Source organism: Dermacentor albipictus, chromosome 3, assembly GCF_038994185.2.
Source record: "Dermacentor albipictus isolate Rhodes 1998 colony chromosome 3, USDA_Dalb.pri_finalv2, whole genome shotgun sequence".
Classification (NCBI taxonomy): Eukaryota; Metazoa; Arthropoda; class Arachnida; order Ixodida; family Ixodidae; genus Dermacentor; species Dermacentor albipictus.
In genome coordinates, this window is record NC_091823.1 from 159,779,602 (window position 1) to 160,061,074 (window position 281,473).

The 281,473-nt window shown below is 48.5% G+C and overlaps 5 protein-coding genes and 100 non-coding genes across 105 annotated transcripts; 2 read left to right on the forward strand and 103 right to left on the reverse strand.

Annotated features, from left to right (window-relative positions):
* The first annotated feature begins 9,743 nt into the window (after positions 1–9,743).
* On the forward strand, positions 9,744–227,847 carry LOC139057015 (uncharacterized). Its single transcript, XM_070534821.1, has 5 exons — positions 9,744–9,778; positions 10,639–10,688; positions 18,800–19,286; positions 25,341–26,120; positions 226,867–227,847. The coding sequence occupies exons 2-5, from the start codon at positions 10,651–10,653 to the stop codon at positions 227,644–227,646; spliced, it is 2,085 nt and encodes a 694-aa protein (XP_070390922.1). The 5' UTR covers positions 9,744–9,778; positions 10,639–10,650; the 3' UTR covers positions 227,647–227,847.
* Positions 32,178–32,249, reverse strand: TRNAD-GUC (transfer RNA aspartic acid (anticodon GUC)). The gene has a single exon. It is a non-coding gene; the product is annotated as a tRNA-Asp (tRNA).
* On the reverse strand, positions 32,417–32,488 carry TRNAD-GUC (transfer RNA aspartic acid (anticodon GUC)). Its single transcript has one exon. It is a non-coding gene; the product is annotated as a tRNA-Asp (tRNA).
* Positions 32,660–32,731, reverse strand: TRNAD-GUC (transfer RNA aspartic acid (anticodon GUC)). The gene has a single exon. It is a non-coding gene; the product is annotated as a tRNA-Asp (tRNA).
* TRNAD-GUC (transfer RNA aspartic acid (anticodon GUC)) lies at positions 32,902–32,973 on the reverse strand. Its single transcript has one exon. It is a non-coding gene; the product is annotated as a tRNA-Asp (tRNA).
* LOC135920584 (uncharacterized) lies at positions 37,101–38,317 on the reverse strand. Its single transcript, XM_065454907.2, has one exon. The coding sequence runs from the start codon at positions 38,304–38,306 to the stop codon at positions 37,101–37,103; it is 1,206 nt and encodes a 401-aa protein (XP_065310979.2). The 5' UTR covers positions 38,307–38,317.
* On the reverse strand, positions 43,798–43,869 carry TRNAD-GUC (transfer RNA aspartic acid (anticodon GUC)). Its single transcript has one exon. It is a non-coding gene; the product is annotated as a tRNA-Asp (tRNA).
* Positions 48,884–48,955, reverse strand: TRNAD-GUC (transfer RNA aspartic acid (anticodon GUC)). Its single transcript has one exon. It is a non-coding gene; the product is annotated as a tRNA-Asp (tRNA).
* On the reverse strand, positions 49,126–49,197 carry TRNAD-GUC (transfer RNA aspartic acid (anticodon GUC)). Its single transcript has one exon. It is a non-coding gene; the product is annotated as a tRNA-Asp (tRNA).
* LOC139057014 (tigger transposable element-derived protein 6-like) lies at positions 51,692–52,341 on the forward strand. Its single transcript, XM_070534820.1, has one exon. The coding sequence runs from the start codon at positions 51,698–51,700 to the stop codon at positions 52,298–52,300; it is 603 nt and encodes a 200-aa protein (XP_070390921.1). The 5' UTR covers positions 51,692–51,697; the 3' UTR covers positions 52,301–52,341.
* Positions 53,987–54,058, reverse strand: TRNAD-GUC (transfer RNA aspartic acid (anticodon GUC)). The gene has a single exon. It is a non-coding gene; the product is annotated as a tRNA-Asp (tRNA).
* TRNAD-GUC (transfer RNA aspartic acid (anticodon GUC)) lies at positions 59,671–59,742 on the reverse strand. Its single transcript has one exon. It is a non-coding gene; the product is annotated as a tRNA-Asp (tRNA).
* Positions 70,911–70,982, reverse strand: TRNAD-GUC (transfer RNA aspartic acid (anticodon GUC)). Its single transcript has one exon. It is a non-coding gene; the product is annotated as a tRNA-Asp (tRNA).
* TRNAD-GUC (transfer RNA aspartic acid (anticodon GUC)) lies at positions 71,154–71,225 on the reverse strand. The gene has a single exon. It is a non-coding gene; the product is annotated as a tRNA-Asp (tRNA).
* On the reverse strand, positions 71,396–71,467 carry TRNAD-GUC (transfer RNA aspartic acid (anticodon GUC)). Its single transcript has one exon. It is a non-coding gene; the product is annotated as a tRNA-Asp (tRNA).
* TRNAD-GUC (transfer RNA aspartic acid (anticodon GUC)) lies at positions 71,638–71,709 on the reverse strand. Its single transcript has one exon. It is a non-coding gene; the product is annotated as a tRNA-Asp (tRNA).
* On the reverse strand, positions 71,880–71,951 carry TRNAD-GUC (transfer RNA aspartic acid (anticodon GUC)). The gene has a single exon. It is a non-coding gene; the product is annotated as a tRNA-Asp (tRNA).
* On the reverse strand, positions 72,123–72,194 carry TRNAD-GUC (transfer RNA aspartic acid (anticodon GUC)). The gene has a single exon. It is a non-coding gene; the product is annotated as a tRNA-Asp (tRNA).
* TRNAD-GUC (transfer RNA aspartic acid (anticodon GUC)) lies at positions 77,361–77,432 on the reverse strand. The gene has a single exon. It is a non-coding gene; the product is annotated as a tRNA-Asp (tRNA).
* TRNAD-GUC (transfer RNA aspartic acid (anticodon GUC)) lies at positions 77,603–77,674 on the reverse strand. Its single transcript has one exon. It is a non-coding gene; the product is annotated as a tRNA-Asp (tRNA).
* On the reverse strand, positions 78,087–78,158 carry TRNAD-GUC (transfer RNA aspartic acid (anticodon GUC)). Its single transcript has one exon. It is a non-coding gene; the product is annotated as a tRNA-Asp (tRNA).
* TRNAD-GUC (transfer RNA aspartic acid (anticodon GUC)) lies at positions 78,329–78,400 on the reverse strand. The gene has a single exon. It is a non-coding gene; the product is annotated as a tRNA-Asp (tRNA).
* TRNAD-GUC (transfer RNA aspartic acid (anticodon GUC)) lies at positions 78,813–78,884 on the reverse strand. The gene has a single exon. It is a non-coding gene; the product is annotated as a tRNA-Asp (tRNA).
* Positions 79,056–79,127, reverse strand: TRNAD-GUC (transfer RNA aspartic acid (anticodon GUC)). The gene has a single exon. It is a non-coding gene; the product is annotated as a tRNA-Asp (tRNA).
* Positions 79,299–79,370, reverse strand: TRNAD-GUC (transfer RNA aspartic acid (anticodon GUC)). Its single transcript has one exon. It is a non-coding gene; the product is annotated as a tRNA-Asp (tRNA).
* Positions 79,540–79,611, reverse strand: TRNAD-GUC (transfer RNA aspartic acid (anticodon GUC)). The gene has a single exon. It is a non-coding gene; the product is annotated as a tRNA-Asp (tRNA).
* TRNAD-GUC (transfer RNA aspartic acid (anticodon GUC)) lies at positions 79,781–79,852 on the reverse strand. Its single transcript has one exon. It is a non-coding gene; the product is annotated as a tRNA-Asp (tRNA).
* TRNAD-GUC (transfer RNA aspartic acid (anticodon GUC)) lies at positions 80,023–80,094 on the reverse strand. Its single transcript has one exon. It is a non-coding gene; the product is annotated as a tRNA-Asp (tRNA).
* Positions 80,264–80,335, reverse strand: TRNAD-GUC (transfer RNA aspartic acid (anticodon GUC)). Its single transcript has one exon. It is a non-coding gene; the product is annotated as a tRNA-Asp (tRNA).
* On the reverse strand, positions 80,506–80,577 carry TRNAD-GUC (transfer RNA aspartic acid (anticodon GUC)). The gene has a single exon. It is a non-coding gene; the product is annotated as a tRNA-Asp (tRNA).
* On the reverse strand, positions 80,989–81,060 carry TRNAD-GUC (transfer RNA aspartic acid (anticodon GUC)). The gene has a single exon. It is a non-coding gene; the product is annotated as a tRNA-Asp (tRNA).
* On the reverse strand, positions 81,230–81,301 carry TRNAD-GUC (transfer RNA aspartic acid (anticodon GUC)). The gene has a single exon. It is a non-coding gene; the product is annotated as a tRNA-Asp (tRNA).
* On the reverse strand, positions 81,473–81,544 carry TRNAD-GUC (transfer RNA aspartic acid (anticodon GUC)). Its single transcript has one exon. It is a non-coding gene; the product is annotated as a tRNA-Asp (tRNA).
* LOC139057095 (uncharacterized) lies at positions 85,128–86,328 on the reverse strand. The gene is made up of 2 exons (XM_070534876.1): positions 85,494–86,328; positions 85,128–85,429 (listed from the first exon to the last, which is right to left on the reverse strand). The coding sequence occupies exons 1-2, from the start codon at positions 86,326–86,328 to the stop codon at positions 85,128–85,130; spliced, it is 1,137 nt and encodes a 378-aa protein (XP_070390977.1).
* Positions 86,568–86,639, reverse strand: TRNAD-GUC (transfer RNA aspartic acid (anticodon GUC)). Its single transcript has one exon. It is a non-coding gene; the product is annotated as a tRNA-Asp (tRNA).
* Positions 91,970–92,041, reverse strand: TRNAD-GUC (transfer RNA aspartic acid (anticodon GUC)). The gene has a single exon. It is a non-coding gene; the product is annotated as a tRNA-Asp (tRNA).
* TRNAD-GUC (transfer RNA aspartic acid (anticodon GUC)) lies at positions 92,213–92,284 on the reverse strand. The gene has a single exon. It is a non-coding gene; the product is annotated as a tRNA-Asp (tRNA).
* On the reverse strand, positions 92,456–92,527 carry TRNAD-GUC (transfer RNA aspartic acid (anticodon GUC)). The gene has a single exon. It is a non-coding gene; the product is annotated as a tRNA-Asp (tRNA).
* On the reverse strand, positions 99,607–99,678 carry TRNAD-GUC (transfer RNA aspartic acid (anticodon GUC)). Its single transcript has one exon. It is a non-coding gene; the product is annotated as a tRNA-Asp (tRNA).
* TRNAD-GUC (transfer RNA aspartic acid (anticodon GUC)) lies at positions 99,847–99,918 on the reverse strand. Its single transcript has one exon. It is a non-coding gene; the product is annotated as a tRNA-Asp (tRNA).
* TRNAD-GUC (transfer RNA aspartic acid (anticodon GUC)) lies at positions 100,087–100,158 on the reverse strand. Its single transcript has one exon. It is a non-coding gene; the product is annotated as a tRNA-Asp (tRNA).
* On the reverse strand, positions 105,219–105,290 carry TRNAD-GUC (transfer RNA aspartic acid (anticodon GUC)). The gene has a single exon. It is a non-coding gene; the product is annotated as a tRNA-Asp (tRNA).
* Positions 105,702–105,773, reverse strand: TRNAD-GUC (transfer RNA aspartic acid (anticodon GUC)). The gene has a single exon. It is a non-coding gene; the product is annotated as a tRNA-Asp (tRNA).
* Positions 105,940–106,011, reverse strand: TRNAD-GUC (transfer RNA aspartic acid (anticodon GUC)). Its single transcript has one exon. It is a non-coding gene; the product is annotated as a tRNA-Asp (tRNA).
* TRNAD-GUC (transfer RNA aspartic acid (anticodon GUC)) lies at positions 106,180–106,251 on the reverse strand. The gene has a single exon. It is a non-coding gene; the product is annotated as a tRNA-Asp (tRNA).
* On the reverse strand, positions 106,418–106,489 carry TRNAD-GUC (transfer RNA aspartic acid (anticodon GUC)). The gene has a single exon. It is a non-coding gene; the product is annotated as a tRNA-Asp (tRNA).
* TRNAD-GUC (transfer RNA aspartic acid (anticodon GUC)) lies at positions 106,658–106,729 on the reverse strand. Its single transcript has one exon. It is a non-coding gene; the product is annotated as a tRNA-Asp (tRNA).
* On the reverse strand, positions 106,898–106,969 carry TRNAD-GUC (transfer RNA aspartic acid (anticodon GUC)). The gene has a single exon. It is a non-coding gene; the product is annotated as a tRNA-Asp (tRNA).
* TRNAD-GUC (transfer RNA aspartic acid (anticodon GUC)) lies at positions 107,138–107,209 on the reverse strand. The gene has a single exon. It is a non-coding gene; the product is annotated as a tRNA-Asp (tRNA).
* Positions 112,451–112,522, reverse strand: TRNAD-GUC (transfer RNA aspartic acid (anticodon GUC)). The gene has a single exon. It is a non-coding gene; the product is annotated as a tRNA-Asp (tRNA).
* On the reverse strand, positions 118,135–118,206 carry TRNAD-GUC (transfer RNA aspartic acid (anticodon GUC)). The gene has a single exon. It is a non-coding gene; the product is annotated as a tRNA-Asp (tRNA).
* On the reverse strand, positions 129,375–129,446 carry TRNAD-GUC (transfer RNA aspartic acid (anticodon GUC)). The gene has a single exon. It is a non-coding gene; the product is annotated as a tRNA-Asp (tRNA).
* Positions 129,618–129,689, reverse strand: TRNAD-GUC (transfer RNA aspartic acid (anticodon GUC)). The gene has a single exon. It is a non-coding gene; the product is annotated as a tRNA-Asp (tRNA).
* On the reverse strand, positions 129,860–129,931 carry TRNAD-GUC (transfer RNA aspartic acid (anticodon GUC)). Its single transcript has one exon. It is a non-coding gene; the product is annotated as a tRNA-Asp (tRNA).
* On the reverse strand, positions 130,102–130,173 carry TRNAD-GUC (transfer RNA aspartic acid (anticodon GUC)). The gene has a single exon. It is a non-coding gene; the product is annotated as a tRNA-Asp (tRNA).
* TRNAD-GUC (transfer RNA aspartic acid (anticodon GUC)) lies at positions 130,344–130,415 on the reverse strand. The gene has a single exon. It is a non-coding gene; the product is annotated as a tRNA-Asp (tRNA).
* TRNAD-GUC (transfer RNA aspartic acid (anticodon GUC)) lies at positions 130,587–130,658 on the reverse strand. The gene has a single exon. It is a non-coding gene; the product is annotated as a tRNA-Asp (tRNA).
* Positions 135,826–135,897, reverse strand: TRNAD-GUC (transfer RNA aspartic acid (anticodon GUC)). The gene has a single exon. It is a non-coding gene; the product is annotated as a tRNA-Asp (tRNA).
* Positions 136,068–136,139, reverse strand: TRNAD-GUC (transfer RNA aspartic acid (anticodon GUC)). The gene has a single exon. It is a non-coding gene; the product is annotated as a tRNA-Asp (tRNA).
* TRNAD-GUC (transfer RNA aspartic acid (anticodon GUC)) lies at positions 136,310–136,381 on the reverse strand. Its single transcript has one exon. It is a non-coding gene; the product is annotated as a tRNA-Asp (tRNA).
* TRNAD-GUC (transfer RNA aspartic acid (anticodon GUC)) lies at positions 136,794–136,865 on the reverse strand. The gene has a single exon. It is a non-coding gene; the product is annotated as a tRNA-Asp (tRNA).
* On the reverse strand, positions 137,036–137,107 carry TRNAD-GUC (transfer RNA aspartic acid (anticodon GUC)). Its single transcript has one exon. It is a non-coding gene; the product is annotated as a tRNA-Asp (tRNA).
* TRNAD-GUC (transfer RNA aspartic acid (anticodon GUC)) lies at positions 137,520–137,591 on the reverse strand. The gene has a single exon. It is a non-coding gene; the product is annotated as a tRNA-Asp (tRNA).
* On the reverse strand, positions 137,763–137,834 carry TRNAD-GUC (transfer RNA aspartic acid (anticodon GUC)). Its single transcript has one exon. It is a non-coding gene; the product is annotated as a tRNA-Asp (tRNA).
* TRNAD-GUC (transfer RNA aspartic acid (anticodon GUC)) lies at positions 138,006–138,077 on the reverse strand. Its single transcript has one exon. It is a non-coding gene; the product is annotated as a tRNA-Asp (tRNA).
* TRNAD-GUC (transfer RNA aspartic acid (anticodon GUC)) lies at positions 138,247–138,318 on the reverse strand. The gene has a single exon. It is a non-coding gene; the product is annotated as a tRNA-Asp (tRNA).
* Positions 138,488–138,559, reverse strand: TRNAD-GUC (transfer RNA aspartic acid (anticodon GUC)). Its single transcript has one exon. It is a non-coding gene; the product is annotated as a tRNA-Asp (tRNA).
* TRNAD-GUC (transfer RNA aspartic acid (anticodon GUC)) lies at positions 138,730–138,801 on the reverse strand. The gene has a single exon. It is a non-coding gene; the product is annotated as a tRNA-Asp (tRNA).
* TRNAD-GUC (transfer RNA aspartic acid (anticodon GUC)) lies at positions 138,971–139,042 on the reverse strand. The gene has a single exon. It is a non-coding gene; the product is annotated as a tRNA-Asp (tRNA).
* TRNAD-GUC (transfer RNA aspartic acid (anticodon GUC)) lies at positions 139,213–139,284 on the reverse strand. Its single transcript has one exon. It is a non-coding gene; the product is annotated as a tRNA-Asp (tRNA).
* On the reverse strand, positions 139,696–139,767 carry TRNAD-GUC (transfer RNA aspartic acid (anticodon GUC)). Its single transcript has one exon. It is a non-coding gene; the product is annotated as a tRNA-Asp (tRNA).
* TRNAD-GUC (transfer RNA aspartic acid (anticodon GUC)) lies at positions 139,937–140,008 on the reverse strand. The gene has a single exon. It is a non-coding gene; the product is annotated as a tRNA-Asp (tRNA).
* On the reverse strand, positions 140,181–140,252 carry TRNAD-GUC (transfer RNA aspartic acid (anticodon GUC)). Its single transcript has one exon. It is a non-coding gene; the product is annotated as a tRNA-Asp (tRNA).
* LOC139057097 (uncharacterized) lies at positions 143,837–145,037 on the reverse strand. The gene is made up of 2 exons (XM_070534877.1): positions 144,203–145,037; positions 143,837–144,138 (listed from the first exon to the last, which is right to left on the reverse strand). The coding sequence occupies exons 1-2, from the start codon at positions 145,035–145,037 to the stop codon at positions 143,837–143,839; spliced, it is 1,137 nt and encodes a 378-aa protein (XP_070390978.1).
* TRNAD-GUC (transfer RNA aspartic acid (anticodon GUC)) lies at positions 145,277–145,348 on the reverse strand. The gene has a single exon. It is a non-coding gene; the product is annotated as a tRNA-Asp (tRNA).
* On the reverse strand, positions 150,678–150,749 carry TRNAD-GUC (transfer RNA aspartic acid (anticodon GUC)). Its single transcript has one exon. It is a non-coding gene; the product is annotated as a tRNA-Asp (tRNA).
* TRNAD-GUC (transfer RNA aspartic acid (anticodon GUC)) lies at positions 150,921–150,992 on the reverse strand. Its single transcript has one exon. It is a non-coding gene; the product is annotated as a tRNA-Asp (tRNA).
* Positions 151,164–151,235, reverse strand: TRNAD-GUC (transfer RNA aspartic acid (anticodon GUC)). The gene has a single exon. It is a non-coding gene; the product is annotated as a tRNA-Asp (tRNA).
* Positions 158,315–158,386, reverse strand: TRNAD-GUC (transfer RNA aspartic acid (anticodon GUC)). The gene has a single exon. It is a non-coding gene; the product is annotated as a tRNA-Asp (tRNA).
* TRNAD-GUC (transfer RNA aspartic acid (anticodon GUC)) lies at positions 158,555–158,626 on the reverse strand. Its single transcript has one exon. It is a non-coding gene; the product is annotated as a tRNA-Asp (tRNA).
* On the reverse strand, positions 158,795–158,866 carry TRNAD-GUC (transfer RNA aspartic acid (anticodon GUC)). Its single transcript has one exon. It is a non-coding gene; the product is annotated as a tRNA-Asp (tRNA).
* TRNAD-GUC (transfer RNA aspartic acid (anticodon GUC)) lies at positions 163,927–163,998 on the reverse strand. Its single transcript has one exon. It is a non-coding gene; the product is annotated as a tRNA-Asp (tRNA).
* On the reverse strand, positions 164,410–164,481 carry TRNAD-GUC (transfer RNA aspartic acid (anticodon GUC)). Its single transcript has one exon. It is a non-coding gene; the product is annotated as a tRNA-Asp (tRNA).
* Positions 164,648–164,719, reverse strand: TRNAD-GUC (transfer RNA aspartic acid (anticodon GUC)). The gene has a single exon. It is a non-coding gene; the product is annotated as a tRNA-Asp (tRNA).
* On the reverse strand, positions 164,888–164,959 carry TRNAD-GUC (transfer RNA aspartic acid (anticodon GUC)). Its single transcript has one exon. It is a non-coding gene; the product is annotated as a tRNA-Asp (tRNA).
* On the reverse strand, positions 165,126–165,197 carry TRNAD-GUC (transfer RNA aspartic acid (anticodon GUC)). Its single transcript has one exon. It is a non-coding gene; the product is annotated as a tRNA-Asp (tRNA).
* TRNAD-GUC (transfer RNA aspartic acid (anticodon GUC)) lies at positions 165,366–165,437 on the reverse strand. Its single transcript has one exon. It is a non-coding gene; the product is annotated as a tRNA-Asp (tRNA).
* Positions 165,606–165,677, reverse strand: TRNAD-GUC (transfer RNA aspartic acid (anticodon GUC)). Its single transcript has one exon. It is a non-coding gene; the product is annotated as a tRNA-Asp (tRNA).
* On the reverse strand, positions 170,920–170,991 carry TRNAD-GUC (transfer RNA aspartic acid (anticodon GUC)). Its single transcript has one exon. It is a non-coding gene; the product is annotated as a tRNA-Asp (tRNA).
* TRNAD-GUC (transfer RNA aspartic acid (anticodon GUC)) lies at positions 171,160–171,231 on the reverse strand. Its single transcript has one exon. It is a non-coding gene; the product is annotated as a tRNA-Asp (tRNA).
* On the reverse strand, positions 171,397–171,468 carry TRNAD-GUC (transfer RNA aspartic acid (anticodon GUC)). The gene has a single exon. It is a non-coding gene; the product is annotated as a tRNA-Asp (tRNA).
* Positions 171,634–171,705, reverse strand: TRNAD-GUC (transfer RNA aspartic acid (anticodon GUC)). Its single transcript has one exon. It is a non-coding gene; the product is annotated as a tRNA-Asp (tRNA).
* TRNAD-GUC (transfer RNA aspartic acid (anticodon GUC)) lies at positions 171,872–171,943 on the reverse strand. The gene has a single exon. It is a non-coding gene; the product is annotated as a tRNA-Asp (tRNA).
* TRNAD-GUC (transfer RNA aspartic acid (anticodon GUC)) lies at positions 172,592–172,663 on the reverse strand. The gene has a single exon. It is a non-coding gene; the product is annotated as a tRNA-Asp (tRNA).
* On the reverse strand, positions 177,755–177,826 carry TRNAD-GUC (transfer RNA aspartic acid (anticodon GUC)). Its single transcript has one exon. It is a non-coding gene; the product is annotated as a tRNA-Asp (tRNA).
* Positions 177,995–178,066, reverse strand: TRNAD-GUC (transfer RNA aspartic acid (anticodon GUC)). Its single transcript has one exon. It is a non-coding gene; the product is annotated as a tRNA-Asp (tRNA).
* Positions 178,234–178,305, reverse strand: TRNAD-GUC (transfer RNA aspartic acid (anticodon GUC)). The gene has a single exon. It is a non-coding gene; the product is annotated as a tRNA-Asp (tRNA).
* TRNAD-GUC (transfer RNA aspartic acid (anticodon GUC)) lies at positions 178,475–178,546 on the reverse strand. The gene has a single exon. It is a non-coding gene; the product is annotated as a tRNA-Asp (tRNA).
* Positions 178,714–178,785, reverse strand: TRNAD-GUC (transfer RNA aspartic acid (anticodon GUC)). Its single transcript has one exon. It is a non-coding gene; the product is annotated as a tRNA-Asp (tRNA).
* TRNAD-GUC (transfer RNA aspartic acid (anticodon GUC)) lies at positions 178,954–179,025 on the reverse strand. The gene has a single exon. It is a non-coding gene; the product is annotated as a tRNA-Asp (tRNA).
* TRNAD-GUC (transfer RNA aspartic acid (anticodon GUC)) lies at positions 179,193–179,264 on the reverse strand. Its single transcript has one exon. It is a non-coding gene; the product is annotated as a tRNA-Asp (tRNA).
* TRNAD-GUC (transfer RNA aspartic acid (anticodon GUC)) lies at positions 184,541–184,612 on the reverse strand. Its single transcript has one exon. It is a non-coding gene; the product is annotated as a tRNA-Asp (tRNA).
* On the reverse strand, positions 185,690–185,761 carry TRNAD-GUC (transfer RNA aspartic acid (anticodon GUC)). Its single transcript has one exon. It is a non-coding gene; the product is annotated as a tRNA-Asp (tRNA).
* On the reverse strand, positions 196,008–196,079 carry TRNAD-GUC (transfer RNA aspartic acid (anticodon GUC)). The gene has a single exon. It is a non-coding gene; the product is annotated as a tRNA-Asp (tRNA).
* TRNAS-GGA (transfer RNA serine (anticodon GGA)) lies at positions 222,897–222,971 on the reverse strand. The gene has a single exon. It is a non-coding gene; the product is annotated as a tRNA-Ser (tRNA).
* Positions 227,848–281,473: the final 53,626 nt, after the last annotated feature.

Below are 281,473 nucleotides of genomic sequence, written 5' to 3' on the forward strand. Positions count from 1 at the left end.
ACAGGCTGCCATTGGAATATGAACCTGGCAACGTTTAACGCTAGAACGTTATCTATTGAGGCGAGCCTAGCAGTGCTATTGGAGGAATTAGAGGGCAGTAAATGGGATATAATAGGGCTCAGTGAAGTTAGGAGGCCAAAAGAAGCATATACAGTGCTGAAAAGCGGGCACGTCCTGTGCTACCGGGGCTTAGCGGAGAGAAGAGAACTAAGAGTCGGATTCCTAATTAATAAGAATATAGCTGGTAACATACAGGAACTCTATAGCATTAACGAGAGGGTGGCAGGTCTTGTTGTGAAACTTAATAAGAGGTACAAAATGAAGAATGTACAGGTCTACGCACCTACATCCAGTCATGATGACCAGGAAGTTGAAAGCCTCTATGAAGACGTGGAATCGGCGATGGGTAGAGTGAAAACTAAGTACACTATACTAATGGGCGACTTTAATGCCAATGTAGGCAAGAAGCAGGCTGGAGACAAAGCAGTGGGGGAATATGGCATAGGCACTAGGAATAGCAGGGGAGAGTTATTAGTAGAGTTTGCGGAACAAAATATTATGAGGATAATGAATACCTTCTTCCGCAAGCGGGATAGCCGAAAGTGGACGTGGAGGAGCCCGAACGGCGAGACCAGAAATGAAATAGACTTCATACTCTGCGCTAACCCTGGCATCATACAAGATGTGGACATGCTCGGCAAGGTGCGCTGCAGTGACCACAGGATTGTAAGAACTCGAATTAGCCTAGACCTGAGAAGGGAAATGAAGAAACTGGTACATAAGAAGCCGATCAATGAGTTAGCGGTAAGAGGGAAAATAGAGGAATTCCAGATCAAGCTACAGAACAGGTACTCGGCTTTAACTCAGGAAGAGGACCTTAGTGTTGAAGCAATGAACGACAATCTCGTGGGCATCATTAAGGAGTGTGCAATGGAATTCGGTGGTAACTCCGTTAGGCAGGATACCAGTAAACTATCGCAGGAGACGAAAGATCTGATCGAGAAACGCCAATGTATGAAAGCCTCTAACCCTACAGCTAGAATAGAACTGGCAGAACTTTCGAAGTTAATCAACAAGCGTAAGACAGCTGACATAAGGAAGTATAATATGGATAGAATTGAACATGCTCTCAGGAACGGAGGAAGCCTAAAAACAGGGGAGAGCTTGTCGAGCTTCAAAAGCATGAATCCCCCGCCACCCCGGCGGGGCCCTCTTTCTTACGAGGCGAGGTGCGTTTGCTTGGAAGAGTTTTCGTGGTTTCATGTCAGTCCGTCTGACCAGTGCTGTCTGGAGAGGAGGCGCAAGGAGGGACATGTAATGTGGGATGAAGACCTAAATCTCCCTTGCCCCTCGTCACCACCACGCCACCCTCCACCTCTCAAATAGTTCCGCCGCTGTCCTTCTCGTAGAAAGGATGTGCTGCAGTACTCAGCAGTGCCTCCCATTCGACTTTTCTTTACCGTGATGTATCATAAGAAGTCAACAAACCCTGACACCGAGGACAACATAGGGGAAATTATTTGTGCTTAATGAATGAAACAAAAAAACGATAAATAATTGGAAAATAAAGTGGATAAAAAACAACTTGCCGCAGGTGAGAACCGAACCCACAACCTTCGCATTTCGCGGTAGAGCATCGCACGCATAAATACCCATAGGGCACGTACCATAGGACACATAAATACCCAAAAAGTGGATGGGAAAACGGCGCCGCGGTAGCTCAATTGGTAGAGCATCGCAACGGAAATGCGAAGGTTGTGGGTTTGGTTCGCACTTGCGGAAAGTTGTTTTTTCATCCACTTTTATTTCCATTAATTAATCGTTTCTTTGTTTCATTTATTAGGCACAAGTAATTTCCCCTATGTTGTCCTTGGTGTCAGTGTTTGTTGGCTTCTTATGATATGAGTATTAAAAATTGGGCCCCTCGGTTAACCCCCTTCTCGTTTATTACGTAACGAAGGTCTCGAATCCGGCAACATTGATGTTTCAGGTAGCATATGTGGGTTTATTGACCAGTTGCCTTCACCCATAAAGATAACGTTCTCGTGACGCCTGCGGCAAAAAGGACGTTCCACGTCCGCCGCCAAGGTCTGTGAGTGGTGGCGCTGGCTAACGCCCCCAGGGTTCTACTAGCACACATAAATACCCAAAAATTGGATGGGCAAACGGCGCCACGGTAGCTCAATTGGTAGAGCTTCGCACGCGAAATGCGAAGGTTGTGGGTTTGGTTCCCACCTGCGGCAAGTTGTTTTTTCATCCACTTTTATTTCCAATAATTTATCGTTTCTTTGTTTCATTTATTAAGCACAAGTAATTTCCCCTATGTTGTCCTTGGTGTCAGTGTTTGTTGGCTTCTTATGATATGACTATTAAAAACCGGGCCCCTCGGTTAATCCCCTTTCTTCTCGTGTTTTACCGGGATGGTAATTTTGGCGGGGGAGGATGAGTCCGATAGCAGATGATGAGGAGTCTGATGGTAGAGTCCAGGCAGGAAAGGAAAGAAGACGTCACACGTGCTTTTGTCCGCGTGCCGTGACGCATGGAATGTTCACTGTTTGGGCTAGGGTTGTGTAAGAGTGAAGGGGGAAGTTGGAGAGCTAGACACAAAGGCCTGCCTCCAGGGCCCATTCCTGCCTAGTGGCTGCGCACCCTCGCGCGCGCTCGACGGGAAAAGTAGGTCAGACTGGCCGCCGTACTTCACAGACAGAAGTAGAAAAAGATGACTCAGAGGCGACGGAGGGCACGTAACTTCGCCCCCGCTAGGAGTCGCCCTCTCCTCTTCGATCTCTCCCATCTAGGCAGCGTGCGCCAGTCATAGGGACGGCCACCGTTGGACTCCTGCGGTGGCGTCGGACTGACGAAGTCCCCGGTGAACAATTAGCAACCATTCATGCGAAAATGATCGGTCGGAAGCATCAAAGTGGTGCGTCTAAACGAAAGGCGAAGTTAGAAAGAGAAGAGCGTGAAAAGAAGCTACCGAAGATGACAAAGTACTATCGGCGTCAAATGAAAGTTGAACAGCGGAGCGCGTGGACCAAGCATAAGTGAAGATATAGTGCGCGCCGTCCAGTCATCACCATTGACAGGCGCGTACATACGGTTTGGCCGCACTGCGTGATCCCCCTCTAGTGAGATAATGTCGCTTCTGTTCTGGTTCTTATATTTGAAAGGTAGAAAATGAAAAATAAAAATGAAGCTAGAATATTGCAGTTTACGGCGAGTCTTATCGCACAGATCGCCGAAACAACAAGCGCTGTCGGCGCGAAGAGCGGTGCGCGTTGTGCAGTTTGCACCGTCATCGCAAGGTAGATTCGCCCGCGCGGTTTGCAGCTTGCGCGCCGCATTCGTTCTTTCGATCGGCAAATTTGCGCTGCGCGGCATCGCTGGCAGCCGCGACGGCGGCCGGCATGCCGAGCGCGTTGTGCCGGATGTGCGCGCCTGTCAATGGTGATGACTGGACGGCGCGCACTATATCTTTACTTATGCTTGCTCCACGCGCTCCGCTGTTCAACTTTCATTTGACGCCGATAGTACCTACTGAGTGCAGCTTTCACGGAGCAGTATGATCGCTCAACCCAGAGTCCGCGTCAAACACCCAACAGTACTGACTGTGCTTCTGTGGGGGGCTTGCCAACTCCATCACCACGGTTTCCTGGCAAGAAGCAAGGTTTGACTCATCTTGGTTGTCTGGATCCTGTGAAAACGGCGCCAACCTCGGTCGTCCATATTTCTGAGCAACCGACGCTGACCGAGCCCTATCCTGTTCCTGAGTCAGCAACGTCTATGCTACTCGGCCGGACCCCTGCCACAGAGCTCCAGGTGTCCGGTCCGCCATGCCCGATTCTTCTACTGCTGATCAACAGGTGTTAAATCTTCCCGATGAGTCTCCTACTGACGAGCGCCAGAAAATAACACTCCAAGAACCGACTGACTTGTTTCCTGTTAGTTTGGCTTCAAATAATCATGTTCCCACCCACAAAGCGTGCCTCGAGAGGACGAATGAGACGGCTTCTCGTTGCGGCAACAGAGAAGTACAGACACTCCCGCAGCAAGAGGTACGTTGCGAGATTCTCCGAAGTGACCCTACTAAGTGGCCGGACGTTATTACTGACAGCTTTCGGAGTATATGCCTTAAGAAAGGGCCATTGTATTTTTGAAATCGGGCAGCAAATTTTCCATCTTCCGAAAGGCAATACGAAACTCAGAAACGTTATATGTCACCTCATCTTTTCGTGCGAAAGGCTGTAAATGGGGGGGGGGGGGGGGGGTACGAGCGACACTGGTTAATGTACTCGGAGTCCAAAGGTTCCGTTTACTGTTTCATGTGCAAACTATTTTCGATTTCAAGCAACCCCAGTGCTTCCACCACGCACGGCTTTTCTGATTGGAAAAGAGCAGAAGAAAACGTTTGCGTACATGAAAATAGCGTCGAGCGCCGGAACTACGTGGCAGCATGGTTCGCCCGCTCTAACTCGAGCAGCACAATTGACAAGGAGCTGGTTAAGGATATTTTCACTGAGACCGCTTACTGGACAGAGGTGTTGAATGGCGCAGTCGCTGTAGTTAAGCTTCTAGCTGAGTGCAACCTAGCGTTTAGGGGCAGTGAGGAGATTTTTCGTTCACCGAGAAATGGCAATTATATGGGAGTGCTTGAGGCCATTGCCAAGTTTGATCCCTTTCTAGAGGAGCACATCAAACGCTACGGGAACAAAGGAAAATGTCACCCATCGTATCTGTCAAAAACCATTTGTGATGAATTTATCGAGCATATGGCAAAGGCTGTCAAGGAACGTCTCGTTGACGAAGTGAAACGCGCAAAATACTTCTTTTTAATTGTTGATTCGACTCCAGACCTTACTCCCGTTGATCAGCTGTCAGTTGTTTTACGATACTATTTTAATGGAAATGTGTATGAACGCTTTCTTGCATTTGTTCCAATTGAATCTCATACTGGTTTCTCTCTTTTCGATACCGTGATGTCCCTCTTGACGACCAATGGCATCTCAATTGATGATTGTTGGGGCCAAGCTTATGATAATGCGAGCGATATGTCAGGAAAATACAAAGGACTGCGAGCTCAAATCAAACACCTGAACGAATTGGCAGTCTACGTCCCGTGTGCTGGTGATTCACTGAACTTAGTTGACGCATGTAGCGCTGACAGTTGCCTTGAGGCAGTCAAATTTTTCACTGTAATTCAGAGACTGTGTGTGTTCTTTGCTGCCTCACCTAAGTGATGGAGGTATCTTTTGGAGACCATGGGCGGAACTGGCCAGCAGCTTGTTTTGAAAAGTCTCTCTGAGACCAGGTGGTCAAGACACGGTGAATCATGTAAGGCCATTCCGAAAAATTTCAATGCAGTCTTTTGTTGCCTTGAAGCTATATCAAAGAACGAGAAAGAAAACGGTGACACTAGGAACGAAGCGCACTCTCTCTTCAAGAAAATGACAAAACTAGAGACTGCATTCATGGCCATTTTCTAGAGTGAAATCTTGGAGCGCTCTCACAAAACGAGCGTAGCACTTCAGAAACCAGGCTTAGACATTTCAACTGCTGTAGACCTGCTGAGATCTCTAGAAGGCTTTGTTAATTCTTTGCGACCTCTCTTTGATACCTTCGAAGAGAGAGCACGCACGCTTAGTACCAATCAATGTTATCAGGATGACGGCAAACGCATCGTTTTGAGTAAGCAGCCGGACGGAAAAAGTGATAGTGCGCTAGAAGGTAGAAAAGGGTTTATCGTAGAGACCTACAATGTTGTACTTGACAGTCTAGGCTCTGCATTGCGGGTGGGAACGGCTGCGTATACATTGAACTCTGCGACAGGTTTGGATTCTTAAAACTGCTGACAGAAGTTGGGAGCGAGGCCTTTCTGGTACAGCAGGCTGAGAAGTTGGTGAAAACCTACAAAAATGATTTGCAGCCCGCATTTTCCGCTGAAATCGTTCAGTTTGCGAACTTTCTGCACAACTCTGTGTGCCAGGACACGAGTCCCCTGAGAATAATGAAGTCGCTGCACGAAAGAAAGCTTATTGATATGTTTCCGAACCTTTCTATTGCTTTGTGAATGTACTTAAGCATACCCGTGGCAAACTGTGAGACCGAACGATCGTTTTCCAAGTTGTCGCTGATAAAAAATCGCCTTCGTTCGAGCCTCCTTGACGAGAAGGTGAACTCGCTTGCTATCACGTCCATTGAAAGCGACCTCCTCCGCGAGCGATCCTTCGAACAGACTATATCTGATTTCGCCAAAGCGTAGGCGCGAAAGATGCCACTTTAAAAGAGGACTGTTTGCGCTATACATGAATAGTTCCAATAAGTTCGTTGTGTCGCCTCCCAGCCTCCACGTTGCCTATGAAACGCTGAGCAGTGTAATTCAAGATATGCAAATCTTCGTTGTACGTCTCTTGTTTGTCTTCTTGTGATATTTAACGTGCTTATAAAGAACTGTATTTTTGTTTTTGATAGTGCCACGCTTATTTGGTGTCGTCCTTGCTTGTCTTACCTTCAACGAAAATATTTTCAAATAATGTTTTGTAATTACAGTTGGCAATTTTCATCTGTATTCTAGTGCATTTTTATGGTGTTTTTATTGCCTTAAGTAATGTATATATCTATTGCATATTTATAGAGTAACGTGTATAACGATTACTGCAGTCTGATGCTTGAATTTTAATAAAGAATGTTTTGGATACAACCATGCGTCTCCTCACGGGATAAAACTTAGTGATGCAAACAAAGCCTAGCTTCAGAAGGATCGACATCTGAGGTGTGTTGTCTTTTCTACGTTTTTGTTCGTCTTGAGTGCAGTAAACTTTTCCGTAAAGCCTAGCTTTTGCTGAAAACAGAATGGAGATTAATTACAAAGTGAACATATGTGTTGGTCTTTACAACAGCACGCGTTTCAAGCAAGTTTTGTTGCTTTCGATATAATAATAAGAATAATAATCCCGTTGATCGCACTTAGTTATTTTTAATTTGGTGGAATTGAAATGAAACATGGCATATTTGCAGTAGCGTAGCAGGCGACGGGGGGGGGGAGGGGTCAGTATAGGGAAAGGGGGCGTGCATGTGCACTAGCCCAGGGTCCCCATTTTTCTTAATCCGGCCCTGTATAATATAGGTACTGCTTCCTCTCCTCTTCTTCTACTTTCTACGGTTCTATAACTCTTTTTCTTCAACTCTAAGGCTTTTCTTTCGAGGAACCCGTTTGGGTTTCCTTTGTAGCAATTGCTATGAACGGGTGGATGTCTGATTTTCCCTTTATTAATTACTTCTCTCCACCTTGCGGGTTTCCGCAGAACTACTACTTCTACAGTTCTATCTGCGCCCCCTCTGCCTTCGCACGTTAGTAGCAGGGGAAGCGCTGCAGTTTCTGCAATGCTTCTGAGGGGAGTCACGGATAATTACAGCTGTCAAACGGCTTATTGGCGACGGCCAGGGAGCTCCAGAGGGCATTGTGCACTGTGTTACTTTTGGAAATGCGGTTGTTTGCTTGAAATCAGAGGTACAAGCAGGACTCGATGGGAAACAAAGGTCAGTGGGACGCCTCGCACTGGGCGCTCACGGGAAGACTGCAAATTAAGCTGTTCAGGGTGATATGTTAAAAGCACTTCTTGTTGGCCTAGTTGGTAGCTGTTCATTATAAAATATGAAGACGCCCAATAAACAGACACACACAAGAGAAGAGAACGGGACAGGGCCCCCTGTCCCGTTCTCTCCTCTTTTGTGTGTCTGTTTATTTGGCGTCTTCATATTTTATAATGAACAGGGTGATATGGGCTGGACTAGTTTTGATGTGAGGGAAGCTCACCGGTAAATTGATTATGAAGAACGACTGAGGCATATGGAAGAAAGTAAATGGGCTGGAAGAGTGTTAAGGTATCTGTACAGGAAAAACATATTCACAGCGGAGGAAAAGAACTAGGAAGCTTACCAGCAAGTATGCAGCCTGTGGGGTGAGCAGCACAGCAACAAAGAACGTCAAGTGGAAAGTCAGAGAGGCTGAAATAAGCTCATGGGTGGCGGCAATGGAAAAGAAACCTGCCATGAGTAACTACCAAAGAGGAAAAAAAGAAATCAGGAAAAAGCAGTTTAAATAACTCAAAGGGAAGCTCATTACTTTTCGAAGCGAGATCAGGATGCCTCTGAACACGCGCCTAGAAAGCGAGATATAAGACGGAAAAAGAAGCATGTGCTTGCTGCGGTAAAACTAGGGAAACGGTGGAGCATGTTTTATTATGATGTCAAGACATCTGCCCAGCGGTCGATTTAGGCACCACTGGCCCACTTGAAGCCCTTGGGTTCAGCGAGAGCAGAGAAAAAGTAAACATGTGCGCAATAGAGATTAGTAAGAGGGGATAGGAAGATTGGTGGAAGAAATGTAGTGAAACGACAAAAAATGGAGGCGTACAAAAGCAAAGTTCATTAGGGGGTCAGGAAATTTGATTGTGGGAGTTCATTATTTTTTTAACCTAGGTAGGAGATTAGGCAGTATAATAGCAAGAGCTTGGTGGCGCAACCCACCGCCCCGTTCCAAAGCGGACGCTCATAACACCCAACCATCCATGCATACGATGCACATTTGACGCGGCGGGGCGAAAACGAGTTTCTCCCGTCGCCTTTCCTCTCTTACTCACGCCTGTCATCCATATACACGCTCTGACGACCCCCCGATGCGGTGTGCGCGACAGCATCTGCTCACAGCAGCAGCACAAGTAGCAGCAGCAGCAGCAGTGGGAAAGTCGAAGGAAGAGGCAAAAAATGCTTCGTCTTAAAAGCTCAACCTTTTCTTTTTGTGCTGATCTAGCGGCTCTCAATATATAACAATTGCGTTTATAGACATCGAAGCGTTTTGGAACACTGTCAATAACAAAGTACGAAGTGGCGTCTTCCAAGAGCGTCTCTGAGTGACCTTAATGAACGCGCGCTGTCACGCGTCTCTGTGGACGCAAACCACCATTCCTCGCGAAGCGCGGGAAACGCCAGGCGCGTAGACGCTAACTTGCGCGTGTACATGTAGTCTGGGCTCTAGATCTACAGCACGAAAGTCACTTCGCTCTTGCTGCTGCCGCGCTTGCTCAAGCCAGCGGTTTTACAGAGTGTGTCCGTGGTCATTGAGTGCGATGTGTTCATGTTGGCCTGTGCGCGCTGCACCATGCTTAATTCAGTACGCGAATTTTTCCAACTTTGCACGGCCGATAGAACCACTATCCTTCGTATAACTGTCTTCTAATTTGCTCTCGCAATCGATGCTTCGCTTTCTGGAGAAATTTAGACTTTTGATGTACACCATACAGAGTCTTTCTAGCTTCTACTGGGCATCATGATGAATTTCGACTTCTTGGCGCCAGTCTGACAGTTGAGCGCCTCTTGTGGAAGTGGCAGTCAGCAGGCAATAACTCAGCCGCTAGTTTCCAACACCAGATACCGAAGGCTTGCAGGATTGCATGCTGCCTTGAAATGTCTTGCGCGCCAAGGACACAATGCTATTGCCATGGACTTTCGAGCACATCACTGGCGTGGACCGTCTATGTGCGATTCTTTTGCTCCCTGATTTTCGATAAATTAGGCCATGGGGGCATCCTCATAGTAACAAAGGAATTCAGTCAATAAATATTTCCCGCTTGCTCACCAATACCCCATAGGGTTATGTTGCCACTGTTAGTGAACAGCTGTTGCTGATAGCAGTGCAGACGAGGAAGACGAAGTCTCGGTAAGCGTTCTGTTCACATCACTGCACTTTCAACGGCGGCCCAAGAATGACTTCAGGCACGCCGTGAGTCAATCATTTGCTAATGTTGCTATGCTCGCTTCTACCTTTCAATCCTTACTTTTAGCCGTAGTGAGAACGCACTCGTACTTTTCTGTTGAAAAGTTCAATCTTTGTTCCCTATCGCTTAGCGTCGAGAACGTGATAAACGCACTCGAGTGAGAGCGTCCTTAATGATGGCAAGTACGAGAAAACCATTCAAGCTAACGGAAAATATATTCTTAGGTTGAGTGGATCCCCGGAATTCCTGTGTGTTATGCAAAACGCAAGGATAGCGGTAAACACAAGTCTAGGTTTCGTAAAACATGCTTGGGATTTATTTCCTTAAGTAGCAAGGGAACATGTCGTGTGTTCCCATGTTAAAGTCCTCGCCACGCCGATGAGGACGCCGCAACTTGAAACGTTTCAGACTCTCCGAACCACAAGGAACCGCATTCACAGTCTTACTCTAAAATTGTTCGTAAGAGAAAATTTCAGCCAATTTTGATGTTTGACTTATCACTGGAGAAGCCGGCAGACCAACGAAAAAGAGCATTTACAAACAAAAGCTGCTGTAAATCCGGCCCCAGAATTTCTAGGCTATACGTGCGTTTGGACTTCACAATGTCTTGCTGCCGCATAACATAAAGAGCTCTTCTACAAGGGCGCTAGTGGTTTGCTAACAATACACGTTGAACTGCATTGAACACGTTGAACTGAAATACATTGAAAGAAACAAATGTGTCGCTCCTTTTGGGGGTGCTTGGCCTGTCCACTGGGAAGTGGGTAGCCCAAGCTCTCTATCTCCGCCGCCTTCACGCTGAAGAACGGCTCCCGAAGTTCGCTGAATTTAAAAGCTGGCTGTAATATCCTGTTTCCATATCCAGTTTCAGTTTCGAATGGGTACGACCGCTGGTGCCACTCCGCGCCTAACGCTGTAAGTGTGCCCTGATGCATTTCCTCTCGTCTCTCCGGAATAAACCGATTCTTTGTGTGGTCCTCGACTCGAGCAGTCCGGCTCTTCTTTTGCAGCGCTTCACGCCAGGCTGTAGGTCCTGCGTCCGGCCGCCCCGTCGAAGTTGTTGTTTACACGTCTTTATTCATATTTTTTGCCCTTAAAGGGTTGCGGTGAATTGGCTTGGGAAGTGGCGGGAGTGAGAAGGTAAGGGAAACAATGTGGTACTTAATTATCTACATTACAGGGTCTGATGCTTTCGCTGGTACGCTCGAGAAGAAGAAGCCTGGTCCCAGTGGCTGGCGCCTCAGGATCATCCAGGAAGTCGTACACTGACCGCCAGAGCTCGTTGGCGGTCGCAGCACTGCAGTGTCTCGCTAGCGCCCAGGTCTGTAGGGAAGGTGGTCGCCATTCCGTTGGAAGCGAAGCAAGAGCCCTTTGCATGGGGCCAGAATACAGCGGGTAGTCCCAGATTAAGTGTTCGAGGTCCGCCCTGGTGTTGCAGGGGTTGCAGGTACCCACACGCGAACATTCCAGGCCACGAGGGTCCTCCTTTCTGCGAAAACGCTGCACGAGGAAGGGAATAAGGAGGGTGCCGGTCTGTACCTGCCGGAGCAGAACCTGCTGCCGACGAGTAACAGCCTGGGAGGGAAGGGGAGGAATGTCTATGAGATTGGACGTATTGAAGCGATAGCTGCGCCAGTGGCGCTTGGCTTCGGCTATTGCTTCCATGGAATCGTACCACTGACTGTGTATTTCCGTGTCTTCAGGTACGTTGTTCAGTAATTGTTCGGGTGGTTTCGACAGCGCTGATAGCAGCGTGGCGCGCGCTAGTCGATGGACCCGTTCATTTTCAGGTATGCCCGTGTGCCCCGGGATCCAGTGTAACTGAAAATCATGACCTTGGTCACGCAGACGACACACGTGGAGGCGGAGTTGTTGGACCACAGCAGTGGTATGAGTGTCCTGGCAAGCTGTAAAGGCATTTTGAGAGTCCGTAAACACTCTGTAGTGGTGCTTAGTCTCCCTTGGAAATTTGTTGGCAGTGTGTTCAGCATGCTTGGCAAAATCTAGGATCGCATACAGTTCTGCCGTAGAGCTTTGAACGACATGTTTTGTGAGGTGGAGTTTACTGCGCCGTTCGGTTGCTTCCATATTTGTCCACGCCGTAGCTCCTCCTCTGGTCCTCCGATAGAAGCATCCACATAGACTATATGGCACCTGCCAGAGTTGTCGTTGCCCCCCTCACGTAGTTTGTGCGTATATTTCTTATGGCGTTTGGCGTGGGCCTGTCTTCTTGCCAATTGATCTTGTCCCATGTTCTTAGGCAGTGGCTTGGGATCCGCAATTGGTACGTGCTCCCAAGGGGGAGACATCCGTGGAAGCGCCAGAAGGTTAGAGATGTCATGCCAAATTTAACCAATGTGGCCCTTCCTGCGTTTGTGGACTTGAGGCGTGTCACATGAGTATGCTCGTGCGTTGAAATAAGATCAGCGATGTCACCCAAAGCGCTGCAGCTTTTGAGTGCAGGGACTGGCGTGTACTTTGGCAATCCTGTCATTACTCACCTTGCCTCGTTGTTGAGGCGTTCCAGAGTATGTAGCTGTGTTCGAGTGATGGGGTGAAAAGAGGCGCCATACAGGATGCGACAATGCAGGAAAGCCTGCACAAAATGTCTCATTTCTTTTTCTTTAACGTCCCTTGTACGCTTGGAAATCCTGCGGAGGATTTGAGTGGCCTGCTTGGTGACCTTCACTGTTTTATTGTACCACGTTATGGATATACACTGCTCGTCTCAAAACATTCCGAGTATGCGGATGACCCGCTTTCTTAGAATGGGTGTCTGTCCGATCGAGGGGTGGACGCTGGCTTTCTCCTCGTCCTTCGACTTTGACCTTTTCCCACCATGGATAACGACAAACTCGGTTTTCTCCGGTGCTAGCGTAAGCCCTATCTCCCTCGTGATGGTATTCAACGCCGTCTGCAGGACCTTCTCATGTTCTCCTAGGGAACCTCGCGTAGTCCACAGCGTCAGATATTTTGCGTAGATAGCATGCTCAATCCTTGTGATTGTCTCTAGTTTTGCAGGAAGAGCAGCTAAGACGATGTTAAATAATGTTGGAGCGATTACGGCTCCCTGTGGGACTCAAACCCCGTTATGATGATAGGAGCTGAGGTCGCTGCTTACTTGAACTTGAAACGTTCTGTCTTGCAGGAACGCAGCAATAAAGTTGTGCATGTTGTCTTTGATGCCCATTTCTTGTATCGCCTGCATGATAGAGGCGTGGGGAAGGCTATCGAAAGCTTTCCTGATGTCCACCCCAACAACTAAGTGACGACACGAGGACGAGACATCGAGCACGTCCTCTTTTAGGCGGAGCCTAATATTCTGAGTAGAAAGACGAGGCCGGAAACCGTAGCGAGTGTGAGGCAGAAGACAATTTACCTCCAACCACCATATTAACCTTGCGTTCACCATGCTCTCCAAACGTTTGCACAGACACGACGTGAGCGAAACTGGTCTTAAGTTTCCCAGGCGGTTCGGTGGTTTGTTCGGTTTCGGAATAAGCTTGACAATAGAGTGGCACCATTCTCGTGGCAGAGTTCCTTCTTTCAATATAAACTCCGCCAGAAGAGTAATTTTGCATCCTTCGGTAAAATTTTGGATGTGCGCTGCCGTGATTCCATCAACCTCTGGTGCGCCACGGGTGTTCATTCTGCGTATGGAGTCTTTGAGCTCGCTGGCCGTGAAGGGCTGGTTTAGATCATCGTGTCAGTCTTGGTCATCGTCCCTCGCATAGGTTCTATTTATGGTACTATTTGACTGGGTAAAAATATATCTGCCGCTTTCGCTCCGAGTTCGGCATTGGTGATACCTTCTTTTAAGGCAACACGGGCTGCGCCGTCTGAGGCTTTACGGTGTCCAAGATGAGATTTCAATATAGCCCACACCCTGCTTGAATTAGTCGATCCGTTGTGTTGCTCGCACACCTGCATCCAATGCTCGGAAGCTAGCTCTACCGTATGCTTCTCGATTTCCTCTTGTAAAGAGCGTAGTTTAGTTCGTAGTGTCCGGGGGCACCCCTTCGCTGGATAAGTAGACAGAAGTCTGAGCCTGCGGTTCCATAGATGCAGCAGGTGCCTATCCGGATCAGGTTGGTCCGGAGAAACCCGCAGCGTCTTAGTTGCTGTGCGCTTGGCACGCGTCATAGCTTGGGTTAAGGAGTCAAGATTGTTAACTGGGCCGTTTTCTTCTAGCAGCATCCGATATTTGTCCCAGTGCGTAATCGTACTATGCCGTTTGTAAGATGACGGGCGGCACGAGGAACCATTTGCTCTTACTGTGATGGCAATTGGAAGATGGTCACTGCCAAGAGGGTCCTCTAGAAGTTTTCATTGGCAGGTTCTGGGTCTCGAGGACCATGTTAGGTCTGGTGTCGTTTCTGCTTGCCTTGTGTCCTGTCCGAGTCTTGTATGGAATTGCGGCAGATTAAAGATCGATAGTCCATAATGGTTACACTCTTCCATGATACGACGACCGCGTGGGCTGCACTTACTATATTTCCAGGCTACGTGTTGAGCATTGAAGTCTCCACAGATTAGAATTGTATCCTTGGGATAGATCTTCCGAAAATGTTGTATGTAGCTAAAGTCTACCGATGCGCGCTCAGTCTTCCTTCGTGCGTTTTCTGGGCGTATGTACACGGAAAAAACAATGATTATTCTTTCGGGCGTGAGTTGAATCCGGCATCCAGTAACGTTAGCAATATTCGAACACCAAGGCTCAGTGTCCACCTTTGTGTGGGTGAGTCTTCGATCCACATACACAGTTGTGCACACAGGTGTGTCGGTGTCTTCGGGGAAGCCATAGCACTCGTAGTATGGTAAGCGTGGCATGAAGCAGTTCACCTCCTGCAATGCCAGAACGGCGGGTGTGAGACTGTTATGAGAGAGGCCCCAGCATAAAATCTTGTCTGCTTTTTTCTTCTTGAGGGAGTGGCAGTTCCACTGAATCACGGTCGGGATGGCTCCGCGCACATCCAGACCGTGACCGCGAACATTAACTTGAGTGATTAGCTGAGCCATGTTGTGTGTGAGCCATCTGCGTCGGAGCTGTCTGTACAGGTAGCAAAGGCGCCGTATTAACTGATGCGGCCGTGGTAAGACCTCCGAAGGAGAGCGTTGCATTGAGCATTAGGAGAGGCCGACGGTGCGACGGTGACGGTGCGAATGCATGTTTCGATAGCTCGTTCTATCATCGTTTGTACCCTTGACATGATGTTGTGTTCCATTTGTGCCAGACGTGTAGACAAGATGGCTTCGTAGTCAGGCTGAATTTGTGGTTTTGGCTGCGTTTCTAGCAGCTTATTCTGGCTCTGCTCTGGTACCCCGACAGTGAGGGCTCGAGAGGTAGTTTCGTGAACTTGTCCGTGCACACGTGCAGCTTCATTTGCTGAGAGTGAGGTGGGGACAGACTGGCCTGTAATTTTGTCGTGACTCGCTTTCGCGTGTTCTAACGCGTCGCTGTTAGCCACCTTGACGACATTAGGAAAGGTATGTTTGCCGTGGTCGAAAAGCGGTTTATTTACTGGCGGTATCGCAGGATTTGATGTTGATGGAGCGCGGGGAGGCCCAGTGTAAAAGTTGTGTCTCTTGGTCACTGTCATTTGAGGGCGCTCATGAGCTTGCGGTTGTGACCCCATGGAGTTCTGGCATTGCTTCTGAGGGCGTTTTGACTTCACGGGCAGCTGCTGGTTGATCTTTATGCGCTGGGTGCAGTCTCGAGCAGTTGCAAGGTGTTTGCCTTCACAATTGCGGCTTTTCGGCACCTGGTTGGGACAGACCTCGTCACTGCCAAGCTGCTTTCCGCCACATGTGGCATAACGCGGGCTGTTAAAATTCGGACAATGCTGTGTTCCGTGTCCTAATTTGTGGCACGTCTCACAAGCGTTGACCTGTGACTTGAACGGGTAGACTCGTATTGTGAAAGACTTGAGCCCGATTTTGCATGGAAGGCTAGCTAGTCCCTTTAAAAGTGACTACAGCTGTGCGTTTCTCCCCAATGGGGCGAGCGCTGATAATGTCGCACTTGCGACCGTGAAGGTTCATCATAAGCTGCTCGGCAGTCATTCCTCCTGCGTTTCGGATAATGCCCTGGATTTGATCCTTTTGTATGGCCTCGTATGCTTGAAATGCAGTTGGCTTGCCATTTATTGGAAGCTGTAATAAAGTCAGAAGGGCATCTCGCATTTACCGAGTAAAGTAAAAATTATTTTAAGAGGATGGGGCTTCAGCTCGGCCCCAACTCCAACGTCGCCTATTGAAATACATCTAAAACGCAGAAATGCTTTTCTGAGATAACTCGATGGCAGATTTTATTAAATTTGGTGCATTTGAGAAAAAAAATAATTATAGTGACTCTTGAAAGCGAAATCGTGAATTATGGTCTTGATTCTTTTGCAGAAATAGCCGAAAATTGGTAATTTAAAAAAAAGGATAGAAGCACGAAGTTTAAGAATCAGTAACTATGCTCAGTAATACATATTGCAGTTTTTTTTAATTACATCCGTCAGAACCTCCAAAGCGGACAGATCTGATACATTAAGTTATATCTTACACGAATTTGTTACCTCTACAAATATGTTGCCATAATGCTTCTCACATGCTATTGGTATATTTGAGAGCCATGTATAATACATCAAATTTGTCCGCTTTAGGTGTACTATTACATGCATGTACAGGATTACGATATAATTTTTGATCGCGGAGTTGTAAACTTGATTGTTTCGTTTTATGAAAGTTAGAAATCTTGAACAATCTTTATAAAAATATTGACAGCCTAAATAAAAAATGTGCTTCCAATAGCCCCTAAACTTAACTTTTTTCCTTTGAATAAAAACGTTTTTTCCTGTCCCAAGTGTTTGGATGGGAGTCCCGCAAGCTAACGCTGCGTTTTAACTGCTGTCGTTTAGTATGGGTAAATACGTACACTAAACCAAAGCTAAATACTGAACACGACACCCCGGCCGCGGCTTTCCTGTCGCTTCCCAAGGCGATGCAATGTCCCATATCGTCTCAAAATGCAAATTCCCATAAGAAAAGAATGAGGAAAGCTGGCGCACTCTCACATTTACAATTGCTGCTAGGCGACTCAAAGCACACGCCAAGCGCCTCAAAGCGGCAGCTTTCATAAGGGAATGAGTGCTGTAAGGTTGTCGTTCGGCCGTTCTACGCATGCGTCTCTGGTCTAAAGCCTCGGTTGGCCGCCCTGAAAGACGAGTTGAAATTCAAGTATCCCCCGCGACAACATTTAATTAGGCGACAGCTTTTGCTAAGTGCGTTCTGTCTTAATTTGTGACATATAGACCCCATCTACTTCACTCAAAATAACAGATTAACCTTGCACCGCGCCTCTTGCCCCAAGAGCCGCCGTGTGGCGTCCGCAGAGTCCGGCGCGCGTTACGATACGGGTGGAATTCGGAAACGCCACTGCTCTCGATTTAGTTGCACTTTAAAAGACACCAGATGACCGAGAAGAACCTTGGTTTGAGCTAGTTGGTGGGGCTAGCTGGCGCCCGTCCTGTTGCTGGGTCCTTTGTCCTCGTCTAGAGTGCGCGTTGAATTTCTTCGAAAGTAGAAGCAGATGATCGAAAGGAATCCCGATTCCCGCACAACCGCATCGCTCATAACCGGCTGTACTTTTTGAAGACCTTAAACCCCACATAATGTGCGCACACACTTGAGTAAAAGGCTGCATCCCAGTTAGCCCATTTACGATTGTGGCATTCTGCACATGAATCTTTACAGCAAAAGTTGATCAGCTCGCAGCGTTTCCTGTTCAAAAAATGAAGAATCACGGAAATAATTTAGTGGCGATTTGGCGGTAAATGCGATAGCAATGGGGGAACAATACGTTCTACCTCTTCGAGGTCTCAGGTCCATGGTTTCAACCGCGTTCACCACATGGCTAAGTGTGGTTCAGGAGCTCACTCGACATACGTGCTGCCTCTTCGGGGAGCGAAGTGTTACTGAAGATGGTTTGGAGGAGACCACCGTCAGTTGCAAAAAACACGGTGTACCAAGCATCGTGCGCCAACATTTAGAAATATGAAAATGTCGTGCAGCTGGACAGAACCAAAGTAATTTTGTTTGCCGTTGCTTGGAGATACTCAGATTACTTATTTCACTCAGCCTAATTGAACAATTAGCCTTAATTAATTAACCAACTTATCAAACATTATGAGTGTATGAGAAGTATCGTGAAAATTATAGAGCAACATGGAAACTCCCGATACATCTTTCGTTTGCTGAATACTTGCTACATAGAAGTGTTTTTCTCAGCTTGAAAGAAGCCGGCGAGCACATGAAAAATTGCCGCGCAACAGGCCGCTCGAGGCTCAGGGTTCATCGTGAACAAATTCAGCGCAATGAATACATTCACGAGTGATTACGTAGAAAATAAATAACGGAAGAAAAAGCACGACAACCTCATGGCTTCTGATTCATTTGCAGTAAATGAGGAAAAAAATATGAAGAGCGAATAACAAGTAATCCTGATTTACCACCTGATCCTGCTGCGTAGAACTGTGTCCTTTAAGACAATTTTCAGCCCTGCCTTTCAGTGCGCGCACCGCAGAGCTGTAATCGTAGCACATAGTGCGTGAAGCTCTCGGAAAGATGGCTACGCGTCATTTAGATGTCTTCTGAAACTTTGGCCAAACTTTCGTATCGTTCACGTAGTCAGTGTCAGTGACAAAAGCCGGAAAGCAGCTTGCTGCACCGCACAACCTCGTGTGCTGTTGTAAACAGAGGGAACGGAGAGCGGCGGACGCAAGCAATGGGTGCGCCGCCACGTAATTCATGGCGGCGTCCATGGGTGTGAGGTGAAAATGGTATACAAAGCCGGCGCACCAAATTGTAAACGGTTACGTCTTTTCACATCGCTGAGACTATTTGCGTAACCCAGTCACACAGCCATGGCTGTGCAATAAACTTGCGAGCACCCCCCCCCCCCCCCCCCCAATCTTCCTCTTTGTATACGCACGGCTGTGCACACAACCAAAGCTGCAGCAAAATCGCGCCATGCTCGACAGGGATTCGTCCGCCCCGGAGCACTCGATCCCTCCGCGGATCATGTGGTTGCACCAGAACCTGCCCTGGAGCCAGTTCATCTTCGTGGAGACGGTGGTGGTGGTCGCCATCACGGTGCTCGTGGTCGTGGGCACGCTGGTGGCACAGGCCGTGCTAGGCGTCTACGCGCCTCCCTGCACCACGTCGGCCTGCGACCAGGCCATGAACTTGGCACGCAGCTCCCAGCACATGGAAGCACCCCCCTGCGACGGCTTCTACGCACACCTGTGCGGCGGTACCTCGAGCGACTACTTCCGGCGTCACCCGCTCGTGCACGCCATGTCCGCCGCGCTGCTCGATAGAGCCGCCGCAGTCGGCAACGACTCCAAGAACAGGGACGCGTTGGACAAAGCGGCAGTCTTTTATGCCAGCTGCCACAAGCAATTCCTACCTTCTGCGGAACAGTCTGACCTGCACCAGGATGTCACCAACCTACTAATTATCATCAAGGTACTCCAGAGGAAAAAATGCTCAACCCTTTCTAGCGCAATGATTCTTCGCGAATAGCAATGCCCTGCTATGGATATCTGACGACCTGACAAAATCCCGAGTAATGACTAAAGCGAGAAATCACAATTACAAGAACTCGGAATGTAAACCTTGTGTACACTTAGTGCCACTCAGGCTATTGGCTTTAGCTGAAATTTTGGAAAGCACGTCTACAGCACGTTTAGGCACAGGGCTATAAGGCCTGTCTGCCGCATACCTCTGGAGCATACCGGCTAAACTCGGCGAAGTGTAAAGAGCCTTCAGATAATTGGGGACCATAATTCACACATTGAGAACCTAGATTGTATGGTTTGGAGATATAACACACTGAGGAGAATTACACCGTCAGGGGTAGATTGAATACATAAATACTCTTTCTACACCCTTAATTTATTCAAAAAATTGCAAATTCGATGTATTCGATATCAGAACAGACTTAGTGCACCCTTTGATTATTTTCGGGGTGTTAAAATGGTGTTATGTGTGAAATATACATGTTACGAATCTTAAGGGTGATCCGTGCGGTTCAACTTTTAAAGAAAGTACCCGTACGCGCTTCTTTGCGAGTGGCTTGTGCAAGTCACTGGCAACCGCAGTAGGCTGCGGTTGTCATCCTGGTACTTCTGTAGTATGGAGAACTTTGGTGATTAAGTAGAGAGATGGGTATTTTTGTTTGATTTCCTAACAGGCCTTTCGCTTTTCAGCGCTGGCTTTCTCTAAAATTTTCCAGTTTGTTGTCGTTGCATAGATGAGCTGCCAAGTGGCAGCGAATAGTAGCACGTCAGCCAGTGATACTGCTTCAGACACCTTATAAAGTAAAACTATTCGAATGTTTTTATTCCAATCTCATGACGTCAAACTTACGTAACCGCAGACGCAAGCGTCGGGCTGTGACCTGCCGCGTCACTTAAGCCGCCCAATAAAACGCTCTCCTATTTTAAAGGTCGCTTTTGTTTGCTTTCAAAGCTATTAGGGTTGCCTACATTGACAGATTTTCCTTATCTAACTGGCTGGCAATACCTGAGGAGCACACAGAAGTGGAGAGCGTTTCGTTGGTGCCGAGCTAGGGCAGGGAAAGCAGACAACCGGATGAGGAGGCTAGCTTCGGCGTCTGGGATTGGCCCACTCACCTAACATCAATCAATCCCAACATCAGGTTCTACCATTTTTCTTCAAGGCCTCACGAAGCGGAGCGTCGGGCGCGCTGGATAGCTGCAGTTCGTCGCGCTGGGCATGCGAAACTTCTCGCTATGCTGACTGCTTCGCTGGTCTTGAAGCTTGCTTGATTATCTGCGTTCTAAAATTCGGTCTTTTGCACCTACAGCCCCGTCCGCAGACCTACATAGCAGCAGGCATGGCTGGTGATTCACGATTTGAGACCCGGCCCCAGCGACAATTAACAATTCGACTGTTGCGAAGTGGTGAAGTGACCAGGTGTGTGCAAATGACCACAAATGGTCGGGCTGATTCGTTGAGAATTCACTACCCCACTACGAGAAGCACTGGTTAGAGAGTTAAATGTGCTCATCCTTGACGTCAAGCCAGCACGTTCAGGCGTCGCAGCAAGGTAGTATTGATTGCAGCACATCGATGTTCGAGCGCTGTCATTAAAAGCTACATTAAGCGATCAGCGCACGAGCTAGCGCTGCAGCGCGATTCGCATGTACGTTACTGCGAGCTCATATGCATTGCATCAGTTATTTATCAGTTGCTAAAGGGGCAGATAGCCGCTACTACAGTGTAGACATAACTACTTGTCTAGCGGCATGCAGTCAACAAAGATTGCAGGAGGCACATTGTTTCGCGGCATGCTGAAAGACCGCTGCCGTCGCGGCGCGTACCGTTGTGCGCTCGAGCAGTTCCGTACACGTGATGTCTGCTTATCGCTGCTGTGAATTCATTTATAGCAAGCATTTTCTCGTGTTCGTGCGCCTGAATCTAGCAGCTAGCGTGCAAACCTTACCTGAAGTTCAACTTCGTACGCGACTCGCTTCACTTGCGATTGACAGCGCGCTAAAACTTCGCCGCTTATTTCTTGAACGGCGAGCACGTATTCGGCGTTGTATAATTTATTGCCTTTACGTAGCGTGCCCCCCCTGAAAAAATCTTCGGCGCCCGATATTCGCTGCAGGCCGTGGTACAACAAAACCGAAAGTGGCGGGTCCATTTTGTAAACGTGCTTTCCGAAGCGGAGGACTGAGCTTGGTACTACCCAGTTCAGGACAGAGGGCGCTTTTTAGCTCCATTTTCGCAGCGCCTCCTGGGCAATGCAAGAGCCCGATAGTACTGCAGCCCCCCTAGGCGACTTCTCACCGTATGAGCTCCCTCGTGCGTGCGACGCTTTTCAATGTATCCGCTTCTAAGCTTTCGCCTCACTGTCGGCACTCGCGGCAAGAAGTGCAAAATTTAATAATTTGCTCGATCTCCGTTTGTCATTGTCATAAGAAATTTCTAGCATTCAAAACGAAAACAGATACTTAAAGAAATAAAAATGTTCGTTATTTTATTTGTTGTATTTTAACGTATTCGTTTGAGTGAAAGTCTAGGTGCAAGAATGCTGCCTTCTTGTTGTGCAGCCTTCTGCGCTTGAAACGTGGAAGCAGCGTGCCGCGCGCGCAGGGTGCGCTCATGATGTCATACGCGGCTTTTTGTCTACATATTTTTTTGCCTGTAGCTTTTGCGTGTTCCGCGCTATCTCCGTTCACTGACTTCCGTCGAGCAAACTCAGGTAAAACTCGGGTGAACGAGAAACTCGGCGCATCCTGCATAGCACCCCATGTCCCCTATTGTATAGATGCAATATTGTTTTGGGACGTTTAACTAAAGTTTCATTTGAATCTGCATGCCGTTCGATATTCGACTGTGCGCGATGTAGGGATGTGCGCTTTATGTTTTTACTAATTGGTACACACAGTTTATGGAAAAGAGGATTATTGGACCACATTGCTGAGCCCGTTCTTACTTCGTCAGTACAGTTACAATGTATGATTGTTCTCGTAAAAGACATTTATGATGAAAGGGAATTTCAACCAGACCGGTACCTTCGATTGATTACTTGTTTTTCATTGTCTCCCTTTTAGGATCACATATATGCTCGTTTTCTTTATCAGTTACTAGTCATACGATTGGCACTTGTCTTGTTATTGATAATGTGACATGCATTGCCTTTTGCCTGTGTAATTACTGCATGCGATGTTAACTCGCGGCAGTAAATGCCGTCTACGAAAAAAAAAAGAAATTAACCGGCTGAGATGTAAAACTTCGTACTGACACTCTGTAGGTGCGCGGTTTCAGTACAGGTGATGTATACTGCGCGGCTCTATCTGTGTTCTCGCAAAGGACCTCGGCGTGCCTTCAACGGACACCAGTGCCACTGGCAAACATGCAGCCTACTAGAAGAAAAAGGATAGCAGATATTGCTGTAGAAAGGGAAACGTATTGTACGATTCCGGCAGTACAGCTATTGTAGAAAAGGGTCTAATTTTCAATAAAATCTTTCATATGTGTGCATTCCTTCAAGCATCCTTTCTCTGGGTGTTAGGGGTGTAAGGAGGTGTAGACATTAAAAAGCGCTCTTAAGGGTAAGGTTTCGATGTAAAAGGAGAATTCGTTTTTTCTCCGCAGCCACTACACCAAACATGACGAAGCTTGTTGCATTTAAAAGAAAAACTTAAAATATAGTGACTGCTGGTTTCAAATTTTTTATTTAGCTCCTAAATTTTATACTTAAAGTTGTCAAATGTCGCAAATCTTTATAGAACGAAACTCTCAAGTTTACAGCTCCGTAACTCGGTAATGAGGAATGATATCAAAATGTTGTGGATTGCATCTCATAGTATATCTAGAGCGGACAAAATTGGCATGTTACACATGAATCTCAAAAATTTAGTAATGTGTAAATTCAGATTTTGCAGAACCCTTGTACACAATGTAAAAAAATGCACGTGATATATAACTTGACATATCGAATTTTTCCGCTTTGGATGATCTAATGGATGCCTTTTACAGAACTGCGATATCTGCCCTTGCCGGAGAGCTGTTAATTTGTAATTTTTATGATTCTACTTCTTGGAACTTCCCAATTTTTAAACATTCTTCTGACATAATTCAGGCCCTAAATCGAATTCGCGCTTCCAGCAGTCACTAGAATTTACCTTTCTCTCTCAAATGCAACAAATTTCATTAAATTCGGTCCAGGGGTTATCTTAGAAAAGCGTTCTTGCATTTTACATGTATTTGAATTGGCCGCGTCGGGCCCGAGATAAAGCTTCGATACTCTTGAATGCGATGATTTATTTGCGTTCAAGGTATCGCTACAGTATAAAGAGATCGCGATAAAAGGCTTCGATATACTACCAAAAACAATGACATTTGCTTGAGTTTTCTATCGTTCGAGTACACAGAAGTACCCATTTGTAACGCTTCGTTAAGACAAGGGAGGATATTAGCGACTCTAGCTCAGCGAGAAAACGCCACGAGTACTTACACCATCGGCGCTCATCAAGAACGGCCTCTGAGCTGTTCTTTAAGTAGAGTTTCTTGAAAAAAGAAACAACTAGAGGGAAGTGTGACGCTTATGTGTGCTGGGCATCTGAACTCCCTTTTCTCTAGAAATAGCTCAAAACTTTAAGCAATATATTGTGTTATGAATGCGACCGTTTGGATTATGTGTTCATGTGCGTAGAGACTTTTCGCTTTCGTACGTTTAGCAATTTATGAGTGCTTCGAAATTTAAGAAACTCCAGTGGAATAGATGACCCTTCGTGGATGCCTGAAGCCGCAAACAGGAACAATAGGCAAATTGGTGCGCCACCGATCAGTTCCGTGGTGGTTGAACGATCGGAGCGTCAGAATTCCGTCTAGTGACTTTTGCAGGAAACATATGCCAGGCATATGCAGAGACATATGCAGCGACAAAGACCTCCAAGCTATGCTGGTTACCTGTTGTGAACAAGTATAAGAAAATTAGCGCTTTTAGCTCGATTTCTTTCTTTTTTTGTGCGCTGTTCGCATTATCTTGGCATATCTCAGCATTGCCAACTCGCAAAATATATAAGGCTAAATCTTGAAACGACCGTCTTTCATTGCTTTTTGTAAAAAAATTATTGGAGACGTTTCGCCACGGATTGCAAGATATTTGCAGGCCCTCGAGCAATATGAAAGGAATCGTCAGAATTGCTTTCAGAAAGTTGCAATGGTTAGATGCACACATGCTTCTTGTGATGAAAGAGTTCGATTAGACTAAATATTAGGCGGGGAAGCCGCTCATTACACATATACCTTCAAAGAGTAATTGTCAGGATATTTCCAACCTTCTAGCAATTGCCAATGTGCTCCACATAATTCTAACTTATACATCACGCTCAGAGGGACACTAGCGGACACTGGCCGCCGGACCAACTGTTTCTGCAGATCTACCCTCCAGAACTGTATCATTGTCTTCTGTGTGACGGTATACGAATTGAACAAAGTGCGATACAACCTTTTATATTCTTCTTAACTGTAACTTCGTTGCGCACAAATTGCCGCCAAAGGTCATGCTGCTGGTCCTCAATTTGAGTCGACCGCGCAAGAACGGACGAGTTGAAGCAATTCCCGCTTAAGTTGTCTCTCCAGCACTCTCTGTGAATCAGCCAGTGCTGACGTCACGTTAGAGGTACCGTTGTCCAAAATTGGTGCCGCTACTCTGATTTTCCATTCTAATTATATTGCTTTTAAAAGCTCCGTTCTCACCACGAACTGCGAATTTGATATAAAGAAGCCTTATCTTAGAATCTTGCTCGACCTAATATTTTCGCTTAATGTTCCCTAAAGATTCCCTACGTGCCACCTTCAAATTAATGCAACTACTTGTTAATTTCCACCCGATTATCTTCCGCCTATTTTTCAGCTGTCTTTTCAGAGCAGATGTGCATCGACAGCTGTTATCTTAATTATAGCTTCACTGTGAAACTTCTCGTGGGAGCACATGTATTAAAATACTGCTCCCGGCCTTTACCATTCTCTCCTCCTCAGACACGCTGGGAAGACATCGCGCAGCATTCGGTCAGTAGCACGTCAACGCTGAAGTTCATGCTCCGCCTAGTCCTCAGGTACCGTATTGAGCTGGCCATCAGGGTACGTCTCTACGAAGGCAACATGCACCTCAGGTCTGGCAACTCGCTGCGCAACAATCTCGGCCTGCCTGCGCGACAGCTGGAAGCTATGCTCAGCACAGCGGCAAACGCCAGCGGTGCCACATTGACATCGGCGCAGCTGACGCAGTTGCTGATCGTCGACGAGTCTCTCACGAACAACCTGAGCGGTGAAGAAGACGTGAGCATGTGGCCGCCGGACCAGCTGTTCCTGCAGATCTACCCGAGGACTCGCGAAGCGTGGATCGAAGCCCTGGCCGATGCTCCGCACGTGCTGCAGTCCCTCGAGCCGACCAAGCTGGTGTACGTGCAGGGCATGTCCTTCCTGCACACCTTCACCCACCTCGTCCTCGAGACGTCTGGCCGCATCACGCGCTCTGTGTGGCTCCTGGTGCACGCGCTCCTCCCGGCCCTCGAGGCGGAGGTCGTGCGTCGAACAGTGCCCTCGGAGCAGCTGGCGGACGCCGTCGTGTCCTTCTGCTACCGCCAGAGCCGCGAGTCCCAGTACGGCGTCGCCATGGAGTCCTTCCAGTGGACTCTGGCGATTGGCTCGCAGAGTGTACCGTCGGCGGTGAGCACCACGCAGGACTTGGTGCGCTCGCAGGCTGCGCTATCGGCGGCGAGGTTGTTCCGCGGTGGCCTGCTGCACGAGGTCATGGAGGTAAGCGCTGCAAATTCTCCGGAACAGCCAGTATACTCCGTTATTATGTTAAGATTTGCTAGTGTGATCCTCCTACTAAGCCTAGATCATTATGAAGACAAAAAAAGTGAAGGTTTGTTTATTGCTCTCCTCAAAGTAGCCATACATTACACTTAGTCCTGTTCATGGAAATGTGGAAACAAGCAGGTAAACTAAGGATACGTGCGCCAAATATACGTGGGTGAAAGAAAGCGGGTAATGCTGGATTAATCCGATTTTCTAGCGCTCGTTCGGAGTCCCTTTCTCTCCTAAGAAGCGTTATACAACGTATTGGGCACCTATAGCCATGCGCGTAGGCAAGTAATCAGCGACCTTTTTTCTTTTTCTCTCATTTATGAACGCATAAATAAACGTAATTGCTTCGTTTTGTCTATAACAACTTATACTGAAAAGCGCATAATGAAATATTGGCGTTGTGATATGTCCCGCGCTGATCGTTTGATGGATAGCGTGAAACTGTCGTTCACGGTGGCCTCGGGCTATTTTCCATATACCCGATGTCGCATGGACGTCTTGGGGGCTCGGTTTATTGGAGGCGAGGAAAATACGTTTTGACAGAGCGAGAACGGAGCGTCGACTGGCTTTATTAAAGTAAAAGCAGGTTTGCCGAGTGGCCGGGGTGGCTCCCCATTTGGGCAGCTGCTTCGGTTCGAGCAGAGAGAAATGACCCCCACGGCGGGGGCAACGAAGTGGCAGACGTTCGCTACAAGGGCTGTCCCGCTAGAACTCCACAGGCTTAGGTGTCAATGGCGGAATGAAAAACTAAATGCAGGCTGCGCCCACGGGCGATACGAGGGGAAGTAGGTCGAAGCTGGTCGAGCCAGCAATGTAGCCTCTGTAAGGGCTGCGCGGCTGCTGGCGGAGTGCCTTGCTGACCTGGAACATGGGTTGCTGACCCATAGAGCATCTCGGCTGTGCCGAATCCGAGGTCATCCTTGGTTGCTCTTCGCAGCGCCAGTAGCAGGTATCCTCTCCACCCTGTGCTGTCTGTCGAGCGTGGCGGGCAATGACGCCTTCAGTTGTCGGTAGAGACGCTCGACCATGCCGTTGCTCTGTGGATGGTATGTCATGGTGCTAGGAAGCCGCGTGCCGAACAGTCTCGCCGGGGCGGAAAAAAGCAAGCATTGGGATTGCCGGCCACGGTCAGCAAAGCGCAGCCGTACCGCGACACCCACGTAGCAACAAATGGTTCCGCCGCTGTTTCAGCGGTGATCTCTTGTAGAGGCGTTGCCTCAGGCCACCATGACTACCGGTCGACACACCTGATGAGCTACCTGAAACCTTGGCAGAGCGGAAGAGCCCCACCAAGTCTAAATACAAGGAATGGAAACGGCTCTCATGTGGTCGAAACTGCTGCACCGCTGAACGCGAGTGCCGGGTCACTTTCATGGCTTGACAGACTTGGCGGTCTTTTGCCCTGCTTCGAGCACCTTTGTTGATCCGTGACCAGACGAAGCGGTCTGTGATAAGCCGCTGTGTCGCTCTGATGCGAGAATGGTTTAGTCCGTGCTGTGAATCGAATATTGGCCACCGATATTGATGGGGCACGAACGGGCGAGGAGCTGCCTGCTATGTGCCGCACGTGATTGCTGCTGTTGTGTAGGGAAGCGGCTCGGCACATCCGCAAGTTGGAGCGACGAGCCCATTTCACGTGATTGGCGCATCTCGGGGGCGTTTTGCTTGGCGGAGAATAGAGCTTGGAATTCCACAGAGCCAGCAGGCATAGCAACGATCCGCGACAGTGCGTCAGCTGCCTGATTTTCCGTCCTAGAGATATGGCGGATGTCCGTAGAAAATTGGGAGATAAAGGAAAGTTGCCGAAGCTCATGTTCAGCGTACGAGGAACTGTTGTTCTTGAAAACGAAGGTTAACGGCTTGTGGTCGGTCAGAATGTCAAAGCTACAGCGTTCAAGGAAAAAAATGGAGTTGTTTGACAGCGCAAAAGATGATCAACATTTTTCTCCTGAAGGTGCTGTAGCGAGCTTCTGTAGGTTTGAGGCGCTTTGAAAAGAAGCCCAGCGTCCTGCAGTCTGTGCCATCGTGCTGCTTCAGTACTGCACCCACTGCCGTGGTCGACGCGTCTACCATAAGGCGAGTTGTTGGCGCGTCGAGCAACGGATGAATAAGCAACACTGAAGGTCGGCAAACGCGTTTTGGCTTCGTGGAAGTAGGGTTCATATTCGAGGACCAGTGGAAGGTAGGCGTTTTTACTGCGATAGAAATATAATTATATTATTACGATATCATTGAGTGATGCTCAAGAGACGAGCCCGCTCTATGGGACCTTGCGCCCTAGCTCGCAGGACCTTTCTATAAGGTTACTCCATCCATCCATCCATCCATCCATCCATCCATCCATCCATCCATCCATCCATCCATCCATCCATCCATCCATCCATCCGTCCGTCCGTCCGTCCGTCCGTCCGTCCGTCCGTCCGTCCGTCCGTCCGTCCATCCATCCATCCATCCATCCATCCATCCATCCATCCATCCATCCATCCATCCATCCATCCATCCATCCATCCATCCATCCATCCAAGAGACGAGCCGCCGCGAGAACGATGAAGAAGTTGGTCGGAGCCCTTGGCACGAGCGAGTGTCAGCCTGGCTGCCTGGCTCCAGTGTCAATAGCGTGTAAATAGCATCTTTCGTCTGTGTCTTTCCACACGTAACAATGTGGACACTCCAGGCGTATTTCTGTCGCCGTCGCCTTGAGGTTCTGTACAAAGTCCAAGAACGATAAAACCACCGCCGCGCGTCCTATGCTGTTATATGGAAGTGAAAGCATGTGAGGGTGAACCGGCGAACGCGTCGCGTGTGCCAGTGAAGAACGCGGGCCGGAAGCGTGCCCACTCCTGTGGCGCGTGAGACACGGGGATGAGGCGAAGGAGGGGGACGTTCTTCTTCGGCGGCTGCTAGGGTGCCCCGATGTCCTACTCGCCCACCACTCCGTACAGAGCGGAGGCATTCGTGGCGTCTACAGCGTTAGGCACGCGAATGGCGGACACCGTAGTAGACTCCTTCGGCTGGCGTCGTAGGAACGCGTTGCCGGCACTCATGTGTCTTGAAAGCGATCGGCCACGTGGTGAAAGCGCGCCCGCGCGGGCCTTATGGTCAAAGTGATCTGCGATGTTTGCAGAGTGCGCCTAGTGCCGGTAGCTTAATTCGTACGCACTGCGCTTTCGGAGTTTCGTTCGCGTTGAAGCGAGAGATGCATGAAGGCCAGTTCGCTTGCGGCTGCCGGGATTCCTCACTCCAGCATTTTGACAGCGAGTTTCCAGGCTCATCGACTGAGATGTGTTCATGTATTTTGGAGTCGCGACGCAGGTCAGCGAGCGGCTGAAGAACTTGCACACACTACGGTATGAAGCGCCTGTGAAAATTTGAGCTCCAGAAACTCCCGCAACTTCCCGAAGGAGGATGGAGAGGGGAAGTCCTCGATTGCCCGCACCCATGATTCGAGTGGCTTGATGCCTTGGTGTGAAATGCGATGGCCGAGACAATCCAGGGCTTCAACTCTGAAAATGCATTTGTGGGCCTTTAGGACAAGGCTGTGTGCATCCATTCGCCCAAACAGAAGGCGAAGGCGCTCTTTGTGCTCTTAGTTTGTGCGACTTGCGACGAGAATGTCGTCAAGCTAGACGAACATGAACAGGAGTTTGCCGGTAACCTCGTCCATGAACCTTTAAAAAGATTCCGCCGAATTCTTCAAACCGCAAGGCACACGGACAAACTCAAATAGGCCAACTGGAGTAGCGATTACTGTCTTCAGAGGGTGGCTGGGTTCGACAGGAATTTGGTGGTACGCGCTCATCGAATCGATCTCGCTGTATATTTTGGTTTCTGCGAGATGGACGCCGAAGTCATGTATGTGGGTACGGGGATATTGATCAAGAGTAGTGAAGGAATTGTAAGCTCGGTAATCGCCACGAAGCCGCCAGTCGCCCCTGTCCTGCTTTGGGACGAGATGGAAGAGTGAAGACCGATTGCTGGAGGAAGGACGAATAATGCCAAGCTAGAGCATGTGTTCAAACTCACGGTGGCTGACTTCCAACTTCCCTCCAGCGAGCCTCCGTAGAAGAAATGTGAACATCAAGGTATTTATAACTGCCAACCGATAGTAATGAAACATCATGCAGGGAGTGAGTACTCGGATAATGATTTGTGATGTGGCTAGAAACTTGCATGCTTTTACATTTAGTTGTAATAAGTGTCATGAGCCATTTACTGCACCATTCAAATACCCTAACTAGATCATGTTGCAGGTTGAGATAATCGGCATGGTTAGTAATTTTCTGCTAAACTAGTCATCTGAAAATAGTTGGACAGTTGAGGAAAAACGGCAAGTAGGAAGATAATTAATATAAATCAAGAAAAGCAGAGGGCCCAGAACGGACTCTTGCAGGACACTAGATGTTACGGCAGAATTAGGTGAACAAAAGTCATTAGCCGTCACACACTGACTACGCCTAGACAGAAATTCCTTAATCCATGTAAGTACATTGGGGTCTATGTTAAGTTGATTAAGCTTGAACATAAATAGATCGTGTGAAACGGAGTCAAATACTTTAGCGCAATCTAAATATAAGCAATGAGTATCAAAGTCATGATTCGCTTTAACAATTAAGTCGTTGGTAAAACACAGCTATTGCGTTTCGCACGAAACTGCTTTACCGAAACCATGCTCATAAATAATGAAGAAATTGGACTCAAGGAATTCACTAAGGTGCCAGTATTTTATATTGCCACATCTAGTACGTGGCACGTAGAGGAAGGCGAAGTTCTCGCGCATTGCGGAAGAGACGAAGAGGTCCCTGCGCGATCGTTTTTCAGTTGGCCTGCAATTAAAGTAACCTGCCTATTTTTATCAGTTCCTGCTGCTTGCGAATTGTAACACTGGTGGAGGAGGCTTGGTGTAAATGTTTGAGACGCCTGTCAACAGCCTCAAGCCCGAGACGTTTTCCGCGTGTCGAAACGTCCGTTCACCGCGCGAGCCGTCGCCTACTAGGCCTAAGCCCGGGATTTGGTCCCCTACCAGGAAGTCTGCCTGTTAACACGAGTGCCCAAGCCATGGCAGACACAGGCCCTGCACAGGTGACTCCTTTGACTCCTCGATCTCCCATGAGCTTCCACGACAATGCCTACGAGGATGCAGAACACTGGCTCGAGGAGTACGAGCGCGTAGCCAAGTATAATGAGTGGCATGCTGGACAGAAGCTATCCCATGTGTATATGTCTCTTGAACACGGAGCCCGCACATGGTTCGTTAATCGCGAGCAAATCTGACCAAGTTGGGCAGAGTTCAGCCGCCAGTTCCTCCATACGTTCGGGAGCACCGAAAGGCGGGACTACGCGCACCGTCTTCTCGAATCACGGATTCTAAAGCCGAATGAAACTGTTGCCATGTTCGCTGAGGACATGGCTCATCTTTTTCGTCGTGCAGGCCCCGATATTTCCGAGGCAAAACAACTCAGCCACCTCATGCGCGGCGTAAAGGAGCAGCTGTTTGCCGGTCTTGTGCGGAACCCGCCGACGAGCGTGGATGAATTTATTAAAGAATCGACGGTCATAGAGCACGCGTTACACCTGCGCAGCCGCCAGTATGATCACCTGACCAGCACTGGACCGGCAAGCGCCGCAGCAGTGATGGTCACAGACGAGGGTTCCTTGTGCCTGCTGATACGCGACATTGTTTAGAAAGACATTAAGAAGCTCACTGCCGCGCCAAATGAATGCACTGCTGCGTCGATGGCTGAAGTTGTGCGCCAAGCAATAAAGCAAGCGTTTGCGGCTCCCGAGCCAAACTCCCAGGTGTGGCAGCCAAGCTACGCAGATGTTGTCCGTCGACCGCCACCTCCGATGCCGACGTCGCGGTGTCACCAGCAGTCAGCATCGGCATCCCCTTGGTACGCGCGCAATCATGCCCACAAGTGGGAAAAGATAGAGACAGCTACTGGAGAGGAGGAGCGCCGAGTGCGCCGCCGCGAGCGCCTACAAACGAGAAGGAAAAAAGAAACACTCCCCGTCGGGGAATCGAACCCCGGTCTCCCGCGTGACAGGCGGGGATACTGGCCACTACACTAACGAGGACACATGCGAGGTGTCAGCTAAAGCAGTATGTACACGTGTAAAAAAAATCGCAATAGCGTTGCCGCAATCATGCCCACAAGTGGGAAAAGATAGAGACAGCTACTGGAGAGGAGGAGCGCCGAGTGCGCCGCCGCGAGCGCCTACAAACGAGAAGGAAAAAAGAAACACTCCCCGTCGGGGAATCGAACCCCGGTCTCCCGCGTGACAGGCGGGGATACTGGCCACTATACTAACGAGGACACATGCGAGGTGTCAGCTGAAGCAGTATGTACACGTTTTGAAAAAAAAAATCGCAATAGCGTTGCCGCAATCATGCCCACAAGTGGGAAAAGATAGAGGCAGCTACTGGAAAGGAGGAGCGCCGAGTGCGCCGCCGCGAGCGCCTACAAACGAGAAGGAAAAAAGAAACACTCCCCGTCGGGGAATCGAACCCCGGTCTCCCGCGTGACAGGCGGGGATATTGGCCACTATACTAACGAGGACACATGCGAGGTGTCAGCTGAAGCAGTATGTACACGTTTTGAAAAAAAAATCGCCATAGCGTTGCCGCAATCATGCCCACAAGTGGGAAAAGATAGAGGCAGCTACTGGAAAGGAGGAGCGCCGAGTGCGCCGCCGCGAGCGCCTACAAACGAGAAGGAAAAAAGAAACACTCCCCGTCGGGGAATCGAACCCCGGTCTCCCGCGTGACAGGCGGGGATACTGGCCACTATACTAACGAGGACACATGCGAGGTGTCAGCTGAAGCAGTATGTACACGTTTTGAAAAAAAAATCGCAATAGCGTTGCCGCAATCATGCCCACAAGTGGGAAAAGATAGAGACAGCTACTGGAGAGGAGGAGCGCCGAGTGCGCCGCCGCGAGCGCCTACAAACGAGAAGGAAAGAAGAAACACTCCCCGTCGGGGAATCGAACCCCGGTCTCCCGCGTGACAGGCGGGGATACTGGCCACTATACTAACGATTTTTTTTTCTTTATTGCCTCCTTAGACATTAACACACACAAAAAAAATCATATACACAGTGCACCCACATCAAATCAGGTGGGATGGTCGCTAAAATTTCTTGAGGCACACCAGCTCATCAAGGATGCTAACCCAGTCTGGGGTTTCGCCTTGTGCACGATACACTTCTCGTAATAGTGACATACTTTCAATGAAGTTCTCTCGCGCAGAGCACACATTCACATCAGCATGACGTACAGCCATTCTGGTTTTCCACAAACTGTGGAGGCCCAGCAACATGAACATGTCGAACGGTGGCCCGTCATCACTTTCAACTGGAAGGAACCGAATTCCATAGGGGTTTATGGGGAGTTCTTTTTTAAGAGTGCGCTGCAAGATGTCCCAGTGAAAGACAGCGTCACAACACTCAATGAAGGCGTGTTCAATTGTTTCAGGCTTTTTACACAGCAGGCAATTGGTAGTCCAGGGTACGAATATTCCTCTCTGTTCTAGCCATACTTTAACGGGGAGGGTGTTCGTGTGTAGGTGGAAAAAGAAAGTTTTCGCAGCAGGTCTCACAGGCATCCTTTTGACTCGTTTCAGCACATCTTTTCCTGGGCCTCCACAGTGAACACTCCTATACAGTGGAATAGGTAACATGCTGTCAACTAAATCTGCGTATAGTTTCTTTTTTCTCACTGAACAGAAATACTCCAGCGAAAAACGTGCGCAGAGTATTCTAAAAGATGCAACGACTTCACGATAGTAACCAGTCGCTCTTCTAGTGATAGCACTAGATGTGGACACAACAAATTCAGGCAGTTCTGTTGCCATTTTCGCCTGAATGACTGTACGGAGAAAAACATTTCTTTCATCTCGCAGGAAGAAGAACCGCGATACGATCTGTCTAATAAACAAGTGTGAGAGCCCAAGGCCCCCATTTCGAACTGTGCGAAAAAGATTTGTTCGACTGGATCGCTCCCAAGTGGCGTTCCAGATGAAGATAGCAAACACTCGATGCATTTTTTGAACGTTTACACGGGACATGAACATTACTTGCAGTATGTACCAAACTTTGGCAATCAAAAAAACATTGCAAGCTGAAGCACGTGCAAACACTGACAATCCCCGGCCCTGCCATCCTTTTATCTTTTCTTTCATTGATTCTATTTGTCCGGTCCACAACTGTGTCGAGTCCCGATAGCACTCAAGGGGCACTCCTAGATACAGTGAAGGCACTGTAGTCCACTGCATACCGGCGAATTTTGTGGGTGTCGCGTCCCAGCTTCCATGCCATATCCCAACACTTTTTTCGAAGTTTATCTGGGCACCAGTGTACCTACAAAAGGATCTTGCAAGGCGGACAGCCTCGACCACGCTTTCCCTGTCTTCACAAAAGACGGCGACGTCATCTGCATAAGCTAGCATTTTAACTTCTGCGGCGTGCAGCCTAAAACCACGAATGTTTTCATCCCGTATGACTGCCATACAAAAGGGTTCGAGGTACAGGGCAAAAAGCAAAGGAGACAAGGGACAGCCTTGCCGTACAGACGAGCGGACTGGCACCCGCGAACTAAGACACTTATTAACTATAAGCTGCGTGTAACAGTCTTCATAAGCCATTTTAACGCCATCTACAATGACGCTCCCAACATTACAGTACTGCAGTATAGCGAAAAGCACCTCATGTGACACCCGGTCGAACGCCTTCGCAAGGTCTAGCTGCAACATGGCCACCCGACCCCCAATGGCATCACAACATTCGAGCACATTCCTTGCAACGTGGGTGTTCGTGAAAATGGTGCGGCCTTTAATGCCACACGTCTGGTGTGGCCCTACAAGCTGCTGAATCACGCTTTGAAATCGTCGAGCCAGTACTTTCATAAATATTTTGTAATCTTTGTTGGTCAGACTTATCGGTCTGTATGAACCTACTGAAAGGAGCTTTTCCCGGTCATCGGTTTTCGGAATTAATACTATGTGTGAAGTCCGGAATGAGGGTGGTACTTTTTTAAATTCATACGCCTCTGAGAGTAGTCGGTGCAATATACACGCAAACTCCTGACTGAATGCCTTGTAAAAAGCGGCGCCTAGGCCGTCCGGCCCTGGGGATTTGCCTGATGGCAGTTCTTCCATCGCCCTTTCGATCTCGGATACAGCTATTGGCTCTCAAGACTTTCTCTAACGTCGTCATCCAACCTTGGCATCTCGCTCATGAATTCACTCTCGAAGGCCAGTCCAGAACGCGTCACATTGCCGAACAATTCGCGATAGTGCTCCACAAAAGCTTTCTCAATCGACGAAGCGTCTGACGTCACCTCGTTTTGAAGACGTATCTGTTGGATCTCATTTCTTGACGCGTGACGCTTTTCATCGCTCATTGCCCGTTTGTTTGGTATCTCATCCATCCATAGGCGTTCGCTTCTAGCGCGTATAACTGCTGCTTTGTATCGCTCTTCGTCGATAACTTCAAGCTCGCGTCTTACTTTCTTTACGTTTTCAGCTAATAGATCGTGACCCGCATTTTCTGCGCTTGACAGATATTCTAGCTGTCTTTGCAGCTCTCTTTGTTTCTGTAATTTATCGTGCTGAAGGCTGCTTCCTCTTTCTATTGCAATGAACTTAACTTGAATCTTAAATTCCTCCCATGTGGCAGTAAAATATTCATCCTCATTTGTCATCAACTCTGTTATCCACGGCGGCCGCATTTCGATGGGGGCGAAATGCGAAAACACCCGTGTGCTTAGATTTAGGTGCACGTTAAAGAACCCCAGGTGGTCAAAATTTCCGGAGTCCTCCACTACGGCGTGCCTCATAATCAGAAAGTGGTTTTGGCACGTAAAACCCCAATTATTATTATTATTATTATTAACTCTGTTATCTTTTCCTTAACTCTTCGCACAAATGGTTCATCATCAAGCAGCTTTTCGTTGAATTTCCACATGTTCCAGTTGAATCGTGTTCTTTTAACTTTTTCCCCAATCGAGAAGCTTACCAAGCTATGGTCCGTGAACGATTGCGGTGCGACGTTATAACTATTACAAAGGGTGATCAAGACGTCAGAAACGTACACTCTGTCCAGCCTTGCTCGGCTATTTCGCTGAATGTGCGTGTACTGCGGAATGATACCATCAGTGAGGACTAGGCCCACATCTTCTAAGTTGTGGTTTTCAATTAGTCTGCTCAAAAGGAGAGCACTTTTATCCCGAACCCTTTCCCTTTTTAGTCGGTCTTCCGGAGAACACACACAGTTAAAGTCACCAAGAAATATGACGAAGCGATCACATTTTAGATATTGCTCGATAGATTCAAAAAACAAAAATCGATCATTCACATTGTTTGGCGCATAAACGCATACCAGCCGCCACAAATCGTGAGAAAAAGAAAAATCTACAATAAGCAAGCGGCCAGTTTCAGAAACAGTTACACTTTCTTCAATGATACCAGCACTCTTCCGTATTAACAACGCACATCCGCCTGATGTGCCATTCGCATGGCACACGCACACATTGTAATGCGCCGTGAAAGGCGTCACCATGCGATCGGTCTGCTCTTGGGTTTCGACTTTAGTTTCTTGTAAGGCAACTACATCGAGTTCCTTCTCCATACACAAGCGGCTAAGTTGATATTGCCTCCTTCGCGCTCCAAGGCCACGAACATTTAACGTGGCAACTCTCAGTGCTCTCTCTAGTTTCCCCGCCATTTATCTGCAAAAGCAAGCCGATCGCACGGTGCCGCTAAAGAACAAGCGATCCGGACACACTGTAGAAAAAAATTGCATGGATAACTTTTGCACTGAAAACCGCTCGATCCACACGCGTACCTTTAGAGCGTACGCGAAGCCCGATTCCAAAAAGGACGCCATGTCTTCACGACGTTAGTCCGGGCGCCCCAGTAGGCGCCGGGGCCTACTTAGGCGGTTTTGCCGCTGGCCGTCTGTCCGGCGGGATGTTTGGCTTCGGGCGCACGGGCGCACGACGACCCGCCTGCGCTTTTGGCGGCGGCTCGTCTTTGGCCCCGTTGTCAAGGTTGCCGTCCAGGTTGCCGTCCAGGCTGCCGGTCGAGTCCCTCGCTCTTTTCATAGCCGCATTGCTTGCGCTCGATTCTTCGACGTCCTTCAGGGGAGTTGCCGGTCTGTGCTCCGTGGCGGCCTCCTCGGCAGTGGCAGATTTTGCGGCCGATTCTTCTTTGGCTCCTTCGTCGCATGCCCTTTGCACTGCATCTTTCGGGCCCGTAGGCAGCACTTTTACCACCTTCGTGGATTTAGCCGCCGGCACAGAAGGTGTTGCAACTGTGTCCGCCGGTGGTACTAGCACGCGGGAAGCCTCATCAACGTCAGCCTCGTCCATTAACAGGTCAGCCACGTCCTCTCGAAGCGCAGGTCCTGCGACGGATGAGTAAGTCTTAACACATTCCGTATCCTGGTGGCCGTAGCGACGGCATACTGCACATCTCGGGACGCGGCAGTCACGTCGGACATGTCCGGTGTTTCGGCACTTCAGGCAAAGGGGTGCTCTGCCCGGTACCACAACTAGGGTCTGCTCACCAGCTACACGAAGTTGATGGGGCAGGTCTTCTATGGTCATACCCGTCTTCAGAACCAGGGACACCGCCCGTGTCGACGATGCTTTATCTTGAACTCCTTGAACACGCCACTTTTCATGGAAAACGTCCGTGACCTTTCCGAACGGTAACAGAGCTGTCCGTATATCCTCGTCCGACACGTTATGAAGCATCCAATGCAGCTTCAGCCGCACGGCCTGATTGGCTGGATCAACGACAATGCACCGATGTTCATTCACCTTGAGGTTCTTGGCGCTTGAAAGCCTTTTCACGCCTTCGTCGCTCTTGAAAGTAACCGCCCAAACGTGGCTCATCTGATACGCCCCTAGGGCGATGACATCAGCAAGTAGGCCTAAGCTAGCCAACGCATCTCGGAAATGTTCCACACGATACGGCCTGGCACGCACATCCGCATGCAGAAAAACTGTATTTAAAACTATCCGACCTGTCGGCAATTGAGGCAGCAAAACTTGGTATTCCGGGTCTTCTGAGGCAAAAATCCTGGTACCGCGGCCCTGCTGGGCCGCTGAAGCCGCTCCTACGGAGCTCATGATCGGCACGTCCGCTCGCTAGCGCGGCAGAAAGCCGAATCCCCGCCACTATACTAACGAGGACACATGCGAGGTGTCAGCTAAAGCAGTATGTACACGATTTGAAAAAAAAATCGCAATAGCGTTGCCGCAATCATGCCCACAAGTGGGAAAAGATAGAGGCAGCTACGGGAAAGGAGGAGCGCCGAGTGCGCCGCCGCGAGCGCCTACAAACGAGAAGGAAAAAAGAAACACTCCCCGTTGGGGAATCGAACCCCGGTCTCCCGCGTGACAGGCGGGGATACTGGCCACTATACTAACGAGGACTTTTTTTTTCTTTATTTCCGAAGTTCACATGAGGAACAATAAGTCACAAACGATAAAGCACTTCAGCTACGCTTGAGCTGAAGCGAGCAAAATTAAAATTTCTTCAAACTCACTAAATCATCAAGGAGTGTTACCCACTGAGGTTGGTCATGCTGTGCCCGGATGCATTCCCGAAGGTAAGCAGCGCTTTCAATAAAGTTTTCACGTGCACTGTGCGTATTAACATCTGCATGCCTTACTTGCATTCGTGTTTTCCACAAGCTGTGGAGGCCAAGAAACATGAACAAATCATATGGTACATCTTCGTGATCAACCGGTAAAAACCTGATACCATAAGGGTCTAGTGGTAACTCTTTCTTTATAGTTCTCTGTAGGACGTCCCAGTGGAATATCGCGTCCCAGCAGTCCAGAAAAACATGTTCGACTCTCTCTGGCCTCTTACATAAAAGACAGTTCGTTGTCCAAGGGACAAAGATTCCTTTTTCTTGAAGCCACGTTTTGACAGGCAATGTATTAGAGTGTAACTTGAAAAAGAATGTTTTCACGCCTGGCCTAACTGGCATCTTCATCACTCGCTTTAAAATATTCTGCCCTGGGCCTCCACGATAAGGCGCCCGGTACAATGGCACCGGCAGCATGATATCCACAAGATCTTTGTACAGCTTTTTCTTGGGAACACTGTACAAATAGTCTGGGGAAAAACGCACTTCTAACAACTTACAAGAGAGCACAACCTCGCGCAAAAATCCGGTTACAGCACCACACATGTTCTCACCAGAGGACACTATGTTTCTTGGGAGTAGCCTCTGCAATCGGACCTGTATAACCGTTCTTAAGAAGGTGTCATTTTGATCACGAAAGAAAATAAAGCGTGATACCACTTGACGCAAAAACAAATGAACCAGTCCAAGGCCTCCACTCTTCACTGAAAGGAACAGGTTTGTTCTCCTCGTTTTTTCCCAGGTCGAACTCCAAAGAAAGACGGCAAATATACGATGCAATTTTTGAATAGAGGTCCGCGAAGCACACAGCACATTCGTGAGGTACCATATTTTTGAAATTAGAAAAACATTGCAGACAAAGGCACGTGAGAAAATTGACAGATTTCTTCCCTGCCATGCTCCCGCTTTCTCTCTCGCCCTTGACATCTCTTCGTTCCAAAGTGGGCTGGGATCGCGATAACATTCTAGGGGCACACCAAGGTATCGCGTTGGCATGGGAGACCATTGCAGCCGTGAGAAAAATTGCGGTGTAATATCCCATTCCCCGTGCCAAAATCCAGAACTTTTTTCCCAGTTTACTTGACATCCAGTCTGGTTACAAAACCTTTCCAGAGTGTTTGTAACTTCACAAATGCTTTCTCTGTTCGTGCAAAATACCGCTATGTCGTCCGCATACGCAAGAAGTTTCACCTCAGCAGATTGCAGCTTGAAACCCGTGACATTGTCACTGTTGATAATGGCCAGACATAAAGGCTCTAGATACGCTGCAAAAAGCAGGGGAGAGAGCGGACAACCTTGCCTCACCGAAGAACGCACTGTGAGGCGCTCAGTAAGGTCACCATTAACTATAATGCGTGTCATAAAATTTGCGTACGCCATTTTTACTACTTCTACTATTACACTACCCAGGTTAGCGTGCTCTAGAATGGAGAAAAGAATGTCGTGTGAAACGCGGTCGAACGCTTTAGCCAAGTCCAGCTGTATCATTGCTACCTGGCTTCCAAGCGCGTCAACACATTCCAATACGGTTCTGGCCACATGTATATTTGTAGCAATGCTACGTCCTCTGATTCCACAGGTTTGGTGCGGCCCTACTAATTTGTCGATTACACTCTGAAGTCGTTTGGCTAGTACTTTCATGTACACCTTGTAGTCGACATTAGTGAGGCTGATAGGTCTGTAGGAACCCACTAACATTCGTTTCTCCGCATCATCAGACTTGGGAATAAGTACAATGTGTGAAATACCAAAGGACAGTGGAACTTTTGTGCGTTCATAGGCTTCTGTTATCACTTGTAACAGGAACTGAGAAACATAATGTTTAAAGGTTTTATAGAAGGCAGCGTTCAGCCCATCTGGCCCCGGCGCTTTTCCAGACGGAAGATCATCTATTGCTTTCTCGATCTCTTCCAAAGTAATAGGCAATTCAAGACGCTCTTTTACATCATTGTCGAGTGTTGGCATTAGTCGGAGGATATCCCCTTCAAACCCTTGCGCATGCTCGCGCCTATTGCCGAAAAGTTCAGCAAAGTATTCCGTAATAGCGCGCTGAATCTCACTAGGGTCGCTTGTAATGTGCCCCTCGTATCTTACTTGCCTGATTTCCTTCTGGCAAGCGTACCGCTTTTCATCTGATAGCGCTCGCTTTGTAGGCGTTTCGCCTGCCCACAAGTTATCGCTCCTTGAGCGCATTATTGCTGCTCTATACCTGTCAGTGTCAATTGTTTCGATCTGACACTTCACGTCTTTTATTTCTTTACTAAAATTTCCTGGCTTATTGGTTTCCATCCTAACCAAGCACTCAAGTTGTTCGCGAAGTTCCCTTTCTTTTCCTTTCTGTTTATACCGAATGGCGCAACTTTTTCCTATAGCTTTAAGCTTCACTCGTTCTTTGAAACTTTCCCATTCAACGGCAAAGCAGTCCACTTGCTCAGCTAGTACCCCATCCAGATCACTTTTAATTTCCTTGACAAATCCTTCATCCTCTAAAATTTTCTCATTTAGTTTCCAAAGGTACCAATTAAAGCGTGATTTCCTTCCCTTCGTTCCAAAAGTCGCGCTTACAAGGCAATGATCACTAAACGACACAGGTTTTACATCATAGGCTGTGCATAGTGGCACGAGATCAGCAGAAACATACAGTCTATCTAATCTTGCGTGACTGTCGCGTTGAAAGTGTGTGTAATCAGGCCGTGTTCCAGCCGAAAACACACTTCCAACGTCCTCCAATAAATAATCGTGCACAAATTGAGTCAACAGTTCCGCGCTCTTGTCCCTCACTGGTCTACACTTCACTCGGTCAGTGGCAGCACACACACAGTTGAAGTCGCCCAATACAAGCAATACCTTGTCACAATTCAAGTACGGCTCAATGGAATAAAAAAAAACATTTACGTTCACTTTCAACATTGGGGGCATAAACACATACAACGCGCCAGTGTAGGTTTGAAAAAGAAAAATCAACAACCAAGAGGCGGCCACTTTCACATGCAAATGCAGACTCCACACTTATACCTAATGTGTTGCGAATGAAGATAAGGCATCCACCCGATGTCCACACGGAGTGACACACACACACTTCAAAGTTGGCGCGGAAAGGGGGCACCATGCGGTCAGTATGTTCTTGTGACTCTATCTTTGATTCTTGCACAGCTATTAGGTCAAGGTCATTATCAATAAGCAGGCGATTAAGCTGACATTGCCGCCTTCGTGCTCCCAGCCCTCTAACATTCAAAGTTGCTACACGCAATGGGGTTCTTAGCTCAACTACCATACGTTTACGTAATAAAAAGGGGCGCGCTCCGCATGGTGCCTACCTCTGTCGACCATGTGATTTTCCCGACTGGTGTTCCGCAATGATGTACTGGGGGTCTGTCTGGCCACCCAAAGGTTTGACTGGTGCTTGTCTCGAAGTGGTCTGAGGCACCTCCTCGTCGCATCCTCCACTTTGCATGCGCGAAAACTCAAAAAGTCAGCCAAAAACACCGTGTCGGTCGATACACAACCGACGCTGACATTCCAAAGAACAAGGGAAAAAATTTACGGAGGCAGTTTACCTGCCTGCCGTGACTCGGCCAAAAGGTTTGGACGCGGCTTCAACGACGAACGTCGACTTCCTGTCGTTTTTGGAGGCGGCTCCCCACTGCTACTACCACCGGGCTGCAGGTTCTCACCGGCGCTCTCTTCGCGGGACCGTTTTCCAGCGGTTAGGGCAGCCGCTTCATCGTCGGCGTCCATGGCGTCGGCAATGCGAGGCTCCACGCGGTCCGGGGTTTTCAGCGAAGCTTTCGTATCGGCCACCGCACTGTGACCGCTGTCGCTTTCGGGGTCACGCTGCGCTAGCTGAGATGCCACCACTGCTGGAGACGTCAACGTTGTCGTTGTCTTCTGCTTAACCAGAGGCGTAAACGAAGGCCCTACTTTCGTCTCCGTTTTCCCAGTTGTCCTCGCTGCCTCTTCTGCGTCCGCCTCGTCCATCAAATGCTCCGAGGCATCTTCACTGGTTCCAGGGCCGGCGATGCTTGCATAAGTACGGGGGCACTCACCGTCTTCGTGACCGAAACGTCGACAGGCTCCGCATCGCGGCACCTTACACTCCCGTCGAATGTGTCCCGTACCTCGGCAGCGAAGACATAACGGAGGCCTTCCAGGCACAACGACGAGTGCCAACTCACCCCCAACGTTAAGCTGGTGCGGCAAGTCGTCCAGTTTAACGCCTGCTTTCAATTTCAGCGTGGCCATCCTTCTCGTTGAGCCTTTCTCTGACACGCCGTGCACACGCCAGCGCTCTCGGACCACCTCGCAGACCTTTCCGTACGGTGCGAGCGCGACACGCACGTCCTCGTCCGGCACGGTGTGAAGCAGCCAATGGAGCTTGAGACGTACGTCCTGGTTCGCCGGGTCAATAACCATGCAGCGGCGTTCTTTGACTCGCAGCTCACCGAGGCCGGCAATCTTCTTAACGGCATCCGCATCCTTCAGCGTGATGGCCCAGACATGGCTCATCCGATACGCCCCCAGGGCGATAACATCCGAGAGAAGCGATTGCCTAGCCAACGCGTCTCGAAAATCTTCCACCCGGTACGGGCGGGCCCTGATATCCGCGTGCAAAAAAAACCAGTATTTAAAACTAAACGCCCGGTTGGGAGACTTGGCAGAACAACCTGGTAGTCGTCTTCCATTTCCATAGCCCTGTTACCGCGGCCAGAAAAGGCCGCTGAAGCCGCTCCAGCGGAGCCCGTCATCATGCGTCCGTCACGCTCGGTGGCCGGAAGCCACTATACTAATGAGGACACATGCGAGGTGTCAGCTAAAGCAGTATGTACACGTTTTGAAAAAAAAATCGCAATAGCGTTGCCGCAATCATGCCCACAAGTGGGAAAAGATAGAGACAGCTACTGGAGAGGAGGAGCGCCGAGTGCGCCGCCGCGAGCGCCTGCAAAGGAGAAGGAAAAAAAGAAACACTCCCCGTCGGGGAATCGAACCCCGGTCTCCCGCGTGACAGGCGGGGATACTGGCCACTATACTAACGAGGTTTTTTTTTCTTTATTGCCTGTTTTGTTTTACAGGTGGTGGAAACAGAAAAACATGAATGATAAAAGGAAACACTTGGACCAAGTCTTGGTCCGATGTGCTCACATTAAAATTTCTTCAAGTTGCACAATTCGTCCAAGAGAGGTAGCCAGTCAGGAGGCTCTGGTTGCGCTTTATACAGTTCGCGTATATATACGACGTTTACAATGAAATTTTCCCTGACAGGACGTGCGTGAAGGTCGGCATTGCGAACCGCCATTCTAGTCTGCCAGATGCTGTGAAGTGCTATCAGCATGAACATGTCGTACGGGACGCCGTCTTCATTGTCCACACTCAGAAAACGAATGCCATAACTCGTGATGGGTAGGTCCTTTTTCAATGTGCGCTGCAGAATGTCCCAATGGAATACGGCGTCCCAGCATTAAAGAAATACGTGTTCTACCGTTTCGGGCGTCTTACAAAGTAGACAGTTTGTCGTCCATGGAACGTAGAGTCCCTTATCAGCTAACCATTGCTTTACTGGGAGCGTCCCAGAATGAAGTTTAAAGAAGAAAGTTTTTGTTCCCGGTTTTACGTTCATCTTTTTAACCCTTCTTAGCACGTCTTGTCCGGGTCCGACATTGAATAAAGTTCTGTACCGCGGTGTTGGCAACAAACAGTCGACAAGGTCTTTGTAAAGTGTTTTCCGTTTTACAGAGGACAAATACTCTAGTGAAAAGCGCACTTTCAGAAATTGAAAAGACTGCACTACTTCACGCAAGAATCCAGTCACATAATGGTACATATTGTTATTCGATGACACAAAATTCTGGAACGTGTGAACACAGCCTTAAATTGATTACAGTTTATAAGAAGCCATTTCTTTGGTCGCGGAGAAAAATAAAACGAGACACAACTTGCCTAATAAATAAATGACACAAACCCAATCCACCGTTTCGGACCGGTAAGAATAAATTTGAGCGACTTGTTCGTTCCCAGGTCGATCTCCACACAAACACGGCGAAAATCCTGTGAAATTTCTGCACATTCACCCGCGACATAAAAAGGACTTGGAACACATACCATATTTTGGCTATTAAAAACAGGTTGCATACACACGCCCGTGCAAAAATAGAGAGCTCCCGCCCACCCCAGGCATTTGCTTTTTGCCTGATTGTTTCTGCTTCGTCCTTCCAGTACTCGTTGTTGTCACGATAAACCTCGAGTGGCACCCCTAGGTACTTCAGTGGGCGGGTTTCCCATTTCACATTTACGTATACATCAGGCTTCATATCCCAATTACCATACCAAAACGCAGTTGTTTTATCCCAGTTAATCATGCTACCTGTCATGGAACAAAATTGTTTGGCTGTATGAACAACTTCACGTATGCTATGCCTATCTTGACAGAGTACGGCCACATCGTCAGCATATGCAAGAATCTTTACTTCAGTACTCTGTAATCTAAATCCGTGCACGTTTGAATTTTGGATAATTGATAAGCAAAAGGGTTCTAGGTATATGGCAAAAAGTAAGGCTGAGGCCGGGCATCCTTGTCTGATAGAACTGAGTATGTCAATTTCTTCACTCAGCGCCCTATTAACTACCAGGCGTGTTACACAGTGCGAGTATGCCATCTTTAATCCATCAAGAAACACAGTTCCAACTCGCACATGTTCTAACACGTTGAACAACACTTCATGGGAGACACGGTCAAAAGCTTTTTGTAAGTCTATTTGCATCATTGCTATTCGGTCTCCAAAGTCATCGCAAATCTCTAAGACACTTCTTACTACATGTATATTTGTCGTAATACTACGACCTTTTATGCCACATGTCTGGTGCGGTCCTACAATGTTTTGAGCTACATTCTGCATTCTTTTGGCCAACACCTTCATGAAAATTTTGTAATCCGTATTCAAGAGGCTAATGGGGCGATATGACGTCACAGACTGAAGTTTGATGTCATCGTCTGATTTGGGGATTAAAACAGTGTGCGCTTCAGTGAAAGACCGTGGTAGCTTCTTCTTTTTATACCCCTCTTCGATAACTTCGAACAGCGCGCTGGCAAGCTCTTCTTTAAACATTTTATAGAATTCTGCTCCGATTCCATCTGGGCCAGGTGTCTTTCGAGTGCTTAAATCATCGATAGCTTTTTTAATCTCCTGTATACTGATAGGGGCTTCCAAACTTCTTTTAGTTTCGTCGTCAAGCTTGGGCACTAAAGAAAGGAAATCTTCACTAAATCCACTCGCCATCGGAATACGTTTTCCAAGCAAATCGCGATAGTGGTCAACAAACGCGTTCATTATCTGACTTTTTTCTTTCGTCAGTCTGCCATTGTACATTATTTCCTTAACTTCTTTTCTTCGTGCATATTGCTTTTCATCACTTAGTGCCCGCTTTGTCGGCGTTTCGCCCATCCAAAGCTTTTCTGTTCTTGACCTAATAATAGCACCTCTGTACTTTTCTTTATCTAAAAGTTCCAGCTTGTTTTTGGTATTTTTGATTTCTTCAGTGAACGAGCCCGGTTTCACACTCTCTTCCTTTAATAGTGCTTGCAGTTGCGACTGCAATTTCTTTTCGTCTTGTTTCTTCTCAAAATTTAGGATAGTCGTACGTTCTATAGCACTCAATTTAACATCTTGTTTAAAAACTTCCCACCTCGTTTCCCAGTCGACTTTTCCATCTTCATACAGCACCGTTAACGCTTCACTTACTTTTCTAGAAAAATTTTTATGTTTCAAGATACTATTATTTAATTTCCAAAGGTGCCTGTTGAACTTAGGCACTTTTGCCTTTGTCCCAAGCGTGAATTTTACCAAACAGTGGTCGCTGAAAGACACTGGTATAACAACATATTCGTCACAACACATCACAAGGTCAAGTGGGATGTAGGCTCTATCCAAACGCGCGTGACTTTGTCCCTGAAAATGTGTGAACTCAACCCCGCCATTAGACATGCAGAGGGCCACATCTTCTAGTCCATTCTCTGCAATCAATTCCGTCAATAACAGTGCGCTTTGATCGCGCAAATTTACACGTTTAGAGCGGTCCTCAATCGCGCACACACAGTTGAAGTCACCAATTAATATCACATATTTACTACAATCAAGGAAACCACCAATCTCTTCAAAGAATGCTTTCCTTTCGTTGTCACGATTTGTGGCGTACAAGCAAATCACGCGCCATTCAAAATTCATTAACGACAAATCACAAACCACGAAGCGCCCGCTCTCACTGCTTCTTATACTTGTCTCAACTGCACCCATCGATCTTTTTATAAAAATTGCACACCCTCCCGATAAGCCATCAGCATGTGACACACAAACATTATACGTTGCGCTGAAAGGCGCAACCATTCGATCAGTTTCGTCCTCCCTGTGTACTTTTGTTTCTTGCACGGCGATCACGTCTAAATCATGTTCCGCAAATAGCCTACTTAATTGGTATTGGCGTCTTCTAGACGAAAGCCCGCGCACATTTAGAGTGGCGAAACGAACTGCTCTCTCAAGTCTAACAGCCATCTTTATCTTTAAAAAAGGATGCGCTCACCAAACAGTCTGTGCCCCGATATTGGGGTACAACCCTGGTGCGTTAGCCGTGCTGTCAAGTGGGCGGCTTAGCCGCCCTCTTCTCCCCCTCCGTAACGTTTGGCTTTGGGGTGGGCCGCAGCCGGCGACTGGTGAACGCTTTCGTCGGCGGTTCACTGCTGTTGGCGTCCTTTGTCTCTGCACCGGCGTCGTCTCGTGGTCTCTTTCCCAGCGCACTGCTGTCTTCTGCTTCACGGCAATCCATGGCGTCCACTTCGTCACTCTTGTGGTGAACTCCCACTGTGTCTTTATTTCCACTTGTGTTGTTGGCACCACCCTCGATGAATTCGGAGCCCTGTATCTTGGCTTTTGCGTCTGCTGTAATTTCTACCTGTACAGTGGCTGTCAAATCTTCCGCAGTAGTGTTTTCCAATTGCTTACTTCCTTTGGTGCTGGTGCCTTGTACTCCTGATGTTGTTGCAGAATGCAGACATTCTTCTGCTTCCGCTTCGTCCATGGTGAGCTCGGATTTCTCCGTGCTCAACGTGGCCATGGCAGCTGCCGCATACGTCCTCGAGCAGTTTTCTACGGCGTGTCCAAAGCGTTTGCAGACGTTGCACCGCGGCACGCGGCAGTCCTTTCTTATGTGGCCAATCTGTTGGCAGCGCAAGCACCTTGGCGCTCTTCCGGGCGCTACAACAAGGGCTAGCTCACCTCCGACGCGCAGCTGATGTGGTATATCATCCAACGTAACGTCAGCCTTCAGTCGCACCACAACTGTGCATTTCATGGTGCTCTGTTGGCTGTAGCCGTCAAGGCGCCAGTTATCCAGTCCTATTTCCAAGACGGTACCGTAAGGGTTGAGGGCGTTTCGCACGTCTTCTTCGCGTACATGGTAGAGCAGCCAGTGAAGCTTCAGACGGACGTCGCGGTGACTTGGATCAATTACGATGCATCCCCGACCCTTGACCGTCAATTCCGGTTCGGCCAAAAATTTCTTGGCACCTTCAGCAGTCTTGCAGGTAACCGCCCACACATGATTCATTTGATATGCGCCGAGCGCAAGAACCTCGGTGGGCGGAACACGTTGAAACAGTGGCTCACGAAAATCTTCTGCGCGATATGGTCTACCTTTTACATCAGCATGTAGAAAAACGGTATTTCGAACAACGTACCCAGTTGGCAGTGGGGGCAAAATGATTGCATAGTCCTACGACATTTCGTTCCTGGTACAGCGGCTATGGTCGGCCGCTACATCCGCTCCGACGGAGCTCATATCAGCCACGTCCGTACACTACGGTGGCCGGAAGTCAACCCCCACTATACTAACGAGGACACATGCGAGGTGTCAGCTAAAGCAGTATGTACACGATTTGAAAAAAATCGCAATAGCGTTGCCGCAATCATGCCCACTAGTGGGAAAAAGATAGAGGCAGCTACTGGAAAGGAGGAGCGCCGAGTGCGCCGCCGCGTGCGCCTACAAACGAGAAGGAAAAAAGAAACACTCCCCGTCGGGGAATCGAACCCCGGTCTCCCGCGTGACAGGCGGGGATACTGGCCACTATACTAACGAGGACACATGCGAGGTGTCAGCTAAAGCAGTATATACACTATTTGAAAAAAAAATCGCAATAGCGTTGCCGCAATCATGCCCACAAGTGGGAAAAGATAGAGGCAGCTACTGGAGAGGAGGAGCGCCGAGTGTGCCGCCGCGAGCGCCTACAAACGAGAAGGAAAAAAGAAACACTCCCCGTCGGGGAATCGAACCCCGGTCTCCCGCGTGACAGGCGGGGATACTGGCCACTATACTAACGAGGACTTGAAGCTAAACATTTCGACAGAATTGCCTGTCTGGTTGGGAAATTGATTAGGATTTGAGACTGACTCCAACCAAATAACTGAATTTTATTAGCCCGACGTTTCGGAGCCCATTCGGCTCCTTCTTCAGGGGGGTTTGTTCTTCGGGGGTGGGGGTGTGCCGCTTTTAAAGCATCTTTTTTGAAGAAAGGAGGGGGGGAACACGGGAGGTGGGGAGACACTTCACAGAAGGAAAGGTGGGGGGGGGAACAAAAGGAAAGGGGGGGTGTGTTGTTGAGCGCTTCCATGGTGCTGGGATGACTGGTGCTGGGGGGAGTGCTCGCGACGGTGCCCTTGATGGGGGGGGGGAGGTTACAGGGTCGCGCCGACGTTCTGTGTTGGTGGAACAAGCGGGAGTCTATCTGGCTGCGCGTCCTTTTCTTCTTTTCGTCAGGTCGCCAAGGCCATGGACATACACCGAGGGTAGGTTGCCCTTCACGCGGTTTATGTTATTCCCCGTATTCTGAATGTGCCATGACTCCAGTAGTAGTCTCTTTCGCCAGTTCGTTTCTGTTTGAAGGATTTCAGTTTCCTTGAAAGATATTTTGTGGTCGGCGTCTTCAGAGTGTTCAGCGACGGCGCTGCGAATACGGTTGAATGTCCTGACGTCGTTCTCGTGCTGTCTGATCCTTTCTTTTAGATTTTTAGTTTCCCCGATGTACGACTCCGGACAGTCGGCACAACTGATTTTGTAGACGACGCCTTGAGCTTTTTCTTTAGGTGGACGATCTTTAGGTTTAGGGAGGAGGATATTGAAAGTGTTTATTGGTTTGTGCGCCACTTTGAGGCCTTCTTTTTTTAATATTTGGCTGAGCGCTTCGCTGGTACCTCTGATGTACGGGATGGACACTCGCTTCTGGGGTTGGGGAGAAGTCGACGGCTGAAGGTCCCGCATTTTGCTTCTTTTTTGTTGTCTGGTTGTTTTTCGAATGAAGTCATCTGTGTAGCCATTCCTCTTAAGTTCGTTGAGAACCGTTCTCTTTTCTTTCTTTACATCCGATTCCGATGAGGAATGAGTTTCGGCTCGTTTGAATAAAGAATTTACAACAGATGCCTTGTGGTTTGCCGGATGGTCGGATTGGAAATGAAGGTAGCGGCCTGTGTGGGTTGGTTTTCGGTAGACTGAAAATTTTAAAATGCCGTCTTTTCGTGTAACTCGTACATCTACGAATGGGAGTGATCCGTTCTGTTCGCGCTCATATGTGAACTGTATATCCGGGTCTATGGAGTTTAAGTGTTTCTGCAAGTTTTCGACTTGGCTCGTCTTCACGATGCAAAAACAATCATCCACGTACCTAAGGAAGACTTTTGGTTTCGGGGAAAAAGTATTTAAAGCTCTCTCCTCGATGCTCTCCATAGTCAAGTTAGCCATGGCAACGGAAATTGAGGCCCCCATAGGAGTTCCTTTAACCTGTTTGTAGTAGCTGCCTCGGAAGGTGAAATAGGTATTGGACAGGCACAGTTCGAGAAGGCGGCAGATCTCGTCTACACTCAAAGGGGTTCTCTCACTGAGCATATCGTCACGTTCCAGTGCATCTCTAGTTGCGGAAACAGCCAACTTAATGGGTACTCTTGTGAACAGAGAGATTACATCAAAAGAGACCAGACATTCATCATCTTCGATACGGACTTTTGATGTGAGTTTGATGAAATTCTCGGAGTCGCGCACGTGCGATGCTGTCCTTCCGGTGAGTGTTGATATGATCTGATGCAAGTAAGTGGATAGTGATCGTAGTGGGGAACACGAAAACTCTACGATTGGTCGTAAGGGGATTCCGGGTTTATGGAGTTTTGGCAAGCCGTAGAAAGCAGGGGCGGATCCGTTCCTACAGATTAATTTTAGGTAGAGGTTTCGAGAATTTGGGTGGTTGCGGAATATTTCAATCAGCGTCTTGTTCAGCACCGACTGGGTTCTCGTAGTGGGGTCCTTCTTTAGTCTCTCGTAATCTTGGCTGTCAAGTAGGGCGGACGCCTTATCCTCGTAGTCCTTCATGTTCAAAACAACGGTTGAGTTCCCCTTGTCTGCCGGTAGGATCACTATGTTGTTTTCTTCTTTCAGCGTTCTCACTGCTTTTATTTCGTCGGAAGTTTAGTTGCGTTCTCTTCTGCGGTTGTTATTGGACCTTATTATGCCGATTGCTTTCAGTCTGATCTGTTCCCGCACTTGAGGGTCTAGTTGCTGGATGCCGCTCTCAAGGGCGGCGATCATCTTGGGGAGGGGTGGGTTATCTGTCGTAACATTGAATTTTTGACCTTTATATAACGAACGCTCGCTTAGTACGAATGAGGGCGGTGCTACCGTCAAAATATACATTGGGGCAATGGCACAGTGTCTCACATAGAACGAACTGTTGTGGTCTCAACACTCGGTTAGAGCGAACGCGAAGCTGTCGGGCCCCTGTAGTTGACCGAGCCGGCGGTCAACTACAGGGGCCCATATCCAGCGACCGAGCCGCTGGATATGGGCATCATTCATGCGTTCAAGGTGTGCTACCGGCGGCGCGTCATCCAACGCTTGTTGATCGCGATTGATGGTGCCATGCCAGTTCGCATCAGCTTGCTTGCCGCCGTGGACATGTTGAAAGCGGCGTGGATGAAACTCGCCACGGAGTGCATAGAAAATTGCTTCCGCAAGGCGGGTTTTATGGGCCCAGGCATCGAGGACGCCATAGATCACCCACCGGAAGGCCGGTCGCACGAGGACTTGTGGCAACGCGTCGTTGACACGCAGCTGGCCGGACCTGACGTTGCCTGGGACGATTTCGTTTCTGCTAATGACGACGCCGACATTGCGGAGCCATGCACTGACGAAGCTATTGTGCGTGAAGTGCGAGCCCTTCCTGACTGCCCAGAGACCGACGAGGACGATGACGAGGATGCTGCTCTACCGCCGGTTGCTGTGAACGCTTCAACCGCGATCGGTTACATCGCGTCGCTTAAGGAACTCGTGTGCAGCAGAGGCCTTGGCGATGAACATATTACCGCGCTGGAAAAATTAGAAATGGCAGTGATGCGATCAGCTTTGAAGAAGCAGACATGCATCACGGACTTTTTTCAAAAATAAAGTGAACTTTCCTCTCGCTTGCTCTTTTTTCCCGTATTATAGGTGGTCCACTTAGTACGAACTTTGGATACAACGAACAAATGCCACGTGACGATGAAGTTCGTTATATGTGGGCTGGACTGTAGTCCTTACTGAGCCTTCTACCGACCAGCACCCCGCTACCGCGGGGGAACTGTCGGCGTTGTCCGCTTATCTGGTGGGACAGTCGGCGTCTGTCGCCCGTCTGGTGGGACGGTCGGCGTCTGCCGACCACCTGGCGGATTGGTCGGCGTCTGGCGCCCCTCAGGTGGATGTTCTCGCGTCGGCCTCCTCTCGAGCGGAACGTTCGGCTTGGGCTTGAGTGTAGACCGCCGGAAAGAGGAAGCCTTCGCGGGTGGCCCTTCGCTGCTGACACCGTCGTCTTACTCAAGCCTGACATCTTAATCGGATATTTCGCGAGGTCTCTTTGAAACGGCGCTGGCCTGGTCCATTTTCTCGTCGGATTCTTCGATGAAGGCCGCGCCAGAGTTGCCCTGTCGCAGACCGCCCTCGGCAGCCTCCGCGTCCCCCTCACTTTCACGCACCGTAGAATTTTCTGCAGACGGTTCCCTTTGCACTTCATTCTTGGCCACTGCCTCGCTACTGCCCTTTCTGGGTTGGCACTTGACGCTTGCCGTGACCACTGGCTTCTCTTCCGTGCCTCGTGGGTCTCCGCCCGCTCCAGCAGTCTCTTCCGCGTCCGCTTGATCCATCAAGTGCTCGTCTAACGCGTCGCTCCGGCCAGACCCGGTCACGTTAGCGTAGCTTCTCACGCACTGGGTCTCGTCGTGGCCGAAACGACGACAGAGTCCACAGCGTGGCACACGGCACTCGCGCCGTATATGGCCGGTGCCACGATCACGAGCGCATGGTCCTCTGATACTCGTAGCTGATGCGGGATGTCTTCCATGGTCATACCAGCCTTCAGCCGTAACGATACCAGACGCGTGTGAGAACCTTAGTCGCCGCACCCTGGTACTCGCCACCACTCCCTGGAAATTTCGGTCACCGTTCCGAACGGCGCCAAGGCTGCTCTGACGTCCTCGTCGGGAGTCGTGTGAAGCAGCCAGAACAGCTTCATTCTAATATCCTGGTTGCAAGGGTCAATGGCGACGCAGCGGTGTTCTTTGACACTAAAAGCCTTCGCTGACAGCAGCTTCTTTTTTCCGACTTCGTCCTTGAATGTTATAGCCCAGACATGGTTCATCTGGTAGGCACCGAGGGCCACCACCTCCGGCAACAGCTTATGACGGTCAAGCGCATCGCGAAAATGTTCGACTCGATAGGGCCTGGCCTTCAAATCACCGTGCAAAAACACGGTATTACACACGGTCATACCTGATGGCACATGCGGCAAAACAAGCTGGTAATCCTGTGAAGACGTTTCCGTAAGCCTGATACCGCGGCCCGGCTGGGCCGCATGAACCGCCCCTACGGAGCACAACATTCCGTGACCGTCCGCTGTGGTGGCCGGAAATGGAATCCTATACTAACGAGGACACATGCGAGGTGTCAGCTAAAGCAGTATATACACGATTTGAAAAAAAATCGCAATAGCGTTGCCGCAATCATGCCCACAAGTGGGAAAAGATAGAGGCAGCTACTGGAGAGGAGGAGCGCCGAGTGCGCCGCCGCGAGCGCCTACAAACGAGAAGGAGAAAAGAAACACTCCCCGTCGGGGAATCGAACCCCGGTCTCCCGCGTGACAGGCGGGGATACTGGCCACTATACTAACGAGGACACATGCGAGGTGTCAGCTAAAGCAGTATATACACAATTTGAAAAAAATATCGCAATTGCGTTGCCGCAATCATGCCCACAAGTGCGGTCTCCACCTTGTACGGTCTCGCACGTACATCACCGTGCAAAAACACGGTGTTAATGACCACTTGTCCTTTAGGCAGTTGTGGCAAAATAAACGCATAATCCTTATCATCGGCGAGCCTGTTTCCGCGGCCAAAAGTGGCCGCTGTCGCTGCTCCACTGGAGCCCATGATTCTGCTGACCGCTCAGCTCGGCTGCCGGAAGCAGAATGACTGGCCACTATACTAACGAGGACACATGCGAGGTGTCAGCTAAAGCAGTATATACACGATTTGAAAAAAAAATCGCAATAGCGTTGCCGCAATCATGCCCACAAGTGGGAAAAGATAGAGGCAGCTACTGGAAAGGAGGAGCGCCGAGTGCGCCGCCGCGAGCGCCTACAAACGAGAAGGAAAAAAGAAACACTCCCCGTCGGGGAATCGAACCCCGGTCTCCCGCGTGACAGGCGGGGATACTGGCCACTATATATTTTTTTTATTTAATGCCGGTTTTCGACATAACATTGAATATACAAATACTACACACATGTCAGGAATACAAGCTTGCGGGGAAGAAAAAAAGAAAAGGAAAAAAATTACGATAATGCCGACTGTCCGTATGGGACCGGCGTCGTCCAATTAAAATTCCTTCATGGCTGTCAGAGCTTCTAGCCTCGACAGCCAATCCGGTGGACATTCTTGCAATTTCTGTACATCAACGAACCGCGACATACATTCTCTAAAATATATGTGAACCGGGCGGGCGTCGGCATCGCAATGGTACCCTGCCATGCGAGCCCGCCATATACAGTGGAGTGCATTCAACATAATAAAGTCGTATGGAACTCCCTCTTCATCCTTAATTGGCAGATACCGTATCCCTTGGGGGTTTACAGGTAATTCTTTCTTCAGTGTTCGCTTCAAGACGTCCCAGAAGAACACAGCCGCCCAGCAGTGCAAGAACACGTGATCGATGGTTTCGGGCTTCTTGCAGATCAAGCAGTGTGATCCCCACGGCACAAGACAGCCTCGCTCTTCCATAAACGTCTTCACGGAAAGTGTTCCAGTGTGGAGCTTAAAAAAGAAGGTTTTAACCCCTGGTGGCACCTGCATGCGTTTCACCCGTTTAAGGACGTCTTGTCCTGGCCCTCCACTGTATATGACTCTGTATAAGGGCACTGGGAAGACAATGCCGCACACATCATTATACAGTTTTTTTTCCTTTTCACTTCAAACAGATAATCATTTGAAAAACGAACTGACAGGAAACGCACGCTGTCGACCACTTCCTTAAGATAACCTCAAAGTTTTCCGGTCATGCTTGCCGTACTAACAACATACGCCGGCAACGCGTCGCTCAACCTGAGTTGACATACGGTGCGCAGAAAAGGATCGCGCACATCTCGAAAAAACAAAAAGCGGTTGACAAGTTGACGAACAAAAAGATGTGCCAAGCCAACACCCCCGTCCTTCACTCTTCTAAACAAATTGGTTCGGCTAGCCCTCTCCCATGCAGATCCCCAGATGAAGACCGCAAAAACTCTGTGCAGCCTTTGCACATTTGCCCTGGAACAATGCAACACTTGCATAACATAATAGAACTTCGCTATAAAAAACATATTACAAATTGTTGCCCTTGAAAAAATAGACTGGTTAGTGCTTGTCCATCTGTCCGCTTTTTCTTTCGTTTCATTAGTTCGGTTCCTCCAGTACTCATCGCTGCTTTTGTACCTGTCGAGGGGAACACCCAGATACTTCGTCGGAGTTTTCACCCAGTTGACATTGGCGAAGTATTCCGGTGCCGAAAACCACTCCCCGTGCCACAGCCCGAGGGATTTGCCCCAATTGACTTTGCTGCCCGTGACGTCACAGAAATGTTTTACTACAGCAATTGTTTCAGTCACACTTCGTTCGTCTGTGCAACACACTGCAACCTCATCAGCATACGCTAGCAGCTTCACTTCGAATTCTGCTAATCTAAAACCACGTATATTTTTATTTGCAGTAATGGCAACACACATTGCTTCTATGTATATAGCAAATAACAGAGGACTGAGGGGACAGCCTTGGCGCACTGACCGCATGATTTTAATGGGGGCCCCCAGAGACTTATTAACAATTAACCTTGTAGTGCAGTTCTGGTACGCCAAGGCCACACCCTCAGTGATGATGGTACCTACATTAACATGATCCAATATGGAGAACAAAATAACGTGAGCGACGCAATCGAACGCTTTCTCAAGATCAAGCTGAAGAACTGCAACGCCGCCACCGGTGACGTCACAGCACTCGAGCACACACCGCATCTTATGGATGTTAGAAAAAAATGTTCGCCCTTTGATTCCACAAGTTTGATGGTCTGCAACGATTTCCTTTATGACGCTTTGAAGTCTGGTCGCTAAAATCTTCATAAATATCTTGTAATCCACATTTGTTAGTGATATGGGCCTATAGGATGATACGAATCTCAGTTTATCTAATTTATCGTTCTTCGGAATTAGAATGGTGTGCGCTTTCCCAAAAGAAGGTGGCAATGATTTCTGCTCGTACGCTTCATTAAATACTTCTACTAATAAAGGGGCCAGTTCTCTTTTCAATGTTTCATATAGGGCGGCGCTGAGTCCATCTGGTCCCGGTGACTTGCCCAAGTTTAAATCGTCGATTGCCTTTTCAACTTCCCTCTCCGTTATTTTCCCTTCTAATCGCTCCTTAGCTTCCTCACTCAAACGCGGCATGCGGTGCAGAAAGTCTGCTTTGAAACCCTCTAAATTCGCTTCCTGAAATGCAAAGAGTGACTGATAGTACTGGAAGAACGCGTGTGCTATGCTCTCGTTGTCGTCAACAACAGCTCCATTCATTAAAAGGTGATCGACATGGTTTCGTCGTCCGTGTGCCTTCTCTAAACCGAGCGCCCTTTTAGTGGGCGTCTCCCCTGTCGCTAGTGCATCTGCTCGTGCTCGCACTATGGCACCTCGATAGCCTTCCTTGTCAAACAGTTCAAGCTTTTCCTTGACGCTCCGCACATCGTCTTTGTACAGACCAGGCTCTATGCACTCAAGCGTTATCAGCTGCTGAAGTAGTGTTCGCAAACCCTTTTTAGATTCCCTCTCAAATTTGAGGCAGCTTGACCTTTCTAAGGCTTTCATTTTAACTTTTTGTTTAAAACATTCCCACTTTTCTGCTATTGTATCAGCCGCATCTTCGCATATTTCATTAACCGCATCCCGTACTGCCTTTACAAAAGATGCATCGTTTAATAACAAGTCATTGAGTTTCCATAGATGCCAATTAAAAGCATGTTCCCTTTTCCTTATACCTATGTTACATTTTACCAGGCAGTGATCCGAAAATGACACGGGCACAACGCAATAACCGTGGCATCTTGGAATCGTGTCCAACGAAATGTACATGCGATCCAGTCGCGCATGGCTACTGCCTTGAAAACGCGTAAATGTCACTTGACGCCCCCCTTTGAGACATTGAAAAACATCATCAAGTTCATTTTCATTAATTAATTTTGACAAAACGTCACTACTTCTATCACGCACGCCGGCATTGTTGGCTCGGTCTCTAGCACTCAACACACAATTGAAGTCCCCTAATAACACAATGCGCTTATTACAGCAACCATATTGAGAGAGGTTCGAAAAAAAGAGGACACGCTCGTCTACAGAATTCGGCGCATAAACGCATATGACCCGAAACGCAAAGTCAGAGATCGTAAAGTCACATAAAACAATCCTTCCAGCCAGACAGGGCCACACTTTGAATATGTAAACCCGGCAGCTTCTTCACCGAAAGAATGCACCCCCCTGAGGTGCCTACCGCATGACTGACAACCACAAAATACCTAGTCGTGAATCGTCGCACCATGCTCCCGGTCTCCTCCTCTCCGTCAGCCTTGGTTTCCTGGACGGCTAGTACGTGTATGTCATGGTCCATTACCAACCGTAGGACCTGACATTGCCTACGACTAGCCGCCAACCCTCGCACATTTAGTGTGGCAATACTAAGAGACGGTATTTCAGCCATCTTAATCTAGCGAGAAAAGTAGGCCCGGAGCATGGTGCTTACCCTTCACAACCAGCCCTTGGCTAGCCGCCTCCGGGGCCATCCGGCTTCCCGGCACTGTTTGTCGTCCACACTTTGATCACAGGCTTTCTTTCAGGCGGCACATTCGGCTTTGGTTTGAAGCCCATCCGCCTCCCCTGGGACGTCTTTGTCGGTGGTCCCTCGGTGGTGCTGGTCGCACCCTCACCCTGGTCCTTGGTCTGGTCGTGGGGGCGTTTGACCGGGCCGCCGAGAGCCTCAGTCCGGTCGCCGTCTTTCACGGCCTCGTCCTGCTGCATTGTCGTCATACCGTTGTCGGGCGGGTCTTCACTAGTTCCCGTCGCGGGGCCCACAGCAGTCGCGCCCTGCGCCTTCCCACTCCACTTCTCAGTACCTTGAGCAACCGTGCCTTCTGCGCCGACGGTCGACATCTCGCTGACTGCCGCTGTCGGTACCAGGTCTCCGATGCCTGTAGCGGCGTCCCCCGTCTCGACCACGTCCATGACGTGCTCTGCGGCCACGTCGTTCACTGCTGGGCCTGTCACGGCGGCGTAGGATTTGACGCAGTCGGCGTCAACATGACCGAACCGTCTGCAGCGAGAACAGCGCGGAACTTTACACTCCCGGCGGACGTGCCCCGTGCCTTGGCAGCGCAGGCACTGCATGGGTCGACCAGGGACGACCACCAAGGCCAGCTCTCCGCCGACGCCGACCTGATGAGGAAGGTCTTCCATTTTCACGCCGCTTTTCAGCTTTAGAAGCACAGTCCTGGTTGTCGACGTCTTGTCGCCCAGGCCATGGACGCGCCACCTTTCCCGGCTTACCTCCTCCACCTTGCCGAACGCCATGAACGCCGTCCGTATGTCCTCGTCTGCAACGCCATAGAGCAGCCAGTGAAGCTTAAGCTTCACCTGCTGGTCTTGCGGGTCCACGATGACGCACCGTCTTCCCTTCACTTGCAGTTCTTTAAGGGCCATGAGGCTCTTCGTCGCAGTGGCGTCAGACAGGGTCACCGCCCAGACGTGGTTTATCTGGTACGCCCCTATGCATACCACGTCCGGCAGCAGTCCCGTCGGCAGTAGGGCGTCTCTAAAATCTTCGACCTTGCAAGGTCTGGCGCGTACATCACCGTGTGAAAACACGGTGTTAAATGCAACTCGTCCTTTCGGCAGCTGAGGCAAAATAAACGGATAATCCTTATCGTCGTCGGTGATCCTGTTTCCGCGACCAAAAGTGGCCGCTGTCGCTGCCCCGGAAGAGGCCATGACCCTACGATCCGAACAGCTCGGCTGCCGGATGCAGAATGACTGGCCACTATACTAACGAGGACACATACGAGGTGTCAGCTAAAGCAGTATATACGCGATTTGAAAAAAAAAATCGCAATAGCGTTGCCGCAATCATGCCCACAAGTGGGAAAAGATAGAGGCAGCTACTGGAAAGGAGGAGCGCCGAGTGCGCCGCCGCGAGCGCCTACAAACGAGAAGGAAAAAAGAAACACTCCCCGTCGGGGAATCGAACCCCGGTCTCCCGCGTGACAGGCGGGGATACTGGCCACTATACTAACGAGGAGACATGCGTGGTGTCAGCTAAAGCAATATATACACGATTTGAAAAAAAAATCGCAATAGCTCTTGGATCGTCTTCGTCACTCTGCCACCCGCTACAACAGTGGCGACGAAGGTGTCCACCCCGCCACGAACAGTGGCGTCTCGGTAGCTCTGGGAGTCCTGCTGGGTACTGAAAGTAATCGAGTCTTGGGAGCATCGGCGGTCATGGCCATGGCTACGAACCTCGGTACCCCAAGTTTCGACGAAAATCAAGATAAGTGGGATATTTACTTGACTCGACTGGAGGCATTTTTTTGAAGCAAATGATATTAAGACAGATGATAAGAAAAGGGCGCTCTTGGTTTCGCCACTATCAACGAAGACGGTAGGCGTTCTTGCTGGACAGTGCGCCCCCCAGAAAGTAAACGCCCTGAGTTACAAGGACGCACTTACCATCCTAAATAACCACTATGCGCCGAAGACTAATTAGGTTGCAGCCAGTTACAAGTTCTTTACAAGGGATCAGGCTGCAAGCGAATCTGTCCGGGAATATGTTGTTGAGCTATGCAAGCTTGCGGATAATTGTCACTTCGGCACCAGTTTGGATCGTATGTTACGGGACCGCATTGTGTGTGGCATCCGAAATCGGGCGGGGCAGCAGACGCTGCTTGAAAAAACTGAGCTCACACTTGCCCAAGCTGAAACGATTGCCATAGCGGCAGAGACAGCCGCACTGGAAGTAAGCGCCATAACTAGACTTGATAATGAGGCAGCGGTGTGCACTGTAGCGAGTAAATCGCACCGAGGTGGGCTCGGTGGCTGTGCCATGACACAGCCTTCTCATCCACTGACTTTCGCAATGCAGGTACTCGTGAGTACCTTCGCCTACGTCTTGCCAGCATTCTTCAACGTTTCCTCGGTCGTCGTACCACAGCTGGAAATGCCGTTCTGCAACGGGAACTACGGAGCTCTTGTTTTGAGCGCCTCGGAAGCGTCGACGAAAGCCGCGCTCCCCCACTGGATCCTCGACATCGGATGGAAAGCGCAATCGGCAGCGACAACATCGTTCCTGCCAGCGTATAAAGAGCACCGCTTCCCGCCTGCGCTTTGTGGGCTCGGTGGTTGTGTCATGACACAGCCTTCTCATCCACTGACTTTCGCAATGCAGGTTAGTAAACCATGCTGCCTTTTCGCTAAAAAAACTAACAACTACTGTCTGGTACAGCTGCCGAGCCTGCAGTGTTGCATTTGTGTCGCTGGTGAATGTTTTGGTGTTATGAAATCCCTCCTGCTCTTGTCGGGCGATATAGAGATGAACCCTGGTCCTGACAAATTGGACCGTGTTCTTGCTAAGCTGGAGACGTTGTCAACCGGCCAGGACCAAATAACCGATGTACAGGACCTTAAACATCAGATGCGTTCTACTGACACAAGTATTTCTGATTTGATCAAGCGCGTAGCAGATCTAGAAAGTGTTTTCCAGGGTATTTCAACTCTCAAAATTGATCTGCAGTCTGCCCAATCTGTATCCGCTAAGACTGCTGCTCTTGTTACTAACCTTGAAGCTCGGTTGGATGACGCCGAAAATAGGTCACGCCGCAACAATTTGATATTTTATGGCCTTTCGGATTCTAATTCGCGCGAAACGTTCGTTGAATCGGAAGAATTGCTAATCCGCCATTGTCATGACAAATTACGCATAACCTTGGACCCATGTCAAATTGAGCGAAGAATCAACGAAGATGGCCGTCAGCGGCCGATTATAGTTAAATTTTTGTCCTATAAAACAAAAGAAACTGTCCTCTCAAACGGGCCCAAGTTAAAGGGCACCAATTTTAGCATTGGAGAATACTTTTCCCTTCCAGTTCGTAAAGCACGCAAACACCTTGTCGCATTTGCAAAAGCAGAAACCGGACCGTTCTCCCTGCGATACAAGACTTTGTTTCTCGGAAAGAAACGTTACACCTTCGATGCCGCCACAGAAACGGTTGCGGAAATAGCATAGCGCTTACCTCGCCATCGTCACAAACCTAACCTGTGCGATACCGCCCCTCGAGAGAATATTTGCCTCTCGGTTATCTACACCAACATACGCAGCCTGCTTCCAAAGAGCGATCTTGTGTCCAGCCTCGTGTCTTCAACGGGCAGCAACCTGCTCATCTTGACAGAGACCTGGCTGACTGATAACATAAGTGACGCTGAAGTTCTTTGTAACCTACCTAACTTTAATCTTTTTCGCACTGATCGCACAAATTCTCGAGGGGGTGGCGTCCTTATTGCTACAAGCAATAAGCTACAGTGTTCCCACATAAACATCTCATCAGACCTTGAAATATTATGGCTCCTTTGTCGCGCCACACCAATATCTATATCAATTGGCGTTTGTTATAGACCATCTCACAATAGCCCCAAATTCCCCCGTAAACTTCACAACATTTTAAACGAACTTAAAACTAGACACCCTAAGGCACACATTCTTCTTTTTGGGGATTTTAACTATCCTGGCATAGATTGGTGTGCCCCTAATTACCCTATTTTTAGACAGGATGAATCCCGTGAATTTATGGACGTCTGCTTAGCTTTTAACCTAGCCCAACTAGTAACCCAGCCTACACGCATCGCCGGAGATACTGCTAACATTCTTGACCTCATACTATCTAGCCACCCCGACAGCCTGAACACTATTACTTATCTCCGTGAAATCGGCGATCATAAAGTCATTCATGCATGCTTTAACTTCACCCCAATAACAAAAGCAACTTGCCAAAAAACAATTTCTCTCTACAACAAAGGAAACTATGAGGCCTTCAACGTGGAATTGGAGGCCTTTTTTCCATCATTTGATTGTTCGTCATTTGACGAACAAGACATCCACACAAATTGGTCAATGTTTAAACATAAAATGAATGAATTGACTAATAAATATATTCCCAAATGCAGCTTCCGCGCTAACCACCGCAAGCCATGGTTCACCAAGACTCTGGGAAGATAAGAAAATGAAAAGAAACGCCTTTTCCGTAGTGCTAAACTGAGCAGAGCAGACTGCGCATGGGAAAAATATTACGCTGCTGAAGAGGCGTATTTGGTCGCAGTAAAAAACGCTAAACATTCCTTTTACCACATCGATTTGCCAAACATACTTACAGATAACCCGACTAAATTCTGGCAGCTTTTAAACCCCCAATCCTCGCGCGTTGTTACCCTGACTGACGATTCTGGACGTGTTATTTCAGACGTTGAGTGCTCTAACATATTTAATTCTGCCTTCGCATCTGTATTCACTAAAGAAAAAAAACCACCACCCCTCATGACAGCCAGTGACCCCACAATTGCAATGCCAGCCGTTACATTCCCAGAAATCGGCATATCCCTTCTTATACATAAGTTAAAACTTTCTTCATCTACCGGCATTGATGAAATCAACACAAAGGTCTTAAAAAACACTCGCCACACGTCTACCAAGTTTTTATGCTTGCTATTTTCGCAGTCCATTTCTACAGGTATCATACCCCACGACTGGAAAGTGGGGAAGGTCGTCCCAGTCCACAAGTCGGGTAAAAAAGATTCACCACTTAACTACCGCCCCATATCACTTACCAGCATACCCTGCAAGCTCATGGAACACGTCATTTACTCTTTAACAATGCAGTTTCTGGACTCAAATAATTTCTTTCACTCATCACAGCATGGTTTTCGTAAAGGTTACTCCTGTGAGACTCAACTAGCCATTTTCGTTCATGACCTGCATGCCAACCTTGACGCTAATCTCCAAACCGACGCAATCTTCCTCGACTTTGCTAAGGCATTTGACAAGGTACCCCATAACCGCCTATTTCTGAAACTTCCCAGCCTAAACTTGCATTGTGACATACTAGCATGGATAAAAGAATTCTTGACTCACCGCTCCCAATCAGTCATCATTAATAAACAAATGTCTAACTTATTACCAGTTTCCTCAGGGGTACCCCAAGGATCCGTCCTTGGGCCTCTTTTGTGTTTAATTTATATTAACGACCTACCTCAGAAATTAGATTGCCATATTCGGATGTTTGCCGACGATTGCGTTACTTACAAAACAGTTACTGACACCTTTAACCAACAATCCCTACAAAATAACCTAAATCTGGTAGAAAACTGGTGCAACGACTGGCTGATGACACTTAATATAAACAAATGCAAATATATATCTTTCCACCGTCACAGTAATCCTCTCCTGTTTCCCTGCACTATCTCTAACGTTCCTATCGACCCTGTCCAATCATATAAATATCTCGGTGTTCATCTTAGCCATGATCTTACGTGGAATAGCCATATCGCGAATGTTATTTCATCTGCTAACAAAACGCTTGGCTTCCTAAAGCGTCATCTCCACTCTGCCCCTCTGCATGTTAAGCTACTCGCATACAAATCACTAGTTCGATCAAAATTAGAATACGCATCGCCCATCTGGTCCCCGAAACAAGTATACCTTGCTAATTCACTTGAATCAATTCAAAACAGGGCAACTAGATTCATTCATTCCTCGTACTCTTTTGATATCAGCATATCATCTCTGAAATCGCAGTCCAACCTACCTACTCTTGCACTTCGTCGCCACATTTCTAGTTTGAGCTTATTTCATAAATTCTTTTATTCCGCGTTATCACAGGAACCCTACATCTGCCCTCCCCCACCACGTTTCTCTCTTCGCACCGGACATCAGCAGCAGGTGTCTCGACCACGAGCACACACAAAAACTTTTGCTTCATCATTCTTCCCCCGGACTGCTTGCGACTGGAACCACCTTCCCCAAGAACTTGCTGCCATCACATGCCCATCTATGTTCCTCAACCAAATTACGCATGCGCTTGCATCACAGTAATCATTTTTGTTTGTATAACTCGTTCAACATTTTTCTGTTTACTGTTGTTAACCTATATGTGTCCCACCCCTTATGTAATACCCTCACATGAGGGTCTTTAAGGAAATAAAGTGAAGTGAAGTGAAGCACCATGACTAGACTTGATAATGAGGCAGCGGTGTGCACTGTAGCGAGTAAATCGCGCCGATATCAGACCTTCACCAAAGATAAGCAAAGCCATACTGAGTGCGCACGCTGCGGAAACTACGATCACTAAGCAAGCGACTGTCCGCACAAAAAGGGGCAGTGTTTTCGCTATCGGAAGACTGGTCATTTCGCAAGAAAATGCCGCTCCCAGTCGGGGCTCCGGGCTGGTCGTAGGAGCGATGGCGTCGCTAACGCAGTTCATTATGAGAGCGCTGTATCCGAAACGGAGGAAGGCGATATTTCATCAGTCTTCACATTGCAGGAATCACGGGAAAAGAAATCTTTGCTCCAGGCGTTCCGCAGAGTTATCCGCTGGGGTGGCGTGCCCTTGAACATGATTATTGACACAGGATCGCCGTTTTCCATCATTCCGCAGGAGGTGTATCTAAAGCACCGTCTGAGTTGGCCACGCTTATCGAAATGCAAACACACGCTCAACTGTTACTTGGGCAAGCTACCCATTGTCGGTGAACTGCACCTTGAAGCCAATTTTGCGGGGAAGACTGTACCTGCCACACTAATAGTTACAGGCTGCTCGGGTCCCAGCCTTTGCGGAAGGGACTTATAATCCAAGCGTTCTCGCTTTTGCCGTCGGGGTTCCTGACTGCGGTTCAATCGACGTCAGCAGATCCTGACATCCTCAGGACCGAGTTTCCTGCCCTTTTTGAGCCAGGACTTGGAAACATTCAGGGGCCACCTGTGAAATTCCACATTCGAGAAGGCGCCCAACCGAAGTTCCACAAGGCACGGTCAATTCCTTATGCTCTTCGTGAAAAAGTGGAAACTGAGCTGGACCGTTTAGTAGAGCAAGGCATATTATCGCCCATAGCACATTCTGAGTGGGCGGTGCCAGTCGTACCAGTACTGAATAAAGACGGTTCCCTTCGCATCTGCGGTGATTTCCAAACCAGAATCAATGCTGCGTGCATAACTGAGCAGTACCCTTTACCAAACATTGAAGACATTTTCGCGTCGCTACGTGGGGGATCATTTTTCACAACACTGGACCTTAAGGATGCATATAACCAAGTCCCATTGGATGAGGAGGCGAGGAAGTAGGCCGTAATAAACACTCACAAGGGGTTGTTCTGCTATAAACGTCTTCCGTTTGGAGTTGCCTCGGCTCCCGCGATTTTTCAGCGGCGCATGTAAACGGTCCTGGCCGTTCTTCCAGCCGTGCAGGTGTATTTGGACGATGTATTGATAGCGGAACGTCAAGACGATAATGGCTCAGTGCTTCGGGACGTTTTGCGCAGGCTTCAAGAAAATGGTATCAAGCTGAAGGCCGAAAAATGCCATTTTCGCAAAGACTCAATCGTCTACCTGGGCCACCGCATTGACAAAGACGGGTTGCATCCGCTTGAAAAGAACCTAGCTGCAATACGCGACTCGCCACGGCCTACGAATGTGAGCGAACTGCGCTCTTTCTTGGGTCTGTTGACTTATTATCACCGGTTCTTGCCACACATGTCAACGATGCTGGCACCGTTGTATCTTTTGCTTGAAAAAGAGCATAAATGGCACTGGGGAATGGCGCAGGAAAATTCATATCTCAAGGCTAAACAAACACTTCTGAGTTCGCCTGTTCTGACGTATTTCGATCCCAACCAACCAGTGCGTTTGGAATGCGATGCGTCACCTTCGGGTTTAGGTGCCGTAATCTCGCACCGAATTGGATAATTGGATAAGCCAAATGCTTTCCGTTCACGCACGTTAACACACGCCGAAAAGAATTATTCTCAGCTCTAGAAGGAAGCGCTCGCACTGGTGTTCGAAGTAACAAAGTTTCGAGACTACCTACTGGGCCGCGAGTTTATATTGGTCACGGACCACCAACCACTGGTGGGACTTCTACGAGAAGATCGACCTGTGCCCCCAATGGCGTCGGCACGTATTCAGAGATGGGCTCTGTTTCTAAGCCTATATAGCTACCGCATAGAGTACAAGGCCGGCAAGGAAAACGCCAACGCGGACACACTCAGCCGCTTGCCCGTGCCGATAACAGACGTTTGTCGATCGGGCACCTTAACAGAATACGTATTGTCTACAGAGACCCTTGACAGCTCGTTCGTGCCAGCGGATGCCATACGGGCGCTGACGAACGGAGACGATCCAAGAGCACGTACCGCACTGTTTTATTTCAGCGACAGCCATCTAGATATATAGGCTGCTTGCCTATGACGTAACATAAAAAGAACGAATCATGTTTGACACGTGTGGCACAGCACTTCATATCAATTAGTGCGCACGTTTCCGTCTATGGTTCGCAGCGTGCCAGCGGCGTTTGCTCGCGCGAGCATGCACGTGAAGCTGCCGCCACGGGCTGCAATTAAAAAATGCCGAAAAGAAAATTGATTTAAAAGAACGTGTTAGCAGCCGTATAAGTACGGGGATTGTTTCTATGGGTAAATTCGTTTTTTTTTCATTCAGAACTGAGCTTATATATGGCAAATTTTCTAAAAAATCGGGTTAAGAAACACCGAACTTTTTCTAAGTGCGAACGCAACCACTGCAAGAAGTATCTCAAGCCTCCACAGCGTTGCACCTGATGTATGAAACGGAGTATAGCAACGATAGCAACAACGCGTTTCCGCATTTGTCGTAAGGCTATCCGGCTATCATTGAAATGGTCCGAGCACAGCACAGTTGATTTCGTCGGCACGAACTTATCTCTCCTCACCGCACGGACACACTGCGCTGCAAGCTTCTTGTCCTTCGGGAAACTGTGAAACACCACATCGTCTCGCCCGCCTGTGTTCGCGCAGCCGAATGCTGCACAGAACGAGGGCATGTTGGGCGCCCTTGGCTGTAGGCACTCATGCAGCGCAGAAGGAAAGAACAGTTTACGAAAATCGCAAAAGAAAACAAACGTGAGCGGCGGCGGGGGCGGCGGCGGGGGCGGCGGCGGCATATCTCTGGTAGCGTCGTTCAGTAAAGCGCAGGACGGAAAGAGGCACGCCAGCACGCCGGTCCGGCAGCTCGGTCCCCGCCAGTGACGTCACTCTCGCCAGTTCTCTCCTCTGGCAACCACCTCACCCGGCGCTCCGGGAAGTGATGGGGGCGTGTCCGCGGGGGTGAATTAGGAAGCGATTTCCGCCCCTTATATTAACAAAACGAAGAAAAAAATTTCGGAACCGTATATTATTAGGTCTGTTCTTCCAAATCCCAGTAATTCATGGAAATTGAAAACCATTTCAGCTTCCCTTTAAAGGGAGAGTTCCGGTATGCACTTTGAAAAAGAAAGTTTTTGCACTTGGTGCTACTTGCATTCTTTTAACCCGTTTGAGTACGTTCTGACCCAGGCCTGCACTGTATACCACCCTGTACAACGGTATTAGCAACACTATATCACATAAGTCTTTATACAGTTTCTTCTTTTTAACAGAATATAAATAATCATTAGAAAAACGCACACTCAAAAATCGCACAGTCGCTACTACTTTCCGAAAATAACCTTGTGCCGTCCCCGTCAGGATTTGCGTACTAATAACATATTCAGGTAGCAGTCGCCCTAATCTGGCCTGGCACACCGTTTGCAGAAATGGGTCACTGACCTCGCGAAAAAAGACAAATCTATTAACTAATTGTTTGAGAAAAAGGTGTGCCAGTCCAAGTCCCCCACACTTTACACTCCTGAACAAATTTGTGCGACTGCACCTTTCCCACCTCGATCCCCAAACAAGGGTCGCAAAAACCCTATGAAGTGTCTGCACATTTACCCTAGAACAGTGCATCACTTGTATCACATACCATAGTTTAGCCACAAAAAACATGTTACACTCGGTTGCCCTCGCAAATATGGAGAGATAATTCTCCCTCCAAGCATTCGCCTTTTCGCGTAAGAGTTCTGCTTGTTGCTCCCAGTAGTCATTATTATTTTTGTAGAACTCAAGTGGCACACCAAGGTACTTCACAGGCGTTTTCTGCCATACAACATTGGCAAAAATGCCCGGGGTGAACGGCCACACGCCGTGCCAAAACCCCAGATACTTTCCCCAGTTTACTCGACTTCCTGTAACGTCGCTGAAAAATTCAACACTTCGAATGGTTTCTTCAATGCCTTCGTAGTCAATACAACATACCACCACATCATCGGCATATGCGAGCAGTTTTACCTCTGAAGATTGTAAACAAAAACCACGGATAGAATTATTTTCAATTATTGACAAACCAAAGGTTTCAATATATATACAAAACAAAACTGGACTGATGGTACAGCCTTGACGCACGGAACGCTGCACTTTAATGGGGGCCCCCAATTCTTTGTTAATAATTAGTCTGGTAGAGCAGTTCCGATACGCCAGAGCTACACCATCCGTGATGACGGATCCGACATTAATGTGTTCCAACATTGCAAACAAAATAGCATGCGCTACGCAATCAAATGCCTCCTCCAGATCCAACAGAAGTATGGCCACACACGCTTCAAGGGAGTCAACATTCAAGAACTGAGCGCATCTTGTGAACATTCGTCGCTATAGTGCGACCCTTAATTCCACCCGTTTGGTGTGTGCCGACTATGTCTTTGACAACCGACTGAAGTCTAGCTGCTAAGACTTTCATTAGTATCTTATAGTCTACATTTGTGAGTGCTATTGGTCTGTATGATGTTACACTTTTCAACTTATCTACATCCTCTGTCTTCGGAATCAACACCATGTGTGATTGACCGACAGATGGCGGTAACGCCTTACCATCGTACGCTTCGTTAAAAATTGCTACAAGTACTGCTGACACTTCCTTTTTAAACCACTTGCACCACAGAGCGCAAAGCCCATCAGGGCTCGGTGACTTGCCAGGATTCAAATTGTCAATGGCGCGTTCCACTTCAAAAACAGTTATCGGCGTTCCTAATGCAACTTTTCTTCCTTCAGTCGGTTGAGGTATTCTTTTAAAGAAGTTCGTCTTAAACCGTTCTAGGTCCACCTGCCTAAATGCGAACAGATTTTCGTAGTGTTCAAAAAACGCACGTGCGATACTATCATTATCTGTAACTTCGTTACCACCCACCTCGATCACGTCAATATGATTACGTCGAGCGTAAAAAAAAATCGCAATAGCGTTGGCACAATCATGTCCACAAGTGGGAAAAGATAGAGACAGCTACTGGAGAGGAGGAGCGCCGAGTGCGCCGCCGCGAGCGCCTACAAACGAGAAGGACAAAAGAAACACTCGCCATCGGGGAATCGAACCCCGGTCTCCCGCGTGACAGGCGGGGATACTGGCCACTATACTAACGAGGAGACATGCGAGATGTCAGCTAAAGCAGTATATACACGATATGAAAAAAAAAATCGCAATAGCGTTGGCACAATCATGTCCACAAGTGGGAAAAGATAGAGACAGCTACTGGAGAGGAGGAGCGCCGAGTGCGCCGCCGCGAGCGCCTACAAACGAGAAGGACAAAAGAAACACTCGCCGTCGGGGAATCGAACCCCGGTCTCCCGCGTGACAGGCGGGGATACTGGCCACTATACTAACGAGGAGACATGCGAGATGTCAGCTAAAGCAGTATATACACGATATGAAAAAAAAATCGCAATAGCGTTGGCACAATCATGTCCACAAGTGGGAAAAGATAGAGACAGCTACTGGAGAGGAGGAGCGCCGAGTGCGCCGCCGCGAGCGCCTACAAACGAGAAGGACAAAAGAAACACTCCCCGTCGGGGAATCAAACCCCGGTCTCCCGCGTGACAGGCGGGGATACTGGCCACTATACTAACGAGGCGACATGCGAGATGTCAGCTAAAGCAGTATATACACGATATGAAGAAAAAAAATCGCAATAGCGTTGGCACAATCATGTCCACAAGTGGGAAAAGATAGAGACAGCTACTGGAGAGGAGGAGCGCCGAGTGCGCCGCCGCGAGCGCCTACAAACGAGAAGGACAAAAGAAACACTCCCCGTCGGGGAATCAAACCCCGGTCTCCCGCGTGACAGGCGGGGATACTGGCCACTATACTAACGAGGCGACATGCGAGATGTCAGCTAAAGCAGTATATACACGATATGAAAAAAAAAATCGCAATAGCGTTGGCACAATCATGTCCACAAGTGGGAAAAGATAGAGACAGCTACTGGAGAGGAGGAGCGCCGAGTGCGCCGCCGCGAGCGCCTACAAACGAGAAGGACAAAAGAAACACTCCCCGTCGGGGAATCGAACCCCGGTCTCCCGCGTGACAGGCGGGGATACTGGCCACTATACTAACGAGGAGACATGCGAGATGTCAGCTAAAGCAGTATATACACGATATGAAAAAAAAAATCGCAATAGCCTTGGCACAATCATGTCCACAAGTGGGAAAAGATAGAGACAGCTACTGGAGAGGAGGAGCGCCGAGTGCGCCGCCGCGAGCGCCTACAAACGAGAAGGACAAAAGAAACACTCCCCGTCGGGGAATCAAACCCCGGTCTCCCGCGTGACAGGCGGGGATACTGGCCACTATACTAACGAGGAGACATGCGAGATGTCAGCTAAAGCAGTATATACACGATATGAAAAAAAAATCGCAATAGCGTTGGCACAATCATGTCCACAAGTGGGAAAAGATAGAGACAGCTACTGGAGAGGAGGAGCGCCGAGTGCGCCGCCGCGAGCGCCTACAAACGAGAAGGACAAAAGAAACACTCCCCGTCGGGGAATCGAACCCCGGTCTCCCGCGTGACAGGCGGGGATACTGGCCACTATACTAACGAGGAGACATGCGAGATGTCAGCTAAAGCAGTATATACACGATATGAAAAAAAAATCGCAATAGCGTTGGCACAATCATGTCCACAAGTGGGAAAAGATAGAGACAGCTACTGGAGAGGAGGAGCGCCGAGTGCGCCGCCGCGAGCGCCTACAAACGAGAAGGACAAAAGAAACACTCCCCGTCGGGGAATCAAACCCCGGTCTCCCGCGTGACAGGCGGGGATACTGGCCACTATACTAACGAGGAGACATGCGAGATGTCAGCTAAAGCAGTATATACACGATATGAAAAAAAAATCGCAATAGCGTTGGCACAATCATGTCCACAAGTGGGAAAAGATAGAGACAGCTACTGGAGAGGAGGAGCGCTGAGTGCGCCGCCGCGAGCGCCTACAAACGAGAAGGACAAAAGAAACACTCCCCGTCGGGGAATCAAACCCCGGTCTCCCGCGTGACAGGCGGGGATACTGGCCACTATACTAACGAGGAGACATGCGAGATGTCAGCTAAAGCAGTATATACACGATATGAAAAAAAAAATCGCAATAGCGTTGGCACAATCATGTCCACAAGTGGGAAAAGATAGAGACAGCTACTGGAGAGGAGGAGCGCCGAGTGCGCCGCCGCGAGCGCCTACAAACGAGAAGGACAAAAGAAACACTCCCCGTCGGGGAATCGAACCCCGGTCTCCCGCGTGACAGGCGGGGATACTGGCCACTATACTAACGAGGATTTTTTTTTCTTTATTTCCGGATTTCGTCAATTACACGTCACACATGAATTCGAAACTCTGAATTCAACATAACTGGACACATGTCGATACATACTAAAAACGAGACTTTCAGCTGGTCCCGTGTAGCTTGGTTAGTAAGGTTTAAGCTCCAATAACTTTTCGAATATGGGCAACCATTCAGGTGGCTCGTTAAGGGCCTTTAACACATCTCTAACATATGAAATATTTTCAGCAAAATATATCTTGGCTGGCTTGGGATCCACATGCTCGTGTCTGAAATCCATTCTTGTTTTCCAGACACTGTGCATTGTAACCAACATCATAACATCATATGGCACGTCCCCTGTTTGCGCAAATGGCAAGAACCGAATTCCGAATGGCGTTAACGGAAAATCCTTTTTAAGCGTCCTCTGTAGGACGTCCCACAAGAAAATTGAATCAGAGCAATCTAAGAAAATATGTTCAATTGTTTCTGGCTTGTTACATATCATACAATTTACACCCCAAGGCAGATAGATACCTTTTTCTTTTAACCATGGTTTAACAGGGAGCGTGCCACTGTGCAGTAAGAAGAAAAATGTTTTAGTTGACGCTCTAATAGGCATTTTTTTAACACGTTTCAGTACATCCCGTTCGGGTCGTAATGCATACTTTGCACGATATAAAGGTACAGGGCATAGCACATCAACTAAATCCTTATACATTTGTTTTTTGCTTACTGATGACAAATAATCCCTAGAAAAATGCACTTCAAGAAAACGAGCAGCATAAACAACTTCTTTCAAAAATCCTTTTGCCGCTACATACGGTGCACAAAAGGAGGATACAATGTACTGTGGTAGTGCATCACGCAGGCGCACTTGCATGACCGTACGTAGAAAGCCATCACTTTGATCACGCAAGAAAAAATATCGCGAAACAAGTTGCTTGAGAAACAAGTGCGAAAGGCCAAGCCCGCCTTTCTTGACAGAATGAAAGAGATTTATTCTGCCGGTCCTCTCCCAAGTCGATCTCCATATAAAGATAGCAAAAATTCTATGGATCTTTTGCACACACGTTCGCGACATGCATAGCACCTGTAGCATATAACAAATTTTCGCCACGAGAAACACATTGCAAACTGTTGCGCGCGCAAATATCGACAGGTCGCATCCGCCCCACTTTGTTGTCTGTGCCCTAACGTGTTCCACTTGATCAGTCCACTGTTCGGTGTTTTCCTGATAACATCCTAAAGGTACGCCAAGATACCTGGACGGAGAAGTGGTAAAGTTGATACCTTCAAGCTGTTCTGGCCTAGAATCCCACTCCCCATGCCAAAACCCGAGACACTTTTTCCAACTAATGCCACTTCCAGTGAGTCTACAGAAAGCTCTTGCGTCACTGACTGCCTCTTGTATGCTCTCTTTATTTTCACAAAAAATCGCGATGTCATCTGCATAGGCCAAAACTTTTATTTCATGCGATAAAAACTGATAACCCGTTATTTTTTCATTGCTCAACACTCTTAAACAAAAGGGCTCTAAGTAAATAGCAAACAACAAGGCTGATGCGGGACATCCTTGAGGGACGCTAGAACGCACGTCTATCTCTTCGCTGAGTTTCCTGTTAATTACGATTTTATCCTGGCAATGATTGTATGCCATTTTCACACCATCTCTTATTACCGCTCCTACATTTACGTAATCCAGCAATGCAAAAAGTATGTTATGACACACCCTGTCAAATGCTTTTTCCAAATCTAACTGAATCATGGCTATACGGCCACATGACGCATCACAGCACTCTAAAATTGTTCTTGCCGTATGAATATTGCTAAAGATACTTCTTCCTCTTATTCCACATGTTTGGTGTGCACCAACAATATCGGTAATTACCGTTTGAAGTCTATTTGCAATAACCTTCATATACACTTTGTAATCAACATTTGTTAGACTTATTGGCCTATAATTTTCTACCGACTGCAATCTTTCAGGGTCTTCAGTTTTCGGTATAAGTATAATATGACTTTTCCTAAAAGACATGGGCATTTGTTTGACGTCATATGCCTCCGTTATGGTACGGTGAAGCATTTCTGAAATTTCTGTTTTGAAAAACTTATAAAAGGCCGTCCCGATGCCATCTGGTCCAGGTGTCTTGCCGTTACTGAGGTCATCAATCGCTTTCTGAATTTCTTCTATTGCTATTGGCCTTTCAAGACCAATTTTAACGTCCTCATCCAGTTTGGGCATAAGTGACAGAAAATCCCTTTACAAAAGGATCTTGCACTTCTGCTTCGCTCCCCAACAAGCTCCGATACCGTTCAAGGAAAGCCAGTTCAATAATCTTCTGGTCTGACGAAACCGTGCCCCGATAGCGTATTTCTTTTATTTCCTTTTTGGTAGCATACCTCTTTTCTTCAGCTAGCGCGCGTTTGGTGGGTGTTTCTCCCACCAAAAACCGTTCCGCACGTGCCCTTACCACGGCGCCTTTATATCTTTCCTCAGCGATGGATTCCATCTGTCTTTTCACTTCTTTAATTTCTTTTCTGAACAATCCGGGTATCGTGCTATCGGCATTTAAAAGATAGTCCTGTGTGGCTTGTAGTTCGTTTTCTTTTTGTTGTTCTTTATATCGTAGGATGCTTGACCTCTCAATTGCGCACATTTTTACTTCGGTTTTAAAATTCTCCCAAACCGCGGTAAAGCTTGTGGTTTCATTAAACAGAGCTTCTTTGCACTTTTGGCTCACCAGTTTAACAAACGCTTCGTCTTTCAAAAGGTTTTCATTTAACTTCCAAAGGTCCCAATTAAACGGACTTGTTTTTCTTTTATTACCTACTTGGAACATTACAAGACTATGGTCACTAAAGCTAACGTGTTTCACTATGTAGTTAGTACAAAAAGCCAAGATACATTGCGAAATGTACACGCGATCTAACCTTGCGTGGCTTTGAAGCTGAAAGTGTGTGAACTGCGCATGGTTTCCGCGAAGAACATCACCAACGTCCACAAGGTCACATTCCTCTGTTAAAGCTCGAAGCTGCAGCGCACTCTTGTCATGAACTGGATTATTACTAACCGTGTCTTCAGGCATGCAAACGCAATCGAAGTCACCAAGTAACGCGACAATTCTGTCACACTTTAAAAAATTTGCTACGTAATCAAAAAAACATTTTCTGTCAGAACATGTATTAGGTGCGTATACACAAATAATTCGCCATTTCTTTCCATGAAAAGAAAAATCACAAAGTGCTAATCTGCCATCTTGAGAAGTTGTGACACTTTCTTCAATAATACCAATAGACCGTTTTAAAAAGATTACACATCCTCGCGACTTTCCAATGGCATGGCATACACAGACATTAAAATTTGCTTTATAATTATCAACCATGCGGTCAGCCTGCTCCTCGCTCTCAATTTTCGATTCTTGTAACGCTAAGATGTCGATATCATTTTCAATTAACAGACGCTTTAACTGTACTTGTCGCTTTCTTGCCGTTAACCCTCGTATATTCAGAGTACCTATCCGAAGCGCTGACGGTAATTTAAAGGACATTGAATGTGAGGGGTCAAGCCGACCGCAGTGCGATAGATTCATGATTCTGGGACTCAGACTCACAGTCTCACGCCGGTCTGTAAGAAGTGGCCTCGCTGTGTGAAACGAGGCCGAAGCGTGTTCCTTGGCGGCACACATTGCTGACACACAGCGCTGCTCGTCCGACCCAGTTCAACCGTCAAGTGCTATTCCGGTCAGCAACCCCGCTAACGCGGGGTCACTGTTGGTGTGGCCCTTTATCTGGCGGCACGTTGGGTTTTACTTTAAACGAACTTCTTCTGATGACTGGTGTCTTCAGGACTGGCTCGCCAGTGCAGTCTTCGCCTCGCTTGCCGACGTCTTCATTCCGTTCACGCGGCCTCTTTGAGACAGCTGAGGTGCCGCTTTTGCCTCCGTCTTTGTCGGCGTCTTCCTTGTTAAGTTCGAACTCATAGGTTTCCATGACGGTCGCAGGAACGCTTGTGTTGTCCGAGACTTTATCCTCTTCTGCTGTTTCTTGTAGCTCGTTGGCTTTGCTGTCCTGGTTGTCGTCCTTTCCTTCAGCGTTTTCAAAGGAGGGTTGCGTTAATGGCTTGCCGCCAGAGCTTGATGCAACCCCACCTCCGCTGGTTGTTTCCTCCGCATCGACCTGGTCCATGAGGTGTTCGTTCACAGTGTCATTTCTACCGGACCCTGTTACGTTTGCGTAGCTACGCACACACTGGGTATCGTCATGGCCATAGCGACGGCAGAGCCCGCATCGTGGAACTCGGCACTCGCGCCGTATGTGACCCCTGCCGTGGCACCGGAGGCAGAGCGGCGGTCTCCCTGGTACATGCACTAGTGCATGGTCTTCGCCGACGCGGAACTGGTGTGGCAGGTCTTCCACGGTGTAGCCAGCCTTCAGGCGCAGGGATACTAGACGCGTGTGGGAACCCTTGTCATTACAGCCTGCCACACGCCACTTCTCCCTCGATATATCGCTAATAGTGCCGTAAGGCGACAGGGCAGTTCTCACGTCCTCGTCCGGCGTGGTGTGCAGAAGCCAATACAGCTTCATCCTGATGTCTTGGTTGCAGGGGTCTATGACGACACACCGCTGCTCCTTAACACTGAAGGCTGGGGCTGTCAAAATCTTCTGCTTGGCTTTTCCGTCTTTGAATGTTATCGCCCAGACGTGATTCATTTGATACGCTCCTAGGGCTACAACTTCCGGCATGAGCTGCAGACGGTCTAAAGCATCTCGGAAATGTTCGACACGGTATGGCCTTGTCTTTACATCAGCGTGCAAAAAAACAGTAGTCGTAACGGTCGTACCTGAAGGCAACTGCGGCAAAATGATCTGGTATTCCTGCGATGTCGTATCGTTCAACCTGATGCCGCGACCCAGCTGGGCCGCTGAAACCGCCCCTGAGGAGCAAGACATTCTGCGTCCGCACCGTACGGTAGCCGGAAGTAGAATCCCACTATACTAACGAGGAGACATGCGAGATGTCAGCTAAAGCAGTATATAGACGATTTGAAAAAAAAATCGCAATAGCGTTGGCACAATCATGTCCACAAGTGGGAAAAGATAGAGACAGCTACTGGAGAGGAGGAGCGCCGAGTGCGCCGCCGCGAGCGCCAGCAAACGAGAAGGAAAAAAAGAAACACTCCCCGTCGGGGAATCAAACCCCGGTCTCCCGCGTGACAGGCGGGGATACTGGCCACTATACTAACGAGGAGACATGCGAGATGTCAGCTAAAGCAGTATATAGACGATTTGAAAAAAAATCGCAATAGCGTTGGAACAATCATGTCCACAAGTGGGAAAAGATAGAGACAGCTACTGGAGAGGAGGAGCGCCGAGTGCGCCGCCGCGAGCGCCTGCAAACGAGAAGGAAAAAAAGAAACACTCCCCGTCGGGGAATCAAACCCCGGTCTCCCGCGTGACAGGCGGGGATACTGGCCACTATACTAACGAGGAGACATGCGAGATGTCAGCTAAAGCAGTATATAGACGATTTGAAAAAAAATCGCAATAGCGTTGGCACAATCATGTCCACAAGTGGGAAAAGATAGAGACAGCTACTGGAGAGGAGGAGCGCCGAGTGCGCCGCCGCGAGCGCCTGCAAACGAGAAGGAAAAAAAGAAACACTCCCCGTCGGGGAATCAAACACCGGTCTCCCGCGTGACAGGCGGGGATACTGGCCACTATAATAACGAGGAGACATGCGAGATGTCAGCTAAAGCAGTATATAGACGATTTGAAAAAAAATCGCAATAGCGTTGGCACAATCATGTCCACAAGTGGGAAAAGATAGAGACAGCTACTGGAGAGGAGGAGCGCCGAGTGCGCCGCCGCGAGCGCCTGCAAACGAGAAGGAAAAAAAGAAACACTCCCCGTCGGGGAATCAAACCCCGGTCTCCCGCGTGACAGGCGGGAATACTGGCCACTATACTAACGAGGAGACATGCGAGATGTCAGCTAAAGCAGTATATAGACGATTTGAAAAAAAATCGCAATAGCGTTGGCACAATCATGTCCACAAGTGGGAAAAGATAGAGACAGCTACTGGAGAGGAGGAGCGCTGAGTGCGCCGCCGCGAGCGCCTGCAAACGAGAAGGAAAAAAAGAAACACTCCCCGTCGGGGAATCAAACCCCGGTCTCCCGCGTGACAGGCGGGGATACTGGCCACTATACTAACGAGGAGACATGCGAGATGTCAGCTAAAGCAGTATATAGACGATTTGAAAAAAAATCGCAATAGCGTTGGCACAATCATGTCCACAAGTGGGAAAAGATAGAGACAGCTACTGGAGAGGAGGAGCGCCGAGTGCGCCGCCGCGAGCGCCTGCAAACGAGAAGGAAAAAAAGAAACACTCCCCGTCGGGGAATCAAACCCCGGTCTCCCGCGTGACAGGCAGGGATACTGGCCACTATACTAACGAGGAGACATGCGAGATGTCAGCTAAAGCAGTATATAGACGATTTGAAAAAAAATCGCAATAGCGTTGGAACAATCATGTCCACAAGTGGGAAAAGATAGAGACAGCTACTGGAGAGGAGGAGCGCCGAGTGCGCCGCCGCGAGCGCCTGCAAACGAGAAGGAAAAAAAGAAACACTCCCCGTCGGGGAATCAAACCCCGGTCTCCCGCGTGACAGGCGGGGATACTGGCCACTATACTAACGAGGAGACATGCGAGATGTCAGCTACAGCAGTATATAGACGATTTGAAAAAAAAATCGCAATAGCGTTGGCACAATCATGTCCACAAGTGGGAAAAGATAGAGACAGCTACTGGAGAGGAGGAGCGCCGAGTGCGCCGCCGCGAGCGCCTACAAACGAGAAGGAAAAAAAGAAACACTCCCCGTCGGGGAATCAAACCCCGGTCTCCCGCGTGACAGGCGGGGATACTGGCCACTATACTAACGAGGAGACATGCGAGATGTCAGCTAAAGCAGTATATAGACGATTTGAAAAAAAAATCGCAATAGCGTTGGCACAATCATGTCCACAAGTGGGAAAAGATAGAGACAGCTACTGGAGAGGAGGAGCGCCGAGTGCGCCGCCGCGAGCGCCTACAAACGAGAAGGAAAAAAAGAAACACTCCCCGTCGGGGAATCGAACCCCGGTCTCCCGCGTGACAGGCGGGGATACTGGCCACTATACTAACGAGGAGACATGCGAGATGTCAGCTAAAGCAGTATATAGACGATTTGAAAAAAAATCGCAATAGCGTTGGCACAATCATGTCCACAAGTGGGAAAAGATAGAGACAGCTACTGGAGAGGAGGAGCGCCGAGTGCGCCGCCGCGAGCGCCTACAAACGAGAAGGAAAAAAGAAACACTCCCCGTCGGGGAATCGAACCCCGGTCTCCCGCGTGACAGGCGGGGATACTGGCCACTATACTAACGAGGAGACATGCGAGATGTCAGCTAAAGCAGTATATAGACGATTTGAAAAAAAATCGCAATAGCGTTGGCACAATCATGTCCACAAGTGGGAAAAGATAGAGACAGCTACTGGAGAGGAGGAGCGCCGAGTGCGCCACCGCGAGCGCCTACAAACGAGAAGGAAAAAAGAAACACTCCCCGTCGGGGAATCGAACCCCGGTCTCCCGCGTGACAGGCGGGGATACTGGCCACTATACTAACGAGGAGACATGCGAGATGTCAGCTAAAGCAGTATATAGACGATTTGAAAAAAAATCGCAATAGCGTTGGCACAATCATGTCCACAAGTGGGAAAAGATAGAGACAGCTACTGGAGAGGAGGAGCGCCGAGTGCGCCGCCGCGAGCGCCTGCAAACGAGAAGGAAAAAAAGAAACACTCCCCGTCGGGGAATCAAACCCCGGTCTCCCGCGTGACAGGCGGGGATACTGGCCACTATACTAACGAGGAGACATGCGAGATGTCAGCTAAAGCAGTATATAGACGATTTGAAAAAAAATCGCAATAGCGTTGGCACAATCATGTCCACAAGTGGGAAAAGATAGAGACAGCTACTGGAGAGGAGGAGCGCCGAGTGCGCCGCCGCGAGCGCCTACAAACGAGAAGGAAAAAAGAAACACTCCCCGTCGGGGAATCGAACCCCGGTCTCCCGCGTGACAGGCGGGGATACTGGCCACTATACTAACGAGGAGACATGCGAGATGTCAGCTAAAGCAGTATATAGACGATTTGAAAAAAAATCGCAATAGCGTTGGCACAATCATGTCCACAAGTGGGAAAAGATAGAGACAGCTACTGGAGAGGAGGAGCGCCGAGTGCGCCGCCGCGAGCGCCTACAAACGAGAAGGAAAAAAAGAAACACTCCCCGTCGGGGAATCGAACCCCGGTCTCCCGCGTGACAGGCGGGGATACTGGCCACTATACTAACGAGGAGACATGCGAGATGTCAGCTAAAGCAGTATATAGACGATTTGAAAAAAAATCGCAATAGCGTTGGCACAATCATGTCCACAAGTGGGAAAAGATAGAGACAGCTACTGGAGAGGAGGAGCGCCGAGTGTGCCGCCGCGAGCGCCTACAAACGAGAAGGAAAAAAGAAACACTCCCCGTCGGGGAATCAAACCCCGGTCTCCCGCGTGACAGGCGGGGATACTGGCCACTATAATAACGAGGAGACATGCGAGGCGTCAGCTAAAGCAGTATATAGACGATTTGAAAAAAAAATCGCAATAGCGTTGGCACAATCATGTCCACAAGTGGGAAAAGATAGAGACAGCTACTGGAGAGGAGGAGCGCCGAGTGCGCCGCCGCGAGCGCCTACAAACGAGAAGGAAAAAAGAAACACTCCCCGTCGGGGAATCAAACCCCGGTCTCCCGCGTGACAGGCGGGGATACTGGCCACTATACTAACGAGGAGACATGCGAGATGTCAGCTAAAGCAGTATATAGACGATTTGAAAAAAAATCGCAATAGCGTTGGCACAATCATGTCCACAAGTGGGAAAAGATAGGGACAGCTACTGGAGAGGAGGAGCGCCGAGTGCGCCGCCGCGAGCGCCTACAAACGAGAAGGACAAAAGAAACACTCCCCGTCGGGGAATCGAACCCCGGTCTCCCGCGTGACAGGCGGGGATACTGGCCACTATACTAACGAGGAGACATGCGAGGCGTCAGCTAAAGCAGTATATAGACGATTTGAAAAAAAAAATCGCAATAGCGTTGGCACAATCATGCCCACAAGTGGGAAAAGATAGAGACAGCTACTGGAGAGGAGGAGCGCCGAGTGCGCCGCCGCGAGCGCCTACAAACGAGAAGGAAAAAAGAAACACTCCCCGTCGGGGAATCGAACCCCGGTCTCCCGCGTGACAGGCGGGGATACTGGCCACTATACTAACGAGGTTTTTTTTTCTTTATTGCCTGTTTTCTTTTACAGGTGGTGGAAACAGAGAAACATGAATGATAAAAGGAAATACTTGGACCAAGTCTTGATCCGGTGTGCTCACGTTAAAATTTCTTCAAGTTACACAATTCGTCCAAGAGAGGTATAGCCAGTCAGGAGGCTCTGGTTGCGCTTTATACAGTTCGCGTATATAATCCACGTTTACAATGAAATTTTCCCTGATAGGACGTGCGTGAAGGTCGGCATTGCGCACCGCCATTCCAGTCTGCCAGATGCTGTGAAGTGCTATCAGCATGAACATGTCGTACGGGACGCAGTCTTCATTGTCCACACTCAGAAAACGAATGCCATCACTCGTGATGGGTAGGTCCTTTTTCAATGTGCGCTGCAGAATGTCCCAATGGAATACAGCGTCCCAGCAGTGAAGAAATACGTGTTCTACCGTTTCGGGCGTCTTACAAAGTAGACAGTTTGTTGTCCATGGAACGTAGAGTCCCTTATCAGCTAACCATTGCTTTACTGGGAGCGTCCCAGAATGAAGTTTAAAGAAGAAAGTTTTTGTTCCCGGTTTTACGTTCATCTTTTTAACCCTTCTTAGCACGTCCTGTCCGGGTCCGACATTGAATAAAGTTCTGTACCGCGGTGTTGGCAACAAACAGTCGACAAGGTCTTTGTAAAGTGTTTTCCGTTTTACAGAGGACAAATACTCTAGTGAAAAGCGCACTTTCAGAAATTGAAAAGACTGCACTACTTCACGCAAGAATCCAGTCACATAATGGTACATATTGTTATTCGATGACACAACAAATTCTGGAACGTGTGAACACAGCCTTAATTTTATTACAGTTTGTAAAAAGCCATTTCTTTGGTCGCGGAGAAAGATAAAACGAGACACAACTTGCCCAATAAATAAATGACACAAACCCAATCCACCGTTTCGGACCGGTAAGAATAAATTTGAGCGACTTGTTCGTTCCCAGGTCGATCTCCACACAAACAGGGCGAAAATCCTGTGAAATTTCTGCACATTCACCCGCGACATACAAAGGACTTGGAACACATACCATATTTTTGCTATTAAAAACAGGTTGCATACATACGCCCGTGCATAAATAGAGAGCTCCCACCCACCCCAGGCGTTTGTTTTTTGCCGGATTGTTTCTGCTTCGTCCTTCCAATACTCGTTGTTGTCACGATAAACCTCGAGTGGCACCCCTAGGTACTTCAGTGGGCGGGTTTCCCATTTTACATTTACGTATACATCAGGCTTCATATCCCAATTACCATACCAAAACGCAGTTGTTTTATCCCAGTTAATCATGCTACCTGTCATGGAACAAAATTGTTTGGCTGTATGAACAACTTCACGTATGCTATGCCTATCTTGACAGAGTACGGGCACATCGTCAGCATATGCAAGAATCTTTACTTCAGTACTCTAATCTAAATCCGTGCACGTTTGAACTTTGGATAATTGATAAGCAAAAGGGTTCTAGGTATATGGCAAAAAGTAAGGCTGAGGCCGGGCATCCTTGTCTGATAGAACTGAGTAGGTCAATTTCTTCACTCAGCGTCCCATTAACTACCAGGCGTGTTAGACACTGCGAGTACGCCATCTTTAATCCATCAAGAAACACAGTTCCAACTTGCACATGTTCTAACACGTTGAGCAACACTTCATGGGAGACAGGGTCAAAAGCTTTTTGTAAGTCTAATTGCATCATTGCTATTCGGTCTCCAAAGTCATCGCAAATCTCTAAGACACTTCTTACTACATGTATATTTGTCGTAATGCTACGACCTTTTATGCCACATGTCTGGTGCGGTCCTACAAAGTCTTGAACGACATTCTGCATTCTTTTGGCCAACACCTTCATGAAAATTTTGTAATCCGTATTCAAGAGGCTAATGGGGCGATATGACGTCACAGACTGAAGTTTGATGTCATCGTCTGATTTGGGGATTAAAACAGTGTGCGCTTCAGTGAAAGACTGTGGTAGCTTCTTTTTATACCCCTCTTCGATAACTTCGAACAGCGCGCTGGCAATCTCTTCTTTAAACTTTTTATAGAATTCTGCTCCGATTCCATCTGGGCCAGGTGTCTTTCCAGTGCTTAAGTCATCGATAGCTTTTTTAATCTCCTGTATACTGATAGGTTCCTCCAAACTTTTTTTAGTTTCGTCGTCAAGCTTGGGCACTAAAGAAAGGAAATCTTCACTAAATCCACTCGCCATCGGAATACGTTTTCCAAGCAAATCGCCATAGTGTTCAACAAACGCGTTCATCATCTGACTTTTTTCTTTCGTCAGTCTGCCATTGTACATTATTTACTTAACTTCTTTTCTTCGTGCATATTGCTTTTCATCACTTAGTGCCCGCTTTGTCGGCGTTTCGCCCATCCAAAGCTTTTCTGTTCTTGACCTAATAATAGCACCTCTGTACTTCTCTTTATCTAAAAGTTCCAGCTTGTTTTGGTATTTTTGATTTCGTCAGTGAACGAGCCCGGTTTCGCACTCTCTTCCTTTTATAGTGCTTGCAGTTGCGACTGCAATTTCTTCTCGTCTTGTTTCTTCTCAAAATTTAGGATAGTGGTACGTTCTATAGCACTCAATTTAACATCTTGTTTAAAAACTTCCCACCACGTTTCCCAGTCGTCTTTTCCATCTTCATACAGCATCGTTAACGCTTCACTTATATTTCTAGAAAAATTTTTATCTTTCATGATGCTATTATTTAATTTCCAAAGGTGCCAGTTGAACTTAGGCATTTTTTCCTTTGTCCCAAGCGTGAATTTTACCAAACAGTGGTCGCTAAAAGACACTGGTATAACAACATATTCGTCACAACACATCACAAGGTAAGTGGGATGTAGGCTCTATCCAAACGCGCGTGACTTTGTCCCTGAAAATGTGTGAACTCAACCCCGCCATTAGACATGCAGAGGGCCACATCTTCTAGTCCATTCTCTGCAATCAATTTCGTCAATAACAGTGCGCTTTGATCGCGCAAATTTACACGTTTAGCGCGGTCCTCAATCGCGCAAACACAGTTGAAGTCACCAATTAGTATCACATATTTACTACAATCAAGGAAACCACCAATCTCTTCAAAGAATGCTTTCCTTTCGTTGTCACGATTTGGGGCGTACAAGCAAATCACGCGCCATTCAAAATTCATTAACGACAAATCACAAACCACGAAGCGTCCGCTCTCACTGCTTCTTATACTTGTCTCAACTGCACCCATCGATCTTTTTATAAAAATTGCACACCCTCCCGATAAGCCATCAGCATGTGACACATAAACATTATACGTTGCACTGAAAGGCGCAACCATTCGATTAGTTTCGTCCTCCCTGTGTACTTTTGTTTCTTGCACGGCGATCGCGTCCAAATCATGTTCCGCAAATAGCCTACTTAATTGGTATTGGCGTCTTCTAGACGAAAGCCCGCGCACATTTAGAGTGGCGAAACGAACTGCTCTCTCAAGTCTAACAGCCATCTTTATATTTAAAAAAGGATGCGCTCACCAAACAGTCTGTGCCCCGATATTGGGGTACACCCTCGGTGCGTTAGCCGTGCTGTCAAGTGGGCGGCTTAGCCGCCCTCTTCTCCCCCTCCGTAACGTTTGGCTTTGGGGTGGGCCGCAGCCGGCGACTGGTGAACGCTTTCGTCGGCGGTTCACTGCTGTTGGCGTCCTTTGTCTCTGCACCGGCGTCGTCTCGTGGTCTCTTTCCCAGCGAACTGCTGTCTTCTGGTTCACGGCAATCCATGGCGTCCACTTCGTCACTCTTGTGGTGAACTCCCGCTGTCTCTTTATTTCCACTTGTGTGTTTGGCACCACCCTCGATGATTTCAGAGCCCTGTATCTTGGCTTTTGCGTCTGCTGTAATTTCTACATGTACAGTGGCTGTCAAATTTTCCGCGGTATGTGTTTTCCGGTTGCTTACTTTCTTTGGTGCTGGTGCCTTGTACTCCTGATGTTGTTGCAGAATGCAGACATTCTTCTGCTTCCGCTTCGTCCATGGTGAGCTCGGATTTCTCCATGCTCAACGTGGCCATGGCAGCTGCCGCATACGTCCTCGAGCAGTTTTCTATGGCGTGTCCAAAGCGTTTGCAGACGTTGCACCGCGGCACGCGGCAGTCCCTTCTTATGTGGCCAATCTGTTGGCAGCGCAAGCACCTTGGCGCTCTTCCGGGCGCTACAACAAGGGCTAGCTCACCTCCGACGCGCAGCTGATGTGGTATATCATCCAACGTAACGTCAGCCTTCAGTCGCACCACAACTGTGCGTGTCATGGTGCTCTGTTGGCTGTAGCCGTCAAGGCGCCAGTTATCCAGTCCTATTTCCAAGACGGTACCGTAAGGGTTCAGGGCGTTTCGCACGTCTTCTTCGCGTACATGGTAGAGCAGCCAGTGAAGCTTCAGACGGACGTCGCGGTGACTTGGATCAATTACGATGCATCTCCGACCCTTGACCGTCAATTCCGGTTCGGCCAAAAACTTCTTGGCGCCTTCAGCAGTGTTGCATGTGACCGCCCACACATGATTCATTTGATATGCGCCGAGCGCAAGAACCTCGGTGGGCGGAACACGTTGAAACAGTGGCTCACGAAAGTCTTCTGCGCGATATGGTCTACCTTTTACATCAGCATGTAGAAAAACGGTATTTTTAACAACGTACCCAGTTGGCAGTGGGGGCAAAATGATTGCATAGTCCTGCGACATTTCGTTCCTGGTACCGCGGCTATGGTGGGCCGCTACATCCGCTCCGACGGAGCTCATATCAGCCACGTCCGTACACTACGGTGGCCGGAAGTCAACCTCCGATACTGGCCACTATACTAACGAGGAGACATGCGAGGTGTCAGCTAAAGCAGTATATACACGATTTGAAAAAAAAATCGACATAGTGTTGGGGCAATCATGCCCATAGTGGGAAGAAATAGAGACAGCTACTGGAGAGGAGGAGCGCCGAGTGCGCCGCCGCGTGCGCCTGCAAACGAGAAGGAAAAAAAGAAACACTCCCCGTCGGGGAATCGAACCCCGGTCTCCCGCGTGACAGGCGGGGATACTGGCCACTATACTAACGAGGAGACATTCCAGGTGTCAGCTAAAGCAGTATATACACGATTTGAAAAAAAATAGCAACAGTGTTGGCACAATCATGCCCACAAGAGGGAAAAGATAGAGACAGCTACTGGAGAGGAGGAGCGCCGAGTGCGCCGTCGCGTGCGCCTGCAAACGAGAAGGAAAAAAGAAACACTCCCAGTCGGGGAATCGAACCCCGGTCTCCCGCGTGACAGGCGGGGATACTGGCCACTATACTAACGAGGAGTTTTTTTTTTCTTTATTGCCTGTTTACACAATACAGAAAACAACAGAAGGATCTCAAAATCTTTTGAAATTAATCAACTCATCAAACAGTGTAACCCAATCAGGTGTTTCTGGCTGGGCTCGGTAAAACTCTCGCATATATGCTACATGTTCAATAAAATTTTCCCTTACAGGCCGAGCGTTAGTGTCGGCATGTCTTACCGACATTCGGGTTTTCCGCATACTATGGAGGCTGAGTACCATTATCACGTCGTAGGGAATGTCGCCGTGATTCTCAACTGGTAAATATCGGATTCCATGTGGTGTAATATGTAAGTCCTTTTTGATAGTTCGCTGAAGGATGTCCCAGTGAAAAATGGGATCTCAGCATTCAATAAATACATGTTCTATTGTCTCTGGTTTTTGGCATAGTATGCAGTTGACTGTCCACGGCACAATTATTCCTTTATCTTGTAGCCACGTTTTTACAGGTAGAGTGTTTGTATGGAGCTTGAAGAAAAAGGATTTTACATGTGGTCGTATCGGCATTGCTTTAACCCGTTTTAAGACGTCTTGTCCACAGCTTCCAGTGTATATGCTTCTGTACACTGGCAGAGGTAACATCACATCCAGTAAATCCTTGTAGAGCTTTTTCTTTTTTACCGTACTCAAGTATTCTATGGAGAACCTTACTTTAAGCATGCGAAAGGCTACTACAACCTCGCGCCAATAACCTTTTATACGGTGCATCGCAGTCTTATTTGTAGAGACGATGAATTCAGGTAGTGCATTGTGTAAACAAACTTGCATAACTGTACGCAGAAATGGGTCACACTGATCTCTTAAAAATATAAAACGCGACACAATCTGTCTGATAAACAGGTGCGACAGGCCAAGGCCACCTTTTCTGACGGACAAAAACAGATTAGTTCGACTCGTTCGTTCCCAACTACCTCCCCAAATAAACACTGCAAATACTCTATTAATTTTTTGTAGGTTAGTACGCGACATGAACAATACTTGCATAACATACCACAACTTGGCAACTAAGAATAGATTGCAAGTAGTTGCACGGGCAAACATTGACAAATTTCGACCTTGCCATCCCTGCGTGTTCTCTTTCAAGCGATCTGTTTCCTCGTTCCAATACGATTCGGTGTCTTCATAACATTGTAATGGGACACCCAAGTACGTTGTTGGCATTGCTGTCCATTGGATGCCAGCAAATAATTCAGGCCTCTCGCTCCACTCTCCATGCCAGAAACCTGCGGTCTTCTCCCAATTGATCTTGCAGCCAGATTCCTTGCAAAACTCGCCAGTCAACCTAACCACCTCTTTGATGCTTTCGGCATCTTTGCAAAAGACAGCAATGTCATCAGCGTATGCGAGGACCTTGACTTCCGTCGTTTCAAGCATAAAACCGCGTACACTGACTATTTATTAAACTCAAGCAGAAAGGTTCTAAGTAAATATCAAAAAGTAATGATGAAATTGCACATCCCTTCCTCACACTGGAGAGAAGCTGGATTGGTTCACTTAACTTCTTGTTTATAATGATGCGTGTGCTGCACTCTGAGTAGGCCATTTTTACTCCTTCTAATATCAGTCCGCCGACATTAACATATTCTAATATTGAAAATAGTACTTCATGTGACACATTATCAAACGCTTTCTCTAAATCTAGTTGCAACACTGCAACCTGACATGAGAGAGCATCACAGCACTCAAGGACACAGCGAGCTACATGAGTATTGGTGGAAATTGTTCTGCCCTTGATTCCACATGTTTGATGCGGTCCCGCTAGTCGCGTTACAACACTTTGAAGTCTCTTTGCTAACACTTTCGTGAATATTTTGTAATCACAGTTCGTGAGGCTTATTGGTCGATAAGACTTTACTGACAACAGTTTAACCGGGTCCTCGCACTTAGGGATTAGCACTGTATGAGCGGTTCGGAACGATGGCGGCATTCGCTGTGTTGCATACATTTCCTTGAAGACATTATGCAATAATTGGCTGAGCTGACATTTGAAAGCCTTATAAAAGGGCGCACCTAAACCATCAGGCCCGGGAGCCTTTCCTGCACCAAGTCCATCTATGGCGTCTTCAATTTCTCGCAATGTGATTGGAAATTCCAGGCTTGCTTTAATGTCATCTTCGAGACGTGGCATAAAATGAAGAAAATCTCGCTCAAATCCTTCTATTATATTTTTCTTGTTCCCAAGCAGTTCACGATAATAATCTACGAATGCTTGCTCTATCATTGTGGGTTCGGACGTTTCCTCGTTTTGATATATTATTGCTTGTATTTCATTTTTTGTCGCGTATCTCTTTTCGTCACTTAGCGCCCGTTTAGTAGGCGTTTCCCCATTCCACAGTCGTTCCGCTCGCGCTCGTACCATCGCTCCCTTGTATCGTTCTTGGTCGATAAGTTCGAGCTTACTTTTTATTTCCTTTATCTGCTTCATGCAAGATCCAGCGTTCTGACATTCTGTAGACATGAGAAATTCTAGTTCGCTGGTTAATTCTTTTTCTTCTTGTTTTTCCTTGCGGCGTAGCGCAGTTGCTTTTCCTATCGCTTTTATTTTAACATCAATTTTGAGAGTTTCCCTTGTTTCAATACAGTGATTAGGTTGCGCTGTCATAGAGGAATTAATCATTTCACTTATATCTCTGATAAAGCTTTCATCATCGAGCAGTTTGGCATTAAACTTCCAAAGATCCCAATTAAATTTCGTTTCTTTTCGTTTTTGACCTAAATCAAACGTCACTAGACTATGATCAGAAAAGGATACATGTTTTATCTCGTAACTTTGACACAATGGCACGAGCTGCATTGCAATATAAGCTCGGTCTAATCACGCATGACTTTCACCTTGATGGTGCGTATAAGCGGAAGCTTTGCCTGTCGATAACAGAATACCGACATCTTCAAATTCATAATCATTCACAAGTATGTTTAAAAACTGTGCGCTCGTATCCATTCGTTTCATTTGTTTAGCTCGGTCTTGTGCTCTGCACACACAGTTGAAATCCCCCATCAATATAAGGTATCGCTCGCACTTCAGGTATTCTTCTAGCTGTTCAAAAAAAAATCTACGTGCACATTCATCATTTGGAGCATACACGCACAAAATACGCCACTTAAAGCCAGAAAAAGAACAATCAAGTATGACAAATCGGCCAGTTCCACATATAATAACTTGTTCCTCTACAATACCAGCACTGTTACGAATAAAGAGTGCGCAGCCTCCAGAAGTTCCCACCGCATGACACACGCAGACGTTATACATTGCTCTAAATGGCTGCACCATGCGGTCCGTCTGTTCCTGACCTTCCACCTTTGTCTCTTGCACGGCGACAATATCTAAATCACTTTCTTGAAAAAGCCGGCTTAATTGGTACTGGCGTCTCCTGCTCGCCAAACCGCGAACGTTTAAAGTGCCTACACGAAGGGGCCTTTTAAGGTTAAGTGTCATGGTTAATCTGAAACAGGTGGACCGCATGGAGTTTACCTCGATCTTTTATGTTGCCACACGGTCGATTCTTTCCGGTGGCGGGCAACGTCACGTCCAGCCAGCAGTCCTCGGGTGGATGCTGCTGTGGCTCTGTAGCTAGGTGACTTGACGCCATGGTAGGTGCTCGGTGTTCGGAAGTGGTGGAATCGCTGCTCTATGCGTTGACCCTCGTTGTTACGAGGGTTTATTTCCCTCAGTTTTCCGGTCAGGAGGGAGGCTGGGTTTCGGTTTGAAGCTGGGCCGTCTGCCCATTTGAAGGCCGGTCTTCACGACTGTCTTGGTGGGCGGTTCTTCTCCGCTACTTGCACTGGGCTTGCCCATTTCGTTGCCTGCATCGTCGCGCGGTCTCTTGGTAGAAGCACCAGGCTCAAGTTCCATGGGCTGTGCGTCGGCTTCTGCTTCTTCACTCAACGCTGCTTCAACGGGTTTGACTTTGTCCGCCTCTTCTGTTTCCGGCGTCACAGGGACTCCATTTGTCTGGGGTGTGGTGTTATCAGCGAAAACACCTTTCCACGCGTCGGTAGGGGCAACTTTTTCATTTGCGCTCTTTGTGTCGACCTGCTTTCGCCCACCAGCGGCTTCTTCGGCGTCTGCTTCATCCATTAAGAGCTCTGCATCCGCGTCCTTCGTTGCTTTTCCGGTGATGCTCGCATATGTGGTCACGCAGTCTAGGTCCGTGTGGCCGAAGCGCCTACACTGGGAACAGCGAGGTACACGGCAGTCACGTCGAATGTGGCCAGTGGTGTTGCAACGAAGGCATAATGGTGCTCGGTTCGGCACAACAACTAGGGCGAGTTCGCTTCCTACATGCAACTGGTGGGGTAGGTCGTCGATAGTGACTCCGGCTCCCAGTTTCATGGTCACTAGGCGGGTTGTCGATGCTCTTTCTGTGATACCTCGTACGCGCCATTTTTCCTTCGTTACTTCCGTAACATTTCCATACGGAGCCAAGGCCGCACGCACTTCATCATCGCTGACCCCGTACATCGCCAGTGCAGCTTCATTCGTAAGCCTTGGTCGTTGGGGTTAACTACCAGGCACCGGCGACTCTTCACTCGGAATTCCCCTTTTGACAACATTTTCTTCGTTGCTTCAGCGCTCTTGAATGTCACGGCCCAAACGTGATTCATCCTGTACGCCCCCAGAGCGATAACGTCGGGAAGCGCTCCAAGATTTTCCAAGGCATCGCGAAAATCTTCCACTCGGTATGGGCGCTCTCGTAAATCCGCATGAAGGAAAATGGTATCCGTAACAACCTGACCTGTTGGCAGTTGAGGCAATACAACTTGGTAGTCCTGGTCGACCGAAGCAAAAGACCTGTTTCAGCGGCTTGAAAAGGCCGCTGAATCCGCTCCTTGGGAGCCCATGTTACCCACGTCCGAACACAACGGTGGCCGGAAGTGGACTGATACTAACGAGGAGACATGCCAGGTGTCAGCTAAAGCAGTATATACACGATTTGAAAAAAAAAATAGCAACAGTGTTGGCGCAATCATGCCCACAAGTGGGAAGAAATAGAGACAGCTACTGGAGAGGAGGAGCGCCGAGTGCGCCGCCGCGTGCGCCTGCAAACGAGAAAGAAAAAAAGAAACAATCCCCGTCGGGGAATCGAACCCCGGTCTCCCGCGTGACAGGCGGGGATACTGGCCACTATACTAACGAGGAGACATGCCAGGTGTCAGCTAAAGCAGTATATACACGATTTGAAAAAAAAATAGCAACAGTGTTGGCGCAATCATGCGCACAAGTGGGAAAAGATAGAGACAGCTACTGGAGAGGAGGAGCGCCGAGTGCGCCGCCGCGTGCGCCTGCAAACGAGAAAGAAAAAAAGAAACACTCCCCGTCGGGGAATCGAACCCCGGTCTCCCGCGTGACAGGCGGGGATACTGGCCACTATACTAACGAGGAGACATGCCAGGTGTCAGCTAAAGCAGTATATACACGATTTGAAAAAAAAATAGCAACAGTGTTGGCGCAATCATGCCCACAAGTGGGAAGAAATAGAGACAGCTACTGGAGAGGAGGAGCGCCGAGTGCGCCGCCGCGTGCGCCTGCAAACGAGAAAGAAAAAAAGAAACAATCCCCGTCGGGGAATCGAACCCCGGTCTCCCGCGTGACAGGCGGGGATACTGGCCACTATACTAACGAGGAGACATGCCAGGTGTCAGCTAAAGCAGTATATACACGATTTGAAAAAAAAATAGCAACAGTGTTGGCGCAATCATGCCCACAAGTGGGAAAAGATAGAGACAGCTACTGGAGAGGAGGAGCGCCGAGTGCGCCGCCGCGTGCGCCTGCAAACGAGAAGGAAAAAAAGAAACACTCCCCGTCGGGGAATCGAACCCCGGACTCCCGCGTGACAGGCGGCGATACTGGCCACTATACTAACGAGGAGACATGCCAGGTGTCAGCTAAAGCAGTATATACACCATTTGAAAAAAAAAATCTCAATAGCTCTTGGATCGTCTCCGTCACTCTGCCACCCGCTACAACAGTGGCGACGAGGGTGACCACCTCGCGGAGCCCCCGCCATGAACAGCGGCGTCTCGGTAGCGCTGGGAGTCCTGCTGGGTACTGAAAGTAATGGACTCTTCGGAGCATCGGCGGTCATGGCCCTGGCTACGAACCTCGGTACCCCAAGTTTCGACGAAAATCAAGATAAGTGGGATATTTACTTGACTCGACTGGAGGCATTTTTTGAAGCAAATGATATTAAGACAGATGATAAGAAAAGGGCGCTCTTGGTTTCGACGCTATCAACGAAGACGGTAGGCGTTCTTGCTGGACAGTGCGTCCCCTAGAAAGTAAACGCCCTGAGTTACAAGGGCGCACTTACCATCCTAAATAACCACTATGCGCCGAAGACTAATGAGGTTGCCGCAAGTTACAAGTTCTTTACAAGGGATCAGGCTGCAAGCGAATCTGTCCGGGACTATGTTGTTGAGCTACGCAAGCTTGCGGATAATTGTCACTTCGGCACCAGTTTGGATCGTAAGTTACGGGACGGCATTGTGTGTGGCATCCGAAATCGGGCGGTGCAGCAGACGCTGCTTGAAAAAACTGAGCTCACACTTGCCCAAGCTGAAACGATTGCCATAGCGGCAGAGACAGCCGCACTACAAGTAAGCGCCATGACTAGACTTGATAATGAGGCAGCGGTGTGCACTGTAGCGAGTAAATCGCGCCGATATCAGACCTTCACCAAAGATAAGCAAAGCCATACTGAGTGCGCACGCTGCGGAAACTACGATCACGAAGCAAGCGACTGTCCGCACAAAAAGGAGCAGTGTTTTCGCTGTCGGAAGACTGGTCATTTCGCAAGAAAATGCCGCTCCCAGTCGGGGCTCCGGGCTGGTCGTAGGTGCGATGGCGTCGCTAACGCAATTCATTATGAGAGCGCTGTATCCGAAACGGAGGAAGGCGATATTTCATCAGTCTTCACATTGCAGGAATCACGGGAAAAGAAATCTTTGCTTCAGGCGTTCCGCAGAGTTATCCGCTGGGGTGGCGTGCCCTTGAACATGATTATTGACACGGGATCGCCGTTTTCCATCATTCCGCAGGAGGTGTATCTAAAGCACCGTCTGAGTTGGCCACGCTTATCGAAATGCAAACACACGCTCAACTGTTACTTGGGCAAGCTACCCATTGTCGGTGAACTGCACCTTGAAGCCAATTTTGCGGGGAAGACTGTACCTGCCACACTAATAGTTACAGGCTGCTCGGGTCCCAGCCTTTGCGGAAGGGACTTATAATCCAAGCGTTCTCGCTTTTGCCGTCGGGGTTCCTGACTGCGGTTCAATCGACGTCAGCAGATCCTGACATCCTCAGGACCGAGTTTCCTGCCCTTTTTGAGCCAGGACTTGGAAACATTCAGGGGCCACCTGTGAAATTCCACATTCGAGAAGGCGCCCAACCGAAGTTCCACAAGGCGCGGTCAATTCCTTATGCTCTTCGTGAAAAAGTGGAAATTGAGCTGGACCGTTTAGTAGAGCAAGGCATATTATCGCCCATAGCACATTCTGAGTGGGCGGCGCCAATCGTACCAGTACTGAAGAAAGACGGTTCCCTTCGCATCTGCGGCGATTTCAAAACCACAATCAATGCTGCGTGCATAACTGAGCAGTACCCTTTACCAAACATTGAAGACATTTTCGCGTCGCTACGTGAGGGATCATTTTTCACAACACTGGACCTTAAGGATGCATATAACCAAGTCCCACTGGATGAGAAGGCGAAGAAGTTGGCCGTGATAAACACTCACAAGGGGTTGTTCTGCTATAACCGTCTTCCGTTTGGAGTTGCCTCGGCTCCCGCAATTTTTCAGCGGCGCATGGAAACGGTCCTGGCCGGTCTTCCAGCCGTGCAGGTGTATTTGGACGATGTATTGATAGCGGAACGTCAACGCGATAATGGCTCAGTGCTTCGGGACGTTTTGCGCTGGCTTCAAGAAAATGGTATCAAGCTGAAGGCCGAAAAATGCCATTTTCGCAAAGACTCAATCGTCTACCTGGGCCATCGCATTGACAAAGACGGCTTGCATCCGCTTGAAAAGAACCTAGCTGGAATACGCGACTCGCCACGGCCTACGAATGTGAGCGAACTGCGCTCTTTCTTGGGTCTGTTGACTTATTATCACCGGTTCTTGCCACACATGTCAACGATGCTGGCACCGTTGTCTCTTTTGCTTGAAAAAGAGCATAAATGGCACTGGGGAACGGCGCAGGAAAATTCATATCTCAAGGCTAAACAAACACTTCTGAGTTCGCCTGTTCTGACGTATTTCGATCCCAACCAACCAGTGCGTTTGGAATGCGATGCGTCACCTACGGGTTTAGGTGCCGTAATCTCGCACCGAATTGGACAATTGGATAAGCCCATTGCTTTCCGTTCACGCACGTTAACACACGCCGAAAAGAATTATTCTCAGCTCGAGAAGGAAGCGCTCGCACTGGTGGTCGGAGTAACAAAGTTTCGAGACTACCTGCTGGGCCGCTAGTTTATATTGGTCACGGACCACCAACCACTGGTGGGACTTCTACGAGAAGATCGACCTGTGCCCCCAATGGCGTCGGCACGTATTCAGAGATGGGCTCTGTTTCTAAGCCAATATAGCTACCGCATAGAGTACAAGGCCGGCAAGAAAAACGCCAACGCGGACACACTCAGCCGCTTGCCCGTGCCGATAACAGACGTTTGTCGATCGGGCACCTTAACAGAATACGTATTGTGTACAGAGACCCTTGACAGCTTGTTCGTGCCAGCGGATGCCATACGGGCGCTGACGAACGGAGACGATCCAAGAGCACGTACCGCACTGTTTTATTTCAGCGACAGCCATCTAGATATATAGGCTGCTTGCCTATGACGTAACATAAAAAGAACGAATCATGTTTGACACGTGTGGCACAGCACTTCATATCAATTACTGCGCACGTTTCCGTCTATGGTTCGCAGCGTGCCAGCGGCGTTTGCTCGCGCGAGCATGCACGTGAAGCTGCCGCCACGGGCTGGAATTAAAAAATGCCGAAAAGAAAATTGATTTAAAAGAACGTGTTAGCAGCCGTATAAGTACGGGGATTGTTTCTATGGGTAAATTCGTTTTTTTTTCATTCAGAACTGAGCTTATATATGGCAGATTTTCTAAAAAATCGGGTTAAGAAACACCGAACTTTTTCTAAGTGCGAACGCAACCACTGCAAGAAGTATCTCAAGCCTCCACAGCGTTGCACCTGATGTATGAAACGGAGTATAGCAACGATAGCAACAACGCGTTTCCGCATTTGTCGTAAGGCTATCCGGCTATCATTGAAATGGTCCGAGCACAGCACAGTTGATTTCGTCGGCACGAACTTATCTCTCCTCACCGCACGGACACACTGCGCTGCAAGCTTCTTGTCCTTCGGGAAACTGTGAAACACCACATCGTCTCGTCCGCCTGTGTTCGCGCAGCCGAATGCTGCACAGAACGAGGGCATGTTGGGCGCCCTTGGCTGTAGGCACTCATGCAGCGCAGGAGGAAAGAACAGTTTACGAAAATCGCAAAAGAAAACAAACGTGAGCGGCGGCGGGGGCGGCGGCGGGGGCGGCGGCGGCATATCTCTGGTAGCGTCGTTCAGTAAAGCGCAGGACGGAAAGAGGCACGCCAGCACGCCGGTCCGGCAGCTCGGTCCCCGCCAGTGACGTCACTCTCGCCAGTTCTCTCCTCTGGCAACCACCTCACCCGGCGCTCCGGGAAGTGATGGGGGCGTGTCCGCGGGGGTGAATTAGGAAGCGATTTCCGCCCCTTATATTAACAAAACGAAGAAAAAAATTTCGGAACCGTATATTATTAGGTCTGTTCTTCCAAATCCCAGTAATTCATGGAAATTGAAAACCATTTCAGCTTCCCTTTAAAGGGAGAGTTCCGGTATGCACTTTGAAAAAGAAAGTTTTTGCACTTGGTGCTACTTGCATTCTTTTAACCCGTTTGAGTACGTTCTGACCCAGGCCTGCACTGTATATCACCCTGTACAACGGTATTAGCAACACTATATCACATAAATCTTTATACAGTTTCTTCTTTTTAACAGAATATAAATAATCATTAGAAAAACGCACACTCAAAAATCGCACAGTCGCTACTACTTTCCGAAAATAACCTTGTGCCGTCCCCGTCAGGACTTGCGTACTAATAACATATTCAGGTAGCAGTCGCCCTAATCTGGCCTGGCACACCGTTTGCAGAAATGGGTCGCTGACCTCGCGAAAAAAGACAAATCTATTAACTAATTGTTTGAGAAAAAGGTGTGCCAGTCCAAGTCCCCCACACTTTACACTCCTGAACATATTTGCGCGACTGCACCTTTCCCACCTCGATCCCCAAACAAAGGTCGCGAAAACCCTATGAAGTTTCTGCACATTTACCCTAGAACAGTGCATCACTTGTATCACATACCATAGTTTAGCCGCAAAAAACATGTTACACACGGTTGCACTCGCAAATATGGAGAGATAATTCTCCCTCCAAGCATTCGCCTTTTCGCGTAAGAATTCTGCTTGTTGCTGCCAGTGGTCATTATTATTTTTGTAGAACTCAAGTGGCACACCAAGGTACTTCACAGGCGTTTTCTGCCATACAACATTGGCAAAAATGCCCGGGGTGAACGGCCACACGCCGTGCCAAAACCCCAGAGACTTTCCCCAGTTTACTCGACTTCCTGTAACGTCGCTGAAAAATTCAACACTTCGAATGGTTTCTTCAATGCCTTCGTAGTCGATACAACATACCGCCACATCATCGGCATATGCGAGCAGTTTTACCTCTGAAGATTGTAAACAAGAACCACGGATAGAATTATTTTCAATTATTGACAAACATCAGGTTTTAATATATATACAAAACAAAACTGGACTGATGGGACAGCCTTGACGCACGGAACGCTGCACTTTAATGGGGGCCCCCAATTCTTTGTTAATAATTAGTCTGGTAGAGCACTTCCGATACGCCAGAGCTACACCATCCGTGGTGACGGATCCGACATTAATGTGTTCCAGCATTGCAAACAAAATAGCATGCGCTACGCAATCAAATGCGTCCTCCAGATGCAACAGAAGTATGGCCACACACGCTTCAAGGGAGTCACAACATTCAAGAACTGAGCGCATCTTGTGAACATTCGTCGCTATAGTGCGACCCTTAATTCCCCCCGTTTGGTGTGGGCCGACTATGTCTTTGACAACCGGCTGAAGTCTAGCTGCTAAGTCATTAGTATCTTATAGTCTACATTTGTGAGTGCTATTGGTCTGTATGATGTTACACTTTTCAACTTATCTACATCCGATGGTAAGGCGGTAACGCCTTACCATCGTGCGCTTCGTTAAAAATTGCTACAAGTACGGCTGACAATTCCTTTTTAAACCACTTGTACCACAGAGCGCAAAGCCCATCAGGGCTCGGTAACTTGCCAGGATTCAAATTGTCAATGGCGCGTTCCACTTCAAAAACAGTTATCGGCGTTCCTAATGCAACTTTTCTTCCTTCAGTCGGTTGAGGTATTCTTTTAAAGAAGTTCGTCTTAAACCGTTCTAGGTCCACCTGCCTAAATGCGAACAGATTTTCGTAGTGTTCAAAAAACGCACGTGCGATACTATCATTATCTGTAACTTCGTTACCACCCACCTCGATCACGTCAATATGATTTCGTCGAGCGTGCGATTTTTCCAGTCCGAGCGCCCTTTTTGTGGGCGCCTCCCCTATCGCAAAGGATTCGGCTCGAGCACGAACTATCGCTCCGCGATAGCGTTCCCCATCATGCATTTCAAGTTTCTGTTTAATATTACGTATGTCACTTTTGTATGCTCCCGGTTCTTGTCATTCCAGTTCTGTCAGCTTTTCCAAGATTATTCGCAGTTCCTTCTCTTTCTTTTTTGTTTCATGCATTATTGCGACGGAACGATCGATGGCTTTCATTTTATTGCACTGTTTAAACTCTTGCCATCGATCTTTTATTTCACCCTCGCCGCTCATTCGAATTTTTTTGATGCAGTCCGATACATATTCTCCGAAAATAGTTAAGTTTGAATTCATTTTCCACAGCTACCAAGAGAAAGTGCCGCCTTTTTTCTTCCTTCCTATGTCACATTTAACCAGACAATCATCAGTGAAGGAAATAGGCTATACACTAACTATTACACATTGGTATTGCATGAAGCGACAAGTAAATACGATCTAAGCGCGCATGGCTATTTCCTTGAAAGTGCGTGAAACGCACATCTCGCGTCCCTATCATACATTCCTCCACATCCGCTAATTCGCATTCAGTAATTATCTAGTTCAAAACATCCCTACTTTTATCACTCCTTAATCCTCTATTAGACCGATCTCGGGCACTGAGAACACAAATAAAATCACCTAACAGCACCATCTGCTTTTCGGAAGATATATACTCTTTTAACATGGAAAAAAACACAGCCCGTTCGTCCAACGCATTTGGTGCATAAATACATACCACCCGCCATTCAATTCCATGCAAAGCAAAGTCACAGAAAACTAATCTACCATATGGACATGAATAAAAACCGTTATAACGGGTAATTTTCTAACAAACAGCACGCTGCCCGCCGACGTCCCTAAGGCGTGGCTCACTACCGCGTAGTACGGTGGCGTAAACCGCTGCACCATGCTTGTGGGCATGGAGCACCGAGTGCGCCGCCGCGAGCGCCTACAAACGAGAAGGAAAAAAGAAACACTCCCCGTCGGGGAATCGAACCCCGGTCTCCCGCGTGACAGGCGGGGATACTGGCCACTATACTAACGAGGAGACATGCGAGGTGTCAGCTAAAGCAGCATGTACACGATTTTTTTTAAAAAATCGCAAAACTGTTGGCGCAATCGTGCCCATAAGTGGAAAAATATAGAGACAGCTAGTGGGGAGGAGCGCCGAGTGCGCCGCCGCGAGCGCCTACAAACGAGAAGGAAAAAAGAAACACTCCCCGTCGGGGAATCGAACCCCGGTCTCCCGCGTGACAGGCGGGGATACTGGCCACTATACTAACGAGGAGACATGCGAGGTGTCAGCTAAAGCAGTATATACACGATTTTTTTTAAAAAATCGCAAAACTGTTGGCGCAATCGTGCCCATAAGTGGAAAAATATAGAGACAGCTAGTGGGGAGGAGCGCCGAGTGTGCCGCCGCGAGCGCCTACAAACGAGAAGGAAAAAAGAAACACTCCCCGTCGGGGAATCGAACCCCGGTCTCCCGCGTGACAGGCGGGAATACTGGCCACTATACTAACGAGGAGACATGCGAGGAGTCAGCTAAAGCAGTATATACACGATTTTTTTTTAAATCGCAAAACTGTTGGCGCAATCGTGCCCATAAGTGGAAAAATATAGAGACAGCTAGTGGGGAGGAGCATTCTGCATCCGGCAGCCGAGCTGTTCGGATTGTAGGGTCATGGCCTCTTCCGGGGCAGCGACAGCGGCCACTTTTGCTCGCGGAAACAGGATTACGGAAGATGATAAGGAATACCCGTTCATTTTTCCTCAACTGCCTAAAGGACGAGTTGCGATTAACACCGTGTTTTTGCACGGTGATGTGCGTGCGAGACCATACAAGGTCGAAGATTTCAGGGACGCCCTACTGCCGACTGGCCTCTTACCGGACGTGGTATGCATAGGGGCGTACCAGATAAACCACGTCTGGGCGGTGACCCTGAATGATGCGACTGCGACGAAAAGATTAGTTTCCCTCAAGGAACTGCAAGTGAAGGGACGACGGTGCGTCATCGTGGACCCACAGGACCAGCAGGTGAAGCTACGGCTTCACTGGCTGCTGTACGGCGTTGCCGACGAGGACGTCCGGACAGCGTTCGCGGCCTTCGGCAAGGTGGAGGAGGTGAGCCGGGAGCGATGGCGAGTCGAAGGCATGGGAAACAAGACGTCGACCACCCGGACGGTGCTCCTCAAGCTAAAGAACGGCGTCAAAGTTGAGGACCTGCCCCATCAGGTCCGCGTCGGCGGAGAGTTGGCCTTGGTGGTCGTGCCCGGTCGACCCATGCAGTGCTTGCGCTGCCAAGGCACGGGGCACGTCCGCCGAGAGTGCAAAGTCCCGCGCTGTTCCAGGTGCAAACGTTTCGGGCACGTTGACGCTGACTGCGTCAAATCCTACGCCGCCGTGACAGGACCAGCAGCGAGGGACGTTGCGGCTGAACACGTCATGGACGTGCTCGAGACGGAAGACGCCGCCAAAGGAACCGGAGACTCGGTTTCGACAGAAACAATCAGAGGGTCATCTACCGCCGGTGCTGAAGGCATGGTGGCTGAGGCTGACGAAAAGACGGACAAACCGGTGCAGGTCCTGCCTGCAGTGAGCCTGGCTACGGGGGGCGTTAACGAAGACGCACCCGACAACGACACGACGGCAATGCTGCAGGACAAGGAAGTCAACCACGATGAGCGGACTGGGACTCCTGGTGCCCCAGTCAAACGACCCCACGACGATACCAAGGACAGGGACGGTGGTGGCACCAGCACCAGCGAGGGGCCGCCGACGAAGACGCCACAAGGAAGACGGATGGGCTACAAGCCAAAGCCCAACGTACCACCTGAAAGGAAGCCTGTGGGCAAAACGGTCTCGCCTAACGACACGAACAAGCCGGGAGGTCCCGGAGGCGGCTAGCCGGGGGCTAGTCGTGAAGGGTAAGCACCATGCTCCGGGCCTACTTTTTTTTCCTTAGTTAAGATGGCTCTCTTACCGTCACTTACTATCGCCACATTGAACGTGAGAGGGTTGGCGGCTAATCGTAGGCAAAGTCAGGTCCTACGGTTGGTCACTGACCAAGACATAGACGTACTAGCCGTCCAGGAGACCAAGGTTGACGGAGAGGGGGAGACCGGGAGCATGGTGCGGCGTTTCACGGCTAGATATTATGCGGTCGTGAGTCACGCGGTAGGGACGTCCGCCGGTTGTGTTCTGTTTGTAAAGAAGTTGCCTGATCTTGTTGTTCAAAGTGTATTTTCATGCCAGTCTGGAAGGATTGTTTTTTGTGATTTTGTTTATCGTGAAATTGAATTTCGAGTCATGTGCATATATGCGCCGAATTCTGTAGAAGAGCGCACCTTATTTTTTGAGAGCCTTTTTCAGTATATTTGCAGCGACAAGTGCATGATTTTGTTGGGGGATTTTAATTGTGTTTTGAGTGCTCGGGATAGAGCCAATAATGCCGGTATTCGTGATAGAAGCAGCAGTGTGTTGACTAAACTAATACGTGAAAATGAACTGGACGATGTTTGCGAGTGTCTGGAGGGGGAGCAGGAAGTAATGTACACGCGATTTCAAGGTAACAGTCACGCGAGGTTAGACCGCATGTACATATCGCAAGACATGATTCCAAAGTGCCATAGTTATTCTGTGGCACCAGTATCGTTCTCAGATCACTGCTTGGTGAAATGTAACATAGGCACGGAGAAGAAGAGAGAATCTTTTAATTGGGACCTATGGAAAATGAACGCTTTACTACTAAAAGACCAACCATTTGTAGAGGCAGTACATGAGGCCGTAAGGGAGGTTTGTGAGGATAATAGTCAAACAACAGCAGAGAAATGGGAAGGGTTCAAACAAAACGTAAAAATGAAAGCCTGTGAAAGATCGAGCTGCTTAAAGTTTGAGAAGGAAATGAAAGAAAAGAGCTTGCGAAAGACACTTAAGCAGCTGATAGCGCTTGAGTGCGAAGAGCCAGGGGCGTATAAACAAGATGTGCAAACCATTAAAGAAAAAATCGAGCAGCTCGACAAAGAACGGTATCAAGGTGCGATGGTGCGCGCAAGAACAAATGCATTAGTAGCTGGAGAGACGCCCACTAAAAGGGCGCTTGGACTTGAAAAAGCTCACGGTCGAAGGAATCAAGTCGATAAGATTCTATGGAATGGCACAACTGCAGACGACAGTAAGAGTATAGGCCAAACGTTTTTAGAGTATTACCAGTCCCTCTTTGCGTTTCAAGAAGCGAATGTAGACGAGTTCAAAAAGGTCTTCCTCGGTCGCATGCCGCGATTGAGTGACGACACAAAAGAACGATTAGACGTGAAAATAACAGAAAGCGAAGTTGAAAAGGCAATTGAGGATTTGAATCAAGGCAAATCACCTGGACCTGACGGCCTGGGCGCTTGTTTATATAAAGCTTTCAAGAAGGAACTGTCACCGTTGCTAGCACGGCTGTTTAATGATGCGTATGAGAACAAAGCTTTGCCACCTTCTTTTGGCAAAGCGCATACCATACTCCTCCCTAAGAGTGATCAAGTAGAGAAACTTAGGCTGGTGACATCTTACAGGCCGATATCTTTAACCAATGTAGATTATAAAATTTTCATGAAGGTTTTGGCAGCCAGACTTCAAAGTGTAATAAAGGAAATTGTCGCAGATCACCAAACATGTGGGATCAAAGGAAGGTCGATTTTTTCGAATATTCACGCGATGCGGTGCGTGCTCGAGTGCTGCGACGTCACCTTGGGCGGAGTCGCAGTGCTTCAGCTCGACCTCGAGAAAGCCTTTGATTGTGTCTCGCATGGTATTTTGTTTGCCATTTTGAATCACGTTAATATTGGTTCCATCATCGCTGAGGGAGTGGCGTTGGCGTATCAGAACTGGACAACACGCTTAATTGTGAATAAATCATTGGGGGCCCCCATTAATGTCATGCGTTCTGTGCGTCAGGGCTGCCCCCTCAGTCCTCTTTTGTTTGGAATTTACATAGAAACTATGTGTTTGGCCATAATTCAAAATGATCAAATACGCGGTTATAATTTGGCAGACACAGAAGTCAAGCTCTTGGCATATGCAGATGACATCGCAGTGTGTTGTACAAGCAAACAAAGTGTAACGGAAACGATAAGCGTAGTGAAAAGTTTTTGTGGTGTCACGGGCAGTAGAGTGAACTGGGGGAAGTCCCTCGGTTTGTAGCACGGAGAGTGGTCTTCCGCCCCGGACCATTTTGCAAATGTGAACTGGATGAAAACCCCGACCAAGTATCTAGGTGTTCCCATGGACAGTTACAAAAATAGCGACGAATACTGGATGAACCAAACAAAAGAAACTAGAGAAAAAGCAGAAAGGTGGAAAGGCATCAGCCTGTCGATTTTCGCTAAGGCAACGGTGTGTAACATATTTTTTATTACGAAGTTGTGGTATGTCATGCAGACGTTGTACTGTTCAAGGGTAAACGTGCAAAAGCTGCACAGAGTGTTCGCGGTTTTTATCTGGGGCTCAACCTGGGAAAGGTGTAGCCGAACAAATCTGTTCAGGCACGTGAAGGAAGGGGGGCTGGGCTTGGCGCATCTTTTTGTTCGACAGCTTGTCAACCGCTTTTTGTTTTTTCGCGATGTGCGCGATCCTTTTTTGCGCACCGTATGTCAGGTCAGGTTGAGCGACGCATTGCCTGCATATGTTGTCAGTACGGCAAGCATGACCGGAACACTGCGTGGTTATTTTAAGGAAGTGGCCGACAGTGTGCGTTTCCTTTCAGTTCGTTTTTCAAACGATTATCTGTGTCACGTGAAAAGGAAAACACTGTATAAAGATGTGTGCGACATTGTGTTTCCTGTACCGTTATACAGAGCCATATACAGTGGAGGGCCAGGACAAGACGTCCTCGAACGGGTGAAACGAATGCAGGTGCCACCAGGTGTTAAAACCTTCTTTTTTAAGCTCCACACAGGAACGCTCTCTGTGAAGACTTTTGTCGAAGAACGAGGCTGTCTTGTGCCGTGGGGATCCCACTGCTTGATCTGTCAGAAGCCGGAGACCATTGATCATGTTTTCTTGCATTGCTGGGCGGCGGTTTTCTTATGGGACGTTTTAAAGCGAACGCTGAAAAAGGAGTTACCGGTGGACCCCCAAGGGATCAGGTATCTGCCAATTAAAGATGAAGACGGAGTGCCGTATGATCTTATTATGTTGAATGCCCTCCACTCTATATGGCGAGCTCGCATGGCCGGGTACCATTGCGACACCGACGCTCGGCCAGCGCGTATGTATTTCAGAGAGTGTATGTCCTCATTTATTGAAATGCACAAAATGCAAGAGTGTGTACCGGATTGGCTGTCGAGGCTCGAACCTCTGACAGTCATGAAGGACTTTTAATTTAACAACGTCAGTCCTATGAGGATGGACGGCTGTCTAGCGCCTTTCTGTTTCGTCTTCCTTTTTCTCTTGCAAGAGGCTTGCATCTGTGTGATTAGTGTTAAATTCATATGTTTGATGTTATATTGAAAACCGGTAATAAATAAATAAAAAAAGCTAGTGGGGAGGAGCGCCGAGTGCGCCGCCGCGAGCGCCTACAAACGAGAAGGAAAAAAGAAACACTCCCCGTCGGGGAATCAAACCCCGGTCTCCCGCGTGACAGGCGGGGATACTGGCCACTATACTAACGAGGAGACATGCGAGGTGTCAGCTAAAGCAGTATATACACGAGTTTTTTTTTTTAAAAATCGCAAAACTGTTGGCGCAATCGTGCCCATAAGTGGAAAAATATAGAGACAGCTAGTGGGGAGGAGCGCCGAGTGCGCCGCCGCGAGCGCCTACAAACGAGAACCAAAAAAGAAACACACCCCGTCGGGGAATCAAACCCCGGTCTCCCGCGTGACAGGCGGGGATACTGGCCACTATACTAATGAGGAGACATGCGAGGTGTCAGCTAAAGCAGTATATACACGATTTTTTTAAAAAAATCGCAAAACTGTTGGCGCAATCGTGCCCATAAGTGGAAAAATATAGAGACAGCTAGTGGGGAGGAGCGCCGAGTGCGCCGCCGCGAGCGCCTACAAACGAGAAGGAAAAAAGAAACAATCCCCGTCGGGGAATCGAACCCCGGTCTCCCGCGTGACAGGCGGGGATACTGGCCACTATACTAACGAGGAGACATGCGAGGAGTCAGCTAAAGCAGTATATACACGATTTTTTTTTAAATCGCAAAACTGTTGGCGCAATCGTGCCCATAAGTGGAAAAATATAGAGACAGCTAGTGGGGAGGAGCGCTGAGTGCGCCGCCGCGAGCGCCTACAAACGAGAAGGAAAAAAGAAACACTCCCCGTCGGGGAATCGAACCCCGGTCTCCCGCGTGACAGGCGGGGATACTGGCCACTATACTAACGAGGAGACATGCGAGGTGTCAGCTAAAGCAGTATATACACGATTTTTTTAAAAAAATCGCAAAACTGTTGGCGCAATCGTGCCCATAAGTGGAAAAATATAGAGACAGCTAGTGGGGAGGAGCGCCGAGTGCGCCGCCGCGAGCGCCTACAAACGAGAAGGAAAAAAGAAACACTCCCCGTCGGGGAATCGAACCCCGGTCTCCCGCGTGACAGGCGGGGATACTGGCCACTATACTAACGAGGAGACATGCGAGGAGTCAGCTAAAGCAGTATATACACGATTTTTTTTTAAATCGCAAAACTGTTGGTGCAATCGTGCCCATAAGTGGAAAAATATAGAGACAGCTAGTGGGGAGGAGCGCTGAGTGCGCCGCCGCGAGCACCTACAAACGAGAAGGAAAAAAGAAACACTCCCCGTCGGGGAATCGAACCCCGGTCTCCCGCGTGACAGGCGGGGATACTGGCCACTATACTAACGAGGAGACATGCGAGGAGTCAGCTAAAGCAGTATATACACGATTTTTTTAAAAAAATCGCAAAACTGTTGGCGCAATCGTGCCCATAAGTGGAAAAATATAGAGACAGCTAGTGGGGAGGAGCGCTGAGTGCGCCGCCGCGAGCGCCTACAAACGAGAAGGAAAAAAGAAACACTCCCCGTCGGGGAATCGAACCCCGGTCTCCCGCGTGACAGGCGGGGATACTGGCCACTATACTAACGAGGAGACATGCGAGGTGTCAGCTAAAGCAGTATATACACGATTTTTTTTAAAAAATCGCAAAACTGTTGGCGCAATCGTGCCCATAAGTGGAAAAATATAGAGACAGCTAGTGGGGAGGAGCGCTGAGTGCGCCGCCGCGAGCGCCTACAAACGAGAAGGAAAAAAGAAACACTCCCCGTCGGGGAATCGAACCCCGGTCTCCCGCGTGACAGGCGGGGATACTGGCCACTATACTAACAAGGAGACATGCGAGGTGTCAGCTAAAGCAGTATATACACGATTTTTTTAAAAAAATCGCAAAACTGTTGGCGCAATCGTGCCCATAAGTGGAAAAATATAGAGACAGCTAGTGGGGAGGAGCGCCGAGTGCGCCGCCGCGAGCGCCTACAAACGAGATGGAAAAAAGAAACACTCCCCGTCGGGGAATCGAACCCCGGTCTCCCGCGTGACAGGCGGGGATACTGGCCACTATACTAACGAGGATTTTTTTTTCTTTATTGCCTGTTTTATAACAAATACACGATTCACAGCTATTCTCCGCTGCGATTACAAAACAAGAAAGACAGTTCAATGTGCGGGTGTACCTTGTCGTTTGGTTTAAAAAGGCTGAATATTTGCAAGCTGTTCAAATGCTGTTAACCACTCAGGTGGTTCGCTGAGCGCTTTAAACGCTTCGCGAATGTACAATACATTTTCAGCAAAATATTCTTTGGCCGGTTTTGCGTCAACATCCTCATTACGCACCGCCATTCGTGTTTTCCACACGCTGTGCATGCAGAGTAACATCACCATATCACATGGCACGCCTTCTGTCTCTTCAAACGGTAAAAAACGGATTCCAAAAGGTGTTAAAGGAAATTCTTTTTTTAGTGTCCTTTGTAGAATGTCCCAAAGGAAGACTGAGTCCCTGCACTCCAGAAAAAAAATGCTCCATTGTCTCCGGTTTCTGACATATCTGGCAATTCACACTCCAGGGTACAAAGATCCCCTTCTCCTGCAGCCATGGCTTGACAGGAAGCGTGCCAGTGTGTAGCATGAAAAAAAAGGTTTTTGTTGTTGCTCTTACAGGCATTTTCTTAACTCTTTTTAAAACATTCTGCTCACGCCCCAGTGCATATACTGCACGGTATATTGGTACTGGACACATGATATTAACTAAATCTCGGTATAATCGCTTTCTTGCGACTGTGTTCAGGTATTCCAAAGAAAAGTGCACTTTTAGAAAACGGAAAGAGCTTATCACTTCAAACAAAAAACCTCGGACAACCACTTGACGTATGCCATACGACGTCACAACATATTCTGGCAGTGCGTCACCTAATCGCGTCTGGATAACGCACCGCAAAAAACAATCGCTTTCGTCGCGCAAGAACATGAAGCGCGACACAACTTGTTTCAAAAATAAATGCGACAAACCCAACCCTCCTTTCTGCACAGCGTGAAACAGATTCAGACGACTCATGCGCTCCCATCCTGATCCCCACACGAACATAGCAAAAACCCTGTGCAACTTTTGTATACACACTCGGGATATACATAAAACTTGCAACATATAAAACACTTTAGCGACAAGAAATAAATTGCAGACAGTGGCTCTCGTGAATATTGACAGATTCTTGCCTCCCCACTTCGTTGTTTGTGCTTTAGCCCGCTCAGTTTGTTCAGTCCATTGCGTCGTGGTATCGCGATAGTATTCCAAAGGAACACCAAGATAAGTGGTTGGCGTATCTGTGAACGGTACTGTTTCTAACACTGCAGGCCGGCTGTCCCATTCACCGTGCCAGAAGCCTAAGCTTTTTGACCAGCTTATGGCACTCCCCGTTAGACTGCAAAACTTTCTTGCATCCTTGACTGCCTCCCGAATGCTCTCTTGGTCAATGCAAAAAGTGCGATGTCATCTGCGTAAGCTAGTATTTTTACTTCCTGAGTTAAAAGACGGTAGCCGCGAATGTTTTCGTTTTCTCGTACCTTCAAACAGAAAGGTTCAAGAAAAATCGCAAAAAGTAAGGGCGACAAAGGGCACCCCTGGCGCACACTGGATAATACTGGTATATTTTCGCTGAGTCTTTTATTGATTATTAGGTGAGCGGAACAGTTCTCATAAGCCATGGCTACTGCGTCCTGAATCACTTCGCCTACATTAATGTGTTTTAGCAGGGCAAGAAGTATGCTATGAGCAACCCTGTCAAAAGCTTTTTCTAGGTCTAACTGAACCATTGCTACACATTCGAGGTTCGCATCACAGCATTCCAATATACTCCTAGCGATGTGAATATTCGACAATATTGTTCTATTCCTGATACCGCATGTTTGGTGTGGGCCTACTATGGATTTAATAACTGACGGCATCCTTTTTCCGAGCACCTTCATGTAGATTTTATAATCCGAATTCGTAAGACTTATGGGCCTGTATCCAGCGACAGATTTCAGCTTTACCGTATCGGTGGTTTTCGGTATAAGCACAACATGACTTTTTCTGAATGATGGCGGCAAGTGCTTAGTTTCATGAGCTTCTGATATTACACAGTGCAGTATCTCGCTTATTTCGGCCTTGAAAGTTTTATAGAAAGCTGCTCCTAGGCCGTCTGGTCCAGGCGCCTTTCCTTTACCCAAGTCTTCTATGGCTTCTGTAATTTCTTTCGCAGAGATCGGTCTCTCGAGTCCCTCCTTTATTTCGTCTTGTAATTTTGGCAGAAGTGTTAGAAAGGAGTTCACAAACTCTTCTGTTACGGGCACCTGCCTACCGAGCAACGCTCGGTAGTGTTCAACGAAAGCTTTTTCAATTACTTCTGGGTCTTTTGACATTGTGTTGTTAAAACAAATTTCTTTTATTATGTTTTTGGATGCGTAACCCTTTTCATCACTGAGCGCGCGCTTAGTTGGCGCCTCTCCCAGCCACAGCCTCTCGGATCGTGCTCTTATCGCGGCTCCTTGGTAAATTTGAGCGTCCACCCTTTCAAGTTCGCGTTTAATTTCTCTAATCTGTTTCGAAAACAATCCCGGTATTGTGCACTCCGCGTTTAGAAAATAATCGAGCATGCTTTGCAGTTCTTTCTCTCTTTGTTTAGCTTTATGACGCATCACACAAGCCCTCTCGATCGCACTCATTTTCACTTCAATTTTAAACTGCTCCCACAGCTCAGCCCAATTTGTTGTAGCATCTCTTTGCATCACGTCAATTTTTCCTTTTACCGTTTTGACAAACCATTCATCATTTAAGATCGTTTCGTTCATTTTCCACAGTTCCCAATTAAAGTGAGACCCTCTATGTTTCGTGCCCAATGTACACATTACTAGGCTGTGATCACTGAAGCTCACGTGCTTTACTGCATAGCTAGTGACCGTTCGCGCAAGGTTTGCTCATACGTACAAACGATCTAGTCGAGCGTGACTCTGCCCTTGGAAATGAGTAAAAACAACACTGTTACCGCTTAATATGCTTCCAACGTCTACTAAATCATAGTCTGCCACGATTGCGCAGAGTTGATGCGCACTTGCATCCCGTATTATTTTACTGGGCACCCTATCTTCGGACATGCAAACACAATTGAAGTCACCAAGAAGAACAACGTTTCTTTCACACGTCAGGTGTGACTCAACAAAGTTAAAAAAAAATTTCCTATCACTAATTTTGTTTGGAGCGTACACACAGACAATTCGCCAATCAGTATTATTGAAAGAGAAATCACATAGGACCAATCGCCCATCTTGGGCCGACATTACACTCTGCGCAACAATACCTATTGAATTTCGCAAAAATAAAAGACAGCCACCGGCCTTACCTACTCCATGACATACACAAGTGTTGTAACGGGATTTAAAAACCTGAACCATTTTGTCCGTTTGCTCTTCGCTTTCAATTTTAGTTTCTTGAACAGCAAGAATATCTATGTCGTTTTCCAGCATCAGGCGACTTAATTGTGCTTGTCGCCGTCTAGCCGTTAACCCTCGTACGTTAAGCGTGCCAATACGTATTGCTATTCCATGATTATTTGCCATTGGAAGAGAAGAGCAAGCACAAACTACAATACATTTCGGAAATCAAAGACCACCAAACTTACAAAAAACAAAACCCTGCTCCATCATAAGCTCCGTCTCATACGGCGAAGGCATGACGTTACCAAAAGCGCTCATCATTCACTTAAAGGTTCCGCAGCACCTAGTCCTTACTGAGCCTTCAACCAAACAGCACCCCGCTACCGCGGGGGAACTGTCGGCGTTGTCCGCTTATCTGGTGGGACAGTCGGCGTCTGTCGCCCGTCTGGTGGGACGGTCGGCGTCTGCCGACCACCTGGCGGATTGGTCGGCGTCTGGCGCCCCTCAGGTGGATGTTCTCGCGTCGGCCTCCTCTCGAGCGGAACGTTCGGCTTGGGCTTGAGTGCAGACCGCCGGAAAGAGGAAGCCTTCGCGGGTGGCCCTTCGCTGCTGACACCGTCGTCTTGCTCAAGCCTGAGATCTTGATCGGGTATTTCGCGAGGTCTCTTTGAAACGGCGCTGGCCTGGTCCATTTTCTCGTCGGATTCTTCGATGAAGGCCGCGCCAGAGTTGCCCTGTCGCAGACCGCCCTCGGCAGCCTCCGCGTCCCCCTCACTTTCACGCACCGTAGAATTTTCTGCAGACGGTTCCCTTTGCACTTCATTCTTGGCCACTGCCTCGCTACTGCCCTTTCTGGGTTGGCACTTGACGCTTGCCGTGACCACTGGCTTCTCTTCCGTGCCTCGTGGGTCTCCGCCCGCTCCAGCAGTCTCTTCCGCGTCCGCTTGATCCATCAAGTGCTCGTCTAACGCGTCGCTCCGGCCAGACCCGGTCACGTTAGCGTAGCTTCTCACGCACTGGGTCTCGTCGTGGCCGAAACGACGACAGAGTCCACAGCGTGGCACACGGCACTCGCGCCGTATATGGCCGGTGCCACGATCACGAGCGCATGGTCCTCTGATACTCGTAGCTGATGCGGGATGTCTTCCATGGTCATACCAGCCTTCAGCCGTAACGATACCAGACGCGTGTGAGAACCTTAGTCGCCGCACCCTGGTACTCGCCACCACTCCCTGGAAATTTCGGTCACCGTTCCGAACGGCGCCAAGGCTGCTCTGACGTCCTCGTCGGGAGTCGTGTGAAGCAGCCAGAACAGCTTCATTCTAATATCCTGGTTGCAAGGGTCAATGGCGACGCAGCGGTGTTCTTTGACACTAAAAGCCTTCGCTGACAGCAGCTTCTTTTTTCCGACTTCGTCCTTGAATGTTATAGCCCAGACATGGTTCATCTGGTAGGCACCGAGGGCCACCACCTCCGGCAACAGCTTATGACGGTCAAGCGCATCGCGAAAATGTTCGACTCGATAGGGCCTGGCCTTCAAATCACCGTGCAAAAACACGGTATTACACACGGTCATACCTGATGGCACATGCGGCAAAACAAGCTGGTAATCCTGTGAAGACGTTTCCGTAAGCCTGATACCGCGGCCCGGCTGGGCCGCATGAACCGCCCCTACGGAGCACAACATTCCGTGACCGTCCGCTGTGGTGGCCGGAAATGGAATCCTATACTAACGAGGACACATGCGAGGTGTCAGCTAAAGCAGTATATACACGATTTGAAAAAAAATCGCAATAGCGTTGCCGCAATCATGCCCACAAGTGGGAAAAGATAGAGGCAGCTACTGGAGAGGAGGAGCGCCGAGTGCGCCGCCGCGAGCGCCTACAAACGAGAAGGAGAAAAGAAACACTCCCCGTCGGGGAATCGAACCCCGGTCTCCCGCGTGACAGGCGGGGATACTGGCCACTATACTAACGAGGACACATGCGAGGTGTCAGCTAAAGCAGTATATACACAATTTGAAAAAAATATCGCAATTGCGTTGCCGCAATCATGCCCACAAGTGCGGTCTCCACCTTGTACGGTCTCGCACGTACATCACCGTGCAAAAACACGGTGTTAATGACCACTTGTCCTTTAGGCAGTTGTGGCAAAATAAACGCATAATCCTTATCATCGGCGAGCCTGTTTCCGCGGCCAAAAGTGGCCGCTGTCGCTGCTCCACTGGAGCCCATGATTCTGCTGACCGCTCAGCTCGGCTGCCGGAAGCAGAATGACTGGCCACTATACTAACGAGGACACATGCGAGGTGTCAGCTAAAGCAGTATATACACGATTTGAAAAAAAAATCGCAATAGCGTTGCCGCAATCATGCCCACAAGTGGGAAAAGATAGAGGCAGCTACTGGAAAGGAGGAGCGCCGAGTGCGCCGCCGCGAGCGCCTACAAACGAGAAGGAAAAAAGAAACACTCCCCGTCGGGGAATCGAACCCCGGTCTCCCGCGTGACAGGCGGGGATACTGGCCACTATATATTTTTTTTATTTAATGCCGGTTTTCGACATAACATTGAATATACAAATACTACACACATGTCAGGAATACAAGCTTGCGGGGAAGAAAAAAAGAAAAGGAAAAAAATTACGATAATGCCGACTGTCCGTATGGGACCGGCGTCGTCCAATTAAAATTCCTTCATGGCTGTCAGAGCTTCTAGCCTCGACAGCCAATCCGGTGGACATTCTTGCAATTTCTGTACATCAACGAACCGCGACATACATTCTCTAAAATATATGTGAACCGGGCGGGCGTCGGCATCGCAATGGTACCCTGCCATGCGAGCCCGCCATATACAGTGGAGTGCATTCAACATAATAAAGTCGTATGGAACTCCCTCTTCATCCTTAATTGGCAGATACCGTATCCCTTGGGGGTTTACAGGTAATTCTTTCTTCAGTGTTCGCTTCAAGACGTCCCAGAAGAACACAGCCGCCCAGCAGTGCAAGAACACGTGATCGATGGTTTCGGGCTTCTTGCAGATCAAGCAGTGTGATCCCCACGGCACAAGACAGCCTCGCTCTTCCATAAACGTCTTCACGGAAAGTGTTCCAGTGTGGAGCTTAAAAAAGAAGGTTTTAACCCCTGGTGGCACCTGCATGCGTTTCACCCGTTTAAGGACGTCTTGTCCTGGCCCTCCACTGTATATGACTCTGTATAAGGGCACTGGGAAGACAATGCCGCACACATCATTATACAGTTTTTTTTCCTTTTCACTTCAAACAGATAATCATTTGAAAAACGAACTGACAGGAAACGCACGCTGTCGACCACTTCCTTAAGATAACCTCAAAGTTTTCCGGTCATGCTTGCCGTACTAACAACATACGCCGGCAACGCGTCGCTCAACCTGAGTTGACATACGGTGCGCAGAAAAGGATCGCGCACATCTCGAAAAAACAAAAAGCGGTTGACAAGTTGACGAACAAAAAGATGTGCCAAGCCAACACCCCCGTCCTTCACTCTTCTAAACAAATTGGTTCGGCTAGCCCTCTCCCATGCAGATCCCCAGATGAAGACCGCAAAAACTCTGTGCAGCCTTTGCACATTTGCCCTGGAACAATGCAACACTTGCATAACATAATAGAACTTCGCTATAAAAAACATATTACAAATTGTTGCCCTTGAAAAAATAGACTGGTTAGTGCTTGTCCATCTGTCCGCTTTTTCTTTCGTTTCATTAGTTCGGTTCCTCCAGTACTCATCGCTGCTTTTGTACCTGTCGAGGGGAACACCCAGATACTTCGTCGGAGTTTTCACCCAGTTGACATTGGCGAAGTATTCCGGTGCCGAAAACCACTCCCCGTGCCACAGCCCGAGGGATTTGCCCCAATTGACTTTGCTGCCCGTGACGTCACAGAAATGTTTTACTACAGCAATTGTTTCAGTCACACTTCGTTCGTCTGTGCAACACACTGCAACCTCATCAGCATACGCTAGCAGCTTCACTTCGAATTCTGCTAATCTAAAACCACGTATATTTTTATTTGCAGTAATGGCAACACACATTGCTTCTATGTATATAGCAAATAACAGAGGACTGAGGGGACAGCCTTGGCGCACTGACCGCATGATTTTAATGGGGGCCCCCAGAGACTTATTAACAATTAACCTTGTAGTGCAGTTCTGGTACGCCAAGGCCACACCCTCAGTGATGATGGTACCTACATTAACATGATCCAATATGGAGAACAAAATAACGTGAGCGACGCAATCGAACGCTTTCTCAAGATCAAGCTGAAGAACTGCAACGCCGCCACCGGTGACGTCACAGCACTCGAGCACACACCGCATCTTATGGATGTTAGAAAAAAATGTTCGCCCTTTGATTCCACAAGTTTGATGGTCTGCAACGATTTCCTTTATGACGCTTTGAAGTCTGGTCGCTAAAATCTTCATAAATATCTTGTAATCCACATTTGTTAGTGATATGGGCCTATAGGATGATACGAATCTCAGTTTATCTAATTTATCGTTCTTCGGAATTAGAATGGTGTGCGCTTTCCCAAAAGAAGGTGGCAATGATTTCTGCTCGTACGCTTCATTAAATACTTCTACTAATAAAGGGGCCAGTTCTCTTTTCAATGTTTCATATAGGGCGGCGCTGAGTCCATCTGGTCCCGGTGACTTGCCCAAGTTTAAATCGTCGATTGCCTTTTCAACTTCCCTCTCCGTTATTTTCCCTTCTAATCGCTCCTTAGCTTCCTCACTCAAACGCGGCATGCGGTGCAGAAAGTCTGCTTTGAAACCCTCTAAATTCGCTTCCTGAAATGCAAAGAGTGACTGATAGTACTGGAAGAACGCGTGTGCTATGCTCTCGTTGTCGTCAACAACAGCTCCATTCATTAAAAGGTGATCGACATGGTTTCGTCGTCCGTGTGCCTTCTCTAAACCGAGCGCCCTTTTAGTGGGCGTCTCCCCTGTCGCTAGTGCATCTGCTCGTGCTCGCACTATGGCACCTCGATAGCCTTCCTTGTCAAACAGTTCAAGCTTTTCCTTGACGCTCCGCACATCGTCTTTGTACAGACCAGGCTCTATGCACTCAAGCGTTATCAGCTGCTGAAGTAGTGTTCGCAAACCCTTTTTAGATTCCCTCTCAAATTTGAGGCAGCTTGACCTTTCTAAGGCTTTCATTTTAACTTTTTGTTTAAAACATTCCCACTTTTCTGCTATTGTATCAGCCGCATCTTCGCATATTTCATTAACCGCATCCCGTACTGCCTTTACAAAAGATGCATCGTTTAATAACAAGTCATTGAGTTTCCATAGATGCCAATTAAAAGCATGTTCCCTTTTCCTTATACCTATGTTACATTTTACCAGGCAGTGATCCGAAAATGACACGGGCACAACGCAATAACCGTGGCATCTTGGAATCGTGTCCAACGAAATGTACATGCGATCCAGTCGCGCATGGCTACTGCCTTGAAAACGCGTAAATGTCACTTGACGCCCCCCTTTGAGACATTGAAAAACATCATCAAGTTCATTTTCATTAATTAATTTTGACAAAACGTCACTACTTCTATCACGCACGCCGGCATTGTTGGCTCGGTCTCTAGCACTCAACACACAATTGAAGTCCCCTAATAACACAATGCGCTTATTACAGCAACCATATTGAGAGAGGTTCGAAAAAAAGAGGACACGCTCGTCTACAGAATTCGGCGCATAAACGCATATGACCCGAAACGCAAAGTCAGAGATCGTAAAGTCACATAAAACAATCCTTCCAGCCAGACAGGGCCACACTTTGAATATGTAAACCCGGCAGCTTCTTCACCGAAAGAATGCACCCCCCTGAGGTGCCTACCGCATGACTGACAACCACAAAATACCTAGTCGTGAATCGTCGCACCATGCTCCCGGTCTCCTCCTCTCCGTCAGCCTTGGTTTCCTGGACGGCTAGTACGTGTATGTCATGGTCCATTACCAACCGTAGGACCTGACATTGCCTACGACTAGCCGCCAACCCTCGCACATTTAGTGTGGCAATACTAAGAGACGGTATTTCAGCCATCTTAATCTAGCGAGAAAAGTAGGCCCGGAGCATGGTGCTTACCCTTCACAACCAGCCCTTGGCTAGCCGCCTCCGGGGCCATCCGGCTTCCCGGCACTGTTTGTCGTCCACACTTTGATCACAGGCTTTCTTTCAGGCGGCACATTCGGCTTTGGTTTGAAGCCCATCCGCCTCCCCTGGGACGTCTTTGTCGGTGGTCCCTCGGTGGTGCTGGTCGCACCCTCACCCTGGTCCTTGGTCTGGTCGTGGGGGCGTTTGACCGGGCCGCCGAGAGCCTCAGTCCGGTCGCCGTCTTTCACGGCCTCGTCCTGCTGCATTGTCGTCATACCGTTGTCGGGCGGGTCTTCACTAGTTCCCGTCGCGGGGCCCACAGCAGTCGCGCCCTGCGCCTTCCCACTCCACTTCTCAGTACCTTGAGCAACCGTGCCTTCTGCGCCGACGGTCGACATCTCGCTGACTGCCGCTGTCGGTACCAGGTCTCCGATGCCTGTAGCGGCGTCCCCCGTCTCGACCACGTCCATGACGTGCTCTGCGGCCACGTCGTTCACTGCTGGGCCTGTCACGGCGGCGTAGGATTTGACGCAGTCGGCGTCAACATGACCGAACCGTCTGCAGCGAGAACAGCGCGGAACTTTACACTCCCGGCGGACGTGCCCCGTGCCTTGGCAGCGCAGGCACTGCATGGGTCGACCAGGGACGACCACCAAGGCCAGCTCTCCGCCGACGCCGACCTGATGAGGAAGGTCTTCCATTTTCACGCCGCTTTTCAGCTTTAGAAGCACAGTCCTGGTTGTCGACGTCTTGTCGCCCAGGCCATGGACGCGCCACCTTTCCCGGCTTACCTCCTCCACCTTGCCGAACGCCATGAACGCCGTCCGTATGTCCTCGTCTGCAACGCCATAGAGCAGCCAGTGAAGCTTAAGCTTCACCTGCTGGTCTTGCGGGTCCACGATGACGCACCGTCTTCCCTTCACTTGCAGTTCTTTAAGGGCCATGAGGCTCTTCGTCGCAGTGGCGTCAGACAGGGTCACCGCCCAGACGTGGTTTATCTGGTACGCCCCTATGCATACCACGTCCGGCAGCAGTCCCGTCGGCAGTAGGGCGTCTCTAAAATCTTCGACCTTGCAAGGTCTGGCGCGTACATCACCGTGTGAAAACACGGTGTTAAATGCAACTCGTCCTTTCGGCAGCTGAGGCAAAATAAACGGATAATCCTTATCGTCGTCGGTGATCCTGTTTCCGCGACCAAAAGTGGCCGCTGTCGCTGCCCCGGAAGAGGCCATGACCCTACGATCCGAACAGCTCGGCTGCCGGATGCAGAATGACTGGCCACTATACTAACGAGGACACATACGAGGTGTCAGCTAAAGCAGTATATACGCGATTTGAAAAAAAAAATCGCAATAGCGTTGCCGCAATCATGCCCACAAGTGGGAAAAGATAGAGGCAGCTACTGGAAAGGAGGAGCGCCGAGTGCGCCGCCGCGAGCGCCTACAAACGAGAAGGAAAAAAGAAACACTCCCCGTCGGGGAATCGAACCCCGGTCTCCCGCGTGACAGGCGGGGATACTGGCCACTATACTAACGAGGAGACATGCGTGGTGTCAGCTAAAGCAATATATACACGATTTGAAAAAAAAATCGCAATAGCTCTTGGATCGTCTTCGTCACTCTGCCACCCGCTACAACAGTGGCGACGAAGGTGTCCACCCCGCCACGAACAGTGGCGTCTCGGTAGCTCTGGGAGTCCTGCTGGGTACTGAAAGTAATCGAGTCTTGGGAGCATCGGCGGTCATGGCCATGGCTACGAACCTCGGTACCCCAAGTTTCGACGAAAATCAAGATAAGTGGGATATTTACTTGACTCGACTGGAGGCATTTTTTTGAAGCAAATGATATTAAGACAGATGATAAGAAAAGGGCGCTCTTGGTTTCGCCACTATCAACGAAGACGGTAGGCGTTCTTGCTGGACAGTGCGCCCCCCAGAAAGTAAACGCCCTGAGTTACAAGGACGCACTTACCATCCTAAATAACCACTATGCGCCGAAGACTAATTAGGTTGCAGCCAGTTACAAGTTCTTTACAAGGGATCAGGCTGCAAGCGAATCTGTCCGGGAATATGTTGTTGAGCTATGCAAGCTTGCGGATAATTGTCACTTCGGCACCAGTTTGGATCGTATGTTACGGGACCGCATTGTGTGTGGCATCCGAAATCGGGCGGGGCAGCAGACGCTGCTTGAAAAAACTGAGCTCACACTTGCCCAAGCTGAAACGATTGCCATAGCGGCAGAGACAGCCGCACTGGAAGTAAGCGCCATAACTAGACTTGATAATGAGGCAGCGGTGTGCACTGTAGCGAGTAAATCGCACCGAGGTGGGCTCGGTGGCTGTGCCATGACACAGCCTTCTCATCCACTGACTTTCGCAATGCAGGTACTCGTGAGTACCTTCGCCTACGTCTTGCCAGCATTCTTCAACGTTTCCTCGGTCGTCGTACCACAGCTGGAAATGCCGTTCTGCAACGGGAACTACGGAGCTCTTGTTTTGAGCGCCTCGGAAGCGTCGACGAAAGCCGCGCTCCCCCACTGGATCCTCGACATCGGATGGAAAGCGCAATCGGCAGCGACAACATCGTTCCTGCCAGCGTATAAAGAGCACCGCTTCCCGCCTGCGCTTTGTGGGCTCGGTGGTTGTGTCATGACACAGCCTTCTCATCCACTGACTTTCGCAATGCAGGTTAGTAAACCATGCTGCCTTTTCGCTAAAAAAACTAACAACTACTGTCTGGTACAGCTGCCGAGCCTGCAGTGTTGCATTTGTGTCGCTGGTGAATGTTTTGGTGTTATGAAATCCCTCCTGCTCTTGTCGGGCGATATAGAGATGAACCCTGGTCCTGACAAATTGGACCGTGTTCTTGCTAAGCTGGAGACGTTGTCAACCGGCCAGGACCAAATAACCGATGTACAGGACCTTAAACATCAGATGCGTTCTACTGACACAAGTATTTCTGATTTGATCAAGCGCGTAGCAGATCTAGAAAGTGTTTTCCAGGGTATTTCAACTCTCAAAATTGATCTGCAGTCTGCCCAATCTGTATCCGCTAAGACTGCTGCTCTTGTTACTAACCTTGAAGCTCGGTTGGATGACGCCGAAAATAGGTCACGCCGCAACAATTTGATATTTTATGGCCTTTCGGATTCTAATTCGCGCGAAACGTTCGTTGAATCGGAAGAATTGCTAATCCGCCATTGTCATGACAAATTACGCATAACCTTGGACCCATGTCAAATTGAGCGAAGAATCAACGAAGATGGCCGTCAGCGGCCGATTATAGTTAAATTTTTGTCCTATAAAACAAAAGAAACTGTCCTCTCAAACGGGCCCAAGTTAAAGGGCACCAATTTTAGCATTGGAGAATACTTTTCCCTTCCAGTTCGTAAAGCACGCAAACACCTTGTCGCATTTGCAAAAGCAGAAACCGGACCGTTCTCCCTGCGATACAAGACTTTGTTTCTCGGAAAGAAACGTTACACCTTCGATGCCGCCACAGAAACGGTTGCGGAAATAGCATAGCGCTTACCTCGCCATCGTCACAAACCTAACCTGTGCGATACCGCCCCTCGAGAGAATATTTGCCTCTCGGTTATCTACACCAACATACGCAGCCTGCTTCCAAAGAGCGATCTTGTGTCCAGCCTCGTGTCTTCAACGGGCAGCAACCTGCTCATCTTGACAGAGACCTGGCTGACTGATAACATAAGTGACGCTGAAGTTCTTTGTAACCTACCTAACTTTAATCTTTTTCGCACTGATCGCACAAATTCTCGAGGGGGTGGCGTCCTTATTGCTACAAGCAATAAGCTACAGTGTTCCCACATAAACATCTCATCAGACCTTGAAATATTATGGCTCCTTTGTCGCGCCACACCAATATCTATATCAATTGGCGTTTGTTATAGACCATCTCACAATAGCCCCAAATTCCCCCGTAAACTTCACAACATTTTAAACGAACTTAAAACTAGACACCCTAAGGCACACATTCTTCTTTTTGGGGATTTTAACTATCCTGGCATAGATTGGTGTGCCCCTAATTACCCTATTTTTAGACAGGATGAATCCCGTGAATTTATGGACGTCTGCTTAGCTTTTAACCTAGCCCAACTAGTAACCCAGCCTACACGCATCGCCGGAGATACTGCTAACATTCTTGACCTCATACTATCTAGCCACCCCGACAGCCTGAACACTATTACTTATCTCCGTGAAATCGGCGATCATAAAGTCATTCATGCATGCTTTAACTTCACCCCAATAACAAAAGCAACTTGCCAAAAAACAATTTCTCTCTACAACAAAGGAAACTATGAGGCCTTCAACGTGGAATTGGAGGCCTTTTTTCCATCATTTGATTGTTCGTCATTTGACGAACAAGACATCCACACAAATTGGTCAATGTTTAAACATAAAATGAATGAATTGACTAATAAATATATTCCCAAATGCAGCTTCCGCGCTAACCACCGCAAGCCATGGTTCACCAAGACTCTGGGAAGATAAGAAAATGAAAAGAAACGCCTTTTCCGTAGTGCTAAACTGAGCAGAGCAGACTGCGCATGGGAAAAATATTACGCTGCTGAAGAGGCGTATTTGGTCGCAGTAAAAAACGCTAAACATTCCTTTTACCACATCGATTTGCCAAACATACTTACAGATAACCCGACTAAATTCTGGCAGCTTTTAAACCCCCAATCTTCGCGCGTTGTTACCCTGACTGACGATTCTGGACGTGTTATTTCAGACGTTGAGTGCTCTAACATATTTAATTCTGCCTTCGCATCTGTATTCACTAAAGAAAAAAAACCACCACCCCTCATGACAGCCAGTGACCCCACAATTGCAATGCCAGCCGTTACATTCCCAGAAATCGGCATATCCCTTCTTATACATAAGTTAAAACTTTCTTCATCTACCGGCATTGATGAAATCAACACAAATGTCTTAAAAAACACTCGCCACACGTCTACCAAGTTTTTATGCTTGCTATTTTCGCAGTCCATTTCTACAGGTATCATACCCCACGACTGGAAAGTGGGGAAGGTCGTCCCAGTCCACAAGTCGGGTAAAAAAGATTCACCACTTAACTACCGCCCCATATCACTTACCAGCATACCCTGCAAGCTCATGGAACACGTCATTTACTCTTTAACAATGCAGTTTCTGGACTCAAATAATTTCTTTCACTCATCACAGCATGGTTTTCGTAAAGGTTACTCCTGTGAGACTCAACTAGCCATTTTCGTTCATGACCTGCATGCCAACCTTGACGCTAATCTCCAAACCGACGCAATCTTCCTCGACTTTGCTAAGGCATTTGACAAGGTACCCCATAACCGCCTATTTCTGAAACTTCCCAGCCTAAACTTGCATTGTGACATACTAGCATGGATAAAAGAATTCTTGACTCACCGCTCCCAATCAGTCATCATTAATAAACAAATGTCTAACTTATTACCAGTTTCCTCAGGGGTACCCCAAGGATCCGTCCTTGGGCCTCTTTTGTGTTTAATTTATATTAACGACCTACCTCAGAAATTAGATTGCCATATTCGGATGTTTGCCGACGATTGCGTTACTTACAAAACAGTTACTGACACCTTTAACCAACAATCCCTACAAAATAACCTAAATCTGGTAGAAAACTGGTGCAACGACTGGCTGATGACACTTAATATAAACAAATGCAAATATATATCTTTCCACCGTCACAGTAATCCTCTCCTGTTTCCCTGCACTATCTCTAACGTTCCTATCGACCCTGTCCAATCATATAAATATCTCGGTGTTCATCTTAGCCATGATCTTACGTGGAATAGCCATATCGCGAATGTTATTTCATCTGCTAACAAAACGCTTGGCTTCCTAAAGCGTCATCTCCACTCTGCCCCTCTGCATGTTAAGCTACTCGCATACAAATCACTAGTTCGATCAAAATTAGAATACGCATCGCCCATCTGGTCCCCGAAACAAGTATACCTTGCTAATTCACTTGAATCAATTCAAAACAGGGCAACTAGATTCATTCATTCCTCGTACTCTTTTGATATCAGCATATCATCTCTGAAATCGCAGTCCAACCTACCTACTCTTGCACTTCGTCGCCACATTTCTAGTTTGAGCTTATTTCATAAATTCTTTTATTCCGCGTTATCACAGGAACCCTACATCTGCCCTCCCCCACCACGTTTCTCTCTTCGCACCGGACATCAGCAGCAGGTGTCTCGACCACGAGCACACACAAAAACTTTTGCTTCATCATTCTTCCCCCGGACTGCTTGCGACTGGAACCACCTTCCCCAAGAACTTGCTGCCATCACATGCCCATCTATGTTCCTCAACCAAATTACGCATGCGCTTGCATCACAGTAATCATTTTTGTTTGTATAACTCGTTCAACATTTTTCTGTTTACTGTTGTTAACCTATATGTGTCCCACCCCTTATGTAATACCCTCACATGAGGGTCTTTAAGGAAATAAAGTGAAGTGAAGTGAAGCACCATGACTAGACTTGATAATGAGGCAGCGGTGTGCACTGTAGCGAGTAAATCGCGCCGATATCAGACCTTCACCAAAGATAAGCAAAGCCATACTGAGTGCGCACGCTGCGGAAACTACGATCACTAAGCAAGCGACTGTCCGCACAAAAAGGGGCAGTGTTTTCGCTATCGGAAGACTGGTCATTTCGCAAGAAAATGCCGCTCCCAGTCGGGGCTCCGGGCTGGTCGTAGGAGCGATGGCGTCGCTAACGCAGTTCATTATGAGAGCGCTGTATCCGAAACGGAGGAAGGCGATATTTCATCAGTCTTCACATTGCAGGAATCACGGGAAAAGAAATCTTTGCTCCAGGCGTTCCGCAGAGTTATCCGCTGGGGTGGCGTGCCCTTGAACATGATTATTGACACAGGATCGCCGTTTTCCATCATTCCGCAGGAGGTGTATCTAAAGCACCGTCTGAGTTGGCCACGCTTATCGAAATGCAAACACACGCTCAACTGTTACTTGGGCAAGCTACCCATTGTCGGTGAACTGCACCTTGAAGCCAATTTTGCGGGGAAGACTGTACCTGCCACACTAATAGTTACAGGCTGCTCGGGTCCCAGCCTTTGCGGAAGGGACTTATAATCCAAGCGTTCTCGCTTTTGCCGTCGGGGTTCCTGACTGCGGTTCAATCGACGTCAGCAGATCCTGACATCCTCAGGACCGAGTTTCCTGCCCTTTTTGAGCCAGGACTTGGAAACATTCAGGGGCCACCTGTGAAATTCCACATTCGAGAAGGCGCCCAACCGAAGTTCCACAAGGCACGGTCAATTCCTTATGCTCTTCGTGAAAAAGTGGAAACTGAGCTGGACCGTTTAGTAGAGCAAGGCATATTATCGCCCATAGCACATTCTGAGTGGGCGGTGCCAGTCGTACCAGTACTGAATAAAGACGGTTCCCTTCGCATCTGCGGTGATTTCCAAACCAGAATCAATGCTGCGTGCATAACTGAGCAGTACCCTTTACCAAACATTGAAGACATTTTCGCGTCGCTACGTGGGGGATCATTTTTCACAACACTGGACCTTAAGGATGCATATAACCAAGTCCCATTGGATGAGGAGGCGAGGAAGTAGGCCGTAATAAACACTCACAAGGGGTTGTTCTGCTATAAACGTCTTCCGTTTGGAGTTGCCTCGGCTCCCGCGATTTTTCAGCGGCGCATGTAAACGGTCCTGGCCGTTCTTCCAGCCGTGCAGGTGTATTTGGACGATGTATTGATAGCGGAACGTCAAGACGATAATGGCTCAGTGCTTCGGGACGTTTTGCGCAGGCTTCAAGAAAATGGTATCAAGCTGAAGGCCGAAAAATGCCATTTTCGCAAAGACTCAATCGTCTACCTGGGCCACCGCATTGACAAAGACGGGTTGCATCCGCTTGAAAAGAACCTAGCTGCAATACGCGACTCGCCACGGCCTACGAATGTGAGCGAACTGCGCTCTTTCTTGGGTCTGTTGACTTATTATCACCGGTTCTTGCCACACATGTCAACGATGCTGGCACCGTTGTATCTTTTGCTTGAAAAAGAGCATAAATGGCACTGGGGAATGGCGCAGGAAAATTCATATCTCAAGGCTAAACAAACACTTCTGAGTTCGCCTGTTCTGACGTATTTCGATCCCAACCAACCAGTGCGTTTGGAATGCGATGCGTCACCTTCGGGTTTAGGTGCCGTAATCTCGCACCGAATTGGATAATTGGATAAGCCAAATGCTTTCCGTTCACGCACGTTAACACACGCCGAAAAGAATTATTCTCAGCTCTAGAAGGAAGCGCTCGCACTGGTGTTCGAAGTAACAAAGTTTCGAGACTACCTACTGGGCCGCGAGTTTATATTGGTCACGGACCACCAACCACTGGTGGGACTTCTACGAGAAGATCGACCTGTGCCCCCAATGGCGTCGGCACGTATTCAGAGATGGGCTCTGTTTCTAAGCCTATATAGCTACCGCATAGAGTACAAGGCCGGCAAGGAAAACGCCAACGCGGACACACTCAGCCGCTTGCCCGTGCCGATAACAGACGTTTGTCGATCGGGCACCTTAACAGAATACGTATTGTCTACAGAGACCCTTGACAGCTCGTTCGTGCCAGCGGATGCCATACGGGCGCTGACGAACGGAGACGATCCAAGAGCACGTACCGCACTGTTTTATTTCAGCGACAGCCATCTAGATATATAGGCTGCTTGCCTATGACGTAACATAAAAAGAACGAATCATGTTTGACACGTGTGGCACAGCACTTCATATCAATTAGTGCGCACGTTTCCGTCTATGGTTCGCAGCGTGCCAGCGGCGTTTGCTCGCGCGAGCATGCACGTGAAGCTGCCGCCACGGGCTGCAATTAAAAAATGCCGAAAAGAAAATTGATTTAAAAGAACGTGTTAGCAGCCGTATAAGTACGGGGATTGTTTCTATGGGTAAATTCGTTTTTTTTTCATTCAGAACTGAGCTTATATATGGCAAATTTTCTAAAAAATCGGGTTAAGAAACACCGAACTTTTTCTAAGTGCGAACGCAACCACTGCAAGAAGTATCTCAAGCCTCCACAGCGTTGCACCTGATGTATGAAACGGAGTATAGCAACGATAGCAACAACGCGTTTCCGCATTTGTCGTAAGGCTATCCGGCTATCATTGAAATGGTCCGAGCACAGCACAGTTGATTTCGTCGGCACGAACTTATCTCTCCTCACCGCACGGACACACTGCGCTGCAAGCTTCTTGTCCTTCGGGAAACTGTGAAACACCACATCGTCTCGCCCGCCTGTGTTCGCGCAGCCGAATGCTGCACAGAACGAGGGCATGTTGGGCGCCCTTGGCTGTAGGCACTCATGCAGCGCAGAAGGAAAGAACAGTTTACGAAAATCGCAAAAGAAAACAAACGTGAGCGGCGGCGGGGGCGGCGGCGGGGGCGGCGGCGGCATATCTCTGGTAGCGTCGTTCAGTAAAGCGCAGGACGGAAAGAGGCACGCCAGCACGCCGGTCCGGCAGCTCGGTCCCCGCCAGTGACGTCACTCTCGCCAGTTCTCTCCTCTGGCAACCACCTCACCCGGCGCTCCGGGAAGTGATGGGGGCGTGTCCGCGGGGGTGAATTAGGAAGCGATTTCCGCCCCTTATATTAACAAAACGAAGAAAAAAATTTCGGAACCGTATATTATTAGGTCTGTTCTTCCAAATCCCAGTAATTCATGGAAATTGAAAACCATTTCAGCTTCCCTTTAAAGGGAGAGTTCCGGTATGCACTTTGAAAAAGAAAGTTTTTGCACTTGGTGCTACTTGCATTCTTTTAACCCGTTTGAGTACGTTCTGACCCAGGCCTGCACTGTATACCACCCTGTACAACGGTATTAGCAACACTATATCACATAAGTCTTTATACAGTTTCTTCTTTTTAACAGAATATAAATAATCATTAGAAAAACGCACACTCAAAAATCGCACAGTCGCTACTACTTTCCGAAAATAACCTTGTGCCGTCCCCGTCAGGATTTGCGTACTAATAACATATTCAGGTAGCAGTCGCCCTAATCTGGCCTGGCACACCGTTTGCAGAAATGGGTCACTGACCTCGCGAAAAAAGACAAATCTATTAACTAATTGTTTGAGAAAAAGGTGTGCCAGTCCAAGTCCCCCACACTTTACACTCCTGAACAAATTTGTGCGACTGCACCTTTCCCACCTCGATCCCCAAACAAGGGTCGCAAAAACCCTATGAAGTGTCTGCACATTTACCCTAGAACAGTGCATCACTTGTATCACATACCATAGTTTAGCCACAAAAAACATGTTACACTCGGTTGCCCTCGCAAATATGGAGAGATAATTCTCCCTCCAAGCATTCGCCTTTTCGCGTAAGAGTTCTGCTTGTTGCTCCCAGTAGTCATTATTATTTTTGTAGAACTCAAGTGGCACACCAAGGTACTTCACAGGCGTTTTCTGCCATACAACATTGGCAAAAATGCCCGGGGTGAACGGCCACACGCCGTGCCAAAACCCCAGATACTTTCCCCAGTTTACTCGACTTCCTGTAACGTCGCTGAAAAATTCAACACTTCGAATGGTTTCTTCAATGCCTTCGTAGTCAATACAACATACCACCACATCATCGGCATATGCGAGCAGTTTTACCTCTGAAGATTGTAAACAAAAACCACGGATAGAATTATTTTCAATTATTGACAAACCAAAGGTTTCAATATATATACAAAACAAAACTGGACTGATGGTACAGCCTTGACGCACGGAACGCTGCACTTTAATGGGGGCCCCCAATTCTTTGTTAATAATTAGTCTGGTAGAGCAGTTCCGATACGCCAGAGCTACACCATCCGTGATGACGGATCCGACATTAATGTGTTCCAACATTGCAAACAAAATAGCATGCGCTACGCAATCAAATGCCTCCTCCAGATCCAACAGAAGTATGGCCACACACGCTTCAAGGGAGTCAACATTCAAGAACTGAGCGCATCTTGTGAACATTCGTCGCTATAGTGCGACCCTTAATTCCACCCGTTTGGTGTGTGCCGACTATGTCTTTGACAACCGACTGAAGTCTAGCTGCTAAGACTTTCATTAGTATCTTATAGTCTACATTTGTGAGTGCTATTGGTCTGTATGATGTTACACTTTTCAACTTATCTACATCCTCTGTCTTCGGAATCAACACCATGTGTGATTGACCGACAGATGGCGGTAACGCCTTACCATCGTACGCTTCGTTAAAAATTGCTACAAGTACTGCTGACACTTCCTTTTTAAACCACTTGCACCACAGAGCGCAAAGCCCATCAGGGCTCGGTGACTTGCCAGGATTCAAATTGTCAATGGCGCGTTCCACTTCAAAAACAGTTATCGGCGTTCCTAATGCAACTTTTCTTCCTTCAGTCGGTTGAGGTATTCTTTTAAAGAAGTTCGTCTTAAACCGTTCTAGGTCCACCTGCCTAAATGCGAACAGATTTTCGTAGTGTTCAAAAAACGCACGTGCGATACTATCATTATCTGTAACTTCGTTACCACCCACCTCGATCACGTCAATATGATTACGTCGAGCGTAAAAAAAAATCGCAATAGCGTTGGCACAATCATGTCCACAAGTGGGAAAAGATAGAGACAGCTACTGGAGAGGAGGAGCGCCGAGTGCGCCGCCGCGAGCGCCTACAAACGAGAAGGACAAAAGAAACACTCGCCATCGGGGAATCGAACCCCGGTCTCCCGCGTGACAGGCGGGGATACTGGCCACTATACTAACGAGGAGACATGCGAGATGTCAGCTAAAGCAGTATATACACGATATGAAAAAAAAAATCGCAATAGCGTTGGCACAATCATGTCCACAAGTGGGAAAAGATAGAGACAGCTACTGGAGAGGAGGAGCGCCGAGTGCGCCGCCGCGAGCGCCTACAAACGAGAAGGACAAAAGAAACACTCGCCGTCGGGGAATCGAACCCCGGTCTCCCGCGTGACAGGCGGGGATACTGGCCACTATACTAACGAGGAGACATGCGAGATGTCAGCTAAAGCAGTATATACACGATATGAAAAAAAAATCGCAATAGCGTTGGCACAATCATGTCCACAAGTGGGAAAAGATAGAGACAGCTACTGGAGAGGAGGAGCGCCGAGTGCGCCGCCGCGAGCGCCTACAAACGAGAAGGACAAAAGAAACACTCCCCGTCGGGGAATCAAACCCCGGTCTCCCGCGTGACAGGCGGGGATACTGGCCACTATACTAACGAGGCGACATGCGAGATGTCAGCTAAAGCAGTATATACACGATATGAAGAAAAAAAATCGCAATAGCGTTGGCACAATCATGTCCACAAGTGGGAAAAGATAGAGACAGCTACTGGAGAGGAGGAGCGCCGAGTGCGCCGCCGCGAGCGCCTACAAACGAGAAGGACAAAAGAAACACTCCCCGTCGGGGAATCAAACCCCGGTCTCCCGCGTGACAGGCGGGGATACTGGCCACTATACTAACGAGGCGACATGCGAGATGTCAGCTAAAGCAGTATATACACGATATGAAAAAAAAAATCGCAATAGCGTTGGCACAATCATGTCCACAAGTGGGAAAAGATAGAGACAGCTACTGGAGAGGAGGAGCGCCGAGTGCGCCGCCGCGAGCGCCTACAAACGAGAAGGACAAAAGAAACACTCCCCGTCGGGGAATCGAACCCCGGTCTCCCGCGTGACAGGCGGGGATACTGGCCACTATACTAACGAGGAGACATGCGAGATGTCAGCTAAAGCAGTATATACACGATATGAAAAAAAAAATCGCAATAGCCTTGGCACAATCATGTCCACAAGTGGGAAAAGATAGAGACAGCTACTGGAGAGGAGGAGCGCCGAGTGCGCCGCCGCGAGCGCCTACAAACGAGAAGGACAAAAGAAACACTCCCCGTCGGGGAATCAAACCCCGGTCTCCCGCGTGACAGGCGGGGATACTGGCCACTATACTAACGAGGAGACATGCGAGATGTCAGCTAAAGCAGTATATACACGATATGAAAAAAAAATCGCAATAGCGTTGGCACAATCATGTCCACAAGTGGGAAAAGATAGAGACAGCTACTGGAGAGGAGGAGCGCCGAGTGCGCCGCCGCGAGCGCCTACAAACGAGAAGGACAAAAGAAACACTCCCCGTCGGGGAATCGAACCCCGGTCTCCCGCGTGACAGGCGGGGATACTGGCCACTATACTAACGAGGAGACATGCGAGATGTCAGCTAAAGCAGTATATACACGATATGAAAAAAAAATCGCAATAGCGTTGGCACAATCATGTCCACAAGTGGGAAAAGATAGAGACAGCTACTGGAGAGGAGGAGCGCCGAGTGCGCCGCCGCGAGCGCCTACAAACGAGAAGGACAAAAGAAACACTCCCCGTCGGGGAATCAAACCCCGGTCTCCCGCGTGACAGGCGGGGATACTGGCCACTATACTAACGAGGAGACATGCGAGATGTCAGCTAAAGCAGTATATACACGATATGAAAAAAAAATCGCAATAGCGTTGGCACAATCATGTCCACAAGTGGGAAAAGATAGAGACAGCTACTGGAGAGGAGGAGCGCTGAGTGCGCCGCCGCGAGCGCCTACAAACGAGAAGGACAAAAGAAACACTCCCCGTCGGGGAATCAAACCCCGGTCTCCCGCGTGACAGGCGGGGATACTGGCCACTATACTAACGAGGAGACATGCGAGATGTCAGCTAAAGCAGTATATACACGATATGAAAAAAAAAATCGCAATAGCGTTGGCACAATCATGTCCACAAGTGGGAAAAGATAGAGACAGCTACTGGAGAGGAGGAGCGCCGAGTGCGCCGCCGCGAGCGCCTACAAACGAGAAGGACAAAAGAAACACTCCCCGTCGGGGAATCGAACCCCGGTCTCCCGCGTGACAGGCGGGGATACTGGCCACTATACTAACGAGGATTTTTTTTTTCTTTATTTCCGGATTTCGTCAATTACACGTCACACATGAATTCGAAACTCTGAATTCAACATAACTGGACACATGTCGATACATACTAAAAACGAGACTTTCAGCTGGTCCCGTGTAGCTTGGTTAGTAAGGTTTAAGCTCCAATAACTTTTCGAATATGGGCAACCATTCAGGTGGCTCGTTAAGGGCCTTTAACACATCTCTAACATATGAAATATTTTCAGCAAAATATATCTTGGCTGGCTTGGGATCCACATGCTCGTGTCTGAAATCCATTCTTGTTTTCCAGACACTGTGCATTGTAACCAACATCATAACATCATATGGCACGTCCCCTGTTTGCGCAAATGGCAAGAACCGAATTCCGAATGGCGTTAACGGAAAATCCTTTTTAAGCGTCCTCTGTAGGACGTCCCACAAGAAAATTGAATCAGAGCAATCTAAGAAAATATGTTCAATTGTTTCTGGCTTGTTACATATCATACAATTTACACCCCAAGGCAGATAGATACCTTTTTCTTTTAACCATGGTTTAACAGGGAGCGTGCCACTGTGCAGTAAGAAGAAAAATGTTTTAGTTGACGCTCTAATAGGCATTTTTTTAACACGTTTCAGTACATCCCGTTCGGGTCGTAATGCATACTTTGCACGATATAAAGGTACAGGGCATAGCACATCAACTAAATCCTTATACATTTGTTTTTTGCTTACTGATGACAAATAATCCCTAGAAAAATGCACTTCAAGAAAACGAGCAGCATAAACAACTTCTTTCAAAAATCCTTTTGCCGCTACATACGGTGCACAAAAGGAGGATACAATGTACTGTGGTAGTGCATCACGCAGGCGCACTTGCATGACCGTACGTAGAAAGCCATCACTTTGATCACGCAAGAAAAAATATCGCGAAACAAGTTGCTTGAGAAACAAGTGCGAAAGGCCAAGCCCGCCTTTCTTGACAGAATGAAAGAGATTTATTCTGCCGGTCCTCTCCCAAGTCGATCTCCATATAAAGATAGCAAAAATTCTATGGATCTTTTGCACACACGTTCGCGACATGCATAGCACCTGTAGCATATAACAAATTTTCGCCACGAGAAACACATTGCAAACTGTTGCGCGCGCAAATATCGACAGGTCGCATCCGCCCCACTTTGTTGTCTGTGCCCTAACGTGTTCCACTTGATCAGTCCACTGTTCGGTGTTTTCCTGATAACATCCTAAAGGTACGCCAAGATACCTGGACGGAGAAGTGGTAAAGTTGATACCTTCAAGCTGTTCTGGCCTAGAATCCCACTCCCCATGCCAAAACCCGAGACACTTTTTCCAACTAATGCCACTTCCAGTGAGTCTACAGAAAGCTCTTGCGTCACTGACTGCCTCTTGTATGCTCTCTTTATTTTCACAAAAAATCGCGATGTCATCTGCATAGGCCAAAACTTTTATTTCATGCGATAAAAACTGATAACCCGTTATTTTTTCATTGCTCAACACTCTTAAACAAAAGGGCTCTAAGTAAATAGCAAACAACAAGGCTGATGCGGGACATCCTTGAGGGACGCTAGAACGCACGTCTATCTCTTCGCTGAGTTTCCTGTTAATTACGATTTTATCCTGGCAATGATTGTATGCCATTTTCACACCATCTCTTATTACCGCTCCTACATTTACGTAATCCAGCAATGCAAAAAGTATGTTATGACACACCCTGTCAAATGCTTTTTCCAAATCTAACTGAATCATGGCTATACGGCCACATGACGCATCACAGCACTCTAAAATTGTTCTTGCCGTATGAATATTGCTAAAGATACTTCTTCCTCTTATTCCACATGTTTGGTGTGCACCAACAATATCGGTAATTACCGTTTGAAGTCTATTTGCAATAACCTTCATATACACTTTGTAATCAACATTTGTTAGACTTATTGGCCTATAATTTTCTACCGACTGCAATCTTTCAGGGTCTTCAGTTTTCGGTATAAGTATAATATGACTTTTCCTAAAAGACATGGGCATTTGTTTGACGTCATATGCCTCCGTTATGGTACGGTGAAGCATTTCTGAAATTTCTGTTTTGAAAAACTTATAAAAGGCCGTCCCGATGCCATCTGGTCCAGGTGTCTTGCCGTTACTGAGGTCATCAATCGCTTTCTGAATTTCTTCTATTGCTATTGGCCTTTCAAGACCAATTTTAACGTCCTCATCCAGTTTGGGCATAAGTGACAGAAAATCCCTTTACAAAAGGATCTTGCACTTCTGCTTCGCTCCCCAACAAGCTCCGATACCGTTCAAGGAAAGCCAGTTCAATAATCTTCTGGTCTGACGAAACCGTGCCCCGATAGCGTATTTCTTTTATTTCCTTTTTGGTAGCATACCTCTTTTCTTCAGCTAGCGCGCGTTTGGTGGGTGTTTCTCCCACCAAAAACCGTTCCGCACGTGCCCTTACCACGGCGCCTTTATATCTTTCCTCAGCGATGGATTCCATCTGTCTTTTCACTTCTTTAATTTCTTTTCTGAACAATCCGGGTATCGTGCTATCGGCATTTAAAAGATAGTCCTGTGTGGCTTGTAGTTCGTTTTCTTTTTGTTTTTCTTTATATCGTAGGATGCTTGACCTCTCAATTGCGCACATTTTTACTTCGGTTTTAAAATTCTCCCAAACCGCGGTAAAGCTTGTGGTTTCATTAAACAGAGCTTCTTTGCACTTTTGGCTCACCAGTTTAACAAACGCTTCGTCTTTCAAAAGGTTTTCATTTAACTTCCAAAGGTCCCAATTAAACGGACTTGTTTTTCTTTTATTACCTACTTGGAACATTACAAGACTATGGTCACTAAAGCTAACGTGTTTCACTATGTAGTTAGTACAAAAAGCCAAGATACATTGCGAAATGTACACGCGATCTAACCTTGCGTGGCTTTGAAGCTGAAAGTGTGTGAACTGCGCATGGTTTCCGCGAAGAACATCACCAACGTCCACAAGGTCACATTCCTCTGTTAAAGCTCGAAGCTGCAGCGCACTCTTGTCATGAACTGGATTATTACTAACCGTGTCTTCAGGCATGCAAACGCAATCGAAGTCACCAAGTAACGCGACAATTCTGTCACACTTTAAAAAATTTGCTACGTAATCAAAAAAACATTTTCTGTCAGAACATGTATTAGGTGCGTATACACAAATAATTCGCCATTTCTTTCCATGAAAAGAAAAATCACAAAGTGCTAATCTGCCATCTTGAGAAGTTGTGACACTTTCTTCAATAATACCAATAGACCGTTTTAAAAAGATTACACATCCTCGCGACTTTCCAATGGCATGGCATACACAGACATTAAAATTTGCTTTATAATTATCAACCATGCGGTCAGCCTGCTCCTCGCTCTCAATTTTCGATTCTTGTAACGCTAAGATGTCGATATCATTTTCAATTAACAGACGCTTTAACTGTACTTGTCGCTTTCTTGCCGTTAACCCTCGTATATTCAGAGTACCTATCCGAAGCGCTGACGGTAATTTAAAGGACATTGAATGTGAGGGGTCAAGCCGACCGCAGTGCGATAGATTCATGATTCTGGGACTCAGACTCACAGTCTCACGCCGGTCTGTAAGAAGTGGCCTCGCTGTGTGAAACGAGGCCGAAGCGTGTTCCTTGGCGGCACACATTGCTGACACACAGCGCTGCTCGTCCGACCCAGTTCAACCGTCAAGTGCTATTCCGGTCAGCAACCCCGCTAACGCGGGGTCACTGTTGGTGTGGCCCTTTATCTGGCGGCACGTTGGGTTTTACTTTAAACGAACTTCTTCTGATGACTGGTGTCTTCAGGACTGGCTCGCCAGTGCAGTCTTCGCCTCGCTTGCCGACGTCTTCATTCCGTTCACGCGGCCTCTTTGAGACAGCTGAGGTGCCGCTTTTGCCTCCGTCTTTGTCGGCGTCTTCCTTGTTAAGTTCGAACTCATAGGTTTCCATGACGGTCGCAGGAACGCTTGTGTTGTCCGAGACTTTATCCTCTTCTGCTGTTTCTTGTAGCTCGTTGGCTTTGCTGTCCTGGTTGTCGTCCTTTCCTTCAGCGTTTTCAAAGGAGGGTTGCGTTAATGGCTTGCCGCCAGAGCTTGATGCAACCCCACCTCCGCTGGTTGTTTCCTCCGCATCGACCTGGTCCATGAGGTGTTCGTTCACAGTGTCATTTCTACCGGACCCTGTTACGTTTGCGTAGCTACGCACACACTGGGTATCGTCATGGCCATAGCGACGGCAGAGCCCGCATCGTGGAACTCGGCACTCGCGCCGTATGTGACCCCTGCCGTGGCACCGGAGGCAGAGCGGCGGTCTCCCTGGTACATGCACTAGTGCATGGTCTTCGCCGACGCGGAACTGGTGTGGCAGGTCTTCCACGGTGTAGCCAGCCTTCAGGCGCAGGGATACTAGACGCGTGTGGGAACCCTTGTCATTACAGCCTGCCACACGCCACTTCTCCCTCGATATATCGCTAATAGTGCCGTAAGGCGACAGGGCAGTTCTCACGTCCTCGTCCGGCGTGGTGTGCAGAAGCCAATACAGCTTCATCCTGATGTCTTGGTTGCAGGGGTCTATGACGACACACCGCTGCTCCTTAACACTGAAGGCTGGGGCTGTCAAAATCTTCTGCTTGGCTTTTCCGTCTTTGAATGTTATCGCCCAGACGTGATTCATTTGATACGCTCCTAGGGCTACAACTTCCGGCATGAGCTGCAGACGGTCTAAAGCATCTCGGAAATGTTCGACACGGTATGGCCTTGTCTTTACATCAGCGTGCAAAAAAACAGTAGTCGTAACGGTCGTACCTGAAGGCAACTGCGGCAAAATGATCTGGTATTCCTGCGATGTCGTATCGTTCAACCTGATGCCGCGACCCAGCTGGGCCGCTGAAACCGCCCCTGAGGAGCAAGACATTCTGCGTCCGCACCGTACGGTAGCCGGAAGTAGAATCCCACTATACTAACGAGGAGACATGCGAGATGTCAGCTAAAGCAGTATATAGACGATTTGAAAAAAAAATCGCAATAGCGTTGGCACAATCATGTCCACAAGTGGGAAAAGATAGAGACAGCTACTGGAGAGGAGGAGCGCCGAGTGCGCCGCCGCGAGCGCCAGCAAACGAGAAGGAAAAAAAGAAACACTCCCCGTCGGGGAATCAAACCCCGGTCTCCCGCGTGACAGGCGGGGATACTGGCCACTATACTAACGAGGAGACATGCGAGATGTCAGCTAAAGCAGTATATAGACGATTTGAAAAAAAATCGCAATAGCGTTGGAACAATCATGTCCACAAGTGGGAAAAGATAGAGACAGCTACTGGAGAGGAGGAGCGCTGAGTGCGCCGCCGCGAGCGCCTGCAAACGAGAAGGAAAAAAAGAAACACTCCCCGTCGGGGAATCAAACCCCGGTCTCCCGCGTGACAGGCGGGGATACTGGCCACTATACTAACGAGGAGACATGCGAGATGTCAGCTAAAGGAGTATATAGACGATTTGAAAAAAAATCGCAATAGCGTTGGCACAATCATGTCCACAAGTGGGAAAAGATAGAGACAGCTACTGGAGAGGAGGAGCGCCGAGTGCGCCGCCGCGAGCGCCTGCAAACGAGAAGGAAAAAAAGAAACACTCCCCGTCGGGGAATCAAACCCCGGTCTCCCGCGTGACAGGCGGGGATACTGGCCACTATACTAACGAGGAGACATGCGAGATGTCAGCTAAAGCAGTATATAGACGATTTGAAAAAAAATCGCAATAGCGTTGGCACAATCATGTCCACAAGTGGGAAAAGATAGAGACAGCTACTGGAGAGGAGGAGCGCCGAGTGCGCCGCCGCGAGCGCCTGCAAACGAGAAGGAAAAAAAGAAACACTCCCCGTCGGGGAATCAAACACCGGTCTCCCGCGTGACAGGCGGGGATACTGGCCACTATAATAACGAGGAGACATGCGAGATGTCAGCTAAAGCAGTATATAGACGATTTGAAAAAAAATCGCAATAGCGTTGGCACAATCATGTCCACAAGTGGGAAAAGATAGAGACAGCTACTGGAGAGGAGGAGCGCCGAGTGCGCCGCCGCGAGCGCCTGCAAACGAGAAGGAAAAAAAGAAACACTCCCCGTCGGGGAATCAAACCCCGGTCTCCCGCGTGACAGGCGGGAATACTGGCCACTATACTAACGAGGAGACATGCGAGATGTCAGCTAAAGCAGTATATAGACGATTTGAAAAAAAATCGCAATAGCGTTGGCACAATCATGTCCACAAGTGGGAAAAGATAGAGACAGCTACTGGAGAGGAGGAGCGCTGAGTGCGCCGCCGCGAGCGCCTGCAAACGAGAAGGAAAAAAAGAAACACTCCCCGTCGGGGAATCAAACCCCGGTCTCCCGCGTGACAGGCGGGGATACTGGCCACTATACTAACGAGGAGACATGCGAGATGTCAGCTAAAGCAGTATATAGACGATTTGAAAAAAAATCGCAATAGCGTTGGCACAATCATGTCCACAAGTGGGAAAAGATAGAGACAGCTACTGGAGAGGAGGAGCGCCGAGTGCGCCGCCGCGAGCGCCTGCAAACGAGAAGGAAAAAAAGAAACACTCCCCGTCGGGGAATCAAACCCCGGTCTCCCGCGTGACAGGCAGGGATACTGGCCACTATACTAACGAGGAGACATGCGAGATGTCAGCTAAAGCAGTATATAGACGATTTGAAAAAAAATCGCAATAGCGTTGGAACAATCATGTCCACAAGTGGGAAAAGATAGAGACAGCTACTGGAGAGGAGGAGCGCCGAGTGCGCCGCCGCGAGCGCCTGCAAACGAGAAGGAAAAAAAGAAACACTCCCCGTCGGGGAATCAAACCCCGGTCTCCCGCGTGACAGGCGGGGATACTGGCCACTATACTAACGAGGAGACATGCGAGATGTCAGCTACAGCAGTATATAGACGATTTGAAAAAAAAATCGCAATAGCGTTGGCACAATCATGTCCACAAGTGGGAAAAGATAGAGACAGCTACTGGAGAGGAGGAGCGCCGAGTGCGCCGCCGCGAGCGCCTACAAACGAGAAGGAAAAAAAGAAACACTCCCCGTCGGGGAATCAAACCCCGGTCTCCCGCGTGACAGGCGGGGATACTGGCCACTATACTAACGAGGAGACATGCGAGATGTCAGCTAAAGCAGTATATAGACGATTTGAAAAAAAAATCGCAATAGCGTTGGCACAATCATGTCCACAAGTGGGAAAAGATAGAGACAGCTACTGGAGAGGAGGAGCGCCGAGTGCGCCGCCACGAGCGCCTACAAACGAGAAGGAAAAAAAGAAACACTCCCCGTCGGGGAATCGAACCCCGGTCTCCCGCGTGACAGGCGGGGATACTGGCCACTATACTAACGAGGAGACATGCGAGATGTCAGCTAAAGCAGTATATAGACGATTTGAAAAAAAATCGCAATAGCGTTGGCACAATCATGTCCACAAGTGGGAAAAGATAGAGACAGCTACTGGAGAGGAGGAGCGCCGAGTGCGCCGCCGCGAGCGCCTACAAACGAGAAGGAAAAAAGAAACACTCCCCGTCGGGGAATCGAACCCCGGTCTCCCGCGTGACAGGCGGGGATACTGGCCACTATACTAACGAGGAGACATGCGAGATGTCAGCTAAAGCAGTATATAGACGATTTGAAAAAAAATCGCAATAGCGTTGGCACAATCATGTCCACAAGTGGGAAAAGATAGAGACAGCTACTGGAGAGGAGGAGCGCCGAGTGCGCCACCGCGAGCGCCTACAAACGAGAAGGAAAAAAGAAACACTCCCCGTCGGGGAATCGAACCCCGGTCTCCCGCGTGACAGGCGGGGATACTGGCCACTATACTAACGAGGAGACATGCGAGATGTCAGCTAAAGCAGTATATAGACGATTTGAAAAAAAATCGCAATAGCGTTGGCACAATCATGTCCACAAGTGGGAAAAGATAGAGACAGCTACTGGAGAGGAGGAGCGCCGAGTGCGCCGCCGCGAGCGCCTGCAAACGAGAAGGAAAAAAAGAAACACTCCCCGTCGGGGAATCAAACCCCGGTCTCCCGCGTGACAGGCGGGGATACTGGCCACTATACTAACGAGGAGACATGCGAGATGTCAGCTAAAGCAGTATATAGACGATTTGAAAAAAAATCGCAATAGCGTTGGCACAATCATGTCCACAAGTGGGAAAAGATAGAGACAGCTACTGGAGAGGAGGAGCGCCGAGTGCGCCGCCGCGAGCGCCTACAAACGAGAAGGAAAAAAGAAACACTCCCCGTCGGGGAATCGAACCCCGGTCTCCCGCGTGACAGGCGGGGATACTGGCCACTATACTAACGAGGAGACATGCGAGATGTCAGCTAAAGCAGTATATAGACGATTTGAAAAAAAATCGCAATAGCGTTGGCACAATCATGTCCACAAGTGGGAAAAGATAGAGACAGCTACTGGAGAGGAGGAGCGCCGAGTGCGCCGCCGCGAGCGCCTACAAACGAGAAGGAAAAAAAGAAACACTCCCCGTCGGGGAATCGAACCCCGGTCTCCCGCGTGACAGGCGGGGATACTGGCCACTATACTAACGAGGAGACATGCGAGATGTCAGCTAAAGCAGTATATAGACGATTTGAAAAAAAATCGCAATAGCGTTGGCACAATCATGTCCACAAGTGGGAAAAGATAGAGACAGCTACTGGAGAGGAGGAGCGCCGAGTGTGCCGCCGCGAGCGCCTACAAACGAGAAGGAAAAAAGAAACACTCCCCGTCGGGGAATCAAACCCCGGTCTCCCGCGTGACAGGCGGGGATACTGGCCACTATAATAACGAGGAGACATGCGAGGCGTCAGCTAAAGCAGTATATAGACGATTTGAAAAAAAAATCGCAATAGCGTTGGCACAATCATGTCCACAAGTGGGAAAAGATAGAGACAGCTACTGGAGAGGAGGAGCGCCGAGTGCGCCGCCGCGAGCGCCTACAAACGAGAAGGAAAAAAGAAACACTCCCCGTCGGGGAATCAAACCCCGGTCTCCCGCGTGACAGGCGGGGATACTGGCCACTATACTAACGAGGAGACATGCGAGATGTCAGCTAAAGCAGTATATAGACGATTTGAAAAAAAATCGCAATAGCGTTGGCACAATCATGTCCACAAGTGGGAAAAGATAGGGACAGCTACTGGAGAGGAGGAGCGCCGAGTGCGCCGCCGCCAGCGCCTACAAACGAGAAGGACAAAAGAAACACTCCCCGTCGGGGAATCGAACCCCGGTCTCCCGCGTGACAGGCGGGGATACTGGCCACTATACTAACGAGGAGACATGCGAGGCGTCAGCTAAAGCAGTATATAGACGATTTGAAAAAAAAAAATCGCAATAGCGTTGGCACAATCATGCCCACAAGTGGGAAAAGATAGAGACAGCTACTGGAGAGGAGGAGCGCCGAGTGCGCCGCCGCGAGCGCCTACAAACGAGAAGGAAAAAAGAAACACTCCCCGTCGGGGAATCGAACCCCGGTCTCCCGCGTGACAGGCGGGGATACTGGCCACTATACTAACGAGGTTTTTTTTTTTTTATTGCCTGTTTTCTTTTACAGGTGGTGGAAACAGAGAAACATGAATGATAAAAGGAAATACTTGGACCAAGTCTTGATCCGGTGTGCTCACGTTAAAATTTCTTCAAGTTACACAATTCGTCCAAGAGAGGTATAGCCAGTCAGGAGGCTCTGGTTGCGCTTTATACAGTTCGCGTATATAATCCACGTTTACAATGAAATTTTCCCTGATAGGACGTGCGTGAAGGTCGGCATTGCGCACCGCCATTCCAGTCTGCCAGATGCTGTGAAGTGCTATCAGCATGAACATGTCGTACGGGACGCAGTCTTCATTGTCCACACTCAGAAAACGAATGCCATCACTCGTGATGGGTAGGTCCTTTTTCAATGTGCGCTGCAGAATGTCCCAATGGAATACAGCGTCCCAGCAGTGAAGAAATACGTGTTCTACCGTTTCGGGCGTCTTACAAAGTAGACAGTTTGTTGTCCATGGAACGTAGAGTCCCTTATCAGCTAACCATTGCTTTACTGGGAGCGTCCCAGAATGAAGTTTAAAGAAGAAAGTTTTTGTTCCCGGTTTTACGTTCATCTTTTTAACCCTTCTTAGCACGTCCTGTCCGGGTCCGACATTGAATAAAGTTCTGTACCGCGGTGTTGGCAACAAACAGTCGACAAGGTCTTTGTAAAGTGTTTTCCGTTTTACAGAGGACAAATACTCTAGTGAAAAGCGCACTTTCAGAAATTGAAAAGACTGCACTACTTCACGCAAGAATCCAGTCACATAATGGTACATATTGTTATTCGATGACACAACAAATTCTGGAACGTGTGAACACAGCCTTAATTTTATTACAGTTTGTAAAAAGCCATTTCTTTGGTCGCGGAGAAAGATAAAACGAGACACAACTTGCCCAATAAATAAATGACACAAACCCAATCCACCGTTTCGGACCGGTAAGAATAAATTTGAGCGACTTGTTCGTTCCCAGGTCGATCTCCACACAAACAGGGCGAAAATCCTGTGAAATTTCTGCACATTCACCCGCGACATACAAAGGACTTGGAACACATACCATATTTTTGCTATTAAAAACAGGTTGCATACATACGCCCGTGCATAAATAGAGAGCTCCCACCCACCCCAGGCGTTTGTTTTTTGCCGGATTGTTTCTGCTTCGTCCTTCCAATACTCGTTGTTGTCACGATAAACCTCGAGTGGCACCCCTAGGTACTTCAGTGGGCGGGTTTCCCATTTTACATTTACGTATACATCAGGCTTCATATCCCAATTACCATACCAAAACGCAGTTGTTTTATCCCAGTTAATCATGCTACCTGTCATGGAACAAAATTGTTTGGCTGTATGAACAACTTCACGTATGCTATGCCTATCTTGACAGAGTACGGGCACATCGTCAGCATATGCAAGAATCTTTACTTCAGTACTCTAATCTAAATCCGTGCACGTTTGAACTTTGGATAATTGATAAGCAAAAGGGTTCTAGGTATATGGCAAAAAGTAAGGCTGAGGCCGGGCATCCTTGTCTGATAGAACTGAGTAGGTCAATTTCTTCACTCAGCGTCCCATTAACTACCAGGCGTGTTAGACACTGCGAGTACGCCATCTTTAATCCATCAAGAAACACAGTTCCAACTTGCACATGTTCTAACACGTTGAGCAACACTTCATGGGAGACAGGGTCAAAAGCTTTTTGTAAGTCTAATTGCATCATTGCTATTCGGTCTCCAAAGTCATCGCAAATCTCTAAGACACTTCTTACTACATGTATATTTGTCGTAATGCTACGACCTTTTATGCCACATGTCTGGTGCGGTCCTACAAAGTCTTGAACGACATTCTGCATTCTTTTGGCCAACACCTTCATGAAAATTTTGTAATCCGTATTCAAGAGGCTAATGGGGCGATATGACGTCACAGACTGAAGTTTGATGTCATCGTCTGATTTGGGGATTAAAACAGTGTGCGCTTCAGTGAAAGACTGTGGTAGCTTCTTTTTATACCCCTCTTCGATAACTTCGAACAGCGCGCTGGCAATCTCTTCTTTAAACTTTTTATAGAATTCTGCTCCGATTCCATCTGGGCCAGGTGTCTTTCCAGTGCTTAAGTCATCGATAGCTTTTTTAATCTCCTGTATACTGATAGGTTCCTCCAAACTTTTTTTAGTTTCGTCGTCAAGCTTGGGCACTAAAGAAAGGAAATCTTCACTAAATCCACTCGCCATCGGAATACGTTTTCCAAGCAAATCGCCATAGTGTTCAACAAACGCGTTCATCATCTGACTTTTTTCTTTCGTCAGTCTGCCATTGTACATTATTTACTTAACTTCTTTTCTTCGTGCATATTGCTTTTCATCACTTAGTGCCCGCTTTGTCGGCGTTTCGCCCATCCAAAGCTTTTCTGTTCTTGACCTAATAATAGCACCTCTGTACTTCTCTTTATCTAAAAGTTCCAGCTTGTTTTTGGTATTTTTGATTTCGTCAGTGAACGAGCCCGGTTTCGCACTCTCTTCCTTTTATAGTGCTTGCAGTTGCGACTGCAATTTCTTCTCGTCTTGTTTCTTCTCAAAATTTAGGATAGTGGTACGTTCTATAGCACTCAATTTAACATCTTGTTTAAAAACTTCCCACCACGTTTCCCAGTCGTCTTTTCCATCTTCATACAGCATCGTTAACGCTTCACTTATATTTCTAGAAAAATTTTTATCTTTCATGATGCTATTATTTAATTTCCAAAGGTGCCAGTTGAACTTAGGCATTTTTTCCTTTGTCCCAAGCGTGAATTTTACCAAACAGTGGTCGCTAAAAGACACTGGTATAACAACATATTCGTCACAACACATCACAAGGTAAGTGGGATGTAGGCTCTATCCAAACGCGCGTGACTTTGTCCCTGAAAATGTGTGAACTCAACCCCGCCATTAGACATGCAGAGGGCCACATCTTCTAGTCCATTCTCTGCAATCAATTTCGTCAATAACAGTGCGCTTTGATCGCGCAAATTTACACGTTTAGCGCGGTCCTCAATCGCGCAAACACAGTTGAAGTCACCAATTAGTATCACATATTTACTACAATCAAGGAAACCACCAATCTCTTCAAAGAATGCTTTCCTTTCGTTGTCACGATTTGGGGCGTACAAGCAAATCACGCGCCATTCAAAATTCATTAACGACAAATCACAAACCACGAAGCGTCCGCTCTCACTGCTTCTTATACTTGTCTCAACTGCACCCATCGATCTTTTTATAAAAATTGCACACCCTCCCGATAAGCCATCAGCATGTGACACACAAACATTATACGTTGCACTGAAAGGCGCAACCATTCGATTAGTTTCGTCCTCCCTGTGTACTTTTGTTTCTTGCACGGCGATCGCGTCCAAATCATGTTCCGCAAATAGCCTACTTAATTGGTATTGGCGTCTTCTAGACGAAAGCCCGCGCACATTTAGAGTGGCGAAACGAACTGCTCTCTCAAGTCTAACAGCCATCTTTATATTTAAAAAAGGATGCGCTCACCAAACAGTCTGTGCCCCGATATTGGGGTACACCCTCGGTGCGTTAGCCGTGCTGTCAAGTGGGCGGCTTAGCCGCCCTCTTCTCCCCCTCCGTAACGTTTGGCTTTGGGGTGGGCCGCAGCCGGCGACTGGTGAACGCTTTCGTCGGCGGTTCACTGCTGTTGGCGTCCTTTGTCTCTGCACCGGCGTCGTCTCGTGGTCTCTTTCCCAGCGAACTGCTGTCTTCTGGTTCACGGCAATCCATGGCGTCCACTTCGTCACTCTTGTGGTGAACTCCCGCTGTCTCTTTATTTCCACTTGTGTGTTTGGCACCACCCTCGATGATTTCAGAGCCCTGTATCTTGGCTTTTGCGTCTGCTGTAATTTCTACATGTACAGTGGCTGTCAAATTTTCCGCGGTATGTGTTTTCCGGTTGCTTACTTTCTTTGGTGCTGGTGCCTTGTACTCCTGATGTTGTTGCAGAATGCAGACATTCTTCTGCTTCCGCTTCGTCCATGGTGAGCTCGGATTTCTCCATGCTCAACGTGGCCATGGCAGCTGCCGCATACGTCCTCGAGCAGTTTTCTATGGCGTGTCCAAAGCGTTTGCAGACGTTGCACCGCGGCACGCGGCAGTCCCTTCTTATGTGGCCAATCTGTTGGCAGCGCAAGCACCTTGGCGCTCTTCCGGGCGCTACAACAAGGGCTAGCTCACCTCCGACGCGCAGCTGATGTGGTATATCATCCAACGTAACGTCAGCCTTCAGTCGCACCACAACTGTGCGTGTCATGGTGCTCTGTTGGCTGTAGCCGTCAAGGCGCCAGTTATCCAGTCCTATTTCCAAGACGGTACCGTAAGGGTTCAGGGCGTTTCGCACGTCTTCTTCGCGTACATGGTAGAGCAGCCAGTGAAGCTTCAGACGGACGTCGCGGTGACTTGGATCAATTACGATGCATCTCCGACCCTTGACCGTCAATTCCGGTTCGGCCAAAAACTTCTTGGCGCCTTCAGCAGTGTTGCATGTGACCGCCCACACATGATTCATTTGATATGCGCCGAGCGCAAGAACCTCGGTGGGCGGAACACGTTGAAACAGTGGCTCACGAAAGTCTTCTGCGCGATATGGTCTACCTTTTACATCAGCATGTAGAAAAACGGTATTTTTAACAACGTACCCAGTTGGCAGTGGGGGCAAAATGATTGCATAGTCCTGCGACATTTCGTTCCTGGTACCGCGGCTATGGTGGGCCGCTACATCCGCTCCGACGGAGCTCATATCAGCCACGTCCGTACACTACGGTGGCCGGAAGTCAACCTCCGATACTGGCCACTATACTAACGAGGAGACATGCGAGGTGTCAGCTAAAGCAGTATATACACGATTTGAAAAAAAAATCGACATAGTGTTGGGGCAATCATGCCCATAGTGGGAAGAAATAGAGACAGCTACTGGAGAGGAGGAGCGCCGAGTGCGCCGCCGCGTGCGCCTGCAAACGAGAAGGAAAAAAAGAAACACTCCCCGTCGGGGAATCGAACCCCGGTCTCCCGCGTGACAGGCGGGGATACTGGCCACTATACTAACGAGGAGACATTCCAGGTGTCAGCTAAAGCAGTATATACACGATTTGAAAAAAAAATAGCAACAGTGTTGGCACAATCATGCCCACAAGAGGGAAAAGATAGAGACAGCTACTGGAGAGGAGGAGCGCCGAGTGCGCCGTCGCGTGCGCCTGCAAACGAGAAGGAAAAAAGAAACACTCCCAGTCGGGGAATCGAACCCCGGTCTCCCGCGTGACAGGCGGGGATACTGGCCACTATACTAACGAGGAGTTTTTTTTTTCTTTATTGCCTGTTTACACAATACAGAAAACAACAGAAGGATCTCAAAATCTTTTGAAATTAATCAACTCATCAAACAGTGTAACCCAATCAGGTGTTTCTGGCTGGGCTCGGTAAAACTCTCGCATATATGCTACATGTTCAATAAAATTTTCCCTTACAGGCCGAGCGTTAGTGTCGGCATGTCTTACCGACATTCGGGTTTTCCGCATACTATGGAGGCTGAGTACCATTATCACGTCGTAGGGAATGTCGCCGTGATTCTCAACTGGTAAATATCGGATTCCATGTGGTGTAATATGTAAGTCCTTTTTGATAGTTCGCTGAAGGATGTCCCAGTGAAAAATGGGATCTCAGCATTCAATAAATACATGTTCTATTGTCTCTGGTTTTTGGCATAGTATGCAGTTGACTGTCCACGGCACAATTATTCCTTTATCTTGTAGCCACGTTTTTACAGGTAGAGTGTTTGTATGGAGCTTGAAGAAAAAGGATTTTACATGTGGTCGTATCGGCATTGCTTTAACCCGTTTTAAGACGTCTTGTCCACAGCTTCCAGTGTATATGCTTCTGTACACTGGCAGAGGTAACATCACATCCAGTAAATCCTTGTAGAGCTTTTTCTTTTTTACCGTACTCAAGTATTCTATGGAGAACCTTACTTTAAGCATGCGAAAGGCTACTACAACCTCGCGCCAATAACCTTTTATACGGTGCATCGCAGTCTTATTTGTAGAGACGATGAATTCAGGTAGTGCATTGTGTAAACAAACTTGCATAACTGTACGCAGAAATGGGTCACACTGATCTCTTAAAAATATAAAACGCGACACAATCTGTCTGATAAACAGGTGCGACAGGCCAAGGCCACCTTTTCTGACGGACAAAAACAGATTAGTTCGACTCGTTCGTTCCCAACTACCTCCCCAAATAAACACTGCAAATACTCTATTAATTTTTTGTAGGTTAGTACGCGACATGAACAATACTTGCATAACATACCACAACTTGGCAACTAAGAATAGATTGCAAGTAGTTGCACGGGCAAACATTGACAAATTTCGACCTTGCCATCCCTGCGTGTTCTCTTTCAAGCGATCTGTTTCCTCGTTCCAATACGATTCGGTGTCTTCATAACATTGTAATGGGACACCCAAGTACGTTGTTGGCATTGCTGTCCATTGGATGCCAGCAAATAATTCAGGCCTCTCGCTCCACTCTCCATGCCAGAAACCTGCGGTCTTCTCCCAATTGATCTTGCAGCCAGATTCCTTGCAAAACTCGCCAGTCAACCTAACCACCTCTTTGATGCTTTCGGCATCTTTGCAAAAGACAGCAATGTCATCAGCGTATGCGAGGACCTTGACTTCCGTCGTTTCAAGCATAAAACCGCGTACACTGACTATTTATTAAACTCAAGCAGAAAGGTTCTAAGTAAATATCAAAAAGTAATGATGAAATTGCACATCCCTTCCTCACACTGGAGAGAAGCTGGATTGGTTCACTTAACTTCTTGTTTATAATGATGCGTGTGCTGCACTCTGAGTAGGCCATTTTTACTCCTTCTAATATCAGTCCGCCGACATTAACATATTCTAATATTGAAAATAGTACTTCATGTGACACATTATCAAACGCTTTCTCTAAATCTAGTTGCAACACTGCAACCTGACATGAGAGAGCATCACAGCACTCAAGGACACAGCGAGCTACATGAGTATTGGTGGAAATTGTTCTGCCCTTGATTCCACATGTTTGATGCGGTCCCGCTAGTCGCGTTACAACACTTTGAAGTCTCTTTGCTAACACTTTCGTGAATATTTTGTAATCACAGTTCGTGAGGCTTATTGGTCGATAAGACTTTACTGACAACAGTTTAACCGGGTCCTCGCACTTAGGGATTAGCACTGTATGAGCGGTTCGGAACGATGGCGGCATTCGCTGTGTTGCATACATTTCCTTGAAGACATTATGCAATAATTGGCTGAGCTGACATTTGAAAGCCTTATAAAAGGGCGCACCTAAACCATCAGGCCCGGGAGCCTTTCCTGCACCAAGTCCATCTATGGCGTCTTCAATTTCTCGCAATGTGATTGGAAATTCCAGGCTTGCTTTAATGTCATCTTCGAGACGTGGCATAAAATGAAGAAAATCTCGCTCAAATCCTTCTATTATATTTTTCTTGTTCCCAAGCAGTTCACGATAATAATCTACGAATGCTTGCTCTATCATTGTGGGTTCGGACGTTTCCTCGTTTTGATATATTATTGCTTGTATTTCATTTTTTGTCGCGTATCTCTTTTCGTCACTTAGCGCCCGTTTAGTAGGCGTTTCCCCATTCCACAGTCGTTCCGCTCGCGCTCGTACCATCGCTCCCTTGTATCGTTCTTGGTCGATAAGTTCGAGCTTACTTTTTATTTCCTTTATCTGCTTCATGCAAGATCCAGCGTTCTGACATTCTGTAGACATGAGAAATTCTAGTTCGCTGGTTAATTCTTTTTCTTCTTGTTTTTCCTTGCGGCGTAGCGCAGTTGCTTTTCCTATCGCTTTTATTTTAACATCAATTTTGAGAGTTTCCCTTGTTTCAATACAGTGATTAGGTTGCGCTGTCATAGAGGAATTAATCATTTCACTTATATCTCTGATAAAGCTTTCATCATCGAGCAGTTTGGCATTAAACTTCCAAAGATCCCAATTAAATTTCGTTTCTTTTCGTTTTTGACCTAAATCAAACGTCACTAGACTATGATCAGAAAAGGATACATGTTTTATCTCGTAACTTTGACACAATGGCACGAGCTGCATTGCAATATAAGCTCGGTCTAATCACGCATGACTTTCACCTTGATGGTGCGTATAAGCGGAAGCTTTGCCTGTCGATAACAGAATACCGACATCTTCAAATTCATAATCATTCACAAGTATGTTTAAAAACTGTGCGCTCGTATCCATTCGTTTCATTTGTTTAGCTCGGTCTTGTGCTCTGCACACACAGTTGAAATCCCCCATCAATATAAGGTATCGCTCGCACTTCAGGTATTCTTCTAGCTGTTCAAAAAAAAATCTACGTGCACATTCATCATTTGGAGCATACACGCACAAAATACGCCACTTAAAGCCAGAAAAAGAACAATCAAGTATGACAAATCGGCCAGTTCCACATATAATAACTTGTTCCTCTACAATACCAGCACTGTTACGAATAAAGAGTGCGCAGCCTCCAGAAGTTCCCACCGCATGACACACGCAGACGTTATACATTGCTCTAAATGGCTGCACCATGCGGTCCGTCTGTTCCTGACCTTCCACCTTTGTCTCTTGCACGGCGACAATATCTAAATCACTTTCTTGAAAAAGCCGGCTTAATTGGTACTGGCGTCTCCTGCTCGCCAAACCGCGAACGTTTAAAGTGCCTACACGAAGGGGCCTTTTAAGGTTAAGTGTCATGGTTAATCTGAAACAGGTGGACCGCATGGAGTTTACCTCGATCTTTTATGTTGCCACACGGTCGATTCTTTCCGGTGGCGGGCAACGTCACGTCCAGCCAGCAGTCCTCGGGTGGATGCTGCTGTGGCTCTGTAGCTAGGTGACTTGACGCCATGGTAGGTGCTCGGTGTTCGGAAGTGGTGGAATCGCTGCTCTATGCGTTGACCCTCGTTGTTACGAGGGTTTATTTCCCTCAGTTTTCCGGTCAGGAGGGAGGCTGGGTTTCGGTTTGAAGCTGGGCCGTCTGCCCATTTGAAGGCCGGTCTTCACGACTGTCTTGGTGGGCGGTTCTTCTCCGCTACTTGCACTGGGCTTGCCCATTTCGTTGCCTGCATCGTCGCGCGGTCTCTTGGTAGAAGCACCAGGCTCAAGTTCCATGGGCTGTGCGTCGGCTTCTGCTTCTTCACTCAACGCTGCTTCAACGGGTTTGACTTTGTCCGCCTCTTCTGTTTCCGGCGTCACAGGGACTCCATTTGTCTGGGGTGTGGTGTTATCAGCGAAAACACCTTTCCACGCGTCGGTAGGGGCAACTTTTTCATTTGCGCTCTTTGTGTCGACCTGCTTTCGCCCACCAGCGGCTTCTTCGGCGTCTGCTTCATCCATTAAGAGCTCTGCATCCGCGTCCTTCGTTGTTTTCCGGTGATGCTCGCATATGTGGTCACGCAGTCTAGGTCCGTGTGGCCGAAGCGCCTACACTGGGAACAGCGAGGTACACGGCAGTCACGTCGAATGTGGCCAGTGGTGTTGCAACGAAGGCATAATGGTGCTCGGTTCGGCACAACAACTAGGGCGAGTTCGCTTCCTACATGCAACTGGTGGGGTAGGTCGTCGATAGTGACTCCGGCTCCCAGTTTCATGGTCACTAGGCGGGTTGTCGATGCTCTTTCTGTGATACCTCGTACGCGCCATTTTTCCTTCGTTACTTCCGTAACATTTCCATACGGAGCCAAGGCCGCACGCACTTCATCATCGCTGACCCCGTACATCGCCAGTGCAGCTTCATTCGTAAGCCTTGGTCGTTGGGGTTAACTACCAGGCACCGGCGACTCTTCACTCGGAATTCCCCTTTTGACAACATTTTCTTCGTTGCTTCAGCGCTCTTGAATGTCACGGCCCAAACGTGATTCATCCTGTACGCCCCCAGAGCGATAACGTCGGGAAGCGCTCCAAGATTTTCCAAGGCATCGCGAAAATCTTCCACTCGGTATGGGCGCTCTCGTAAATCCGCATGAAGGAAAATGGTATCCGTAACAACCTGACCTGTTGGCAGTTGAGGCAATACAACTTGGTAGTCCTGGTCGACCGAAGCAAAAGACCTGTTTCAGCGGCTTGAAAAGGCCGCTGAATCCGCTCCTTGGGAGCCCATGTTACCCACGTCCGAACACAACGGTGGCCGGAAGTGGACTGATACTAACGAGGAGACATGCCAGGTGTCAGCTAAAGCAGTATATACACGATTTGAAAAAAAAATAGCAACAGTGTTGGCGCAATCATGCCCACAAGTGGGAAGAAATAGAGACAGCTACTGGAGAGGAGGAGCGCCGAGTGCGCCGCCGCGTGCGCCTGCAAACGAGAAAGAAAAAAAGAAACAATCCCCGTCGGGGAATCGAACCCCGGTCTCCCGCGTGACAGGCGGGGATACTGGCCACTATACTAACGAGGAGACATGCCAGGTGTCAGCTAAAGCAGTATATACACGATTTGAAAAAAAAATAGCAACAGTGTTGGCGCAATCATGCGCACAAGTGGGAAAAGATAGAGACAGCTACTGGAGAGGAGGAGCGCCGAGTGCGCCGCCGCGTGCGCCTGCAAACGAGAAAGAAAAAAAGAAACACTCCCCGTCGGGGAATCGAACCCCGGTCTCCCGCGTGACAGGCGGGGATACTGGCCACTATACTAACGAGGAGACATGCCAGGTGTCAGCTAAAGCAGTATATACACGATTTGAAAAAAAAATAGCAACAGTGTTGGCGCAATCATGCCCACAAGTGGGAAGAAATAGAGACAGCTACTGGAGAGGAGGAGCGCCGAGTGCGCCGCCGCGTGCGCCTGCAAACGAGAAAGAAAAAAAGAAACAATCCCCGTCGGGGAATCGAACCCCGGTCTCCCGCGTGACAGGCGGGGATACTGGCCACTATACTAACGAGGAGACATGCCAGGTGTCAGCTAAAGCAGTATATACACGATTTGAAAAAAAAATAGCAACAGTGTTGGCGCAATCATGCCCACAAGTGGGAAAAGATAGAGACAGCTACTGGAGAGGAGGAGCGCCGAGTGCGCCGCCGCGTGCGCCTGCAAACGAGAAGGAAAAAAAGAAACACTCCCCGTCGGGGAATCGAACCCCGGACTCCCGCGTGACAGGCGGCGATACTGGCCACTATACTAACGAGGAGACATGCCAGGTGTCAGCTAAAGCAGTATATACACCATTTGAAAAAAAAAATCTCAATAGCTCTTGGATCGTCTCCGTCACTCTGCCACCCGCTACAACAGTGGCGACGAGGGTGACCACCTCGCGGAGCCCCCGCCATGAACAGCGGCGTCTCGGTAGCGCTGGGAGTCCTGCTGGGTACTGAAAGTAATGGACTCTTCGGAGCATCGGCGGTCATGGCCCTGGCTACGAACCTCGGTACCCCAAGTTTCGACGAAAATCAAGATAAGTGGGATATTTACTTGACTCGACTGGAGGCATTTTTTGAAGCAAATGATATTAAGACAGATGATAAGAAAAGGGCGCTCTTGGTTTCGACGCTATCAACGAAGACGGTAGGCGTTCTTGCTGGACAGTGCGTCCCCTAGAAAGTAAACGCCCTGAGTTACAAGGGCGCACTTACCATCCTAAATAACCACTATGCGCCGAAGACTAATGAGGTTGCCGCAAGTTACAAGTTCTTTACAAGGAATCAGGCTGCAAGCGAATCTGTCCGGGACTATGTTGTTGAGCTACGCAAGCTTGCGGATAATTGTCACTTCGGCACCAGTTTGGATCGTAAGTTACGGGACGGCATTGTGTGTGGCATCCGAAATCGGGCGGTGCAGCAGACGCTGCTTGAAAAAACTGAGCTCACACTTGCCCAAGCTGAAACGATTGCCATAGCGGCAGAGACAGCCGCACTACAAGTAAGCGCCATGACTAGACTTGATAATGAGGCAGCGGTGTGCACTGTAGCGAGTAAATCGCGCCGATATCAGACCTTCACCAAAGATAAGCAAAGCCATACTGAGTGCGCACGCTGCGGAAACTACGATCACGAAGCAAGCGACTGTCCGCACAAAAAGGAGCAGTGTTTTCGCTGTCGGAAGACTGGTCATTTCGCAAGAAAATGCCGCTCCCAGTCGGGGCTCCGGGCTGGTCGTAGGTGCGATGGCGTCGCTAACGCAATTCATTATGAGAGCGCTGTATCCGAAACGGAGGAAGGCGATATTTCATCAGTCTTCACATTGCAGGAATCACGGGAAAAGAAATCTTTGCTTCAGGCGTTCCGCAGAGTTATCCGCTGGGGTGGCGTGCCCTTGAACATGATTATTGACACGGGATCGCCGTTTTCCATCATTCCGCAGGAGGTGTATCTAAAGCACCGTCTGAGTTGGCCACGCTTATCGAAATGCAAACACACGCTCAACTGTTACTTGGGCAAGCTACCCATTGTCGGTGAACTGCACCTTGAAGCCAATTTTGCGGGGAAGACTGTACCTGCCACACTAATAGTTACAGGCTGCTCGGGTCCCAGCCTTTGCGGAAGGGACTTATAATCCCAGCGTTCTCGCTTTTGCCGTCGGGGTTCCTGACTGCGGTTCAATCGACGTCAGCAGATCCTGACATCCTCAGGACCGAGTTTCCTGCCCTTTTTGAGCCAGGACTTGGAAACATTCAGGGGCCACCTGTGAAATTCCACATTCGAGAAGGCGCCCAACCGAAGTTCCACAAGGCGCGGTCAATTCCTTATGCTCTTCGTGAAAAAGTGGAAATTGAGCTGGACCGTTTAGTAGAGCAAGGCATATTATCGCCCATAGCACATTCTGAGTGGGCGGCGCCAATCGTACCAGTACTGAAGAAAGACGGTTCCCTTCGCATCTGCGGCGATTTCAAAACCACAATCAATGCTGCGTGCATAACTGAGCAGTACCCTTTACCAAACATTGAAGACATTTTCGCGTCGCTACGTGAGGGATCATTTTTCACAACACTGGACCTTAAGGATGCATATAACCAAGTCCCACTGGATGAGAAGGCGAAGAAGTTGGCCGTGATAAACACTCACAAGGGGTTGTTCTGCTATAACCGTCTTCCGTTTGGAGTTGCCTCGGCTCCCGCAATTTTTCAGCGGCGCATGGAAACGGTCCTGGCCGGTCTTCCAGCCGTGCAGGTGTATTTGGACGATGTATTGATAGCGGAACGTCAAGGCGATAATGGCTCAGTGCTTCGGGACGTTTTGCGCTGGCTTCAAGAAAATGGTATCAAGCTGAAGGCCGAAAAATGCCATTTTCGCAAAGACTCAATCGTCTACCTGGGCCATCGCATTGACAAAGACGGCTTGCATCCGCTTGAAAAGAACCTAGCTGGAATACGCGACTCGCCACGGCCTACGAATGTGAGCGAACTGCGCTCTTTCTTGGGTCTGTTGACTTATTATCACCGGTTCTTGCCACACATGTCAACGATGCTGGCACCGTTGTCTCTTTTGCTTGAAAAAGAGCATAAATGGCACTGGGGAACGGCGCAGGAAAATTCATATCTCAAGGCTAAACAAACACTTCTGAGTTCGCCTGTTCTGACGTATTTCGATCCCAACCAACCAGTGCGTTTGGAATGCGATGCGTCACCTACGGGTTTAGGTGCCGTAATCTCGCACCGAATTGGACAATTGGATAAGCCCATTGCTTTCCGTTCACGCACGTTAACACACGCCGAAAAGAATTATTCTCAGCTCGAGAAGGAAGCGCTCGCACTGGTGGTCGGAGTAACAAAGTTTCGAGACTACCTGCTGGGCCGCTAGTTTATATTGGTCACGGACCACCAACCACTGGTGGGACTTCTACGAGAAGATCGACCTGTGCCCCCAATGGCGTCGGCACGTATTCAGAGATGGGCTCTGTTTCTAAGCCAATATAGCTACCGCATAGAGTACAAGGCCGGCAAGAAAAACGCCAACGCGGACACACTCAGCCGCTTGCCCGTGCCGATAACAGACGTTTGTCGATCGGGCACCTTAACAGAATACGTATTGTGTACAGAGACCCTTGACAGCTTGTTCGTGCCAGCGGATGCCATACGGGCGCTGACGAACGGAGACGATCCAAGAGCACGTACCGCACTGTTTTATTTCAGCGACAGCCATCTAGATATATAGGCTGCTTGCCTATGACGTAACATAAAAAGAACGAATCATGTTTGACACGTGTGGCACAGCACTTCATATCAATTACTGCGCACGTTTCCGTCTATGGTTCGCAGCGTGCCAGCGGCGTTTGCTCGCGCGAGCATGCACGTGAAGCTGCCGCCACGGGCTGGAATTAAAAAATGCCGAAAAGAAAATTGATTTAAAAGAACGTGTTAGCAGCCGTATAAGTACGGGGATTGTTTCTATGGGTAAATTCGTTTTTTTTTCATTCAGAACTGAGCTTATATATGGCAGATTTTCTAAAAAATCGGGTTAAGAAACACCGAACTTTTTCTAAGTGCGAACGCAACCACTGCAAGAAGTATCTCAAGCCTCCACAGCGTTGCACCTGATGTATGAAACGGAGTATAGCAACGATAGCAACAACGCGTTTCCGCATTTGTCGTAAGGCTATCCGGCTATCATTGAAATGGTCCGAGCACAGCACAGTTGATTTCGTCGGCACGAACTTATCTCTCCTCACCGCACGGACACACTGCGCTGCAAGCTTCTTGTCCTTCGGGAAACTGTGAAACACCACATCGTCTCGTCCGCCTGTGTTCGCGCAGCCGAATGCTGCACAGAACGAGGGCATGTTGGGCGCCCTTGGCTGTAGGCACTCATGCAGCGCAGGAGGAAAGAACAGTTTACGAAAATCGCAAAAGAAAACAAACGTGAGCGGCGGCGGGGGCGGCGGCGGGGGCGGCGGCGGCATATCTCTGGTAGCGTCGTTCAGTAAAGCGCAGGACGGAAAGAGGCACGCCAGCACGCCGGTCCGGCAGCTCGGTCCCCGCCAGTGACGTCACTCTCGCCAGTTCTCTCCTCTGGCAACCACCTCACCCGGCGCTCCGGGAAGTGATGGGGGCGTGTCCGCGGGGGTGAATTAGGAAGCGATTTCCGCCCCTTATATTAACAAAACGAAGAAAAAAATTTCGGAACCGTATATTATTAGGTCTGTTCTTCCAAATCCCAGTAATTCATGGAAATTGAAAACCATTTCAGCTTCCCTTTAAAGGGAGAGTTCCGGTATGCACTTTGAAAAAGAAAGTTTTTGCACTTGGTGCTACTTGCATTCTTTTAACCCGTTTGAGTACGTTCTGACCCAGGCCTGCACTGTATATCACCCTGTACAACGGTATTAGCAACACTATATCACATAAATCTTTATACAGTTTCTTCTTTTTAACAGAATATAAATAATCATTAGAAAAACGCACACTCAAAAATCGCACAGTCGCTACTACTTTCCGAAAATAACCTTGTGCCGTCCCCGTCAGGACTTGCGTACTAATAACATATTCAGGTAGCAGTCGCCCTAATCTGGCCTGGCACACCGTTTGCAGAAATGGGTCGCTGACCTCGCGAAAAAAGACAAATCTATTAACTAATTGTTTGAGAAAAAGGTGTGCCAGTCCAAGTCCCCCACACTTTACACTCCTGAACATATTTGCGCGACTGCACCTTTCCCACCTCGATCCCCAAACAAAGGTCGCGAAAACCCTATGAAGTTTCTGCACATTTACCCTAGAACAGTGCATCACTTGTATCACATACCATAGTTTAGCCGCAAAAAACATGTTACACACGGTTGCACTCGCAAATATGGAGAGATAATTCTCCCTCCAAGCATTCGCCTTTTCGCGTAAGAATTCTGCTTGTTGCTGCCAGTGGTCATTATTATTTTTGTAGAACTCAAGTGGCACACCAAGGTACTTCACAGGCGTTTTCTGCCATACAACATTGGCAAAAATGCCCGGGGTGAACGGCCACACGCCGTGCCAAAACCCCAGAGACTTTCCCCAGTTTACTCGACTTCCTGTAACGTCGCTGAAAAATTCAACACTTCGAATGGTTTCTTCAATGCCTTCGTAGTCGATACAACATACCGCCACATCATCGGCATATGCGAGCAGTTTTACCTCTGAAGATTGTAAACAAGAACCACGGATAGAATTATTTTCAATTATTGACAAACATCAGGTTTTAATATATATACAAAACAAAACTGGACTGATGGGACAGCCTTGACGCACGGAACGCTGCACTTTAATGGGGGCCCCCAATTCTTTGTTAATAATTAGTCTGGTAGAGCACTTCCGATACGCCAGAGCTACACCATCCGTGGTGACGGATCCGACATTAATGTGTTCCAGCATTGCAAACAAAATAGCATGCGCTACGCAATCAAATGCGTCCTCCAGATGCAACAGAAGTATGGCCACACACGCTTCAAGGGAGTCACAACATTCAAGAACTGAGCGCATCTTGTGAACATTCGTCGCTATAGTGCGACCCTTAATTCCCCCCGTTTGGTGTGGGCCGACTATGTCTTTGACAACCGGCTGAAGTCTAGCTGCTAAGTCATTAGTATCTTATAGTCTACATTTGTGAGTGCTATTGGTCTGTATGATGTTACACTTTTCAACTTATCTACATCCGATGGTAAGGCGGTAACGCCTTACCATCGTGCGCTTCGTTAAAAATTGCTACAAGTACGGCTGACAATTCCTTTTTAAACCACTTGTACCACAGAGCGCAAAGCCCATCAGGGCTCGGTAACTTGCCAGGATTCAAATTGTCAATGGCGCGTTCCACTTCAAAAACAGTTATCGGCGTTCCTAATGCAACTTTTCTTCCTTCAGTCGGTTGAGGTATTCTTTTAAAGAAGTTCGTCTTAAACCGTTCTAGGTCCACCTGCCTAAATGCGAACAGATTTTCGTAGTGTTCAAAAAACGCACGTGCGATACTATCATTATCTGTAACTTCGTTACCACCCACCTCGATCACGTCAATATGATTTCGTCGAGCGTGCGATTTTTCCAGTCCGAGCGCCCTTTTTGTGGGCGCCTCCCCTATCGCAAAGGATTCGGCTCGAGCACGAACTATCGCTCCGCGATAGCGTTCCCCATCATGCATTTCAAGTTTCTGTTTAATATTACGTATGTCACTTTTGTATGCTCCCGGTTCTTGTCATTCCAGTTCTGTCAGCTTTTCCAAGATTATTCGCAGTTCCTTCTCTTTCTTTTTTGTTTCATGCATTATTGCGACGGAACGATCGATGGCTTTCATTTTATTGCACTGTTTAAACTCTTGCCATCGATCTTTTATTTCACCCTCGCCGCTCATTCGAATTTTTTTGATGCAGTCCGATACATATTCTCCGAAAATAGTTAAGTTTGAATTCATTTTCCACAGCTACCAAGAGAAAGTGCCGCCTTTTTTCTTCCTTCCTATGTCACATTTAACCAGACAATCATCAGTGAAGGAAATAGGCTATACACTAACTATTACACATTGGTATTGCATGAAGCGACAAGTAAATACGATCTAAGCGCGCATGGCTATTTCCTTGAAAGTGCGTGAAACGCACATCTCGCGTCCCTATCATACATTCCTCCACATCCGCTAATTCGCATTCAGTAATTATCTAGTTCAAAACATCCCTACTTTTATCACTCCTTAATCCTCTATTAGACCGATCTCGGGCACTGAGAACACAAATAAAATCACCTAACAGCACCATCTGCTTTTCGGAAGATATATACTCTTTTAACATGGAAAAAAACACAGCCCGTTCGTCCAACGCATTTGGTGCATAAATACATACCACCCGCCATTCAATTCCATGCAAAGCAAAGTCACAGAAAACTAATCTACCATATGGACATGAATAAAAACCGTTATAACGGGTAATTTTCTAACAAACAGCACGCTGCCCGCCGACGTCCCTAAGGCGTGGCTCACTACCGCGTAGTACGGTGGCGTAAACCGCTGCACCATGCTTGTGGGCATGGAGCACCGAGTGCGCCGCCGCGAGCGCCTACAAACGAGAAGGAAAAAAGAAACACTCCCCGTCGGGGAATCGAACCCCGGTCTCCCGCGTGACAGGCGGGGATACTGGCCACTATACTAACGAGGAGACATGCGAGGTGTCAGCTAAAGCAGCATGTACACGATTTTTTTTAAAAAATCGCAAAACTGTTGGCGCAATCGTGCCCATAAGTGGAAAAATATAGAGACAGCTAGTGGGGAGGAGCGCCGAGTGCGCCGCCGCGAGCGCCTACAAACGAGAAGGAAAAAAGAAACACTCCCCGTCGGGGAATCGAACCCCGGTCTCCCGCGTGACAGGCGGGGATACTGGCCACTATACTAACGAGGAGACATGCGAGGTGTCAGCTAAAGCAGTATATACACGATTTTTTTTAAAAAATCGCAAAACTGTTGGCGCAATCGTGCCCATAAGTGGAAAAATATAGAGACAGCTAGTGGGGAGGAGCGCCGAGTGTGCCGCCGCGAGCGCCTACAAACGAGAAGGAAAAAAGAAACACTCCCCGTCGGGGAATCGAACCCCGGTCTCCCGCGTGACAGGCGGGAATACTGGCCACTATACTAACGAGGAGACATGCGAGGAGTCAGCTAAAGCAGTATATACACGATTTTTTTTTAAATCGCAAAACTGTTGGCGCAATCGTGCCCATAAGTGGAAAAATATAGAGACAGCTAGTGGGGAGGAGCATTCTGCATCCGGCAGCCGAGCTGTTCGGATTGTAGGGTCATGGCCTCTTCCGGGGCAGCGACAGCGGCCACTTTTGCTCGCGGAAACAGGATTACGGAAGATGATAAGGAATACCCGTTCATTTTTCCTCAACTGCCTAAAGGACGAGTTGCGATTAACACCGTGTTTTTGCACGGTGATGTGCGTGCGAGACCATACAAGGTCGAAGATTTCAGGGACGCCCTACTGCCGACTGGCCTCTTACCGGACGTGGTATGCATAGGGGCGTACCAGATAAACCACGTCTGGGCGGTGACCCTGAATGATGCGACTGCGACGAAAAGATTAGTTTCCCTCAAGGAACTGCAAGTGAAGGGACGACGGTGCGTCATCGTGGACCCACAGGACCAGCAGGTGAAGCTACGGCTTCACTGGCTGCTGTACGGCGTTGCCGACGAGGACGTCCGGACAGCGTTCGCGGCCTTCGGCAAGGTGGAGGAGGTGAGCCGGGAGCGATGGCGAGTCGAAGGCATGGGAAACAAGACGTCGACCACCCGGACGGTGCTCCTCAAGCTAAAGAACGGCGTCAAAGTTGAGGACCTGCCCCATCAGGTCCGCGTCGGCGGAGAGTTGGCCTTGGTGGTCGTGCCCGGTCGACCCATGCAGTGCTTGCGCTGCCAAGGCACGGGGCACGTCCGCCGAGAGTGCAAAGTCCCGCGCTGTTCCAGGTGCAAACGTTTCGGGCACGTTGACGCTGACTGCGTCAAATCCTACGCCGCCGTGACAGGACCAGCAGCGAGGGACGTTGCGGCTGAACACGTCATGGACGTGCTCGAGACGGAAGACGCCGCCAAAGGAACCGGAGACTCGGTTTCGACAGAAACAATCAGAGGGTCATCTACCGCCGGTGCTGAAGGCATGGTGGCTGAGGCTGACGAAAAGACGGACAAACCGGTGCAGGTCCTGCCTGCAGTGAGCCTGGCTACGGGGGGCGTTAACGAAGACGCACCCGACAACGACACGACGGCAATGCTGCAGGACAAGGAAGTCAACCACGATGAGCGGACTGGGACTCCTGGTGCCCCAGTCAAACGACCCCACGACGATACCAAGGACAGGGACGGTGGTGGCACCAGCACCAGCGAGGGGCCGCCGACGAAGACGCCACAAGGAAGACGGATGGGCTACAAGCCAAAGCCCAACGTACCACCTGAAAGGAAGCCTGTGGGCAAAACGGTCTCGCCTAACGACACGAACAAGCCGGGAGGTCCCGGAGGCGGCTAGCCGGGGGCTAGTCGTGAAGGGTAAGCACCATGCTCCGGGCCTACTTTTTTTTCCTTAGTTAAGATGGCTCTCTTACCGTCACTTACTATCGCCACATTGAACGTGAGAGGGTTGGCGGCTAATCGTAGGCAAAGTCAGGTCCTACGGTTGGTCACTGACCAAGACATAGACGTACTAGCCGTCCAGGAGACCAAGGTTGACGGAGAGGGGGAGACCGGGAGCATGGTGCGGCGTTTCACGGCTAGATATTATGCGGTCGTGAGTCACGCGGTAGGGACGTCCGCCGGTTGTGTTCTGTTTGTAAAGAAGTTGCCTGATCTTGTTGTTCAAAGTGTATTTTCATGCCAGTCTGGAAGGATTGTTTTTTGTGATTTTGTTTATCGTGAAATTGAATTTCGAGTCATGTGCATATATGCGCCGAATTCTGTAGAAGAGCGCACCTTATTTTTTGAGAGCCTTTTTCAGTATATTTGCAGCGACAAGTGCATGATTTTGTTGGGGGATTTTAATTGTGTTTTGAGTGCTCGGGATAGAGCCAATAATGCCGGTATTCGTGATAGAAGCAGCAGTGTGTTGACTAAACTAATACGTGAAAATGAACTGGACGATGTTTGCGAGTGTCTGGAGGGGGAGCAGGAAGTAATGTACACGCGATTTCAAGGTAACAGTCACGCGAGGTTAGACCGCATGTACATATCGCAAGACATGATTCCAAAGTGCCATAGTTATTCTGTGGCACCAGTATCGTTCTCAGATCACTGCTTGGTGAAATGTAACATAGGCACGGAGAAGAAGAGAGAATCTTTTAATTGGGACCTATGGAAAATGAACGCTTTACTACTAAAAGACCAACCATTTGTAGAGGCAGTACATGAGGCCGTAAGGGAGGTTTGTGAGGATAATAGTCAAACAACAGCAGAGAAATGGGAAGGGTTCAAACAAAACGTAAAAATGAAAGCCTGTGAAAGATCGAGCTGCTTAAAGTTTGAGAAGGAAATGAAAGAAAAGAGCTTGCGAAAGACACTTAAGCAGCTGATAGCGCTTGAGTGCGAAGAGCCAGGGGCGTATAAACAAGATGTGCAAACCATTAAAGAAAAAATCGAGCAGCTCGACAAAGAACGGTATCAAGGTGCGATGGTGCGCGCAAGAACAAATGCATTAGTAGCTGGAGAGACGCCCACTAAAAGGGCGCTTGGACTTGAAAAAGCTCACGGTCGAAGGAATCAAGTCGATAAGATTCTATGGAATGGCACAACTGCAGACGACAGTAAGAGTATAGGCCAAACGTTTTTAGAGTATTACCAGTCCCTCTTTGCGTTTCAAGAAGCGAATGTAGACGAGTTCAAAAAGGTCTTCCTCGGTCGCATGCCGCGATTGAGTGACGACACAAAAGAACGATTAGACGTGAAAATAACAGAAAGCGAAGTTGAAAAGGCAATTGAGGATTTGAATCAAGGCAAATCACCTGGACCTGACGGCCTGGGCGCTTGTTTATATAAAGCTTTCAAGAAGGAACTGTCACCGTTGCTAGCACGGCTGTTTAATGATGCGTATGAGAACAAAGCTTTGCCACCTTCTTTTGGCAAAGCGCATACCATACTCCTCCCTAAGAGTGATCAAGTAGAGAAACTTAGGCTGGTGACATCTTACAGGCCGATATCTTTAACCAATGTAGATTATAAAATTTTCATGAAGGTTTTGGCAGCCAGACTTCAAAGTGTAATAAAGGAAATTGTCGCAGATCACCAAACATGTGGGATCAAAGGAAGGTCGATTTTTTCGAATATTCACGCGATGCGGTGCGTGCTCGAGTGCTGCGACGTCACCTTGGGCGGAGTCGCAGTGCTTCAGCTCGACCTCGAGAAAGCCTTTGATTGTGTCTCGCATGGTATTTTGTTTGCCATTTTGAATCACGTTAATATTGGTTCCATCATCGCTGAGGGAGTGGCGTTGGCGTATCAGAACTGGACAACACGCTTAATTGTGAATAAATCATTGGGGGCCCCCATTAATGTCATGCGTTCTGTGCGTCAGGGCTGCCCCCTCAGTCCTCTTTTGTTTGGAATTTACATAGAAACTATGTGTTTGGCCATAATTCAAAATGATCAAATACGCGGTTATAATTTGGCAGACACAGAAGTCAAGCTCTTGGCATATGCAGATGACATCGCAGTGTGTTGTACAAGCAAACAAAGTGTAACGGAAACGATAAGCGTAGTGAAAAGTTTTTGTGGTGTCACGGGCAGTAGAGTGAACTGGGGGAAGTCCCTCGGTTTGTAGCACGGAGAGTGGTCTTCCGCCCCGGACCATTTTGCAAATGTGAACTGGATGAAAACCCCGACCAAGTATCTAGGTGTTCCCATGGACAGTTACAAAAATAGCGACGAATACTGGATGAACCAAACAAAAGAAACTAGAGAAAAAGCAGAAAGGTGGAAAGGCATCAGCCTGTCGATTTTCGCTAAGGCAACGGTGTGTAACATATTTTTTATTACGAAGTTGTGGTATGTCATGCAGACGTTGTACTGTTCAAGGGTAAACGTGCAAAAGCTGCACAGAGTGTTCGCGGTTTTTATCTGGGGCTCAACCTGGGAAAGGTGTAGCCGAACAAATCTGTTCAGGCACGTGAAGGAAGGGGGGCTGGGCTTGGCGCATCTTTTTGTTCGACAGCTTGTCAACCGCTTTTTGTTTTTTCGCGATGTGCGCGATCCTTTTTTGCGCACCGTATGTCAGGTCAGGTTGAGCGACGCATTGCCTGCATATGTTGTCAGTACGGCAAGCATGACCGGAACACTGCGTGGTTATTTTAAGGAAGTGGCCGACAGTGTGCGTTTCCTTTCAGTTCGTTTTTCAAACGATTATCTGTGTCACGTGAAAAGGAAAACACTGTATAAAGATGTGTGCGACATTGTGTTTCCTGTACCGTTATACAGAGCCATATACAGTGGAGGGCCAGGACAAGACGTCCTCGAACGGGTGAAACGAATGCAGGTGCCACCAGGTGTTAAAACCTTCTTTTTTAAGCTCCACACAGGAACGCTCTCTGTGAAGACTTTTGTCGAAGAACGAGGCTGTCTTGTGCCGTGGGGATCCCACTGCTTGATCTGTCAGAAGCCGGAGACCATTGATCATGTTTTCTTGCATTGCTGGGCGGCGGTTTTCTTATGGGACGTTTTAAAGCGAACGCTGAAAAAGGAGTTACCGGTGGACCCCCAAGGGATCAGGTATCTGCCAATTAAAGATGAAGACGGAGTGCCGTATGATCTTATTATGTTGAATGCCCTCCACTCTATATGGCGAGCTCGCATGGCCGGGTACCATTGCGACACCGACGCTCGGCCAGCGCGTATGTATTTCAGAGAGTGTATGTCCTCATTTATTGAAATGCACAAAATGCAAGAGTGTGTACCGGATTGGCTGTCGAGGCTCGAACCTCTGACAGTCATGAAGGACTTTTAATTTAACAACGTCAGTCCTATGAGGATGGACGGCTGTCTAGCGCCTTTCTGTTTCGTCTTCCTTTTTCTCTTGCAAGAGGCTTGCATCTGTGTGATTAGTGTTAAATTCATATGTTTGATGTTATATTGAAAACCGGTAATAAATAAATAAAAAAAGCTAGTGGGGAGGAGCGCCGAGTGCGCCGCCGCGAGCGCCTACAAACGAGAAGGAAAAAAGAAACACTCCCCGTCGGGGAATCAAACCCCGGTCTCCCGCGTGACAGGCGGGGATACTGGCCACTATACTAACGAGGAGACATGCGAGGTGTCAGCTAAAGCAGTATATACACGAGTTTTTTTTTTTAAAAATCGCAAAACTGTTGGCGCAATCGTGCCCATAAGTGGAAAAATATAGAGACAGCTAGTGGGGAGGAGCGCCGAGTGCGCCGCCGCGAGCGCCTACAAACGAGAACCAAAAAAGAAACACACCCCGTCGGGGAATCAAACCCCGGTCTCCCGCGTGACAGGCGGGGATACTGGCCACTATACTAATGAGGAGACATGCGAGGTGTCAGCTAAAGCAGTATATACACGATTTTTTTAAAAAAATCGCAAAACTGTTGGCGCAATCGTGCCCATAAGTGGAAAAATATAGAGACAGCTAGTGGGGAGGAGCGCCGAGTGCGCCGCCGCGAGCGCCTACAAACGAGAAGGAAAAAAGAAACAATCCCCGTCGGGGAATCGAACCCCGGTCTCCCGCGTGACAGGCGGGGATACTGGCCACTATACTAACGAGGAGACATGCGAGGAGTCAGCTAAAGCAGTATATACACGATTTTTTTTTAAATCGCAAAACTGTTGGCGCAATCGTGCCCATAAGTGGAAAAATATAGAGACAGCTAGTGGGGAGGAGCGCTGAGTGCGCCGCCGCGAGCGCCTACAAACGAGAAGGAAAAAAGAAACACTCCCCGTCGGGGAATCGAACCCCGGTCTCCCGCGTGACAGGCGGGGATACTGGCCACTATACTAACGAGGAGACATGCGAGGTGTCAGCTAAAGCAGTATATACACGATTTTTTTAAAAAAATCGCAAAACTGTTGGCGCAATCGTGCCCATAAGTGGAAAAATATAGAGACAGCTAGTGGGGAGGAGCGCCGAGTGCGCCGCCGCGAGCGCCTACAAACGAGAAGGAAAAAAGAAACACTCCCCGTCGGGGAATCGAACCCCGGTCTCCCGCGTGACAGGCGGGGATACTGGCCACTATACTAACGAGGAGACATGCGAGGAGTCAGCTAAAGCAGTATATACACGATTTTTTTTTAAATCGCAAAACTGTTGGTGCAATCGTGCCCATAAGTGGAAAAATATAGAGACAGCTAGTGGGGAGGAGCGCTGAGTGCGCCGCCGCGAGCACCTACAAACGAGAAGGAAAAAAGAAACACTCCCCGTCGGGGAATCGAACCCCGGTCTCCCGCGTGACAGGCGGGGATACTGGCCACTATACTAACGAGGAGACATGCGAGGAGTCAGCTAAAGCAGTATATACACGATTTTTTTAAAAAAATCGCAAAACTGTTGGCGCAATCGTGCCCATAAGTGGAAAAATATAGAGACAGCTAGTGGGGAGGAGCGCTGAGTGCGCCGCCGCGAGCGCCTACAAACGAGAAGGAAAAAAGAAACACTCCCCGTCGGGGAATCGAACCCCGGTCTCCCGCGTGACAGGCGGGGATACTGGCCACTATACTAACAAGGAGACATGCGAGGTGTCAGCTAAAGCAGTATATACACGATTTTTTTAAAAAAATCGCAAAACTGTTGGCGCAATCGTGCCCATAAGTGGAAAAATATAGAGACAGCTAGTGGGGAGGAGCGCCGAGTGCGCCGCCGCGAGCGCCTACAAACGAGATGGAAAAAAGAAACACTCCCCGTCGGGGAATCGAACCCCGGTCTCCCGCGTGACAGGCGGGGATACTGGCCACTATACTAACGAGGATTTTTTTTTCTTTATTGCCTGTTTTATAACAAATACACGATTCACAGCTATTCTCCGCTGCGATTACAAAACAAGAAAGACAGTTCAATGTGCGGGTGTACCTTGTCGTTTGGTTTAAAAAGGCTGAATATTTGCAAGCTGTTCAAATGCTGTTAACCACTCAGGTGGTTCGCTGAGCGCTTTAAACGCTTCGCGAATGTACAATACATTTTCAGCAAAATATTCTTTGGCCGGTTTTGCGTCAACATCCTCATTACGCACCGCCATTCGTGTTTTCCACACGCTGTGCATGCAGAGTAACATCACCATATCACATGGCACGCCTTCTGTCTCTTCAAACGGTAAAAAACGGATTCCAAAAGGTGTTAAAGGAAATTCTTTTTTTAGTGTCCTTTGTAGAATGTCCCAAAGGAAGACTGAGTCCCTGCACTCCAGAAAAAAAATGCTCCATTGTCTCCGGTTTCTGACATATCTGGCAATTCACACTCCAGGGTACAAAGATCCCCTTCTCCTGCAGCCATGGCTTGACAGGAAGCGTGCCAGTGTGTAGCATGAAAAAAAAGGTTTTTGTTGTTGCTCTTACAGGCATTTTCTTAACTCTTTTTAAAACATTCTGCTCACGCCCCAGTGCATATACTGCACGGTATATTGGTACTGGACACATGATATTAACTAAATCTCGGTATAATCGCTTTCTTGCGACTGTGTTCAGGTATTCCAAAGAAAAGTGCACTTTTAGAAAACGGAAAGAGCTTATCACTTCAAACAAAAAACCTCGGACAACCACTTGACGTATGCCATACGACGTCACAACATATTCTGGCAGTGCGTCACCTAATCGCGTCTGGATAACGCACCGCAAAAAACAATCGCTTTCGTCGCGCAAGAACATGAAGCGCGACACAACTTGTTTCAAAAATAAATGCGACAAACCCAACCCTCCTTTCTGCACAGCGTGAAACAGATTCAGACGACTCATGCGCTCCCATCCTGATCCCCACACGAACATAGCAAAAACCCTGTGCAACTTTTGTATACACACTCGGGATATACATAAAACTTGCAACATATAAAACACTTTAGCGACAAGAAATAAATTGCAGACAGTGGCTCTCGTGAATATTGACAGATTCTTGCCTCCCCACTTCGTTGTTTGTGCTTTAGCCCGCTCAGTTTGTTCAGTCCATTGCGTCGTGGTATCGCGATAGTATTCCAAAGGAACACCAAGATAAGTGGTTGGCGTATCTGTGAACGGTACTGTTTCTAACACTGCAGGCCGGCTGTCCCATTCACCGTGCCAGAAGCCTAAGCTTTTTGACCAGCTTATGGCACTCCCCGTTAGACTGCAAAACTTTCTTGCATCCTTGACTGCCTCCCGAATGCTCTCTTGGTCAATGCAAAAAGTGCGATGTCATCTGCGTAAGCTAGTATTTTTACTTCCTGAGTTAAAAGACGGTAGCCGCGAATGTTTTCGTTTTCTCGTACCTTCAAACAGAAAGGTTCAAGAAAAATCGCAAAAAGTAAGGGCGACAAAGGGCACCCCTGGCGCACACTGGATAATACTGGTATATTTTCGCTGAGTCTTTTATTGATTATTAGGTGAGCGGAACAGTTCTCATAAGCCATGGCTACTGCGTCCTGAATCACTTCGCCTACATTAATGTGTTTTAGCAGGGCAAGAAGTATGCTATGAGCAACCCTGTCAAAAGCTTTTTCTAGGTCTAACTGAACCATTGCTACACATTCGAGGTTCGCATCACAGCATTCCAATATACTCCTAGCGATGTGAATATTCGACAATATTGTTCTATTCCTGATACCGCATGTTTGGTGTGGGCCTACTATGGATTTAATAACTGACGGCATCCTTTTTCCGAGCACCTTCATGTAGATTTTATAATCCGAATTCGTAAGACTTATGGGCCTGTATCCAGCGACAGATTTCAGCTTTACCGTATCGGTGGTTTTCGGTATAAGCACAACATGACTTTTTCTGAATGATGGCGGCAAGTGCTTAGTTTCATGAGCTTCTGATATTACACAGTGCAGTATCTCGCTTATTTCGGCCTTGAAAGTTTTATAGAAAGCTGCTCCTAGGCCGTCTGGTCCAGGCGCCTTTCCTTTACCCAAGTCTTCTATGGCTTCTGTAATTTCTTTCGCAGAGATCGGTCTCTCGAGTCCCTCCTTTATTTCGTCTTGTAATTTTGGCAGAAGTGTTAGAAAGGAGTTCACAAACTCTTCTGTTACGGGCACCTGCCTACCGAGCAACGCTCGGTAGTGTTCAACGAAAGCTTTTTCAATTACTTCTGGGTCTTTTGACATTGTGTTGTTAAAACAAATTTCTTTTATTATGTTTTTGGATGCGTAACCCTTTTCATCACTGAGCGCGCGCTTAGTTGGCGCCTCTCCCAGCCACAGCCTCTCGGATCGTGCTCTTATCGCGGCTCCTTGGTAAATTTGAGCGTCCACCCTTTCAAGTTCGCGTTTAATTTCTCTAATCTGTTTCGAAAACAATCCCGGTATTGTGCACTCCGCGTTTAGAAAATAATCGAGCATGCTTTGCAGTTCTTTCTCTCTTTGTTTAGCTTTATGACGCATCACACAAGCCCTCTCGATCGCACTCATTTTCACTTCAATTTTAAACTGCTCCCACAGCTCAGCCCAATTTGTTGTAGCATCTCTTTGCATCACGTCAATTTTTCCTTTTACCGTTTTGACAAACCATTCATCATTTAAGATCGTTTCGTTCATTTTCCACAGTTCCCAATTAAAGTGAGACCCTCTATGTTTAGTGCCCAATGTACACATTACTAGGCTGTGATCACTGAAGCTCACGTGCTTTACTGCATAGCTAGTGACCGTTCGCGCAAGGTTTGCTGATACGTACAAACGATCTAGTCGAGCGTGACTCTGCCCTTGGAAATGAGTAAAAACAACACTGTTACCGCTTAATATGCTTCCAACGTCTACTAAATCATAGTCTGCCACGATTGCGCAGAGTTGATGCGCACTTGCATCCCGTATTATTTTACTGGGCACCCTATCTTCGGACATGCAAACACAATTGAAGTCACCAAGAAGAACAACGTTTCTTTCACACGTCAGGTGTGACTCAACAAAGTTAAAAAAAAATTTCCTATCACTAATTTTGTTTGGAGCGTACACACAGACAATTCGCCAATCAGTATTATTGAAAGAGAAATCACATAGGACCAATCGCCCATCTTGGGCCGACATTACACTCTGCGCAACAATACCTATTGAATTTCGCAAAAATAAAAGACAGCCACCGGCCTTACCTACTCCATGACATACACAAGTGTTGTAACGGGATTTAAAAACCTGAACCATTTTGTCCGTTTGCTCTTCGCTTTCAATTTTAGTTTCTTGAACAGCAAGAATATCTATGTCGTTTTCCAGCATCAGGCGACTTAATTGTGCTTGTCGCCGTCTAGCCGTTAACCCTCGTACGTTAAGCGTGCCAATACGTATTGCTATTCCATGATTATTTGCCATTGGAAGAGAAGAGCAAGCACAAACTACAATACATTTCGGAAATCAAAGACCACCAAACTTACAAAAAACAAAACCCTGCTCCATCATAAGCTCCGTCTCATACGGCGAAGGCATGACGTTACCAAAAGCGCTCATCATTCACTTAAAGGTTCCGCAGCACCTAGTCCTTACTGAGCCTTCAACCAAACAGCACCCCGCTACCGCGGGGGAACTGTCGGCGTTGTCCGCTTATCTGGTGGGACAGTCGGCGTCTGTCGCCCGTCTGGTGGGACGGTCGGCGTCTGCCGACCACCTGGCGGATTGGTCGGCGTCTGGCGCCCCTCAGGTGGATGTTCTCGCGTCGGCCTCCTCTCGAGCGGAACGTTCGGCTTGGGCTTGAGTGCAGACCGCCGGAAAGAGGAAGCCTTCGCGGGTGGCCCTTCGCTGCTGACACCGTCGTCTTGCTCAAGCCTGAGATCTTGATCGGGTATTTCGCGAGGTCTCTTTGAAACGGCGCTGGCCTGGTCCATTTTCTCGTCGGATTCTTCGATGAAGGCCGCGCCAGAGTTGCCCTGTCGCAGACCGCCCTCGGCAGCCTCCGCGTCCCCCTCACTTTCACGCACCGTAGAATTTTCTGCAGACGGTTCCCTTTGCACTTCATTCTTGGCCACTGCCTCGCTACTGCCCTTTCTGGGTTGGCACTTGACGCTTGCCGTGACCACTGGCTTCTCTTCCGTGCCTCGTGGGTCTCCGCCCGCTCCAGCAGTCTCTTCCGCGTCCGCTTGATCCATCAAGTGCTCGTCTAACGCGTCGCTCCGGCCAGACCCGGTCACGTTAGCGTAGCTTCTCACGCACTGGGTCTCGTCGTGGCCGAAACGACGACAGAGTCCACAGCGTGGCACACGGCACTCGCGCCGTATATGGCCGGTGCCACGATCACGAGCGCATGGTCCTCTGATACTCGTAGCTGATGCGGGATGTCTTCCATGGTCATACCAGCCTTCAGCCGTAACGATACCAGACGCGTGTGAGAACCTTAGTCGCCGCACCCTGGTACTCGCCACCACTCCCTGGAAATTTCGGTCACCGTTCCGAACGGCGCCAAGGCTGCTCTGACGTCCTCGTCGGGAGTCGTGTGAAGCAGCCAGAACAGCTTCATTCTAATATCCTGGTTGCAAGGGTCAATGGCGACGCAGCGGTGTTCTTTGACACTAAAAGCCTTCGCTGACAGCAGCTTCTTTTTTCCGACTTCGTCCTTGAATGTTATAGCCCAGACATGGTTCATCTGGTAGGCACCGAGGGCCACCACCTCCGGCAACAGCTTATGACGGTCAAGCGCATCGCGAAAATGTTCGACTCGATAGGGCCTGGCCTTCAAATCACCGTGCAAAAACACGGTATTACACACGGTCATACCTGATGGCACATGCGGCAAAACAAGCTGGTAATCCTGTGAAGACGTTTCCGTAAGCCTGATACCGCGGCCCGGCTGGGCCGCATGAACCGCCCCTACGGAGCACAACATTCCGTGACCGTCCGCTGTGGTGGCCGGAAATGGAATCGACTATACTAACGAGGAGACATGCGAGGTGTCAGCTAAAGCAGTATATACACAATTTTTTTAAAAAAATCGCAAAACTGTTGGCGCAATCGTGCCCATAAGTGGAAAAATATAGAGACAGCTAGTGGGGAGGAGCGCCGAGTGCGCCGCCGCGAGCGCCTACAAACGAGAAGGAAAAAAGAAACACTCCCCGTCGGGGAATCGAACCCCGGTCTCCCGCGTGACAGGCGGGGATACTGGCCACTATACTAACGAGGAGACATGCGAGGTGTCAGCTAAAGCAGTATATACACGATTTTTTAAAAAAAATCGCAAAACTGTTGGCGCAATCGTGCCCATAAGTGGAAAAATATAGAGACAGCTAGTGGGGAGGAGCGCCGAGTGCGCCGCCGCGAGCGCCTACAAACGAGAAGGAAAAAAGAAACACTCCCCGTCGGGGAATCGAACCCCGGTCTCCCGCGTGACAGGCGGGGATACTTACCACTATACTAACGAGGAGACATGCGAGGAGTCAGCTAAAGCAGTATATACACGATTTTTTTTAAATCGCAAAACTGTTGGCGCAATCGTGCCCATAAGTGGAAAAATATAGAGACAGCTAGTGGGGAGGAGCGCCGAGTGCGCCGCCGCGAGCGCCTACAAACGAGATGGAAAAAAGAAACACTCCCCGTCGGGGAATCGAACCCCGGTCTCCCGCGTGACAGGCGGGGATACTTGCCACTATACTAACGAGGAGACATGCGAGGAGTCAGCTAAAGCAGTATATACACGATTTTTTTTAAATCGCAAAACTGTTGGCGCAATCGTGCCCATAAGTGGAAAAATATAGAGACAGCTAGTGGGGAGGAGCGCCGAGTGCGCCGCCGCGAGCGCCTACAAACGAGATGGAAAAAAGAAACGCTCCCCGTCGGGGAATCGAACCCCGGTCTCCCGCGTGACAGGCGGGGATACTTGCCACTATACTAACGAGGAGACATGCGAGGTGTCAGCTAAAGCAGTATATACACGATTTTTTTTTAAATCGCAAAACTGTTGGCGCAATCGTGCCCATAAGTGGAAAAATATAGAGACAGCTAGTGGGGAGGAGCGCCGAGTGCGCCGCCGCGAGCGCCTACAAACGAGATGGAAAAAAGAAACGCTCCCCGTCGGGGAATCGAACCCCGGTCTCCCGCGTGACAGGCGGGGATACTTGCCACTATACTAACGAGGAGACATGCGAGGAGTCAGCTAAAGCAGTATATACACGATTTTTTTTTAAATCGCAAAACTGTCGGCGCAATCGTGCCCATAAGTGGAAAAATATAGAGACAGCTAGTGGGGAGGAGCGCCGAGTGCGCCGCCGCGAGCGCCTACAAACGAGAAGGAAAAAAGAAACACTCCCCGTCGGGGAATCGAACCCCGGTCTCCCGCGTGACAGGCGGGGATAGTGGCCACTATACTAACGAGGAGACATGCGAGGTGTCAGCTAAAGCAGTATATACGCGATTTTTTTTAAAAAAATCGCAAAACTGTTGGCGCAATCGTGCCCATAAGTGGAAAAATATAGAGACAGCTAGTTGGGAGGAGCGCCGAGTGCGCCGCCGCGAGCGCCTACAAACGAGAAGGAAAAAAGAAACACTCCCCGTCGGGGAATGGAACCCCGGTCTCCCGCGTGACAGGCGGGGATACTGGCCACTATACTAACGAGGAGACATGCGAGGAGTCAGCTAAAGCAGTATATACACGATTTTTTTAAAAAAATCGCAAAACTGTTGGCGCAATCGTGCCCATAAGTGGAAAAATATAGAGACAGCTAGAGGGGAGGAGCGCCGAGTGCGCCGCCGCGAGCGCCTGCAAACGAGAAGAAAAAAAAGAAACACTCCCCGTCGGGGAATCGAACCCCGGTCTCCCGCGTGACAGGCGGGGATACTGGCCACTATACTAACGAGGATTTTTTTTTTCTTTCTTACCGGATTGGAACTTCCAAACACAAAACTCATAAATACAATTTTACAAGTACAATAAAAGACGCGTGAGCCTTTTCATGGCTGGAGTGTGAAGCTAAAATGGCTTCAGAGAAGCCAGCTTATCAAGCACAGGTATCCAATCCGGTGGGTTCCTCTGGATTTTGAGAATATCTCGTATGTACACACAGTTTTCACTGAAGTTTTGCATGGCCGATCTTGCGTCGACATCCGCATTTCTGACCGCCATCCTCGTTTTCCACACACTATGCAAACACAGTAACATGAACATGTCGCATGGCATTTCATCTGGATCTTCACATGGCAAGAATCGGATACCAAAGGGTGTTACTGGCAAATCTTTCTGAAGTGTCCGTTTAAGGATGTCCCACAAGAAAACAGCATCGTGACAGTCCAAAAAGATGTGTTCTATCGTTTCCTCCTTTCGACATATCAGGCAGTGTAATCCCCATGGGACGAAGATACCTTTGCTTTTAAGCCATGGTTTTACAGCGAGCGTGCCCGTGTGCAGTTGGAAAAAGAATGATTTAGATGACGCTCTTACTGGCATTTTTCGAACTCGTTTTAATACGTCTCTTTCTGGTCCTAGTTGATAGATGGAGCGGTACAACGGTATTGGTACAAACATATCAATTAGATCTTTGTACAATTGTTTACGTGCCACTGCGCTCAAATATTCTAAGGAAAACCGTGGCTTCAGTACTTGATATGCAGACACTATTTCTCGCAAAAAACTGCTCAGTGTTCCACGCGTATCTACATTTGATGAGACAATATAATCCGGGATATGATTACACAGCCTCATGTGTATAACAGTACGCAAGAAAACATCGCTTTGGTCTCTCAGAAAGAAAAACCTTGAAACTATTTGTTTCAAAAATAAATGACACAGACCAAGCCCTCCGTGTCGCACCGAAAGGAACAAGTTTAACCGACTGGTGCGTTCCCAGGAAGAATTCCATATATAGGTGGCAAACACTCTGTGTAATTTTTGGACACAAGTTCTGCTCATACTGAACACTTGATGTGCATAAAACACTTTTGCAACAAAAAACACATTACAGACTGTAGCGCGGGAAAACATAGAAAAGTTATGCCCTCCCCATTTTTCAGACTGATCCTTGAGCCTTTCTGTCTCTCCTGCCCAGTATTCTGCAGTATTTCTATAATGTTGGAGAGGAACCCCCAAGTATCTAGCAGGAATAGTTGTCCATCTCATGTTTGCATACGCCTCCGGCGTTTGCCCCCAATTTCCATGCCAAATGCCCAGAGATTTATCCCAGCTAATGGCACTTCCTGTAGCACTACAGAATGATGTAGCTTCCTTAACAGCTTCTTTAATACTGTCTTTGTCTTTGCAGAATATGGCTATATCATCGGCATATGCCAGTATCTTTACTTCAGTAGCATAAAAGGAGTAACCATGCACCATCCTATTTATGCGAATTTTTAAACATAAGGGTTCCAAATAAAGTGCAAAAAGAAGAGACGAACACGCACACCCTTGTTTTATACCTGACAGTACTGGAATGTTTTCACTTACGGTGTTGTTAATTATAAGGTTTACTGCACACTCTTCATACACCATCTTGATGCCCTCCTTGATAACGCTACCTACATTACAACGTTCTAGTAATAACTGTAGTATGTCATGATTAACTCTATCAAATGCTTTCTGAAGATCCAGTTGTATCATGGCTATGTTATCTTGAGTCATGTCACAGCATTCTAGGATAGTTCTAGCGGTGTGTATATTTGTGTAGATTGTCCTTCCTTCGATGCCACATGTCTGGTGAGGTAATACGAGGTGTGTGATAACGCTCTGCATCCTCTTGGCTAGCACCTTCGTAAATATTTTGTAGTCTACATTCGTAAGACTTATAGGTCGATAGGCCTCAACATCCAACAATTTCCTGGGATCATCCGATTTTGGAATGAGTACTACATGACATTTTCTAAAAGATAAAGGTGCTCTTTTTTGTTCATAGCACTCATTTATCACGCGATGTAACACTTGTGCCAGTTCTTCCTTGAAGCATTTGTAAATGGCAGCCCCTAGTCCATCAGGCCCAGGTGCTTTGCCAGTGTTTAGTTCATCAATGGCCTGTTTTACTTCATTCAGACTAATTGGCCGTTCAAGCGTTTGTCTTACTTCATCGCCTAGCCTTGGCATGAGCGACAAAAATTCGTTTCGAAAGGCTCCTGTATCTTATATTTTTGGGCTTAGCAGTTTTCGATAGCATTCAACAAACGCTTTCTCTATCAGTTCCTTGTCGCGCGTCACATCGTTTTTATATCTTATTTCTTTTATCTCTTTTTTTACTGCTTGCCTTTTTTCTTCCCCGAGTGCCCGCTTAGTAGGCGTTTCCCCTAGCCATAGTCTTTCAGTCCGTGCTCTGACGATCGCTCCACGATATTTCTTTTCATCTATCACTTCGAGCTTACATTTAAGGTCACGTAGTTCCTTGCTAAAGTGTCCAGGGTTAGCACTCTCAACCGCAATCATATAATCTAGCGTGCTCCTAAGTTCTTTCTCTTGCTGTTTTTCAATGCTGCGCCGCACGCAAGCTCGTTCAATCGCCGCAATCTTTACTTCATTTTTAAATTGCTCCCAAAGCGCTGTGAAATTGGAAGATACAACCGAACATATTTCATCTATCCTTTCCTTTACTTTTTTAACAAAAATTTCATCATCCAACAGTGTATCGTTTAATTTCCACAAGTTCCAACTAAACTTTGACACTTTTGTCTTGGTTCCTAGTGTCGATATCACCAAGCAGTGATCACTAAATGTGACGTTCTTTACTTTGTATGCAGTAATGTGTGGTATCACAACTGCCGGAACATATATGCGATCTAGTCTAGCATGACTTACACCTTGGTAGTGCGTATACTGTACGTGCTCGCCCCCGTCAAAAATACAACCAACGTCGTCCAGCTCAAGCTCGTTTACAAGTGCGTTTAATAGTGTCGCACTTCTATCGCGGTAAGTCAATCTGTTGACTCTGTCTTGCGGCCTGCACACACAATTAAAGTCTCCAAATAAAATTATGTTCCTTTCGTACGTCATGCATGTTCTCAGGTTTTCTATGTATTCTACACGTTCGTTAATGTTATTCGGAGCATACACACATATTGCACGCCAGAGGAGTCCACAAATGCCAAAGTCGATGAATAGTAGCCTGCCATCATCACTGGATTTTACAGATTGCGCTACAATATCGGTGCATTTTCGAACGAGTATCATGCAACCCGCTGAAGTGCCTCTAGCATGAGACACACATACATTATACCTATCCCTGAAAGGTTCGACCATTCTGTGCGTTTGCTCTTCGCTTTCTACTTTGGTTTCCTGCACTGCCATTATGTCAATATGTCATTTTCCAACAAGAGGCGGCTTAACTGGCACTGCCTCCTGCGGGATGCCAAACCCCTCACATTCAACGTAGCTACACAAAGGGGAAATGTCAGATTAACAGCCTTTTTTTTTTGGATTAGCAAACAGACGGAACGGTACTCACATCTGGACAGGCAGTGATAGCAAAAACCAGCACAGGTCACATTCTACTTGTCCGCTATGTAACGTCTTATACTGAGGACAGGCTGGCTGAACACACTTCGCGCCCCTAAGTCGGGGTCAATGTTGAAGCCGTCCGCCTATCAGGCGGTATCTTCGGCTTCGGTTTGAGGCCCATTCGTCTCGTTATAGCGGTCTTCGGCGACGGCTCGCCGCTGCTCGATGGTTCGGTTGAGGCTTGAGATCCGTCAGTGGCCTCGCGAGGCCTCTTTGCAGCTGCTTTAGCGGCTGCTGTCATTTCAACATCCTCAATGCCTTCAGTCTCGTCTTTCGCGGCAGTCACTGATGCGCTTACTAAAATCGCGTCGTTTCTCTCATTGACGTTTTGGTCGTTAGACGGCTTCCCAACCAGCACGCTCTTTGCCTCGCCAGATTGGCTGTCGCCGGGCCCAGTGGAGTTTTCCTGAAGTGGAGACCCGTCAGAGGGTGTGCTGTCTGCCGCCGGTTCTTCGGTCGTTGCTCGGGATGCTGCATCGGCATCAGCATGGTCCATTATGTGTTCAGCCATCTCGTCGCCTTTAACTGGACTTGTTACCGCTGCATAGGATCGCACGCAGTCTTGTTCTTCGTGGCCAAATCGTCGGCAGAGTGCACAGCGTGGTATGCGACACTCGCGCCTGATATGTCCAGTTCCATTGCACCGGAGGCATAACGGGGGCCTTCCTGGTACATGCACGAGCGCTAAGTTTTCCGCGACGCGCACCTGATGAGGCAAGTCTTCAACTGTAATTCCAGGCTTTGGTAACAGTGTCACCAAACGGGTGGTGGACCCTTTATCATTACATCCCTGTACTCGCCACTTTTCGCGGGCGATATCTGTAACCTTTCCGTAAGGGGCTAACGCTGCTCGAACCTCGTCGTCGTGAACGAAATGCAACAGCCAATAAAGCTTCAGTCTGATGCCTTGGTTGCAGGGATCATAAACGACACAGGGCTGGTCTTTCACGTTGAATGTTTCTGCCGCAAGCATCTTTTTGTTGGAAGCTTCATAACGGAAGGTCACCGCCCATACATGATTCATTTGGAAGGCGCCAAGGGCCACCACTTCCGGCAGCAGTGTAAGACGCTCGAGCGCATCTCGAAAGTGCTCGACCCGATACGGCCTGGTTTTAACATCCGCGTGCAAAAATACTGTATACAAAACTGATGTACCTGAAGGCAGATGAGGCAAAACAACTTGATAATCCGGGTAAGGCTTATCCGTACACCTGGTGCCACGGCCAAGGGCCGCTGTAACCGCCCCTACGGAGCAAGGCATTCCGCGTCCGTTCACTGCGGTGGCCGGAAGTGGAATCCCATACTAACGAGGAGACATGGAAGGAGTCAGCTAAAGCAGTATATACACGATTTTTTTAAAAAAATCGCAAAACTGTTGGCGCAATTGTTCCCATAAGTGGAAAAAATATAGAGACAGCTAGTGGGGAGGAGCGCCGAGTGCGCCGCCGCGAGCGCCTACAAACGAGAAGGAAAAAAAGAAACGCTCCCCGTCGGGGAATCGAACCCCGGTCTCCCGCGTGACAGGCGGGGATACTGGCCACTATACTAACGAGGAGACATGCGAGGAGTCAGCTAAAGCAGTATATACACGATTTTTTTTAAAAAATCGCAAAACTGTTGGCGCAATCGTACCCATAAGTGGAAAAATATAGAGACAGCTAGTGGGGAGGAGCGCCGAGTGCGCCGCCGCTTGCGCCTGCAAACAAGAAGGAAAAAAGAAACACTCCCCGTCGGGGAATGGAACCCCGGTCTCCCGCGTGACAGGCGGGAATACTGGCCACTATACTAACGAGGAGATATGCAAGGAGTGAGCTAAAGCAGTATATACATGATTTTTTAAAAAAATCGCAAAACTGTTGGCGCAATCGTGCCCATAAGTGGAAAAATATAGAGACAGCTAGAGGGGAGGAGCGCCGAGTGCGCCGCCGCGAGCGCCTACAAACGCGAAGGAAAAAAGAAACACTCCCCGTCGGGGAATCGAACCCCGGTCTCCCGCGTGACAGGCGGGGATACTGGCCACTATACTAACGAGGAGACATGCGAGGAGTCAGCTAAAGCAGTATATACAGGATTTTTTTCAAAAAAATCGCAAAACTGTTGGCGCAACAGTTCCCATAAGTGGAAAAATATAGAGACAGCTAGTGGGGAGGAGCGCCGAGTGCGCCGCCGCGAGCGCCTACAAACGAGAAGGAAAAAAGAAACACTCCCCGTCGGGGAATCGAACCCCGGTCTCCCGCGTGACAGGCGGGAATACTGGCCACTATACTAACGAGGAGACATGCAAGGAGTGAGCTAAAGCAGTATATACACGATTTTTTAAAAAAATCGCAAAACTGTTGGCGCAATCGTGCCCATAAGTGGAAAAATATAGAGACAGCTAGTGGGGAGGAGCGCCGAGTGCGCCGCCGCTTGCGCCTGCAAACAAGAAGGAAAAAAGAAACACTCCCCGTCGGGGAATCGAACCCCGGTCTCCCGCGTGACAGGCGGGGATACTGGCCACTATACTAACGAGGAGACATGCGAGGAGTCAGCTAAAGCAGTATATACACGATTTTTTTTAAAAAATCGCAAAACTGTTGGCGCAATCGTACCCATAAGTGGAAAAATATAGAGACAGCTAGTGGGGAGGAGCGCCGAGTGCGCCGCCGCTTGCGCCTGCAAACAAGAAGGAAAAAAGAAACACTCCCCGTCGGGGAATGGAACCCCGGTCTCCCGCGTGACAGGCGGGAATACTGGCCACTATACTAACGAGGAGACATGCAAGGAGTGAGCTAAAGCAGTATATACACGATTTTTTAAAAAAATCGCAAAACTGTTGGCGCAATCGTGCCCATAAGTGGAAAAATATAGAGACAGCTAGAGGGGAGGAGCGCCGAGTGCGCCGCCGCGAGCGCCTACAAACGCGAAGGAAAAAAGAAACACTCCCCGTCGGGGAATCGAACCCCGGTCTCCCGCGTGACAGGCGGGGATACTCGCCACTATACTAACGAGGAGACATGCGAGGAGTCAGCTAAAGCAGTATATACAGGATTTTTTTCAAAAAAATCGCAAAACTGTTGGCGCAACAGTTCCCATAAGTGGAAAAATATAGAGACAGCTAGTGGGGAGGAGCGCCGAGTGCGCCGCCGCGAGCGCCTACAAACGAGAAGGACAAAAGAAACACTCCCCGTCGGGGAATCGAACCCCGGTCTCCCGCGTGACAGGCGGGGATACTGGCCACTTTTTTTTTTAAATTAATGCTGGTCTTTGACATAACACAGGAAATACAAATATTACACACATCTCAGAAATGCAAAACAGCGAAAAAAAATTACAGTAATGCCATCCGTCCGTATAGGATCGGCGTTGTCAAATTAAAATTCCTTCATGGCTGTGAGAGCTTCTAGCCTCGACAGCCAATCCGGTGCACATTCTTGCATTTTCTGTACGTCAACAAACCGCGACATACATTCTCTGAAATATATGTGAACAGGGCGTGCGTCGGGATCGCAGTGGTACCCAGCCATTCGAGACCGCCATATACAGTGGAGAGCATTCAACATAATGAAGTCATATGGGACGCCGTCTTCATCCTCAATATGCAGATACCTGATCCCTTGGGGGTTTACAGGTAATTCTTTCTTCAGGGTTCGCTGCAAGACATCCCAAAAGAACACAGCAGCCCAGCAGTGCAAGAACACGTGATCTATGGTTTCGGGCTTCTTGCAGATCAAGCAGTGAGAACCCCACGGTACGAGACAGCCTCGTTCTTCCATAAACGTCTTCACTGACAGGGTTCCAGTGTGGAGCTTAAAAAAAAAGGATTTTACCCCTGGTGGCACCTGCATGCGTTTCACCCGTTTAAGAACGTCCTGTCCTTGCCCTCCACTGTATATGGCTCTGTATAGCGGCAATGGGAATACAATATCACACACATCTTTATACAGCGTTTTCCTTTTCACTTGACATAAGTAATCATTTGAAAACCGAACAGTAAGGAAACGGACACTGTCGGCAACTTCCTTAAGATAGCCACGAAGTGTTCCATTCATGCTTGCCGTTGTGACAACATGTGCCGGCAATGTGTTGCTTAATCTGAGCTGACATACGGTGCGAAGAAAAGGATCGCGCACATCGCGGAAAAAGAAAAATCGGTTGACCAGTTGTCGAACAAAAAGATGGGCTAATCCCACACCCCCGTCTTTCACTCTTCTAAACAAATTTGTTCGGCTGCACCTTTCCCATGTTGAACCCCATATGAAAACCGCAAACACTCTGTGCAGCCTTTGCACGTTTAGTCTAGAACAATACAACGCTTGCATAACATAGTATAACTTGGCAATTAAAAAGATGTTACACACTGTCGCTCTTGCGAAAACAGACAGGTTAGTACCTTTCCATTTGTCTGCTTTTTCTTTCATGTCACTTGTTTGGTTCCTCCAATATTCATCACTGCTATTGTAACTGTCTAGGGGAACACCGAGATACCTCATCGGAGTTTTCACCCAACTCACACTCGCGAAATAGTCCGGTGCGGAAAGCCAGTCCCCGTGCCACAGCCCGAGGGATTTGCTCCAATTTACTCTGCTACCCGTGACTTCACAGAAATGATTTACTACAGATATTGCTTCGGTTACACTTGGTTTATCTGTGCAACACACTGCAATGTCGTCCGCATACGCCAGTAGCTTCACTTCTGTCGCTGCCAATCTAAAAACCCGTATTTTTTCATTTTCATTTATTGCCACACACATGGACTCTATATAAATAGCAAACAGAAGTGGACTGAGGGGACAGCCTTGGCGCACTGAACGCATAATGTTAATGGGGGCCCCCAGTGACTTATTAACAATTAATCTGGTTGTGCAATTCTTGTACGCCAAGGCCACGCCCTCAGTGATGATGGAACCGACATTAATGTGATCCAAGATGGCAAACAAAATAACATGCGCGACACAATCGAAAGCTTTCTCGAGATCGAGCTGAAGAACTGCAACGCCACCTCCAGTGACGTCACAGCACTCGAGAACACTTCGCATCTTATGAATGTTAGAAAAAATAGTTCGCCCTCTGATGCCACAAGTTTGATGATCTCCGACTATTTCTTTGATGACGCCTTGGAGTCTGGTAGCTAAAATCTTCATAAATATCTTGTAATCAACATTTGTTAGTGATATTGGCCTATAGCACGACACTAATTTTAGTTTATCTATTTGATCGCTCTTAGGTATTAGTGTGGTGTGCGCTTTTCCAAAGGAAGGGGGCAAACATTTCTGCTGATACGCGTCATTTAATACATCTGCCAACAATGGAGCCAATTCTCTCTTGAAGGCCTTATACCACCCAGCGCAGAGGCCGTCAGGTCCAGGCGACTTACCAAGGTTCAAATCGTCGATAGCCTTTTCTACTTCCCCCTCAGTTATTTTGGCTTCTAATCGTTCTTTGGTATCATCACTTATTCGCGGCATGAGATTAAGAAAATCCGCTTTGAAACCCCCTACATTCGCAGTCTGAAATGCAAAGAGTGACTGGTAGTACTCGAAGAAGGCGCTCCCAATGCTCTCACTGTCTTCAACGACAGTCCCGTTCATTAAAATTTTATCGATGTGGTTTCGCCGTCCGTGCGCCTTCTCAAGACCCAGCGCCCTTTTAGTGGGCGTCTCCCCTGCCGCTAATGCATGTGCTCGCGCACGCACTATGGCGCCTTGATAACGCTCTTTGTCGAACTGTTCAAGTTTTTCCTTGATGTTTCGCACGTCGTCTTTGTACGTACCAGGCTCTCTACACTCAAGCGTTATCAGCTGCTCAAGCAGTCTTCTTAAGCCCTTTTCTTTCATTTCCTTCTCGAATTTTATGCAACTCGATCTATCTATGGCTTTAATTTTAACCTTCTCTTTAAAACATTCCCACTTCTCCGTTATTGTTTCCGTTACATCATCGAATACTTCGTTAACCGCATCCATTACTGCTTTTACAAAGCACTGATCACTTAGTAACACGTCATTCATTTTCCACAGATCCCAATTAAAAGCATGTTTCGTTTTCACTATACCTATGCGACATTTCACGAGGCAGTGGTCCGAAAACGACACGGGCACTACACAATAACTGTGGCATATTGGAATCGTGTCCAACGATATGTACATTCGATCCAGTCTTGCATGACTACTGCCTTGAAAACGAGTAAAAGACACTTCACGCCCCCCTTCCAGACAATCGAAAACATCGTCAAGTTCATTTTCACCTATTAGTTTTGATAATACGCTGCAACTTTTGTCCCGCACACCGGCATTATTCACTAGGTCTCTGGCATTCAACACACAGTTAAAATCCCCTAACAGAATAACGCGCTTATCACAATGGACATGATTAGAAAGGTTAGAAAAAAACAAGACACGCTCCTCCACTGAATTTGGAGCGTACACGCATATGACGCGGAATTCAACATTACCTATCAAAACATCACAGAAAACAATCCTTCCAGATTCGCAGGAAAATACACTTTGAATCTGCAGTCCAGGTAGCTTCTTGACGAACAGAATGCAACCACCGGACGTGCCTACCGCATGGCTAACCACCGCAAAATATCTGTGCGTGAATCGTCGCACCATGCTCCCGGTCTGCTCCTCTCCATCAACCTTAGTCTCCTGGACGGCTAGTACGTCTAGGTTGTGGTCAGTGATCAACCGTAGGACCTGACTTTGCCTACGACTAGCCGCCAACCCTCGCACGTTCAATGTTGCAATAATAAGGGACGGTATCTCAGTCATCTTAAGCTAGCGAGAAAAGCAGGCCCGGAGCATGGTGCTTACCGTTCACGACTAGCCCTCGGCTAGCCGCCTCCGGGACCTCCCGGCTTGTTCGTGTCGTTAGGCGAGACCGTTTTGCCCACAGGCTTCCTTTCAGGTGGTACGTTGGGCTTTGGCTTGTAGCCCATCCGTCTTCCTTGTGGCGTCTTCGTCGGCGGCCCCTCGCTGGTGCTGGTGGCACCACCGTCCCTGTCCTTGGTATCGTCGTGGGGTCGTTTGACTGGGGCACCAGGAGTCCCAGTCCGCTCATCGTGGTTGACTTCCTTGTCCTGCAGCATTGCCGTCGTGTCGTTGTCGGGTGCGTCTTCGTTAACGCCCCCCGTAGCCAGGCTCACTGCAGGCAGGACCTGCACCGGTTTGTCCGTCTTTTCGTCAGCCTCAGCCACCATGCCTTCAGCACCGGCGGTAGATGACCCTCTGATTGTTTCTGTCGAAACCGAGTCTCCGGTTCCTTTGGCGGCGTCTTCCGTCTCGAGCACGTCCATGACGTGTTCAGCCGCAACGTCCCTCGCTGCTGGTCCTGTCACGGCGGCGTAGGATTTGACGCAGTCAGCGTCAACGTGCCCGAAACGTTTGCACCTGGAACAGCGCGGGACTTTGCACTCTCGGCGGACGTGCCCCGTGCCTTGGCAGCGCAGGCACTGCATGGGTCGACCGGGCACGACCACCAAGGCCAACTCTCCGCCGACGCGGACCTGATGGGGCAGGTCCTCAACTTTGACGCCGTTCTTTAGCTTGAGGAGCACCGTCCGGGTGGTCGACGTCTTGTTTCCCATGCCTTCGACTCGCCATCGCTCCCGGCTCACCTCCTCCACCTTGCCGAAGGCCGCGAACGCTGTCCGGACGTCCTCGTCGGCAACGCCGTACAGCAGCCAGTGAAGCCGTAGCTTCACCTGCTGGTCCTGTGGGTCCACGATGACGCACCGTCGTCCCTTCACTTGCAGTTCCTTGAGGGAAACTAATCTTTTCGTCGCAGTCGCATCATTCAGGGTCACCGCCCAGACGTGGTTTATCTGGTACGCCCCTATGCATACCACGTCCGGTAAGAGGCCAGTCGGCAGTAGGGCGTCCCTGAAATCTTCGACCTTGTATGGTCTCGCACGCACATCACCGTGCAAAAACACGGTGTTAATCGCAACTCGTCCTTTAGGCAGTTGAGGCAAAATGAACGGGTATTCCTTATCATCTTCCGTAATCCTGTTTCCGCGACCAAAAGTGGCCGCTGTCGCTGCCCCGGAAGAGGCCATGACCCTACGATCCGAACAGCTCGGCTGCCGGATGCAGAATGATACTGGCCACTATACTAACGAGGAGACATGCGAGGAGTCAGCTAAAGCAGTATATACACGATTTTTTTTTAAAAATCGCAAAACTGTTGGCGTAATCGTACCCATAAGTGGAAAAATATAGAGACAGCTAGTGGGGAGGAGCGCCGAGTGCGCCGCCGCGAGCGCCTACAAACGAGAAGGAAAAAAGAAACACTCCCCGTCGGGGAATCGAACCCCGGTCTCCCGCGTGACAGGCGGGGATACTGGCCACTATACTAACGAGGAGACATGGAAGGAGTCAGCTAAAGCAGTATATACACGATTTTTTTCAAAAAATCGCAAAACTGGGGCGCGATCGGAGATATTTTATTCGATACGCGTTCTGTTCAGTTGCTGCAACGTCACAAAGTTGCAGTATGCAAAATTTGTGACAGCGGGGCGGAGAGAGCAGCCAATCAGGAAGCGGTCACCTCCCCGGAAGTTTACCTCCGTCGTTTGTCGTCTGCTTGCAAACAGTATACTACAAAGCCAAATGTTTCTCGTCTTCCAATTGAATGAAATCTTTGTCTAAAAAAATGTATTTTTTCTTCTCAAGCCCAAACACGTTTTCATATAGCAGTACGTGTGACTACTGCAATTTATAACTGTTAGGTTCTTTGCGTCGTCCCTAGGTGGTGTCGCGCACAGCGAGAAGGAAAAAGAAAAAAAAACGACGGGAAGAGTGGCGCACTTTTCAAGAGGCAGCGACAACATCCCAGTGGCTCGCTGGCACCGATGATGTTGTCGATTTCTCTGTGCAACCAACGAATTATTTGTTTCGAGAAAGAAAAACGACGCCGGAATTCACTTTCTGTCATTTCTTCAAACGCGTTTCGCACCGCCACCCGCTCTCCTCCTTCCTCTAGAAACGCCAGCGCAACAACCTAAGTTTCCAACGGAAGCGCCATTTTCGAGAATTAAACTATGGATCGGATTCAAACGTGCTATTCCGCAGCCGAAAAGGCCGCCTGTTGGATCCAATCCAATCCACCAGACGCGCCATGCGAAGCCGTATGATCGCTCCAAACTTCTCAACTCCCGTCGCGTTCGGACGAAATGCTCGGTGGGCGGATGATTGACAGGAGCGTGTCGTCATTTTGAGGTCACCAAAAGCGGGGCAGCGCCCCGCGGCTGGCGACGTCGGCGAGGAGTAGGCCAATCGCGCGCGCCGGTAACCGAACGAACGCGCCGAACAACCATCTCCGATCGCACCCCTGTTGGCGCAATCGTTCCCATAAGTGGAAAAATATAGAGACAGCTAGTGGGGAGGAGCGCCGAGTGCGCCGCCGCGAGCGCCTACAAACGAGAAGGAAAAAAGAAACACTCCCCGTCGGGGAATCGAACCCCGGTCTCCCGCGTGACAGGCGGGGATACTGGCCACTATACTAACGAGGAGACATGCGAGGAGTCAGCTAAAGCAGTATATACACGATTTTTTTTAAAAAAATCGCAAAACTGTTGGCGCAATCGTACCCATAAGTGGAAAAATATAGAGACAGCTAGTGGGGAGGAGCGCCGAGTGCGCCGCCGCGTGCGCCTGCAAACAAGAAGGAAAAAAGAAACACTCCCCGTCGGGGAATGGAACCTCGTTTTATTTATTTATTTATTTATTTATTTATTTATTTATTTATTTATTTATTTATTTATTGCCGGTCTTCGACATTGTACAGAGCACATAACACAGAACAAAATTACAATACACAATTAACAAATATAAAACATTTTGAAAGCATATACATGCCATCAGTCCTATAAGGACTGGCGTTGTCGAATTAAAATTCTTTCAATGCTGTCAGAGGTTCTATCCTCGACAGCCATTGGGGTACACATTCTTGTATTTTCTTTATTTCAATGAAACTAGTCATGCTTTCTCTGAAATAAATACGCGCAGGCCTAGCATCCGGGTCGCAGTAGTACCCAGACATCCTTGCACGCCATAAACTATGAATGCCTTTGAGCATTATTAGGTCGAAGGGGACCCTGTCGTCATTTCTTAACGCTAAGTACCTTATCCCATGCATGCAGATTTAACGGTAACTCCTTCTTCATTGTTTTTCGTAGGACATCCCAGAAGAACACCCCGGTCCAGCAATGCAAAAAGACATGGTCTATTGTTTCAGGTTGCTTGCAAATCAAGCAGTGCGAGCCCCAGGGTACAAGGAAGCCACGTTCTTCCATGAATGCCTTCACTGAGAGCGTTCCTGTGTGTAATTTAATATAGAATGTCTTTACCCCAGTAGGCACCTCCATATTTTTCGCTCGCTTAAGGACATCCAGTCCTGATCTTCCACTGTATAGCGCTCTGTACCATGGCACTGGAAATACAATGTCGCAAGCATCTTTATACAGTGTTTTCCTTTTAACGTCACATAAATACTAAAAAGAAAAACGCACAGAAAGAAAGCGCACACTATCTGCAACTTCTTTAAGATAGCCACGAAGCGTTCCGGGCATACAATCTGTACTAACAATAAGTGCCGGCAAAGAGTCTCTCAACCTGAGCTGGCATACAGTACGCAGAAACGGATCACGCACATCCCGAAAAAACAAATATCTGTTGACAAGCTGGCGTACAAAAAGATGCGCCAAGCCCAGCCCCCGTTTCTTCACGTGCCGGAACAGATTGGCTCGGCTACACCTTTCCCTGGTAGAGCCCCAGATAAAAATCGCGAACACTCTGTGCAACCTTTGCACGTTTACTCTTGAACAGTACAACGTTTGCATGACGTAATACAACTTCGTAATAAAAAACATGTTACACACAGTTGCTTTTGCAAAAATCGACAAGTTGATGCCTTTCCACCTTTCTGCTTTTTCTCTTGTTTCTTTCGCTTGGTTCGTCCAGTATTCGTCGCTATTTTTGTAACTGTCCATGGGGACACCTAGATACTTGGTCGGGGTTTTCATCAAGCTCACATTTGCAAAATTTCCCGGGGCGGAAGACCACTCTCCGTGCCACAAACCGAGGGACTTTCCCCAGTTCACTTTACTGCCCGTCACATCACAAAAATTTTTCACTACTCTTATTGTTTCCGTCACACTTTCTTTGCTTGTACAACAAACCGCTATGTCATCTGCATATGCCAAGAGCTTGATTTGTGTGGCTGCCAAGCTATGCCCGCGTATTTGCTCATTATCAATTATTGCCAAACACAGTTTCTATGTAAATGTCAAACAAAAGAGGACTAAGAGGGCAGCCCTGACGCACAGAACGCATCAAGTTAATGGGGGCCCCCAATGATTTATTCACAATTAAGCGTGTTGTGCAGTTCTGGTACGCCAACGCCGCTCCCTCAGTGATGATAAAACCAACATTAACGTATTCCAAAATGGCAAACAAAATATCATGAGAGACACACTCAAACGCTTTCTCGAGGTCCAGCTGGAGCACCGCGACTCCGCCCGAGGTGACGTCACAGCACTCCAGCACGCACCGCATCGTGTGAATATTCGAATAAATGGACCTTCCTTTGATACCACACGTTTGGTGGTCTGCGACTGTGTCATTTATGACGCTTTGAAGTCTGGCAGCCAAAACGTTCATAAAAATCTTATAATCGACATTGGTTAAAGATATTGGCCTGTAAGATGTTACTAGTCTAAGTTTCTCCACTTGGTCACTCTTAGGGATGAGTATGGTATGAGCTTTTCCAAAAGAAGGCGGCAAAGTTTTGTTACCATACGCATCATTAAACAGCTCTGTTAGCAATGGCGACAGTTCTTTCTTAAAAGCTTTATATAAACACGCACCCAGACCGTCAGGTCCAGGCGATTTGCCTCGGTTCAAAGCATCAATCGCTTTTTCAACTTCACGTTCTGTTATTTTCCATTCCAATCGTTCTTTCGTATCCTCACTCAATCGCGGCATGCGAGATAGAAAGGCCTTTCTGAACTCGTCTATATTCACTTCTTGAAACGCAAAGAGTGACTGGTAATACTCTAGAAAGGCTCGGCCTATGCTCTTACTATCGTCGGCAACTGTGCCGTTCCATAAAATCCTGTCGACATGATTCCGTCGTCCTTGCGCTTTTTCGAGTCCCAGCGCCCGTTTAGTGGGCGTCTCACCAGCTACTAATGCATTTGCTCTTGCTCGCACAACCGCACCTTCATACCGTTCCTTGTCAAGCTGCTCGATTTTTTCTTGAATGGCTCCTACATCTTGCTTATACGCCCCAGGCTGTTCGCACTCAAGCGCTATCAGATGCTTAAGTGTCTTTCGTAAGCCCCTTTCTTTCATTTCCTTCTCAAATCGTAAGCAGCTCGATCTTTCTGAAGCTTTCATTTTTACGTTTTGTTTGAAGTATTCCCATTTCTCTGCTATTGTTTCACTGTTTTCTTCGCTTACTTTCCTGACGGCTTCGCGTACTGCCTCTACAAATGGCTCGTCCTTTAGCAGTAAGGCATTCATTTTCCATAGTTCCTAATTAAAATCTTGTTTCTTCCTCTCCGCGCCTATATGACATTTCACCATGCAGTGATCTGAAAACGATATTGGTGCCACCGAATAACTATGGCACTTTGGAATTATGTCTTGCGATACGTATGTGCGGTCTAACCGCGCCTGACTACCACCTTCAAATCGTGTGTACATGACTTCCCGCTCCCCCTCCAGGCACTCACAGACATCGTCCAGTCCATTATCACTAATTAGCTTAGTCAACACACTACTGCTTTTATCGCGAATACCAGCATTACTGACTATCCCGAGCCCTCAAAACACAATTGAAAACTCCCTACAAAACCATGCACTTATCAGTGCTAACATACTGAAAAAGGTTCACAAAAAATGAGGCGCGTTCTTCCATAGCATTCGGTGCCTATATGCACATGACTCTGAATTCCAGTTCACGAAAAACAAAATCACAAAAAACGATCCTTCCGGATTGACATGAAAAAACATTTTTAACAACAAGGCCAGGCAACTTCTTAACAAACAGAACACACCCGGTGGACGTCCCTACCGCGTGGCTCACGACCGCATAATATCTAGTCATGAAACGCCGCACCATGCTCCCGGTCTCCTCATCTCCGTCAACCTTTGTCTTCTGGACAGCAAGAACGTCTTGGTCTTGGTCAGTGGCCAACCGTAGGACTTGGCTTAGCCTACGCTTGGCCGCCAACTCTCTCACGTTTAGTGTGGCAATAGTGAGCGACGGATTAGAAGCCATGCTGATCTAAAGTATGAGGTAGGTCCGGAGCATGGTGCTTACCTTTCACGACCAGCCCTCGGCTAGCCGCCTCCGGGACCATCCGTCTTGCCGGCGTTATTCTTCTGCTGTGCTTTGTCACCAAGCTTTCTCTCGGGCGGAACATTTGGCTTCGGCTTGAAGACCGACCGCCTCCCAGGAGGTGTCTTCGCTGGCGGCCCGTCACTTGTGCTGGATGCCGTGCTGTCCTTGTCACCGCCCTCGACACAGGGGCGCTGGGTGGTGGCACCGAGACTTGCCGCCCGGTCCTCGTCGTTCGCGACCTCGCCCTGTTGCATCGCTGACTCGTCTTTATCGCGTTCGCCTTCAGAAGCGCCTCCCTTTGCAGGGTCCTCGTCCCTCTCGACCCGTGCAGGCACAGTCATCTGCTCAGCAGCTGCGACCACCTTGGCTTGAGCGACCTCCGGTACGGTCATGGCATTTGCCGTCACTGCAGGCACCTGCACTCCGGCTCCCTTAGCAGCTTCTTCGGTTTCAACTGCATCCATGACGTGCTCTGCAACCACATCGCTCGCTGCTGGTCCTGTCACGGCTTCAGTCATCGCTTTTGTCATCGCTCGCTGCTGGTCACGGTCACAGCTTCAGTAGCACGGTCCCGGTGGTCGAGGTCTTGTCTCTCATACCTTGGACGCGCCAACGCGCCCTGCTCACCTCTTCTACCTTGCTGAAGGTTGCGAACGCCGTCCGGATGTCCTCGTCTGAAACGCCGTACAGCAGCCAGTGAAGCCGGAGTTTCACCTGCTGGTCCTGCAGGTCGACGATGACACATCGACGCACTTTCACCTGAAGCTCTTTCAGGGCCAGCAAGCGTTTTGTTGCAGCTGCGTCACTGAGGGTCACGGCCCAGACGTGATTGACCTGGTAGGCCCCGAGGCACACAACTTCCGGCAGCAGGCTTGTGGGCGTAAGCGCATCCCGAAAATCCTCGACCTTGTACGGCCTCGCTCTTACATCACCGTGTAAAAATACGCTGTTGTTAACAATTCGTCCTTTTGGCAGTTGAGACAAAATAAACTGGTAGTCGCTTTCTTCATCGTTGCTGAACCTGTTTCCGCGGCCCAAAGTGACCGCTGTCGCCGCCCCACTGAGGCCATGATTCAACGATCCGATCAGCTCGGCTGCCGGAAACAGAATGGAATCGAACCCCGGTTTCCCGCGTGACAGGCGGGGATACCGGCCACTATACTAACGAGGAGAAATGCGCGGTTTCAGCTAAAGCAGTATATACACGATTTAAAAAAAATCGCAAAACTCTCGGCGCAATCATGCCCACAAGTGGGAAAAAATAGAGACAGCTACTCGGGGGGATCACCGAGTGCGCCGCCGCGAGCGCCTGCAAAGAAGAAGGAAGAAAGAAACACTCCCGGTCGGGGAATCGAACCTCGGTCTCCCGCGTGACAGGCGGGGATACCGGCCACTATACTTTTTTTTCTTTTTCTTCATTGCCGTTCATTGGCCCGGATAAAAAATACACATACACAAATAATCAAAAGGCACTCTCACAATATGTTAAAAACGACCGCAGAACTTGTGCGGCTGCGCTTGTGCTAAAATTCCCTTATCGCTAATAATAATTCCACACGTGGCAACCACTCTGGGATGCACTCCAGTAACTTTTGTTCCTCTACAAAGTTCCGTATGCTTTCTTTAAAATACTGGCGAGCCGCTCTTGCATCGAGATCGGTGTGCCTTACCGCCATTCTACATTTCCAAATGCTATGCAGGGCCATAAGCATGATCATACCGAATGGCGTACCATCATCACTTTCTATTGACAAGTAGCGAATCCCATACGCATCTAGGGGGAAATCTTTTTTGATTGTGTGCTGGAGCACATCCCAGAGGAAAACAGCATCCCAACAATGCAGAAAAACATGTTGAATTGTCTCCTCCTGCTTGCAAATTGTACAATGAGTTCCCCAAGGAACAAAGAAACCTCTTTCAGCCAGCCACGGTTTGACAGTCAGCGTTCCGGAGTGCAATTTAAAAAGAACGTCTTAGCGCCTGACGGTACTAGCATCACCTTAACGCGCTTCAGAACATTGTGCCCATGGCTAGCTCTGTAGAGAGACCGATATAAAGGCACGGGAAGAACATCACACTGGTCCTTGCACAGTTTTTTCCGGTTGACTTCACTCAAATATTGAAGTGAAAAACGCGCTGACAAAAACCTGCATGGAACCACAACTTCACGTAGAAAACCATAAACACCCCCTGGCAAACTGCCCGCTGAGACAACCATATCGGGCAAGTGTTTGCCCCGGCGAAGTTGGCATACAGTGTATAAAAACTATTTTTTTGCGTCCCTGAAGAAAAAAAAACGATTGACTACTTGTCTCAAAAACAAATGTGACAATCCAAGTCCTCCACTTCGAACTCGAAGAAACAAATTGGTGCGACTTGATCTCTCCCAAGACGATGCCCACACGAACACTGCGAACACCCGGTGAATTTTTTAGATGTTTACCCTTGAGCAATGCAAGACTTGGAGGATATACCAAAGTTTACTAACTAAAAATATGTTGCAAATTGTGGCTCGGGAAAACATAGACCAATTCCAGCCATTCCATTTGTTTACTCTGTCCCGCAGCTTATCCACTTCACTCCTCCAGTACGACTCATTGTCTTTGTAGCACTGAAGGGGAACACCCAAGTATTTCACCGGAGTCGTAACGAAACTCATGTTGGCAAAAGTGTCTGGGGCCCCCCGCCAATCTCCGTGCCAGAATCCCAGGCACTTACCCCAGTTTACCGCACTGCCGCTTACAGCGCAAAGACTTTTAACACATTTGACAGCCTGCGTTATACTGTCCGAATCAGTGGAAAACACAGCAATGTCGTCTGCATAAGCCAACAGGTGGACTTCAACCTCGTGCAGTTTAAACCCGCGGACACAGTCATTCTCCATGACACTCAAACAAAACGACTCTATATACAAGCAAAACAACAGCGGTGAGAGAGGGCAGCCCTGGCGCACCGAACGCTTAACTTGGATTCGCGCTCCCACCACCTTGTTGACAATAAGCCGCGTCGAGCAGTCCCGGTACGCCATGGCAACCCCCTCTCTAATTATTCTACCCAAATTCACATAATCTAGAATGCACAAAAGAATGTCATGAGGCACCCGGTCGAACGCTTTCTCGAGATCAATTTGGAGCATTGCCACTCGTGCACCCATGGCATCGCAACATTCGAGGATACTGCGTGCTACGTGTATATTTGAGAAGATAGTTCGGCCTTTAATGCCGCACGGTTGATGAGGCCCCACAAGCTTTGCAATGACAGTCTGCAACCTCTTTGTTAAGATTTTCATCATTATCTTATAGTCTCCGTTAGTGAGACAACTTGGGCGGTAAGAAGTTACTCTTCGCAATGCAACGGGATTTTCTGACTTGGGTATAAGAATAGTGTGGGAAGATGAGAAGGACGGGGGTAATACTTTGAGCTGAAATGCTTCGTTGTATACATCCGCTAAGGCTGGTGAGATCGCACCTTTGAAATATTTATAAAAGGCTGAGGTTAGACCGTCAGGGCCAGGGGACTCCCCCGGATGCATACTTTCAATAGCACTTTTAACTTCCTCTTCCGAAATTGGTTCCTCCAATATTTCTTTCGTACTTTCATCTAGCCTTGACATCAATGACAAAAAGTCCTTTTTACGACGATCAATGTCGACTGCGCAGTCGTTGAATAAACCACTGTAGTGCTCGAAAAAAGCACGCTCGATATCTTCGGCTGCGTCGCAGACTTTTCTGCAGTATTCGATTTCCGCTATCTGATTCCGGCGCGCATGCCACTTTTCTGAGCCTAACGCTCTTTTCGACGGTAATTCTCCCATTATCAGCCTTTCAGCCCTTGCCCGCACCAAAGCACCGCGGTATCTTTCGATATCAAACTGTTCTATTTTATGTTTCAGTGCGCGAATATTGTCCATGAAAATGCCGGGCATCCTACATTCCTCACTGATCGATTTTTCTAAATTCCTGTGCATTTGTTTTTCTTCTGCTCCTTTTTCTCTGCATATAGCGCTCGCGCACTCTAAGGCCTTGATTTTAACCGCCTGCTTGAAGTTCTCCCATTTTTCCCCAGGTGTCGTGTTACCAATTGCATTCATTTCTTCAACTTGCTTCATTACGTCCTAAACATTTCGTTGCTTAGTAATTTCGAATTGAATTTATATAGTTGCCACTCGAAGCCCTTTTTCTTTTCTTTCGTGCTTGCTACTAAAAAGTTGACCAAACAGTGATCACTGAATGAAAGTGCGTTCACATGGTACTCCTTACAAAGGGGTATCAAATCAAGGCTCACATACACTGTCAAGACGGGCGTGGCTGGCTGCTTGAAAGTGGGTGTACTGCGTAGTCCTCCCACCACCGAGACATTCAGCCACGTCTTCCAAACCATCGTCCCTTATCATATCGCTTATGGCAATGTTGCTTGCATCCTTGTACAGTCGAGCGCTAGTTTTATCACGGGCTGAAAGAACACAGTTAAAATCATCAGCAATAATGAGGAGCCTATTACACCGGGTATACTGTTTTAGCTGATCGAAAAATCTGCGTCTTTCCTCAGCGACAGTCGGCGCGTACAAACAAATAACGCGCCATTCCAATGAAGATAATAACAAATCGCAGACAATAAGCCGACCTGACGTGCATGACGTCACAGCTTCTATTTTTGCTCCAAGACTATGTCGGATGAACAAAGCGCACCCGGAAGAAGTTCCCACAGCATGGCTCAATATAGCACAGTATCGCGCTAATAATTGACGCACCAGGCCCCAGTTTCGTCGTCGCCCTCGACTTTCGTCTCCTGTACTGCTAGAATGTCCAGGTCATGTTCGCTAACTAGTCGGTACAGTTGACTTTGCTTCCTCCTTGAGGCAAGTCCACGTACGTTTAAAGTAGCCACACGAAATGACCTATCCATAGACATCATTGCGAGGCGGTGAAAACCCGGGGGCACGACGCTCACCTCACTACTGCGCTTTTTAACTGGGTGCCTTATCACGGTGCAGTCCTCAGGGCGGCGGCAAAGGCGGCGTTTCGGCCGTCTTGCGCTCCGTCGGAGTGTTCGGCCGTAGCCGAAGGGGCAGACGCCGCACAGGAGTCGTTTTCGCAGGCGGCTCGTCCATTGCGACGGCGCTGGGCCCCTTCTCCTTTTCTCCTGCTTCGTGGGGCCGCTTTGCGGTCGCACTGCCTCTATCGATGCCTGTCATCGGTACTTCCTCGGGAGTAGTCTCTGCAGCTCCGCCGGAAAAAGTGGGGCTGGTACTACTTGAAGCAGCCTTCTTGCTCTGGTCTTCCACGGCTTCATGCAGAAGCCCGGCTTCGGGCTTACCTGGTGCTTCAAGGAGGGCGTCCTGTGGAGTGTTCGGGGTACCATCTTGAGTAGTCGGGTTTCGGCCCACTCCTGCTGTTTCCTCGGAGTCTGCTTCATCCATGAGGTGGTCCAATGCGTCGTTTGCTTGGACTGGTCCGGTCACGCTGGCGTACGTATTTGGGCCATCCGCGTCCTCATGACCGAAGCGGCGACAACGACTGCAGCGCGGCACTTTGCAGTCCCGACGTATGTGCCTGGTGCTCTTACAGCGAAAACAGAGCGGAGTGCGGCCTGGAACAAAGACGAGAGTCAGCTCTCCGGCTATCTTGAGCTGCTGTGGAATGTCGTCGACTTTGACGTCACCATGCGATTGCAGTCCAACTGAGCGAGTCGTCGAGCCCTTTTCAGTGACGCCTTGCACCCACCACTTCTCCCGCGTCACCTCCTACACATTCCCGTAGGGTGTCAGGGCCACACGAATGCCTTCGTCGGTCACGCCGTGCAGTAACCAGTGTAGCTTTAAGCGAACCTCCCAGTAATTTGGATCGATGAGCAAACATGGGCGATCCTTTACCTTCACGTTGACTGCAGTGAGCAATTTCTGAGTGGCGTCAGCACTCGTCATTGTTACAGCCCACACGTGGTTCATCTGATACGCCCCAACGCCAAAACGTCGGGGAGCGCACCTAGATTGGCCAAAGTGTCCCGGTAGTCTTCGACATGGTAGGGCCGAGCTCTTGGGTCGCCGTGCATGAAAACGGTGTTCGCGACGATGCGTCCGGATGGCAGATTGAGCAGAATAACATGATAATCTTGGGCAGTAGAAGTAAAAAAGCTGTTACCACGGCCCGCATGGGCCGCCGAAACCGCTCCGTGGGAGCAAGCCATCCCGCGACCGTTTCGCTTGAAAGCCGGAAGTGTAATGATGCATTGACTAACAAGGAGACATGCGAGGTGTCAGCTAAAGATGTATACACATGATTTGAAAAAAAAAATCGCAAAACCGTTGGCTTAATCATGCCCACAAGTGGGAAAAAATAGAGACAGCTACTTGGGGGGATCGCCGAGTGCGCCGCCGTGAGCGCCTGCAAAGAAGAAGGAAAAAAGAAGCACTCCCCGTCGGGGAATCGAACCCCGGTCTCCCGCGTGACAGGCGGGGATACTGGCCACTATACTAACCAGGAGACATGGGAGGCGTCAGCTAAAGCAGTATATATAGGGAACAACCAACGCGACCACCGCTTCGCAGAACCGACATTTGGCGCACAGCTGACTACAGGCCCTTGCACTTCCACTGTGGGGAAGCAGGCCACATCTGCCGTCATTGCGCTTACCGCGTAGAAGGGTACCAAGCGTTTCCATCCACTGCTTCTCGCCGTGCTTTTGACGGCAGCCGAGCCAACATCAACGCGAATTCCACGAGCTCGCAGTCCGATTCTCCCGGTAATCGGTCGCGCTCCCCTTCTCCGGGACATCGTTTCCCAGCTGCAAGACGCCGTGCCACCGACGTGGCCCGAGGGCGATCTCCCAGCCCACGCGGTGGAAACTGAAGGCCGCAACCTCAGGGGGGAAGGTTGCCACACGTCGAAGTGCCGAAAATCTCCCATTGCCGTCGAACGAGAAGCCGATACAGCCGGATGATTTGACGACAGAGGAGATTGTTAGCGCCGATGTTACTGTATAAATTGACGGCCACGACGTGACGGCGCTAGTAGACACTGGTGCGGACATTTCGATCGTAACTGAAAAACTGGCGGACAGACTTCGCAAAGTGAAAATGGTCAGGGTCGCACAATAAAGGTGCTGTAGGCCAGCTACTGACACCGACTGGCAAGTGTACTGCAAGGGTGAACACAGGAGATTCGTCATTCGTCGCAAATTTTGTTATTCTCCCCGACTGCTGCAAATTTATAATCTCAGGTATGGACTTCTTAAGCGAGTACGGCACCGTCATCAAGATACCAGAAGGTATACTAACCTTTTCTGTGGACGAAAGTGCAGAACTACAACGCAAGTGAATACTTTGTTTAGCGCAAAACGACAGACACAAGAAAGATGACAGGACAAGGCGCTACTCTCAACTGACATCATTTTATTGCGTCACTCCTTTATAGACCGCTCAAACTAGAGGGACATGCGCAGTGAGCACATGGTGCGTCCGGATGGCAGATTGAGCAGAATAACATGATAATCTTGGGCAGTAGAAGTAAAAAAGCCACTAACCAAAAGCCACTAACATCCGAACCCAAGAGCGCACTCATGCGACATAATCCAAAAAACCAAATTCAGCGCTGTACAAGGTTAAGGAAGGCACACTAATGCACCGTGACCTCAATGACTGAATGAAAAATGCTTCCGATAACTCTCGGGCGGTGGTGTCACGGCTCATCTTCAAAATCGTGGTATCACGAAACAGGGGTTTGCACTTGTATGTTTTACAATGAAGAGCCAAATTGGAACCTGTGCCTGTTGGTATGGATCGCTCATCTTCTCTAAGACGCTCGTTAACACAGCGGCCTGACTGTCCTACATACACTTTGCCACATGACAAGGGAATCTTATAAACCACACCAACGCTGCAATCTACAAACTTCACGTGGTTCTTTTCACAAACAGGTTTTTTACTTGTTTTAGAAATACGGTTGCACAACATTGACAGTTTCTAAGGAGCGGAAAATACTATCGGAATTTGGTATCTAGTGGCGACATTCCTTAGATTCTGAGCCACTCTGTGGCAATACGGCAAAACTTCAGGCCTCTTCTTTTGTGTGATGCAGTTACTTTTGTGCCGCTTCCCTTTCAGTTTTTGAAGCAAAACCTCCGAGACTGACGTCACCACCACACTTGGGTAACCAGCAGCCTGCAGCCTATTTAACTGTGTAATGAAACTCCCGTTCGCAGAGTGATGACAAGATTTCTTTAAGGATGATTCTAAACACATCAAAGCAATAGCGCGTTTCACAGCCTTTGAGTGCGCAGACGCGTAAGGTAAAAGTTCCTTACGTGCACGTGGCGAGTACATCCAACAGGCGCGGCCTGTTTGTAAGGATAGCTGCAAATCTAAAAACTGGAGTTTACCGTCCCTAGATAGCTCATGTGTGAAAGTTAAACCTTTGCCATTGTCATTGAACATAGTTAAAATATCAGCTACCGTCACGTAGCATTCGTTGTTAGTCTGTTTTATCACAACAAGAAAATCGTCAACATATCTAAAAATCTGGACCGAGTCATTGTTTAAGGCACTCTTAAGAGCGCGGTCGACAAACGATAAAAAATATTACAAAGAGCAGGCGCCACACATGAACCAATACACACACCATTTTTCTGGATAAAAAGGTTATTGTCGAACTGGATAAAAGTTACGCTTAATTAAAATTCAAGAAGGGACATGAATCTTTCCGAAGACAACCCGGTCGCATTGCGAAAATCTACCTCGCCGCTTTCTTCGATGCACGTCATTACACTGCGAAATAGCTCATCATGTGGTATCGAATAGTAAAGGTCTTCGACGTCAACAGATAAAATGTCGGCTACTGAATGGTTGTCTTCCAGAAAGGAAACAACATCGAAAGAGTCCTTTATGCCATAAGGATCGTCAATAGTTAAATGTGTCAACTGTTTTTGCAAAAAGCGGTGAAGTTTCATTCGTTCTCCGTCCTCGCTTCACCGTTGGATCTTGAAGCTTCTCGGATGATGATCGGCAGTTGTTGATCAAACGCAGGCAGGAAACGATGAAGTCAGATGTACAAGAAATATTTATAAGTAAACTTTTCTATATACATGGCAGGTAAAACAAATACATTACAAAGTTGAACAACTGAGAAACAAAGTCTCACTCTTCTACTGTCTCAATGACTGTTAGAGCCCAGACTCGTTTTAACGTACATAGTACGGAGGCTCACTGATCTATCAGCAATCCTGATTTCAGCCAAGTCTGAGGGACAGCATGTCGTCCCGATTTTTATAGCACAAATATACAAAGAAAAAAAGGCGGTAGGGCCGTTGGCCCGTCCCACAGGTTCAGTTGCCAATCAGAGTCAACCGTTTGTTAAGCCACAACCCACAGGGATGGGCTTACTCTTAAAAATAAACATATTGGAAAACAAAGCTCTTTTCCTTCTTCGCCAAAACTCCGTTGCCCTCTCATTTCTCCGTAGTTAGTGACGGGCTCAGCAAAACACGCCAGGCCCGAACAAGTTATCGCTAGACCGTTTCAAATCCCAACGGCGTCTAGGCCGCAAATGTCTCGGAAGCAGGGGCATCGACACCACGAAGTGCCGCTGTACTCAAAGTTTGGCCGTGTGGGAGACGGATGGCCCTCCTTGTCCTTCAAACTTATTGTCTACAAGACAAAGTTCTCCGAGTGCGTGTTTCCAAGACGCCGTCGTCTGAATGCACTTTTGATGTGTGCACCGCATTCCTACAGCGTGCACGGTAAGCTGGCCTTCGACACCACACAGGCAGTCGCACCCAACAACAAGGCTGGCGATTGCGTTCCGGACGCGTAGAAGATTAGGTCCATGCTCACTGCATGCGGCACGGGGTCAGAGTTGCTAAGTCCTTCTTAACCTCGGCGGCGCCTCCAATTAGTCAGGCACTCGGGCGCCAGACCCACAATACCTTGTACAGCGGTCCGTTTCAAGGCTGGTCTGTGTGACCGTCGGCGGACTGCCAACACCATGCGCACAATACCGATTTCCCGGAATCGGCACTCCCCGCCTGGCGCCTGCCGCGACGCGTCAACCAACACCGCGCGGTCCGTGACCGCACATAACACAGAAATGGTTGCCCCGCTGACATGGGGGGGGGGGGGGAGCGAACCCCCTCTCTATACACACAGCACGTGGCCGATTCGTGACACTTAAGAACACGAACAATCAGAGCGACCTTACGCGTCCCTCCTAAAGAGTATACTGGGCTCACAATGTGCCCAGCTATACTACAAGAGCCCAAGGGCGCTGTATCGTAAGATTTAGGCTCTGAAGGTTCCGTCGTCAAAGAAAATTGACATACGCTGCCCAACACGGGTGCTGCGGAGTCCGTAAGGAACAGGAAAATGAACTGAAAGGACCACGTAAAAAAAACAATTTTCTCACAGCGAAAAAAGAAAAGGGCGAAAGCTCAACAAATTCATGACAGTGAGCATGCAAAAGAAACACTCATGTATGTACAGGAACACTCCAACGCACTGCACGGCACAACAGCAGCAAAGTAACATATGCAGGTTATATACATAGTATGTCCACAGTCTTATAACCCTCACACACATAGACGACAACAGCCACAGAAAGTTCCACCAAGGCTGAACTGTCCCACACACACATCCTTCGGATGAACGGGAACATTCACGCCTGTCCCAGCTGGCATGGCTGTTTCTGTCTCTCCTTTCTTTTCTGCTCTTTACTCGATTGGCTCCCATGAACGATTCGAGAGCCTTGACAATGCATCAGCATTGGTGTTACATGTTCCTTTCCGGTGACGCACCGTTAGATTGTAGCGCTGTAGTGAAAGCGCCCATCTTGCTAACTTGACCCCCTGCGGGGTGCTGCTTGTCAAATATGACAATGGGTTATGATCAGAGACAACATTCACCAGTGCTCCGAAAAGCCAGTAGTCAAATTTCTTTAGTGCCCAAATAATAGCAAAGGCTTCTCTCTCTATAGTCGACCAGCGCGCCTGTGTCGGGTTAAAGCGATGGCTAGCAAAAGCGATCGGCTTTTCTTTTCCGTCCGCTGACATTTGAGCTAAACAGGCACCGGCCGTCGTCGCTGACGCATCAGTGAATAGCCAGTACGGCTGATGAGGCTCAGGCCTGTTCATGGCGACAGCCTGACAGAGAGCTAATTTCAGACTTTCGAACGCGCACTGCGCTTCTTCCGACCATGGAATTGAATTAGGAACCCCTCGCCTTGTCAAAGCTGTAAGCGGGCTCGCCACGTCGGCGTAGTTTGAGACATAGTCCCGATAATACCCACAAAGCCCCAACAGACTTCGCAACTCCTTCTTTGTGTGAGGTGGCACAAGGCCTTCTATGGCAGCTATTTTCTCAGGGTCTGGTGCATGAGTTCCAGAGCCAACTATGTGTCCGAAATAGCGGATATGAGTTTGCGCTACCTGGCATTTTTCAGAGCTGGCTTTCAGCCCAGCATCACTTAGCAGTTTAAGCACTATGTCTACATGCTGCAGGTGTTCTTTCCAGGTATTTGAAAAGATTGCAATGTCATCTATGTATGCTGACGCATAAGCTTGGTGCGCAGCCAGCAATGAATTAACCATCCGTTGAAAGGTAGCCGCAGAGTTTTTCAGCCCAAATGGCATTACCTTCCATGCGTAGTGCCCATCATGTGTCACGAATGCCGTGAGATGTTCGCTTTGGGGTTCCATCGGTACCTGCCAGTATCCTCTCCTCAGATCAACGACTGTTATAAAATTCGAGTGACCAACTCTGAAGATCAGCTCCCGTGGATTGGTCATTGGAAAGGCATCTACCCTGGCCACGGCATTAAGCGTTCTATAATCGACGCAAATGCGCACTGACCCGTCTTTCTTACCAACACACACAACCGGGTGTGCAAATTCGCTCTCCACCGGATATATCAGGCCCAACTCAAGAAGCTCTTTCACTTACCTACTAACCTCTTTCTTTAGTAGTTCAGGGACTCTGTAAGGAAACGTCCTCTTTGGTTTACATCCTTCCTCCAGCTTGATGCGGTGCCGCCCTACCTGTGCCCTCCCAGGCTTTCCGTCAAAGACGCAGCGATGTTTCTCAAATACCGCCTCGATTTCCGTGCGCGCATCTGAACCCAAATGAGCTAGCTTATCTTCAGTTATTGGGTGCTCGCTCACTGAAGTGCATAGAGCTTGCGGCGCGTATTCCACCTCACCAAATTCTCCGTCTTCCTCGAACACTACCCCCACATGACTCACTCTAGCGTAGTACGGCCTGAGTCGGTTAGCGTGCACTACCGAAGTCTTTCTGTCATTTATTTGCAAGCGATACGAGTGTTCTCTCTCTCTCTCCCAATAACTGTGAAAGGACCCAACCATGTGGCGGCCATCTTGGTTGCCCGATCTGTGTGAAAGAGGAGTACTTGGTCTCCGACCTTAAATTCTTTAGTCCGTGCCCTCCTATTGTAAACTTCAGCATATTTGCTCTGGCGCTCGGTGCTTGTCAACTCAGCTACACTGGCGGCTAGTTCTAGTTGCTCCCGCAGCTGCTGCAAATACTTGGCAGGTTTCTCTCTCAGAGTTGAGGGCACCGCGATCTCACCCGTCCAAGTTTGCTGCAATATTGATAGGGGCCCATTTGGGTTTCTACCGTACAATAGCGTGAACGGCGCCACCCCGGTGGTATCATGCGGCACTTCGCGATAAGCCCACAGAACAAATGGGATGAGCTTGTCCCAGTTTCTTCAGTCCCGCTCCATTACATGATACAACATATTTTTGAGGACTCTGTTCCATCTCTCAACCACTCCATTGCTCTCAGGGTGTTCAGCAGTGGAGAACCTGGGTGAGCAACCCAGTTTTTCCAACATTAGCTGTGTCAGTTGAACTTTAAAGTTCGTGCCTTGGTCTGAACAGATCGTTTCCGGCACTCCAGTACGGCTGAAAATCTCCAGTAAAGCCTCGCATGTGGCCCTCGCTGTCAGGGATCGGAGCGGCACTACCTCAGGCCATCTCGTGCAAAGATCGACAAGACACAAAGCATATTTGTGGCCCCTCGCAGATGGCACCTCAATAGGCCCAATGATGTCCACATTGACCACCTGAAATGGATGCTCCGGTCGCGTAAGCGGCGTGATGGGGACTTTATCGCTTTGACGGCTATCTGAGCGTGTTTGACACTGGTGGCACGTCTGACAATGCCCAGCGATTTCCTTCTCCATTCCTGGCCAGAAGAAACTGTACTTTATCCGGAGCTTTGTCTTTTTCGGCCCTAAGTGTCCACCCCACAATGACTCATGCGCGAGCTGCAATACCTCATTGCGCTTTTCCTCTGGTAGGACCAGTTGTCTGACCTTGACTCCCGCTAAGGAATCCCAATGGTACAAAAGTCCATCTGACACGAACATGCCAGCTTTACCGTTTCTCGCATCATTCCAGGCCTTTTTCAGGCTTTCATCGGCAAGCTGAGCAGCTCGAAATTTCTCCCGCTGACTGGGCACCCTAGTGACATCTTGTATGAAACTATTCTCTTGCAATACGGGGATGTTGTCTGTCGTTTCTTCACAACTTAGGACGCAGTCTGGCTCAGTGTTATCGACTATTTCGATTGATCGAACTCCAACGGAATTGGCTACCCGCGGAATACTTTCTCGTCCAAACTCGTCTTTTTCCTGCGCCTGTAGTAGCTCTCAATCTTCCTTTGACAACAGGCAGTCAACCCCCTTTGCAAGTTCGTCTGTAACCGCGCACACCAGATCGATCCTCTGCGGTTGTATCACAGCCCCCGGGCGATGCATGCCTACGGGCAGCGTAGCTAAGTTAGCTGGAATGGTCTTTCCGAATGCCGACTCGATCTAGCCTTACAGTTCCCGATGGCTCCTGTAAAACGACGGGCAACATGTTTTTACGGACGACCGTTATCTCACTACCTGTGTCCAATACAGCTTCCGTTGCTATATCCCCGCACATGATAGGGATTAGGTCCAGCTTTGACCTCCCTGAGCTAGCATGTTGAGCTAAGACTTCTACTCTAGCGCTAAGCACCCGTTCTTGCTCTGGTAGAGGATCTTCAGTTACAACAGCAACCTTCTGTACCCTTTGTTTTTGCACAGTCGGTGCCTTCCCCTGTTGTTCTTTATTTGAAGCTTTCGGGCAGTCTCTGGCTAGGTGTCCCTGTATATGACACACGTGGCATTTTAAATTTGTCCTCTGCGGGCTAGCTAGTTTTGCTTGCTGCATCAATGAGGCTGTTGCGGCTGGCTTAGTTGCTCGTCCTTTCCCTTTAGCTTGTTCGAAAGTATCCAGCACTTTCGCCACCTCCACTGGCTTAAACCACTCTTCGCCCTCCCGCAAAAGAACATATTCAAGGGCTTCTGAGCTTAGACTGGCTTTCATACGGTCAGCGACCATAAGCTCCGTCATAGCTTCTTTTGTGTTTGCATTGCGAGATTGAAGGTTATAGGCTAAATAAGTTCTAGCGCGGGACGCGAACTGAGCCCAAGATTCCTCCTTTCGTTTAGATGCCTTTCACAACCTCCCCAAGTATTCAGCCGGCGTGAGCTTAAGTTCATCTAGTACCGCCTTCTTTACAGTCTCGTAATCCGTACATTCCTCATCGTTGAGGCTACGCAACAGATAACGGACCCGCTCAGTCAGCGCAGGCATGATCAAATGTACACGGCTGTGTTCTGGTACTTGAAAAGATGAAAACAACTTTTCAACCTCCTCAAACCATATCGGAACGTCAGCGTCACACGGCAACCGGTATGCCTTAAGCACTTTAGCACATTTCGCTATTCCATCCGTGATGTCACGGTGGCGATCGCTTCCTTCCGACACTGAAGGCGGCCTGCCCGACTGCTCAAGCTCCACTCTCCATAGAGCAATGCGCTCGCACTCTAGCTGTAGGCGCACCTTTTCCAGCTCCAGCTCCAGGCGTCTCACCGCCATGGCCTCTGGATCTGTCGTGCTCGGAGCCTGTGAAGCGCCTTGCGTCTGACTATCCATTTCAGTATCCGACGTCTCAGACTCGGTCTCTCCGATGCGTTGTAGTTCCTGCCGACTCTGACCCTCTCTTTGTTCAGATGCCGTATCAATGTTTACGTTGGCCTCACTCGCATTTGCTGTTCTGCGCGTGAACACCATTAACCTCATTGAACAACAGCCATGCCAACCTAGACAAAACGCAAGGAATCCCGCTCACGCGTTGCTGCTGGGGGCGCCGCCTGACGTCCTTGTCCAGATGAATTGCAACCCTTGCGGAATTCGCTGGTGGCCCTCTGATTCCTTGCGCCTGGCTCGCTGCTCGTTGCTCGTTGCGGGGCTTGCCGATCCTGTCGTGCTGCGCCACTAAAGTTTCGTTCGTTCTCCGTCCTCGCTTCACCGTTGGATCTTGAAGCTTCTCGGATGATGATCGGCAGTTATTGATCAAACGCAGGCAGGAAACGATGAAGTCAGATGTACAAGAAATATTTATAAGTAAACTTTTCTATATACATGGCAGGTAAAACAAATACATTACAAAGTTGAACAACTGAGAAACAAAGTCTCACTCTTCTACTGTCTCAATGACTGTTAGAGCCCAGGCTCGTTTTAACGTACATAGTACGGAGGCTCACTGATCTATCAGCAATCCTGATTTCAGCCAAGTCTGAGGGACAGCATGTCGTCCCGATTTTTATAGCACAAATATACAAAGAAAAAAAGGCGGTAGGGCCGTTGGCCCGTCCCACAGGTTCAGTTGCCAATCAGAGTCAACCGTTTGTTAAGCCACAACCCACAGGGATGGGCTTACTCTTAAAAATAAACATATTGGAAAACAAAGCTCTTTTCCTTCTTCGCCAAAACTCCGTTGCCCTCTCATTTCTCCGTAGTTAGTGACGGGCTCAGCAAAACACGCCAGGCCCGAACAAGTTATCGCTAGACCGTTTCAAATCCCAACGGCGTCTAGGCCGCAAATGTCTCGGAAGCAGGGGCATCGACACCACGAAGTGCCGCTGTACTCAAAGTTTGGCCGTGTGGGAGACGGATGGCCCTCCTTGTCCTTCAAACTTATTGTCTACAAGACAAAGTTCTCCGAGTGCGTGTTTCCAAGACGCCGTCGTCTGAATGCACTTTTTATGTGTGCACCGCATTCCTACAGCGTGCACGGTAAGCTGGCCTTCGACACCACACAGGCAGTCGCACCCAACAACAAGGCTGGCGATTGCGTTCCGGACGCGTAGAAGATTAGGTCCATGCTCACTGCATGCGGCACGGGGTCAGAGTTGCTAAGTCCTTCTTAACCTCGGCGGCGCCTCCAATTAGTCAGGCACTCGGGCGCCAGACCCACAATACCTTGTACAGCGGTCCGTTTCAAGGCTGGTCTGTGTGACCGTCGGCGGACTGCCAACACCATGCGCACAATACCGATTTCCCGGAATCGGCACTCCCCGCCTGGCGCCTGCCGCGACGCGTCACCCAACACCGCGCGGTCCGTGACCGCACACAGAAATGGTTGCCCCGCTGACATGGGGGGGGGGGAGCGAACCCCCTCTCTATACACACAGCACGTGGCCGATTCGTGACACATAAGAAAACGAACAATCAGAGCGACCTTACAGCGGCTAACCAAAACCTGCCAACAGTTGTTTTCACTGACTATTGTACGGAAAGGCACATCCGGTTTGTGCGTTTTTGCAGTGAAAAAAACCTCTAGTGCAAGCACCTTACATTGTTTTACATCTTTCACAATCTTGGTGAGGCGTGTATTTTCCAACAAAGAAATGGCTTTGCGTTTTACCTTCTGAGCTTTCTCATTTGCCAGAATGAAGTTCTTGTTGACAGCCTCAATGGCTTTTTTGCTGAAGACCGCAGTCGGAGCTATCACAAAACCGCCCTCTTTGTCACTCAGTAGCAGCTGAAGTTCATTGTCTCTAAAGAAAGATACTGTCCTTTTGATCACAGCTGTCGAAGGTGGCGCGCTCCCGGTGACGGTCCTACGAAGGCAGTCCCCCCCATCGAGGAGGCACCGCTCCTGGTCCTCTAGTTCTGCTTTCCTTGCGATGCGCCTGTTCAAAGCCAGTAGCTCATGTGCAGGAATTCTTGGTTCCGTGCTATACTTCGGCCCATTCTTTAACAATGCAACAACTTCATCAGGAAGCCTGACGTCACCGAGTACCTGGAAACCAGCGGTGACAGGTTGCGTTGTTTCCTTTCGGCGCGAGAGTCTGGACCGGAGGAATAGCAGCAGCTGTGTCCACCAGAATTCTGTAGTCTGAGTTGATAGACGTCTGTGGAAACGAAACTTCTCGGCCACAATAGGTGCATCGCGCGAGCGGCACACAGCTCTCAACCAGTCGTACAGAAGGCGTACCTGCCGCCAAATTTCAGAACGAAGAATACGACACATTCGCCGCACGTGACCGACGGAAGGCCTGACGTTCCCGAAGAGACTCGCCACGTCTTGAGGAACATGTCCATTCTTCATGCAGAACGTAAGCTTCCTTGCACGGCACACAGCAAAAGCTATGTGACTGACCAGAACAGCAGGATCAGGAGATGACACAGACACACAAATATCAGGGCCCACAGTAGAAGAAAGATAGTTCAGCACAATGCGTTGGCGGGCTAGTTGGTGCGAATCCATGAATACTTTGTTTAGCGCAAAACGACAGACACAAGAAAGACGACAGGACAAGGCGCTACTCTCAACTGACATCATTTTATTGCGTCACTACTTTATAGACCGCTCAAACTAGAGGGACATGCGCAGTGAGCACCATGTGGTGGAGTCACGAACATCCGAACCCAAGAGCGCACTCATGCGACAGAATCCAAAAACCAAATTCAGCGCTGTACAAGGTTAAGGAAGGCACACTAATGCACTGTGACCCCAATGACTGAATGAAAAATGCTTCCGATAACTCTCGGGCGGTGGTGTCACGGCTCATCTTAAAAATCGTGGTATCACGAAACAGGGGTTTGCAGTTGCATGTTTTACAATGCAGAGCCAAATTGGAACCTGTGCCTGTTGGTATGGATCGCTCATGTTCTCTAAGGCGCTCGTTAACACAGCGGCCTGACTGTCCTACATACACTTTGCCACATGACAAGGGAATCTTATAAACCACACCAACGCTGCAATCTACAAACTTCACGTGGTTCTTTTCACAAACAGGTTTTTTACTTGTTTTAGAAATACGGTTGCACAACATTGACAGTTTCTGAGGAGCGGAAAACACTGTCGGAATTTGGTATCTAGTGGCGACATTCTTTAGATTCTGAGCCACTCTGTGGCAATACGGCACAACTTCAGGCCTCTTCTTTTGTGTGATGCAGTTACTTTTGTGCCGCTTCCCTTTCAGTTTTTGAAGCAAAACCTCCGAGACTGACGTCACCACCACACTTGGGTAACCAGCAGCCTGCTGTGACAGCTGTGACAGCTGTCATCAAAAGGACAGTATCTTTAGAGACAATGAACTTCAGCTGCTACTGAGTGACAAAGAGGGCGGTTTTGTGATAGCTCCTTCTGCGGTCTTCAACAAAAAAGCCATTGAGGCTGTCAACAAGAACTTCATTCTGGCAAATGAGAAAGCTCAGAAGGTAAAACGCAAAGCCATTTCTTTGTTGGAAAATATAGGCCTCACCAAGATTGTGAAAGATGTAAAACAATGTAAGGTGCTTGCACTAGAGGTTTTTTTCACTGCAAAAACGCACAAACCGGATGTGCCTTTCCGTACAATAGTCAGTGAAAACAACTGTTGGCAGGTTTTGGTTAGCCGCTTTTTGCAAAAACAGTTGAAACATTTAACTATTGACGATCCTTATGGCATAAAGGACTCTTTCGATGTTGTTTCCTTTCTGGAAGACAACCATTCAGTAGCCGACATTTTTCTGTTGACGTCGAAGACCTTTACTATTCGATACCACATGATGAGCTATTTCGCAGTGTGATGACGTGCATCGAAGAAAACGGCGAGGTAGATTTTCGCAATGCGACCGGGTTGTCTTCGGAAAGTTTCATGTCTCTTCTTGAATTTCATTTAAGTGCAACTTTTATCCAGTTCGACAATAACCTTTTTATCCAGAAAAATGGTGTGTGTATTGGTTCATGTGTGGCGCCTGCTCTTTGTAATATTTTTTTATCGTTCGTCGACCGCGCTCTTAAGAGTGCCTTAAACAATGACTCGGTTCAGATTTTTAGATATGTTGACGATTTTCTTGTTGTGATAAAACAGACTAACAACGAATGCTCCGTGACGGTAGCTGATATTTTAACTATGTTCAATGACAATGGCAAAGGTTTAACTTTCACACATGAGCTATCTAGGGACGGTAAACTCCAGTTTTTAGATTTGCAGCTATCCTTACAAACAGGCCACGCCTGGTGGATGTACTCGCCACGTGCACGTAAGGAACTTTTACCTTACGCGTCTGCGCACTCAAAGGCTGTGAAACGCGCTATTGCTTTGATGTGTTTTGAATCTTCCTTAAAGAAATCTTGTCATCACTCTGCGAACAGGAGTTTCATTACACAGTTAAATAGGCTGCAGGCTGCTGGTTACCCAAGTGTGGTGGTAACGTCAGTCTCGGAGGTTTTGCTTCAAAAACTGAAAGGGAAGCGGCACAAAAGTAACTGCATCACACAAAAGAAGAGGCCTGAAGTTGTGCCATATTGCCACAGAGTGGCTCACAATCTAAAGAATGTCGCCACTAGATACCAAATTCCGATAGTGTTTTCCGCTCCTCAGAAACTGTCAATGTTGTGCAACCGTATTTCTAAAACAAGTAAAAAACCTGTTTGTGAAAAGAACCACGTGAAGTTTGTAGATTGCAGCGTTGGTGTGGTTTATAAGATTCCCTTGTCATGTGGCAAAGTGTATGTAGGACAGTCAGGCCGCTGTGTTAACGAGCGCCTTAGAGAATATGAGCGATCCATACCAACAGGCAGAGGTTCCAATTTGGCTCTGCATTGTAAAACATGCAAGTGCAAACCCCTGTTTCGTGATACCACGATTTTTAAGATGAGCCGTGACACCACCGCCCGAGAGTTATCGGAAGCATTTTTCATTCAGTCATTGTGGTCAAAGTGCATTAGTGTGTCTTCCTTAACCTTGTACAGCGCTGAATTTGGTTTTTTGGATTCTGTCGCATGAGTGCGCTCTTGGGTTCGGATGTTCGTGGCTCCACCACATGGTGCTCACTGCGCATGTCCCTCTAGTTTGAGCGGTCTATAAAGGAGTGACGCAATAAAATGATGTCAGTTGAGAGTAGCGCCTTGTCCTGTCGTCTTTCCTGTGTCCGTCGTTTTGCGCTAAACAAAGTATTCATGGATTCGCACCAACTAGCCCGCCAATGCATTGTGCTGTACAACGCAAGTCTGTGCGCATCATAGATGTCGTGACCGTACCACCGTTATCTTACCGTCTTCTTTCCGTCAGGTGCGACACAGAGTACGATGGGGAAGGTATTGCCAAGCAGATCATTACGCTTTTGCTCACTCAAGGTATCGCCACGCCCAGAAGTCTCGTCAAAGTAATGCATGGGCAGACAGAACTACTGCTGACAAATTTCAGCAAGTAACGACGGCACATTGAAAAAGGTGCAGCAGCTGCTTCCCTCGGCGAGATTGCGGAATTTGGCGAATGCTTTGCATTACAACAAGGAGAGCAAGACACCTTGGCACCGTTACCTGTTCTTGACGTGAGTGCGAGCTTATCACTAGTGGAAAGGCCTTGAGGACTTGCTTTACCACTTTCGCGATTGCGTTTCGTCGACATCCAGAGTTAGTCAGACGCCACTGACGAAATACTGGATTATCGCGGAGGAGACAGTGAGACCAATCCGACAAAACCCGTACCGTGTAGCACCAAAAGAACGCGAAGTGATCCAAGAGCAAGAGAAGAAAATGCTCGATGACGTTATCCAACCATCAAAAAGCCCGTGGGCATCGCCGGTAGTGATGGTCAAAAAGAAAGACGGCAGTCTACGTTTTTGTGTCGACTACCGTAAGCTGAACCGGGTGACAAAGAAAGACGTATACCCATTACCGCGCATCGACGATTCTCTCGACAGGCTGAGACACGCACGCTACTTCTCGTTGAGGGACCTCAAAAGTGGCTATTGGCAAATCGAGGTTGACGAGAGGGACAGAGAAAAGACTACTTTCGTAACGCCTGATGGGCTTTACAAATTTAATTTCCTGCCTTTCGATTTATGCTCAGCTCCAGCACCTTTTCAGTGACTCATGGATATGGTTCTGTCAGGCCTGAAGTGGAAGACATGCCTATGCCTCGACGATGTCGTAGTTTTTTCGGAAACGTTTGAGCAACACCTGGGACGGCTGCTGGCGGTTCTACAAACGATCCGGTCCGCCGGTTTAACTCTGAAATCAGAAAAGTGTCACCTTGGTTTCGAGGAACTGCAGTTCTTAGGTCATGTCGTGAGTCATCAAGGCGTCCGCCCTGACCCCGACAAGGTCACGGCCGTCGCAATGTTTCCAACGCCAACGAATAAGAAGGCACTGAGGTGTTTCCTAGGTCTCTGCTCGTATTACTGAAGATTTATTGGCAATTTTTCACATATAGCTTCACCGTTAACGCGCCTTACACGAGAAGACGTTGCCTTCGTATGAGGCAAAGAAGAACAAGCAGCGTTTAATAATCTCCGGCAGCGCCTGCAAACACCTCCTGTTCTGGCTCACTTTGACGAGGACTCTCCTACCATGATTCATACGGACGCTAGTAACGTAGGTCTAGGCGCTGTGCTCGTATAATGGCAAGACTCAGTCGAGAGAGTCATTGCATATGCAAGCAGGACGATCTCACCTGCCGAGGCTAATTGCTCAACATCAGAAAGGAATGCCTTGCGGTGGTATGGGCAGTTATGAAGCTTCGCCCGTACTCTATAGCCGTTCCTTTAGTGTTGTCAGTGATCATCACTCACTTTGCTGGCTGACGAACTTGAAGGATCCGTCCGGTCGACTAGCGCGTTGGAGCCTAAGGCTTCAAGAATTCTATATCACAGTGGTGTACATGTCCGGACGAAAGCACTCCGACGCCGACTGCCTTTCAAGCTCGCCGATTGAGCAGGTAATCAGAGAAGATGATGAACACATGGCTTTTATAGGTGTTCTAGACACGGCCCCGATTGCTCGTCAGCAGCGGGAAGACAGCGATCTGATTCCGCTTATTGAATTTTTAGAAGGCCGGATTACAAGCGCGCCCAAAACATTTGCAAGAAGCTTGACATCATTCTGCTTCCGTAAGGATGTTCTTTACAAGAACTTCTCTGCAAGCGGAAGCAGCCGCCTACTTGTTGTCCCAACGTGCCTTCGTCATGAGCTCTTACAAGCCTGCCACGATGAACCGACGTCTGGCCACTTCGGCTACGCGCGAACACTGGCCCGAGTCAAAGAGAAATATTACTGGCCAAGGATTGCCACCTTTGTGAAACATAACGTGCGAACGTGCCTCGATTGTCAGCGACGCAAATCACCATATATGAAACCAGCTTGGCTACTACAACCAGTCCCCGTGCCCACGACCCCATTTGCCCAAATCGGGATGGACCTTCTCGGACCATTCCCGACTTCCAATACTGGCAATAGGTGGGTAATAGTTGCCACCGATTACCTGACACGCTATGAAGAAACCAAGGCCCTTCCAAGTGGCACCGCAGTCGAAGCAGCGCGATTCTTTATTGAAAATGTGGTCCTGAGGTATGGTGCACCAGCGGTGATAATAACGGACAGAGGGACTGCCTTTACGGCTGCTCTTCTTAAGACAGTGCTTAGCCTCAGCGGCACGACTCACCGAAACACCACAGCCTATCACCCGCAAACGAACGGACTAACAGAACGCTTGAACAAGACTATCGCCGACATGCTGAGTATGTACGTAAGCGTGGAACAGAAAAATTGGGATGACATTATACCGTACATCACATTCGCGTAGAACGCTGCTCAACAGGAAACAACGCGAAAGACACCATTTAGCCTTCTTGATGGCCGTGAAGTGACGACGACGCTCGATGCGATGTTGCCACATGACTGCGGTGATACAGGCACGGGCGCTGAAGCTCAACGTGCTGAAGAAGCGAGGCAACTCGCCCGCGTCAGAATGGTCCGACAACAGGACTACGACGCCGCTCGACGCTAGAATCTACGGCGCCGCTACATATCAGCCAGGCGACAAAGCATGGGTTTGGAGTTCCATCAGTTCTGTCGGCGTGGGCTTTCAGAAAAGCTACTCAGGCGGTACTTTGGTCCGTACAAGGTTTTACAGCGCCTCAGTGACCTGAACTATGAGGTTATCCCTGACAGTCCTGCTTCCTCCAGGGCGAGGCAGCGTCCACCAGAAGTTGTGCACATCGTGCGCATGAAGCCCTATTGTTCGCAATGAAGTGCCCACACCTCGTATGACACATTTTCCTGCCGCATCGGAACGATGCTCTCTCTGCAAATGTCGCATCCAGTACGCGGCACGTAGAGAAAGACGAAGTTCTCGTGCATTGCATAAAAGAAAAAGAGGTCCCTGCGCGATCGTTTTTCAGTTGGCCGGCAATTAAAGTGTCCTGCCATTTTTTATCAGTTCCTGCTCCTTGTGAATCGTGACAATATAATCTAGGATTTTTACTGGAATGCAGGTTAATGATATGGGATGGTAATTATTGGGGGAACGTACATCACCATATTTATGCACAGGGACCACCTTCCCTATCTTCCAATCAGAGGGCAGCGCAGACAGCTGTAATGACTTCAAAAAGCTTTGACAGTATTACTGCAGAATAAACTTGAGTACACTTCAGAACTTTTGATGAGATACAACCTGGACCGGCCGATGAAAACACTTATGAGTTAACAATCAGCCTTTCAACACTAACTGCATCAATAGCGATGGAATCCATTGTTAAGAAATTGTTTTTTGGTATATGCGGAAATACTGTGGGGCTGCTTTTATGAAAATGAGTAACAAACACACTGTTCAGAACATTGCAGCATTCGCTTTGAACTATTGGAAGATTAGATTGGAATAATTGAATGTTTGTCCTTTTAGTACCATTAATAATGCTCCAAAATTTACGTGGGTTAGAACGCAATAGCAAAGGAAAAGGTTTATCAAAGAATTCCTTCTAGGCTTTTGAAAGCGCAGTACAGAATTCACTGTTAAATTTTTAATAACAAGACCAGCGGTCTGTTCTGGCTGTTAATCTTGCGCGTCGAAATGTCCGCTTCTTTTTGTTGCGCATGCGCTTTAACGTGGTAATAAACCACGGAGATCGACTACTTGATTAAACTTTTCTTTAAGGTGCGAAACAAAAAACAAAGCAACCAGTTTTCCTCAATCGATCGCTGATCAAAACCGGTGAAGAACCGATCAACAAAGACTTGCAATTCTTTATTCATCCCAGTAACGACTGCTTTACCGCAGTCTTGGATGACCCTAGTTTTTTTCTTGCTGGAAACCTCTGCCCGTAGAGTGAAGTGAATTATAGAGTGGTCGCTAATTCCCGGTGAATGAGTTAATCTGGAAGCTAAGTCTGGTGCAGTAGTAAGTAATAAATCTACAACTGGGGTATATAGCGCAAGAACGACACAAAGACGAAGCAGGAACATGGGACGAGCGCTCGTCCCGTGTTCCTGCTTCGTTCTGTTGTCGTTCTTGCGCTATGTATCTGTGATGCCCAATTGAGGACAAAGGTTCGTGTACTCAAAGGTTTTAACAGTTCTCTTAGGCGGCGTCTCCGAGAACATAATTAAGGACAAAGCCATTGGTTTCGAAAACGCACACAAACTTTTAATGGAACTAAAAAGAGGCTAAAATAAATAGAAGAAAATAGAAAACATAAAAGAAACACTGAAACAGACATCAGGGCAGTAAGAAACACACTTGTGGCTAGTACGAAGTTAACTAGTGCGGGTGTCCGGGCTTGTCACGATGGCAGGGACGCATAACAGTCTCGATGCGGAGACGTGGCGGCAAGTTGACGAAATGAGTTGCGCGGGTCTCACCAAAGGTCGGGGTGTGGGATGGGCGTAGAACGTATAGTCGGGGTGTGAGCTGGGCGTAGAACTCGGGTCCGTAGCCCGACTGTTCTCGTCCTGCCCACGGGCGCAGAAGCTTACTTGAGCAGCTGTCGGCGCGCTCGGGTAGACTGGCGACGCATAGGAACGGGCTGGCAGGAGGCCCCGGTCGGGTGAAGTCCTGGTGGCTCGGGTCCGGAACCCGACGGCCCGTCTTTAACTCCCGGTCCGGTGGCCGACCTTCTCCTGGCGTCGCTTCTTGGAACTCTCCCGGCGTCTCCCCGCGTCTCCCTTTTTCTCTAACTCTGGCCGATTCGTCGTTTTCTCATTGGTTGGTTGACGCTCCGTGGATTTTCCTAATTGGTTGGCTTTTCTTCTTTTAGTTGCTTTTCTTGCGCCGCGCGTTCACGAGCAGGACGCTCTTCGGCGTTGTCCTTTTTTCACTCCTTGTCATCTGCTCCTGACCGTCCCGACCACCGCACCATGTCGCGCACCACACAATTTACGATTGAACTACTAACACGCCCAAACTTCTTCCCTGTTAAATCTACAATATTAGCGGAAGTGGGAGTGATGCGAGTGGGAAGGGGAACTATATTGGTGAACAATATCGTCACAGTCTATAATGTGGGAAGGAGAGAGAGAGAGGATGGGAGAGAAAGAAAGGTGTTGGAAAGACAGAAAAGGTAACCAGGGAAAAAGAGGACACTGATGGTGGCAATGGAGACGATGAAGAAGAGCTTAGGTATTACGGTGCCCTACGCATGTTAGTGTGACATGATGCGCGTCACGTCGAACTTGTGTTGAGACGTTGTGTCGACGACTGCAACACAGTACCTGAGAGAAACAAGCAACATCCCGGAAAAAGAGAATGACAGACAGGTGGCGGAAAGCCGAAGAGGGGAAGGAAGAAAAAAGCGTGAGGCACGAGGCGGGAGAACGTGCGCTGCGAGGGGCTCGGAAAACTGGCGACAAGAAGGCGGTGCCTGTTCGTGGAGCGGAAAAAAAAAGCGTGCCTAGGCAGAACTAGGAGGCAGCCCTGCGCTTTCAAGGGAAGGGACTGTTCCGGGGATGTCCACGGACGACGGTCCACGGTCAAGCTGATCCTGGTGCATGGAGCCGACTGGCCGGTCAGTTGAGAGCACCCTGGCCTGTCGCACAACGCGGGCCCCGCTGACCGTTGCTGAGCGCTGCTCCTGCGCCCCCGCTCAACTGACGCTTCCCGAAGAGTGCGGCTACGACCCGTGCACCAACTCTTCCTAAGTGCTGATCCAGCACCCGGCCTTACTGACGTCTCCCAGAGAACGCAGCCGGGACCCGTTCATCGACCGTGCTGGTCGCGACTACCAAGCGTCGCGTTGAGGCCAGCGTCGACGATGGACCCTGCGGTTTATCCATGGCAGCATCCTCGGCAACGACCCGGACATGTGGGCCGACGCAATTTTTCTCGGTGGACCCGCGTTTGTACGATCATTCTGACTCTGACTTATGGTGTCGTTAATTTGCGTAGTGAAACGTGCAGAGCAACTCTATATAGCTGGGATCACGCCCTGCTTGTTGATTCTTGCCAGCTATAACGACGTTTTATTCTGAGTGCTCCTGCATGTGCTGTAAATATAGCTTATTCAATCTTATGAGAATGTGGTGAGAAAAGGTCGCATTTCGTCTGCGAACGGCTCTGTCTAATATTCGCACCAAGGTTGCCCTTGCGTGCATGATATTGTCACGTGGTCGTGACGTCAAAGAACGCAGTAGCAATACTGTGAAACACAAAACTAACTTTTATTGGGCGAACCTGTGCCCACAAAAGAGGCTACACTTATAGCACAACGATGGCGGCGAACACGGTCGGCGATCGTCGAAAATCTGATCAGCGGGTCAAGCGCGTCGGCTTTTATAGAGCAATCATCGAATGTTCGAGATTAAACGTTGGGACCCGCATGCCTTCTAAAATGTTCTACCCCATTCGTGTCAAGCGATGAAATCAGATAACACAACGTTCGGCGACAACAGACAGCGGATAGAAGCATCGATAACTTTCCAGAAACTTCGGATACATGCAGGCGCGTCCCGCGCTGTGCGATAACATTTGTTAGGCGGCAAAACTTGTCGCCCGATAAAGACTAGTACACGTGTCAATATGCTCCCAAGAACCTGCCATTACAGTTGGCTCCGCCATTAAAAGCCATCTGCAATTAGACGTACGCTTCTTCCATTCCTTCCCGTAACATCATTGGTGGAGTTGCGAAGTAATGCAAGACAGAGCTCCGCAGCGGACGTAACCTCGCCGCCATCTCATCTCAAGGAGAGTCTTCAACCATGGCCCCGTCGTCGCCACCGACGGTCATACTGGCCCAGCTTCGCGACCCTGGCATGCTTTTCGGGATTGACAACGTTGACGTCGATAACTGGGTGCAGAATTACGAACGGGTCAGCGCACAAAATAGGTGGGATAGCATGCTTATGCTGGCTAATATAATATTCTACCTAAAGAAAACAACATAGGTCTGGTTCGACACATAAAGAAGAGAGAGATTACAAGTTGGGACCAGTGCAAACAAAAGTTTAGAGATTTTTTCGGCAAACCTGACGGCCGCCAACGTGTTACTATGAAGAACCTTAGGACCCGTGCACAGACGTCCACTGAATCTTACGTGGCGTACATCCAGGACATCCTCGCTCTTTACCACAGGGTCGATAATAATATGGCAGAGGCAGACAAGGTCAGCCACGTTTTAAAAGGCATCGCGGGCGACGCGTTCAACCTTCTTGCTTACGAGTTCATAACAACGATCAATGAAATCATGAACGAATGTCACCGCTTTGAAGACGCGAAGACCCGCTGTATAGTTGAAGAGTTTACGCGTTTACCCAATACCGCAGCTTAATCGACGCGCGAAGACACTTGTCTACCACGTGAGCCCACCTCCTCTGAGAACGTCGTACGTATCGTCGGGCGAGAAACTGAAGCAACGTCTCCTGCCATGCCAGTGACGCCGTGCTTTGACAATTCCCGGCCGCTCGTGTCTCTCATTCAGTCGGTCATTCGCCAAGAACTTGCCAATGTGGGCCTTCCGTCCATCTGCCCCGCCAACCATGCATCCTGACTTTGCTTCGTCTACTGCCTCTGCGCCTGTTCACCGGAGCCAATATGGTCTATATAGGAGCTATCGCCATCCAGCCGAATGGGATACACATGATGATAGAGCCATCTGCTTTTATTGTGGACATGTGGGCGACATCTCTCTCTACTGGCGAAGTTCCTGGCCAGCCCACTCATGACCAAGCTTTCCCGCCTACCGCCGCTCCCCACTGAATCCTGATCCCACTGAATCCCACTGAATCTTGGATTTTGCCGGTTGGACCATGAGCAGCTCTGATTTCTGGGGAGCACAGCTCAGTCCGCACGACTTTGCGTACTCATGCACAGTCTTTCCCGCCCCCTGCAAGGATTCCTCCCTCCAGGCATCGGACCCGGCTCGGGCCGTCCACACCGTAACATCGTCGACGTAGAACGCGTGGTCCACGCCTTAGATTTGCTTGAGTAGATCGGGCAGGAACAGGAGGGCCAGATTGAAGAGCAGGGGCGACAAGACCGGTTACTGAGGGGTGCCCCTATCACCGTGCTCGACAGGGTCCGACTTCTTCCCTATCCTGATGGTTGCCGTTCGGTTTGACAGAAAATCTTTTATGTAGCCTTATGTCTTTCGGCCACACCTGGTCTTGTTGAGATTCTGCAACACGCTCGCGTGGGACACATTGTCAAACGCTCCCTTCAGGTCGAGGGCGAGTATACCGTGCGGCGCGTGCCTCGTTGCCGGCTTGACGACCAGTTCGTGGAGATGGATCATCACGTCTTCGATGCTGAGATGTCGCCTGGAGCCGTACATTGTCTCCGGCATCTGATCCGTTTCTTCAAGGTGCTTCTGCAGCCGGCGAAGGACCATGCCCTCCAGCACCTTCCCCACGCTGGACGTGAGGGAGATGGGCCGCATGTTGTCTATCATGAAGGCCTTGCCGGGCTTTGGAATGAAGCGGACCTCGGCGTTCTTCCATTCCTTCAACAACCGTGAGCTCTCCCAGGCTTCGTTGATGTGCTCTAGGAGGCCGCGGGCCGCTGTACTGCTCATGTTACGGAGTAGTTTGTGAGTTATGGCGTCCCTGCCGGGTGCACTTCTCTTGTTACATGCATCTATCTCTGTCCACAGTTCCGTCATGGTAAACGGCCGGTCCAGCTGTTCGTTGTCGGGCCCTTTGTACCCCTCATGCTCCGGGTACTGGCCCTTCTCTGTCTTTAGAAACTTCGCCTTCAGGTCTTCCAGGAGCCTGCGGCCATCTCCCTTGTACGTGTTCAATACTTTGGTGAGACTGCGATTGGTCGCTGTTTTGCAACTCAACGGGTCGATCAGATGCCTCAAGAGAGACCACGTCTTCCACGTCGAGAGCTTGCCCTGCGGGCCTTCGCAGGTCTTCAGCCAATTTTCCCTACATAGTTTGACCGCGCCCTCGGCGATCTGTTGGTTCAAGAGTGCTATGCGCTTGGCCAGCTTTCTGTTGTGTCTCTGACGCTTTCACGGCAGCGTTAACGAGTGCCGGGCCGCCCACATGGGGGTCAGTCTGAGATCCATGTACGGTGTTTGCGACGTCATTGCGATTTCTTGGGTAAATTTTTGGAGGGCCGTCTTCTGGTTCTTCGCCCATTCGTTGTAGGTCTATTGTGTTTCAGCTTGTCCCGATTCTTCCTCGGACGCCTCTTCTTGTTCTTGGACATCTTGTCGATTCGTCAGGCATTCGCCTCGACCCCGCTGAAGTTCATGCTTTGCAATATTTACCCTTACCAACTTGTGCTAAAGATGTTCGAAGCTTTATTGGCTTTTGCTCTTCCGCACGTTTGTGGAAAATTTCGCCCACGTTGCCCGTCCCCTGACTGACCTCCTCAAGAAAGATGTTTCTGGTAAGGCTGTGAACAAGCGTCTGCTTTCTCGCAACTCATCACGCTACTCACGACGCCTCCTGTTCTCCTCCATTTTGACGCCTCCGCTCCGACAGAAATCCGCACTGACGCCAGTGGCAACGGCATCGGCGCAAATTTAGCTCAACGCCAATGTGGGCACAACCGCGTTATTGCCTTCGCCAGCTGCCTCCTCTCTCGAACCGGGCGCAATTACTCCATTACCGAGCGCGAGTGTCTCGCCCCAATTTGGGCGGTGGGCATGTTCCGACCCTACATATATGGTCGACCTTTTACAGCTACAACCGACCACCACGCCTTTTGTTGGCTTTCCTTCCTCAAGGATCCCACCGGACGCCTCGGTCGCTGGGCGGTATGGCTGCAGGAATACACATACACTGTAGTCTACAAGTCGAGTCGTCAACGTCAGAACGCCGACTACTTGCCTCGTCATCCTGTCGATGCACCAGATGGTTTAGTGGATGTCACACTGCTCTGCGTTCTTTCCCTCTCCGCCTTGAAACACATTGGTGCTTAACAACGACCCGATGAATAGTTATGGCAGCTTATGGAACGCCTGCTCTCTGATCCACCTGACCCATCCCTTCACATGTTTGCGCTACAGAATGACATTAGGTATCGCCGCAACGTGCACCCCGACGGGCCCGAGCTCCTAAGCGTCATTGCGTCTAATCTTCGGCAAACTGTACTCCAGCAACTGCACGACGTTCCCATCGCTGGACACGTTGGCGTCTCTCGGACCTATGAGCGAATTTGGCGACGGTTTTTATCTGGCCCCGTCTCGGCCGTTCAGTCGGGCTCTATGTTACCGCATGTGAGTCGTGTCAACGCCGGAAAAGACCAGCTGTGCATCCTGCTGGTCTGCTGGAGTCTTTGGATGTACCGACCGACCCTTTCTTTCGCGTTGGCGTTGATCTTTCCGTTCCATTACATATATCAAATGACGGAAATAGGTGACTTGCTGTCGCAACGGACTATAGAACCCGCTATGCCCTTACTAGAGCCCTACCGACTAATTGCACTACAGACGTCGGTGACTTCTTGTTCCACGACGTTATCTTACACCACGCTGCACCTCGTCAACTTCTCACCGATAGCGGAAGATACTTTCTTGCCAGGGTCATCGACGACTTAATTCGATCATGTGCTACTAAACAGAAGCTTACTACCGCTTACCATTCTCAAACTAACGGTTTTACCGAACGCCTGAACCGCACGATTGCGTGCTAGGAATTTTTGTTTCCTCCGATCATCGCGACTAGGACAGTGCTCTACCATTTGTAACGTTCACCTACAATAGCTCGAGCCACACCACAGCTGGCTACTCACCCTTCAATTTCTTACTCGGCTGTGATCCGCCTTTGCCTTTCGAGACTTCCTTTCGACCACACTCGACTCGCCGATAGAGTACACTCGGGATGTCATAGCCACAGCGACTCGAATAGGCCAGATTGCCCGCATTCGTCTTTCTGCTTCACAGACACGCCAGAAAGGCCGTTACGACCAGCGCCATCACGACGTGGAATACGAACCAGGTGCTCTTGTGCTAGTTTGGTCTCTGACAGAGTACACTCGGGATGTCATAGCCACAGCGACCCAAGCACGCCAGATTGCCCGCATTCGTCTTTCTGCTTCCCCGACACGCCAGAAGTTCCGTTACGAGCAGCGCCATCATGACGTGGAATACGAACCAGGTGTTCTTGTGCCAGTTTGGTCTCCAACTAGGCGTGTTGGTCTTTCAGAAAAACTCCTCTTGCGATACTACGGCCCTTACCGCATCGTCCGCCAGGGGGACCCTGTCACATATGAAGTGTCTCCACTGGATGCCACCGTGCCTTCACCTCTCTGTGTATCCACGTCAGCCGTCTCAAACCGCACCTTCCTCGGACCAATGAGCCGCACCAATAAGGTGCTTTTTCCGAAGCGGGTGATGTCACAATCTGTCATGTGGAAAAAGAGGACGCTGATGGTGACCTTGGAGAGGACAAAGAAGAGTGTAGGTTTTTGTTTTCGCTGCTCTACGCATGTTCGCTCCGCCGTTAAAGGCCATCTGTAAATAGACGCATGCTTTTTCCCTTCCTACCCGTAAGAATATGAATATAGGCTCTGAACGGGAGAGTAGCCACGAGAGAATCGTGGCGCCACGTGCGTCCTCTCGAGGGCTGACCGAGGTCAACAATGCTTAGCATCCGTTGAGGATTCGCGTATTCAGCATACCTTGGATTTGAGGTTCCGCGCACTTCTTGTCATTTCCACGATCACCAACAGAGTACGAAGAGATTGATTGCATTGTACTCTTGTTTTACGGTGAAGCTCCACATGGCTACTCCGGCAAATTTTCTGAGTCCGTGCGTGCGAACCATCAAATTTCAAAGAAAAATTTGTCTCCAGAGCTAGCGTACAAGAGACTCCAATATTGAAGGTTCAATAATTAGCCTAAATGTCAAAACGTATGATGGACTGCCCATTGCTCATTCTAGCGCGCTCGTCGCAACTGCCATGTTCAGGGATTGGTGACCCATTGTTCTCGGCGCGGCGCTCGTTCGCCGCCGCTAGGGGGCGCGCTGCTATAGCAATCGTGTCCGTGCGAAGGCCTTAATAAACGTACACATATGTCCAATGTGTGTTCTTCTATAGAGTGACGTCACTATCGCCTACCGACCTTATTGGCAATTGTTCTTGAGCGACTCCATGGAGTGGAGGCATATCGCGCACACGGAAGAGGATCAACGTGACCTTCTTGAACGACAACGGGAACGACAGCGAGAATGGGTGAACCGGCGGCGGGAAGCCGCTAAGGCCGATCGTGTGTCCATCGATGTGTGCCGACCGACGAAGACCCGCAGCGTGCCCGTCAAAAACGTCCAGCTTCGCTGGTCGGCCTTCTTCACAGAGTGGAAGGGCCGATGAATTTTCTTAATTCTTAATTCGATGGTAGTGTTCTTGAGCGAGCAAAAACAGCCTGAGCCTAAAGCCATATCTTATTCTTCCTGAAGTTTATACTAGGTCTCGCTGAACAATAACCGACACAGTGTGGCGTCTCAAACAGGTATGCATTAAGGGAGAACAATCCAGTTACAAGTTCTATAGTCGTACCGCGCATATTTCTAGCCTTTTTTGGTGGGCTGCCCTGGAGATAATGAAGTAAAAAATTGTGGGACGATATGTGTCCGGGCAGCTGTTCGCCTAATGTTGCATATGTATGTATGTATGACGTAGTAGTTCTGCGGAAACCCGCAAAGTGGAGAGAAGTAATGAATAAAGAGAAAATCAGACATCCACCCGTTCGTAGCAGTTGCTACAAAGGAAACCCATACGGGTTCCTCGAGAGAAAAGCCTCATAGATGAAGAAAAATTCGTCCTGGTCCGGGACTCGAACCCGGGACCACCGCCTTTCCAGGGCAGCCGCTCTACCATCTGAGCTAACCAGGCGGCTGGCAGATGGCAGGACGAAGTCGAATTTGTCGACAACACGAAGCAAAGGCAAGTGTAGGCAAGTGTTCCTTTGCAGCAACTGCTACGAACGGGTGGATGTCTGATTTTCCCTTTATTCGTATGTATGTATGTATGTATGTATGTATGTATGTATGTATGTATGTATGTATGTATGTATGTATGTATGTATGTATGTATGTATGTATGTATGTATGTATGTATGTATGTATGTATGTATGCATGTGTGTGTATGTATGTATGTATATAATATGTTATATATTTGAATACATCTTCATAAGACGTTTTTATTCACCCATATTCCATCTTCCAACGAAGTTTACTCCCTATAACCAAACGAAGAAAAGCAAGAACAGACGACAAACTGTTCCAAAGCGAGCGTGAATCTTGTCTGCCCTCCAGCCTTAGTGGCGAGCCGATACTCTTTGCGTTTTCAAGATGTCCTGGCTCGCCGAGAACGATCTCAATCCGAAGGCACAATATACCGGCATTCCCATGCATACCACAGTGCAGCAGCGGTATATTTGCCTCTAGGTAATATAGTGAGAAACTATGCTGCAGCCTATTCGGGAGCATGGCACAGCGTCGGAACAGTGAGAGCACATGCTGCGCTATCCTTATCCTCGGTTTGTTATAAAGGAGAGCAAAAAAAGCAGAGTGATTCACCCCCCTCCACGCCTACGCTCGAAGCCAGCGTGCACCAAGGCGGATGTGCTATGGCAGCGCCGCGCTAGCAGCGAGCTACCGCGCCTCAGCCGGGCGGGGTGGCCTGGGAAATTTCACCACCCCTGAACTCGAGCCAAGTAATGAGATGAGCATCTATATTTAATTTGCTTAGCTTGAAGGGTAGTAGTTTGTGACGGAGCTGATCAAACGCTTTCAAGCAACCGAGAAAAATGCAGTCAGCCATTGAAGAACGGTATAAAATTCGATGAAGTTCGTGAGTGAAGGGAAAGAGTTTCGCAAGAAAGCGATTTACGAAAACCGTGCTGTGCCAGAGAAAAGAACGAGACGGAGTAAAAAAAAAACTTAGTTAAACGCGATGACAGTATATGTTCGAACATTTTGCAGGGGATGCTAGTTATTGAAATGAGGCGGTAGTTGATAGGTAAATGCTCGTTACAGGACTCGGGGAGTGGAATAGCCTTCCCGATTGTCCAGTCTGTAGGAAGACAGTTACTGTCGAGTGAATGCTGAACATTTTTGGGGGGAAGAATGAGGGATAAGTACAGGGAGCACTTTTTAAAAACTTTGCATTAATGAGGTCGGTACCAGGGCTAGATAATATCTTAACAGCGTCGATTATTTTAGTTGGGCCAAGTGATTCAATAGTTACTCGGTCCTCAGCACACAGGTGATGGGAACATTGGAAGGGGGGATTAGTAGTAGTAACAAAATTATTTGAAAATGTGTTGATAAGAATGGATGGACAGTCATCGCCCGGTATAAGTTACAAGGCTGGTAGTGTCCTAAGCAGGAGGGTTGATTACGTGCCAAAATGTTTAGGGGTCATTGATCAACATGGAGGTCAGCGTCACATTTAGGAAGCTATTTTTCGCTAGCTTTAAAGCATCTACCTAAGCCTGACTGGCATTGTTGTACACGTTTCAGGGAACTTCTGATGTGGAATACTTGGCGGTGCGAAATGCACGTTTGCTTCTATTAACTAGCCGTTTTAAATTGGCGTTGTACCAGGGGGTCTTTATATTATAAGAGACATTGCACAAGGCTACATATTTGTTAGTTCAGGCAGATTATTTTTAAATAATTGCCAGTTATCACCAGCGGAGTGTCTGACGAATTTGTCACCGATCATATAAAGAAATCGGGATAACTCGCGGTTGATGTCGAAATTAGCTTTATTGTAGTTTGGTATTATTTTTGTGAGTGCACGAGGCTTTTGAAATAAAATATTCATAATGAATTCTGATGATAAATGATCACTTAGGCCTGGCATTTACAAAATATCAGGCACCAGCTTGGGGCATCATGCCAGTAATAAATCTAAAGTATCAGCGCACTCTTCGGAAGTTGCGCTGACTTGGTAGAGAAATTGTGTTTGGGAGAACAATGAACAAAGCTTTAAAAAATTACTGGTTTTAGCCGAGGGTGAACTAAAAGCGGGAGGCAAAGACGACCACGATGTGCGGGTCAAAGTCACATCACCCATCAGAAAAACGGGAGCATTCGGAAGGACATCATGTAGTTCATTAATTAACTCTAGAGAATAAAAAGTAAGGCCGTAGCACGTACCAAAATTGAACCTCTAATGGCTCAGTTCGACGCGTGCCCAGACAGATTCAAGCTGAGAATCAATATCAATAAGGCGCAATGTTAAAGGCTTCTTTAAAGGCCAAGACTACACCGCCCTCAATGCGTGTGGCTCGATCACAACGAGGCATTGTGAAACGCGAAGCATCATTAAAGCTTTCGTGTTCGTGGATAATAGGGTGCAAGCAATTTTTAGTCAGGGCAATAACGTCTGCTTCTCAACAATCGATTAAAGAGTCGTAAATATCGCGTTTGTTCAGTACACTGCACGTATTACAGAGAAATAAATTCACGTGTGTGAATGATAGAGAGGCACCACGTCCCCCGCTCAGTCCCTTTCAGATGCATTCAGCGATTGTGTACGTTCGCGTGTGTGGCTAGATATGTAAGTGCGCGTACGCGTAGAGAAGGCTTCTCGTCTTCTTTCACACTATCTAACGCCGAGCCAAACTTGAAGCATTAGCCGTTCATTAGGAGCTTCTTGTACTTTAGCTGAAATTAGCATGGCTGTGGTTGTACTTTGGGGAAACCAAGAAGCGTTTTCCTTGTTGGCCACGTCGCATTGCGAAAGTCATCAGACATATAAATGTTCAGTGGTTTCTGTTTGAAACACGATGAGGGTACCATTTCCTTTGTTTTAAAATCTTTGAATTTCATGATGATTGGGCGACACTTCAAATCCGTGAAGAGATCCAAGCGTTGAGTGCGTTCTACGGCACTGGAAGGCAAATCATCTCCAATGACGGAAGAAATCACTGCAACAGTGTATTGCTCGGTTAGTTGCTGAGATTCGCAGCTATCAGGACTGTCATGGAAAATGAATTTGTTGCTCCCTGAGTGACTATTATCGTTGTTCAGGGGAGACTTAAGTCTATCTTGTCGCAATTTCAGGTGATCAGTAGTGCCACAAACATTGGTCAAGTCACTCCTAAATAAGGCTTTGCCTGGTGTTCGTGCAAATGGAGATGTTAGAAAATGTTTGATGATTAGAATTGAACTGCTTCCTGGCTAGACTTCATAACAATGACATTAAGCTTCAGGTTCGTCTGACCTCGGGCAAGGTCTGTGTTCAACTCTTCAATGTATTTTACCAACTGAAACAGTTGCGCCGTTTGCTCGGCTGTACCTGCGTTATCGATCGACACAGGGGTATTAGATCGAGGGCGAGGGTTTGTCTCGACGTCACCAAGAGCGCGGCATCAACCCATCCCGACATAGTCAAAAGAACACTCGGGCATGGGGGCAGCAATAGAAAACGATAGTAAGGTCGCTTAGCGTAAAGAGTAGACTAGTTACGCACCTGCGCATCATAGAATTTAGAACTTTAGCATAGAACTTTAGGCATGTTGGCACAATGACAGGTTCCATGCCGACTGATAGGACGGGCGATGCGCCGGCAGTTTAAAGGCCGTATGTCTATCACGATCCGATGCCACTTGCGGTTACGAACGGCTCTAGCGTAAGAACATTTCTGCGAATACAGACCCTGCTCACAAAAACACAAAAACCTTGTCAATTGACGGCGTTGAAACGGGAGCTCTCGTCATCGCGCGCGCTGGCAATCAGTGCCTGCGCAAATGTATTTCAACTGGTGTTTCTGCAGGAGATCGAGGACATACACGTGGGGCTGTTTCTCGATCCCACTTCTGCGGATGAGGCTAGGCAACTCGAGAAGCTGTACAGGGACCTCCCGATGCCAAGTCGTTCTGGCTACTACGTGAACCGTCTGCTGCCCCTTGCAATGGCGCCGGGCTCGTTGCAGCTGTTGGAATGGCACTCGCGCTGCCTCGAAGACGACTTGCTGGGCGTAGCCAAGGACGCGTACGCTCGTCGTCGCCTGTGCGTGTCGCCTGCGCTGGTGTCACAGCCGCTGTTCTACACCGGCACCGAGAGCTTCGTAAATTTCCCGACACTGGGATTCCTGTTGGCCGAGCCGTACGCAGACGTCCTGTTCCGGGCGTTGCGAAAGGCGCCCTCTGGCACAGAGACGGCGCGCCGGTTTGCGGCCACCATGGCTTGCCTCCGGCGCCAGCTGGAGTCCCTGACCAACACGAGCATCTCGGGCGACGCCAAACCAGCAGCGCTGTTCCGCCACGCCGGGGCGCTGCAGTTGGCGCACGACGCTGTCGAAAACTCGGGCGGGTTCTCCGGCGGCGACGTGGAGCGACGCGCGTTTTTCGAGCGCCATTGCTGGCTCTGGTGCTCCGCGCTGCTGAGTGGCGCGCGGTCGCCGTCCACCTCGCAGCTGGACGCCAAGGGCGTGTGCAACATTGCCGTGCGAAATGTGCTCGCCTTCTACCGCGCCTTCCGCTGTTACCCGGAGGACTACATGGGCAGCGTCGAAGTGTGCGCCGTCTTCGGAGTCCCGCCGTACAAGGAGTGACCTGCGCGGTGAAGAACTTTCCTTCGCTCACGAGTTCACGTGCCCAGACACGTGAAGAGTGAGAACTCGATGACCATGCGCGCTTACACGAAGTGCTCTGTTCACATACCAAGCCAGTTTCACTTAGAGTACGAAACAAGGAGCATTAAGACACTGTCTCGTTGTTTGACAGTGGTTATATTAAAATGATGTATGCCCACGTTTAAACACAGTGAGAAAATTTCTCCGTTCTTCAGCCTATAAGCAAGGTTGTTTCTTATTTAGAACTACTAGCTGCAGGAGTAGTGAAATCGAGGGATGCGCATTAGTTGTCAGCCGAAAGCAACGAGACCTCGTCAGTTACGTACGTTATTGAGTGTTGCCTACTCAGCCATACGTGAACAAGGCGTGCAGTGCCAGTGAAGGTAAGGTGCTTGTGTTTGAGCCCCTTTCAGCCATTCTCTGCTGTGATGACCGGTGAGGGCGTGGAACACCCACTTCGACCTGCGGTGCATTCCCAACATCAACTGCATGTAGGGTTAGAGGCCTCCACGATTTAATTTATGTCGCATGCGAAAGAAAACGTATGGTATCTGTATTGAAACACATGTAGGCAGATGTAGGCACGGCATAACAGACTTGTGCAAGTTACAGAAAAAAAAGTAACCGATTACAATTGCTAATACTTCGTCCAAAAATGCTATTGATTAGGGTTATCAAGTACTGCTCCAATAATGCAATTCAGGAATTACTCAATAGTAATGGACTACTTCTATGCTACTTTCCTACGAACGTTAACCTTACAGACGTAGATACAGCAAACAGAACGAGCTGGCATGACACTTTCAGTGCGTCCATCTGCAGCCTTTCATGCAGCTTATGAGAGCTAGCAACTAGACTACAAAAATTCCTCGGTCATCGTTCCTCGTTTTTTTTTTGTGGAGACATAAGCAGAATGAAACAGAGAGCCGGAAACGTGCAGGTTAGCCAGTTCGCTCAATGTGCGCGCTGGGCGGTATGACGTGTTGGAACGTGTATAGACCTTGGCCACACGATTTTTGCTACTCAGCATCACGGTCCTCTATAAAGCGCAGCCCTTGATTGTTGCTGGGACTTGGAGAAGACGGTTCCAGGTGGGCTAACGAAACGCTGAGAAACTCACTCGTGTGTGATCTCCTGGCATTAATGCCCTAAGTGGCCTTTCCTACTGAGGCATGCCAGCACCGCTTCAATTCATCGGCCAGCATCTGATGGAGCGTTAAGGTGAGCAAACGGCTCATGAGCGCCGGACTTACCTGGCTGCACGTACACATTTACGAGGCGAGGCTGCTGCGCGGCAGGATCTCGGGCGTTACACTGCATTTTTCGCCAAGTTCAGGTCTTCAAAGTTGCGTTGCTTGTTACACCTCGTGTCATCGATAAAGTAACTGGTTTCGTGCAATTGGGGACTGAAAAGAATAATTGAATTAAAATGATCATTACCTAGCAAACAAGATTACCAAGAAATATTATTGATTACAAGTAAGTGATTACATGTAATTCCTTACGTAAAAATTGCTGCAGAAATATGTTACCTTTGGACCTATTGCTCGAACTACTGGTGTCGTCCTGCATAGTTTAAATTACAGCGTAGAGGTGCATTTTGCGTGTGATGCTGGCCACTGCGACGACGAGAGTGACAACTCTCAAGGAGTAGTGAAAGGCTGCGGTAAAGACACCTTATGCCGAAGTTGGGACAAAAAAGACAGCTTACGCAACACTGAGTCAGTGAGAGCGCTGAGCAGCTTCACTGCGATTTACCCCTTCAGTGACTTTGCCACTACATTAAGGAGTGCGTACGTAAATACAAAGAGGTTTTCAACCTCACTGTTTGAATCGAACGTTCATTGTTTGGTCTGCACAGCTGTTGTTGGCTGCCGGCGATTGATCAAAAACAAGGAAGAATAAATACACAAGCATGCTCTTGCGTTACAAGCACGAACAAGTGTTCGCCGCGTCAGGCGTGTGCAAGCGCCTGTGCCGCTAACAAGCGCACTTCACCGTTGTCGTCTTTTGGCACAACACGTCAGTCCTTCCTCCTTTAGACAGTCTCCATAGATAGCTGCTTAACCTCTGGTGGTCGCAGTAGTCGGGTTGCTGCAGCTTTTGACCTCGAGATTGGTGGTTGAGAGGAGATCGTGCCTTGCGTATGAAGTAAGCCTGGAACCAGCGGAGGTAGACGGCGTATGGTTTGTTAGACAAGTCGTCTGCTGTGCTTCAATCTGTCAACAGTTGTGTTGCTGGCCTGGTCTGGCCTGCTAATGTGATTCAAGTGACGGCGAACATGTCTGTGGGCGCATTTGGCAAGTAATCTAGCTTGGCTTTGCAAAAAACTGCCGGGTGATCACTCTCTATCCTATTAAGAAGTGACGGGATGGCTGTAGTGTTTCACGACGTTCCTTGACTTGCGTTTCCTTTCCGGCTTGAGAAGATCAAAAGAACACAAAAGTTATTGCCAAAACATGAGCCTCGCAGGTGTCATTCCTGTAGCTGTGTGGACCCTGCTGCCGATACAGGAATCTCGAAAGTCGGCACTCTACAGCCCAAGTGGTGTCCGTCGGGAGTGCTCTTTTCAGTTCTGCCATATAACGCTCTGCCTGGCCCTTTGTTGCAGTATGACCTCGCCGCCTAAGCATAGTGATAAACTTTCTCGGCTTTTCAGCCTCTAAGCAAGGTTGTTTCTGATTTGGAACGAATAGCTGTAAGGGTAGTGAAATCAACGGCTGTCTTTTAGGTGTCAGCCGAAGGCAATGTGCGCCGAGCTGCGTCGATACGTACAAATTATGCATTGCAGTTCAGTTACATTGGTCTCGGTGACCCGACATGTAGCAGCAGCATCTAGCAGTTGCATGCTGGATGTAGCTGGACCTGGTTAATTCAAGCAGGCTAGGTGACTATTTTTCACCAGCCCGTTTCGAAAGGGATGCCAATAAACCACCATTATCATCATCAGCAGCAACGCAACGTGCCACTTGGATGTGACGTGCTCCACGTAGTCTGAATACCCGTGTGTGCTCTTTGGTCCGCGTTATGGCCTCCTAGCAAAGTGCGAACCGCTGCTGAAGAAGCGTAGAGCTACGCGCACGGGTGCAACCAGGCAACATCGGGCTCGGCAGACTGCTGTGCAGAGAGCAGGACAAGCCCCAGCACAAGCCGTAGCTCGCCGTCGACGCCAGGCGGACAGTTCATATCGTTCTCGTAAAAATGACGCGAGGTTACTTAATTCAACCCAAAAACGCTGTGGTGCGTGGTGCCTATGGAGCCGCTCTTCCAGATTACGCTGTGACTGTGCGGCGTGTTTCGCGCAGGCCTTTGACTTTTTTTACGGAGTGGGCCGCTCACTTGCTCCTATTCTCTTCCCAGCGGAGCTCCGCACGCAGAGGACCATCGTTTTTGAGAAACCAACATGGCCACCACCCGCACGAACACCGGCATGTCGTCGGTGCATTGTTCTCAACGGCGCCGGCCGCTGTCGCAAGACCGAAAATCCGTCGATTTGTTCCTTGTGGTTGGTCCTTTATAATGACTGTCAACGGTAATGCGTTTACCATTGATAGAATATAGCGACCCAACGTTATACACCGTGAAATTGAGCTGTACATGAGGCGCGTACTCCAACCAGACTACTATTTTCCGCTTCCCTAAGAATATACTCGGCGCCACCTTGCACCGATGCCGTGAAAACCGCGTACTGCCTTGGAAATGCACGGTGCGCCTGTGTGTGCGAACTCTTAGGAACGCGTCGCGCGACAACCGCGTTCCTCATTCGCGCTTCTTCCTGAACACGCAGCGTCATCCAGTAGCGCTGCCCTCGGCGGCGGCTTTTAGAGTGGGGTGAAATGCAAAAACACCCGTGTGTCGCGTATTAGCTGCACGTTAAAGAACCCCAGGTGGTAGATATTATCCGGAAGTTCTCCACTACGGTGTACCTCTTAAGTATGCCGCGGTTCTCGCACGTAAAACCACACAATGTAATTTGTGATGCGTAAGCATTTTTTTGCAAGCTCCCCAGCCCTGTCACAAGAAAAGATTAATGCCTCGTATCTGCACAAAAATGCGTAGTATACTAAATTAAGATATTTATTCGTTAAAGTATTGTAAATATTGATAATCAGTACCTTTATAAGAGACAAGGAACAATTGTAAACAATACATACAATAAAAATAGTTTGCGCATAGACATAAATCTCCTTGGAAAATGCGTGGGGAAGTTTATAGTTGGGGCGGACCAACAGAAAATTTGAAGTGGGGAAACTTGAAATTTGGGGGTGCGTAAACTTGATATTGATACATGCATATTGCGTGTTTTTTGTGGTCGATGCACGAGGGCACCCAGACAAAGACGACGAACGCTCTCTGGCTCTCGAGCTGTCGCCTGGACAGGCCTGCATTATCTTTTGTAAATGTACTTTGTATATACTCTCCAGTCTTAATCCTTCGTTCGCGTAACATTTTGGTGGAGGTCCGGTGTAGTGCTGTATTAACTTCGTCGTGTAGAAATCCAGCATTGAAGCTCCCAATGAACCAGAACTTCCTTGATGTTCACGTCGACGGTGTCATTTTGACGGCGTTAATCGATACTGGAGCCCAGGTGTCGTAATGAGTTGTAGCCACCGTCGTCGACTGAGAAAGGTTCTCATGCCTCCTACTAATCGAGCCGTATGCCTGGCCGATGGCAGCACTGTTGACGTCACTGGATGTGTACTTCCAGTATCAGTGTCGCCGACCGCCCCCCCCCCCCCCCCCGTTCCTGTTATTTTTACAGTGCTGACCAATTGTCCCCATGACCTAATCCTCGGACTCTACTTTCTTACGGCGCATTCAGCTTTGATCAACTGTTATGCCGGTGCCCTTAGCCTCGAACTTCCTCTAGTCTCGCGTATTCGATCGTGCCGAACTGCCGAAAAACTTTAGTACCACCGCCTTTGTCTACCTGCCGCCAAAAAGCCTTGACTTTCATCGATTTGGTATCATCTTTTCCTGTGCCCTATGGTGATTACATCGCCACACCTGTTCCTGATGTCCTTTTGATGCGCAATATCACTGTGCCCCACTACGTCGTCAACGTCGCCGATAACCGGACAAGCCTTCCCGTCGTCAATTTCGGCCTGACAATGGAAGTTCTACCCAAAGGCGTATCGGTTGCGACGCTCCGTGCTATCGGAGATGGCCGCGTCACGACGTTTTTTGTAGACGTTTGCTCCGATTCTTTACCATGTTCACAGGATGCTATTTGCCCTGACGCAACATGTCGGGCCATGATTGCTGCGGGCCCATTGCCTGAACAAGCAGCAGCTTTATGCCGCCTTTTGGTTTCCTACCAAGACATCTTCGACTTCAGCCATCGCCAATTGGGCCAGACTTCAACTGTCAAGCATGACATAAATACTGGTGATGCCAGTCCTATTCATCGCCTGCAGTATCGAGTTTCCGTTTCAGAGCGTAAGGTTATTCAAGATGAAGTGAACGAGATGCTCGCCAAAGGCATTATTGGACCTTCGTCGAGCCCTTGGGCGTCGCCCGTGGTGCTTGTTAAAAAGAAAGATGGCGCATGGCGTTTCTTCTTAGATTATCGTAATTTAAACCGCATTACCAAGAAAGACGTCTACCCTTGCCTCGCATTGATGACTGCCTCGATTGTCTCCATGGTGCCAATTGCTTTTCATGGATAGACCTGCGGTCTGTTTATTGGCAGATTTCTGTGGATGAAAAAGACCAAAAGAAGACAGCGTTCGTCACTCCTGATGTTCTATATCAATTCAAAATTGTGCCATTGGGTCTATGCAGTGCCCCAGCAACGTTCGAACGCATGATGGACTCTTTGGTTCAAGGGTTCAAATGGTCAACATGCCTCTGCTACGTAGACGACGTTCTCGTATTTTCCCCTATATTTGAGACACAGTTTGAGCGCTTATCAGCGGTGGTTCAAGTCTTCCGTGAGGCGGAGCTGCAACTAAATTCCTCGAAGTGTCACTTCAGTCGTCGGCAGATTACAGTGCTGGGCCATCTCATCGACGCTTTCGGTATTCAGCCAGACCCGGAGAAAATTCGTGCTGTCACGTCTTTTCCTGTACCTCAATCTGTCAAAGACGTCCGAAATTTTGTAGGATTCGGCTCCTATTTCCGACGCTTCGTTAAAGACTTCGCAGTGATTGCCCGACCTGTTACTAATCTTCTGAAGAAGGACGTGTCGTTAATGTGGGGCCCCGCTTAAACTGCCGCTACATTCTCACCACGCCACCTATACTAGCCCACTTGGGCCCGTCCTCTCCAACAGAGGTGCGTACCGATGCAAGGGGTCACGGTATCGGAGCCGCTTAGCCCACCGCCAACAGGGTAAAGATCGCGTTATCGCGTACGCTAGCCGCCTCCTCACAGCAGCGGAGCACAACTATTCGATTACTGATCGTAAATGCCTGGCTCTCATCTGGGCGATTTCCATGCAAATTCCGCCCGTACTTGCATAGCATACACTTCTCTGTAATCACGGACCGCCACGCGCTCTGCTGGCTTTCCTCACTGAAGGATACTACCGGGCAGCTGGGCTCTGCAGCAGCAAGAATATTCCTATGCAGTATTGTACAAGTCGGGCCGATTACATCAAGACGCAGACTGTTTACTATCACGCTATCCAGCGGACGAACTACCCGCTGACCCTGAGCCCGATACCGACGCTTGCGTTTTCTCCATTTCTCAGTTGCTGCATGCGGCCCACGAGCAACGCCGTGATGCCACTTTGCGCGCCATCATTGATGGCTTGAAATCTTCACCTTCTGATTCCTCCCTTCACCTGTTTGTTCTCAGGGATGGTGTATTATACCGCCACAATGTACGCCCCAACGGTGCTGCCCTACTCCTCGTCTTTCCTGTGCACCTACAATTAGCTGTTCTCCACGAACTTCATGATTTACCAACAGCAGGTCACCTTGGCGTCTCCCACACCTACGACCGGATTTGCCAGCGCTTCTTATGGCCCAGACTTGCCCGCTTCATCCGGAGATACGTTGCGGCGTGTGAAAAATGCCAGCGCCGAAAGACACCAGCGACGCTACCTGCCGGGTGTCTTGCACCTCTCGACATTCCTTCGGAGCCGTTCTTTCGCGTTGGCTTGAACTTACTTGGCCCTTTTCGTGGGTGGCTGTGGCGACAGATTACGCCACGCATTACGCCATCACTAAAGCGCTTCCAACAAGCTACGCCACAGATGCCGATTTTCTTGTAAGCGACGTTATTCTGGAGCATGGTGCTCCGCACCAACTGCTCACACACCGTGGTCGGACATTTCTTTCTCAAGTCATCGCCGACATCCTGCAGTCCTGCTCCACCAAGCACAAGCTGACTACAATCCACAGACCAATGGTCTCACTGAGCGTCTGAGTCGCACTCTAACAGATATGCTTGCAAAGTACGTCTGTGCTGTTCGGCCGGGAACCCACATTGCCACTGCACGCATCCCACCCATCCGCTGCAGCAGAGAACAGCGAATATACACTTGACGCCATCACCACGGCAGCCCAAGCACGCGAGAATGCCCGCGCTCGCCTCCTGACCTCTCAGGAAAAGCAACGGTGCTTGTACGATCGCCAACACAGAGGCGTCCACTTTTTACCTGGATCTCTGGTACTACTATGTTCCCCGTTTAGTCCCATTGGCCTGTCAGAAAAACTCCTATTTAGGTACATAGACCCATATCGAGTGCTGCGGGCCGTGACTCCAGTTACCTACGAAACCACCCCAATTAGTACTAGTGCCTTATCTGTCCCAAACTCCACTGACGTTGTGCATGCGGCACGCATAGAGCCATATTACTCTCCGTTTATCACCGATATTTAGACGCCCCGTGACGGTGCTTCTGCCGCCGGGAGTAATGATACATGCATATTGCGTGTTTCTTGTGGCCGATGCACGCGGGCGCCCCGCCAAAGACGACTAACGCCCTCTTGCTCTCGAGCTGTTGGCTGAACTGGCCAGCGTTGCATTACCTTTTGCAAATATACTTTGTAAATAGTCTCCAGTCTTAATCCTTCGATAACGTAACAATATTATCAGGTGAGTCAACCGAAATATTGGTGCAGGCTTGAAATTTCGGTGCATCTTGAAATTTGGGATGGGCCAACTATAGTTTGCGGGTGAACCTACTTGGAATTTGTTCGCGGGCCAACTCAAATTTTGTGGATGGGCAACTGCAAATTTGGTGGTGGGAGGACTTAAATTATGGGATATGCCAACTGACATTTCGGGGTATGCTGACGCATACATAGACAACACCAGTGAAGTTTCTGCATTCTGTTTTATTTACTAGCATAGCGAAGACGTACGCGCGTAACCACAGAGACAAGAAGCTTGGGGCGCTGGTGCCTGCGAACACTGATAATTTCTCGCTCGCTAATTCACTGCGTACCGGACATAATAGGTTCATACACAGTAACTATTCTCAAGAGAATTTCATCGAAGACATTCAATTGCATTCAAGTTCATTCATGAATTCAAGAGCATTCAAGAATCTAATTGCATCCTTGAGCTAACATGCAAGAGCGTTGGCGTGAAAGACGTTCGTTGAAAAGTGGCACTTAGCTACGGAGCGGGGTACAGCAGGCGAAGCTGCTCATTTTTTCATCGAGAACGTCGTCCTTAGGCACGACGCCCCAAAATTAGCCATCACAAACAGGGGAACTGCCTTTACTGCCGAACTCCTCGTCTCTTTTCTCAGAAAAAATGGTACAAGTCACCGTAAAAGAACCGCATATTATCCCCTACACGAACGGACAACCGAGCGTCTTAATAAGACCCTCGCAGACATGCCATGTATGTATGACGACGTGGAACCACGTTTGGTAATCCGTTTGGTGATCAGATTTTTACTTACGTAGCCTTCACCTACAATACCGCTTGACAAGAAAATACCGGAATGACACCATTCAGTTTGGTCCGTGATCAGGAAGCCACAACGACGCTGGATGCCATGTGGCCGCACCGATTTGATGACAGATCTACCGACGTTGACGATTTTACTCAGCGCACCAAAGAAACCAGACAGCTTGCCTGCGTACGTATCTGCATTCAAGACCGAGATGCCATACGATACGATCTTCTACACAGGTCCCTCTTCTACAGTCCGGGTGATAATGTATAGGTTTGGATACCCATACGCCATCGTGGACCTTCCGAGAAACTGCCAGAACGGCATTTTTTGCCGCACAGAGTGATCTGGTACAGAGACATACTCAAACATAAGCACTGGTCAATAAGTTCATCTACCTATTATCACATGGCGAGTTGTACGCACCAAATGGCCCAACTTGTCTATTGAGGGACATGGTCGGTTACAGATATCAAGTGGCTCAAATTGTCTATCCTTGTACCTACCCAGACACACCTGGCGAGCTGCACATGCCCTATCACCAATGCTCTCTATTCCTACTTGTCTATTCAATAGCAGAGATTCACCAGTGACACACACCTAGTGTGCCATGTTGGCATGGAAGATTCCAGACACTAAAATTACACCAAAAAGAGCATGGAATTCCCAAAGAATCGTAATGGAAAACTATATATTTGGCACATATGCATCTTCAAACAGGTACGACTTAGTCAAGTGATAAGACTCGCATGAACGAATTCCATTGAATCATTCAGACGCCAGGCGAGAAAGTAACGGGTGATTTGCACAAGAAGCCCGTTGTTAACGTCACGATCTGTAAACATGGCCCTAGTTGTACTATGGGAGTGGCGGCGCTCTCTGAAGTTGGTTCCGTCCGCTATGGGCGGCACTCTCCGAGGTTGGCTCCGTCCGGGTTTGGCGGCGCTCTCTGAAAGTTGGTCCCGTCCGCAATGGATGGCACTCTCTGAAAGTTGGCTCCGTCCGGGTTGGGCTTGGTGCACTAAACTTGATTGTGCACCTCGCATAATTGCGTTCATTCTTTTTGCCACTCGACAAGGTGTTTCCAGCAAGTGGAAAACAGTAGTAGCAACCAAATTTTATTTATTATGCCAGATTCTCTCAGATCCCTTCTCATTCCAATGTTGCTACGGCGTTTGGTGGTACGAATTGCCCGCACTGCCACGACCAGTAAGCCGGTAAGCTCAAGCGATCAAATCTTTTGTTGTTCAATGATTCGGCGCCTGTGAGAGATCAATTGTAGGCTCTGCGTAGGTAACCCCTGTAAACAGCGGCCAGCTGCGTGCTCTACAAGCGATGCACCGAGGGCGGACTACTCAGAGGAAATTTCCATTACTAAGTGACAATAAATATTTAAGTCACCGTTAAAAGTGCTTAGATATTGTAGGAAACATAGTCGGAGATTTGCGGTTTTCTTGCACCGCAGAAAATAAACAATTCAGTTCCTGCGGCATGCTTTGGGAACAGCTGTCAATTAGGTTTCGCTCCAAGTGTTTCTGTAGCACCACAGGAAGGAAAGGAGAAAGTGAGGGCTTTATGCCATAGAAGAATCGTCCAATGTTTATGCCTATCTGTGGCGCCGCAGGAAACACACGATGCACTATGTTCTAGGTACAATAGCTGGGACAGTAGGATTTTAATAAAAATCCTACTTAGGCATTGCTGTATCACCGCTGGAGGCCAAGTATGCGCTTGGTGATTCATGCTGTAGGAAAGATTGTCTAATCTGAAATAATTAGGAGTTTTTGATGCTACGGGAAGCACCGAACGATGCTGGTTACATACGCAGCTACTACCCTACGTTTAATGGCTAAGTATTTATGTAGCACCGCAGGAAGCAAAGCACTGGCACACAAATGCCCTGGCTGTGTGCCACCTTTGAACGAAAGTATTTCACGCCAACGCTTTAGCAGGATACCTCATGAATGCTTTTGGATTCTTCAATGCACTTGAATTCGTGAATGAATTTGAATGCAGTTGAATGTCTTGAGTATAAATGGCAGAGTATAAAGTCTATTTCATTTCAAATGGCGAGACTACACATGAAATAGACTTTATACTCAGCGCTAACCCTGGCATCATACAATATGTGGACGTGCTCGGCAAGGTGCTCTGCAGTGACCATAGGATGGTAAGAAATCGAATTAGCCTAGACTTGAGGAGTGAACGGAAAAAACTGGTACATAAGAAGCCGATAAATGAGTCAGCGGTAAGAGGGAAAATAGAGGAATTCAGGATCAAGCTACAAATCAGGTATTCGGCTTTGACTCAGGAAGAGGATCTTAGTGTTGAAGCAACGAACGACAACTTTATGGGCGTCATTAAGGAGGGTGCAATAGAAGTCGGTGGTAACTCCGTTAGACAGGATACCAGTAAGCTATCGCGGGAGACGAAAGATCTAATCAAGAAACGTCAATGTATGAAAGCCCCTAACCCTACAGCTACAATAGAACTGGCAGAACTTTACAAGTTAATCAACGAGCGCGAGACAGCTGACATAAGGAAGTACAATATGGATGGGATTGAACTTGCTTTCAGGAACGGAGGAAGCCTAAAAGCAGTGAAGGAGAAGCTAGGAATAGGCAAGAATCAGATGTATACGTTAAGAAACAAAGCCGGCAATATCATTTCTAATATGGATGAGAAATTTCAAGTGGCTGAGGAGTTCTATAGACATTTATACTGTACCATTGGCACCCACGACGATAATGGAACAGAGAATAGTCTAGAGAAATTTGAAATTCCACAAGTAACGCCGGAAGAAGTAAAGAACGCCTTGGGAGCTACGCAAAGGGTGAAGGCAGCTGGGGAGGATCAAGTAACAGCAGATTTGTCGAAGGATGGTGGGCAGATTGTTCTAGAAAAACTGGCCACCCTGTATACGCAACGCCTCATGACCTCGAGTGTACCGGAATCTTGGAAGAACGCTAACATAGTGTTAATCCATAAGAAAGGGGACGTCAAAGACTTGAAAAATTATAGACCAATCAACTTACTGCCCGTTGCCTACAAATTATTTACTGAGGTAATCGCGAATAGAATCAGGAACACCTTAGACTTCTGTCAACCAAAGGACCAGGTAGAATTCCGTAAAGGCTACTCAACAATAGACCATATTCACACTATTAATCAGGTCATAGAGAACTTTGTGGAATGTAACCAACCCTTATATACAGCTTTCATTGATTACGACAAAGCGTCTGATTTAGTCGAAATCTCAGCAGTCATGGAGGCATAGCGACTCCACAGCCGTCGTAGTCCTCCATAAAGAAAGCAACAAAATCCCAATAAATAAAGGCGTCACGCAGGGAGATACGAACTCTCCAATGTTATTCACAGCGTGTTTCCAGGATGTATTCAGACACCTAGATTGGGAAGAATTGGGGATAAGAGTTAATGAAGAATACCTTAGCAACTTGCGATTCGCTGATATTGCCTTGCTTAGTGATTGAGGGGACCAATTGCAATGCATGTTCACTGACCTGGACAGGTAAAGCAGAAGGGTGGGTCTAAAATTATTCTGCAGAAAACTAAAGTAATGTTTAACAGTCTCGGAAGAGAAAAGCAGTTTACGATAGATAGCGAGGCACTGGAAGTAGTAAGGGAATACATTTACCTAGGGCAGGTAGTGACCGCAGATCCAGATCATGAGATTGAAATAATCAGAAGAATAAGAATGGACGATGGTCATTAAGGGTTATGGACTGGATTCCAAGGGAAGGGAAGCGTAGCAGGGCGCGGCAGAAAATTAGGTGGGCGGATGAGATTAAGAAGTTTGCAGGGACAACATGGCCAAAATTATTACATGACCGGGGTAGTTGTAGAAACATGGGAGAGGCCTTTGCCCTGCGGTGGGCGTAACCAGGCTGATGATGATAATGATGATGATGAATGTCTTCAATGAAATTCTCGTCAGATTGAGTTCCCGAGTATGTACTTAATATGTGGTGTATGCACTGATTAAGGGAGGGAGGTATTCTCAGTGTTCGCCGGCACCGGCGGGCCACGCTTCTTGTCCCATAGCCCTCGTGTGTCCTTGTTGGCAGCACTACAAAATAAAAATGAATGCAAAAACTCAATGGTGTTTTCTATGTATGCGTAAGCATTCGCCTGAATTTCACTTGGCATACCCTCAAACTTAAGTGGTCCAGCCACCAAATTTCACGTTGGCCCCCCAGAAAATTTAAGTCGGTCCGACCCCAAATATTATGTTACCCCACGCGCAACTTGAGTTGGTCGAACTCAAGTTTCAAATTGTCCCCCCCCCCCAAATTTCTGTTGGCACACCTCGAAATACTGAGGTGCCGCACGCCCAAGTTTCAAGTTGTTTTGAAAATTTCACTTGACCCTGCCCTACTATAAGCTGCCCCACGCATACTCAAAGTATCTATATGCATCTCTGTGCGTATCCCTTTTAATCGTTTCTTTTGGTTTAAATTATATCTCTTATAAAGCTACAATCATCAAAATTTTCCCTAGTGCAACGATTAAATTCTTAATTCTGTATATTAACTGGCATGACTCGACTGGAGAGCTCGCCAGAGAATGCTTACGCATTAAAAACAAAATTTAGGGTGTTGGTTTTTCTTGAACTCGTGGTTAATTTCTACCACCTGGGGTTCGTTAACGTGCACCGAATGCACAACACAGGGTTGTTTTTAAATTTCGCCCCCCTCGAAATGACGCCGCCTTGTGCAGCGCTACTCGATGGCACAGTGTGTCCAGGTAGAAGCGCGAGATAGGAGCGCGGTTGTCGCACGACGCATTTCTAAACGTTCGCACAGACAGGCGCACTGTGCATTTCCAAGGCAATGCGTGGGCTTAAGGGCGGCGGTGTCAGGTGGCGCCAAGTGTTCATAGGGAAGCGTGAAAGATGAGGCTTGTTGGAGCACACGCCTCATACAGAACTCGTTTTCACGGTGGAAATCCCTTGGCTCGCTATGTTGTATGAATATTAGATGCGTTATCGTTGACAGTCATCATAAGATGGGTTCTGCCAAATTTTGAGCCCGTTCCGATGCTGCAACAGTATTTGCGGGTAGGAATTACCGCACCTTGTACCAACATCCATCAGCACGACCACGTCAACTCGAACGTTGAATCGACCAAAGTTCTCGGTCACTGACACGGCCGCTATGATATTTGAAATGTAGACTTTGTATGGGTACCCTCTGTAAGCGGTAGCTGGCTACGTTTTCTAGAGGGGATGCACAGAGAGCTGCCTACTAGAAGCGAGAAAGACAAACACTATGCATCTTATGGCACCGCCAAAAGCACAGACTTAGTGTCGGAGATATAGTCCAAGTTTAGTCCGGCATATTGTAGCGAGATATAAGCTATTCTTTGTCATCTGTACATGATCATCATCATGTGGGGCTCATATGGGGTTCTTCTTCATCATCGCTTGTGGGGCTGGCTCTCGAGTGTGATCCGTGCTGTGGGCGTGATCGCTTCGCCGTATCTTCGGGTCGGAATAAACGTAGTGACAACTGCTACGTCACAAGTGGTGGAGTGTGCGTTTCGGTCCTCCGTCCTCTGACTCCCCGCTCAACCTCCTGGAGCTTCGATCGGGTCGCCGATTGTGCCAGCTGTCCGCCACCATGTCGCAGGACGAGCCAACAGGCACTTCTACTTCCACCATCTCGGCCTCGGCTACCCCAGCCTCCCCGTATTGGGTTGTCAGTGGACACCAGCGTGATCCCCATCTGTTTGCTGGACTTCGCGGGGAAGACGTCGAGGATTGGCTGGACGACTACGACCGAGTGAGTTCGGCTAACCGTTGGGACGATGCATCCAAGCTACGTCACGTCGCCTTTTATCTGACCGGAGTAGAGATGACTTGGTTTTTCAACCATGAGGTTGATTTCACGAACTGGGGCGCCTTTAAACAGCAGATCCGCCAAATCTTCGGCACACCGGCTGTTCGTTCCGCCCTCGCAAAAAAGACGCTCGACACTCACAAGCAACAAACCGGTGAATCTTATACGTCGTACATCGAGGATGTGCTTGCTCTTTGTCGACGTGTGAACCCGGCTATGACCGAATCAGACAGAGTTCGCCACATCCTCAAAGGCATCGGAGCTATTGCTTTCAATGCTTTAGCCATCCAGAACCCCGCTACCGTTGCTGATATCGTCGCTACTTGCCAGCGCCTTGACGAACTCGAATCAGTACGGTTGCAGCCAGACACCACTGCGAACACTACTGCCGACGACCCTACTTTACGAGCAATGATACGTGCAATAATACGAGAAGAGCTCCAGTATCTTGGCTTAGCCGCAGGGCCTATGCCTTGTCATGCCTCCGATACCAATCTGCGAGACGTTATCAAGGAAGAATTGGCGTCCATGGCTGGTGCAGCGTACACGGACCCTCTAACCCCTAGGGCCCCATCCACGTACGCACAAGTAGCCGCAGCTACTCCAGTCATCGTTCCACCGATGCCGCCAAAACCAACACCGGCCCCCATCGCGTCCATGACTACCAGCGCACCTACCCAAACCAGCTATCCGCAGTGGCGTCCTCCTCGTCCCATCTGCTACTACTGCGGCTATCGCGGCCACATAGCACGTTTTTGCCGCAAGCGCCAGCAAGACGAGCGTCGCGGATATGACGTATACGAACGGGATGACTTTTCGTCCGGAGCTACTTTTCAACGTGTAGGGAGCTTCCATGACCAACGCCGTCCTTATGGTCCACAGCGCGGACGCTCTCCATCGCCTACTGTAGCATACGAGACGGCTTACCGTCCTGCGAGACGCCGCTCGCCGTCCCCCCTTCGCCGCTCTACGTCCCCACTGAGACCTGCTTCTCAATTCGCCGATCGTCGTCCGGAAAACTAAAGTATGCAGCTTTTGGAGGAAAAGCTGCATCGAACGACAGGACAGAAATTCCTCCATCGCGTCCGTGCAATGTGATATTGGTTGTCATAGAAGGTGTACAAGTAGAAGCTTTAATAGACACTGGTGCTAGTGTTTCAGTCATTCACTGGGAATTGTGTTCGCGACTTCGGAAAGTTACGACCCCCTATGATGGACCTACGCTAGTCGCTGCTCAAGGGGCTGCCATTCGACCTATCGCCATGTGCACAGCTCGTATTTCTATCGATGGACTTCTTCATTACGTACAATTTGCAGTGCTAAGTTCGTGTGCCCAGCAGCTCATATTGGGATGGGATTTTCTTTCTACGGCCTCCGCATCCATCTGCTGTGGGCAACGCGTTCTCCACATGACCAACACGACATATTCACTTCATGCAGATGACGCACGACTTCACTTTCTTGCTGCAGAAGATACCGCGCTACTTCCTCGCCATTAAAGCATTGTGACTATCACGTCTGATGTGATTGACTGCGGCGACGTGCTCGTATTACCATCTGCACGCTGTCTCGCATGAGAGATTACCTTTGCATCAGGGCTGGTTAGGTTTGATCATGGCTCTGCACTTCTCTACGCTACAAACCCGACATCCGAAAAAATTCTCATCGCTAAAGGCACTACATTGGCTTCCGCCACCGAATCGGAATCTATATCTGTTGTTTCATTTAAACCAGCTTCCTCTGAAGTTCCTTGTACCGGATGGACCGCATCTCCTTCAGCTCTTGCAGCTGCCATCAGTTCTGACCTGACACCTTTGCAGTCACGACAATTGCTTGCTTTGCTCCAGAAACATGAAGCTTCGTTTGACGTGCATTCAGCTTCGTTGGGAAAGACTTCGATTACAACGCATCGGATTGAGACAGATGGTACATCCATCGTGCGCCGTAGACCATATCGCGTATCGCTAGCCGAGAGGCAAGTCATTGACGAGAACGTCACCGACATGCTCCAACGGAATATAATACGCCCTTCTGCTAGCCCTTGGTCTTCCCCCGTTGTTTTGGTTCGGAAGAAAGACGGCTCTGTTCGATTTTGTGTCGACTACCGAGCACTTAACAAGATCACACGCAAGGATGTATACCCTATGCCGCGAATAGACGATGCCTTGGATTCCCTGCAAGGCGCCGAGTACTTCTCCAGCACCGATCTACGTTCCGGCTACTGGCAGATACCTATGCATGAGGACGATAAAGAGAAAACAGCGTTTTCAACACCAGATGGGCTCTGCGAGTTTAATGTCATGCCATTCGGCCTCTGCAATGCACCCGCAACGTTCGAGCGCATGATTGACACCGTTCTTCGTGGCCTGAAGTGGAAGACTTGCCTGTGCTATCTGGATGATATTGTTGTTTTCTCGTCAACTTTCTCTCAGCACCTGCAACGTCTGGACGAAGTTCTCACATGCCTTGCCAACGCTGGACTTCAGCTAAACACCAAGAAATGCCATTTTGCGAGCAAGACGATTAAGGTACTCGGTCACATTGTGAGCAAAGATGGCACTCGTCCTGATCCTGACAAGGTTTCGGCAGTTCGGCACTTCCCTCGTCCCGAAAAGACCAAAGATTTGCGCAGTTTCCTAGGCCTCGCCTCCTATTTTCACCGATTCATACGAGGCTTCGCTTCAATAGCGTCACCTCTGCACAAATTACTGGGTTCTAATGTTCCCTTTGTGTGGTCTCCCGAATGTGAATCTGCGTTCGCCCATCTGAAGCGCGCTCTCACATCGGAACCAGTACTACGCCATTTTGATGAAGCTGCTCCTACCCTCCTGCATACGGATGCTAGTGGTCATGGCATTGGTGGCATTCTCCTACAGCGAGACGACACTTTAGGGGAGAGGGTCGTCGCATACGCAAGTCGCGTTCTGACAAATGCCGAAAGGAATTACACCATCACGGAGCAGGAATGCCTAGCTATCGTTTGGTCTGTACAGAAGTTTCGACCTTATCTTCACGGCCGCCATTTCACCATCGTTACAGACCATCATGCATTGTGCTGGCTTTCGACGCTGAAAAACTTGCCTGGACGGCTTGGTCGGTGGATCCTTCGTCTACAAGAATACGACTTTACTATTACCTACAAGTGCGGAAAAAAACACCAGGATGCAGACGCGCTTTCTCGCTGTCCGCTTCCTACGACACCATGCAATGGACCTCCAACTACCATCCGTGACAAGCTTTCGCATGACCCCTCTTCACATGCTTTCTTGTTGGCCACTGTAGACGAGATGCCTAAACACGACAACGGATTCTTCCAATCTCATCAATTGGCGGACTCTTACTGTCGGCGCATCATAGACCACCTTCAAGGAGCTTCGCGCCCACCTAACGCCCGCCTTCGTCGACAGCTGACGCAATTTAAGATTGACAACCGCGTCCTGTACCGTCATGTCTATCACCCTGACGGTCAGCGCTGGGTTCCTGTCCTGCCACGCTCTCTACGTGCTCATGTCCTGCAGGCTTCTCACGACGACATGACTGCTGGTCACCTTGGTTTCCAGAAAACCTATGACCGCATCAAAGGTCGCTTCTACTGGCCTGGATTGTCCGCCAGTGTAGCGAAGTATGTCGCTTCCTGCGCCCTATGTCAGCGTCGAAAGCTCCCTACATCAGCTCCCAGCGGACAACTGCAACCGGTTCCTTGTCCGTCGCAACCATTTGAAATCGTTGGCATTGACCTGTATGGTCCTCTTCCTGTGACTCCCACCGGTCAACGATGGATTGTGACAGCCGTTGATCACTTGATACGCTACGCCGAAACAACTTGTGTGAGCTCTGCCTCAGCCTCTGAAGTTGCTGCATTCATACTTCAATCCTTAGTACTGCGCCACGGTGCTCCTCGCGTCCTCCTGAGCGACCGTGGAAAAGCATTCCTCTCGCAACTAGTAGACGAAGTACTCCGAGCCTCCGGAACCACCCACAAGGCTACCTCCAGTAACCATCCGCAAACTAACGGCCTCACAGAGCGATTTCATCGCACGCTGTCGAACCACACGCCCATCGCTGTCGCACGCACATCGAACCGGATCACAGAAACTGGGACGCAATTTTGCCATTCGTGACTTTTGCGTATAATACCGCCGTTCAACGCACGACCGGTTACTCGCCATTCTACCTTGTCTATGGTCGTTCGCCCAGTTCCTGTCTTGACGTCTCTTTCTTCGCGCCAACTGTCAATCAATGTCCATCCTCCTGTGAAGAATATGTGTCCCGCACTCTGCGTTGTCGCCAGCTCGCCCGTATCAACACCGAAGCACAGCAACAGGACCGCAAGCAGCATTACGACGCCTCTCATCGCGTCGTGTGCTTTCGCCCTGGCGACGAAGTGCTACTCCGGACACCAGTTCATACTCCTGGCTTGTGTGACAAGTTTCGACTTCGGTTCATCGGCCCCTACAAAGTCTTGGAGCAGACTTCCCCGGTTAACTATCGCGTGGTGCCACTTATTGTTCCAAGTGACCGTCGCTGCCGCGCTGCTGAGGTTGTCCACGTGTCCCGTATGAAGCCTTTCACGAGGCGTTCGCCGCCCCTTTGAATTGCGGCCAGGATGGCCGTTCTCGCGCGAGGGGACATTAGTGTAGCGAGATATAAGCTATTCTTTGTCATCTGTACATGATCATCATCATGTGGGGCTCATATGGGGTTCTTCTTCATCATCGCTTGTGGGGCTGGCTCTCGAGTGTGATCCGTGCTGTGGGCGTGATCGCTTCGCCGTATCTTCGGGTCGGAATAAACGTAGTGACAACTGCTACGTCACAATATGTTTTTCTGTGACAATACAAAGCACGCACTATGCACTTCGGGCTGGCGGCCTAGGAAGGCGGTGCAATATGAATGTCCTTACTGATTCCGTGGCACAGCAGAAAAAGTAGGAGGAGGCACTGGCTAATTGATGCTATAGCAGCAAGCGTCCAAGGTTACGTGGCTATTGCCAATGCGTAGCGCTTATTGGCGGATCCTCTAGACTGACACCGAAGGGGCGAGACGTTCCCACTGGATGTTCTCAGCTCAGAACAACAACGCGCCACAGAATAAGTTTGGACTCCATTTTTACAGCGAAGTTGTATACCTCTACCCCTCAGTGCATTTGTCGTATCTGTGGGCAAAAATTCAGCCAATCAAGGCGTTGGTCGTGCGCCGCTGCGTTCCTTGCATGAACACAAGATGGCGCAGATCTTAGCCCATCAGTTCGGGAATATTGCTATGGGAGAAAAGTGAGAGCGTGGCTGCGTGGTTGAACACGTGCGAAAACGTGTCATAGCTGAAGTCTGTGCCGCATAGATTGCTTTAAAACATTGTTGAGAATTACTTTGCGACATTTTAATGATTTAGATCCTGTGCGTATCGGTTTATGCTAGAAGACACGTGCTCTGCATTATTATAATATTATAGTACTATAGTATTTGCGTTAGAAAAGGCCATGCAATGCATTGCAAGAAAACGGAGACGCGTGCCGACGCTGGGGTGAGGAGCTTGTTCAGTCGTCGTTGGAAGGCAGCACTCATAATAGAAAGATATGCTCCTGTATCGATGAGTGCCGTGACAGGATAGCCATCAACGTCAACGTCAAGAAGGTTTTGGTTCGTAGGTAATGTGAGCAGAGGATTTGAGGGCAGGGTGGACAACGCAGCTTCACCTCCAGTAGCTGCAGTGCTTGGTTTTTCGGCTGGATCCGGGAGGCGATAAGTGACGGAGAGAAGCGACGGGGTTGGTGCGAACGAGACTGATGGCGTCGAGGTGAGGACGAGCGGCTGTAGCGAAGGGTCGGGGCAGGAGCATCAGCGGCAATGGGTTCATGGCGGGTGGCATAGAGAACAGAAGGTCCAAAGAGGCGGGAATGAGTGGCGGTGTACGTCCGAGGAGGTCGTGGCCATCGATTGCGGCAGTGACGAGTGACGTGGCCGATGCGACAGCAGTGGAAGCAGATCTGCCTGTCATCAGGGGTACGTCATTCGGACGGGTTGCGGCGAGATGTGGAAGAAAAGGACTGCCGGGGTTGAGGAGGCCTGCTAGAGAACTGGGGAACCGTGGGTGGAGACGATGAACACACGGAGTTGAGACCCATGTTCTCAAATTTCTGTCTGACGACGGCCTGAAACATCGCAATTGTGGTTGCTGGAGGATCGCGAGGTGTCGCGGAGAAAGCTGGCAAACAGGCGGCCTTGAGCTCGCGGCGAACAACACGGGTTACGTCGCCACAGGGGGTGGTTTGATGCTGTCGACCCTCACATGTCGGCGTAGCAGCAATGTTGGGTAGCCGCGTGATTTGATGTGTGATACGGCGGCTCTTAGCTTGTTCAAGGCGACGGCATTCTTTGATGATGGCGTCGATAGTCGAGACGTGGCCGAAAACAAGCAAATTGAAAGCATCGTCGGCAATGCCTTTTAGCACATGCGACACTTTATCTGTTTCAGACATAGTATCGTCAGCTTTCCGGCATAGAGCCCAGACGTTGAGGATGTATGAAACGTACGGCTCTGTAGGTGTGTGAACACGAGACGCAAGAGCCTTTCTCGCGGCATCCTTGCGCCCAAAGGGGTCACCGAACAGTTCCCTGAGCTTTTCTTTGAAACTGTCCCAGCTGGTTATCACGTCGTCATGGGTTTGGTGCCACACGCGTGGGGTGCCACTGAGATAAAAGATGACATTGGGGAGCATGATCGTTGGGTCCCACCTGTTATTAGCAGTAAAACACGTTGTGGGGCTAGTTGGTGCATAGCTTTAAAAAAATGAAGTGCCAACTGTAAGAGCACGCATAGAAGGAACAAAAGACAGGACAAGGCGAACGGTAATGGAACAAAAGACATAGCCGTGTCCTGTCTTTTGTTCCTTCTTTGTGTGCCGTTACCGTTGGCGCTTCATTTTTGAAAGCTATTATTAGCACTGGCGTGTGCATAGAGCTGGATCCATTCGTCAACGTCCTCTCCCTCCAGGCCAGAGAACACACCAGGGTCGCGATGTTGGGCAACCGTGATGATTGGAGCAGTCGGACAAGCCGAAGCCGTTGCAGAGGCGGTCTCGTCACCGGGAGGCATGGTGACAAGCTCGTTGTACTTACCACTACGGAGTTCCGTGGTGAGGACGGGAATCACTGACCTCCACCAGAATGTTACGTGTGGGAAGACCCAGATGAAAGAGGCTATTGACAGGCTATTTACACTGGAGCCAGACCACCAGGCCGACACTCGCTCGTGCCAAGGGCACAGACCCACTTCGTCGTCCTTGCCGCGGTGGCTCGTCCCTTGAGCATCGCTCGATGATATTGTAATAATACGTTATCATATTTTGAAAACTGTAACACTTGTTGTGCTGTTGTTTGCTGCAGAGTGTCAGCGTGCTCTGGGTGCTGCACCCTTTGTCAGGCAAGAATACTGCCTTTTGCTGCAGCACCTGAGACAGCTCTATGCCTCAAACAACACATAAATGAAATGAAAAAAATGGAAATGAAATTTATTCAGCGTGCCGGAGAAGCCAGACAGCTTTCCCGTAGTACTTTTCTGCATTCAGCAAGAACAAGCTACCAAACCATACGATCTTCGACATAGGTCCCTTTTCTACAGACCGGGTGACAAAGTATGGCTTTGCATACCCAGACGCCGCAGTTGACTGTCCAAAGAACTCTCAAGACAGTACTTTGGGCCGCAGAGAGTGATCAGGTACAGAGCCATACTCGAACTGAAGCACCGGTCAATATGTTCACCTACCTATTATCGCTTGGCCAGTTGCACATCCAAAATGGCCCAACTTGCATATTGAGTCACGTGCCCAGATGCATATGGTCGGTTGAACATATCAAGTGTCCCAAATTCTGTCCTTATACATACCCAGAGTCACCTGACCAGCTGCACATGCCCCATCACCAAAGTTCTCTATTCGCAATTGTCTGTTCAATAGCAGAGTGTCACCACTGACACACACCTAGTGGTCCATGTGGGCGTGAAAGATTCCAGACCCTAATATCACACCAAAAAGAGCATGGAATTCCCAAAGAATCGTAATTGAATACTATATATTTGGCACATATGCATCTTCAAACAGGTACGACTTAGTCAAGTGATAAGACTCGCATGAACGAATTCCATTGAATCATTCAGAGGCCGGGCGAGAAAGTAACGGGTGATTTGCACAAGAAGCCCGTTGTTAACGTCACGATCTGTAAACATGGCCCTAGTTGTACTATGGGAGTGGCGGCGCTCTCTGAAGTTGGTTCCGTCCGCTATGGGCGGCACTCTCCGAGGTTGGCTCCGTCCGGGTTTGGCGGCGCTCTCTGAAGTTGGTTCCGTCCGCTATGGGCGGCACTCTCCGAGGTTGGCTCCGTCCGGGTTTGGCGGCGCTCTCTGAAGTTGGTTCTGTCCGCTATGGGCGGCACTCTCCGAGGTTGGCTCCGTCCGGGTTGGGCGCGGTGCACTAAACTTGATTGTGCACCTCGCATAATTGCGTTCATTCTTTTTGCCACATGACAAGGTGTTTCCAGCAAGTGGAAAACAGTAGTAGCGACCCAATTTTATTTATTATGCCAGTTTCTCTCAGATCCCTTCTCATTCCAATGGTGCTACGGCGTTTGGTGGTAGGAATTGCCCGCACTGCCACGACCAGTAAGCCGGTAAGCTCAAGCGATCAAATCTTTTGTTGTTCAATGATTCGGCGCCTATGAGAGTTTAATAGCAGGCTCTGCACAGGCAATCCCTGTAAACTGCAGTCAGCTACGTGCTCTAGAAGCGATGCACCGAGGGCGGCCTACTGAGAGAAAATTTCTATTACTTGGTGACAATGAATATTTAAGTCACCGTCAAAAGCGCTGAGATAGTGTAGGAAATATAGTCCGAGATTTGCTGTTAAAAGTTGTTTGCTTGCACCGCTGAATATACACAATCCAGTTGCTGCGGCATGCTGCAGGAACAGCTGTCAATTAACTTTTGCCCTAAGTTTTTCTGTAGCACCACAGGAAGGAAAGGTGGAGGTGAGTGCTTCCTGCCCTAGAAGAATGGTCCAATGTTTAGGCGTATCTTTCGGGCTGCAGGAAGCACAGGATGCACTATGTTCTGGTTACAATGGCAAGGACGGTAGGATTTTTAATGGTTACGTGTTTCTTTGGAACCGCAGGAAGCCAAATATTCGCTGGATGATTCATTCTATAGGAAAGACTGTCCAATCTCAAATGATTAGGTGTTTTTGATGCCGCAGGAAGCACAGAATGATGCTGGTTACATATGCAGCTACTGCCCAATATTTTTAGGTTAAGTGTTTATGTGGCACCGCAGGAAGCAAAAGATTGGCAAACAAATGCCCTGGCTGTGTGCCACTTTTTAACAAATCTCTTTCCAGCCGACGCTTTAGCAAGCTACCGCTTGAATGCTTTTGGATTCTTGAATACACTTGAATTCATGAATGAATATGAATGCAATTGAATGTCTTGAATGAAATTCTCATCAAATATACTCCCTGAGTATGTACTGAACGTGTGTTGTATTAATTGAATAAGCGAGGGAGCTATTCTCGGTGTTTGCATGCACCGGCTCACCACAATTCTTGTTCCATAGCCCACCGTGTGTCCTTGTTGGCAGCACCAGAAAATAAAAATGAATGTAAAAACTCAATGGTGTTTTCTACGTATGCGTAAGCATTCCCCTGAATTTCAGTTGGCATACCTTCAAACTATACCACCCACCAAATTTCAAGTTGGCCCCCCACAAAATAGAAGTCGGCCCGCCCCAAATATTATGTTGGCTCACCCCCAACTTAGATGGGTCGAACTGAAATTTCAAGTTGTCCGACCCCGAAATTTCTGTTGACACACCTCGAAATACCTAAGTGCGGCACCTCCAAGTTTCTAGTTGTTTCGAAAACTTCACTTGACCGGGCCCTACTATAAGCTCCCCCACGCATACTCAAAGGATTCGCAGGTATCTCTATGTGTATCTCTTTTGATCGTTTCTTTTGGTTTAAATTACTTCTTATCTCTTATAAAGCTACCAATCATCTAAATTTTCTCTAGTGCAATGATTGAAATCTTAATTTTGTATATTTATCTTTTTTACTACTGCTGTACTGGCATGATTCGATTGGTGCGCTCGCCAAAGAATGCTTACGGAATAAAAACAAAATTATGGGGTTTTGCTTTTTTTGGAACTCCCGCATAATTTATACCACCTTGGGTTCATTAACGCGCACGATATGCACGACACAGGGGTGTTTTTGAATTTCGCCCCCCTCGAAATGACACCACCCTGGGCAACGCTACTCGATGACAAAGCGTGTCGAGGTTGAAGCGCGAGATAGGAGCGCGGTTGCCGCTCGACGCGTTTCTGAACGTTCGCACACACAGGCGCACTGTGCATTTCAAAGGCAATGCGCGGGCTTCACGGCGATGGTGCCATGTGGCAACGAGTGTTCTTAGGGAAGAGCGAAAGACGAGTCTTGTTGGAGTACACGCCTTGCACAGAACTCGTTTTCACGGTGGCAATACCCTAATTGGTTTCTATGTTGTGTCCATCTTAAACGCGTTATCGTTGACAGTCATCATAAGAGGGTTCTACCGAATTTTGAAATGAAAATGCAAATTTGTCTCGTGGGCATTCTGGTCCGTATGCTGTAAAGGTCTTTGGGGGTAGGAATGACCGTGCCTTGTATTAACATCCATCAGCACGACCACGTCAACTGTAACGTTCAATCGACCAATGTTCTCGGTCATTGACACGGCGGCTATGATATTTGAAATGTAGACTTTTTATGGCTAAACATTGTAAGCGGCAGCTGGCTATGGTTTCTAGAGGGGATGCAAAAAGAGCTGCCTACTAGAAGCGAGACAGACAAAGACTATGCATCTTATGGCACCGCCAAAAGCACAGACTTAGTTAGGGGGTACAGTCCAAGTTTATTCGGGTATATGTTTTTCTGTGACAATGCAGAGCACACACGACGCACTTCAGGCTGGCGGCTTTGGAAGGCGGTCCAATATTAATTGTTTCAGTGACTCCGTGGCACACCAGAACAAGTAGTAGGAGGAACTGTCTGATTGATGCTTTAGGAGTAAGCGTCCGAGGTTACGTGGCTACGGTCATTCCGTAGCGCTTACTTACGGAGCCTTTGGAGTGACACCGAAGGTGGCTGACGTTCACACTGGATGTGCTTTCTCAGAGGATAACAACTACGCCCTAAGTAAGTATGGATTTGATTTTTACAGTGAAGTTGTGTGCCTCTACTCCTCAGTGCATTTGTCGTATACATGGGCAAAAAGTCAGGCAATCACGGCGTTGGTCGTGCGCCGCTGTGTTTTTTGCAGCACCACCAAATGGCGCACTCCTTGGCGCATCAGTAAAGCCCCTTATTCCTTCAAAACTAGCGCCATTGTTTAATCTTTCCGCCAGCCTGCTCACCTCGGCGTTTCCTCCTCGCCACGTTCTGTCGCCCCAGCCTCCTCCGCTCCTCATTGGCCAATCCGTGACACGTAGAAGCACGCGTTGCGCTTTTGTGAGCGCCATTGTTGACCTAGTACGACTAAATCACGCGCAAACGGACTGATGGAGTGCATTAGCAGACCAAATAAAGAGTGTAGGGGACGAGCACTTCATTGTGATTCCGTGCTGCTGCAACTCCGGCGAGGACGACGCACGAAAAAGCAGAGCGTGGATGCATAGTGTCGGGCGGGGTGACTTCAAGCAGGGTTGAAAAATTCAAGGCTTTTTGGGGTGCCAGCGTGAAGTGCCCATGTGCCAACGACGCGAGACGCCACCACAACTTGCTGCCGCACCCTTGCAACCCTTATCGTGCCTCGCGCGAGCATTGAACCGCGTCGGCATTGACCTGTGCGGTCCGTTTCCCAACGCTTCAACAGCAACCGCCGGGTTATTGTTGCACTCACCACCTCACGCGGTACGCTGACACGTCAGCCCTACCATCTGCCACAACAAAGACGTCACCAGTTTTATTTTTCAAAACCTGATTTTACGGCTTGGAGCACCTCGAGAACTAATGAGCAACTGAGGTACCGTTTTCCTGGTGTTGCGACGCCGTTTCTCGAACCTCGACTGGCGTTACTATTGGGTAGCGTGGTGTTGACGGCGAGCTGCAGGCGTCCGGTAGACCATGGCGACCAGGCAGGGACGAGACGATTTCTAGTGGGAAACTTGCATAGTTTATTCAATGGTTGGTGAAGGATAAGAAGAGAATGAATGAATTGAAGAAGTACCATTGTGGGGTTTCATCGTTTCATCGTTGCTTTCAAAGTACCATTATTCTTGGTTTCATCGTTGCGCGATCTTGTGAACGATGTCGAAACACTCTCATAAGAAACGCCAAGCTCCCTTGAAATGGTGCACACGCGGATCCGCTTTCATCATTTCATCCACGCGGAAAATGTCAATCAGAGACGCATGCGGCCTTCCCGAACGCTCATTGTCATGCAAGTCCTCACGGCCGTTTTGCGAACTCACAACGCCGCCACCTCACATTTCTCAAAGGAAGACACCTTTCCCTATACGCGGGCTACATTTTCCTGTGGATTTCGAAGGGCGTTCATTCCTTGCTTCATAGAAAATTAATCACACTTCGTTGCTCGTACGCCATGAACTAGTTAAGTACTACCGCTGTCTTCAACAGCTGACAGCAGCGCCGTGCTGCGGAGCTACGGGCAGATAAGGCTGGGCCGGTATAAGAAAGATCTACCGCTGCGAATGTTGACTTCGCATTTACAGCCGTGATCTGGCTACAAAAATAGGGGCAAATATTTTCTAACTAGCCCTCTTACATACATACATACATACATACATACATACATACATACATACATACATACATACATACATACATACATACATACATACATACATACATACATACATACATACATACATACATACATACATACATACATACATACATACATACATATTTTCCAATTTCTATAAAGCGACGATGCCAGCCCAGTATCCTACCTCGCCCATGCGTACGAAGCAGTTCGAGACGTGGCCTGTTTCTGTATTAAATATCAACCTCATCTGGCCTAATTTTACGAAAACGGAAGGGTAACGTATATTGCACTTCATCCTGTAATGGTGAAAAAGAAGAATGCATAAATCAAGTAGGAGCTCATATACCGTTAACGCAGAATGAAAATATTAAGAAGCAACATCAAAACGAAAGACGAATTTTACACTCATTTCAAGAGCTAACCAACAATGTGTCAGAATTTAAAAATCCAAACTGAAATGTGCCACGCAGAATTGATCTCGCCAGATGCATCCCAATTTTATTACTAGCAGTTCTCCCTGGCCTTACAGCCATTTTTGTACCCGATGGGGCTCGTCGTACTTAGAGTGCAGCTTGGAGGAAAGGCCTTGGGGAGTAGAGGGCACCCACAACCAAACCAGCAAGCAGGGATCAAAGTACGCAGCCGTAGTGAATGCATCATGGCGATGCTTTTGGCGCCACAGGTGCTGGATTGTGACGAAAGCGCGAGTTGGCGACATTCTTCAGTGTACGCAGCCACTCGGAAAGCAGTCGCCGACTCCGCAGCATCTAGGTGGTAGGGTAAAATTGTGTCCACAGTGCATGAAGTTTCGTGTTCCTAAAGGAGAAAAAAAAAACAGTTAGAAGCCTGGGGTGCTTTGCATGTCAGTATTGTAAGCGTATGTGACGAAAGGCAGAATTTGATCCCAATAAATGTGGTCAGATGAGTCATACATGGCCGATATGTCGCCAAGAGTGCGGTTAAAACGCTCTATCAGCCAATCAGTTTGAAGGTAATATGCCGTGGTAGTGAGGTGAATCATGTGAAACTTATTTAGCAATGCTGAAATGACGTCAGCCAGTGTTACGCTTGGCGTGTAACACCACGGGCAAAAAGGATGCTCAAAGACCATGTCTTATCGAAGTGGAGGATCGATTCCTAATTTGCTATGGTTGTCCCGAGTGGTTGCCAGTCTGGTGGGTGCCCCGCAGTGATGACAGGTCCCTCTGTGTGTGTGCGACTCTGGGGGAGAACCCTTTTCACAAACTGTGCGACTCTAGGGGAGGACCCTTTCCGCAAAATGTGCGACCGAGGGGAGAACTTTCCGCGAACTGTCCGAGTCTGGAGAAATGGTCAGTCGCCTGTGCTCGACAAGACTACGCGGGTTGCCGCCAAACGAGGCAAGCACCTGCAACATCGCCTAGGAGGAAAGGAGCGAGCCGTAAAGCAACGACGGGGGCGTGTAATATCGCCCCGGAGAGAAGGAGCAGCCCGAAAGCAACAAAGTGGACGTGCAACATCGCCCAGAAGACAAGGAGCAGCCGCAAAGCAACGATGGGGACTCAATGCATGTCACGTAACGTTGACGTGAGCAAGATCCCGCCTACGATTTTAGTGCGCCTATTTAAGGGGCCGCGCAATGTACGTTTTCAATTATTTCATTCTCTTATCATTCACCAACCGTTGAATAAACAGTGCAAGTTTCGAACCAGAAATCGTCTCGTCCCTGCCTGGTCGCCATGGTCTACCGGACGTCTGTAGCCCACCAACAACGCCACGCTACCCAATAGTATAGCCAATCGAGGTTCGAGAAACAGGCGTCGCAACAACTGGTGGCAGTGGTGGGATACGCTACTCTGGAGACCCCAACTTTGGATGACATATAAGCGATCGTCTTCTCTTCGTCCTGGTGACAACGTTCGGAAGGAAGGTGTGAGGATTCATGACTGCATACGGTGAGTGCACGGCTTTTCTTCACTAAGATATCGCTTTTCCTTGCGTATTTTTGGGCGAGTACAAAGCAGTGATATTGCTTTAGCCATTGACGGAAGTTTTTAGTGCATCGAGGCTGGTATATAGTGAAGAGTTAGCCGCACTAAGGGCAGCGGTGAACTTGAAAGCGCTAACGAAGCCAGAGTTCTTTAACATGACCAGGGATTTGGGCCTACAAATTGCCGAATAAAAGAGAAAGCGGGAGTTCATTTAGGCGATCGAAGCTATCCGGGCAGACTACGATGAAGTCAAGGAATGCCTAGAGAGCATTGCGGATAACGAGGAAGAGCGTAAGCACCTAGCAGAAAAGAAAGAGCGTAAGTGCTTAGAAGAAAAGGAAGAACGTAAGTGCCTAGAAGAAAAAGAAGAGCGTAAGCCCCTAGGAAAAAAGAAGAGCGTAAGCGGCTAGAGGAAAAAGAAGAGCGCCACCGTGTTGCACGCGACGCACTCGAAATGAGGCGTTTAGAGATTGAGTTTCTCAAGGCTCAAAGTACTGAAAGACCTAGCACAGAGGCACGAGAAAGCGAGCGCAGAATGACAGACTTGATGGCACCCTACGCAGTAGGAGGGGACATAGGTCTTTTTCTGGTAAAGTTTGAGCGCAAGTCTGAGCAGAACAAATTCGCGAGAAACACGTGGCCGCAACGCTTGCTTACGTTGCTGCCACGTGTTTTAGCTAATATCATTGCCCGCATGGAGAAAGAAGAAGCAGAGGACTTCGATAAAGCCGAGGCGAATCTGCTTAAAAAGTAGAGATTATCAGCAAAAGCATTCAGACGAAAATTCAGGGAGGTCGAGAAGACCAAAAGTGAGTCATAGTCGGATTTCGCACCACCTTGGTGGTAAACCTGAACGAATGGCTCAGAGGGTGCACTCGGTGACGCTGAAGAGACAATGTAGTGTGTTGCATTACAACAGTTCTTCCGCCGGCTTCCAGAAAACATCAAGTATTTGGTTCAGGATAGGCCAGGTGGGGTCATCAGCACGAGGGCGGCCAATCTCGCTGAAGGGTACGTAACTAGCCGTGCGTTCGAAGGCAAGGAAGTTCGTAAGAAGGAGATGAATAAATGCAGACCCGACAAGCCAGAGCAATGGTCAAGGTCGAGTCAATATGAATTAAAGGAAAGGTCAGATTCGGTGAAAAATAGTGACAAGAACAGCAAGGGAAAGGAGCAGCCACCCGAACAGAGGGCAGAAAGGCAAAAGAAAAAAGCTTTCGAGGCACAGAAACCAGTAGTTTGCTACAACTGCCAGCAAACAGGGCATATCTCCGTGGGGTGCAAAAATCCGAAACTAGTGTTGATGTCATTAACTAATGACGGGGAGAATCTCAGATTGCTAGAGCCGTAAATGCTAGACCTCATGGTAAACGGCAAACCATGTCGGGTGCTTCGCGACTCGCTGCCACAGTGGACGTGGTGCACCCGTCGTACGTGAAGGAAGGCAGTTCACGGGAGAATGTGCTTGGATAAGGCAAGCCGTAGAGGAATCCAGTGTTTGTCTCCCTGTGGCAAAGATTCGAATTGAAGGCTATTTTGGAGTACTGGACACCGAAGCCACCGTGTCGGCACATCTCCTGCCACAGTATCCATATTTATTTTCTAAAAAAAGCTGAGGATTTCCTGCAACGCTGGGGAATCGGGTTTAATGAGGGAATAGTACAAGCCCTAACTCGTTCCAAGGCAAGGGAGCTAGCGGACAAGGCAGTGTATGAATGTCTACTGGTGGAGGAAACAAGTTTGACGAAGGATGCGCCAACCAACAACACACAGGACAGCCCTATAGGGGATATTGCGGAAATTAGACTAGCTAATGAACAGGCCAGGAAAGTACCGGAGCCTGAAATATATCGCGAGGCAGAATGCAAAAGAAAGTTATTGAATGTAAGCCCTGCCAAATTGATTGGTGAACGGGAAAAAGATTCTACCTTGCGTAACCTAAGGCCACACGCAAAAGAAGGTGTGGCCAAACAGTACTTAACGTTCCTCATCATGACAGGCGTCCTCTATAGAAAGTACGCCAGTCGAATGGGAGTGCAATTCGACCAACTCGTGGTGCCGCATCCCTAACATGAGGAGCTCCTGCACCTGGTCCACGGGGGCTTTTCGACAATGCATCTGGGCATTCAGAAAACAAAGGACTGCTTACTGCAGGAATTTTACTGGCCCGGCTGCTTTCGGGAACTGAAGCATTCATAAGAAGCTCCGACACATGTCAGCGTATAGGCAAGCCCAGAGATAAGGCTAAAGCGCCACTGAAACTTGTTCTAATTATCGCGGAGCGGCTTCGCAGGTTCATAATATGCACAGTGGCACCACTTCCTACAATGCAGTCTGGCTGTCGGCATATTCTCACTGTGCTATGCCTCGCAACCAAATTCCCAGAGGCGGTGCCCCTCAAAGAACTAAGCTCGGTGGAGATCGTCAACGCGCTTTTGTCCATCTTCGCACGAGTGGGGTTTCCCCGCATAAATCCAGTCAGATCAACGATCGGTCTTTACAAGCGCACTGACCTCAACGTTTCTGGAAATGTGCGGTGTTAAAATTATTCATTGCTCAGTGTACCACCCGCAGTCAAACGCGGTAAAGAAAGTCCACTCACTCATGAAACGGCTTTTGCGAGCGCTTTGTTATGAGCACAAAGCCGATTGAGAGGTTCGCTTGCCTGCAGCAATGTTCGCGCTTTGAACTACACCGCACGAGTCAACAGGTTTTTCACCTTCAGAGCTCGTTTACGGTCGCTGCCTTCGAACCCCTCTTCGCATTGTTCGAGAAGCCTGGGAAGGCCGGGCGGACAACCTTTAAGTTGTGGCATACGTGCTAGAGCTGTTAGAACGACTGCACACATCTCCAGAATGAGCAGGGCAGGAAATGTGCAAGGCTCAAAGGAATGCTGAGCATTACGATGACAGGACGGCTCGAACACGACGCTTTGAAGTTGGGGAAAATGGAATAATTCTGAAACCCTCATTAAAAAAACAAACTATAGGTTCAATGGGAAAGACCGGTTGACATCATTCAGAAATTATCTGAAACAAGCTTCGTAATCACGGAACCGGGAAAACGAAGGAAACCACAAGTGTACCACAGCAATCTACTTAAACCCTACAGGCAGAGGGAAGCCATTGTGAACAAGTCCCTTAACCAAGCTGAGGAGATGCCTGTCAACTTTGCGGAGTTTACATCAATAACAGGGGCAAAAGACATTCACGACACCATTGACAAGCTAGTAGAGCAGGCGGAGTTGAACCCGAATCAAAGGGCCGAACTGAGGGAACTCGTGCTTTAATTTAAAGATATATTTTCAGACACACCTGGCAGGACCACAGTGATCGTTTACGATATCGAGTTAACCTCATCGGACCCAGTTCGTTCGAAAGCTTATCGCGCTTCACCACGTCAACGTCAAGTCATGGCCGCTGAAATAAACAGGATGTTAGAGCTAGGCGTAATAGAGGCAGGAGAGAGTGATTATACCTCGCCTCTTATCTTGATTGAGGTCCCAGGAAAGAAGCCGCAACCGTGTATCGACTACCGCATGCTCAACGTAATCACGAAGGACCAGACCTACCCAGCACCGCATATCGAGGAAAGGCTTCAGAGAATGAGCAGTGCTAATTTCCTCTCTACGCTCGATTAAGTCAGAGGGTACTGGCAGGTTTCGTTACCCGAGAAGGCATGCAGGCTGGCGGCGTATATTTCCCCGATGGGAACCTTGCGGCTGAAAGGTTCCCATCGATTGAAGAATGCTCCCTACTGTTTCTCTAGCCCTATGGACCAGGTGCTACGGGAAATGGAGGACTTTGCATTTTCGTATCTCGATGACATAGCAATATTTTCTTCATCATGGGCGGACAATATGCACCACTTGCGAACCGTGTTGTTTCGTCTCCGAGAGGCCAACTTAACTGTCAAAGCTCCCAAATGCCAATTAGAGTGCGCAAAGTTAGATTATCTGGGTCACGTATTAGGACAAGGCCATCGTCGGCCTTCCGAGGTTAAACTGGCCGCAGCAGACAACTTCCCACAACCACGCACCAAGCGGGACATCAGACCATTCCTTGGTTTGGCAGGTTATTACCAAAGATATATCCCGCGTTGGCCTCTTGAATAAGCCGACTAAAGTCCTAGGCCAGATCTTGCTCACGTCAACGTCACGTGACATGCACTGAGTCACCGTCGTTGCTTTGCAGTTGCTCCTTTTCTTCTAGGCGATGTTGCACTTCCGTTGTTGCTTTGCGGCTGCTCCTTTTCTTCTAGGCGATGTTGGACGTCCCCGTCGTTGCTTTGCGGCTCGCTCCTTTCCTCCTGGGCGATGTTGCACGTGCTTGCTTCCTCTGGGGGCAACCTGCGTAATCTGGTCGGGGATAAGCGGCTGATCCTTTCTCCAGAGTCGGACAGTTCGCGGAAAGTTCTCCCCTTGGTCGCACAGTTTGCGGAAAGGGTCCTCTCCTAGAGTCGCACAGTTTGTGATACTTTTATGTGCCCAGAGTGGCACACACACAAAGGGGCCTACCATCCCTGCGGGGCGCTTGCCAGACCTGCAACCACTCGAGACAACCATAGCAATTTAGGAATCTCTCCTCCGTTTCGATGAAGCATGGTCTTTGAGCATCCTTTTTGCCCGGGTCGTTACACGCCATCCGTAACAGCATCTCTGGCGGGCGAGGAAGATCCCGACGCGTAAGTGTCAGCAGCCACTGGCGAGGGATCGGCGTTTCAGCAGCAGAAGTTCCTTCCGGGGTGACGAACCTTTGGTTTGTAGCTTGTTGATTCCGGGGGAGTTGTTCACCAGTCCTCGTGCCGCTTTTGTCTGCCTTTTCTCCCTGGTCCAGTCCGGTGAAAGCGGACTGGCAAACTGGTATCGCAACTTTTCGTCTTCTGTTTGGGCAAGCAATGAGTTCAGGACATTGCCGGACCCACAAACACAAAGTAAGCGAGCACAAGGCCCCCCTCCCCTAAGATACACCAGGCTTAAAAAAACCTGCTACGGCTTTCCTAACCCTTTCGCGCGTCCTCCCCCCTGAACACTAAAAACAGCCTTTCCTTAGCCAGTTAACAATCAACTACAACTTCGCCATAATAAAAAAAAACGTATGGAAAAATTACCAACGTATATATGCCACGGAAACCAGAGTGAGCATGAGGCTTTCGCAACTCTAGGGGTAACGACTCAAACCGTCCGAATTGCTGTTAAGCTTACCCTTCTTGTAGAGAATACCAAAGGTGTACTGTTGAAGAGCCAAGCTCTAGCGCGAAAGACGGCCGTTTTATGTAGACAGGGACTGCAGCCATGTAAGAGTACAGTGGTCAATCTGTATGGTCAACCTTGAACCAGCGATATAGCAAGCTAGCTTCTGCGTTGCCCACATCATGCAGGCGCATTCCTTTTCTGATGCACTGTATGCTTCCTCACGAACTGAAAGATTTCTACTGGCGTACAGTACAGGCTGTTCCTTTTCGTCATCTCTCTTTTGACAAAGCGGCAACCCCATACCCCGGTCGCTGGCATCAATCACAAGAATGAATGGCTTAGAGTAGTCTGGCGCATTCAGCACTGGCTGACTCGTTAGTGCTTTCTTCAGCATACTAAAAGCCTCTTGTTTTGCGTCATCCCACTTTACCGTTCGCGGTCCTTTTTTTTCTGAGAGCATCAGTTAAAGAACTTGCAATCTCGGAATAACGCGGGATATGTCTTTGGTAATAACCTGCCAAACCAAGGAATGGTCTGATGTCCCGCTTGGTGCGTGGTTGTGGGAAGTTGTCTGCTGCGGCCAGTTTAACCTCGGAAGGCGGACGATGGCCTTGTCCTAATACGTGACCCAGATAATCTAACTTTGCGCACTCTAATTGGCATTTGGGAGCTTTGACAGTTAAGTTGGCCTCTAGGAGACGAAACAACACGGTTCGCAAGTGGTGCATATTGTCCGCCCATGATAAAGAAAATATTGCTATGTCATCGAGATACGAAAATGCAAAGTCCTCCATTTCCCGTAGCACCTGGTCCATAGGGCTAGAGAAACAGTAGGGAGCATTCTTCAATCGATGGGAACCTTTCAGCCGCAAGGTTCCCATCGGGGAAATATACGCCGCCAGCCTGCATGCCTTCTCGGGTAACGAAACCTGCCAGTACCCTCTGACTTAATCGAGCGTAGAGAGGAAATTAGCACTGCTCATTCTCTGAAGCCTTTCCTCGATATGCGGTGCTGGGTAGGTCTGGTCCTTCGTGATTACGTTGAGCATGCGGCAGTCAATACACGGTTGCGGCTTCTTTCCTGGGACCTCAATCAAGATAAGAGGCGAGGTATAATCACTCTCTCCTGCCTTTATTACGCCTAGCTCTAACATCTTGTTTATTTCAGCGGCCATGACTTGACGTTGACGTGGTGAAGCGCGATAAGCTTTCGAACGAACTGGGTCCGATGAGGTTAACTCGATATCGTGAACGATCACTGTGGTCCTGCCAGGTGTGTCTGAAAATATTTCTTTAAATTAAAGCACGAGTTCCCTCAGTTCGGCCCTTTGATTCGGATTCAACTCCGCCTGCTCTACTAGCTTGTCAATGGTGTCGTGAATGTCTTTTGCCCCTGTTGTTGATGTAAACTCCGCAAAGTTGACAGGCATCTCCTCAGCTTGGTTAAGGGACTTGTTCACAATGGCTTCCCTCTGCCTGTAGGGTTTAAGTAGATTGCTGTGGTACACTTGTGGTTTCCTTCGTTTTCCCGGTACCGTGATTACGAAGCTTGTTTCAGATAATTTCTGAATGATGTCAACCGGTCTTTCCCATTGAACCTGTAGTTTGTTTTTTTAATGAGCGTTTCAGAATTATTCCATTTTCCCCAACTTCAAAGCGTCGTGTTCGAGCCGTCCTGTCATCGTAATGCTCAGCATTCCTTTGAGCCTTGCACATTTCCTGCCCTGCTCATTCTGGAGATGTGTGCAGTCGTTCTAACAGCTCTAGCACGTATGCCACAACTTAAAGGTTGTCCCCCGGCCTTCCCAGGCTTCTCGAACAATGCGAAGAGGGGTTCGAAGGCAGCGACCGTAAACGAGCTCTGAAGGTGAAAAACCTGTTGACTCGTGCGGTGTAGTTCAAAGCGCGAACATTGCTGCAGGCAAGCGAACCTCTCAATCGGCTTTGTGCTCATAACAAAGCGCTCGCAAAAGCCGTTTCATGAGTGAGTGGACTTTCTTTACCGCGTTTGACTGCGGGTGGTACACTGAGCAATGAATAATTTTAACACCGCACATTTCCAGAAACGTTGAGGTCAGTGCGCTTGTAAAGACCGATCGTTGATCTGACTGGATTTATGCGGGGAAACCCCACTCGTGCGAAGATGGACAAAAGCGCGTTGACGATCTCCACCGAGCTTAGTTCTTTGAGGGGCACCGCCTCTGGGAATTTGGTTGCGAGGCATAGCACAGTGAGAATATGCCGACAGCCAGACTGCATTGTAGGAAGTGGTTCCACTGTGCATATTATGAGCCTGCGAAGCTGCTCCGTGATAATTAGAACAAGTTTCAGTGGCGCTTTAGCCTTATCTCTGGGCTTGCCTATACGCTGACATGTGTCGGAGCTTCTTATGAATGCTTCAGTTCCCGAAAGCAGCCGGGCCAGTAAAATTCCTGCAGTAAGCAGTCCTTTGTTTTCTGAATGCCCAGATGCATTGTCGAAAAGCCCCCGTGGACCAGGTGCAGGAGCTCCTCATGTTAGGGATGCGGCACCACGAGTTGGTCGAATTGCACTCCCATTCGACTGGCGTACTTTCTATAGAGGACGCCTGCCATGATGAGGAACGTTAAGTACTGTTTGGCCACACCTTCTTTTGCGTGTGGCCTTAGGTTACGCAAGGTAGAATCTTTTTCCCGTTCACCAATCAATTTGGCAGGGCTTACATTCAATAACTTTCTTTTGCATTCTGCCTCGCGATATATTTCAGGCTCCGGTACTTTCCTGGCCTGTTCATTAGCTAGTCTAATTTCCGCAATATCCCCTATAGGGCTGTCCTGTGTGTTGTTGGTTGGCGCATCCTTCGTCAAACTTGTTTCCTCCACCAGTAGACATTCATACACTGCCTTGTCCGCTAGCTCCCTTGCCTTGGAACGAGTTAGGGCTTGTACTATTCCCTCATTAAACCCGATTCCCCAGCGTTGCAGGAAATCCTCAGCTTTTTTTAGAAAATAAATATGGATACTGTGGCAGGAGATGTGCCGACACGGTGGCTTCGGTGTCCAGTACTCCAAAATAGCCTTCAATTCGAATCTTTGCCACAGGGAGACAAACACTGGATGCCTATACGGCTTGCCTTATCCAAGCACATTCTCCCGTGAACTGCCTTCCTTCACGTACGACGGGTGCACCACGTCCACTGTGGCAGCGAGTCGCGAAGCACCCGACATGGTTTGCCGTTTACCATGAGGTCTAGCATTTACGGCTCTAGCAATCTGAGATTCTCCCCGTCATTAGTTAATGACATCAACACTAGTTTCGGATTTTTGCACCCCACGGAGATATGCCCTGTTTGCTGGCAGTTGTAGCAAACTACTGGTTTCTGTGCCTCGAAAGCTTTTTTCTTTTGCCTTTCTGCCCTCTGTTCGGGTGGCTGCTCCTTTCCCTTGCTGTTCTTGTCACTATTTTTCACCGAATCTGACCTTTCCTTTAATTCATATTGACTCGACCTTGACCATTGCTCTGGCTTGTCGGGTCTGCATTTATTCATCTCCTTCTTACGAACTTCCTTGCCTTCGAACGCACGGCTAGTTACGTACCCTTCAGCGAGATTGGCCGCCCTCGTGCTGATGACCCCACCTGGCCTATCCTGAACCAAATACTTGATGTTTTCTGGAAGCCGGCGGAAGAACTGTTGTAATGCAACACACTACATTGTCTCTTCAGCGTCACCGAGTGCACCCTCTGAGCCATTCGTTCAGGTTTACCACCAAGGTGGTGCGAAATCCGACTATGACTCACTTTTGGTCTTCTCGACCTCCCTGAATTTTCGTCTGAATGCTTTTGCTGATAATCTCTACTTTTTAAGCAGATTCGCCTCGGCTTTATCGAAGTCCTCTGCTTCTTCTTTCTCCATGCGGGCAATGATATTAGCTAAAACACGTGGCAGCAACGTAAGCAAGCGTTGCGGCCACGTGTTTCTCGCGAATTTGTTCTGCTCTGACTTGCGCTCAAACTTTACCAGAAAAAGACCTATGTCCCCTCCTACTGCGTAGGGTGCCATCAAGTCTGTCATTCTGCGCTCGCTTTCTCGTGCCTCTGTGCTAGGTCTTTCAGTACTTTGAGCCTTGAGAAACTCAATCTCTAAACGCCTCATTTCGAGTGCGTCGCGTGCAACACGGTGGCGCTCTTCTTTTTCCTCTAGCCGCTTACGCTCTTCTTTTTTCCTAGGGGCTTACGCTCTTCTTTTTCTTCTAGGCACTTACGTTCTTCCTTTTCTTCTAAGCACTTACGCTCTTTCTTTTCTGCTAGGTGCTTACGCTCTTCCTCGTTATCCGCAATGCTCTCTAGGCATTCCTTGACTTCATCGTAGTCTGCCCGGATAGCTTCGATCGCCTAAATGAACTCCCGCTTTCTCTTTTATTCGGCAATTTGTAGGCCCAAATCCCTGGTCATGTTAAAGAACTCTGGCTTCGTTAGCGCTTTCAAGTTCACCGCTGCCCTTAGCGCGGCTAACTCTTCACTATATACCAGCCTCGATGCACTAAAAACTTCCGTCAATGGCTAAAGCAATATCACTGCTTTGTACTCGCCCAAAAATACGCAAGGAAAAGCGATATCTTAGTGAAGAAAAGCCGTGCACTCACCGTATGCAGTCATGAATCCTCACACCTTCCTTCCGAACGTTGTCACCAGGACGAAGAGAAGACGATCGCTTATATGTCATCCAAAGTTGGGGTCTCCAGAGTAGCGTATCCCACCACTGCCACCAGTTGTTGCGACGCCTGTTTCTCGAACCTCGATTGGCTATACTATTGGGTAGCGTGGCGTTGTTGGTGGGCTACAGACGTCCGGTAGACCATGGCGACCAGGCAGGGACGAGACGATTTCTGGTTCGAAACTTGCACTGTTTATTCAACGGTTGGTGAATGATAAGAGAATGAAATAATTGAAAACGTACATTGCGCGGCCCCTTAAATAGGCGCACTAAAATCGTAGGCGGGATCTTGCTCACGTCAACGTTACGTGACATGCATTGAGTCCCCATCGTTGCTTTGCGGCTGCTCCTTGTCTTCTGGGCGATGTTGCACGTCCACTTTGTTGCTTTCGGGCTGCTCCTTCTCTCCTGGGCGATATTACACGCCCCCGTCGTTGCTTTACGGCTCGCTCCTTTCCTCCTAGGCGATGTTGCAGGTGCTTGCCTCGTTTGGCGGCAACCCGCGTAGTCTTGTCGAGCACAGGCGGCTGACCATTTCTCCAGAGTCGGACAGTTCGCGGAAAGTTCTCTCCTCGGTCGCACATTTTGCGGAAAGGGTCCTCCCCTAGAGTCGCACAGTTTGTGAAAAGGGTTCTCCCCCAGAGTCGCACACACACAGAGGGACCTGTCATCACTGCGGGGCACCCACAAGACTGGCAACCACTCGGGACAACCATAGCAAATTAGGAATCGATCCTCCACTTCGATAAGACATGGTCTTTGAGCATCCTTTTTGCCCGTGGTGTTACACGCCAACCGTAACACTGGCTGACGTCATTTCAGCATTGCTAAATAAGTTTCACATGATTCACCTCACTACCACGGCATATTACCTTCAAACTGATTGGCTGATAGAGCGTTTTAACCGCACTCTTGGCGACATATCGGCCATGTATGACTCATCTGACCACATTTATTGGGATCAAATTCTGCCTTTCGTCACATACGCTTACAATACTGACATGCAAAGCACCACAGGCTTCTAACTGTTTTTTTTTCTCCTTTAGGAACACGAAACTTCATGCACTGTGGACACAATTTTACCCTACCACCTAGATGCTGCGGAGTCGGCGACTGCTTTCCGAGTGGCTGCGTACACTGAAGAATGTCGCCAACTCGCGCTTTCGTCACAATCCAGCACCTGTGGCGCCAAAAGCATCGCCATGATGCATTCACTACGGCTGCGTACTTTGATCCCTGCTTGCTGGTTTGGTTGTGGGTGCCCTCTACTCCCCAAGGCCTTTCCTCCAAGCTGCACTCTAAGTACCACGAGCCCCATCGGGTACAAAAATGGCTGTAAGGCCAGGGAGAACTGCTAGTAATAAAATTGGGATGCATCTGGCGAGATCAATTCTGCGTGGCACATTTCAGTTTGGATTTTTAAATTCTGACACATTGTTGGTTAGCTCTTGAAATGAGTGTAAAATTCGTCTTTCGTTTTGATGTTGCTTCTTAATATTTTCAGTCTCCGTTAACGGTATATGAGCTCCTACTTGATTTATGCATTCTTCTTTTTCACCATTACAGGATGAAGTGCAATATACGTTACCCTTCCGTTTTCGTAAAATTAGGCCAGATGAGGTTGATATTTAATACAGAAACAGGCCACGTCTCGAACTGCTTCGTACGCATGGGCGAGGTAGGATACTGGGCTGGCATCGTCGCTTTATAGAAATTGGAAAATATGTATGTATGTATGTATGTATGTATGTATGTATGCATGTATGTATGTATGTATGTATGTATGTATGTATGTATGTATGTATGTATGTATGTATGTATGTATGTAAGAGGGCTAGTTAGAAAATATTTGCCCCTATTTTTGTAGCCAGATCACGGCTGTAAATGCGAAGTCAACATTCGCAGCGGTATATCTTTCTTATACCGGCCCAGCCTTATCTGCCCGTAGCTCCGCAGCACGGCGCTGCTGTCAGCTGTTGAAGACAGCGGTAGTACTTAACTAGTTCATGGCGTACGAGCAACGAAGTGTGATTAATTTTCTATGAAGCAAGGAATGAACGCCCTTCGAAATCCACAGGAAAATGTAGCCCGCGTATAGGGAAAGGTGTCTTCCTTTGAGAAATGTGAGGTGGCGGCGTTGTGAGTTCGCAAAACGGCCGTGAGGACTTGCATGACAATGAGCGTTCGGGAAGGCCGCATGCGTCTCTGATTGACATTTTCCGCGTGGATGAAATGATGAAAGCGGATCCGCGTGTGCACCATTTCAAGGGAGCTTGGCGTTTCTTATGAGAGTGTTTCGACATCGTTCACAAGATCGCGCAACGATGAAACCAAGAAAGCCGTCCGACGGTGATTCCAAAGTCAACCGGACAAACTCCCCGCAGGAGCGTCTGCATAAGCAGGCGTTTGGTATGTTGTGATACCACGTACACGAGGGTTGGACCCTCCCGCGTGTAGCCGTGCGCGGCTTAGCCGTGTCTAGGGAAGAGGGGATCCTGAGGGTTGAGCCGATGCTGGATGTTTGGACCTTCAATGCCCCCCGGCGGAGGCAACACACCTCTTGAGCCTCTGCTTCGCATAGACGGCACCTCCAGACTGACACACCTGTAGGATGTCGGCAGTCGACTTTTCCTGTCCCTTTGTTCAATCTTTTGCTTTCCCTCTCGCTGTCTCTTCTTTCCTGCCTTCCTATCACTTCTTCTCACTTCTGAATTTCTAGGCGGCAAGGGTTAACCTGGTGTATTTATCCAACCTTGGGTATTTTACATTAGGTTATAGTAGCTACGTACAGCTGGCGTCTGCGTTTCCTCCCGGACTCGTGGCGTCGTCTTGTTGGGCTCGGTGGTGGGTGGCTGGCGTAGCTACCGAAATTAAATGAATTCTGCATGGCTAAGACGTCATTCCCCCCTATTTCCGATCGTCCTCTTTCAAAAACAGGGCTCACCGAAAAAACTTTTCAGCTATTCAGCTTGGTTGGTGGCCTCCAAGGCCCTGCTTTTCGAGGCAAGGTCTAAGGTGAAAACTACCCGCTTGTGGGAGCGGAAGCCCAGCGGCTCCCAAGAGTCGATGGACACAAGCCCGAGCCAGAAGGCGCATCCAGCGCCTCGGGAGCAGCGCGAGTCTCGCGACCACTCCAAAAAAGACAAAACCCGTACTATATTCACGGGGCCTGAAACGGCTCGGTAAGTCATTTCTCTAACTTAACTCCTCTTGACACACAGCATAAAAACACGAACAATATGGCTACACAAATAATACACTGGAACATTAGAGGTATTATCCACAACCTCGATGACATTAAATAACTCTTAAACAAATATAACCCAAAGGTGCTGTGTGTTCAGGAGACATCTTAAATGTACACAAAGAAACTTTCTTCATCAGTACACCTTATACCGCAAAGACCGCAACGAGGCGAATACCTCGTCTGGCGGTGTAGCAATAGTTGTGGACAAGTCTGTAGCTTGTCACCATGTCGCCCTTCAGACGCCCCTGAGGCAGTGTCAATTCGGGCGATTCTTTTTAATAAATTGATCACTGTATGTTGCTTATACATACCCCCTAATTTTCATCGGAAAAAAGTGATTTTTATAACCTCATTGATCAGCTTCCGGACCCTTACATAATCGCAGGCGATTTTAATGCCCACCACACCATGTGGGGAGACTCGCAATGTGACGCGAAAGGTCGTTTCATTGAAAAAATTCTTGTGAACTCCGGTGCATGCCTCTTCAACAAGAAGGAGCCCCCCAACTTCATTCATATATTCACATATTCATAATAATTCATATTCATCAATAGACCTGTCTATTGGCTCGGCCTCAATTTTCCCGGACTTGCAATCGAATGTAATGAAAAATCCCTATGTAAGTGACCACTTCGCTGTAATGTTAAATTCAATGCGTCAGCGCGAATGCCCCCCACATACCCCCCGGAGGAAACTAGCCTCCGTCGAATGAATTCATATTAAAGAACCAAGTTACTTATCACGAGATCTTATCACTGGTTTTAACATAGACAATGCAGTAGCATATTTTACTTGATTTATAATCGACGCAGCTGAAAAGTTCATTCCCCTAACACAAGGTCTCTCTTGTAAAAGACGGGTACCCTGGTGGAATGAGCAGTGCAGACTGGCACGAATGAACAAAACAAAGCGTGAGGTTTTGCTGCGTCGCTCCCCGATTGCGGAAAACATCATAGAATTTAAACTGGCGAAATCGCAAGGAAGGCGCACAATGAGACAGGCAAGGAGGGCTAGCTGGGAGAAGTTTCTCTCGGGCATCACTTCCTACACCCAAGAGTTCAAGCATGGAATTGCGTAAGAAAGCTAAATGGGGCAACAAATTCACCCTTTGCCCTTAGTGGACGACCAATGGACTACCTTAGAAGACCAAGCCAACGCTCTGGGCGAACACTTCGAACATGTATCAAGCTCCACACATTATACAATATAATTCCTCAAATATAAAGAATTGGCTGAACTTAAGGCACTGGATCGTAAATGCCGTCCGGATGAACCATATAACTGTCCTTTTAATATTGCCGAGCTTAAAGCTGCTATGAGCAAACGAAGAAGCTCTGCAACGGAAGCTGATATAATAATGTATGCCATGATTAAGAACTTTCACAAAGACACACAAATGACACTTCTGGCACTTTTCAACTCTATCTCGGCTGCCGGATACCTTCCATCCTCATGGAAGGAAGCTATTTTTATTGCCGTCTTGAAGATGGGTAAAAACCTTTCCTTGGCGGCAAGTTGTCGCCCGATGGCTCCTACAAGTTGTCTGTGTAAGCTATTTAAAAAATGATTAACCGTAGACTAACACATTTCCTTGAACTGAACAATATGCTCGATGCCTATCTGTGTGGCTTCAGATAAGGGCGGTCCACGACTGATCATGTGGTACGCATTGAAGGAAATATCCGCGATGCATTTGTACATAAACAGTTCTTATTGATATTCCTCGATATGGAGAAGGCGTATGATACAACGTGGCCATACGGGATCTTGCGAGACTTGTCGGGAATGGGCATTCGTGGAAATATGTTAAACATACTAGAAAGCTATTTGTCCAAGCGTACCTGGTGTACTGGTGTACCCCAAGGAGGTGTGCTTAGCTGCACGCTCTTTATCGTGAATATGAGCACACTTCGGGCTTCATTATCGCCAGCCATGTTTTATTCTGTTTACGTAGATGACATACAAACAGGTTTCAAATCCTGCAACCTTGCAGTGTATGAGAGGCAAGTACAACAGGGCTTGAACAAAGTGTCCAAATGGGCAGACGAAAATGAATTTTCAAGTGAAGCCCAATAAAAGTTCTTGTATGCTTTTCACAAGAAACAAAGAGCTCATTGCAGATCCCAATATCGAAATGTATGGTCAGCAAATCCTTGCGAACAAAGAGCACAAGTTCTTAGGCATCATACTTCACTCTAAACTAACTTTTATTCCACATATAATGTATCTCAAGGTGAAATGCTTAAAAACAATGAACTTGCTAAAAATTTTATCGCACACAACATGGGGCTGTGATATGAAGTGTTTAATGAATCTTTACAAGAGCCTGATTCAATCACGATTGTACTATGGTGCCGTGGTCTACCATTCTGCAGCCCCGAGTGCACTAAAAATGGTAGATCCCGTCCACCATCTAGGGATCCGACTGGCCACTGGGGCTGTCAGAACATGTCCCATTGAAAGTTTATTTGTAGCATCAAATGAGTGGTCACTCAATCTGCAGAGAACATACATCAGCCGAACATATTTTCTGAAAGTTCACTCTAATCCTCAACATCCGTGTTTTAATACCGTTAGCGATATGAGATATGCTACACTCTTTCGTAATCGTCCCTTCGTAAGACAGCCCTTTTCACTGCGTGTGAACCAGCTTAGGGTTGAAATGGATGCCCCACTCCTCAAACATCGCTTAATGCCTCCAGCTAAGGTGCTACAGCGTTGGGAGTGGGAGCTGATACAATGTGATATGTCTTTCCTGCAAGTTACACATCATGCATGTTCCAGAGATTGAAATCCGAATGCATTTTCTAGAAATCCAGTACAAGCACTCCTGCACGGAGTTCTGCATAGACGCATCGAAGTCACACTACGGGGTGTCCTATGCAGCCGTCGGTCCATCCTTCTCGGAATGCGATGTACTGCATCCGGAAACTACTATCTTTACAGCTGAGGCCTACGCACTATTGTCGGCTGTGAATCATATAAGGGAATCAAAACTCCAAAAATAATTTATATATACGGACTCTCTAAGCGTTGTGAAGGCCTTGATGTCATTCCATAAGCACAAAAATCCACTAATTAATGAGCTCTATTCCGTCCTGTGTAAAGCGTATATATCTAACCAGCATGTGATTATATGCTATCCGCCGTGGTTTCTCAGTGGCTATGGTGTTGGGCTGCTGAGCACGAGGTCGCGGGATCGAATCCCATCCGCGGCAGCCGCGTTTCGGTGGGGGCGAAATGCGAAAACACCCGTGTACTTAGACTTAGGTACTTGATGAAATGAGCGCTACGAATACGCGGACGAAAGAACACATGTACGACAGACAAGGCGCTACTTCCAACTAAATGTTTTTTGAAGAAACAGAACTTTAAATAGATGCAACCATGAATGGCCCAACGTGACATCACCACCTCCCTATCTCTTCAGAAAAGCTATCTCTTTTTCAGTAAGCGTCACTGAAGGGGAACTAATGCACGTGCCCTCGGCCTTAGCAATGTAAAAGGCTTCCAATATCTCGCGTTCTAGTCTATCTCTAGACCATGCCAGAAACCTGGTGTCGCGAAGATACGGACGGCAATTGTGACGTTTACAGTGTTCCGCCAGATGGCCCCCCGCATTGTTATTTACGGCCCAATTGTGCTCACGCGCCCTTTCATTAAAACACCGTCCGGTTTGCCCGATATAAACCTGTTGGCAACTTAGGGGTATCTCGTATACGACATTACTTTTGCAAGCAGTGTACGGCGCTGCATGTTTCTTGGAGCATGGTTCGGGTTTTGCTTTTGTCATCATAGGGCATATCTTGGCCAGCTTACACGGTGCACTGAAGAGAAGATTGATGCTGTGCCTTTGTGCCACTTTCTTGAGGTTGTGGGATACCCTGTGCCAATAGGGAATCACGTGTCACATTCACGTGAATCACATTCAAAAACCACCCCTAACCCACCCTTCAAGAAGTTAACGGGCTTCTTACGGCAAAATGACCTCGTCGCAGTTCAGGCGGACAAGGAGGATGGCTTCGTCATCCTTTCCAAGGGCGCCTACGGAGAGAGGGCCATCAGCGCGATTGAGAAGAATTTCAAGGCCATGGATTTCAACCACAAAAAGCAAAAAGCCAGAGCGATCAAGTTGCTTGAGAACTTCAACCTGGAAGCTCTTCGGAAGGCGACGAACCGAGCTGAGGTAGGCGTCTTGGAAGTATTTTTCTCCGGCAAGACCCACAAACCTGATTGCCCCTTTAGGGCTATTGTTTCTGAGAAGAAGACATGGCAGATGGAAGTAGGGCACTACCTGAAGCGCCATTTATGCCAGTTACCCCTAGATGACCCTTTCCTTGTGCGGAGCTCTAGAGAAGTCGTGCTGACTTTAGAACAAGGAACTTGGAGCAATGTGTACGCGTTTTCACTGGATGTTGAAGACCTGTATTATGCGATTCCTCATGACGGAGTGCTCAGTTCCGTTAGGAACAAAATCGAAGACTTTGGTGAAGTTAGGTTCAGTTGTGCAACCGGTGTGAATAGTGGCCAGTTTTTAGAACTGTTAAGCTTTTACCTTCATTCCACTGTCATTAGTTTCAAAAACCAACACTATGTACAACGCAAGGGTATTTGCATTGGTTCGTCGCTCGCTCCCATTCTTTCAGACATCTTTCTCAGCGCCTTTGACAAGTGTGTAAACAGCATTCTGAATCAATCATGTGCTCCCTCTATAATGAGGTATGTCGATGACTACCTCGTGATTGTTAACGACGTTCCAGGGTCTAGGCTAGATAACACTGTAGAATCGATTATTAACACATTTAGGACTGCATCGGATGCTCTAAACTTCACGTGCGAAAGGCCTTGTGACAACAGCATTCGCTTTCTGGACCTCAATCTCACTCTGATGAACACGCATGTCTGTTTCGAATACCAGCCCAGGTTGAACAAGCAGCTAATGTCATTCGACACTGCGCATTCCAAGCTAGTAAAACGAGGGGTTGCAATGACTTGTCTGAAAGAAGCGCTAAACAAATCTTGCAACCACAAAATAGAAATCAGTTTCAATAACCAAGTTTCAAGGCTACGCCTAGCCGGTTTCCCTTCACTACTGATCTCTAGCGTGTGCGACAAGCTTCTTCAAAAGATCAAACAGGCAAGAGAGGGTACTAACACAAAAAAGAAGCCATTTGACAAGAAGAGATTACACGTGATTCCCTATTGGCACAGGGTATCCCACAACCTCAAGAAAGTGGCACAAAGGCACAGCATCAATCTTCTCTTCAGTGCACCGTGTAAGCTGGCCAAGATATGCCCTATGATGACAAAAGCAAAACCCGAACCATGCTCCAAGAAACATGCAGCGCCGTACACTGCTTGCAAAAGTAATGTCGTATACGAGATACCCTTCAGTTGCCAACAGGTTTATATCGGGCAAACCGGACGGTGTTTTAATGAAAGGGCGCGTGAGCACAATTGGGCCGTAAATAACAATGCGGGGGGCCATCTGGCGGAACACTGTAAACGTCACAATTGCCGTCCGTATCTTCGCGACACCAGGTTTCTGGCATGGTCTAGAGATAGACTAGAACGCGAGATATTGGAAGCCTTTTACATTGCTAAGGCCGAGGGCACGTGCATTAGTTCCCCTTCAGTGACGCTTACTGAAAAAGAGATAGCTTTTCTGAAGAGATAGGGAGGTGGTGATGTCACGTTGGGCCATTCATGGTTGCATCTATTTAAAGTTCTGTTTCTTCAAAAAACGTTTAGTTGGAAGTAGCGCCTTGTCTGTCGTACATGTGTTCTTTCGTCCGCGTATTCGTAGCGCTCATTTCATCAAGTATGCATAACCAACTCACCCACATCAAGCTTCTACTAGACTTAGGTGCACGTTAAAGAACCCCAGGTGGTCGAAATTTCCGGAGTCCTCCACTACGGCGTGCCTCATAATCAAAAAGTGGTTTTGGCACGTTAAACACCATAATTCACTTATATTTATTATATGCTGGGTGCCTGGCCATAAGGGCATCGAGGATAACGTTCTAGCGGGCCAGATAGCCACGTCAATTGCATCGCATGCTGTTAACCCTACCACTGCAGTCCCTGTCACAGATTTGAAGCCCTTCTTGCGAAGGAAACTGCGAAACTACTGGCAACGCTTGTGGGACGTGGAAACAAATAATAAGATGCACGTAATAAAGCCACGATTCGGTTTCTGGCCTTCTGAAACAATATCACGCGGAACAGATGTCCTATTCTGTCGTCTAAGAATACGACACACATTTGGCATCCACAACTTTTTACTCACTGGAAATGAGCCTCAAGCCTGTGGTAAATGCAGGGAGAGGCTGATGGTTCTCCGTCCTCCTGGAGTGTCGGGAAGCCGAATCTGAGAGAAAGAAACAGTTTCCCTCAGCATACCGGCAGCACATCCCCCTTCACCCTGTAATGTTACTCAGCGCAGAACCGCTCTTCGACACCAACTCAGTCCTGGGTTTCCTGAAAGATGTGCTACACGTTATTAGATCCATACCTTCGTAGCGCCTCCTCTCTTCAGAGGACGCCACTGTGATAGTTTCGTATAGCACATGCCTCTATGCCCCTGTGTCTCAACGGTTCTGGCGAGACAGTAGTGCTCTAGGCAAGTTTAGCATCTCGCATATTTTGTATATTGTATATTTGTATATGCATTTTAATGTTTATAGTACACGTCATTATTCATTGCCATAATTTAATTACTCGTACATTTTATGCAACTTACACCAACACTTTTAGGCCCCGTTACAGCCACGTCACATTAAATTCACAGAACCCATCATACTACTACGAACTCATTAAAACTATCATGGCGCTCTTTGGCAATGCCTGGCCCTTGCGCCATTAAACATCAATCATCAATCAATCAGCCGCACGAATGCTACCACAGAGGCACCTCTAATTTAGTGCTGCGATGGGACAAATGGTTTGAACCGCTGTGGGGACTATGTGGAACAATAGTGTAAGGTTCGTAGAATAGTACGTACATTTGTAATTAAATGTATGCACGTTATTTTGCCTCATAAAAAATACAGGAACAGTCTGATTCACCGTCGTATGTATGTATGTATGTATGTATGTATGTATGTATGTATGTATGTATGTATGTATGTATGTATGTATGTATGTATGTATGTATGTATGTATGTATGTATGTATGTATGTATGTATGTATGTATGTATGTATGTATGTATGTATGTATGTATTTGTCTATAACGTATCTGCGGAAGGAGAATTGCATAAACTGGACGCCATAAGGCGCCGGTTAATCGAAAACTCGAACGTTGGTGAACGGGGTTAGGAGGCCTTATGTTCCTACCTTTTGTGCCTTTCAAGCTATTCTTTGCTTAGGAAACCGCATTACTGCGCAAAGATGAAAAATAAGCGACATCCATTTATGCATGACAGTGAACTCGACCCAGGCAGCTTTGTGTTTTCGCAGAGAAATCACGCTGGGGTTATCCAACGAAGCTTCATGATGAGTTAAACATAAAGTCACTGCGGAGTTTGTTGTTTCCCAGGCAGTCTACGGCGAGTCTGCAACTTTTGGCCGGTCGCCTAAAGTTGTGCGTTTATCAACGTTCTACGTCTCTCATGCCAAGGAGGAGCTACCAAAAAAGCAAAAAGAGAAGTCACCGCAACAACGCACATCACTCCGCGCTATAAGAATTCATGGGTGGACAAGAAAGGAAAGACGCGAGGTGTGGTGACAAAGTACGACAAAAAGACTTCCACGACGAGCGACAAAAGCCGGCTGGCAGGGAATCGTTTATTCCGTAGTTGCAGCCGTTTCCCGACAGCTGTCTCTTTTGGTCGGTTCTTTATCTCCCCTGCCTCCTGGCTCTCGTACGCAGCTCGGAAAAATAAATGCCCTCGTAAGAGGCGCACAAGATTAAGTTCGCGAATGACCGAGGCCGGCAACTCTGCGATATTCATTGTGCGCGTCTTCCATTTGTCATTCTCACTTAAGACTACACCGCCTGGCGTAAAACGCTCGCGGAAGTATAAATATAAACGTAAAGTATTCCGGCGGGAATTCGTTAAGCCCATGTGCGTGAGTGAACTGTTTCTGCATAAAAACAACTTGCGGCCTCTCTGTGGCACGTGTCCAGGTTGCCTGATTGCGTGAAGCACGTAATGCAGCTTTTGCCGCTGGACGCGATGCATCTATAAGCCAATATACGTAAAGTGGTAGCGTTGAGATGCTAAAATACAAGTTTTCTTCCAAAGTTTGTGCCTACGGCCCAGCTTCAGTCTGTGCACGGAAGTTTCGCATTACTGAGCGTGAGATCAAAGCACTCGAACTACGTGGCCTATCATATCACTTATGGAGTGCTATATTTACTCCAATGCAATCACTCCTTGAGCCCACATGGTGTCTAAAATAGGAAAGAATACACAAATTGGAAGCTAATAAAATATACGTACCTCATACAGTTAATTGAAAGAATGCGGCCGTTTAGTGGCATAATTTTCTATTGAATAAAATTTGTGAATATAAGCACTCCGCTGCGATATAGAACTTTAATAAACGTTACAGTACGCGGGGTAAAGCACGCCTCAAACATCACCACAATAACGGGCAAGAATTTTTACCCCCCCCCCCCAAAAAAATATACAAAAGATAACCATGCAGAAATTCCTCACATAAAAATAGACTGTCCAAAGATAAGCAGAGGTATTTAATAAGAGAGGTGAAAATGATGGAAATGAAGCAGACGATTACTTGCATCATTCGTAGTCATATGTTACAGAAGCGGAACCGCGGGTCTCGATTTTGCTAATCATATAGAGCCAACTGATAATGAAGGCAAAGAAACCATCGGGGAAATTAGCTGTAGTAGAAATTGAAATGAGAAAATAATAAAGAAAGGGAAATGAAAGTCGAGGAAGAGATAATGTGTCGCCAGTGGAAGCCGAACCCAGAACCTCCACAGTACGCGTGCGTTGTGCTGCCAATTGTGCTGCGGTGACGACTATCAAACCGCCCACTAACTCGGGTATTTGTGTTTACTAGAACGAGCCCCTTGGTTCCCCTTGAATCGTTTATTCATAGCGAAGGTCTCGAATGTGGTAATTTTGATGTCATTAAGCAGAATGCCAGGGTTTATCAGCCACGTGCCCACTCTCCTAAGGTCATGTGTTACGTGTCGCCTTCGGGCAAAAATAAAGGATGTTCCCCATCCGCCCACCTTGGCTCTCAGTGACGCTGGCTAACATGTTTAGGGCGAGATCTAATAAACATAAATAAATAGCCAGTTAGTGGGCCGGTGATCAGCCGTCGCCGTAGCACGATTGGTAGAGCATCCTACGCGTAATGCGGAGGTTATGGGTTCGGCTCCCACCGGCGACGCGTTACCTTTTCGTCCACTTTCATTGCCCTTTAATATTTTCTGCATTTCAATTTCAACTACAGCTAATTTGCCCGATGCTTTCCTTGCCTTCATTATCTGCTGGCTTTATATGGTGATAGTCATATGTTGTGTTTTGATTATTTGTATGCTATATAGCATCTATTAGGATTTTGTATTTGCAAGATTCCTCTGTTTTCATTGCTCATATCTATAAATGAGTCATGTCATCAGGCACGGAAGTTTTCAATTCATTTTCTAACAACGGGACCTACTTCTGTATTTACATCCCTTGTTGCTGCTGGTTCACTGCTGACCTGATTAAAGTGGTTCATATTCTGTGCATACAGCAAACTTCATGCGTCGCGTTCACTCCGCCACGGTGAAAGAAAATTACAGAAGTCCTAATTTCCAATACTTTACATTACTGTCATTTACCACAGAGCTCTCCGTGCAAGAGCATTTAAACTGCAGCGCTGGTTACTATCATTGTCCGTGACAAGTCAGATACTGAATTCAGTCCACTTGGGGAGCCGACCTTTAAAAACAAAGACGTGTCGGCCCGCTATCGACAAAAGAATCTCTTCCAAAGGCAAGTCTATATACATCGAAACGAGAACGGTGCTTTCATTGTCCTAGAATTCATGTTTTACTTTGGTGGAGTTAGAGCTGGGGTCAGCTCAGTGCTGTCACTCCAACAATTTTGTCGATAGATTTAGCGATTTTGTCTTGTGTTTTGCGACAATTGTTACAATTTAGTGACTGGCAACATTCTTCAACGACGTGACAGGGCAATCGGTGACATTTTAGCCACTTCGAAGTTAAGAAAGTTGCTTCAAAAATTGTCTTGTAGAAAGGCACTTCATTAGAGTGTTCTAGCTTTTCCGGCGTTCCGGTAAACGCTGGTGGCCTGGACGTTTTACCGGATGGGTGGGGGCCGTAAACGTAAGCGGCTTGACAGTTGCATGTCTTCTCGTGAGGCGGAGCTAAACCACACAAACACAGAGCTAAGATTACATCAACCAAGTATATTTGACTTCCCTGCTGGTGTAAATTTTCCGAATCGTGGCACAATTACATCTCTGTGAAAATTTAGACCAGCAATGAAAAAGAATACACTTGGTTATTGTAGAATTCGCGCTGCGTTTGTCTGGTTGAGCTCTACGCCACCAGGTGGCTACCCCGCTCCGCCCGCAAACATTTAGGCTTAGGCCGGTCGGTGTAACAACCAGTACGCCTGCGCTAACCAGAGTACCGGACAAACTAAAGCTGTCTGTTATTCAAAAGATGCAGGTGGCCCAATGAAATTAGCTGTAGAATACGTAGGCGCTCTGGCCATGATGAAGCAATGGTTACCTTTGAAGGATTCGCTTATAAAATGCATGCTTCTTTTTAACAATTGTGAAACCGGCTTGAATAGGTCTTAACGCTGAGTGTTCTGCGTTTTCACTAACTACCTTCCATCGGTACACATTTAAAATTTTTATTATAACATTTAGAACGCACCAGATGAATAATAACATATACTGTAGCAAGGCGTACACAGGATCCGCTGGGTTCGTTCAGGCGAACCTCAACGCACTGCTAGCTTGTTAGCACATATCGCATGAGCTTTCGACACATCAGTACTCCCGGAGCGTTCAGGCAAACTGAAAGGCAGAAGCGCAGCATTTACCTGCATACAAAGGTCACGTAATTATCATTGCCATGTTAATATGCGACCTTGTGCGTCTTGCAATATTTTGCTAACCTCTCCGGAGCATCAAGCACCCGAAACCTTTCAGAGATAATCTTCCTTTTTGCGCTAAA

Excerpts from the sequence above, each read along its gene's own strand:
- LOC139057095 (XM_070534876.1), bottom strand. The coding sequence starts at position 86,328 with ATGAGCTCCGTCGGAGCGGATGTAGCGGCCCACCATAGCCGCGGTACC. Across the intron at positions 85,430-85,493 it reads AGGCACCAGCACCAAAGAAA|CAGACGCAAAAGCCAAGATA; the intron begins GTAAGCAACCGG and ends TAGAAATTACAG.
- LOC135920584 (XM_065454907.2), bottom strand. The coding sequence starts at position 38,306 with ATGAGCTCCGTAGGAGCGGCTTCAGCGGCCCAGCAGGGCCGCGGTACC.
- LOC139057015 (XM_070534821.1), top strand. The coding sequence starts at position 10,651 with ATGGGTACGACCGCTGGTGCCACTCCGCGCCTAACGCT. Across the intron at positions 19,287-25,340 it reads ACCTACTAATTATCATCAAG|ACACGCTGGGAAGACATCGC; the intron begins GTACTCCAGAGG and ends TCTCCTCCTCAG. Across the intron at positions 26,121-226,866 it reads TGCTGCACGAGGTCATGGAG|GAGATCGAGGACATACACGT; the intron begins GTAAGCGCTGCA and ends GTGTTTCTGCAG.
- LOC139057097 (XM_070534877.1), bottom strand. The coding sequence starts at position 145,037 with ATGAGCTCCGTCGGAGCGGATGTAGCGGCCCACCATAGCCGCGGTACC. Across the intron at positions 144,139-144,202 it reads AGGCACCAGCACCAAAGAAA|CAGACGCAAAAGCCAAGATA; the intron begins GTAAGCAACCGG and ends TAGAAATTACAG.
- LOC139057014 (XM_070534820.1), top strand. The coding sequence starts at position 51,698 with ATGGGCATCATTCATGCGTTCAAGGTGTGCTACCGGCGGCGCGTCATC.